This window comes from Plodia interpunctella, chromosome 7 (assembly GCF_027563975.2).
Source record: "Plodia interpunctella isolate USDA-ARS_2022_Savannah chromosome 7, ilPloInte3.2, whole genome shotgun sequence".
NCBI classification, from domain to species: Eukaryota; Metazoa; Arthropoda; class Insecta; order Lepidoptera; family Pyralidae; genus Plodia; species Plodia interpunctella.
In genome coordinates this window covers 1,685,367-1,914,986 of record NC_071300.1, presented here as the reverse complement: position 1 = coordinate 1,914,986, position 229,620 = coordinate 1,685,367, and the positions used below count along the sequence as shown (strand labels likewise).

General features: G+C 34.6%; 8 protein-coding genes and 7 long non-coding RNA genes across 18 annotated transcripts; 5 read left to right on the top strand and 10 right to left on the bottom strand.

Moving 5' to 3' along the window:
• Window positions 1-1,127: 1,127 nt before the first annotated feature.
• LOC128671615 (membrane alanyl aminopeptidase-like) lies at window positions 1,128-9,414 on the bottom strand. Its single transcript, XM_053748273.1, has 16 exons — window positions 9,305-9,414; window positions 8,825-9,048; window positions 6,942-7,216; window positions 6,577-6,738; window positions 6,149-6,466; window positions 5,639-5,822; window positions 5,014-5,255; window positions 4,562-4,754; window positions 4,094-4,274; window positions 3,623-3,726; window positions 3,251-3,430; window positions 2,791-2,978; window positions 2,330-2,497; window positions 1,853-1,996; window positions 1,586-1,664; window positions 1,128-1,498 (listed from the first exon to the last, which is right to left on the bottom strand). Exons 1-16 carry the CDS (start codon window positions 9,306-9,308, stop codon window positions 1,286-1,288), a joined length of 2,859 nt encoding a protein of 952 aa, XP_053604248.1. The 5' UTR covers window positions 9,309-9,414; the 3' UTR covers window positions 1,128-1,285.
• A 2,680-nt stretch (window positions 9,415-12,094) lies between these two features.
• LOC128671613 (membrane alanyl aminopeptidase-like) lies at window positions 12,095-21,693 on the bottom strand. Its single transcript, XM_053748270.1, has 14 exons — window positions 21,616-21,693; window positions 20,827-21,353; window positions 19,995-20,150; window positions 19,228-19,548; window positions 17,387-17,570; window positions 16,824-17,065; window positions 16,110-16,299; window positions 14,981-15,170; window positions 14,527-14,630; window positions 14,000-14,179; window positions 13,543-13,724; window positions 13,027-13,341; window positions 12,882-12,951; window positions 12,095-12,486 (listed from the first exon to the last, which is right to left on the bottom strand). Exons 1-14 carry the CDS (start codon window positions 21,616-21,618, stop codon window positions 12,157-12,159), a joined length of 2,994 nt encoding a protein of 997 aa, XP_053604245.1. The 5' UTR covers window positions 21,619-21,693; the 3' UTR covers window positions 12,095-12,156.
• Window positions 21,694-24,398: 2,705 nt separating this feature from the next.
• On the bottom strand, window positions 24,399-33,567 carry LOC128671612 (membrane alanyl aminopeptidase). Its single transcript, XM_053748269.1, has 15 exons — window positions 33,480-33,567; window positions 31,525-32,099; window positions 30,885-31,052; window positions 30,204-30,524; window positions 29,816-29,999; window positions 29,350-29,591; window positions 28,834-29,026; window positions 28,476-28,662; window positions 28,196-28,299; window positions 27,852-28,028; window positions 27,258-27,442; window positions 26,824-26,991; window positions 26,215-26,361; window positions 25,574-25,652; window positions 24,399-24,968 (listed from the first exon to the last, which is right to left on the bottom strand). Exons 2-15 carry the CDS (start codon window positions 32,097-32,099, stop codon window positions 24,648-24,650), a joined length of 3,051 nt encoding a protein of 1,016 aa, XP_053604244.1. The 5' UTR covers window positions 33,480-33,567; the 3' UTR covers window positions 24,399-24,647.
• Window positions 33,568-34,098: 531 nt separating this feature from the next.
• Window positions 34,099-73,126, bottom strand: superdeath (Suppressor of ER stress-induced death). The gene is made up of 14 exons (XM_053748277.2): window positions 73,039-73,126; window positions 58,450-59,187; window positions 55,435-55,590; window positions 53,226-53,519; window positions 47,514-47,697; window positions 46,594-46,750; window positions 45,789-46,048; window positions 44,251-44,452; window positions 41,874-42,154; window positions 41,351-41,550; window positions 39,085-39,252; window positions 37,317-37,460; window positions 36,985-37,063; window positions 34,099-36,387 (listed from the first exon to the last, which is right to left on the bottom strand). Exons 2-14 carry the CDS (start codon window positions 59,166-59,168, stop codon window positions 36,229-36,231), a joined length of 3,003 nt encoding a protein of 1,000 aa, XP_053604252.1. The 5' UTR covers window positions 59,169-59,187; window positions 73,039-73,126; the 3' UTR covers window positions 34,099-36,228.
• A 5,587-nt stretch (window positions 73,127-78,713) lies between these two features.
• Window positions 78,714-97,300, top strand: LOC128671616 (aminopeptidase N-like). Its single transcript, XM_053748274.1, has 16 exons — window positions 78,714-78,802; window positions 80,060-80,534; window positions 80,780-80,938; window positions 81,233-81,547; window positions 83,168-83,351; window positions 83,970-84,123; window positions 86,747-86,828; window positions 87,981-88,164; window positions 89,058-89,253; window positions 89,791-89,930; window positions 92,720-92,857; window positions 93,532-93,709; window positions 94,392-94,569; window positions 95,707-95,853; window positions 96,365-96,443; window positions 96,821-97,300. Exons 2-16 carry the CDS (start codon window positions 80,062-80,064, stop codon window positions 97,058-97,060), a joined length of 2,847 nt encoding a protein of 948 aa, XP_053604249.1. The 5' UTR covers window positions 78,714-78,802; window positions 80,060-80,061; the 3' UTR covers window positions 97,061-97,300.
• A 499-nt stretch (window positions 97,301-97,799) lies between these two features.
• On the top strand, window positions 97,800-114,486 carry LOC128671614 (membrane alanyl aminopeptidase-like). 2 transcript variants are annotated; one of them, XM_053748272.2, is made up of 14 exons: window positions 97,800-98,392; window positions 103,273-103,425; window positions 103,754-104,038; window positions 104,419-104,599; window positions 104,991-105,268; window positions 106,470-106,638; window positions 107,295-107,472; window positions 108,181-108,284; window positions 108,775-108,969; window positions 109,667-109,863; window positions 110,071-110,247; window positions 110,524-110,670; window positions 111,325-111,403; window positions 113,301-114,486. In XM_053748272.2, the coding sequence occupies exons 1-14, from the start codon at window positions 97,872-97,874 to the stop codon at window positions 113,511-113,513; spliced, it is 2,877 nt and encodes a 958-aa protein (XP_053604247.1). In that variant the 5' UTR covers window positions 97,800-97,871; the 3' UTR covers window positions 113,514-114,486. The 2 variants fall into 2 exon arrangements, with proteins under 2 accessions (XP_053604247.1, XP_053604246.1); XM_053748271.2 differs by lacking the exon at window positions 97,800-98,392 and adding an exon at window positions 101,413-102,033.
• A 3,397-nt stretch (window positions 114,487-117,883) lies between these two features.
• Window positions 117,884-148,170, top strand: mAChR-B (muscarinic Acetylcholine Receptor, B-type). Of its 2 annotated transcripts, XM_053748279.1 has the most exons (6): window positions 117,884-118,077; window positions 132,136-132,211; window positions 136,828-136,956; window positions 139,973-140,093; window positions 142,436-142,619; window positions 143,705-148,170. In XM_053748279.1, exons 3-6 carry the CDS (start codon window positions 136,880-136,882, stop codon window positions 145,795-145,797), a joined length of 2,475 nt encoding a protein of 824 aa, XP_053604254.1. In that variant the 5' UTR covers window positions 117,884-118,077; window positions 132,136-132,211; window positions 136,828-136,879; the 3' UTR covers window positions 145,798-148,170. The 2 variants fall into 2 exon arrangements, with proteins under 2 accessions (XP_053604254.1, XP_053604255.1); XM_053748280.1 differs by lacking the exons at window positions 117,884-118,077; window positions 132,136-132,211; window positions 136,828-136,956 and having other exon boundaries at window positions 139,990-140,085.
• Window positions 148,171-151,045: 2,875 nt separating this feature from the next.
• On the bottom strand, window positions 151,046-154,942 carry LOC128671622 (uncharacterized). Its single transcript, XR_008404863.1, has 3 exons — window positions 154,559-154,942; window positions 153,450-153,541; window positions 151,046-152,518 (listed from the first exon to the last, which is right to left on the bottom strand). It is a non-coding gene; the product is annotated as an uncharacterized LOC128671622 (long non-coding RNA).
• Window positions 154,943-178,665: 23,723 nt separating this feature from the next.
• On the bottom strand, window positions 178,666-180,280 carry LOC128671535 (cylicin-2-like). Of its 2 annotated transcripts, none has more exons than XM_053748069.1 (2): window positions 180,123-180,280; window positions 178,666-180,004 (listed from the first exon to the last, which is right to left on the bottom strand). In XM_053748069.1, exons 1-2 carry the CDS (start codon window positions 180,151-180,153, stop codon window positions 178,827-178,829), a joined length of 1,209 nt encoding a protein of 402 aa, XP_053604044.1. In that variant the 5' UTR covers window positions 180,154-180,280; the 3' UTR covers window positions 178,666-178,826. The 2 variants fall into 2 exon arrangements, with proteins under 2 accessions (XP_053604044.1, XP_053604045.1); XM_053748070.2 differs by having other exon boundaries at window positions 180,119-180,231.
• Window positions 180,281-180,650: 370 nt separating this feature from the next.
• On the bottom strand, window positions 180,651-182,524 carry LOC128671545 (uncharacterized). Its single transcript, XR_010369954.1, has 3 exons — window positions 182,368-182,524; window positions 181,872-181,957; window positions 180,651-180,942 (listed from the first exon to the last, which is right to left on the bottom strand). It is a non-coding gene; the product is annotated as an uncharacterized LOC128671545 (long non-coding RNA).
• A 3,276-nt stretch (window positions 182,525-185,800) lies between these two features.
• Window positions 185,801-187,872, bottom strand: LOC128671534 (uncharacterized). The gene is made up of 3 exons (XR_010369947.1): window positions 187,744-187,872; window positions 186,809-186,894; window positions 185,801-186,087 (listed from the first exon to the last, which is right to left on the bottom strand). It is a non-coding gene; the product is annotated as an uncharacterized LOC128671534 (long non-coding RNA).
• A 2,833-nt stretch (window positions 187,873-190,705) lies between these two features.
• LOC128671492 (uncharacterized) lies at window positions 190,706-192,975 on the bottom strand. Its single transcript, XR_010369945.1, has 3 exons — window positions 192,820-192,975; window positions 191,866-191,951; window positions 190,706-191,000 (listed from the first exon to the last, which is right to left on the bottom strand). It is a non-coding gene; the product is annotated as an uncharacterized LOC128671492 (long non-coding RNA).
• A 952-nt stretch (window positions 192,976-193,927) lies between these two features.
• LOC128671493 (uncharacterized) lies at window positions 193,928-199,619 on the top strand. The gene is made up of 5 exons (XR_010369946.1): window positions 193,928-194,081; window positions 194,892-194,977; window positions 195,515-198,445; window positions 199,045-199,136; window positions 199,385-199,619. It is a non-coding gene; the product is annotated as an uncharacterized LOC128671493 (long non-coding RNA).
• A 1,325-nt stretch (window positions 199,620-200,944) lies between these two features.
• On the top strand, window positions 200,945-202,582 carry LOC128671298 (uncharacterized). Its single transcript, XR_010369943.1, has 3 exons — window positions 200,945-201,102; window positions 201,573-201,661; window positions 202,395-202,582. It is a non-coding gene; the product is annotated as an uncharacterized LOC128671298 (long non-coding RNA).
• A 13,392-nt stretch (window positions 202,583-215,974) lies between these two features.
• On the bottom strand, window positions 215,975-217,771 carry LOC128671322 (uncharacterized). Its single transcript, XR_008404835.1, has 2 exons — window positions 217,687-217,771; window positions 215,975-216,311 (listed from the first exon to the last, which is right to left on the bottom strand). It is a non-coding gene; the product is annotated as an uncharacterized LOC128671322 (long non-coding RNA).
• Between the last annotated feature and the right edge of the window lie 11,849 nt (window positions 217,772-229,620).

Below are 229,620 nucleotides of genomic sequence, written 5' to 3'. Positions count from 1 at the left end.
TAGCGTCCCGTCTCGGCATTGCTCGGGAAAACTGTAATAAAATAATAAATTAATAATACATATTATTTACTGAAAACTGCATAAATCTGTGCAATAGTTTTTGAGTTTATCGCTAACAGACAGACAGACGCGGCAGAGGACTTTATTTTATAATATGTAAGGATACGTAAAATGAAAGACTATCACCGCACGTAGCAGCCATAGAACATCTGTAATGCAATGAAAATATAGCCCCTCTTACATAATAATATGTATGGTGTAATTCTATGCAACTGTAACACCGCTTTTGAGATGTGGTGATGGAGAATGAAGGATGAAAAAAATAAGCTGGACAGAGAGAACAAGCAATGAAGAAGTGCTGGAAATAGTAAACGAACAAAGAAGACTGCTGACAGAAATAGAAAATCGAAGGAGAAGAATGATTGGCCACTTGATACGACACGACGCCTTGTTTAAAACTATTTGTGAAGTAAAAGTCAAAGGAAGAAGAGGTCTAGGGAGACCGAGGAAGAGTTATGCCAGCAACTGAAAGAGAAGGCAGGTATTGTGTCGTATCGAGACCTTAAAAGCAAAGCCGAGGATAGAGAGGTGTGGCGCATACTCCAGCGACAAGAGCATAGCTCTTAAATAAGAAGAAGTAACAACCATCAGCGTGAGGAACCGAATACCAATTAGGCAGAAAGATTCTGGAATGGCGGCCACACGTCCCCATGTATGTAGATCATTATTAAACTAGGTATTCAGACATACAGTGGAAGTGGCTATAGTTTTGTTTAGTGATTTACTGCATTCAATACAAGTTTGTTCGCATCTCATATCTTTTAATATTTTTTTCTATTTAGGAAATCAATCATTGATGCATTATTCCACTTAAATTACCTATTTGAATTACCCAGGTACTTTAGTCTACTTTTTGGTTTACATAAGGTACCTGAAGTTCTATTATATTTATTTTATTTTACAGTGAAGTATGATTCAGTATGCATCAAGTTTAAGACGGTAATTATACTCAAGACTACCATTTTAATTTCATAGTGTGAGAAAATACACAAATACATAGTTAAAATATATACTTGTGGGCTTTGAATGTAAATGTAGATAAAAAGAGAGAATTGAAACAATAGATATATTATTTTAAAATAATTTACTATAGTTAATTAAAACTTCACTTAAATAAATTCACATTCTATTTATAAACATACTCTAATACTACTGGCAACCTTACTGACTTTACTTCAGTTTAAATCTGAAGAAAAAAAAACCAAAAAGTCATATATTTAAAAAGTTAACGTAACATGTGAGCAACAAAGGCTGCCAGCATTAATAGAATAGATGAAGTAATGGCTGCAGATGATGATCTTTCTAACACTTCTTCCATAATTTCTGCTGCAGCGTTGTTTCCCCATTGCAGGTTGGATATTGCCAAGTTGACTACCCCGACGGCGGAATTGAAAGATGATCCAAGCCCTAATTGCTGAACGTATGCCCAGTTTTGGAACTGCAAAAAAAGTATTCGATTAACTATTCTGTGTGAGCGAACCAATCAACTAGTAGCTACTACAATGATAGTCAAAAGTTAACTTACCCTTTGAATATCTGAAAAGTTTGTCAAAAAAGCGGCTACAGAGTTAATTGCAATATTCAAGCGAGCAGCTCCACCATATCTGTAAATAATTAAATAAAATTATGCTTCGTTTCCACTTCTTGGGCACACTTTTTGATACGTCTGTTTATTTTTAGTCATCTAATCAGAATTTGATGTCTTAATGACTTATATTAATTATGAAAAAGACTGGAAATAAAATATGAATTAATACGGTGAATTAGATTCTTACAGAGGTACAACACTTACGAAGTTCTGATCTCTGCATAATTATAGAACAAGAACTGTAGAACTGTGTTCAAGTTATTCCGGTTGCCTTGCAGGGCGAAGCTAAAGGCATTGGTCTTGTCATGGATTCTGATCTTGTCGTTGTGCATCGACTGGTCCAAGTAACTGCAATGTATAATGAAATTAGTAAATTTTGACGATACAAAAAAGTGTATACAAATAATGTAAATTTTCTTTACAACTATGTTATTTATGTTGATCGTGTTGTTATTAATCATGTATGATGTTAATCAAGCCTCTTACATTTTTTTTTGTTTCCTTAAACATGTGAGAATTGTGAACATTGTGATGATCTATTGTGAACATTTTTGTTGCAAAATATTTAAGTAAATATTAAAAACATACAACGTTTATGTAAAAGTATACGTGCTGTTGATAAATCGACTGCAAGAGCTTAGGTTAGGGAGTAAAATAAAAAACAAAATCTGTAGGACTTACTGCAGCAAAGAATTGGTATCATTAGTGCATGCTAAGGCCCGGAGTATGACGACCATGTCAGCGGTGTTCTCCGAGGAGTTATACTTGCTGAAGAGGAAGTCGTAGTCGCTATTGTCGCCATGACGGAGACCCACGCAGTAAACGTGGCGACGGATATTTACGTCAATTCTACAACAGATAAATAATCATAACATCAACACTTTGAACTCGACTGTAAAATCATAAAAAAAAAAAAATAATTAAGTGATTGTCCTGACTTCATATTTCAGCTTTGTAATATTAAAGTTAAAAAAAATCCGAAAATATCAGAGAGCCCTAGAAGCTTCTTCAATGAACACACTTTTTTACATCAACCAAATGTTAAGTGTTATTTCGCTAGGATCGTTTCCATTCTTACTATGTTTGATTACTATATAGATGCTAATCGTAAAGGCAATTTAAAAAAAGACAAATATACTTACAAGTTAGTATCATTAGCCTTGTAAGCGTTCCACTTCTCCAAGCTGTCGCTGATGCAACGCTCGTGCCCGAGGTTGCAGGCCAGATTGAGGATCTGGATGCGGTTCAGGTTTCTGGAGGTGGAGCACGTAGGGCAGCCGTCGAATCCAAGGTCGTTGACTACATTGTTTAAAAGTTGGAGCAGCCAAGCCTAAAATGCAGATTAATAAAAATATATTATATTTACAACAACATGAGTTATAAATAAAACTTAATCCTTCGATTCGATTCCAACAAACACAATTTAAATGGAAAGGATGTTAAATGTTTAAATATTCTACTTATGGCCTTCGTGTATTTCACAGTTTATTCCATGAATAGGAAGGATAAAATATAAAAGATTTTACAAAATTTGAGATAAAATTTAGTTTCTCTTAGAAAAAGAGAAATAGTTTGACTAAAACGAGTTATATTAATACATACATTAAATCTGTCGTGAACGATAGTCAGATGCTCTAGTCTCCTTCTTATCCAATCCAGCTGACCGATAGCGGCGCCCCAGACGTAGTAGTCAGTCTCGAACTCCAAGAACGAGAGGACGTCGAAAGCACGCTCGGTGCTGATATGTTCAGACCGCAAGAAGTAGAGGACATCGTTGACAATCTAAAAGTATAAACCAATCATCTATATATTCTCAAGAAACTAAATAATTCAGGAGAGACATTAAGCTTCATCATGATTTTGAGTTCGCTAGTCGGACTGACGTGCGAGAGGACGATATAATCGATATAATATCTCGTTAATTATATTAAAAATGTGTCTGGAATTGAAGATCTAGTTTCTCATAATACACACCTGAGCGCGGTTGAGCTTGTCGACTGTAACTCTGTTGTTATTGTTGCGAAGGAAGGAAGCAATCATTTCCCAGTTGTGGTCATCATAGTTGACACGGTAAAGACCTGACGATTTAAATAGGTATGTTGTTAAAAAACTGGTAAAGTATCTAGGCATTGGTGATGGTGGAAAGAGAAGGCCGTAGACAAATATTTGAATGCAGTATGTAATATTATTTAGATTTCTGTGAGTAGCTAAATCTAAAAAAAAATGTTCTGTCTTAAACTTGAAAATTATGATGAATTTATTAATTTTCTTTCTTTATTGTTTCTAGATTTGTTTATTAATCATTTTGGAATTATTATTTTATGATTTAGTAACCAACTCGTTTGAGTGACTGATCAATATATATATTTTGCATTATACTTTTTACTATAAAAAAGCAAAACTGTAATATTATTTTGATAATACTATTACTAAGAGACGACTGACCAGATTGCTTAATGTTGAAGAGGACGAAGTTATGGCCAGTCTCAGCTTGAATGGTTGTCGAGTTACTAGTGAGGACTAGACTAGGCTTGGTGTTGGTGAAGTCTCCGGAACCACGTTGTGCCCACGAGATCGGGATCTGCCATAGCTGAGCTGGTGGACTGCCGGTGAGTTGGTAGCGTTGCTAGAAAATTAGAACATATCTAGATCCTGATACCTGAGTCGCTGTTTAGGGATCTTTAAGGCAAGAGTGAATAGCAATTTTTTGAGCTTGCGTGCAACACCTTCGACCTCATCTATATTTCCAATTAGGTTGAGATCAAACGCACTCAAATTATTGAAGTATATACTAAGGCTAGTAGCCTTACTAGTATTATCACACTATACATTTAATATTATCTTATCCATAAATCAAAACATAATTTTATTATTTTTATCCAAAATATTGATAAAACTTTACCAAATTCTTACCTGAGTGATAGTAATGACACCTGTGTTCATATTGAAGTCCACATTCAAGACAGGTGCTCCAGGGTTCTGTACCCAGCTGTCGAAAACTTCTCCAATGTCGATATTAGGGTAACGACGTTCAAAGTCAAGGTCCTCACTGGCTGCTCTTCGGAAGGCGGCATACATGGCTTCAGGTGTGCCGAGTCCATATGCACTGGGGAAATCAAAATCTTAAGAACAGCGGCAGCTATGATCCAATCTCTCGTTATGCACTTAAATTATTCATACTAATACGTCGATTTTTAACAACCAAATTAAATTGATTATATGTCTATGAACCCATTTATGTAATACTGTTAAAAATTACATTACTTATAATTTAAATAATTTTAAATTTAAATACATAATTTATTAAGATATATTTTATAAATATAGTATAAGTGGCATTTTATTTAAAAGTTCGTTAAACTCACTTATCTCTTAGGTAATATCTCAGAGCTTGTCTGAAAGTGCGGAATCCGAGGAAGTGCTCCAACATCTTCAGAACAGAGGCTCCTTTGGCGTAGCTGGTAGTACTGAAGTGGTTGGAGATAGAGTTGTTGTCGGCTACAGAACTGAGGTTCATGGGAGTCGCCGATGCTGATGCGTCAGAATTCAAAGCGCTATGAACGTAGTCGATTACAAACTGGTCATCCAGTTCTAATTCGGGGTCAGCCTGAAGAAGTAATAAGTCATTTGTATAGGCAGAAAAGTTATTGCCGCATAAATTCGAATTGAATGGATTGGATTATTCAATAATTGAATTAAATTTTGAATCAGAAGATTCTATTTTTTAATAATATTTCAAAAATGATGTATATATATATCAACCTTTATTTGTTATGTAACGTATTTTGTTTGATGTTTAACTTACTCTAAAAATAGTAGAAATTATATTTTTGTATCTTATTGTACTCTAAATAAAATGATAGCTTCATCAATTGTAGTAGACTTGTTATTATACATTTATTAAATGTAATGAATACAAAAGTTATTCATATATACTGTATCAAGTTGAAGTTTCATATGCCAATCCTGTGTAAATAAAAATCGCCTCACCCAATGGGCGCCGAAGTACTCAAAGAAACTGGCAAAGGATTCATTCAGCCAAAGATTGCTCCACCAGAAGCAGGTGACGAGGTTGCCGAACCACTTGTGGGCGAGCTCGTGGGCCATAATTGTGGCGATGGTGATCTTATTGTTGATATTTGTGTTATTCTCGTCATACAACAGATAAGCTTCCCTGAAGGTAAAAACATCGTTTTAAATGACTTTTTATAACACTCGATTAATTTCATATAAGGACATATTATTTTCTTCGCATGCGAAGTATTTTTATATTATTCTGACTGCGTAATATACATAAAAGTAGAATGTTATCTTATGTTCTGTCAATAGCTTCTCAGGTACTCCTGCGTATATGCACTGGAAATTGCGCAAATTTGACTGATGATTTTAACTCTATGTGCCATAGACAAAAATAGCTTTTATTTTCAAACAAAGGATGATTTATATGTTCTTATAAATGCTACTCAATTCATTCATGATCATTATAATATCATATTATACCTGTAGTTGACCATTCCCCAGTTCTCCATAGCTCCAGAGGGAAAATCAGGCAATGCAATGTGGTCATTTTTCATTGGCTGGCCCTGTCCCATATCGTAGTAATCGATGCCTAAGTAATCATCCAGCTCATTGGTGATCTTTAGACCAATATCGGCAGCGTATGCGTGTTGGTCGGTGACTCCTTGGCGAGAGATGATACCGAAGGGTTTGGTAGGTGTGCTAGTCAGAGTGGTCTCCACAAAGTCACTGACGTGAAAGGCGATCAAATAGGCGGAGATAATAGGAGTAGGAAGGAAAGTCTCGCGAACGCGGCCTCCGCTGTTAAAACATATAAAAAGTATTATAAACTACAAAAAATGCTTTCTATTGGTAATTATCACCATAAAACATAAATCATTAAAAATAATAATTCTATAAAGAATACTTACGTCAAATTTACGGTATCATTGATGGCCATATTAGAGTAGGACGGACTCAGGTTGCCATCACGAGTTATAGAGATGACGAATCGAGATTTGAACTGAGGCTCGTCAAAGCACGGGAATGCTTTTCTGGCGTGGTAGGGTTGGAATTGAGTCGTGGCGTATGTGCTGCAAATAAAAAAAAACGTTTTTCTATATATGGTCGTTCAAATCAAAAAGGGCCTTATGGCGCTAGCATTTAGGTATTTAATGCCGTTGTTCCAAGGTCCCTTTTGATTTGGACGACAACATAATTAAGGAATTTATCAAAAAATCATAATAATATATATTAGATACACAATCCTGCAATTTAGAAGATTCAAGTTACTTACTGAATTTCATTGCCAACGTAATAATATCCTCTATAGAAGCCTCTATCGACGGGATTCTCGTTGATCCTACCCAAATATCTGATGACAATGTCATACTGTCCCACAGGCAGAGGGTTCTCGAAGTTGATCTCAAGGATTTCGTAGTAACTATCAGTGATGTAAGGGTTGGGGAACCTCAGGGGAACGGGCTGGTTGTTAGCATTGAGAACTGTGACGGTCTCAATGGAAACCACGTTTTGGTGGAGAACAATTTGTGTTAAGTTCTCTGCTTGGACCTGAAAATGTGTAAAACAATTAACTATTGTAAAATAGACAGAAACAACTTCCGTTTTCTTATTTAAGTTATTATTATTTTATCTTCTCTGTTTAATACCACTAGTTCTACGGGCCAGTAGTAGCTTAACACATAGAAATCTAGTGGGAATAACCTAATGATGAAAAGGGCCGAAATTTAATTTTAATATTACGCTTCATGGTTACCATTGTTGATTGCACAACCTTATTTGATTGTATTTTATTTTATTTTACGAATACATACGATTATTGCTAAAATTAAAAAAAAGAAACATGTTAAAATGAAACAGGGAGGGACAGTCTTAGTAATTATTACTTTTCAATAATTTTTTTTTAATCTACTGGATCGAATCAGGTGAAATTTGGTAGAGTAAATAAATATTAAGGGTGATTTTTGGGGGTAAATTAGGAAGTTAAAAAAAGTTAGTTATTGTGCCATATCTATACTATTATTATAAATAGGTAAGTAGGCGTTTGTATGTTTGAGTCGGGTAATCTCCGAAACTACCGAACCAATTTAAAAAATTCTTTCACCATTAAAAAGTACATTAACCAAGATCGCTATAGCCTATATTTTATATCAAAATTCCCACGAGAGCGAAGCCCCGGACAACATTAGTACCAAATAAAATTATACGTAACCCTCTTCACACGAGTTTAGCTCGCATTTAACCGGTTTTTTTCGATACCTTACAACTGCAATACCGTTATTAGAAGAGTTTTTTTTTTATTTAACTTTATAACCATTTTGTTCTTTAATGGCTAATTGAGATTAGTCTTTTGATCCATACGATAACCAACTCCTCGATAAGATTGCGCTTGCTCCAATAAATTGATAATTAATGAGGCTGACATCATTAACTATGTCCATGAACAATGTTGTTGTTAATAAAAAGTCTACATGCCTATGACATACAGAAAACAAAATAATAAAATATTCTCGTAATAAGTACATAATAAAACTAACTAAACTACTTTAAGGAATTTTGAGATTGTGAATAGTAGTAATTCTGTTTTATTCTGGAATGTTTATCATCCACTGATACCTACCTAGATTTGAAGTCCGACCGATTAATTACAAAGATTATAAACGCGAAACGACAGATAAAAATCATACAATCTTTCGACATCTATTGACCCTACTAAATTGCTTATTCAAATTAAAGTTTTATTCACGCGGAATAGAGTCGTACCTCAAATCATAATTGAAATGAACTTTGACAAGTTTATTTGTTAGACAAATTAAAAAAATAACCCCGACTTTCAATATTCTCTACTTTTGAACGGTTGAACCGATTTTCATGAAACATGATTAAGAACACTCGGGATAAAATTATCTATGACGCAAAAAACTAACTAAAATCCGTTCATCCGTTTGGGAGCTACAATGACACAGACAGACACGTTAAACTTATAACGCCTCTCTTTTTGCCTCGGGGGTTACCTCTCTCTCTCTTTCTCGTCTGAGCATTTCCTCGATTATTTCCTAAGCTACTTAGTGCCGGAGCTCAGTATCGGTTTGCTATTTATCGCCTAAACTTCGAACGAATATTAAACATAAAAAGTGTAACATATTATTGAAAGCTCACCTGAACTGTAAGCTGAACCAACCCATTAAATCTACCCTCATCTAGATACACATCAAGGTCCACATATACATCTGTTGGTTGAACGTAGTCCTTCAGACGGTATTTTGGATCATCTAAATTGGTACTACGATCTAAAAACTCAAAACTGGATCTAAGCTCATCTGGGATAGCAAAAGCTGATCCCAGAAGGATGAATAAAAATACTGGAACGGACATACTGCGTTCTGAAAAGAGAGATATATATATATATTTATTTACTTGAGAGTTTTTACTATAATATGATACTTTTAAGTTAGTATCATATAGTAAAAACTCTCAATTTATGGACTATGAAAGACAATAAAAGTAATTGGCTTGTGAAATTTCAACAATCTTATTCAGCAAAGAATCTAGATGAATTAAAAAATGAATATACTAAATAACAATTGTTATCTTAAATTGACCTATATATATATAATACTTGACTAAAATAAAACTTACCCATTGTCCCCAACTACACCAACTGATCAACTACAGGATTTAAGTGACTATATTTGAATTTATCATTAAATGTCTACATTATCAGAAATAATGACTGTATTTAATCCACAAATTTATCGTCGACGCGCGTAATATCTTTTATATATCTTATCCATCATCGATAAAGTAATGAAGCATATAATTATAATTATTAAATTCAATAATAATACTTTTAGTCCAAGAATTTTGTACTTTGATAATGACTATGCACAATCGTGGATCAAAAGGTCTCAGGTTCGAATCCTACTCGTACTATATGAGTTTGTATAAGTACCAATCTGACTCATATAGTAGTTTTCATAGACGATGTTGTCCTTCAACGGAAGCAAGAAACCTGCACACTGGTGGACAGTTTAGTTCACTAGTATGTACGCGACTACCTGCCACACGATGGCGGTGAGTGTAGTCGTAAAGTCATGTCAGATGCCTTTAGGCGACTTGAATAAAATCTGACACCAGTGTTAGCAATACACACTCAATATAATGATGATGACTATGCACAATAACAATATTTAGTAGTTTTATCCGCCATTACAACCTAGAATCTTTCGATCACTGGCGAGCGTCTTGACCACAGGACCAACAATACCATATTGAGAATATCATGTTCAGCCTTCCGCTGTTAGGCATTGGCCCATAAATTGAAATATAACAAATGAACTACATTTTTTAAAATATAGATTTTATTATTAAATTTGTGAATATATAAACAATTCCATAATTGTAATTTACAACAATGCATAGATTTAAGCTGTTCTCCGGGACGCAGCTCACGGGATAACTCATGGGATAAAAATAGTATGTGCTGTTATATTAATTCGAATTATCGTTGGTAAGTCAGAAAAAGTTTATTTGCGATTCGATTGAATTACGTGAACCCAAAAAATCAATCATCAACTTTGTTTGGCTATTGCAAATCTTAGTTCTAAATGTGTTTGCGAGATGGCAATACTGGTATCATTTTGTTAAAAAAACATGAAAAGAAAAAATAATATAAGCAAAAATGTCGGCAGTAGCTTTTGTTTTTACAAGCTTTTACTTTCAAAATACAAGTATATAATATATTTTGTAATTTAGTTGTTCGGGTGGAATCTTGAAATTCAATTTTAAAGCGGATAGGAATTTATTATCTTTAACCGATTGAGCTAAAAATTTGTACTTATACATACATACATACACGATATGCAATACCTGATGATGCACCCAGGTTTGGCTCCCTACGAGGAGATTCCTCAACGGTTTATAGAACTCAGCAGATTATTCATTAGTGTGTACGCGTCTGCATGACACTAGATAGCGGTTTTCTTAAAGTCAGATGCATAAGTATTTACACTATTTGAATTTAAATTCAAATAGTGTAATCGGACACCGCAGTGTCAGGAATACCATATCAGAATAAGCTAAATAAATACTTGTAAAAATGTGAAAAATATGACTTACTCTAAGGCATGATTGTAATTTCGATCAATCCCGATTGCTAATTCTATCTTTCAGTCAGATATGTTGTAGTCGCTATATTGCATTGCTTATAACATCACATTAGTGCCTAATTCTTTCATTCATTTTGTTAATCGTATATTACCGATGTTATACATGCTAAAATGAATAGATACTTGATGATAACTATATTTACATCCTTCTAAAACGGCATTACTCAGTAAAAGTATTGTATGTACTTGGGGCATCTGAAATTTATAACAAAATTCCACAACAATATAAAAATCAGAATTTATATTTATTTACAAAGCACCTCGGGTAATTACCGATTGATAAATGTTGTTATAATTTGAACGATTTTGTTAATGATAGACTCAGATAAAAATTTAGTTAATTAAATTACTTTTATTTGTTCGATTTTGTTTTGTGGGGTGATAGCATGTTCTCCATTTAAATTTATATACCCATGGACGGTGAAACATGTAGAATTAAGTTCTTCTAATTAACACCACATTGTAAATGTAAACTCATGGTTTTGGAAATAAATAATCTTTGTCTTTGATTAATGAAAATAATCAGGTTCATTTTGATGAATATATGATTCAGGAGACCTACAATGAAACGTAGAAACACGTAGCACGTCACAAACGTCCATATCCTGTATCTCTTTTTCACGTCTCGTGTACGCATCGTGTAAAAAAAGAGAGAAAATGTTTGGACGTAAAAACGTGCTCCGTGTTTTATGTTTAACTAGCTTTTGCCCGCGGCTTCGCCCGGGATGTAATGTATCTAATTTTCCTACAGGACCCTCCTCATTTTCCGGGACGAAATGTCTAAAAAATGTTAACTCGGCATTCTGAGGCATTTTTTATTCATAATTAGTTTTTCAATTATCCTACGGGAACCTGACTATTTACTGGGATGAAAGGTATCTAAGATGTTAACCCGGTATATAAGATATCTACATACCAAATTTCAAGCAAATCGGTCCAGTAGATTTCGAGTGATGCGCGTTCGGACAGACAGACAGACCAAAATTTCCAAAATTATATTTTCGTCATCTATATTATCAGTAACTAAGTATATTCCATGAAGAATTTAAAAAAATATCCAATGTACAAATTTGACCTTTCTTCAATTATATTATATGTGTAGCCCCCAAGTTAATTATTATTACTGCAGCACAGGACCTGTCTTGATATTCGCAAAGAGTATTCAGGTTTTCAACTCTCAAGCTCGTAATGTGGTTGTAATATCGTATTTATTTGGTAGTTATCGAACTTAACATTTGTAACGTGGATTAAAAAAAAATAGTAACAGAAGTACATACATTTATTTAATCACATTTATAAGAAAATCTTATTTATATTTACAATTTACATGACAAGATTGATCATCAAAGTTACGGTCAAAGTGACGACACTTAATACAGCAATGTTAGCTGAATCGGGTTCGCCGTCATCTTCAGTGGTGGGCGCTTCAGTAGTTGCTTCATCTATCGTACTGTCAGTTGTAGGTGGGACCGTAGGGTCAATGATTTCTTCAATGATCTCCTCGACGTAACCAGTCTCGAAGTATTGGGCAAATTCAGGTATCCTTAGGTCAGACCATTCCAAATTTGCTCTAGAAGCTTGCACAGTGGAGGTAATGGCGTCGTAAATTGTATCTCCCATGAATGCTTGGTTTTGTTCAAGCCATCTTGTGAACTGTGAAATTCGAAGTTTATTTATTGATCATGTCTGTCAATGATGGTATCAATGAACTGTGTGTGTATTGGCAAATAAAAGTACGTTTAAAAAAGAATTAAATGTTATATATAAGTAGTGGCCCCGCTCCTCATTCACAAATAGCGCTTATTAACAAATAGGTACTTTAAGTGTATATCTAAATATACAGTTGAAGTACCTATTTGTTAATTGAAGTCTAATCTATCAAGTAGGTATATTCTTAATATTAAAACTAATACTAAAGTAATTCGACTGGCATGATAATGTAAAACTTATTGTGTCTCTTTTCGAGTTCCCAATAAAGTGTTAACGCTCAATTGAGGATGAAAGAGAATGAGGAGAATGAAAGAGATATATTTTCATATTTTTCTTACCACATCGAAGTCCTCTTCATAAAGAAGTCTTCCAGCAATGTTATTCAAAGGCGTCAACAAGGAACCAAAACTAAAAAAAGTAAAGTATAAGAAACATATTCCAGTGTGATTAAATACAGAATTCGATACATGGACAGGAACTTACGCATTATTAGCAGCTTCAAAGTGATTGGTGAGCCAGTTGAAAACTTTAATGGTATTTTCTTCATTGCCCGCCACAGCGTTGCTGTAAGCAGTGGAATAATCTTGAGATCTGACGTCATCTGTATTAGCAACGATAGCATCAAGGAACCTCTCAAGGCTTGGAGTATCAGAGGTGCAACCAGCATTTTGCAGCATGACCACCTGTTCGTTGGCCAAACTTTCATTTTGATAACGTTGCCAGAAATAGTTGAAGTCTTCTGCATCGCCAGTTCTCAGTCCAGAGCAGTAAACCCATGGACGCTCATTTGGTGGAAGTCTAAAATAATTAAAGAAATTACTTAACATTAAAAACAATATTTCATTTAATACAAAAACAAAATGAAGCTAATTTTACATATGAAAACATACATCCATTTGTTTTCCTATGTAAAATTTGGAATCGAAATTTGTTCAATGGTATTTTTAAACCTCATCTTGATTAAAGAAAAATATCAATTTAATGAATTAAACATCTTACATCCCACCATTCTTCCAGTTGGCGAATTTCTGACGTGCTGCGTTGACGCAACCTGTGTGTCCGATGTTACAGAGGAACTGCATAAGGTACATCCTGAAGAGACCATCCATGTAGCTCTCATTGGGGATTTCGTTGTATCCAAGGCGGTTGACGGCAGCTGTGCTCCATAGGCTTATTAGTTCCTGCAAAAATATTTTTAAGGCATTGAAAACAGTAATTATATATATATAATTTATTTATGTAATAATGTGCAAGTGAATTACTCATATCATATCATACTCTCTCTCTCTCTCTCTCTCTCTCTCTCTATATATATATATATATATATATATATATATATATATATATATATATATATATATATATATATATATATATATATATATATATATATATATATATATAGGGAGAGAGAGAGAGAGAGAGAGAGAGAAAAGTTCTATTATTATGTACATACACATAATTTTTGCAGATTGTCCGCGTCATGAGCCAACCTCCTGCGAACAAAAGCAAATCCATCGATGGCGGCCAACCACGGAGCATATTCATCTTCGAATTGCAGGAAGGACAAAATGTTGTAAGCCCTTTCGTACCCTTTGATACCGGCTCTTGCAAAACTGAACAAATCATTGACAATCTGAAAATAAAGACCAGGTTCTTTAATTCTCTATAATCTCTACTACTGCCACACCTACATTCGAGAAAATGTTTTGACATTAGCGTAGATTATTATTTCGCTGAAGCAATTTTATGATCTGAGATGCCGGTTGTTAAAGCTGAGAGCTGTCAAAAGTTTTTACTTTTGACAGCGAAAATTTTTGGAGCAATATAAATGCGCGTGTGGTCTGAGGGCCCACTTCTTGAAATTCTATGAAAATATACTTGGGATTTACTCATTTTCAAGTACAAAAATTATATCTATAATGATACGATTTATCTGGGCTTAGAAATGTCTACTAAGCGATAATATTAACAGAAAGTTACCTGCGCTCTGTTGTATTCATGGATGACATTCCTTTGGGTGCTGTTTCTTAAAGCTCTAGTGATAAGTACCCAGGTAGTGTCATCATAGTTAACTCGATAGAAACCTGTCAATAAATAGAATACAGATTTATTTTTTCTTTAATGGATTTGAATATGAGTGATCATATACTGGGAGGCCCTTTCATTTTATATACCTTCGGGTGTTTTTGTCAAAAAGATTAAGGTTACAATTGTATGTGGAATAATATAAACTATGAACCCATTGTTATAAGTGCTACAGTATCTTAGAAAAACAGTAACTTCAATAGTATGTAGGTACCTCTACAGGAAGAAATTTATCAAGAAAAACTATTTTCAGTAATGATTTCTGTAGAATTGAGATATAATATGTGAATATTACTAATTTACAGTGAAAAGATATAAGACTATTGGAATGCAACCTATTCTTCCTTACCAGATTCCTGTTTATTGAAGATAACCCATTCCAATCCAGTGGATCCTCTATTGATTACAGTGACCACGTCAGTAATGATCTGCGATGGCTTGAGGTCATTGAAGTTGGGATCGTTGCCTCTGGTCCAGGTAATGGGAATATGCCACAAGCCAGGGTTCTCTGATTTTCCTGTGTTTCTCTCCCAACGTTCCTAAAATATTTCGAATGTTAAATAAAATATAACTTGACATAAATAACATATTTTCGCTTCTTAAACCCGAAAAGAAGTATACAAGTATTTGATCCAAGTAGCGGGTGGGAGAAGCGAAATCCTATCCAGTAAAATCTCTGTGGAGGATAATGAGTGAATTTGAAAAATAGGACAGAATTTGGCCTCGAACATTTTGGATAATTTAAAAAATAATATCGATTTGAAAAAACTGAAATACTTTGTTATTAGTGTATTATAAATAGTCAGTGTAATAAAAATAAGCGCATCTGTGTATTCCATATTTAAACAAGTAAGTACTATTTCAAAGTTATTTCTTGGATTTGTACTCTGATATTAAAAATAAAATACATACTTCTACCACTAATGTTATAAAAATGTATGTATTGAACTATCCTCAAATTCGAAAAGAAAATATAAAGTGTTTTCGACATGGTTGAATGTCATCAGAAGCGGTGGTGGTGTAATGGTTAAGACGCCCGCCTGTGGATCGAAAGGTCCCAAGTTCGAATCCTACTCATGCCACAGAGTTTGTATACCAATCCGACTCATGTGTAGTAGTTTTTATCGACCATCACTTGCTTCCAATGAAGGAAAATAATCGTGAGGAAACATGCACACTGGTTGATTATTAACTTGTGTGTGAAATGGAGAAGGCAATGCCCAGAAAGTTGTTGTGTGTGTTTAATTCCACGTAATGACCACGACCCTCAGCCACGAGGAATGCGACTATGATGATGATGAATGTCATCAATTGCAACTTGTTTAAAGCTGGATGCTTGGTACTATTCGTATCTTCAAGCTTAATTCTTGTTTCGCCTATTTAAAATTTGACAGTTTTACTTGATAATAATTTTGTGAAGTCAATTCTAAAAAAAGTTCCATGAAAATTTTAATCGGAGCCATTTTATTCATACTTACTTGGGTAACATACATGATTCCAGTCAAGTGAGCGACCGCGACATTTACAACTGGGTATCCACCCTTCTCCGACCAAGTTCTAAAGTACTCATCGATAGTGATGCCACGGTACGCAGCGAGGGCATTATCAGCAGCAGCAGCTCTGTCCAAAGCGCTAAACAAATGCTGGGGCTCGGCCACGTTGAATTTCCTAGAAAATACATCGAAATCAAGCCTTTCTAAATTTTGTCTTGACTATTATAGGGCATATAATTGATATACCAGCATATTTGCGAATGGATCAAATGGGTATCAATAATTTCAGGTTATTTAGTTTTTGTTACATTTTTATATTATAAGCATTGTCAAAAATGATTTTCAATAGAAAAATATCTGATCTAGGCTTCCTGTATTTCATAGTCAGTAAGTCAGTATTTGTAGTTAATAATACTAATATTGGCCATAAATCTGTCGTGACTTTAATTACTTTGTGTATTTTTCTAAATACATGATTCAAGATCCACATTAAGTAGTGGATTGAGTTTGGTAGACCATATTAATTAGAAATATTAAAAACTAGCTGTTGCCCGCAGTTCTGTTGTGGTAGTGTGACCTCCGATCGATCCAAATCGCAAATCGTCCTGGCGGTTAAGCCGTGAAAGCATAACAGACCGACAGAAGGAAAGCATGACAGACTTTCGCATTTTATATAGTAAGTATAGATTTATATAAAACCTTTCACTAAGATAAATTCGAAGTCCATTGTTGTACGTCTCTTCTCCAAGAAGGTGCTGGGTCATTCTGAGGATACAAGCTCCTTTAGCGTATGTGATGGTTGAGAAATGACCGCTAACACTGTTGGGGTCGTTGACCGAAGGGTCTGTCAGAGGGTGGGCTGAGTCCACAGAGTCTGAGAACATAGCCACTTGAAGCTGCTCTACTATGAAACGAGTAGAATAACCAAGTTCTTCTCGAACCTGTCAGGGTAAAGTGAATTTTATGTTAGAGGTAGTTTTACACATAAGTAGTACTTACAATGGGAGTGATACAGATTTAAATACAGGATTCGATCTAGTATCTAGAAAATAGGCGTGTGCTGTAAAAACACTTGAAAATGGGTCCAAATTTTTTGGGTATTTTGTTCAACTTGATTTGAATAAAGAGGCTTATACACAGGATTAGGTAGATATATGCCTGATATTGCAGACTATATATATAGTCCAACGTAAGGTGCTATTCACCTGCAAAGTATATAAAAAAAAGAAGTGGGCGGAAAAGACGATGATAATGAAACTTACGGAGCCTGTGAGGTAGTACTGGTAGAATCTAGCGAAGCCTTCGTTGAGCCACAGGTTGTCCCACCAGGCACAAGTGACCAGATTGCCGAACCACATGTGAGCAATCTCATGGGCGACGATATTTGCCACACGTTGACGGTAGAAGTGATTGGAGTTCTGTTCGTCATACAAGATTAGAGCTTCCCTGTTGACAAGTTAAAAGTAATAAATAATAAAAAATAAATACTAACTAGATACTAACTCAATGATACTATAATAACAAATAGATATATAGATAAACATTCAAGACCCGAGCCAATAAAAAAAATATAATTTCCCATCATGACCCGAACGGGGATCGAACCCAGGACCTTTCGGTTCAGACGCAAGTCTTTACCACTGCGCCACTGAAGTTGTTAATCGTCATGGTAAGTAATCTTAATCAACTGTAGGTAATAATTTGTTTCAAGTGTTTAATTGAAAATAAAAATTGGCCCCTTATTGCTCATACACTATGTACTTTTATATATTATTAGAAAAAAAAAACATTGTAAGAAACAATAATGGTAAGCCGATCTGGCATGATAGGGACCAACACTGTTCAAATGAGTTTCTTTCGGCATTTCTTCTCAGCAGTGGTCGTTCCGAAATGCCAGTAGTTTGTAGCTTGTGAGAAATAACTATAAATATAAAAATTGACGAGAAAAAGTGCCTGTGAAGGTCTAATTTCTGAATAAATGATTTGAATTTGATTTGGATTTGAATTTGAATTTGAATTTGACATAAGATGACAGAACCAGGAGATGAATAATAAAAATTCTTCAGTCTTTTTTAATCCGGTGTGTTATTGCTAAAACTGTAGTCGCATACGCACTAGAGAACGCAACTATCTACTTATGAGCAGGTTTTCTCACGATGATGTTTTCTTTCAACGAAAATTTGTGGTGGTCTATGAAACTACTATACACAAGTTAGGTTGGTTAATAAACTCATGTGGCACAAGTACCTATCGATGAGATTGAGAGATATGAGATCTTTCAATCACAGGCAAAGGTCTTAACCACTGGACCTCCACGGATTTGGGTGGGGACTAGTTTCGAAGTGGTACAAGGAATGACTAGCTAAAAACATGTTTATAAAATTTTGTTGGTTATATAAGAAGTTTTTTTTATATTCTTTATTACTATTAGGTTCTTCACAACATACTTTCACTAATTGTGTTTGTGTAGGTTCTTTAAAATTATATTTTTTCTGCATAGCAACTAAATGGATATAATTTTTAATTAATAACTAAGTCACAATTATAAAGAATTTTCCGCATTGATAAAAAAATCGTATCTAGAATGTGTATGTGTTGTTTTTACAAATAAATGTTATAACTGTATATCTAAAAGATTAACGTGGAAGTTATTATTATATTTATCCATATTACATCAAGTGATCAATTCCGGTTGCAACTGATAAAACATCGTATTTTTCTGTTTAAATAAACAAGAATTTTAGAGATGATAAAGTATCCGTAGGTATTGAATTCGTTATTATAAAATTAGCTCAAACTCGAACCTGAATTGATAATTATATATTTTCATTAAATTATTCGTGATAATACACGCATCTACATGATCATTCATGGCAATACAATATTAAGCTTTGTCAAAACTTAGTAATGTCAATTTCCCTCAAACTAAAGTTTAAATACAAAATATAAAATAGGTTTTACAAGGTTTAGGCTTTTGTTAATAAATTTGTATTAGTAACACTGAAAAACTGCATCAAAATCCGTTGCGTGGTTTAAAAGAAGATAGCTAAACCAGACAGACGTGTGCTTTCTTTTTTACTATGTTAAAATTAACGAATATTACCTGTATGTCAATAAGCCCCAATTCTCCATGGCGCCGGCAGAAAAGTCAGGTATGGCCGCTTGTTTCATGTCTAGATTCGTTTGCATTTCATAATAAGAAATGTTAGTTAATCGCTCCATGGCAACCATGAGATCTTCTCCGATTTCCAAAGCCCAATCACCAGTACCAACTGCATCATCTCTGGCATAGATATCAAAAGGTCTTTCAGCATTGGTGCCTCTTGCTATTTTCTGGTAATGGGATACGATGAATGCCAAAAGGTAGGTTGATGTGTATGGTGTTGTGTAGAAGGTCTCTGCGACTTGGTCGGTCTCCGTCAAGCTGTGAACAATGAGATTGTTAAAGAAAGTATCGATGTTGCGCTGTGGTCTAAAGTTAGTTCTATATTAGTAAAGTATAATTTAAAACTTTTTTGTTTACTCCGACTTTTTTAATGTTATTGTATTGGTTTTGTTATCGAAACTTGAATTTTTAGCCCAAGTTTCCTCACGATATTTTCTGAGACACCTGAGTTTGTCATAGGTTGATTTGATGTTTTACACTCAGTAAGTACTACCTTATACTATAAGTATTACCATAATGATAAATACAATGACTTTATTGACTCCATAAGTTAATGCACTAAAACTTTAGGAATAACAATAAAAGTTTAAATAAATGTACCCTGGAGACACTAAACTAATTCGAGACTGTATCTTGGTGCCAGATTTCATTTTGACCTATTCTGTGTGTTAAAAGTTTTTAGAATTTTTTATGTTTATACTTACATAGTAGTCTCCCTAATAGGCATGTTAGATATTGTGGGGCTGAAGTCATCGGGCCTGATGATGGTGATGTCGAAGTAGGATTTGAAGCCAGGTTCGTCGTAGCAAGGGAATGCCTGTCTCGCATGTCCGGGCTGGAATTGAGTGGTACCCATCCATCTGCAAAAAATAACATAATTTATTATGATTTTATTTTAGGTACTCGTATATGCCCAATATTAAGTTTACGCGCAAAGCAATCTTTTAATTTTATTGATCATTGTTTTAATTACCCGATCGTTAATAGAGTTAGGTTGATAAAACAATAAATCGATCGCGGAAAATGTTTGGAGATTACGTAATATATTAGTATTATCTTTATTATTCGGCTGAAATTATTAAATAAATAACAGATGTTAAATAAGGGGAATACCCTCCACAAGCTCTGATCAAAACATAAAGTAAAATGCAGCTACAGCTACGATACTGTCTACGACATAGTTCGAGTTTTTTTTTAGCAATAAACGGTATATTATAGCATCATACTATTCTTGAAAGTCTAGTCTATCTTTTAGCCGAATTTTTTTTTAAATGGGTCTTATGGTTTTTGAGTTTACTTGTAAAAAAAAAAAAAAAACCATAAACCAATTGATTAGCGATGTGCCGTTTTTATACTGCATGGAAATTTCCTAGAACCCTCCCCCTTTTTTTCAGATCATTCCCTTGAAATTTCCGATGAGAATTTGTAAAATTCTGCGGAAATTGTCAAAGGAGGAAATATTCGAAATAGAAATCTTCTCAGCGGTGCATTACTAATGATTTACTTTATTGCAATCATATTCAATAAAAGTATTACCTTCTTCCTGTGCTGTCGTAGTAGAAACTCCTGTAAAAACCTCTCATGTTGGTTTGCAAATTTCCAATGAAATTGATGTACACAACATATTCTTGGCCCAGTTGCAATGGTTGAGAAGTACGCAACCTTAAGAAACTGTAAGGTGCTTCGCAAACTCTCTGATCTTCAGCTACTAAGATGTCGACTGATGGCGCATCAACACTACTCGTAAATACATTAACGGTGCCAATAGTAATGTTATTGCAATGTAGAACAATTTCGTTTACATTTTGTTGAGTAGCTTCGATCCAAATTCTGACAACTCCATCAAAAGTAAACTGCCTTTCTTCTGTTGCTGCGACATCGAAGTATGGGGTTAGAGTTACTTCATAGCGTACAGGTACTGTTGTGGTTGGGAGTCGGTAAGCTGGATCCCTGAGAGTTTCAGTATATGTTGCCCATTCATCTTCTAGATCTGGAATTGGGCTAAAAGATAAGGTATCCTGAAGAAGGACTATCCCTACGAGGAGAAAGAACCAGCGTCCAACCTGCGACAAAGACTTATTTAATAAGAATTATTTTATAATTTGCGTTTAATTACAGATAAAATTAACGATCATAGATGGCAAAAATTTACCTAGATGATTTATTTGTTTTTATGAATGGCCAGTTCATCATGTTTGATTTGATGATAGGTCATCTTCATAAGTAATGTGAATATTTAGGATTAATATTTGTATTGTTAAACTCAACTCAATGTGTTTACCGCAATAAAGTGTTATAATAAATAAATATAAATATAATACGTACCATCGTCACGCTGGTTTCATAGGATAATGAGCATATGAAACACAATTCTTTGATAATAGTGTTTGTTAATCTACCGATATTGTTTTTGATATAATATATATCATAGATAATGATAAAATTATGTGCCTTTATCTTAATTCCAATACTAATAATGATTAAAATATTTAAAGTTTAAAGTCAATAAGATAATAATTTGATATTCTATAGGACCTTTCGTGAAATAGACATATTATAGTAGTTAATTAGCTTAAATATAAACTAATAAAACAATACATAAATAAAGAACAACCAAATTAACCTAAAATTACAACGAGAGTATAAATATGAAATTAATTTAAATAAAAATTTGATCCTAATCGTCAATCGTCGTGCGGTAACGTTCCCAAAAGGCTGGCGACATTTCCTCTTTGTATGGCCAAACTCAACTGTTGGCCAAAATAGTCACCAGCTTTTTGCTCCCCAGAAATATCGACTAGGTGTGATTATAAAATATTATTGTAATAATAATTTAATTGTATTAAATCTTTTAAATTACTTTCTTGGAACTCTAACAAAACTTTAATAGTTATAACGTCTGCAGATGTTAAGGTGTCTCTATAGTATTTATTTTTGAACATTTACTATTATTACAGTAGTAGTAGTATTTATTATCTACAGCAGCTATATTAGGTATATTCCCTGTCTTCTTAATGGGATTTTAGTCTTCTTCTTCTTAGCATTTCGATGGTAAAGACTAAATTGTTGCGGCCTACAAATTAGCCCCCTAATCGCGTTGTCGGTGGCAGGCATTAGGTCCTCTTGCATGCAGTTGTTTGGACATTAAGGGCATTATAGTCAAGTGGGCGTTTGCGACGACACAAACAGCTTCTTAAATCTGTGCCGTCAGAGATTCTCCATCTGGACATATTTTCTTTGCTCCGACCAGCCTGTGTCCGAAGTCTATTTAAGGATTTCCAAATTGGCCATGGAATTTTAGTAAATACCTATTTCTTTCTTCTCATTTTCCCTTAGTTTATTTAGAATTAATGGTTGCCATAATCTTATTATTAATTAAAATTAAATCTATTATGAAGTGAATTAAAAGTTTTAGAAACCCCAGAATCCGAAGTTACATGCATCCTCCTATCCGCTACAAAAGAACTGATTAACTAACAAACATTAACATAGCCAAGAATTCTCCCGATTAAATTCCCTTTCAAATATAAAAAGAAAATAAATCATTGTCGGTTTAGCCGCTAAGATGCCACGGATAGACATACAAATATCGATAGAACCTTATAACTGCTCCTGCTGTATTGAAAAATAATGTTGCAAGTGGCTGTCTGTTTAGATCTTTAGAAGTACGCAACGGATTTTGATGCTGGTTTTAGTAGATAGTGATACCTGAGGTACCTGTGGAATTGGCGAAGGATGCTTCGAGTGTCATGGATGGAATTTCGCACAATTACTTCCATATTAGATAAGCTTAACATCAGGCAGCGGTTATCACATATAGTACAGACTCGCATAATTAAGCTGTTTGGTCACATCTCGAGACGAAACCATAACTCGATCGAGCTTCTCGTTGTCCAAGGCAAGATTGAAGGCGCTAGGCTGCACGGCAGGTCGCCAATTAGATTGACTGGCCAGATGAAGGCGCTGGTGGTGGAACCTATACACGGGTGCACCAGGATGACTACAAGCAGGGAGAGATGGCGGGACATCGTACGGCGAGCTACACCTGTCTCCCAGAATCAAAAACCATGTTGACCACGACCACTCTGTTGAGAGTGACACGAATAAGATGGGATGATACCCGAGGAAGGTATAATCTACTATATTTTTACACGAGTGAAGTCGGGACGGGCCGCTAGTTGAAGATAAACCAATAATATTTTTTTACTTAGTTGCTCTTTCCCTTCTGTGGAAATATTGAGATAAACAGTACTATTTTACTTGATTTCCCTACATGCATACCTACAAATATTCGTTTTTAACCCCCGATGCAAAAAGAGGGGTGTTATAAGTTTAACGTGCCTGTCTGTGTATCTGTGGCATCGTAGCTCCAAAACGGATGAATCTATTTTCGTTTAGTTCTTTTGTGTCATAGATAATTTTAGCCCGAGTGTTCTTAGCTTCATGTTTTATGTTTGTGTTTCATGAAAATCGGTTCAGCCGTTCAAAAGTTGTAGCGAAATAAATATCGAAAGTAGAGGCTTTTTAATTTGTCTGGCAAATAGACTTGTTATAATATTAGGTGGATAACACATGTAGTGCGACATTCATATTTTTTCTGTGAATAGTTTGCGTAATGATTAAGATAATTGTATAATTATTGGAAACGTGACAACGTACCAATTCGTTTTTATCATATCATTTATATAAGCAATTAGAATAAAATGAATAAATCGTGATGATAATAAAATAAATAAGTGGAAAAATGAACAATAGAAAGTATAGAAAATATACTTAATTATAATGTAATAATAAAAAGTAGGTAACTTACAAAAAAAATGTATTATTTTTTATATTCTTCATTCTGCTAATATACGGGAAAGTTAAGATTAAAGACAATATATTAGGGCTATTGATAGATTTTAACTTAAATTAAATAAAATTCGTAACATTTACTTATTCATAAAAAAACTTTCGTATTGAAAAGGTTTTATTAAGCTTGTGCTAATCCTTCCCTTTTTTGTATATTAGTTAAATTTTCATAGATGAAAAATTATTTAATGAACATTTTTGAAAAGTAGATATGCAAAGAAATAACTTGTTTTGAGGTAGAAAATGAAATTGACGAATGTTAAAAATATTATAATAATTTACTATAATTATTTACATCAATATGGATACATGTTTGCTTATTATTGTCAATCCAAGGATCTAAATCAACACACTTTCAATCATACTATTTCCATTGTTGTGTGCGTAAGTCTGAATTGTCAAAAAGCAACTGGAACATACAATATATTTTCAATAATAAAATAGGACAATTATCTTGTAACTATTAAATCTCATAAAGGTGTTATCAATTAAATTATTGACTACGATTATAAGGCTAAGTTCACAATAGCAGCTACAGCGATAGCTACTACTGATAGTGCTGACGTCACAGCAGAATCGGGCTCAGGAATATCTGGGGTCGTAGGCTCATCAATGTCTGGTGGTGTTTCGGTGTCAACTGGAGTTTCAGTTCCTGGAGTAGCAGTAGTTACTTCTATTTCGTCACCACCATTCTCAATGAAGTTGAGAACATCGTCTAGGATTTCGTTAGTCCACTTTATGCTCGCTCTTGCACTTTCTGCGCCATTGTATACGCTGTTGTATGCATTTCCAAGAGCGTTACGGTTTTCTCTTGCCCATAGTTGGAACTGTAGGGAAAGGATTTTTATAAATAACATTTTGAATGATTGTTTTAAAATCCACTTCATGAAGAATAGTATAAGGTCTAATTGTAAAATGTTTAAAACAAAATAAGTACATCAAAGTTAACTTATTTTATGATCCCGGTGCTTTGCTCCCGCGGAATTTTGGGATAAAAAGTATTATATGTGTTATTTCAGGTTATATTCTACCTGTGTACCAAATTTCATAAGAATCGGTTTAGTAGATTTTGCAGATTACAGGGTAGTGGCAGGTAAGGTCAAAGGTAGACCACAAAGTTGGAAAGGGGCGTATGACACCCCTAGTGTTGCACAGGCGTCCACAGGCTGCGGTGACCACGCACCATTAGGTGGGCTACAACCATGTTTCTCTGTTTCCTTACATATTCTAAAACAAAGTCCTCAGCCGCGTCTCTCAATCTATTTGTTCGCGATAATCTCAATAACTACTGCACGGATTTATATGCGGTTTTCCCCAATAGGTAGTGTGATTCCTGAGGAAGGTTTAAGTGTATAATTTATTATGTTTTTACCGGGCAACCGGGCACCGGGCCGGGAAGCCGGGACGCTAGTGTAAGTATAAAAAAGTATACCTCCTCAATTTCCTCCTCTGTCCTCAATCTGGCGCTGATGGTATTCAGAGGCCCAACGATGCTGGATGTGACGTTGTATCTATCATTAAAGGAATACGTTAAATATGATACATTTGTTCTCTGGTTTGGTAAAACTGATGGACGTATCTCTAAATATTCAGATGTTATAGAACACTTAGATTTCGTTCTAAGTGTTATAGAAAACTTTGAACCATAGATAAAAGAAATATATTTTAAAACGAATTCTAAGTGTCATCTGATATCAAAAAAGACAATAACAAAATTGCCAGTAAAAATAAGCTGAAATTGCATTAGGAAAATTCTTAGATTTTTAAAAAAATAACTAGACTGATCACGTGGATCAATAAAACATTACGGAGTAATTCCTAAATTACACTAAGATTTTATAATTAGGCGATACTTCGACAATTTCAGAACACACTTTAGACTCGAAAGTGGTTAATAGTGAAAATGAAGAAATTAAATGAACAAAATCTTCAACGAAACAAAAGAACAAAGTCTTAATAATGAAATTAATATCGGTAACAAATATTTTTTCTTTATAATGATAAATTAAAACAGCTATGTTGTAATTTCAGATTGTGATGTTTTTTAAATTAGTAATAAAATGATATACTTACGCAGCCTCCAATTTTTCGAGGTTCTCCTGAACGTATTTGAATACAATTTGCGTGTTATTTTCGTTTCCAGTGACGGCAGAATTGAAAGCGGTGTTGTAGTCTTGACGCCTGATCAAGTAGTTCTCTTCAAGAATGGCGTCCAAGAAGCTAAAAATACAAATAGTTTGCTTCTAAAAATGTAGTAACAAATAATGAAGTAGGTAGAAGATTATATTCATTAGATAATAATAGAAAAAGCATTCATTGTAGTAATTGAAATTATCATACCAACAACAACTGAAAAAGTGTTATTTTCAAATACTAATGAAAATGAACAATATACGTCTTTTTATTTAATCTATGTTTATTAATGCACTGCAACGGAGTTCCGCCCTAAAACTAGACTCACCAACATCAATTATACTCTAGTACTAAGTACTCTCTCGAGGCTAAGGGATAAGAAGTCGTGAAAGATGAGGTAACAATGGCATTTCCAAGAAGAGCATCAGGCAGTTGATAGTGGAATCACAGCCGAACGTAATCTTCAGAAATTGATTATTTCACGCGAACAACGTGATGCGAGGGTATGAGAAAGATTTAAAATGTCCATAATAATTTAATAGTACTTACACTGTGAGGCTGGCTACATCATTGGTGCAACCAAGGACAGAGAGGAGAAGGATCTTCTCCGTGTAGACGTGGTGACTCTGGAATCTCTGCCAGAGGAAGTTGAAGTGCGAATCGTCACCTCTACGTAGGGCATTGCAGTAAACCCAGCTACGGCTATCGACTGGAACCCTAAATTACGCAAATTGTATTTATTCAATCTATCGATAATTATTCTGAGGCATCATAGTAAAGTCGACTGTACATGGCAACCCGCCATCTTAATGACATTGATGGATACTGTAGGCAAAAGTAAAGAAAGTACTGTAAGCCTAATTTTTCTTATTTTTCAAGTATTGCCAAATTAATCTTATCCACCAGTATATATATTAGTATTTTATATAATCCTAATTGCTTTTTTGGAACAATAAACTATGATTAAAATAGGAAACTCTTACTCAGCAACTCCATTCATCAGCGTGTTGAACTGAATTTCAGCAGCCTCAGTGCACTCAGGCACTCCTATCGCGCACATGGTAGGGGCCAATTGCATACGTTTGTAGGACTGCATGAAGCTTTCGCCTTCCGTCGGGTAGTATGTTACATCGGCCATTACAGTTGTAGCCCAAGTGGCGATCAGGGTCTATTGTAAAAATATATATGGTTTCGTAAGCATAAGTTATGATGTAGCATATCTGTAACTTTATCTTGAATCAGCTTTCAATCATGTTTTGTACTAAGATCTTCAGCAATGCAACTTTGAAAAACGTAGGTTTAATTTAAAGATCTAAATAATATTGATTTTGGTATGGATAATTAAATACTCGTCATGATTTTTCTCAATTTTATCTCTTATCTAGTTAACAACATACAAAGCTATCTAATTTAATTGCAAATTTGCTACTATTACCACGGCATAAAGACCACAAACAGTGAACTGTACAATTATGTACATAGTTCAGTTACATTTTTAATATTATAATCTATCTCTTATCTGAGCGATTTTCCGGGTTCTTCCAGTTTTAGTATAATCTTGAAATCGTTTTACTTACTTCAAAAGTCTCTTGTAAAGAAGTTCCTGCAAATCTGTTCCTCAGCCAGTTGAAGCCAGTGATGGCTGCCACCCAAGGGGCGTAGTCGGTCTCGTACTGCAGGAAGGAAAGCAGGCTCAAAGCCCTAGTGTAGCTCATCAGGCCAGAGCGGGCGAATTGGAAGATGTCGTTGACAATCTGTAAGAGAATGTTAGTGATATGGGTATGCTTCTTTATAAAATTAATAGTAATCGTAGAAATTTTCTAAAAAATATCAGAATCCAATCCTTACTTATGAAATTGGCATTTTAAATTCACTTAAATAAAATTGTCGTTGGCTGAAATATTTTAAAAATGAGATGTACCTGAGCCTTGTTATATTCATGGATCACAGCTCTGCTCTCGTTGCTTTGCAGAGCCAAAGCAATTAGGTTCCATGTGTAATCGTCGTAGTTGACTCTGTAGAATGCTGAAATGTGTACTCTTTTTAAAGATGGTCTCTACTAGGAATGAAATATGTTTTATATAAATGATTGCCAGGTAGACATTTTGAAATAAATTATTTTGAATGCAGTGTTTCTGTTGAATTTGAGTTGAATGTTGATAATTATAATGATATAAAGTTAATAAAACTTATAAATATACCTGTCTGTTGGATGTTAAGGATGACCCATTCATTGGATATGTTTGTATCAATAAACATGGTACCATCGGTCATGATGTGAGTGGCTTTAGTATTGTTGAAGTTCGGGTTGCTTGCAGTTGCGAAATTGATGGGAACAATCCAGTTGGTGACAGGGGTAGCATAACCGTTGGTAATGTCAAATCGACGCTAAAAGTGAAGACACGTTTAAACCTTCACAAAAATCATGATAATTATTATAAACACTCAAGATATAGCCGAATAGATCACAATTTCAGGCTTGATAGTAGCTCCTAGCGTACTAGGAATACTGATAAATTGTCTTGGTAACTCCAGTAGCTTTGATTTAATTAAGAATACCTGAGAGATGGTCAATCGCCCAGTCTGTTGGTCGACTTGAACATTGAGCACGGGGTGACCTCCTTGCTCAGTCCAGGTCCTGTAGTAGTCAACGACTGAGAAGCCAGGTCCATATTCAGAGATTGCTCCAGCAGACACTCCGGCATCATGCAAGTGTTGGAAGAGATCGACTGGCAAAGCAGTATCAAAGGACCTAAAAATATGTATAGTTATAATTACACATTAATTATGTCACTTCATGATGACATGTCTCAATCCATCAAACATCGTGAGTAAGTTTTCTATTTATCACAATGCTATTTCTATTTGGTCTTATGGTTTTCTGGTAGAGAGTGCAAAATGCGTCATGTATTACTACTATTTGTAATTTTTTTTTTGTTGTCGTATCAAAAGCTCTACACATAAAATCTAATATATAATAATGACTTATATAATGTTGCAATTTATAACTCCTTTGTAAATGGTGCAATATTGAGTTCATCTATATATCTTATTGGATACTAAAATGTAGCATACTTTTGGGCCAAATAATTTCTCAATCCTTGTCTGTGAACTTCGAATCCAAGCAAATGTTCTGTCTGTCTGATAATAGCAGCACCCTTGTTATAACTAAGGGTGGAGAACATGCTGCTAACTTGACTAGGGCTGCCGATGCCAGAGGTGCTCAGAGGATGGGCGGTGATGGCCGAATCTGAGAGTAAAGCAGTGTGGACCTGTTCTGTGATGAATCTTGTCTCAAAACCCATGTGATCTTCAACCTGGAAAGTTATCGATATTGTTATTATTGGCATCATTTTACTATTGATATGACATATTTCCAATTTGTGGTGAAGGTATATATATATAAGACAGGCGGTCGATTGTAAGATGTTTTTTTTTATGCTGACCGCTTACCGCCCCAAACGCAACTGTAAACGCGCAAGGATGTGAGAATGATAACTTTAAATCGTGTAATTACTGGAAATACATGTAAAACTCTTACCCAGTGAGTCAAGAAGTACTGATAATATCTAGCAAAACCTTCGTTAAGCCAAAGAACGTCCCACCAGTCACAGGTGACCAAGTTTCCAAACCACATGTGAGCTATTTCGTGAGATAAAATGTAAGCGATTAGCTGTTTGTAGTTGCTGTTGGTGTGATTGGGATGGTACATGATGTAGGCTTCCCTAAAACAGCAAAAAAATTGTGGTCACAAATGATGAATTCATTCAGGTCAAAAAAATATTTATTGAATAGATCGTTAAACAAAACTCAAATAAAAACCTGGGATGTCGTGAAATGATTATATATTACTTGATTGAACTTTCAAAACTTACACCCTTTATGGGTGTACTCAGGGTATTCATCAGATAACATCAGAACTTATATACCTGTAAGTAAGTAATCCCCAGTTTTCCATAGCTCCAGCTCCAAAATCTGGAATCGCAGCTTGTGTCATTTTGAGATTACTATCAACAGAGAAATAATCTATGGCGGTATGGTCACTCATTTCTGCCAGAAGCTCTTGACCAACGTCAAAAGCATATTGGTATTGGTTGTTGTCTATAGCAGCAGGTCTTGCAATGACTTCGTACTCGAGTAGACCTTGTGTATTATTAAATTCAACACTCTTATAATCAGCGACTATAATGGCCAATAGGTAAGTGGACATAATGGGAGTTCTATAGAAAGTGTCTACTTCGAATTCAGGACTGAAACAAAAATTAATAAGTATAATGACATTATTTTCGAATAGGTAAACACATTTTTCGTAAATAAAAAGAAGTTTTTTGTAGAAAACTATTTGTACGATAACTGCGATGGGTTTCTCGGTGATTTAAAATAGATTCTGAATGACAAATATTTTTTGAATTAAATTCATTGTTTGCCCTAGAATTGGATCACTCCATATTATGGATATAATATATTATTTTATCTTCACATAGATGTCATACGTGGGAGCCAAGGCCTTGGCAGATCATATAAATTCATGGCGAATATTCAAATTTTTAAAGTTGACGTCACGCTTCGAAAACAACCGGGAATATGCGAAGATGAGAGAGAGATCTTACCCATAAAGATCAGATGGTGCAGTTCCCGCTAATCGTGTGCAAGACCAACTTTTGACATCTTGACGACGTGCAATGCTTATATCGAAGGTAGCCTTGAAGCTTGGTTCGTCATAACAAGGAAACGCTCTCCGAGCCGAAGTGGCCTGAAATTGTGTCGTGGCCATGTAACTGAAAAGCACACATAAAATTAGTTAGATCACGTTTATGACATTAAGGGTGGGTTACACCAGTCAAATTTGACGTTAACTTTAATCTGTGCAGAAAAATTTGCATGTATGCCATTTTAACTAAACGACGGCAGCGCAAAATTGTTTGGTGCAACTAAGCCTAAATAAATTATCTATTATTAGGATCTTTTGCCTTGAATAGGTAGATAATATTTGTGCAAGTTTGTATGCTAATGTGACTAATGTAATATTAGTTTTATCGATCACCGCTCGCTTCTGGTGAAGGAAAACATTGTGAGGAAACCTGCACTCTAATTGATAAATTTATCATCTGTGTGAAATACAGAAGGCTTACCTACTTCATTAATATTGTCAAGAAAGCTGTTATGTCTAATTCATTCCACTTACGAGAATGACCATGTTCCTAAGCCATGATGAATACTGCAAGAAACAATTATATAATTTGATCTTACTTGGGTGTCGCGTTGTAATTTTCGTTTCTAAACCAACTTCGGTATATACCATACATGTCGTGTCTCAGTTCAGCTTCAAAATTGATAGTTAACACGTAAAGAGCCGACGTAGCGTTGACTGCGTCATAGTCTAGGAAACCGTTTACAAGCTCCACTCTCAGAAAATCATATTCAGGTTGAAGGTAAAAAGTCTGAGGTACAACTACATTGTTTCTTGTAAGCGTTACATTAAGAATGTTCAAATCATCTGACTGAATGACTATTTCGTTCACTTCAGCTTGAGTTGCGTACAGTTGTATGGCGACGGAACCACCAAAAGTTAGCTCAGTGGTGTCAACAATCCAGTCAATATTGTAACGGTATGGCTTAGTAGTTGTTGGTAAGCGGTATACGTTGACAGCGTCGTTACGTGCATTATCAGACGTGTCTTCCATCATGAGATTTTCAAAGATCTGTCCTTCTAGCATCTCGTCAAGGAAGATGTTGGTTTTGGACGATCTTTGAGTTGGTCTGTCAGGGAAAGCCTGTGCGGAAACACACAATACCCCCAAAAGGAACCATTTCATTGCCGCCATCTAAAAAAAAGAAAAAGTTTAAAAAATACTTTGTTGTAAATCCTCACATGCTTACATAATATATAATATTCTTACATATTATAAAACAAAGACATCTACTGTGTCAACTCATAAACGGATTTTCGGTTTTTACCAATAGATACTTAGTGTAATTTCTTAGGAAGGTTTAGATGTATAATGTATTATGTTTTCATCGGAGAGAAGCCGGGACGGGCCGCTAGTTTAAAATAAATTTGAAAAAAATGTAGTTTGTATAAAATTTTTGGGATTGGGAATCTGAAACAAATCAAATCCAGTATGTTTGTGGATAAAAATGCATACCTAATTAATTTTTTGATTAATGAAAAAACCTTGATTTTTTATCGTTTTCCATTACCTAAAATATACTGATATGATCATTGATAAATTGTATTATAATAAAATTTATCTTATCATATTTAGGAATTAAGGTGATTTATCAATACGGTGACGTCGGAAAATAAAACTTTATGCTTCATTTGAGACAAGTTGTTAATGTTCTTATCATGATTATATTGTAGGATATTGAATAACAGAAACGGAAAGTATTTTTATTTGTTTCAAAAGAAAGAAGAAATATCTAAATGCCATTTCTTGGAGTTCTTGAAAAATATGACCGAGTTCAATGATCAGAAGAAGAAATATAACGATGTGAAAGGGTACCAGAATGGTATTAACGATCATCCATTTGGTACTAACGAAGACCTGGTGTCTTCAACTAAAAAAAATAGATATAAATAAATTACTTATTTATATAGACGACAGATGTTTCAAATTAGTACAACCACTAATAACTAGTATAAAACAAATTCGCTTTCCGCCGTCCGTCCCTATGTATGCTTAGATCTTTAAAACTACAAAACGGATTTTGATGCGGGCTATTGTAATAAATAGTGTGATTTCCGAGGAAGGTTTAAGTGTATAATTTATTAAGGTTAAACCCGAGCAAAGTTGTTATGGGCCGCTAGTCCATACAAATAATATAAAGAGAGATATTTGGCACAGAGATAGGCGAATCCTTCAGGAGTGACATAGACTTTTTATTATGGTTTTACCCGAGCGAAGCCGGGGCGAGACGTTAGTTGCTTATAAAATCGTACACTCTGTACATACGTATATATGATTGGACACAAATTATATTGTTATTATTGAAATCAGTTCAAAAATATGACTATTTCACATTATCGTATCTAATATTTAGAAATTAACCATTTACACACTTAAGTCAATAAGATTTTCTACCACAACGTGCTCACTTATTTCACAGTTTATTTATATCAGAATAAAGTTTTCTTTATCTGTAGCATCTACATATTGTTTAACTTCTAAATAATTGTAATAATGTGCCAAAGGTCACTTTACCTTGTCGTCCAAATTAGCGGCAACCCTTCAGCCTGTAGCTATCGCCTGCAACTGGATTATATTAATCTAAATTATAAGAATATATCGCGTTATTTTAATCGATAATGATACATTTATCAGCGGCGTATCGCCAATTAATATCATAAAAGTTGCTAGGAAATTGTGACGATGAATATCGATATTGATTTTTCTTAGCTCAGTTATAATTTCCTATTTCAATAATTGGTCTATATTCCAATATACCTACCAAAGAAGACCATAGACTCCAATACTATTTTGAACCCTTTTCTTGTCTGCGCCATTTCTTGCATGAATCAGGTCCAATTCAAGCGGGGATTAAAAATCAAACAATTGATTTAAAAATTTAATTTTATATTTCAAATATAGATCGCTACCACATAATATTACAAACATAAAGTGATTTAAATACACTTGAATAGAATCTGTTCTCTGAAATGGAATTATTGAGATTTTACATGGTATATCATAATTTTGAAAAAATTAAAAAAATTACCACTGAGGTTTGTGATGGCATACACTATTATAGTGTACATTATAATATTCTATTATATCGATAACAAAAAAAAAACGGAATTAATTTTTCAAATTCTTTTCCAAATTCCAAATTCCAAATTTTACACAATATTCCAGTAGGTTTCCTGTTTCTTAAATTATCAGATGGGCTTTAAACATAGTAAAATTAGTATAGGTAATAATATGTACTTATGTCTATTTATTGAATCATAAAGTTGGGATTGAGATATATCTATCAAATAATGTTCACGTTAATAACAATTTCATAACATTATTTGTAATTAAGCGCTTCGTTAGGTTCTTCAATCAGATACTTTACTCACTCAGACTAATTGCATAAGTTTTTTTTTTTTTTACAAAATTTTCATTTTTGACACAAGCTTTTATTGTTTTCATAGTGATCTTGTTGCAATCAATGCGTGACAAAATAAAATCATATCCGTACAGTAAATTACATTGGGAAGTTTTTCGTCGGGAGCCGTTCCTCGGTGCATACTTGTAATAAAGCATTGTCATCCAAACTAAACGCGTGTACAATTAAAATTTCAGCTCAATCGGTTGAAGATATCTGCTTAAAAATTGAGTTACAAGATTCCACTCTAACATACATAGGTACAGCTACTTACATTGCAAGTTATATAAAAGCTTGTAATAATGTGAATTAATTCCCATGTCAATGTGAGTATTCGACTTATGAAAGCAAGTCGCTTAAGACGTTTTACTTGTTCATTTTTATTATAGATGCCCTTACTCCATAAGATAAATTTTTGCGTGACACGTCACATATTAAGTTTGTTTTTCCCTGAAGTAGAAATGCAGAATGTAAAGTATTAAAATATATAATATAGTGCCTTATCAATTAAAAAGCGTTTTTACCAATATTTAAATATTGAATGCTGGTAAAGTTATTAGTAGAAAGTAAGTGCTTTAGAAAAAACAATCGTGTTGTGATAATGACTAGTTTAATTTTAAATAAGACGTTTCAAACTTTTAAATATGTATTTATATTTTGAAGAAATAATTTAATTTAATCTGTGAGCGCAGATGGTGGGTTTGCATGTCACTTCTCACCGTCGAATCGATTCGAAGTGAGACGCAGCGAACCACATTGCAGTGTGGTTGACGTTGCGTCATGCGTGATTGGTTAGCTGCGTCTCACTGCGAATCGACTCGATGGTGAGTTGTAATTAGCAAAGTCGCACTACGGATATTGTTCTCAGATATTCACATTGTCATAAATTCCTTGTTAAAAAAATTATAATTAACATATTCTATACACATTTTAAATTGATTACACAGTTAATAGCATTTGTGTACTTATAAAACGAGTTACAAAATATGTACTAATTAATATTACTTATTCTAAACATAACTTCGAATTATCTATGATTGACTAACAGAATAAATTAATTTCCTATAAATAATTGGCTAATTCTTTAATGATAAAAGGACAATTGTACTTTGTTTTGCCATTTTTTTTTCAATAATGGCATAAATTGTTATTATTAGCACAATTTTTCGCCTGTATTGTTCATTTTTATTATATTTGTGTCCACATTGGCCTAGCAAGCATAAAACGTAGATAACTTTATAATAAAAACCACTTATACGCTTATTATGTATCTTAAATTAATGACTAATCGTACGAAACTTACTACTGAACACCTCAAAAACTAACTTAATTTATCTAGAAACAAACTCAATATTATTTGAAACGAATTCATATTGTATAAAAACAATGAGATTCTTATTTAAAATAAAAAAATAATAAATAGGTAAGTATATATATGGACAAATCACACTGATTGAGTTAGCCCCAAAGTAAGTTCGAGTTATGGGAGTATCCCAATTCAACGATATTATATTCTATAACAAATACATACTCAGGACTCAGGTCAAACTGATAAAGATCATTTTCCATCTTAAGCTGACCGTGGTTCGAACCCGGGGACCTCCAGTGTTGTAGTCCGACCATTAAGCCGCAGAGATCGTACAGGTAGGTTCTTTTAGAAATTGTAGTACAATTTATCTGAATACCGTGCCGTGACAAAATATATTGTATGTAGTCGAGACATGATCAGAAAATCGTCTACATAAATCAACTCGATCGATCCCAAAATAAAATTGAGTCTATGCTTTTTTGTTACCACCTACGAGTATATAAGTTTGTTTCTAGAGATGTTCTTATAAAATTTCGACTACAAGCCTAGCTCAGTCACCAGGCTTTGGTTGAGTTCTTGTCAGCAACCATTAGCCAGTCGATTATCGTTTGGTAGTTTCGTTCCATCCACTGCACGTTGGCTTCTGTTCGCTCTAAAACTTGCTGGACCGGTCGGCCCAGCTCGGGCCATGATTCGTTTACGAATCGTTTCAGCTGTAAAGGAAAATTTAATATTGTTAACGAAATGCTGTAACTAAAAAGAAATAAATACATAATCTGTGAAAGATAATCTGTTAAATAGAATATTTTTATCAAATACTAGCTATTTCCCTAGCTATTTATTGTTTGACGACAGTGTGGAGTTGGCATCACACTAGAGCCATGGCAGCTGACGCGGCCAAGTCAATCAAGATGGCGGTTAGATTAATGTTGGCAACAAGTACCTAAATATTGTAATGCCATCAAAAACATAACACAACACATAAACTGTAAAAAAAACAAGTCTCGTAGCTCAGTTTTTTTACCGTAAAAAGTTGTGACATCCATTTAATACCAAGTCGGTTAATTTATTTAGTCCCTACTTAAGGGACCTTCTGTCTTAAGTTATTAGTTAAATTATAACTTATATCAATATTAAAAATATTTTACGTTTTAAATAAATAGATCGGCTTAGCGATGGCCAAGCCGATCTATAGTAAATATCGAGAGCGAGTCGATTTTTTAAAATTTCGTAATATACTCGTTTTCGGAATCACCCAATGCACTATCGATTTAAAACAATGAATTGTGAAGTTACATAGTTTTACTCACCTCTTCATATTCATGGGGTTGGTTCAACCTTCGTGTCACCACTTTCAGGATCGAATTCAGTGTTGATACAGATCCCACGCTGGAAAACGTTGATCATAAATTAGTTAACATTAAAAAAAATCACGACTTTTACAACTACCTAACGGCAACTAGTGGCAAATTAACCAGCGTGCAGGTGCACGATGTTTGCCTTCAACTAAAGCAAGTGGTGGTCTATGAAAACGATTCAATTGGTATACGAAAATATGTGTAACAGGTAGGATTCGAACCTTTAAGACAAGCGGACGGTCTCAACCACTTGATTGCCATCGCTCGAAAAAAAGTATACTCACTATTCTTTGAGCCTTTGCAAATTAGCTCTGACGAAGTTGAAAGCTATAGGTTCTCCTATCGCAGACGCAGCAACAGCAGAGAACACTCGTACTGTGTCCTGTTTGCGAATACTGCTGTCGTTGCGCAGGGACAGCTCCAAGTATCTGCAATTAATAATATTATCCAAATATAAAACATCGACTAGCCTATCTTCAATATAATTTATCTAGTTTCATTTTTTGATTTTTTTTAGACCTTTTTGAACACCTTTCTAAACACTTTATTTCAATACCATGTTAAATGATTTGTTTTAAACTTGACATTGAATTACCTATTAATGATTGTCAAACAAAATAAAGTAATCCATAAGTACTATCTATAGCTAAAGTTTGTCCGTCTGACTGTTTGTCACGCTTTACGGCTAAACAGTGGGTTTTCTTGATAAAATTTGGAACACGAATTTGGCTGCGGGTAACAACTAATTTCCTTAAAACCGATGGCCGAAAATAAGTGATAAATGGAGAATGCATAGCATTGGCTATCAACAAAAACGAACTCACGTATGTTCAAATAATTATTTAATACAGTTTAGATATCTTCTCTTCAAAGAAAAAATTAAATAATAATCTTAAATCAAAGGTACGCATGATACTAGATAAAGTAAATTAGCACAGGTCATCATTAGCCGCAGATAAATATCGATGACGGTGTAAATATTTAATTACCGTAGAATCAGCGGACAGCACTGTATATGATTAGACAATAGAGGGAGAAGGGATTAGAATACAATATATCATTATAAATTAATGTAATTAAATTATTACTATGTCTCACACAGTGCACACTAATTAGATCAGTCTAGCAATATATAATCTGACAATAAGACTGGGAATGATAACTGGCTATTTGTTAATAAGAAAAGAAAAAAAAAACATTTTCAAATTTTAATGACAAAATCATATCCACATTTTCTTTATCAGTACATATAATAAAATTGAAGAAAGGTTTGTACAAATTTGTACATTAGATATATATTTTTCATTCTTCATACTTAGTTACTGATATAGACGACGAAAATATAGTTTTGGAAATTTTCGTCTGTCTGTCTGTCGGTCTGAACGCGCATCACACGCGAAATGTAGGTTTTTTTTTACAGTTCCCGTGATATACGGAAATTAAATGTTACCGTGGGAAATTTGCGCGGGCGAAGCCGCGGGCACAAGCTAGTAGAATTATATAGAGTTAAAGCGAGATACTTTTCTGACAAATAGCCAGAGGTACTACAAAGGTCCCCTAATGATTTTGCTGTGCTATTAGGTTGAATGAGTTTAAATCTACAAGTTAGCTAGATTTCTTCAAAAATAATGATCTAAGCAAAAATTTAAGATAGATGAAACAAAAGATAGAGAGGTAAAATTAATAGCAGAAAAGAGAATACAATGGAAAACACTTCGCCGACGACCATGGTGGCGCAGTGGTAAAGTTCTTGCCACTGAACCGAGAGGTCCCGGGTTCGATTCCCGGTCGGGATCCAGGGTTTTGGATGTATAGATAAACATCCATATGCATATGCATTTGTTATAAAATATAATATAGTTGAGTTAGTATCCCATAACACAAGTCTCGAACTTACTTTGGGGCTAGCTCAATCTGTGTGATTTGTCCTAATATATTTATTAAAAACAAAAATAAAAACTTAGTTTCTAATTAATTGATGATTATAATGAACTTAATACACAATCGAAAAGATCCAGGCGTTGAAGATGTGTGAAACAAAAGTGATGTTACCTGTATAGTAAATACGGTGATCTTGTGCATCCCAATACAGAAAGCAGTAACTCCCTCTCAGAAGGCTGACTGGCGACTTTGAACCGTTCCCAGGCGAACCACCACTCCCGCGCACCTCCCGTTTGCACGCCGACGCAGTATACTGTGCTGCGAACATCTGCATGGATCCTGCGAATGATGATGTTACATTTACAACAATTTTTTTACATTTATAACAATTTTTTTCAAAAATGTTATTTGTCGACAGAGAGATTTTATGCCTGAAAATGTTTAACGCCTGAAAAAAACCCATGTCCGTGCTGTAAACCGTTGAGGAGTTCAATGAGTTCCTTCATTAGAAGCCGATCCTGGGTGCACCGTCATGCTTGGTTTGGTTTTATTGCATCACTTTCATTGTCATGGAAATTGAAGCGACGTGGGAAATTTCAACTGTGTAGGACAACTGGCAGTAAAAGAAATCTAACTTGCAAGATTTGATTACAGACAGACAAGCAAACATCGGTACAGGTGAAACTAAAATAAAAGCTTGTCAAAATAAAAATTGTTAAAAGGAATAAAATAAAAAATTATGTAGTACGCGCAGAAATGTTATGGACTTTATTGAAATTTGGAGACAATTTGTCTCCTCTCTCTTTCTCTCTTTCTCTCACAATTTTAGATTCGTAACAGACTAGTCATCTCCTCATTCATTCATCATTTAATGATTTTTCAACAATTCCTTAATAACATTTTAGAAAAAACCTCTCCATCCACGAAGAGTTAAAATAAATTTTGATCGGTTACCAATTTCACTCAATATTCTAAACTAAACTATTATTGCCATCTATCGATAACTACTCAAAACTTATGAGTCGCGTATATTTTATCAATAAGAAAGTTTGATTACAATTAAAATTACCCTGTTTAGAGCACATTTTTCTATACGTGCAGCCAGTGGGCTAATTATACTCAGAAAGCTTACGGCGCTCTCCGAGTCCAGTATTATTATACGTTATTACGTATTTAGGGTGCTGCTGCGGCTGCCACGCTTCTGTAGTGCATCAGGGATGTTTGCCGAAGCAGGTGTAGACTGCTTTTATGCAACAATGCGTAAAAGGTGCGCGTCCCTGGTGCGCAGGGTGCGGGCTTCTGCGAGCTGTAGCAGCGTCCTAAATATGATAGCTGATAGGCTAGACTGTGACTATCTCATTCATTCATGTGCCATTTCGGCGGGAATGTTGCCAGGAATGGTCCCTTTAAAACAACTATATTGTGTCCCTACTAACATAGTTTCTGAGTACTACTAACACAATGAGTCCTGGTTACTTGAAATAAAAATTATTCATTCATTCATTCATTCATCAATTTCTGCATTCCATTCCATTCTAATGACTAATGTTTTAACATTACGGGCAAGTAAGATAAATTTAAAAACAATTTCGGTATTACCTACTAGTAAGCGCTATATTGATTCAAATATTGATTCATTTTGATCCGGACAAGGATTTGTCATTGTCAAAATGAGTCAGTTTTTGTATAAACATTTTTATTACATTATCATATTGGATCGATTCATTACGAAGTTCTATTTTTGTAACTGATTTCATCCCTTGCATTTCACAGAAGATCGTCGGGCATTATAACCTAAATACTATATTGCTACCTAATGAAGGCTAGATCATTTTATTTCTAGATTTATTGTTCATATAATATTTATATGATATACTTAATATAATATTTTATAAAGTTTTAATAAATCCATAAATATGTCGGATCCCATAGAATTCCGTACGATAACATATATTTTTGATAGTAATCTTTATGTATCCGTTATTATCGATATTATTATCATAAAAGAATTTTTTACAGTTGATACCGGGACCATGAGATTTTTCAACCACTACATGATCCATATTATATTGAATGGACTTTTTACTGCATTTCCGCGTTGATGATGATCGTTAATGTTAAGCCTGCTCACGAATAGCGTTAACAATTACAGCTGTATCGCTGTTTTTTACCGTTTCGCTATCGCGATAAATATTTTTACAAATTCATGTATCAAAACTAAACCAGAAACTGACGATGCTTCCAAAACAATATGTTTCGAAGTTAAACTTGTAATCGGCAAATAAAAAAATGACGGAAAATCCAGTGTCAATTTGCAATCCAGCTTAAGGTATTAGCGCGACTAGGGAGCTAGATTCCGATGTTAGACGAGTTTGAAATCATAGCCTAGTCAATCAAAGCTACTATCAATATAATATATCAATATAAGCTAACTTACTCATTAAAAGCATCAGGGTTAGCCGACAGCATCCAATTCGCGTACATTCTGACAGCATGTTCCATACAGTCTTGATGTTCGAGATGGCAAGCAGTAGATAGCATGTCCACCCGATGGATGGCTCGTACCACGCTCTCGTTTGATGATACCTCCCATCCCAGGTCTTCTACAGCTCCAGTAAGCAGACGAAGGACATATCTCTGAAATTTTTTTACTTCGACTTTTTAACAATTCAATGGATTTGACACTCAACGGAATAAATACTATTTTGTAACAAACTTCTTCAACAAATCGTAACTACTAACGCCATCTATTTTTTTTTACGAAGTAGTTGTTACTACTGGCCTGTCTGAAATGATTTTCTTGTAGCTAAGGACACTTTCGGTATATTTGCAGATAGCAATAGTTTGTTTAGTTGTTAGTAATAGGTAGATTAGTTGATAAAAACTACAATCATTGTATCTACAGTGGTTAAAATAGCGTCTTCTATATCGATGTTTATAAATATGGAAAATAAACTAACCTTATACTCCAAATAGTACGCTCCTTTAGACAGCATCGTGTCAATGTAACCTAACGCCACCAACCCCGCTTTCCATGGCACATAACTCCTCTCATGTGTCAGATAGCTGGTGATATCTAATGCTGTCTTGTAGTCCAGTCTGCCAGATAGCGCTAAGTTCATAGCGTCATCGATGATCTGAGCTCGGTTAATGGGGTGGATCTCTTCGAACCTTTTAGGGTCATTTAAGACCTTAATGAGAAGATGCCAGTTCTTAGCGTCGTAGTTTATGCGGTAGAAGCCTAAAAATAACAAATTGTTAGTTACTAGGAGCTTGATTCCCTAATTTTCAAGCCAATACTTCAAGTAAATCAATCATTTTAATACTCGCGACTATTAGTTCTTTCTCTCTCTCTCTCTCTCCCATATTAGCGTTTTCTGTTTTTTTTTTCATTGGAGCTCAAGGTCTGCTTTACGACGTTTTCTCCTCCACTTGGCACTTTGGCTTAGTCTTTGGCTTCCTTTTGTCAGACCATTTGCACTCATATCATCCTTGACAACATCACATCAGTATTACTGGCTATTGCAGTCACAGGAGCCAGTTCTACATTTTAAGGAATAATATGGCGATATTGAATACGTTCTCTGATGATTTCTATATATCTCTTTTTATATAAATTATATTTTTATATAAATTCAATTTTACAAGTCGCTAAAGTTTTAGCATCAGCTGAATTGTATGTGCATAAGTAAACCTAAATGAAATGGAAGGAAGAAGGAGATCGAGAAGTAATAAAGTGAAAAAATTAATGATAATTCGGTAGAAGGAACTTTATCGATAGGAATAGCAGGCGATAAATCGTTTCGATATTAAAAACATATAGAATAAGAAAACACTAAAGACCAAAATAACAATAAACAAAAAAATATATTCCAATTAATGTAACAAAAAGTTAAAAAGCTTAATTATCAGATGGATGCGAGAGCGTGAGAGCTTTTAGCTCTCGCAAATTGTCTCTAGAACCCCGTTAAGATTTAAATACACTCTATACGTTAAAAAAACAGAAACAGTATTGTAAAATTGATTATCGTTAACTGATATAATATAATGAATTCATGAATCATTCTAGTTACTTTTCGTAATGTTGTGAAATATTTTTTAAGTACAATTGATTCATGTCTTTTTAGTCCTGTCTGGAAAATGGAGAAAACCAGCAGTAATTTCCATGTTATCATTATTTATTTATCTATATTATTTACTTGTATTAAGAAGAAAGCGTTTGTATGTTTGAGGCGGCGGGTAATCTCCGAAACTACTGAACCAATTTCAAAAATTCTTTCACCATTAATAAGGTGCATTCCAAGATTGCTATAGGCTTTATTTTGAGCCCCGGGGGACATCTAGTTTTAAATAAGACAACTTCAATCATACCATAAAGTTAACTTTTTAATCGATTACTGTTTTTTGTACTCGCACTATAAAGATTTTTATTTTATGATTGCTTCAGACTGTTTTTCATTAAAAATCTTTATCTACATAACAATATTTTTGAGTTTCAGAAAATGCAACAATCAAACAACACTTTTTTTTTAACATAATTCTTTAGAAGATAGGTACTACGTGCCACGCTTTGCTCGTTAGATTATATTTAAATTATCTTGATTAATTTTGATTGGTCTTAGTTGATTCGTTAATTGGATTCTTTAAAGTTTTAGATAACGTCTTGATTTTCGTGTTACATTTTAAGAAATACGAATTCTTAAATGTAATTTTGGTTAGAAATTATAGAAAAAACTAATTTTGCTAAATTTGGTTAATCCTTCGATATTTGATACAAGATATTCTTGATTTAAAAAATTATTGTCTCGCGGTATATCCACTGCTACTAATAAAATGTGTTATGATAGTCAGAGCCAGTGATTTGAGACCTTGTTTAGCTGAAGTATGGGCTAATTGATGGAATCAGAAATAGACTATGACTTGTATCGCGTGTATTTTTTATTATTACTAACGTATATTATCAAATTATTATAACGTATATATCCATGAAGCGGTGGTGGTGTAATGAAGAATAATGGTTAAGACGCCCGCCTGTGGATCGAAAGGTCCCAGTTTCGAATCCTACTCGCGCCACATGAATTTGTATACCAATCTGACTCATGTATAGTAGTTTTCATCGTCCACCACTTGTTTCCGGTGAAGTAAAACATTGTGAGGAAACCTGCACACTGGTTGATTCTTATTAAATTGTGTATGAAATGGACAAGGCAATGGCAAACCACTCCATTAATAATGCCAAGAAAGTTGTTATGTGTGTTTCATTCCACGCAATAACCACGACCCTCAGCCATGAGGAATACGACTATAAAGAAAGAAAGATATAATCCAAATACTTACCAGTCTGTTGAATGTTTCCAATCAACCAGTCATTTGTGTTAGCGGTGATATTATTGACTTCAATAGACTTCTCTCCTCTGAGCCAAACTTTAGGTTTGGTAGATTCAAAGTCCTTCTCAGCAGCCGTAGTGTAAGAAACTGGTATCCACCACACTGGGGATTTTTGGTCTATAGAAGTGTTGCTGATTAGAACGAATCTCTCCTGCAAAATATAATTAATTACTTACTCATTATGTATACCACTCATATGGAAATAAAAATTCAGTAAGCAATAAAGTAAATATGCCTACAAGAGGGACTTTAAACCACGATGGCCACTATATAGGTCAATAAGGCCACTTGACTACAGACAATGAATTTCATAGATACACATTTGATCAATCTGAACCTAAGACATGAAATGGATATGGATCAATTTTTCTTTGATCTTTTGACCAATTTTTTCTGTTATATATGCCCTAAACTTTGTTCATTTAGTGTATGAAAACATATTTAGTTATTTTTTGTTGATTTCAATAAATTCTCTAGGTACATTTAACGGAACTGTTTCCAATGGTTTATCAAATCTCGCACACAAATCACAGATAAAATTCTAATAACCTATATTGTATGTGATAACGATAAACTTTTTATCTGTAGGTAAACTACTAGTTTTATCATCATCATAAAATGTATTAAAATGTTGTTAGGCTTAAGCCTACCCAATCAATGTTTTGTGCAAGTGCAAGCTTTTTTTTGTTTGGAAAGAGAGAGGAAACTAGACGTTGAAATTTTGTTTACCATCGTCAGATACTTCGTAAATTTTCTGTATGTATTCGTCTATACTCTCTCTCTCTCTCTCATTTGAGCATTTTTCCAATTTCTTCCTCAACCAATAAGTGTCAGAGCCCAGGATCCGCTTATCTACTTTTCGTCTCCACTTCGGCATCCCTAGTTGTCAAACCATTGGCACGCATATCATTCTTGACCTGTATTCTCGTCTATACTTTTTCATTAGATCTTTTTTTATCTTTAGGTGATCTAATAATAATGTTCTCATAATCTGAAAACTATTAGCATTCCGAAACGACTCCTGCTAAGAATACCAAAATGTATTCGTCCCACATGTCAAAGATAATTTTATGTTATAAAAGCGTATGGTAGTGCCATCTAGTACCTAACATTAAATAAAGAAGTTACAATCATTATTGAAATTACACAAATATTTTGATAAGGTTTTTTACCATTCGATTTATCTTTTCTTTATGCGTCACGCGCGTCAACGCCAATGTATCTTATCTTTATTGTTCTGACGACTAAATACCTACTTACAATATATTTTAACACCCCAAATAAAAACGTCGTCGTCAACTTTAGTCACTAAACTTACCTAACCAGTTACAAGAGAAAACATTTCTTTCGGTGTTTGGAACTAGTTGTGAAAGAAGTTTGTTTTGCTATTGTTATTTTGTAACGTAGAAGAAACCGATCTGAACTTTTAAATACCTACCTAATCTGATTACTGTAAGACGTTTGACATTTAACATGCAATGGCCAACCTGTTTGAACTGAACTGCTCCAGTATCATAATTCCTCAAGATCGTCAAGACTGGGAATCCAGTCTGCAAAGTCCACGAGTCCATCACGACTGCCACGTCTACTTCTAAAGCGCCCTTCAGTCTTGCAGCGTTCGTGAGAGCACTCCATAGATCTCTCTGTTCGGCGTCTCGGTATTTCTTCGCGTTCAGGTAGTCTGTTATACCAGCGTTGAAGATGTCGTCTGATAGAAAGTGGTTCATCATTCGCAGGATAGCTGATCCTGGAATACAAATGATAAGTCCCATATTCAGTTCGTGGACTATCAAACATCAGTTTTGAACGTGGACGAAAGTTATTAGGCTTGTATCGCGGGTGCGATGTACACAAAAATATGTCGGGTCCAATGGAATATTAAATAAATTTGAAATTACGCTCGTTTGCGAATCGAAAGGTCCTTGGTTCGAATCCTATTTGTACTGCGTTAGTTTGTATACCTACCAGTCTGCTTCATCTACTTGTAATGTATAATAATTTTCATTGACTACTACTTGCTACTGATGGAGAAATACATTCTGAGGAAATTTGCACTCTAGTTGATAATTTATCGTCTACTGTATTCAAGTATTTACTGAAAGTCATTGGATTTGTTTCATTCAATTTAACGTCCACAATCTTCGCCATAAGAAATTCGACAAAATACTTCTCAGGGAAAATTTAAATAAATCGTTGCAATGGCATTGATATGCCAAGGTGAAGAAGGGATATGACTTTAAGGGAAAGCCGAAAAGAGTGTGAAATGGTGCAACAACTTCTTTAAAAACAAACCTTTTCCGTACGATATTTTGTCAAAAATAGCCCCAATTTCATCTGGGTTCCCAACCTCCACCGATATCTGGTGCGATGACGTCAGAGCGTCCAACTTGAACACACTCTGTACCTCATTCAGAACGAACAGCTCCATCAGCTTCCATGTCTTCTCTACCTGTAATGATGACGATAATCGTTATATTGTCTTCAAAATAGTTTCGCTTTTTACTGCCATTTGCCGAGAATAGGGTATTATCGATACATAATAAAAGTGAATAGTTTCATTTGGCATTTGTTTGTGGAAAATCTTTTATTTTCAAGCAAAAAAACGTAATGTACGCGACTTTGTCTAAACAGCGGAATCGCGCCGGTTAAAGTCAACGTCAAAGTTGACTAGTGCAAGTCACACTTTATTATACGCTTTTATTTAGTTTTACCATGGAATTGTAGGTACTCCGAAGTACTTACTAAATCCATGAGATTTACATGTCCCGGCGTTTGCTTGTCGATAGTCAAATCTATACTATTATTATAAAGAGGTAAGCGTTTGTGAGTTTGTATGTTTGAGACGGGTAATCTCCGAAATTACCGAACCAATTTCAATACGATAATCTTTACGTTATTAGAAGTAACTAGTTGATGATTTATCAGCTACCTAGTTGGAAATGGAAAACTACTCCACAGGAAGTAGTTTTGTGTGTTACATTCCACATAATGAAATATCACCATAAGAGATTGAGAGTCTGCTCCTATACCTATAGACTATTTACTTTTAAAGGTTTAAATGATAAATATCGACATTCTAGGTTCAATTGTCGTCCTGATATTTTTTGGATGTTTTTTTGAGATACGCCTACGATACGTACCTATACGATAATTATTTGTGGACACTCACTAATTGGTATAAAGCAAGAGAGAGGAGAATTAATCACACTTACAGCATCTACAGCGACGTATTCTACGTAGCTCGCGAATCCTTCATTCAACCAGATATCCGACCACCAGGCAGGAGTGACGAGGTTACCAAACCACTGGTGCGCAATCTCGTGGGCTACCACCGCAGCGACTCGAGCCTTCGACGTCGTTGGAGACACGCCGCTATCGTACAACATTGCTATTTCTCTGAGGAAGGAGTTTTTAGCATTTGATTTGGGTTCATGATCTACATACAAGCATACCTAACTTCACCAACATATTTATTTGTGAAATTTAGTACGCACGGTGAATCGATCCAGTGGTGCAAGGTTCGGTTCAGAAAGCGAAACAAAGGACAGACAGATAGGCACTCTTTCGTCTATAATAGTATGGATATGGATTTTATTTTTATTAATGAAAATAGACGTGCCAGTATGATTTGCACTAAATTACCTCCCTAAATGTCAAACAATGGTTTAATGGGTACGGTTCAGCCATCAGTCATAGTTACCACGGAACAAAACAATGTCACGGCTATCATCATCTCTAAACCGGCTACACACAATCGCCGAACACATACCGATACCGATACGATTGCGTGAACATTACGTAATTTGCATGAGAGCTTTTATTTGCCGCAATGTAAAACAAGCAATGTATACCGAATTGGCCAAAGTTTGGTGTACTGTATAGCCATAATGTGTAGCCGTGAAAGAAAAAAAAAGTTTGAAAAATTATAATACATCTGTTGCAGAATCCATCAAATGCGAGCGTTTGATGGCGTTTCGAATTGCGTATGATAGATGACAAATAGTTGATAGTTCTTATTTATGACACGACTTCGCCTGCGTAAATTTTTCATACCTAATTACATAAATAAGAATTAAAAAGAAAATAATAATAATTTAACACAATGACAATCCCTAAGCCAATTATCCCAACTAATATTAAAAATGCGAAAGCAATTTTTTTTTGTTACCTCTTCACGCGTTATCCACTCAACCAAACCTGAAATTTCGTATATATTTACCTAATTAAGAGTCCATACTCTTAAGAAGAGAAGAACATTGGGTACCTACATTTCACTATGGAGTTTTAATATTCTAGGGCGGAACCACACACCCAAGAGACAATCGTCAACTAAAGTGTAATATAAGCCTTCCCTTAGGACATAGCGGGGATTCCAATTATCGCAAGTGATGGATGGCGCTCGCGACTAATGAAGTGTATGCTGGCGCTCTGCAATCGATTGCTGCTTATTCTGGATCGTAAAGATAATTTACATTTTTCATTTAAATAACATCACTAGCTTTTGAACATGTCTTTTTGCGCGCGTATAAAATATAAGCCGTCTTTTTGAAAATTTCGGTATATCTTCTCTTAGTTTTCCTCTGGGAACCTACAGTCTCTCTGTAAATTGTAGAAAATATTATGAGCATGTGCAAGTACAAGATAAACGTGTGTCCTCTTCGCTGGCAATACCGTTTTTATCAACCGATCTTGACCATTCAATTAGATAAATGACAAAAAACTATCTGTTTTCAAGCCTTTATAGAGATTAAATAAGTAACAAATTTTAATTTTATACGCCCAAGTAGTTTCGGCTATTCGTTGTCTGTTAGTCATATAAGTAAAAGCAAAATTGGCTAACTTGCGTTTGTGGGTTTATACTTTTGGAAATTAAATCTATAAATACTGACTTAATTGGTACCAAAATGTAACAAAGTCTTGCAGAATAACCGAAAGTGATGCAGTGCCGATAGGTACTTTCTCTACTAGGTATAAATATTATCGATCGGTGCTTATTCTGTATCATAATGGAAGTTACTTCTATTTTTAAACAATTTTTTGAAAACTTACAGCAATTTTTTGTACATATATTTAAGTTATTAATGTTTAATCAATTATATATTTTTTTAAGTTTTTAAATGGTATTAAAATTTTATTTATTTTTGATATTTTATTTATTATTTCTTTTGACTTCCTTTCTTTTGTTGTATTGCTTCTTTTACCCTCTATGTTTGTAACTGTTTTTTTTCAGTTTGTCAGTTGTCTGGAAGAGATCCCTCCATGGGATAAGTCCGCCGATGCTAGAGTTTTTTTTTCTTTCTATTTCATGTGTATCAAATAAACAAATATATGGACAACAATGTAACAAAAATAGATATGACCAATAATAACTTTTAGCTGACAAATATTTTACACTAACATAAAGAAAACGCCGGTAAAAAAAAAATAATAAGTTACCTATTTGTCATTAAACTGTTACATGTCTTTATTTTTATTTTGATCTTTTAGGTTTACTCAAGTTGCCCTTTAGTTCTTTAAATTCTGATAATTTCGCGTAAGTTTATTGTGAAGCAGAACACACGTTAATAATTTAACCTCTAGTTTAAGAAACTCTTATTTTTTAGGGCTTCTTAAGTAGAAGTTTCGTCAAAGAAATGTACTTTTATTAATCTTTCATACATCTACTTTTTTATCAAGCAAAAGTTTTAGTTCTATTTGATTTCTATTTTCGGATAACCAGAATAGGCTTCCACTTGTTTGTGTCAGATGTGTGACCCTGACAAAGTTCAGGGTTGGCGCGAAACTGACGCCAAATACGGGCTGTGTCAACAACAGTTCCTATTTCACCAAGACTTCGCCATGAACGATGTGTAAAAGCTAGCTAGGCCCCACCGCTACGTTGCGCTCCATCGTTCTCCGTCATGTTATTCAACGAAGAAAAACGTAAAAATTGTATGAAGTTTCGACGTACGTCAACGCACGTGAATGTCTAAACAACTGAGCCGCAACATGCTCGTGCACGTCTGAGCAATAAGCCCTCTAATACAAACTTTATTTTTCAAATTAAACACATCTAAAGACAGAAAGTGTTAACCACAATAAAAATTTTAACATTTATCTTTGTACAATCCTAAAATCTAAATTTCTGAGTCTCGGTTTTTTCGAAATGACTAACTATTTTTTTGTTGATTGTTTTCAACATTTGAATAAAATTATATATCGATCATAACGAGTGTGTTATTGCTAAGATCTGGGGTCAGATTTTATTGAAGTCGTCTAAAGGCATGTGACATGACTATTACGATTACTTACCGCCATCTAGTGGCAGGTAGGCGCATACACACTAGGAAACTAAACTGTCAATCAGTGTTCAGTTTTCCTCACAATGTTTTCCTTCACCGGAAGCAAGTGGTGGTCGATGATAACTACTATATATGAGTCAGATTGGTATACAACATTGGTATACAACAACTCATATGATACGAACCTGAGATCCACAGGTGGGCGTCTTAACCATTACACCACCACCGCTATTGATATACGTATACTCACAAAAATATATATATCCCTATGTCAATATATCCACTCGAACGTAACTCTACGCTTTCTTCCTTTAGTGGAAAAACACGAGTAACGGATTTTTCCATAAGGGCTTTATGGAAAATTTTACGACCTCGGTGGCGCAGTGGTAAAGTGCTTGCCTCTGAATCGAGAAGTCCCAGGTTCGATCCCCGATCGGGTCATGATGAAAATGATATTTTTCTGATTAGCCCGGGTCTTGGATGTTTATCTATATATGTATTTGTTATAAAATATAGTATCGTTGAGTTAGTATCCCAGAACACAATTCTCGAACTTACTTTGGGGCTAGCTATATTTATATACATATTTATAAAGTAATAAAGTCAGAAGCGAAGTGATCTTATTACTCGTCAGGTTTGATACAAATATGAACCTAATAAACCTTGTAGAATTGTTTTAAAACTGGAATAATAATAATCATTTAAATAATCGTCATGAGACTGGCAAGTGAGGAAAGAAAATATTTCTGATTGTGAAAAATTAATGCCGGAAAAGAATAATAATGAGTTCGGCGACTCTAGTCTAATTAGCTTTTGCTCGCGGCTTCGCTCGCGTGATTTTTCCCCCGGGAACATTTTTCTGGGTGAAAGGTCCTTTATGTCCTTCTCCGTACTTCTAATTCTAACTACATATATGTATGCAAAATTTCAAGAAAGGTAACAAACTTGCTCGTATCGTCTTTATATGGGCCATTAGGTAGTATTAAGACAATTATAATAAATATAATATATACTATAAATTATAATAAATTATAATAACTTGGAAAATAAACTAAATGTAAGAATGACAACTGGAAAAGATAAAAAAGAATAAAAATTAGAAATTGTCAAAACACGTAGGGTGGTAAATATTTACGGACGTCACGAGGGCTTCCAAAATCGACCTAAGATTGACGTAAAGCCATTATGAAAACTTATATTGCATTATAGGGTATTCACATGTAATTAGTAGATACGTTGTAATACGTAGTACCTACTAATTCCATGGGTATTCATAACTGTGAGTGTAAGTTAATCCTACATAAATGATAAATGCGAAAGTTTGTGAGGATGTATATGTTTGATACTTTTTCACGCAAATTTACGGATTGTTATAAAATTTGGTACACGGGTATAATAGGTATAACGTGGAAAATACATAATATACATATATGAAGACCCGGGGCGCAGCTAGTAATACATAATCTAATAATTAGGTACTGAATCATAGATACTAAGGGTTTTGTTGGGTTTTATTGTGTACTTACATTGTTATATTACTGATAAAAAAATATACGTAAATTTATATTTAAAAAATGGTAAGCCCTTCTGGCATAATAGTGACCAACACTGTTTGAATGAGTTCCTTTCGGCATTTCTTCTCAGCAATGGTCGTTCCGAAATGCTAGTAGTTTGTAGCTTTGGTAAACATCATTTAATTAAGAATATGACGTGAAAAAGTGCCTGTGAAGGCCTTATTTCTGAATAAATGATTTGATTTTGATTTGCAAAATGATGAACAAAATTTGCAATCCAAGCTACGAATTCTTACATTGAATTCGACATAAACTTGGCTCATAATATATGTAGGTATGTTGTGTGTTAGATATTGGTGATGTAGCGTAGATGGAAGCGAGAGTGTTTCTGATGAAGAAAAACGTTATGAAAAACTGTACTCTCAACGACTTTATTGGCCTTTAGTTTGAAATGTAAAATATGCTTTTGATTGCTTAGAAATTCGTTATGTATATCATTCCATTGTTATGTGATATTACTTTTTCAACCCCCAACGCAAAAAGAGGGGTGTTATACGTTTGAACTAGTAGCTTATCAACGGGTGAACCGATTTGGATGCGTCTTTTTTTTTAATTTGATAGCTAATTTTTATGCGGTGGTTCTTAGATATGTTTGATCAAAATCAGTTCAGCCGTTCAAAAGTTGTACCGAAATGAGTATTGAAAGTCGGGTGTTTTTTTAATTTGACTAACAAATAAACTTGTTAAGGTTAACCGCGTAATGTTTTTTTTTGTAAAAATACTTCTTTGGATATATAATCCAAAGAAGTATTTTTACTTCTTACTTACTAATCCACAATTTTTTCTTTGACCAATATTATTGCTATCTCTTTCATAAATGATTTAACTTTGTGAGCGCCTTAAGAGCGCCATTCTATTGGACAAATATAGTTATAGGCTGAAGGGTGCCCTATGTCCTTCTTTGTTCTCTTATGTGTATGAAATATTTCAAGAAAATTGGTAGCGTATATAAAGTGTTCAGAAGTAACAAACTTACTTTTGCATTTATAATAATGAGGATTAATATTTCTGAAAATTACAAACAACTGTCTAAGTTGGCGTGTCAAAGTTATATCAGTCTCGTACTAACCTAAAAGTGAGTAATCCCCAGTTCTCCATAGCGCCTGCCTTGAAATCAGGCAACGCGATCATATCAACCTTCGGTAGCGGGAACTTGATCATGTAATATTCTTCTAGAAACATCAATATCTTCGGCCCAATTTCAAGGGCGTATTCAGCTGAGGGCAAAGCCTCCTTTCTTGCCCACACTGCGAAATTTCTGTCGCTCATATTGCCAAAGTCGGTGACGGCGAACGCGACGAGATACGTGGACATCGGAAGGGATTCGGCATAGTGGTCCCATACGTAGTTATTGAGCGTTTCACTGCAAAAAATATATGAAATTCATATAAGTTGTACGTAAGCATATCAGGCTATCCTAATTAATTGCAAATTCATCTCTATTAATAATTGGAAGGTTTGAGTAGGTAATTATATCTTAGTTATTATATCTATAATGCCTTGAAATTTGACTAGCAATTAGAAATAAAGAAAGAAATAAAACTTTTATTCGGCAAACACATAAAATCCAAACATTAACACTTAAAGGTAAAGTACAAAAGAGTATCGAATATAGATCGAATACAATATGTAAGCCGAAATGGCGACCAGCTCAGCATGGTGCCATGGTATCGAGCCAAGGCGCTGATTTTCAGCTGGAACCAAATATAAAAGTATGTATGTAGGTATGTACGGAAACAGAAACAAACAACAGAAAATATTAGGACTAGATAGCAGACTAACGTACAAGTGTAGTGAAATAATGTTAATATGATGGGAGGTACATAAATGGGATAATATTTGAGGAATTAAACATATATTGACTGAGGAATGTAATTAGTACTAGGAAGTACTTATTACGGATTTTTATTCTATATCAATAAAAATGATTAATTAATTTCCGACATTTACACCGAAATGTAATCTCTAAAGCTAGTTTGAAATTTGTAATTTTCTTTGCACTTTTCACATTGTGCATAATTGTTAAGTATTAAATAATTGTAACTTTCACTGGCATCGTGTGAAACACAGCCTATTGTCTTAGTCTACTATAGTTAAGAAAAACAATATAAACTGCTGTGTAGCGCAGTAATTATAACGCGTTCTTTTGAACTAACGGAACTGTTTACAAGACCTGAAGTACAAACAAAAGAAATATTATCTATTTTTGACAATAGTTAAACTGCTTTGCGTCAAAATCGTCACAAGAATCGACTATTTAAAAGATGATAAATACAGTTTTATTATACATTTCTTTATTTGATATCATACAATAAGATTGAATTACAATTAGAACGGTCGACTCGACGAAGAAGAAGATATATTTGAGAGGAAGGAAAGAATATTAAGTTTATGAGAGCGACAAGACATTTATTTATATCAAAAGTCGCACATTTTGCAGTTTGTTACACACACAATGTACACATTAAAATAAAGAGACATAATTTACGTACTTAACCATGAAATCATGTGCTGTAGTTATATTGTAGGGCAGTAACTCAGTGCATGTGCTACTGAAACAATTGCAGGGCTCTGGTATTCAGATACCACTTGAAGGTACGTGTGATTGTTTGTCATGTCACAGAAATTAGATAGCTACACATGAAAATATCAATATTTGATATAAAAATAAGTAGCTAGGTGGTGACCAGGCTAAAGTGGTGATGGGCTGGAGACAAGAAGGTTGTTAGGTACGCAGGATCTAAATTCACGCAAATTTAATAGCAAAATCTCGGTCATTCTATAAGAAAAATGATGAATGTTTACAAATTTTCAGCTTTGTATTTTGAAAATTTGTTTCACCCCCCTTTCGAAGGGGTTGACGGTTAATTTTGTGAAAAATCTGAGACACGTATTCATTAATTTGTTGTAAACAACCAAAATCCAAATTTTCAAGTTACTAAGTTCAATGGCGTAGAACTTTCATATAAACGCTTTTCACCCCTTTCACCCCCTTCGGGGTAGAATTTCCGAATATTCTCTCTTAGTGCTCACCTACACGCCTCAGGGAAATCAGAATCAGTTGAAATTTTACACGTAGGTTACATGTAAAATTTCAACTTCCTACGCCCAGTAGTTACGGCTGTACGTTATCTGTCAGTCAGTTAGTTTGGCAGTCACTCAGTAACTGTAGAGTTTTATATATATTGATGATTGATGATAACTGGTGATCCCAGATGAAGCCAAGAAAGACATAGGTATATATTACAAAATAGAAAAACAATGTAAAAGGTACTTACTGAATTTCCCGCTTAACAATATTCATATTGGAGACCGACGACATATTGTTGGGTCTAGCTATGCTGATGGTAAACTTTGCTTTGAGAGCTGGCTCATCCCAGCACGGGAACGCTCGGCGTGCGTCCGTAGCTTGGAACTGGGTTACTGCGATCCATCTGTGAAGCAGAACACTGATGTCACTGTTTACAATACCATTAAATCTTCTTCGTCCATCTCTTCTCCCACTTTATTTGGGATCGGGAGGTCTGGTGAAGCGGTGATGGTGTAATGGTTAAGACGCCCGCCTGTGAACCCAAAGGGTCCACGTTCGAATCCTACTCATACCACGTGAGTTTGTATAACAATTTGACTCATGTGTAGTAGTTTTTATCGACCACCACTTGCTTCCGGTGAACGAAAATATCGTGAGGAAACCTGCACTCTGGTTGATAATCGACTTGTGTGTGGAAATGGAGAAGGCAATGAAAAATCACTCCATTAATAGTGCCAAGAAAGTCGTTATACGTAATGACCACGACCCTCAGAAATGAGGAATATGACTATGAAGAGAGAGGTCTGGTATATTTGCGCCAGAGGTATCTGCTCTGTGTTGTCTGATTACAGTTTCAGGAGACTAAGTAGAATTCCAAATATATGTACGCCTGATTTGTGAGGCACAATAGGTCTGTCCCGGCTTCGCTTGGGTAAAACCATAATAGAAAAATTGTCTATGTCACTCCAAAAGGTTTCGTCTAACTCTCAAAAACCGAGAGTGCCAAATTTCATCTAAATCGGCCCAGTAGTTTTTGATTTTATCCATTACAAACAAAACAATCTTCTTTATAATAGGTAATTATTAGTGCATGCACATTGTACCTACTTAACTTTATAGTAACTACGTGATTGCAGTATAGTATGTTTTTTACACTACCAGACAGAAAAATAGGCATATGACCCACGTGATGGTAAGTGGTGACCGCAACATCAGGGGTGTTATGTGCGTTGCCGATTTTGTGACCTAGAGTATTTTTCCAACCGGAATATAACAATGTATGCACTCTATTGTTATTCAGACGAATAAATTGTTACAATTTTTGAGTTTTCGCTTCGACGTGTCAGGAATTACAGCAGTTACAAATTTTCCTTTGACTAGCCTTTACAAAATAATAAATGAAACAGTAGCTAACATATTGTACATTGTTACCTACTCCTTTAAATCAATAAGCAAATATTAACCCTAATAAATAATGTTGTCAAGAGCTCAAAACTCAAAGCCACACGTTGCAGGAAGTGATATGTACGGGTCATAAATCTTATTTTTATTGCTATTTATTGTATGTGTCTTGAGCAAGAACGGATGGAAATGTATTCGATCGAGTTGCCAAATTTTCTGTTGGTCATTTTTTGATTTGTGCCTTCGGAATCTGACGATTTTTATTCCCATTTACCGTTCCCATACACAGCTGATCAGAAAACCTCTGAAGTTGTATTTCATTCCACAAACCCGAAGTTTCTTTTGGGCCAAAGGTGCTGAATTAAGAACGAATATGGTTTTCTATGAAATAAAAATGTTTTCTAAGAAAAAACAATTGCTTTTATTTGTAAAAAAATAACAAAATATTTAAACGAGGCAAACGAGGAAGACAGATTATCGGATTACGGAAAATATTTTTAGGAATTACAAGATAAAATCTCCCAACACCGTATTATGGACTTGACAGAAAAAAGAAATAATCTAAAAAGCTGTAAAGCTGATAAAGGCATTGTAGCGTGTAATGTATAATTAAAATAGGTTTTTATGTGCAATACAAATTTCGCCAAAACTTTTGTCGTGGCCATATTATTTTGTGGATGACATAAGAGGTGGTTCAGAGACACATCAGCCTTATTGCAGCTGTATTCCCAAGGAGAATTGACAACCCAACAGGCGGTTGGTGGTATAATCATAAGAGGATCTTCAATATTTAAAAGTGTATTTTTAAACATCCCAAATGCAAACGAGAACATGCGAGCAATTACTGCAAATCAAAATACTGTTGCCAAATAACTTGCTCAATCAGATTTTTTTTTAAATCGCGAAGCAGATTGCAATGAAACACCAATAATGATTATTAAAGAAAACATCAAGGTGTACTCTGATGCTTCTATTATTACTGTTAATTGATCATTAGTATTCTAGTGCGAACCTCGGAAACACACACGTTCCGCGATGAGAATCCAATGACCACCCGCTATGGAATTATAAGTATGTTTTCGACTTGCTACGAAATATTTAAACATATCAAATAGCTTTTATAGAGAACGCCAAGTATATTATTTTAATTGTTTTAAGAATTACAGCATTATTATCTTGAAGTCACTAATTGAAATCTTAAATAAAGCTTCTGCTAATTTTGGTATAGACAATGTATGCCTTGGGTCTTTTTTATTTTGTGTCTATCTATGTGTTGAGGTTGACCTTTATAATATTTCTGTTCATCACCAAACATCTGAGCTAAATTGCAAAAGAAACTTATTAAGAAATTCATGTATTACTATGGAGTCTTTTATATATAATCAGCTACCTGTAAATTATATATTGGTACATTTCTTGTCTTACATCTATCAACTTTTCTGAAGGACCTGTATGACGTCACAGATAATCCTGTAAGAATGGGGTGTTATATCGTAATCCCAAACAATATATGAAAAAGATAGCTAATTTATGGAAAGAAAAAGTCTAAATTATTTCATGACAATCCCGTGACAGATGTTAAGATGTTATAACTTCTTTTAAAGAATTGGTCATCAAAAACCCTAATTACATAATTGGCGAAAACGTAAATTGATCAAATGACATGCACTAGTATAGTACATACGTTATTGTATGTAGGTACGTCATTGACAATATTTTATACAAGGTGTGAAATTAGTTTTATTTTTCACGCCTTGTTTAATGAATATCACAAAGAATACATAACAATACTACGAAAATAATGGCATCACACATCACGTCTTCAAATATGGTAATGAACTCTAATAATTTATCGTCTCACCTGGTGACATTTTTGTCTTCATAAGAACTTCTGTAGAACCCATGCAGATTGTCATTCAAAATGCCTACAAACGTTATGTTCAACACATATTGCTGACCAGCCTTCATTGTTTCGGCCACTGACACTACGTGAAACTGTCTTGCCACATCTTCTGTTCTTCTAGTAACCTTCAAAGCTTTACCTTCACTTTTGTCGAAAACTTCAATATTTTTAAACGTTAATTCAACTCCATGAAACGTTATCTGCTGTGTATCATTTTTAACTGTTAACACTATACTCGTTTCACCATCAAAAGTGAAATTTCCTTCATAAATGTATGGAGTTAATTTTATATAATATTTCTCAGGCTTGATATTCGTTGGTAATCTGACGTCTGTGATAGTCGGTATTGATTCTTCAGTAATATCTTCTACGGGGTTCGCCGTAGTTTCAATTGGTAAAACACTTCTACTATGATCTGTACTTAATGGTATCACTGAGAGTTTAGGAGGATCACAATGAGTTAGTTCATATTTGGTCACATTAGCTAGCTGGTCAGTTCTTGGGCACGCCGCGAAATTATAAACTAAGAATGCTGTAGCAACGATTGCTAAAGCAAATATGGCTAGGATTACAAATGTCAAACTTTTTGAAAGGTACACTCCTCTTTTGGTTTTCGTTGAGAAGTCGCAGGTCGGCTGGTGGTCCATGATGCTGAGAGGTTCCCTCGCTTGTGTCATTACATCACAGTGAGATAATCTGCAATAGAAAACAGTGGATTAATTGATTTGATTGCGTGACCCGCCATTATCGATCAGGAATAGATGAGGATAAAATGAGATACAAATTGCTAGATAAGGTCAAAGTTATTTGGTTTTTAATTCTTGACGACCTCGGTGGCGGAGGTCCCGGGTTCGATTCCCGGTCGGGTCATGATGGAAAATGATCTTTTTTGATTCGCCCGAGTCTTGGATGTTTATGTATTTGTTATAAAATATAGTATCGTTGAGTTAGTATCCCATAACACAAGTCTCGAATTTACTTCGGGGCTAGCTCAATCTGTGTGATATATTTTTTATTTTATTTATTTTTAATTCACAACGTTTCAGTTATGTTTTTTATAAAGTTAGATGCTGTCCTTCCTATGAATCTAAAAATATTGTAATTTAATTTAATGTGAATTTGTTTTGTGGAGGAAGTAGAAGAATATATTATCATTTATGTCAATGACTAAAGTATTTACTATGTGTATAGCATTCACACCGCATCAAGTACTTGTATTCAAAAAATAATTAAATTTCTAGATAATATTTTATGTGTTAGACACAATAAACCGTAACAGTTATTATTATATTATATATAATAAATATATATATATATATATATATATTATAATTAATAATACTTCAGTTAGATAATCATTCAACTTCGCTTGATACACAATAAATAATTGCTCTATTTATATTAAAACCAGTTGTTTTCTATATTGTATGGACAGATGACAGAGCGCAGGGATATCTTAGTATAGAAAGTAGAAATACTGGTTTTGTAATGAAAAGGTGTAAACATAGTTGTGGTTGTGGTAGTTTAGACACATGTAAATTTAATTTATAGTAAAATCTTATAGGTACTTGTAAAAACAAAAGTTTAACTTAACCTTTATAAGGCGAAGAATCATTGTAAAGCGTTTTTATACTACTGCTTGAAATAAATTTTAAATTATTTTTATTTGATCTATAGGTATAAAAATAAAAATATAATAACTGATTTTATTTATAGATTCTGTTTTTTTTTTAATAAATGCCAACTAGAATGAGAAATAGATTAAGATACCTTAGATAATAGTGATATAATAAAACAATGCAAGTGAATAAACTAAACAAATCTAATACATATTTATTTTTATGTACAAGTCATTTGGTTACTCTAGCCACTTTTAAAGAAAAACAAACTGTATCAACAGAGGATAAAGTAGAAAATTTAATGATAGAATTTGATCTTTGTGTAAGTCTTGGATAAGTTGCAAGATCACGTCGCTCGCTTCTTTCACCGTTTCTTTGTGTAAGAATTAAGTTGTTAGCGATTACTTTCATCTGGGTATAAAACTAGCTGCCCGCAGCTCTGTCCATGGTACCTGACCCCTGAATATTAACGAAGTATTTCAAGTTTTATCAAAATTGGCCCAATTGTTTAATCGATAAAGCGTGACAGAGTTTCGCATTTATATTCGTAATATTAGTATGGAAAGTTTCACAAGAAAATATAGAAAAATAATTATAATTTTTCTTTTGCTTCAATAGTAACAATAAGTTTGAAAAAATAATTTCCTTATCCCTAGCAACCTTGTTAAAGATACAACATAATAGGATTTCAAACCGCGAAAGGAAGATTACTCGAATATATATTTTTCGGAAATTGTATTTGGAAATATCGAATTCTCATGTTAAAGCTATTTTCCTTGTCTTAACTGAGGAGGCTAACTAACAAGTACCTACGACCTGGCACTAAAGATACCGAAGTAACCGGAAAAACGCTAAAACTAATGAGAGTATCCCAAAATTTTGAAGGTTCGACTGTGGTTTAACGGCCGTAACCCTCTTTGGGAATAATATTAATATCTATGAATCCCCTAGGATTTCTAGCTCGCCTGGAACAACATTCACGGTATGATAAGTGGTTATTTAGGGCGGTATCACACGTCAAAATGATACAATATTATTTAGTTATGTAACTTAGTTACAAAAACATAAAAAAGATGGACTTACAATCTGAGGCTTTGTCTACCAGTCAAACAAAAGACGAGCAAAGAGGAAGGAAAGAACATTTTTCTTCTCTCTCATACTTAATGGACAGCTTAGTTGAGTATAATAACTTATCTGTCAGATTTAATTGAGACTGATTGAAAACTGACTTGAGACTTCAATGGACTAATTTAAAGAAAAGATTGGTTTCAACCAGTTGACAGTTCATCTTCTAGAAAAAATAACGAATTCTGTAACTCGTTTATGGGTAACCAAAATAATTCAAATATTAATTTTTATTTCTGTCTTTTTTAGTCGTAGTTCTAGTTAGTCTGTCTGTCACTATGTATGCTTAGTTCTTTAAAACTACGCAATGTATTTTGTTGCAGGATTTTTTAAATAGATAGAGTGGTTCATGAGGAAGGTTTATATGTATGGCTAGCGAATTTAAAATAAATCCATGTTTTCCTTCAGCGGAAGCAACTGGTGGACGATTAAAACTTACTATACATGAGTCAGATTGGTATACAAACTCATGTAGCACGAGTAGGATTCGAACCTGGGACCTTACGATCCACAGGCGGGCGTCTTAACCATTACACCACCACTGCTTATTACCGCATATTACACACATGTTAATATTGCGACACGATCTACTCAGAAATACAATCGACTTTGTTTATCTTTTGATTAAAATCTGTGGAAGTGATCAGTCCTCACATATGGTACAAGTGATGAGACTATTTAGATATTTTGAGGAGGCTCAATGGCACAGTTAGGGCGCTCGGCATTTGATAGTGGCGGTTAAGGCACTTTCACCATAGTCGGTCATTGAATGGGTGACCGAAAATTTATTATCTTGAGCTTCTCCGTGATTCAGAAGACACGTTCGGCAAAGGCGTTAGGTTTGGACACCGAATGGACCGACACATAACGCTTCGCTCCAGTTTTGGTATTAAAAATATCAGGCATAATGTGGTGTGTGTGTGACTGGTGAAGGAATTTCGGATATCGCTCGAGTAGCTTCAAAGATATACCTTATACATAAAATTACATGCCCTATCTGCCAGGGCCAAGAGCAAACGACTTTGTCAGACATTTTGCATTATTAAGTATTATTTCACAAGTTTCATTACAATTTAATACTTTATTACTACAACTTGTGGAGCGGTGGTGGTGTAATGGTTAAGACGCCCGCCTGTAAATCAAAAGGTCCCAGGTTCGAATCCTACTCGTGCCACATGAGTTTGTATACCAATCTAACTCATAGTAGTTTTCATCGGCCACCACTTGCTTCCGGTGAAGGAAAACATCGTGGGGGAACCTGCACACTTGTTGATTATAAATTTGTGTGTGAAATGGAGAAGGCAATAACAAACCACTCCAATAAAGTTGTTATGTGTGTTTAATTCCACGTAATGACCACGACCCTCAGCCATGAGGAATACGACTATGAAGAGACTACAACTTGTCTTATAGTGTGTATGTTTATGTATCACATATATTTGATGTTGTATTTATGTATATGTAAGTTTATTTTATTGTGTTACTTTTTTTGCGGTGTACATTTTTTTTCTGTTTGTCCTTATGGTTAACATGGGAGAGAATAATAAATAAATAAATATATTAGGACAAATCACACAGATTGAGCTAGCCCTAAAGTAAGTTCGAGACTTGTGTTACGGGATACTAACTCAACGATACAATATTTTATAACAAATACATAATATAGATAAACATCCAAGACACGGGCCAATTAGAAAAAGATCATTTTCCATCATGACCCGACCTTACCACTGCGCCGCCGAGGTCGTCATGCTTTGCTTTTAGCATTAAGTTCGCCATTTGTTTATAACTATGTTATTTGGTATTTGTAGTGCATAACATACTCTTCATTTATTTATTTAATATTTGCATACCTATATTCGGTAAAACATGTAGGTTTAATTCATTTTAACATCAATTTGTATATTCGTACTCATGTTTTTGACATATAAATTTTTTCATTACGCTTCTACATGAAACAGTTAACTTTGATAAATAAAATTAAATAAATATAATATTATAGCGGCGGCGGGTACAAATTTACCCGCCACCGCTTATAATATAAACTGCATCCAGCATTATGACGCCAGTGGCAACACTGATGCAACTAGCAGATGCACACAATTAGGTCAAAGCCTAATATCTTTATACAGTTATCTTAGTTTCACCTAGCTTCCAAGCAGACTTTGTGTTGTCTAATGTTACTTTAGTTAATGAACGTACTAAACGTACTAAATGAACGTAATAAGGCTACTTACTGGAGCATATATTTATACATATAATAATACTGTGGGCTATGTACATAGGAGATATTATTAAAGAAAAATAATTGACTTTGGGACTAATAAAAGCTAAAACATTTTTCTTTAATTTTTGTTTGTCTTTCTATATATTTGTTCGCACATCATGCAAAAACTATGAATATAATAATATCATACTAATATTATAATAGCGAAAGTTTGTGAGGATGTACGCGTGTATGTATGTTACTCTTTCACGCAAAATCTACTGGAACTATCTGGTTATGAATTTTGGTACACGGGTAGAATATAACCTGGAATAACACATAGGGTACTTTTTATCCCGAAATTCCCACAGGAGCGAAGCCCCGGGGCGCTGCTAATATCCTATAAAAATAGGAATTGGATGTGGTTTTTACAGTGGTATAGCGGATAACTAACTTAAATTTGTAATAGGTTTCATTGCCATACGTTGCTTAGAACCCAAGTATACGCAATAAAAATGAGGATTAACTTTGATTCTTTGTTTAATAGGGAATCTTACGTGGGCGAAGCCGTTGACATAAGCTAGTAAACAAATCTTTACAAAAAAGGATAGTATTCAAAAGTAAACTTTTTGCGCCACCTTACTTTTCTCCTCGAGAGCGCAGGAAAATGTGAAGTGGCACTTCCCTTTCCTAACAATCTTCACGTCTCAGACTCACATCCTATCAACTTTAAAGTGGATTTTAATGGAACCATTGTTTACCGCACATACGACCACCAAGTTTGTTCGCATTATACTTATATGGAAAGTTTGTCTCGTGCTGTTTATGTATCTAATGTACGTAACAACTTGTTAGGTTCAAAAGACTTTGTTTATTCGAAAATGTAGGCCTAAAAGAATCAATCGCAAGTTAAGCTTGAGCTAAGTATCTACTAGTGATGGGCTTTAAAGAATTTAAAACGTAATAAGATGTTTTTAATAAAAGAAATTATAACAAATTCACCCCAGTACAATGCTTTTTAGCGTGAAATTTGGAGGATTAATTTATTGCATGTAAATTATTGACTGGCGCGTTAAATAACTAATATCTAAACTGGATTTATCGTCAATATGGAATTAGCACCAAGACTCAAAATTAATAAATAATACTCATATTTTTATGTAAAAAAAAACTACTGCGTCGAACAAATATAGCTTTCTTTGCGAACGTATTAACAAGTCATTTAGCATGGAGCGATTGGACGAGTTCAAATAACATTATACCTGTGTGGTAGTTTTATTTACAAATATACATTGATATGGAATATTATAAATTTTTGTCATGTCATTGAAAGCATTATCACAGTATTTTTTTCACTGGTGTCACCACGCTTTCAAATAGTTAGCAAAACAAAAAAAAAATGGCATTTACTATTAAAGCCGAATTGGTTGTTCATTTGCGGACCATGGCATTGAGGCGACAATATCGGGGTTATCCGGAATATTCGGCGGCTACGTGACTCGGGGATCAATTAGCGTCACTTGGAAAATTCCCGCCATTTCGCTTCTTTATTGGAATCCACTTGATCGCCATTTTGCGCGACTATTTGCGCGTGCTCTGTTACGGATTTTATAAATAAGCTATTGAAAATATTGACCTTAATTTGTACACTGATATTATCAGAGATAATTAAATATATTATAGGTTAATCATATTTTTATCCAGCTTTATAATATTTAATTTTTTTATTCGGTGACCAAATTTATTTTTAGTTTTAGTACATATTGTTATAACGACATCCGTCGTGGGTATAAAAGAAAAAGCTTTGAAAGTAAGGTAAAAGACAAGTGACATATGTTAAATAATTCCACAAAGAACTGCCGGCGCTCTGACTTCGTGAAAATTTTATACGAGTGTGCCTTTGCACCTGACAATAAAACTGGGCCCCTGGTACACCTGCGCTGTTAGCGGAGCTTCAAACAACCAATACAGTTTGGTCTTTTGTTTGTTGTACGAAATTCAGCTGTACGAGGCTTCCGTGTCCTAAAGTTATTGAATATAGTAAATATAGTCTTTAAACATAAGTTGCTCAACCTCATCAAGGATTGATAATAATAATTATACTTTTAATAAAAGTTGATTAGTAAATTGAAATCTATGGTGAACGTTGTGTATACCTGTCATTGGTGTTTGCATTAGAACTTAATTTTATGTGCTTTCAAAGTATGAAGTCTGAAACTGCACATTGTCGGCGTGCATTATTAAACGTCGACGCGATTACGTATCCATTACGTAGTTTGAACTGTGAATTTTTTATCGCAAGGGAAAACCAGCGATGTACGTCGATACCATTTCGTCGATTGTCGATATTGTATATTGAACAATGCTAGATCTTCGCCGTTGCGAAATTTTGTTCGCTATAAATACGAAACATTTATCTGTTGTTAAATTTTCTAAGATTAACAATGAAATAGAAATATAACGTATATAGGTATAATAAAACATACTGTAATGTATACAATATGCTACAGAAAAATATGACTTGGAGAGAAGCATTTTCATATTCACATCACTCATGTTGAGTGGTTGTAAAAGTGTTATGACCATTTTAAAAATAAAATGTTACTTACGTGTTTCTACGTCGCTATACCTACTACCTATATCATGTCCGTGGCTGTATCGGAATATTATGTGCAAATAATTTATCGCGGTTTAATATGTTAATATGTTTTTTACTTGTTCCTTTTTTCTCTTTACAAATTAAGTGAAAGAATAGAAGATTTTATGATGCAGCAAACCTCGGTTGTAAAAAACTTGCGTAAAAAAAAACTACGATTCTCACTTGTTCCATGGAACTATATACCAGTGAAACTAGTGAGAAAGATCTTTCACAAAATATTCCTCTTTAGGAATACTATTGTAGCCTATCAGCTGCCAAGTCAAGCGGACCCTGAGCTCCGACGCTCAAAGGCTGAGGAAGCAATCGGGAAATGCTCAAATTAGAGAGCTCATTTTTGCATGTCCTCAGTTACATTCGGAGCACTCCAAAGCGGTTTGTGTAAAATTTACTTATTAAATTTCTGAGATTTGGCCATAATTTTACGACCGGCCGCCTGCCTGATATCGACCCTCTTTAAGACTATATGTCTATAGTCTAAGGCTATAAGTGTATGAGTACGAAAATGATAATTCTCCTTCAATACAAAGGCCATATCAACCTATGGCCGTTTCATTATAACGTAAATCATTACAACGCGCCGGTTCACCTTCAGACCAGCCGATATATAGTGCAAGCGGCCATTTAGATACTTTTTATCTCGAACATGGCTAGTTCGAGATTTTCTTTTGTACTTCATACTGAGATTCCAATCTTCTAGCACAAAACTGAAGATTAAAAAACAATGACAGCGGGGGTCGCGGTATTTTTGTGTTTTTTCAATTGCCAAGTATATTTTATATATATTTTTTTAAAGATGCCACAGGTTTTGAAAAAAACACTGTTGTAAAAACTAAGGCTGGAAAAAACTCAATTCAAATTCAACAAAAAAAAAAATCAAGTCACTTTTATGGGAAATAAATAAATAGATAGTATAAACACGGATTTTTTAACATCACAATTTATGTAATTTTTCTAATCAAGTTCTAGCACTTAATGAGTTTTTGAAGAAATTTGGTAAACAAGTATAAAGTTATAAATACCTAGACGTATAACACGAATTACCTTTCACATCTAACCGGTTACTTCCTCAGCCGTCGAGCGTCACAGCCCATGCAGAGTCTGTTTTTACACGAATTACCGTATTCTAAGAAATTAAGTTTTTTTTTTTTACCTAAAATTCACCCAGGATCGAAGTTGCTGGTAGGTTAGTGTAAAAAAATAAGATATACTATTTTATTTATTTCGCACATGAATAAAAACTAGTTCAATGCAGCAACTATAGATATCCCAATTGTGGCGCAATTGCTCGTCCGCGGCAGGCTGGCTCATTGAATCGCAAATATGAACAGGCCACCTTCGTTCTTAGACCACATACATATAAAGGAGAATATATTCTTATTAAACTTTTGTAATATTATTAAAATACTGGTCGCTAAAAAATTTAAAAAAATATATCGAAGAAATAGTACGTTTCAAGAGCTACTGGCCGCTGAGAATTGTCTATTAAAAAGTTGTCCGAAATAAAAATATTAAATGTTGAAATTAGAATTCTGGTTTCAAAAAAATATGATTTGGAAACTATCATTTATTTTTTACAAACAATAATTGTTATGCTTTAATTTGTTGTAGATAAAGAACTTCTTAGTTTTTTATTTATAAAAACTATGTAATTTTCAAATATTTTATGTGCATGTACCCACCTAACTTACTGTTTTGTGTACTTATGAATAAATAAATAAATTTGTTCCATTTAAATCACAGTTCTTTTATTAAACTTGAGTTTGGCCTTTATCAAAGAAAATAACTTTAAGATATTACTTTAAATAAATTAAACGTAAATATTTTCATGATCTAAAATTATCAACGATACGTTGGAAGAGTCTGTGTCCAGTGACTTTATTTATGCGCGACATGCAACAGTTTCGGTTATGAACTAAGCAAAGCTCACGATAGTGCATGAATCAGTTCTTGTCATAATTCGACGTCAGCCAAACTAACCTAAAATATTATCCTAGAGTGTATCACTTGAAATCAAAATTCTAAATCGATTAACTGAAGACCATAATAACTATTACATGAATCTTCTTGATAATAATCGGTTCAATTACCAATTTATATATTATATTAATTGATATACTTTACAAACTGGGATTTTTTACATGACAGAATTTTCTGTATTCTGTAATAATATTTTTCTGTCTGAGGATGAACGAAACTTAAACATATTCTTCCTTGGATGCAAAAGTTAGAGTCAATTGGAAGTAGAAGATATCTAACTTGTAAGATTTGATTACAGACGGACGGGACAGGTTAAAGTAAATAAAAGTTTGTAAAAAATTACACATAACTGCCTTCATTGAAAAAATATTGCATGAATAAAGGGGCAATCTGTTGGAACTCCCAATTAAATTTATCATTCATTAAAAATTCTGTTATGTAAACAATGCCAGTTTGTTTAAAGTATATCAATTAATATAATATATAAATTGGTAATTGAACCGATTATTATCAAGAAGATACATATAATAGATATTATGATCTTCAGTTAATCGATTGTTACTTTGACTTAACAAATGAGTTGAGATTAAACGACCTCGGTGGCGCAGTGGTAAAGTGCTTGCCTCTGAACCGAGAGGTACGGGTTCGATCCCCGGTCGGGTTATGATGGAAAATGATCTTTTTCTAATTGGCCCGGGTCTTGGATGTTTCTCTATATATGTATTTGTTATAAAATATAGTATCGTTGAGTTAGTATCCCATAACACATGTCTCGAACTTACTTTGGGGCTAGCTCAATCTGTGTGATTTGTCCTAATATATTTATTTATTTATATTTATATCCCTGTGATAATCAGTACGAACATTTTGATTTAGTGCAAACATTCTTTCGTGCCTTATAGTTCTATTTGAGGGTAATCTTCCCCCTTCTCGTACGATAATCGTAGTATAAATATTTAGATACATCAGACACATTAAATTGTTAAAAAAAACAAGTTGACACAAACTTTTATTGCTGTCGGAGAGATCTATTGCGTATAATGTGTGACAAAAAAAATCTTGTCCGTGCCGTAAACAGTTTGGAAGATACTGTAGATTTTTTTTCAACTAAATTCATGAAACAAAATAATTAATAGTGCAAATAGAGGCATTAATATAAACTAGTCGAGTAACACACTACGCAGCAATAGTGTATTGAATGAAATGTCTTAAAAACAACAAGTGTGAAGTCAACTTTACAATCGCTCCGACCTTCTGTTATTTATCTATTTGCATGTTAAGATTTAACGAAGCATATCGCTAGACTAGACTAGTAAAAGTGATGAGCGAAGTGGAGTGATACACATGGTAAACAAAGAACCAGACGGCGATATAACATGGACGGACAGCTTTCACAAATACTGGAAAACTTTTGACACAGGATCGGACCAAATGGAAGTCCCACTTGAACGTGGGTACATCGTGTCACCCTTCTTTCTGCAACAAGTAGTTGTTCTTTTGTATATTGTTGGCAAATAAAGATATTTAATTTTTTACTTTTTTCTCCCCGTCTGATGTTAAGCGATCTGTTAAATTTCTCTTTGCCATATCCTGTCGAACGTTCTCAAATTTATTTTCAAAATTCTTTATTCAATATATGATGATGTACATCACTTACTGACGTCAAAAAAAATCACTAAAACTAAGTCTCTCCATCCATGTATTCTCCCGTTTTCATCTACTCCTTTTCCCACTAAATTTCATAACCCTTACTCATTTTACAATATTGTTCTATCGGACATTTGCCATTTGATTTATTTATTTAGAGTCATTTAGTGTATATAGTGTATATACATTGATTGTATGTACAGAGTCATTATGTACATTCATTATGAATGGATTAAAACGGTTATTATAGATATATAACAAGTTATTAAACCGGTTAACGGTTGCACCTCACAGATGTTTGCAGATTATACTATATATACATTGAATAGATTACTATCACTTTTTCCTGCGCATTCGCACCTATAATCATAATTAATCATAATTATAATTTTTTCCACTTACAATAACTTATAGAATATACAATATGATAGAATATCTATCATTAAACACAATTTGTTACTTTTCACCTACAGTTAGTACCCATTAGTTAAAATTACAAGCGATCTAACTTTATGGGAAAGTTGATTTTCTTGCTGATGACGTCATAAGGGCTCTTTTGTAAGTGACCTTTGTCTCTTAATATATCTTCATAAGTACCAAATTTCATGAAAATTTATTGTGGATTTAAAATTTACAAAGCATATTTGTATAGAATAAACAAATTTGCTGGTTAGATGAATTGTAAGAAATCACTTAATTAAGTTAATAGCACTACCTTTTTTTGCGAATTTTTGTTTAGCCCTATTATTTGTTTGGCAGAGAATACTCAAACATAATTAGTTATGTATTGTGGCATAAATCACCTGTGGTATTTTCTCAGTTAATAATTAAAATACATTTCTAAAAATGTGATGGTTGCGAAATGCGATCTCCAAAATCATATGCTATTTATTTAAGAGTTTTTTTATGTGAGTTTTATTATGTGTCGCACTAAACTACATATAAGTACCTAATATAAAATGTTATATGTAAAGCGTGCTTTAAGTTAAATAAATAAAATAAATCGTAAAATAAAAAAATGTTACAATAATGCCTTCTTTATATATTTTTAATTTGTAAGTATTTATAAGTTATTTTTAAGTTAGACAGTTTTTGGTTTAAATTAATATAGTTTTGTGTTTTTATTGTTAATTCTATTTTGTGATTAAAGTAAATCTTTATGGTTTAATAAGAATTGAATAAATAATTTCACGAGTGAAAATATTAATGAACAAACCGTTTTAAATCTGGTTCTTACGTTACATTGCAAAAGTTATCATTGGAAAGTCATTGGAATCAAATCGGTCCCTGGGGAGAGTGATGGAGCAGTGTGCAATCGACCAATTGAGGGTTAATGTTGATGGGATGGCAGTTGGATCACATAGTTATTGTTTAACTATCAAAATCATAAGGGTAACATATTCTTCAGATCAGATTCATAAACAGATATTATAAACAACAAGAATTTGGAAAGAAGATAATTAAAATTCCTTTATACTAATGCAGTGTCACGTCTTTATGACTTACGGGCTAGATAGAGCTATGAGTTTATATTCATTACCTTTGATTCCTAAAACCCTTTTCTTAATTTTACAAGTGTATGTGCGTGCATGCATGTGATCTGTCTACTTCAAGTGGGGAGAGGCTGATGATCTGATATACAAGCATCTGTTTAGTTAGGATATCAGTCTCTCATAATCGAATTGTGTCTGTGCATTATTATATACAATGTATATAGCTTTATAAACGTACTATATTTAAGGATTTGTGAAAGAGAATAATTTTTTTTGAACTTTTTTGGATATCGATAAAGCCACAATCCAAATCCATTCTAATATTACAAATGTGATAGTGTTTTTGTTCATCCTTATTTCACGTCTAAACATAGCATCGGAGTTGATTTTTTGTTGTGGAGATAATTTGAGTTGAGCTACTTTTTGTCGCGAGCGAAGTCGCGGGCAACTGCTTGTTTAATTACAAAAATAACTTAATACTATAATAGTTATAAATAAAGAAAATAAAGATGTTCCTCATGTAACATTTAATGTAAGAATTTCTGTAAAATTATGTATATTTTTTTCTATTGTCTATATTAGTTTATATATTTAAGTAACTTAAGCTATAGCTAAATAATTATCACATGCTCAGTTAATCATAATAAATCTTCAGAAAATGAAGAAAACACATCGTTAATCCCTTGATTAACATTTACCAGCGCAACTCCACAGATAACACAGCCAATAGATGACAATAAATTGCACTATTATCTAAGTTAGCTTAGGGTGAGTCAACCCCTACGCCCCTTTCCTGCTTGCCTATTGTCACCGAAGGGCTCCTACCCCAAACGTGAACGGTACAAAGGGTTGGTGGGCCTAATAAAAGTAATAAAAAGATTGAAACGTTTGGGGTGACGGGTATAGACTGATAATATCGTTAGACAAATCCATACTGTGATTTTTTAGTGTTAAACCGTCATAGGATTATTTGAGGAGGTCCGAACGCGTACAAATACGTTTTTGTAGTGACTGATCAATGTATATTAATATTGAAGTAATAAGATAGCAGTTATTTCAGTTCTTCGCGCGACAAAAATATGTCCATATTTAATTTTGGATTAGAATAGAAATAATGTATAATTTTAAATTAATGTTCATATTTATATTTATCACTATGTTGAAATGTTTAAATATGAACGAGCGTCCAAATTGGTGGTATAGGTAAACTAAAACTTTCAAGTTTAAAAAAATAACAATGAAAATTACGCACTCTAGACAAATAAAAGAATATATTATTAATAATTTAACTCTGTAAATAGCTCAAAAACTTTAATAATTGTCGAGTTTTCTTTTATTTAGTGCCGTAAATAGCTCAAAAACCTAAGTTAGGTAAAAGGCAAAAAGTCACATATTTCGGTAAAGTAAAAACTACTTTAATTAATTTCACTAGCTCTAAATGGTATTTCTATAACTTTATTTGCATTTTATTAATAGTAAAAAAAAATTCAAAACAAAAAAGTTCATAACATAAATTTTTTCACTCTCAAACCAGATGTTACACGAAACATTCAAAGAGTAAATCGTGATAATTTCAAAGCCAATTGAACTAAAAAAACTGTTAGCACAAACAAAAAAATAAACAAAACCTAAATAAAAGCCGCGAAGCGGAAAGCCAGATGTTTGTAGCGAAAATTGTGTAGTAACGTAAACAAGAAAAACATACGGGTGTACACAGCGCGAAAAGTTTTACTGGACTCATTAAACGCTCACACTGGCTTACCAAAATCACGACCTTGGCCTTATGGGATAAACAAAGTGACAATAAAAAATATCCTTTACCTATTAATGACGTCTATTCCATTGTTCTGTTTTAATTGCGAGGGAAGTAATGGCGCGAAACGCGTGCGGCCCGAGCGGGTGATAAAACCGAACTGCGATGTCGAATAGGGATGAGTTGCGGCTTGGGAAGAGTTTCTTTACGGTTCCTCATTTGAGGGGTGAGACGTGGAAGATACTGGTGATTGTGATCGGGCACTTGGTCGTTGTCGTTTAGTTTATTTATTTGGTTATAAACATATAATGAGCATTATCATAATGCATAATTACGGTAGATGGTTTGTTATGGTTTTTGGTTTGGTTAGTTGTAAACTTAAGAGCTTTCACTACCGAGTTTCGAGCCTTTGCCGAAAGAATATAGTGTTATAAAAATTTGTACGTTTTTTCGTTTTTCTGAGTAATGACAGGATCTTTCCTGTTTCATGTACTTATTCATATGTATATTTAAAGCGTTTATCTGTATTGTTTGAGACACAGTACGGTGGTTTTTCCATTATATATAATTTTTATTTTTTTACACTAGAAAGTTATATATGCAGGTAGATGTGGACACTTATTAACTTTTTCAATTTTGTGAAGCACACATCATGTCATGAATATGCGTCGGCCTGTCAAGTTGAAAATAAAAAGTTTTTTCATTATGTTCAGTTCACCTGAAACGTTCTTTTATTGAACTAAAAAAAAAAACACTCTTGAGTGTCTTTTTTAAATACAAAACGACGAGCCCTATAAAAAGAGTAGAACTTTTGTTCCAAGCCTTTTTAATAGAAACTGTTTAGGCTGAGGAAAAGTGAAAAATGGTGGTTGTAAACTGAGGCGGCCGAAAAATTTTTGGTGGCACTTTGTCAATAAATATGTCAGGTATTTTCATAGAATAGAGCGGTAAGAGTAACCTGATGGTAAGTGATCACCGCTGCCCAGGAACAAATGCATTACCAGGGACATCACAGGAGCGTTACCGGCCTTTCAAGAAGTTGTGGATTGGATTCTCGAAGGTTCCAATATCGTATCAGATCGGGACTACCGTAGAAAGTTGATTTCACAGTTTGTTCGCGCGTAGTTTTCTACTAAATCATACGGTGTTGTGTTGATTGGTTTTCATCCAGTTATATAGATAACAATTGGCAAAAAATAAACGAATATAAAATAAAGATAAAAAAACGTGCAAAGAAACTGAGATAGATGAAACTAAATTAAAAAATATATGAAAAATCATACAAGTGATTACAATTAATGAAACCCAGCTTAAATTTAATGAATATTAAGAAGATGATGTAATATAATAATGCCTACTCACATTATTTCGCATAACTGGATTATTCCGGACTCAATTTAAGAGGACGTTCCCACGAGGTCATAAGTAATTTTCTCGCATACGCCACGATAAACACGTAATTTACTTATGTGCCTTACAAAACGTAGTATGACATGAGTACGACCTTGACAACGTCACATAATTCACGTGCTATAATTTATCGAATTATTGCACGGTGCTCCACCACAAAAAGTGTCTTGTGTTATGTCTCTTCTTCATAGTCGTATTACTCATGGCTAAGGGTCGTGGTTATTACGTGGAATGAAACACACATAACAACTTTCTTGGCATTATTAATGAAGTGGTTTGCCATTGCCTACTCCATTTCACACACAAGTTAATAAGAATCAACCAGTGTGCAGGTTTCCTCACGATGTTTTCCTTCACCGGAAACCTTCACCTTGTGTTATAGGTATTCATCTTCTTTTTTATGTGCCATTTCTAATTGTTGGCCGTCATCTCCCTAAATTTAGTCTTATCCAGAGATATTTTGTACAATTGTTGGACTGTACAGTGCAAGATAGACATTTTGCATCCCACTCTTTGCTTTTCAGGAATCTTTTCCACCATTAAGTATTTGAACGAGATTTGGCTTAGGGCCATAGCATCCTGTAATGACACTGCTTTTGCGCATTTGAAATCGGAATACAATAATGAGAATTTGGCGGCTGAAATATATGAAATAGGTTTTTCAAATCTTCTGCCTTGATTATTTTCGTAAGAAGGGTACGTAAACCTTTTTTATAGTTTGGAAGGAAAAACTATCGATAGCATGTTATTCCCGGTACACTGTCGGCCAAACTTATATCATTCAACTTATACAAACTGAGCAATGTTCATTCATTCGCGTCGGCAACTATCTGAGTTCGCCGATTACATCGCATAGTGCTGCCATCTCTTACAATAAGATGGAACTACAAACGAAAGCACAGCTTGGGTTGCATTATCTTGCTAAAGTGACATTTTTTAATGTAATATTGTTTAGTACATATCTAGAATTATAGATGGATTGAATAAGGAATTTTAAAAATAATTTTGCGGAAGCCCAGGTTTCACATGAGATAAAAACCTCTATGAGAATGCTGTTATTATTTTAAACACGAGTGAGAACACACGCTGATTCATACATTCCATCTATTCATGTAATCAATAAATTTATTAAGCTGAAGAATTTCATTATTCGTTACAATGTTAACTACAAAAATAGACACAGCAAGCCAAATTTGCAAAATGCGTGAGCAACGATGGGCTAAACTTGCTATAGAGCCATGCCTCATTGCTCTGTCATGCTCCGTTGCAACGACGTAGCACGTAGCTCCATTATTTTCTGTAGGTTTTAACACTGACGTGCGTTGACGTACCTACGTCGAAACTGTATATAATTTCTGTATTGTTCTGAGTTGCTTGTTATAAGCGCCTTAGCAATTGGGACATGGCCTATAGAATAGTGGCTGACGACGAAAAGAAGACATACAGGAACTAGATAGTCGGACGATTTTCCTTACGAAGGTGCTTGAAGAATTAAACACCATCTAATTGTGAAACTGCCACAGTCCGATTAGACAAACTTCTGTCATCTGTATTTGTGTTTTAGTCGTGGAATTAGTACCTAGTTAGGTACTTCGTAGTGTGTGAAGCGGTGGGTGGTGTAATGGTGAAGACGCCCGCCTGTGGATAGAAAGGTCCCAGGTCCGAATCCTACTCGTGCCACATGAGTTTGTATACAAATCTGTATAGCAAGCAGTTCTCATCGACCACCACTTGCTTCCGGTGAAGGAAAACATCGTGAGGAAACCTGCACACTGGTTGCTTATTATTAATTTGTGTGTGAAATGGAAAAGGCAAACCACTCCATTAATAATGCCAAGAAAGTTGTTGTGTGTGTTTCATTCCACGTAATGACCACGACCCTCAGACATGAGGAATACGACTATGAAGAAGAATGTGTAGTACCTACTACTTCCATGGTTTTAGTAAGTACGTATTATCATCTCTTGTTCTTCAGTAATAACAGATTGTACACAATACTTTTTTAATTAACATAATAAGTGTATCTCGCAGAAACCTTGTTCGTGATCTTGCAAATTCTGGTCCTAATTTTCTATTTTAAGTGTTAAAGTTACCGTACTCAATGTTTTGTTTTAACTGTCGTTTTAATTTATAGCCTGGACATACAAAATTAATTGCATGCCAATCTGTTACCTTTTTTTTTTAGTTTACTATTTATTTTCTCTAAACCCAATTGGTTGGAACGAATATGTTTTTTTTATAGTTCTTTATTTATTATAAATAAATAATAAAAATAAAATAAGTATATTAGGACAAATCACACAGATTGAGCCAGCCCCAAAGTAAGTTCGAGACTTGTGTTATGGGATACTAACTCAACGATACTATATTTTATAACAAATACATATATAGATAAACATCCAAGACCTGGGCCAATCGGAAAAAGATCATTTTCCACCATGACCCGACCGGGGATCGAACCCGGGACCTCTCGATTCAGGGGCAAGCACTTTTACCACTGCGCCACCGAGGTCGTCAATGATGTGTTTTACATAGAGGCATTGCATTTTTTTATCTTACTCAGGTATTATTGATTTCCATTTTATGGTGAAGAACAGACGCTTTAGTAGCTACAGACTACTGAATCTACCAAATAAACATAAACATCATGGACGTGTGAGTTCCTTCATCTTGATTTTGATTTTGCCAATGATTTCAAAATTACGATGCAATTGACAGCACATATGTATATGAGCCATGCCTTATTTCTCAGTTGCGCTGTGTTGCGACGACGCAGAATGTTTGTGCTCCATTATTTTCTAAAGGTTTTTACACTGACGTGCGTTAATGTACGTTGGAACTTCATACAATTCCTACGTTTTTCTGCGTTCTCTGTCGATGTACGTCAAACCAACGGAGCGTGACTTACCAATGGCATTCGGCTCAAAAAACGATTTCTCGCGTCATACCTACATAGATCGCAGAAGAATTCTTTACAAGTCTTTGCAATTCCTTTTCACAAAAGTGTTATTATTATAAGTAACATTAATCTTTGAAATAAAAGAAAACTTGTTTTTAACAACGTTTTTTAGGGTTCCGTACTTGAAAATAAAAACAGAACCCTTAAAAGACACTCCAAAATTCGACTTAGCTATTTAGCCGTGAAAGCGTGACAATCAGATAGACTATATGAGCGCGCATGAATTGGACAAGAGAAAATGTTATTTTTAAAGATACAAATAATAAAACAAAATAAAACATAAATAATTGCAAAGCCAATCAAAAATGCTACTCCGAATTGTACCCGGCTCAAAAGTACCCATAACGCTAGCTGCGTTTCCTCATTGGATAGCAATAGCCTTTGAACCAAGTACCATCCGGAGCGGTAGTCATATCCACGACACCTTAAACGCCGTCCTATCTCACCAACAAAGCGCTTCGCCTCCGAACACCATGGGCCAGCCGTTTCCACGGCAACTGGAACAAACTTGTACTGATTAGATAAAACAGAATACTTGGCCATTTAGTATACTTGGCCGTTTAGTATTTTTAAAGTACTAAAATAATAACTAATGTCTACTGTCAATATTAAAAACTGGTTTCAAAAAAAGAACATCAGACTAGTTCATATCGTTTTAAAATTGTGTTTCACATCGATATATATATATATATATATTATAATCAGCATTCGGATCACAATCATAACCTGTTTTAATATACCTTTTGACTATGTACATTTATGTACTTTTATATATTATTAGAAAAAAAAAACATTGTAAGAAACAATAATGGTAAGCCGATCTGGCATGATAGGCACCAACACTGTTCAAATGAGTTTCTTTCGGCATTTCTTCTCAGCAGTGGTCGTTCCGAAATGCCAGTAGTTTGTAGCTTGTGAGAAATAACTATAAATATAAAAATTGACGAGAAAAATTGCCTGTGAAGGTCTAATTTCTGAAAAATGGAAAACCCAAATTTGACTTTTGACTTGAACAAAAGTAGTTTGTCACGTCCAAATAGTTAAATCTCACATATTATAAATTGCCGCGTCTGTCTGTCTATTCTCAATGAACTCAAAAACTACTGGACGGATTTTGATGCGTTTTTCACCAATAGCTAACACCAATAGTTTCCTGTGAAAGGTTTGGGTGTATCATTCATATCGTACGTTTTTACCCGAGCGAAGCCGGGCCACTAGTAGTTAATAATGTATGCCACCCCGCGATCCCTAAAATTTTTAATTGTTTTTTTTTATATCAATTTTATCAATGACATCAAAAATTTTTAATATCTAATTCAACGGGACTCATTATAATACCCAGATAAAAGTTATCAGCGATTATAATAATTATAACCTGATAATCATGGATTATAGAAAGACCACATCATTATTGATGAAACTTTTTAGTTTATTTATGTCGGTGTAGGAGTAAATACATAAAGGTACATTTTAATCTTTTTCAATAATTGCTTTGTGAATAGGGTAAAATAAAACCACACAAACTTATTAATGAAAATTAATACCTAAAGCATGCACGTATATTAATAGTTAGTAATAACTTTATTAAGTTTTACTTTTTTTACTCACTTTATAATATAAAAGCCCTTCTCTCATTGCAGCGCCCGTCAGGGCCCTTAATTGGTTCTAATTCTATGAACATTATGGTACATTAAGGTCGCAATAAATGATTTGATTTGATTTGGTATTTAGATGTTTAACTCGTGGTCCAACTATTGGGAAAACTGTTGGGTCTATTCCCGCATCCTTTAAGATTATTATTAAAGCGTATATTAATTATTATTAATAATAATGATTCAAACTGGTGCCAGATTTATCCAAACACCCTAAACGCATTGACATTACTTATACGAGTATTTTATTCTGAGCCAGCGAAGTAAATATATACATGTAAATATTCAATATTATAATTTATATAGAATATCACATTATAACATATTTAGCTTTAGAAAGTCCTTTCATAAATGAAACTGTGATTGTGTCCCATTTACCGAAATTCTATACTTGAATTGAGTTGAATCTTGAAATTGGGAAATTCACAAGTGGACTCACAGTATACATTTTATCACAAACTTATCCAGGTGATAACTCTTTGATATGTTCAAATATTTTATCGTTATCTTAACAATGTTTTTCGTATTGAATACACATATTACGTACCTACTTTGTAATGTATCAAAGTAGATTAGTTATTTCTAGATTATAATATGCTAGAATAGAAATTGTTGAGATAGACTGTGAAATAGCACGTTTTGTTAAATAAAATATACGCAATATTAAACCTACGTCTATAATGTCTATCTCAAATGAAAATTTATTGTACACTCGGACAGGTGCTTCATAACATAGCGGACCCAGGGCTCGCTTAACGACTGCAGAAGAAACCAGCCAAGATCAGATGAGAGAGATCCGTACACGGTCATCGGAGTCGAGTACATTCAAAACTGAATTAAAATAATGACAATTAAAAACATTGTTTTTATGACTGGAACAGGAAACGTTTCATCTCAAATACCTAAGCTCGAAAGAATCCGCTGTAACAATATGATCCGGTGAAAATCTGACACCAATTTTACTACACCACCCTAGAGAAAAATGAAAAAGTATAACAAGAAGAAAAAAGTAAACTAATAAGTATATATATTTAAAATATCTTCCTCTCACAAGTAATATTTTTTCAGATATGTATATACTCATAAGTCTACTAAGTCTACTGGGCTTTGCAGCAGCCGTATCAGTCACAGAAGTTCAACGAAATGATGATTTAAGAGAAGCAACATATGTTTTACCCACCACGACCTACCCTACATTCTATGACGTACAACTTTTTATAGACCCAAGCAATGTAAATTATTTCTTCGGCAACGTTTCAATAAGAATAATTCCTAATGTAGGAACAAATGTAATAGTCATACATGCTATGGCTATGGAAATAGATAGTATTGAAGTGTACAGTGACAGAGATGTGAATTTAGCTGTAGATCTCTTCTCAACATATACTTTAGCTGACGATGATACTCATATGCTAAGAATCAGTCTTTCGAGGGTTATAGGTGCGTTGGAACCACATGTCGTCAAAATAAATTACAAAGCAGAGTACGCTGAGAATATGTTTGGAGTATATGTATCTACTTATGAAGAAGATGGCGAAACAGTGTAAGTATAAAAATGAAATTGTTTAAGAGTACTAAGTATAGGTTACGGGTGTAGACTTTGAAGTACCAAATACCATTTTTCCTTTCCAAAGTTTAAGGCGATTTAAAGGTTAATATAATAGAAGAACGTACGCGGAAAAAGCCTACGTCCATCAGTGGACCACAAAAGGCTGATAAGAAGAATTTGAACCATATTAAAATAATTTTGTTTTGTTTGAACAAATCATAATGAGAATTTTCTTTTAGAAACCTGGTGACCTCTCAATTGCAGCCGACGTTCGCACGCAGAGCGTTTCCTTGCTATGACGAACCTCACTTGAAAGCAATTTTTAGGACAACCATTTATGCCCCTGCGGCTTACGACGTCGTCCGAAGCAATATGCCCGAAAGGAATGAGACTCTAAAGTAAGAATGACATTATCAGCTATTTGTAATCATTCATTTAAGCTATCCACAACTTTTACGAAGGTATCATAAACTTATTTAAGAGATAACGATATATTCGTAATAATTAATTTATAAGATTTTGGTCATTAGGTATTTTCAACTGATTGTTCACTTCTATTTTCTTCAGTTCACCAGATTATGAGCTCTTCATTTGACCCATTCCCACGGAATAAACCAATTTTTGCGTGTTATGTTATTTGAATGTGAACCGAATATTACCTCGCAGCACGTTAAAGTTACTTCTTTTTTTAGGGAAGATGTCTCCGGCTGGGTCAAGCATGAATTTGAAGATACACTAGTCATGTCCTCATACCTTCTTGCTTACCTCGTCTCCAATTTCCACTACATCTCGAACGACGACAACCCTATCTACCGCATCCCCTTTAGAGTCTACTCCAGACCAGAAACCTTGGAGTCTGCTGATTTCGCTTTAGATTTTGGCCAGAAGAATATGATCGCTCTTGAGAACTACACAGAGTTTGAATTCGCCTTCCCTAAGATTGACAAAGCCGCGGTGCCTGACTTTGCAGCTGGTGCCATGGAGAACTGGGGTCTAGTTATTTACAGGTAACTACTTATTTTGATTTACATACGTTATTGTATACTTATCTACTCGTAAGTTCAGAATATATTCTTTTTTTTTCTAAATCACAACCTAGTGTCTGCTGTCTTATTGTTCTTCCTTACGTAACATAGTCTCCGGCATAATTGTGAGAACAGAAAATAACCTTACCTAATGCTGTTTACTAGTTATTAACATGGCTTGACAAAAAATAGTAAAATAATATTTGCTACAGAAAGTTCCTACAATTAGAGTTAATTTCATGAAAAATATAATGTCATACATATACATTATCATGTCTTTAGTCTTTATGGAATAGGCAAAGCCAGATGCGAAGCTAAAGGGCATGTTTAGCTGTACATAAATAAGGCTATTGATGGAATTAAGGTTAAAATGAACTTGCTGTTATTTATGATATCAAAAGATTACTTTTATATCTATTACAATGTGTCTAAGCCTAAGTAAGATATTTATTAAACAGTAGTCTTAAAATATTACACATATAAAAAGAAATGGATCGTTTACTTTGAACCGCAGTTTTTATACGAAAAGCTTAGATAGTTTGCTCGAAGTGCCTTCTCAATGTCATAAAGTTGGGAAGTTACGCGGGCTGTGTGTGTTACTGATAAAGTATTTACAGTTAAAGTACATAATGCTTTATTTTACTTGATCCGGCAACGATTTTTTTAGAATAGGTAACTAGATTTGAAATATTATGAACTACAAATAGATTAAACAGAGGCACCGATGGCAATATTAATTGAAAAACATTTCTTTTTATATATGAACTGGTCAACAAAATCTTTGAAATATTACTTGATAAAAGATAAATTTAGTAAGGTTTGTACACGCATAAAACAATAAAATTACTGTTAATAAAAAAAAATATTGCTGCTTATTTCAGACGTTTTCGAAATTTATAAAAAAAAGATATATTTTTCAACGACACTTCAGTAAAACAAGTATTTTTCAATTTACTGTAGCAAAAATCCTAAAATATTACTTACAAAACTTTACCACAGAGAATATAACCCAATCTCAAAGTTTGACCTTAACTGTGGCTATAGAACGTAATGAGCACTTTGTGAATTAGCTCACGAAGGAGCGGTAACGAAAAATTCTTCTTTTTTAGCGGTCCTCTAACGGAGATTTGGGTAATACAAAATGTTACGATAAACTGTTACAAAGCTACAAAATTACAGTATACACTATCCGCAAACAGTTTGGCAAATTGGAAGCCAAATGTTGCCAGGAATCGTGGATCCAACGTACATTGCCAGTATTTCCTTGTGGTGAATTGAAGCTATCACATAATAGGTATACCCAATGTTCGAGCATTCGCGTCGGCTTATGTCTGAGTTCGGCTATACGCGTAATGTATCGCCGGCATAAGAAATTATTAATATATTTGCCACAAATAGATTAGCGGTACGTGTTGTCCCGTCCTAGAATAGAACCACTACATAACCTAAATAAGCGACTCGTAGCCTTGGGAACTGATATGCAATAAAAGCATTCACGTCACACTAGCGTACATCCTGAAACGCAACCAGGAACATGCTAAGATGAGATAGAGAGAGACAGAGAGAGTATGTCATAAAGCGTGTATAACCTTAACCTTTCAGAGAGGTAGCTCTTCTGGTCACCGACAACGTCACCACAACAGCCACCAAACAGAACATCGGTAGAATAATCTGCCATGAGAACACGCACATGTGGTTTGGCAACGAAGTCGGTCCTCTTTCCTGGACTTACACCTGGCTGAATGAAGGTTTTGCCAACTACTTCGAGAACTTTGGTACTGATCTGGTAAGTTCAAGTATCACGTCTTTATCGCTTACATCGGTTAGATTTTTTTTATTGGTAAGACAGTGAGATGAGTTACAAAACTCGAAGATCAAACTTTATTTATGGACGAGATATTTTTATGAGAAAACCTCCAGTTTACAGCCTTTCCCCTTGATTGGCTTATACAAGTTGCGCGGCATTACGAAGTTTATAGTTTTTGAAATATACACTAAATCTAAGCATACATCACTATATGTATGCTTTTTTAAACTATGTAATGAAGAAGATAAATAATTTTATAGATATATGTAGGGAGATAACATGAACATAAAAAAATTACTGTTATAGTAATTGCTTTTAATAAATCCGTCTATTGCATTATTTTAAATTACTAAATGTTGCCCGGGACTTCACTACCGTGGGAATTTTGTGATAAAATATAGCCTATAGCAATCTTGGATAATGTACCTTTATAATGGTGAAATGATTTTTGAAATCGGTTCGGTAGTTTCGGATATTACCCGCTTCAAACATGCATGCAGAATGCTCAAAAACTCACAAACGCTTACCTCTTTATAATAATAGTATAGATATTGTGAAACTACCAGATTTTATCTCATAAATTCCGTATTTTTCCAGGTCCTGCCAGACTGGCGAATGATGGACCAGTTCGTGATCGCCATGCAGAACGTGTTCCAATCTGATGCTGTACTAAGCGTAAATCCGATGACACATCCAGTGTACTCTCCTTCTGAGATCCTTGGCACCTTCAACGCTGTTGCTTATCAAAAGTGTAAGTTTCTGATTCCAGTTGTTGCACCACCCGCGTTAATATATTAAAAAAATGGCATGATAATGGACCAAAAATGTTTAAATTAGTTTCTTTCGGCATTCATTTCTTCTCCGCTGTGGTCGTTCCGAAATGTTAGCGGTTGAAGCTTTAGTAAATATAATTTAATTTAGATCAGTATATATATGGCGTGAAAAAAGTGCCTGTGAAGGCTTAATTTCTGAATAAATGATTTGATTTGATTTAAAACGTAGCCTATATGTCTCTCTCCAGTTCTTTAAATGCGTGTTGGTATATCCACACCAAATACCAATCTATTGTCAATATTTTTGCCATGCGTTTAATTTAAATACGATCCGTCAGATCACAATAAAAGTTTGTCATTTTAGTAAAACTTACTGATACAAACAAGCTTTTGTTGTTGTATCAGGATAATAATCCTGCTGCATTTGTCTGCATTGGCACGATTTTTTTACGGAGTATTGTTGTAGCCACAGACATTGATTGTAGCCAATCATCAGTGCATCATATGGGAATTGAGGCGATTGGAAAATTTTAACTCTGTAGGATTAAACTGGATTAAAATCTGATCACGTACAGACATTACCGATGAAAGTTAAACTAAATGAATGCTATGAACTAAAGAAGAGTAACTCTCATATCTAAATTTCTTTGGGAAAACTCCAGAAATTCACCAAAAATAATTTTGGAAAAGGAACACACAATATGATGTATTCAAATATAGTTAGGTAAGAAACATAAGTTTTTTAACTACAAAAGTAGTAGGTACCGGAAAAGCAAATTACATAATTTATTTTGAATATTTTTCACACAAACACACAAATCCCATATGCTGTCAATCACTCGTCTATAAAACCATGAAGCTCATCCAACAAAAACCCGCTTTGAGAAATATTCGTTGTTTATCGAATATTTTTTCAACCCATGTATGTCTAAGAGAAAAAAGTGCAAAATACCTACGCCATTTAATCTAAACGTCGTCGGCGCGCAAATTAAAGTCAACGTTAAAGTTAACTGGTGCAACTCACCCCAAAAATTATAATAGTTTCGTCTCAGCTCTTTCTTTTTCCTCGATATTTCCCTTATTTTCCAGGCCGCATTGGTTTACCCCTTTTATATAAGTTGATCAAGTTTTTATTGCATTATTATGTTATAAACATAGAGTATATTTGTCTTAAATAATAAGCATTCTATTACTAACACTGATTACAGACTTTATACAAGTCGCCTAAAGGCATCTGCCATAACCTTTACGACCTACTGCGTCTAGTAACAAGTAATCTCATACACAATAGTGTTCCTAAACTCAGTCAACTAATGTGTAAGGTTTTTCACGATATTTTCATAAGATCAAAAGTAGAAGTATGAAAACCCAAAAGATCTACCTCAAAACTGGTATAGACTTATAGGAATTTATCACAGATACATTGTGAAACTTTTATCATTTTCGACAGCTATACTATCTGTATCTGTACAGCTATACTATGATTAGATATGTGAGATTATATTTATTCAACTCGGACAAAAAATAAAGAAACGGAATTCCTTTTGCTATACAGACGGATGACAACTGCGAACACTTCTGTGTGATATCTTCGCTGCCATTGTTATCACTGATTTATCTCGATAGCCATCCGGTCAAAGTCATAGTTTCGTCTTGCTAATAGAATTGTTATTTTGTATTTCAATTTTTAATGTTTCCTCATCATCATCAGCCATTTAAAGGTCTTCACTTCTGACACCTTCCTTATGGATGGATAAGGTATATGAGCCATGACCTGACCTGACATGACATGGGTGACCATAAATGTATTATCTTGAACATCTCCGTGCTACGGAAGGCATATTAAGCCGTTGGTCGCGGATTAGCGGGTTTTAACGACTACAACCGCGACCAACGCTCAAGATAACACATTTTGGTCACCCATCCAATGACCGACCATAATGATAATGACTTACTTTACTAGCGCGCTAACTACCGCGCCATTGAGTTCTTAATTTTAATTATTACGAATATTTTTTTCAAGTTGTTTCGATGGATCCAATTACCTAGACGCATCCAACTTAATTACTGGATTAAATCTCATAAAATTTAAATTCTTGAGGGAATAATGACACGCCAATATTTCCGTGGTCGGTAGATAAAAATACCTAAATCAAAATACACTGTGACATTTTTGAAGAAAATCTAATTTTATTTATACATTTTTTTTAGTTTCACTTGTTCTATCAAATATTACAATTTATTTCCATTGTCTATAAAATATCCTCAATCACGTCGTTTCATTTTTCATGGCGATGCATTATGAGGAACAAGACATATGTATTTCTTTAATGTTAAACTACACAAGCCTATTACCATGCATTCAATGCAGTAAGATCTCTTTGACGTCAATAAAGGTATTTTTTTTGTAAATAAAATTGAAATTAATCTAAATGAAAAAATTAGGTATATGTAATAAATATATCTTTTTAAACATTCTGCATTTAATGCACGGCTAAATATTTTTTGTGTAGTTAACTGTTGAAGTCCAACACGTATTTATGGATATTCAAATACTGTTTTGTGACTATGATTAAATGATGAAACATATTTAACTTCTAGCTGGTTCCGTGATCAGAATGATGGCTCACTTCCTGACTCCAGAGATCTTCCGCCAGGGCCTCGTAATCTACATTCGCAATAAGTGAGTTGCATGTTAATTCACATTTATATGATTACTGGAAAAATGGTTGGTCACCTTGTGCGACATGATAATCTAATTAAAAAATAGAAGGTAAAATAGAAGCAAAAGAGGAAAAGAATGTATGTTAATTGTGTTTCACATCGATATAGATCACAAACATAACCTGTTTTGATATACCTTTCGACTATGTACATTATGTAGTTTTATATATTATTAGAAAAAAAAAACATTGCAAGAAACAATAATGGTAAGCCCATCTGGCATGATAGGGACCAACACTGTTCAAATTAGTTTCTTTCGACTTTTCTTCTCAGCAGTGGTCGTTCCGAAATGCCAGTAGTTTGTAGCTTGTGAGAAATAACCTAATATATTGACGACCTCGGTGGCGCAGTGGTAAGATTCTTGCCACTGAATCGAGAGGTCCCGGGTTCGATCCCCGGTCGGGTCATGATGGAAAATGATCTTTTTTCTGATTGCCCCGGGTCTTGGATGTTTATCTATATATGTATTATATTATATAAAATATAATATCGTTGAGTTAGTATCCCATAACACAAGTCTCGAACTTACTTTGAGGCTAGCTCAATTTGTGTGATTTGTCCTAATATATTTATTATTTATTTATTTATTAACTATAAATATAAAAATTGACGAGAAAAAGTGCCTGTGAAGGTCTAATTTCTAATTAAATGATTTGAATCTGAAAAGAAAGCCAAGAAGGGCTTATATGGACCAAATAAAGGAGACAGCAAGATTGATGTCGTACAGGATCAAAACAATGGCTGAGGATAGAAAGAGATGGAAGGAACTCCACTGACAAGAACGACGTTCTTAGATGATGATGATGATGATGATAATTACTGGCGGCCCGTCCCGGTTTCGCTTGCGTAAAATCATCATAAAATATACGTCTAAACGTCAAATCACTGTATCTATTAAAGAAACTCGCATCAAATTCCGTTGCGTACTTTGAAAGATCTAAGCGTGGTGATAGCGGTAACAGCTTAAGCTTTGATAAAATCCGTCAAGCTGGTTTGAGATAACTAAGTAACAAACATACTTACTTTCGTATTTATAATTCACTGGATTTCATTTTCAGGCATAAACTAGTACATAAATTACATAAATAAATAACAAACAACTTGAACTCAGGTCCCGTGAAGCTGCTCACCCATCCGACCTATACGCCGCTCTTCAGGAAGCCCTGGACCAATCAAACCACACGATCCGCTGGCCAGTAGCTACCATCATGGAGAGGTGGACAACCCAAGGTGGATTCCCAGTCCTTGGCGTGACGAGGTCCAGCCCGAGCGCCAATTCGCTTGTCATAAGCCAGGTGAGTTTTTAGGGTATCATATCATTATCAATCATGTTCATAAAAAAGGTGAAGCATACTGTTGAAGTGTAGTTTGTCTCTTTTTGTCAATGAATGACAAAACAATACTTTAGGTAAAAGTTTTTCTGGACAAGAATGTTTAATTATATAGTTTATGGATAGATAAAATAAATTATTAATTTTATCTATGAGTTTATGGTATAATGTAGGTATTATGTTATAAGGTAAATAAATTAGGAATATTCGGTCTAACACTGGGCGCTACTCACTAGTTTAGAAAATTACTTTTCTCCAAATCTATATTACTAAATTGATTGATTATAATTGGCGCAGTGGTAAAGTGCTTGCCTCTGAACCGAGAGGTTCAAGTTTATATGCTATAAAATATTGTATCGTTGAGTTAGTATCCCATAACACGAACTAAGTCTCGAACTTACTTCGGGGCTAGCTCAATCCTGTGTGATTTGTCCAAATACATCTATATTTATATTTATTTATTTAAATATCTTGAAATACCGCTATTGTCAATAAAAATTACGTCATACCAAAACTACTTAACTCGTGTGACTGTTGTTTTCTTTTTATATTTCAATTTCAAATTGGCCCTTCAAAATCCTTTGAAAATCCACAAAACAGTAGCTAATATTTTATTTGAAAAAAAAAATCCTGACTATCTTCTTTTTTCTAATGAAGAATTCAAAAGAAAAACTGTGATAGTATCTAAAGCTAAATATAAAACTACAAATAAAAACAATAAATCGAAGATAATGATAAAATAAATAAAATAAATTGAAGATAACTTCGTGCTAATAAAGATATGTAATGCCTTGAAAACATCGCACATCACCTTTGTAACTCTCTTATAGGCTATTCACCATATGATTCTCTTATAGGAGCGCTACCTGACTGATCGTAGCCAAACGTCCAACGACCGCTGGCACATCCCAGTCAACTGGGTGCTGTCATCCGATCCAGACTTCTCTGACACTGCACCACAACACTGGATACCCGTAACATTGCCAGCTGAGTCTGTAAATATTCCCGGACTGGGTGAAGCTGAATGGTACATCATTAACAAACAACAGACTGGTAAGCCACTAATTCCCATAGTCGTACTAGCTGCGCCCCGGGACTTCGCTCCCATGGGAATTTCGGGATAAAAAGTACCCTATGTGTTATTCCAGGTTATATTCTACCCGTGTACCAAATTTCATAACAATCCGTCTAGTAGATTTTGCGTGAAAGACTAATTAACAACACATCCCAACAAACTTTCGCATTTATAGTATTAGTAGTATTCAACATGGGTGGCATTTGAATAACTGTTAATTTTTGTATGAAAGAAAGCATACAGTTAAGGCCCGCTTGTCGATCGAAAGGGATCGAAAGGTTCGAATTTTACTCATGCCGACTAAGTTTGTTTTTACCAATCTGACTCATATATGGTAGTAGGATAGAATACATCGTGAGGAAACCTGCACACTGGTTCATTATTAACGTGTGTGAAATTTTCACCAATGTAGCGAAGTCACACGTTACTTTTATTGTCGAGTAAACAGAAAAAAAATATGATTCTTTCTGCAATCTATTTCTGTGTCATGTGATTTAAAAAATATATTTCTGCAGGTTACTACAGAGTGAACTATGACGAAGCCAACTGGCGTACTTTAGCCGATGTTCTGAACTCCAACCACGAGGCTATCCACCTTCTCAACAGAGCTCAGATTGTGGATGATGCCTTCAACCTCGCCAGGACTGGACGTCTTGTAAGTATATATACAAAGTAGATGAACGTCAACCTATTCTTCACTTCCTCCAAAAAATTATGACGACCTTTGTGGCCTAATGGTCATCATGCCTAGACTGCCACACTGGAGGTTTCGGAATAGATCCTCGGTCAGGTCAATACGGAAAATGATATTTTTCTGAATGACCCGTGTCTTGGATGTTAATCTATATAAGTATTTTTTATAAAATATTTATGCTATAGTTTGTATTCCATAACACAAGTTTCGAAGTTAACTCAATCTGTGTGATTTATCCCTATATATTTATTTGTTTACCATCAGACACTACAATTTTTGTAGTTTTTTTGCTAAATTTTGTTTGTTATATATTGTTAGTTTTTTGCTGGATACTTGCTCTATTTCATAATTCAAGTTTGCTATGGGCTAGTATATTTAACAAGCTTGTCAATGTTTTTGATGGGTATTGGAAAATTACCTATTATTTGAATCCAATAAAATATGAACAAGAAACTAATGACCACAGCTATATTATTTTAATATTACTTTGGTAGAAATAAATGGATTTTGCCTAACCTCAAATCAATTTAGCGATGTGGCCTGTGGGTCTGAAATTAATATTTGAGTAGAGGGTGGTTTGGTTATAGCAAATTAATGTGGATAACAGTGTTGTGGCTTGCATTGCAACTAGTTAGATATGTATGGTAATTTCCGGTCATTCAATTTATGATACGAGGTATATTGAGAATGATATGTTCGATAAATGGATAAAGGAATTTTCTAAATAAAAACAGCTACATTATGAAAATAATAGTTTTATTCTTTAGTGTTTTTTTTCATGTTTTTTATTACAATTCTTTCATTTTTTAAGACACATAGATGCTTTGAGTTAAATCACAAAATCACGACACACAGTTGCTTCGAATAAAAAAAAAACATATAACAAACATATAACTGTTAATGATTTGTTCTATCATCGCAAGAAAATTGTGGTAAGTGAAAACTACCATAAATGAGAACAATTCCAACTTGTAACCTTTCGATCACATATATACCACCAACGTGATAAATCTTTTTGCAATGTATGTCATACACGAATTCTCTTTGCACATATTCCTTTTATCCTAGTATAAAAATGCGCCAAGCTATTTCCACGGAAAGGTTTCAAATACATTGCATTCCGAATGACTACATACTAAAATATCTGACATTTCGTAAAAGAGAACCTGTGGATCTTTTTGAAATTTCTAGAGTAGCTCTCATACGATGCATGTTTAAAATTCTGTTTAAATATTTGAAAGGAACGTATTGGACGAGCGCAAAGCTAGTATCGCTTAATACAGAAAATCTATCTATCGAGACAGTATTTTAAAATATAATATTCGAACTTGATTTCATTTTGCGACTTCGTTTAAAGAAACATTGCTGGTTGGATGTTCGAACACAATGCAATTTAGTATAGTATTTCAAACCGCTTTATTATAATTAACAATCAAGGAAACAACTATAATGTAACTAACGATACTCCTGAGGTCATATATATAAATGATATGTTATGAGATAGTATGAACTTCTAAGTACACGAGATATACACTTCCTGTGAAAACACTGAAAAATGTTAGCGTCATATCAGACAATTTATTTCCATATATACTGAGGTATAATAGACCAGCTTTTATTCTTTTAAAAATCGTCTTTATTACCAAAGACATAGAGGTACGATATGACATAAAGTTCAGTGTGTACACTTTTAAATATTTCTAATCATGTGATATAAAAATGGTGATCAATATTATCTGACTCTCAGATACTGCACCGGAAAGATCAAACTTATCATAAGTTGTTGTTCAAGTATTTTATGATTATTATTTTAAGGAAATTCCTATGTAGGTAGGTAAGTGATGTGAAAATATGCACTAAACTGGAATCAAAAACAAAATACAGATTGATTTTTGAAAATAATAATGAGATGAAAAAAATAAGTTAAAAAGCATGTGTGACAAATCCATCAAAATACAGACCTTTCAAAACCGATAGGTAATGGCGTCGATAGGTAATTTTAATTGAGATTTTCAAGTTAACAACGCGATCTTATTACTTTTATTTTTCATAATTCATTTAATTTCTACACAATAGTTACATGTATTTCTTCAAATTATAAACACAGTACTTTATTTTACTTACATAAATGATCTGAAATTATGATCAAAAATTAAAATAGAGATTCATTTATCTCAGACAAATGGAAGCTAATGTTAGCCCATAGTTTTACTGTAGATACACATGTTAGGGGGCTCAGAAACTCTTAAATCAACGTCCATAAAGAAACTTAAAAGAGGTTTCATGCAGTTGTTATTTATTATTCTTCTACTGGCCATGTTTCATTTTGTTCCGGAGCTGGATTTATGATCACAGTTGGATTAACACTAAGTCTCTTTCGTCCAAATCTCATCGAGGTCTTTGTTAATGATTTTTACCCAAGTGAGTCGGGGTCTGCCTAGCTTTCTCAGCAAGTTTTCTCTGTCTTCTTAGCATTCTTCAGGTTCCATAGGTCACCACCGAGCGTTGAAGCTCAGGGTTCGCTTTCCTACTTTTTCTGTTCAGACCATTGGCACGCAATCTTTATTCATTTTTGGTTTTATTCTTGACGCCTTCAAGCCAGCATAACATGGATTTGCCCCTTCTGTCACAGTAAAGTGGAAGCGGCATAGCGAATTTTTCTTGTTTACGCAAAACGAGTTCGAACCAGCGACGGCAGCGTTTTTGTTATCATGCAGTTGTTCTTTATTAAAAGTGATTATATTTTGCAGCAATACAACCTCGCTTTCGACATCTCCCGCTATTTGATAGACGAGGAAGATTACATACCATGGGCAGCTGCTAACGCTGCCTTCTCCTACCTCGACGTAGCTCTCAGCGGGGCTCCAGCTGTTCACCGATTGTTCCAGGTATCCTTACATACATCCCCAGTGCTGCTGTCACTTCTATTTGTATGAACGCGATAAACTCACAAGACACCGAACGGATTTTTTTACGCTTTTCACCAATAAATAGTGTGACTTTTTAAGAACGTTTAAGTGCATAATTTATTATGGTTATACACGAGCTAAGCCGGGATGGGCCACTAGTAGAGGAATGAATGGTTTGCTTCTATAGGTTTCAAGCACATCGGTACCAAATTATAATAAACAAATAGAATACTGTTTACGGTTATCAACTTATATTTGAATCTTTCCAAACCTTTGTGCTTCACTAATGATATTACTAAAAGTAGTTATTATGTAAAATTTAAAGCTACACAACTTTCTGAACATTTCTTTTTTTCAAATTAATACTGGCCGCACCCTGCGGCTTCGCTACCGTAAGAATTTCAGTATAAAAGTACTCTATGTGCTATTCCAGATTATATTAATCCAATAGCAATCCAGTCAATAAAATTTACGTTATCGACTAACAAACATTCTGGTTAATATCGTATCTTTCACGTAAGGTTTTAAGTTAAGTATTTTGAGATGTTACATTATATCTTGAGATTTACATTTTCTGAAATAAAAGCATATTCAAAACTATACAGCTGCATAGCCATATAAAGATTATCACGTATGTAAATTTTCTCCCATAGAACTACGTGCTAAACCTAACTGCACCAATGTACGAGAGCTTGGGTTTCATAGCTGGAGACGAGAAGCATGTCACTCCTTATTTCAGGAACATCATACTAAACTTCAACTGTCGGCTCGGCAACGAGCGCTGCACGAATAGGGCCTCTGAAATTCTGCAGGCTTATAGAGATAACCCTGGTAAGTTTAAAATTCAACTAAATCAAAACATTATTTGAAAACAGAGTAGGAGAATATAAAATTACTTGATCTATCGTTGTTACCTGCGTAATTTAAGGACTTTAAAATTGCAATAGTTTGTCTATTTATAATAATATGTATACATTTATATCCTGCCAGGATCGCCATGTAAGGGATGTTAGGCGACTAATTTAGACGAGTGTTCGTATGAAATCATTTTAATAATAAAAAATAGCTTTGTCAGAGTCCGCTAGTGCGTTTGCTCATAACTTATTATTGTAATTATCTCGAGTTCTAACCAACGTATCGCGATGACATTTATAGCAGATTTTAGTTAGACTATCCGCTATACGATTGTGAAAACCACATGAAATTTACTCTAGAAACTTTTGCGTGATACGCGAACAAACATACATACATACAGACAGACAGAAAGAAATTGTTAAAAAAATTGTTTTCGCTTCTATTAGACCCAGAAAAACCACCCATAATAATTTTTCTGTAATATCTCCTGTGTACAGATATAACCTACTTACAGTTTAATTATATGTATAGATATTAAAACTTAACCTTACATGTTACTACTACACTACAATTTCAGACCATTGATCCATATTATTAACAATACAATGTTATAAACTAGAGCTAGTAACATTCGACGATTATTATTTTTTTATCATAGTTGCCAACCCCATCAACCCGGACATCCAAACCACCATCTACTGCTCCACCCTCCGCGGCGGTAGCCGGGAGAACTTCGACTATCTTTGGGGCCTCTACCAGGCCACCTCTGATTCTAGCCAGCAATCCATCCTGTTGAACGCTCTCGGTTGCACCAACAACGTGGAGGCTCGTGATTTGTAAGCCATTCTGCTATTTTGCTGTCTAGATGTTAATTTATCATCTAGTGTATAAAAATCCACTCCATTAATGTTGCCAAGGAAATCATTGTGTGTTTAATTTCACTCATGACCACGATCCTCAGCCATGATGAATACGACTGTAAAGGTTCCACTTTAAAATTCTGCTTTACAATTTTCAAATATCAAGATTTGAACTATATCGATGAGGTTTCTTTGATTCTTGAACAAAAACACTATTTTGTACTGAATTTATTTTATAGAACTCTAGTTTATTTATGTTCTATGTTCTTATTCTGTGTTTTTTTATAAGTTAAGAAAGGAACAAAGGGTATCAGTATTACTTAATGATAATTTAATTACATAAATCGTACAACGTAATCGATTTTTGTTATTCTTTTTAGTGTTACCGATCAAAACTGAACAAAAAATAAAATTGCGTAAGTAGCAAGCTGTTTTCATCCGTTGCTGATAAAATAGTATAAACAAAATCCTATAGATCGAAACAGGTCTGCCAGATACATTTACATAATATTATTATATTAATCATTCTTAGGCACAAAACAACTGCGAATCCAAAAGAATACATTTTAGATAGATTAATATAAATACTAGTTTATGGATCCACTAGCTGTTGCACGCGGTGGTGGTGGTGTAATGGTTAAGACGCCCGCCTGTAGATCGAAAGGTCCCAGGTTCGAATCCTACTCGTGCCACATGAGTTTGTATACCAATCTGACTCATGTATATTAGTTTTCATCGACCACCACTTGCTTCCGGTGAAGGAAAACATCGTGAGGAAACGTGCGCACTGGTTGATTATATTAACTTGTGTGTGAAATGGAGAAGGCAATGGCAAACCACTCCATTACTAATGCCAACAAAGTTGTTATGTGTGTTTAATTTCACGTAATGACCACGACCCTCAGCCATGAGGAATACGACTATGAAGAGAGCTGTTGCACGCGGCTTCGCCCGCGTGAATTTTCTAGAGGGATAGTATTTTTTCTGGATGAATCCCTTCCACATTTCAAACTATATGTATGCAAAATTTCAAGATGATTGGTTGAGTAGATAGAGCGTGAAGAGGTAACAAACAAACTTACTTACGTATGACTAAATTAATGATATTTTCAGTTACCTCAATCAAGTGATCGCCGACAACAGTCCAGTGCGAGAGCAGGACAGACACACCATCATTGTCGCAGTCACGAACGCCAGCCCTGAAAACACTGATGCCGCATTGGACTTCATCATTGAGAACTTCCATCTCATTCAACCCAGGTAAAGATAAACATTTGTTATTACAGGCATTTTCTGTATGATGCTTGCTACTTTTCGTGTAGACAAAATGGAATTCAATTGAATATCTTACTGAAACAAATAAATATTATCATCGCTTAGTCTCAACTCAATTAGGATGGTTAGTTTATATAATTGACTAGATGATGTCGTAATTTTGAGATAAAACATATAGCCTATAGCAATCTTGGATAATGTACCATTCTAATGGTGAAAGAATTTTTGAAATCGGTTCGGTAGTTTCGGAAATTACCCGCCTCAAACATACAAACTCACAAACGCTTACCTCTTTATATATAATACAACAATAATAATACAATAGTATATATTAAATGAACGCGATATGTAGGAAATCTATTCAAGTTAAATATTTTACATGACAAGGTAAAATATTTAACGTGAATAGATTTGTTACATGTTTTGATTACATTGGTGCTTCACCATTATTAATTATTGTACGATTTAATACAATACAAATTCTATTTTCTTCCAGAGTTCAAGGCCTAACAGGAACCACAAACATTTTGAATGCCTTCTCTAGGACTCTAACAACTCCTGCGCATGAAACTAAAGTAAGATTATTACACAATAATTTATATTAAGTAATGTTTGTTCTTTCAAGCATTTGTTGTGTGTCGCCCGCCCTAAAATAGTACCACTCTATGTCCATACGTCCACGGGAGGATGTGTGGTTACGACATGGATGTTGTACAAAATGAATAAGTTAGATAAATCCTTGACAGCCGAGAAGCAACAAAAACATTTCCGAAGAGAGGTTTTTAAGGTGGGCCTCAGGATTTGGATCACAGATATGAGAGGGGGTTATCCTTTAAAACGTATAGAATATAATATAGCTACACGACTGAGCTATGGGGCGGGGATTTTTAGATCATTCACTAAGCTGATTTTTATGTAACTTTTTTATGTAAAACTATTGTTTTCGAAATAGATGCAAACCTTCATCGAACGTCACAACGCAAACTTCACGGCTGGCGAACTAGCTTCCATCGCCGCCATTGAAGAAAATCTTTCAGCAGCCATAAACTGGATGTCTTTGAACTTCGAAGACGTAGACAATTGGCTCGACCAGAATTATGGTACAGGAAGCGGCGCAATGACTCTAAATTCCAGTCTATTTATTTGTATATCTATGATCTTAGCTCTTTTCTACCATGATTATAAAAAATAAGTATATTGTTTTTAACTATCTATGTATTGCTAATCTTTTTTACTGATGATGTGCGATGAATGATGTTTACACTCCTGTAATTACGTTTAACTTTTTTATAAATTTTGATTAAGTCACAATTCATTACCGTACTTATATAATGTTCATACCAGGTAGTTATTGAATGAAAGAAATTTAAGAGTTCTTGCAACAAAATGTGATACAGTTCTTGGATTTTATAAATAAATATTAAGAGTAATATTTGATCGTTTCATTTTTAAAATATGTCATTATTATTTCTAATTACTTCAAATGTACTCGTACCTGTCGCCTAAAGCATGAATTTGAAAAATTTTAAAATGTCTTGACCTTTGGTTATCGACATGAAGTGACATGTTTTTTTTATGCCGACAGGGTATTTTATTCTGTAAAATACCAACGACGTCAATCAATATTAAATTTATAGTCGTCAAATAGCCGTACACATACCCGCAAAAAACAATTTGACATACAAGGATATATATACTAATACTAGTAGTGACGAATTTGCTGTAAGTGTGGACAGCTTGATATGTGTCTGTCCGTACAACTCTTTCGCAACTAACAAAATGTTTATCAACTTTCGAAGCGTAAATACCAAGATTATGAACAATTTTAGATGTGAGTCAACACAACTTCGTTTCCACAATCGTTTGTAAAAGTCACATGTCAATCTTAACTTGATCAATCCTTGTTTTGAAAAGATAACATCTTGGTCAGTTTCAGTTTAGCCGTGGCCGGTTTAACAATCTGAGATGTGTAGAGTTAGTAGCTAGCAATAAAAAAAATCAAAATGAGGACGATAATATTTAATTTATTAGCTATATTAGTGCTTTCCGAATCTTTACCAATTAGAAATATAGAAAATGAAACAGTCAAAGTTGTGGAGTTAGATTTATCTAGTGTCGATGTTGAAGCTGAAGAAGTCAATAAAACGGAACTAACAAGAGTTGCAAAGAGAAACTCCATAAGACCAGGTCTAGTAGTCACAAGATACTCTATAACCCTGGAACCAGATGTAAACAGTGGCGTATTTAACGGCATAGCAGAAATTGATGTGAATATAATAGATATTAATACAAGAGAAGACGACATAATCTTTAACTGTGAAGGGTTGGAAGTACACTCAGTTAACTTCCGCATTGGCGGTGGCTCCGTGATATTCGATCCTGAAAACTTTTGGGTCGATGGAGATGAAAATCAGCTGTTCATTGAAACTGGAAGGATTGCGTCATTGTACACTTTTAGCATTGAATACTCGGGGAGTTTGGAACTGGCTGGCGTAGGATTGTTTACCGGAATATATCCAGGAAAGTAAGTATGGATTTTTCAATGAAATAATCTAAAAATCATGTAACAAAAAGAAACGTGATAGGTGAACTAATATTTGCGTAAGTTAATGACGATAATGAATTATAATGAACTAATATAATAACACACATACAAGTTGCAGATTTATATTATAACTTATGAATTATGAAATTATGTTGCCTATTGAAGAATATATAATCACATAAAATGGAGCTATGTGGCGTAGTGGTTTGGTCATTATTCTTGCATTAGCGGTGACTCAGATAGGTGATCAAAAATGAATTATTGAGGTACTCTGTGCTCTAAAATTTATTGCCCGAGCGACCAAAGCGAGCAACTTGGTGCAAAAATACAGTATGTATGTATGTTATGTATGTTTGTAACGCGATAATTTTCGAACCTATGATCTGATTTTGAATAAATGTAAAAGGTATGTAGGTTCTGTCAATAGAATGTTTAAGTTTGTGGGGCAACAAAATCGGTTAAGTAATTTTTGAAATATTCAGAATTTTGTAAAAATTTATTGTGTTCGCGAGGTTAAGTTCGCGGCAAACAAATGACTATAATATAGGTAAAATATGTGTCAACATATTACACCTGTGAGCCGCCATGCTGGGAGTCAATTTTGCTCCGAATAGCGGGCGGACGTGGTGACCACTGGACATCAAGGAGGTCGTCGTATATCTTATCTCTATTATCATATCTTATTTATCATCGTATTTTCCCAGTCGCATTTACGGTTGTAATACCTCAAGAACCGCCGTTACAGTAACAAATAGGCCTCATGGATGATATGCGTGCCGATGGGATAAAATGGGAACTCAGAGGGCATTAAAGATGGAAGTGAAGGGTTCCAAAAATAGAGGAAGACCTAAGAAGAAATGGACATGGCAAATGACAGAACGAAATGGAAGGAACTTATACATACTGTGCCGACCTTACATGAGTGGAATAAGGTCAAGAAGAAGAAGAAGAAAAGATAAAATGGGAAACAACTAGAGATCTCGACGACTGTGCGAAGTATTGACGAAAAGTAGGAGAGTGGACCCAGGACTCTAATATTTTGTTTAACATTAACGTTAAACATTTTATGGTAGTATTTGGCCGGGAAGATTTATTTAATAAAATTACATATATATTTTGATGATTTCAATATGTGATTCAGACATATAAAGTTTGACTTCTTTCTCCCATACGGGTCAAATGATTCTATTATATATATTTCGAGGCTTCCATTCGACTCCTATTTGTTGTGCTTGATAGCAGATTTAGTGTTTTAAATTCTGGATTTGTGAAATAGGTTGATAGGCCATCGTTTATGTAAAGTCAATAGCAGTTTCTCTTGTTGTTTCTTTACAGTCTAGGCTGGATGAGAAGCAGCTAATATTATATGTTTTTCTTTCGATTCCAAACCAGGACGGAAGCATTACGATTTATTGTATCATAAGAAATATTTATTTATTTAATAGGTGGATTGAATTCTGAAAGCATTGCCCAACATTTAATCATTGAGACATAAACGTAATGCTATGTGGATATGAATATTATTGTCACTAAATACCTATGTGTGATAATTAGCATTGATTTCTAAAGTTTACTATTTCTCCTGATCATTATCAAACCTAGCTCTAATTAAATCATCAAATCATGCAGATGAAATTGCAAACATAATCTAGACAATACCAGTATTGCAAATAGTTCTACAGATGAGATAAATTTTATAGCAGTTACGATAAATGATAAAGATATGAAAACATCAAGATAGTGTCAATCACAGATAGTACGTGCAATTATCAGAAATTCGAGTGACCACCACAGGCGCAAGAAAGATCTTGTGACTGTGGTGGTCAGTCGGTGGCGCCATTGTCATTAAGTTACTTTACCTGATACTCAATATATAAATAACAAAATTAATTAAATATAGGGACCGTTAGGCCGGGTTCGGCACGGAGTTGTCTCATAGATTCATTAACTTTTTGACGAAGCATGTTGCAGATTCCTTCATGTAAACATTTTGACGAAGCTTCTTGCGGATTTTTCTGTTGTATATTTTGACGAAGCATGTTGCGAATACACTTCTGTAAACTTTAATAACAAATTATATATTGAGTACTTCTTTCACCCTCCCTTTTGGGGTTGAGGGCTAAATTTTCAGAAAAACTTGAAACACGTGTTCTTTAATTTGTTGTAAACAACTATAATCCAATTTTTAAGTCACTAACTTCAAATGTGTAGAAGTTTCAGATAATAGTGTTTTACCCATTTCCAAAAATCCTCTCTTAGTGCTCACATACACTCCCCTGCTTCCCATTATGCTAATTAAACTAATTTATTTTAGAATATCGTTGATTGCAATAAATAATGATTAAAAAAATGTTTCGCCCTTGCAATCCATACTAGGTGTCATGCATTTTAATCAATACTAATATTATAAAGAGAAATAATTTTGTATTTGTTTGTTTTTTTTGTTTGTAATGAATGAACTCAAAAACTACTGGACCAATTTTCATAAAATTTTCCACAAGAGACACCAGAGATTCCAGAGTTTCCAGAGATTCTTTCAGAAATAACATAGACTACTTTTTTATTATAATTTTATCCAGGCGGAGCCGGGACCGGCGGCTAGATTTAATACCTTCAAAATGAATGTTTTAAATAATGTTTTATTAATATAATATTTAATTGCATCGTATAATTATTATGGCTTTATTGGCTAATAGTCGATATGTTATTACCTAAATAGAAAGAAAGCTGTGAAAAAATATATAATAATAATTTTATTAAATGTAGGTACACACATCAACACACAACAACCAAACAAAATGAGTCGCTATTACCGCTGCATAGAAGCCATTGTAACTTGAGAAGTTTACATGACTGACTGTACCCTAATCTGGTCACGTACAATAGTTTCCTCAAAACCACTCGAAAGTCTTCACATTTGAACATAACTAGGAATCTTTCTACCTTTATCTCTTACATGCACGTTATCAAGAGTCAATTTTGATGCTCATCGAAAATTGTAACCTATTTTAATATGATCGGTATCGCGAAGAGAACGTATGGCTGTTTAAGTGAAATTTGAAAGACCATATTGCAAACATGCTATTTGTTAAATGTAAATGGAAGATGGTGTTTTTACTCTTTTACTTCGTGTCATTTAATGTGTTTGAGTGCTTACCTGTAAATACCGTTAACACTGGTGAAATTATCCCAGAATTGGATGTAGATAAAGTGACTGCAGATATAACGGTTGACGAAGATCATAATGTTACTTTTCCTTTAAATATAACAAGGGCCTCGTTAAGAGGAGATGTAAGACCAGGACAAATAGTCAGACAATACGCAATTGAGTTGACTATAAATAATAGCACATTTGATGGAAGAGTGGTGATGAATGTGGAAATCGAATCAACAACAAGAGAAAATCCAATAATCTTTCATATGGAAGGTCTACGAGTCCGAAATGTGTTTGCTGGATTTATTAATAACTTAAATCCAGACCCGGCTAGTTTTCGGTCACGTAACGGAAGATTGGAAATATCTCCAGCCAGATTATCTTTGACTTATACTGTTATAGTTGAATACTCAGGATCGCTAGATAATGTGGGACATGGTTTATATGTGGGAGGGGATCCTGAAAAGTAAATATCAATTTATTATTTATGTATATGTAAGTCACAGCCGTGCTTCCTGTGGAGCTTTCGTAGATGGTTTCAGTGCCAGCCGTAAATCTCATCACGCTCAAAATGACATCATCAGAAGGCGTTCGTCAGTGTCAATATCCCCGCAGCTATCGAACCTCGCACTGTCCGTGGCGTGACGATCTCATTGCCTCGAAGCCACTTGTGCGTCCTACCTCCCTGCAACGAGCAGGCAGGCCGGAATGGCGACAGATGACCGGGAACGCTTAAAGACCCAAAAATATAGTTTTCTCGGCGGTCAATACGAATTTGTGGCTTTTGGCGTCGAAACTACAGGCTTTTGGGATATAGGTGCACGAGGATTGTACAGAGAGTTTCTCGCACGAGCTTTCTTGCACAGCGAATTTCCATTGCAATTCAGCGCGGGAATGCTGTCTGTGTGATGGGCATCTTGTCTACAAGGCCATATTTTGTATATATTTTTAATTGATAAGTTTTTAAAATAGGTAGATTTCAAAGGTTTATTAGTTCTTGGTTATCTGAATAAATAAAAATTTATTAATAGTTAAGTAAATAAAAAATAATGATAATCTAATTTGCAAGATATGTATACAAATTTAACCGACTGATTGTGTCCTAAATTTGCCTTATTTTATATTGAAAATTGTTCGAAATAAGGCGAAAATGCCTGAAGTGCATTCGTTTGTAATTCTGTTAATTCGGACTGAAAATGTAAAACTAGAATTTGTCCGTAGTTGCATAGAGTTTGAATAATATCTTTCTGCTTTATAAAAGTGATTGTATATAAAACGTAAATAAAAGTCATGAGACATATTCATAAATTATAATAAATCATTTGGCGCTTTATCATAATATAATAACACGTTGAAATTCTAAAACTAATGTTGAATCTGCTTGAGTTTTTTAGTTCAACCTTAAAAATAATGTAAGTTTTGCGTAATGCGCGTATACTGCATAAAGACAGACAAGACCTGTCCTTTTAAGACCCCTCATACATTTTTTAAATATATCCTGTTGATACTGCTGCTCCATGGTCCCTCGCCGGGCGTCGCTCATATGATAATTTTAGGAAAAAAGTCCTGACCGTCTTATACCTGGTCATATTAAAAAAATCTGTCCAGTACAATTAGCATGATGGAGTAACTGAAATCTTCATACAAAAATACACATGCAAACACTTCTATTTATAATACAGAATACCTTAATTTTTTGTTTCAGTACTTACGTAGCCATGAACTTGCACCCGACGAACGCAAGACGTGTCTTTCCGTGCATGGACGAACCGACAGAAGCATCCACAATTTCTTTTACATTTAACAATTTGAACTACAACCATTTGGTCGGGAATTCTATGTTGGTAGAAAACAGTCAGTAAGTGAACTTATATTTTATTTTCTCTGAAAGTTTTCTGTAAATTAAGTATTGTTGTGGAAGTTGACAAAGAGTTGTAAAAGGCATGTAAAATGCCAATTAAACCAAAATCGGGTTTTGTAGCGGTCTTTATATATTCAAGTAATTTGGTATATTCGTCTGTAAACTCTTCAGTCTTTTGAATTCTGGATTAAAATTCTTTAGTGTTCATGAAAGAAAGAAAATTTAAAATTGGACAAATCTTTCCACTCTTTACTGTTCCAAAATCTAGTCAGTATTTCTTCAAGTGAATCGATGGAGTTTGCTCTAAAATCAAGTTCTCTTCCAGAAACACGTTCGTTTCTATGATGGGCCCGCCTAATATTTGGGGCATGATCGCACACAACTTTGAAAGCATGCTCGTCCCTACACCAGGAGTCCAAGTCTACGGACGCACAGGCCTTACCAACCAAGATGCCCAAGCCGTGGCCATCAACTTTTTTTACAACACCCTTAACACTTGGACTAACAAGGAATATCTTGAAATCGATGTAAACCAAGACGGAAGAATGGTCATATTAGCTCTGCCCGATGTTGATACAGAATGGAGCGCTTTATCTACAGTGGCTATTTGGTGAGTTGAATTTGGCACTAACGCTTGTTGAGTGAGGTTCATGTCTAAGGCAAATTTAACGTTTATATTTTGCACACTTTTTTGCGTAGCTTTTCCATTTTAATGTCAGCCAATAATCAACAAGTAGCGCTTATTATTGACCAAAAAATCCTCATTATATTTTATCATAGCGTACTTAGTAAATAACAATGTGGGACTAAATAATATTGGCAGTTATCACAAAACCATTTTGACAACAATCACAGAACATTTTAATCGCCAAATGCACCCAGGTGAATAATATCATTGATAAGTGCTAAAGAACCAAAACCTTACTTTCTAGTTCTTGTATTATATTATAAAGTAAATATCATGTATTTTAAATTATATATTAATTTCAGGGAGCCATATGTAGTCATGGCCACACAACAATCAGTGAAGCAAAGAAGTATAGCATTAGTGAAAGTAGCAGAAGCTATGGCAAGACAATGGTTCGGCTATGTGATATACCCTGAAAACTGGAGGTACGAGTGGGTAATATCAGGTTTGGGGTCTTATGCGGCGTGGGAGATTTTAAGAGAGGTTTGCATTGTTTATATCTTATACTATTCATAGTCATTAGTTAGGTGCTTTATATTCTCTACAAAAGTTAAGCTTTGACGTCTTGAAGATTTTTTTCCTTTACTTGCACTTTCAATATCAGTAGGGGCTATAAGTAAATTTTTAATGGCAATTTTCAATGATTTTGTTTTCAATGTAAATATCATTTTACTTACTGCTCGCCTCGTTCGGACAGAACTCGTTACAGAATTTTGATGACTTAAGATAATCAATTTAAAAATTGGTTACTATCGTCAAAAGGAGAGTTCGACTGCAAGTCCAAATGGAAAATTAACTGTATTCATATATAACGTAACTGCATCAATTGAAAATGATGTACCTATTACACTACTCATAAGATCATATTTTTCAGTTCCAAGAAATGACAGGGGGTGCAACAGACGTATCTCTCCTAGACGTAAACACATTGTTCGTGACTGAAGTGATTCAAGAAAGTCTGATTCGTGATGCTTCACTGACCTCCAGAATCTTAGAGCCGAATGAAGATATATTCGATATTGGAGAAATAAGGGAACATAGAAAAAGTGTGAAGTACAAGTCACTTGCGCTTATGAGAATGTTAAAGCTTATCCTAGGAGGAGATGATCAAGATTTCATTCAAATTGCTTGCCAATCGCTGCTTAATTCAAGGTACATTTTATTTTTGTTAGCTATTCTTTTGTTATCATGTGATTTTTTAAAGTTCCGTATCAATTGCGTAAAATAAGGCGAAAAGACACAAAAAAATATTATATTTAGATATTGTTTTCATATGTTTATTTAAGCATTTATATCGATTGTGTAAAATAAGACAAAATGGCAGACAAAATTGGCTCTAAATGCAAGTTTTATTAGAATTTACTGTGTGATTGAGTTAGATACAATGTGAAAATATTGTTATCACTAAAATATGATAAATTTATCTATCTCGAGAAGAGATACTTCAATCTATCATGAAGCTGTAGCATGTTTCGAAATGCAAGTTTGACAACGACATCTTCAGGCTGTCTACGTACTTATAGATTTCTAATCTATACATATAATAATACACAAAATAAAAAATCAAAATCAAATCATTTATTCAGAAATTAGGCCTTCACAGGCACTTTTTCACGTCATATTCTAAATGAAATTATATTTACCAAAGCACAAACTACTAGCATTTCGGAACGACCACGGTTGGGAAGAAATGCCGAAAGAAACTCATTCAAACAGTGTTGGTCCCTATTATGCCAGACGGGCTTACCATTTTATAAATATAAATTTATGTATAATTTTTATCAGTAATATAACAATGTAAGTTCACAATAAAGTACATGGTCAAAAGGTATACTGAAACATATTATGATACATTCATCTAGTCTATGCATATAATAAGCGGGCTATGTTTGTTCACGCAAAACGTTAAAATTTCTGGATAAAAATTTTATGCGGTTTTCTCAGTGATATAGAGGATAGACTAACTTAAACTTTTGTATAGGTTTAATCGCAATATATTGCTAAGTGTCGATCGTCGATCGACTGTCGAGATGCAAGGGCGAAGCCGCGATCAAAGCTATATTTTAAGGGCAACAAATATAATCATGCTTGTTTCAAGGATTTAGAAACGAGATATTTTAGTGAATATAATTACATAGTGCGTGTGGTCTGAGGGCCCACTTCATAAAATTCTATGAAAATATGCTTGGGATTTAGTGAACATTCCATAAGAATTGTGAAAGTTGGAATTAGATTTTGTGAAAGCCGAATAAGCGAGTTACGATGTTTTAAATACCTCAGTCCTTATAGCGTTGTCTGAGGGCCCACCTGTATCTCAAAAACTGTAATAATATACTATCAATTTGTTTGCCAGGTCACTGCAAACAGTTAATGCTATTAATTTCTACGACGCAATTAACAGTGAATTCGGTGGTAATGAATTTATTGAGGATGTAGAAGAGTATATGGAGCAGTGGCTGAAGAACACAGGCTACCCAAGTATATTTGTCAGCCAGAGATCTGGTGGCCTTGTTTTGACCCAGGTAACTGTGACTTTATGAAGCTGTTCATCATCATTACCCTTACAAATTAATGTTTCCTAGCCGCTAATACATCTGTTCGTGGATAAATTTTATTTGTTCTATTTTTAGGGTTCCGTAGCCAAATTAAAAAAACAGAACCCTTATAGATTCATCGTGTCTGTCTGTCCATCCGTCCGTCCGTATGTCACAGCCACTTTATAAAAATATATGATGTACATTATTATGTAAACTTCCACCGAAAATTATTTTCAACGAGATTTAGTTAGTAGTTTTTTTTAAACTTCATAAATCGTAAAGCGCAATTTAACTTTCATTTTTACTTTTCAATGACTTATACATAAGATGACATCTTGAACTTGTATAATAAATATTTATATACATTACTCTATGAAATTAATAAACTATAATATTTTCATTTTTGTTCCCTGACGTCTATTACTAAAGAATCCTTCCGCTTCACTACAATAGCCAATTTTGAGACAAAAAATCTATATGCTATTTAAGGCTATATGCTATCTGGCAAAAGATACTAGGCTATAAAGTAAGCAACGTTCATATGACATTTCTGGTGTTGCGTTGATAGGCTGTGGTGACCATCAGGTGAACCACACGTCTATTTGGTAGCACAAAGAAAAAATAATTGACATTTACTTCAGGAGCGATTCTCTTATACTTCACTACCACAAAGGAGCTTCAGAATACCCATCACGTACACGACCAGTATCGATCCTAACTTCGATAATATACATCCTGAAGATATGTCTGACGGCACTCTTATGCTAGACATGAACTTGGGAGAAGAGGATTGGGTAATCTTTAATATTCAAGGTCAAGGTACGTAACTTCTGCTAATTCGCTTTCTTCTTCTTCTTCATAGTCGTATTCCTCATGGCTGAGGGTCGTGGTCATTACGTGGAATGCAACACACACAACAACTTTCTTGGCATTATTAATGGAGTGGTTTGCCATGCCTTTTCCATTTCACACACAAGTTAATAATAATCAACCAGTGTGTAGGTTTCCTCACGATGTTTTCCTTCACCGGAAGCAAGTGGTCGTGGTCGATGAAAACTACTATATATGAGTCAGATTTGTATACAAACTCATATGGCACGAGTGGGGCCTTTCAATCCACAGGCGGGCGTCTTAACCATTACACCACCACCGCTTCTATAAGGCATCAAGTCGTGTTCTGTTCCATTAAGCTCGAGTAAGAATTGAACTTGGAATATATTTTTTTACCAATACCAAACAATTATATTTTATCAAACCAATGGAAATCTTAAAGTCGCATTCTCACGCAATAGAATTTCACAAATTTTCTTCAGTTCTTTTGATGGTTTAACACAGTTTCTAAATTCACAAACAACAATCACAAATTTAATTCCACGCATCAACGGATTACACGTTTTTTAATATCAAAACATATCTGAAACCTGTTACGTTCTATTGGATAGAGTAGAATTCGAACCTAAGACCTATCTGTTTTACCTACAATATTATCCTTTGACAAGCCAAAGAATGAAACCAAATCTATTTTAGGCTACTACCGTGTGAACTACGCGGACGATCTATGGGAGCAGCTCATCGAAGCGCTGAACGACCCCGACCAAAGAGAAGTCATTCATCCGTTGAACCGTGGCACTGTGAGTGAAGAACTTAACATGATTATGTATTTGATGTTAGGCTTTGTTTTACTTTTCATATCATTAAAAATATATCGTTGCTTTCATTGATAACCGTATGATTTTTGTCTCATACAACAGCCATACTATTTGATGAGAAATTTCTCTGATTTTTGGCATAAATTAGCAAGATTTTTTTTTTAATTATTACTTAACTTTATTTAGAAAATTAGAAGAAAATAAATCTCCAAGCAAGTCCGGTATTTATGAGGATTGAATGAAAATCTTCTTAACTATATTCAACACTTTAAAAACACAATTTTAACACTATCTGTATGAGTAAATGAATCAAGGAATTTATTCATTAAACATGGTACAATTAGGTCTAGACAATACATATATAATTATGGTATCACATGTTATATTTCGATGCTATTTTACATTTATACTATATGATATTTTATCAGGAAGAGGTCAATGACTTAAAATGAATATGTTTGTTCTCCCACAGCTTGTAGATGATTCTCTAAACTTAGCACGCGCTAATCGATTGGGCTACGACGTAGCATTCTGGGTGGTTCTGACAATGGAACACGAGACGTCATATGCTCCTTGGAAGGCATTCGTGAGAAACATGGACTTCTTGAGAAAGCGACTGGTCGCGTTAGTCACTGAAGATGAAGATCTGGATCCTGATATTTATCTGGTAGGTCTTGAAGATGAATCAAGTGCAACATTTTCAAATTTAAATAATTGTTTTATTTTTATACAAAACGTATACAGAAAAGTATCCGCCACAAGCTTCGTCAAAATATACAACAGTAAAATCCGCAAGAAACGTCGTCAAAATGTTTACATGAAGGAATCTGCAACATGCTTCGTCAAAAAGTTAATCTATGAGGCCACTCCGTGTCGAACCTGGCCCGAAGGTCCCTATAATACTAGCTGCATTACCGCGTTGAATTGCTAAGGAGAGCCTTTGAGCCAGGAATGACATAGAGCGTCTATCATTGGATCGCTCGGAAATCCCACAGCCCATTTCTACCAAAAAAGTATTTGCCTCGTAACCCCAAACGCCGGCAGTCTCAAAAGCAAATCTACAGATTGATTGCATTGTTGACTAGATTAATTTGCTGATAGAAATAACATAACATATTAAATGAAAATTTAAACTCAAGTTACGTTACAAAATATTTTAGTCAAATTGTACCTGCGCGGCAAAATGCAAAGTACGCCATTTTATTTATACTTGCAGCGCGCTGGTTAAAGTTAATGTCAAAGTTGACTGATGCAACTTACACTCTGGAGACAGAGAAAAAACAAAACTCAATATTAATTCGAAAGCAACTATCAAAAATGTGACCGTGCTAAATAAAAATAGTTATATTCTGCTTCTATTACAGAGAATGGTGCGAAGAACAATTGGTAGAGTTGAAAACGAACTTGGCTTTTACCCAGACCCGAAGATATCTGAGCCAGCCATGGATTCTCTCACCCGAGGTCTGGTCATGGACCACGCTTGCAGAGCTAACTACCAGCCTTGTATCGCGGCTGCTGTTGATTGGTTCTACGGTCCAAACACCAATGACGAACCCACGGTGTAAGTCCATTGATGAAGTTAATTATAATCTCAGCATTCTCAGCTTAGTTACATACACACTTCATCCATTAAAAGTTGCCTGATCAATTCAATTTACTGACAAAATTCAAGGCAAGTAATGCGTACTGTTGTACCTTTGATTTGCAGGAGTCTCTCAAGGAGGTTCACTTTTACCATTGTTATTTATTTGTGGGCTTTTTTCCTCAGAAATCCTGATATTCCCCAAGACATTAGACCAGCAGTCTATTGCACCATGGTGAGGGAGGGAGACAACACTGTTATCGAAGCTTTAGAGAGGAGATTGGAGATTGAGCCGACGCAGTATGAACGTGTCGTGATTTTGGAGTCATTGGGATGCTCGCGCGATATGGACTATATCAATGTGTATGTATAAAACATATTTAAGAGCTTTAACTTTATGTCACAACTTAAAATTATCCTATTATTTGTCATAAAGCATTCTCTAATTTAAATGCAGACGGAAAATAAAACAGTAGGTACAACATAACATAATGCTTCGATTAACCCAAACTTTCGATGATTATTGCTTGTTTTAGCCTTTAATTGCAAGTATCATTAGCATTTTTGAGCGAACATTTTCATCAGCAAACATTTCAGTTTTGTTACTTTTCTGTAAACCCCATTAATATCTAATTACAGACTCTTGGAATCAACTATAGCATCAGACTCCCCGTACATGGTTGAGGAGAGGGTCAGAATTTTGTCATCAGTGATAGAAAGCAGCTACGAGAACGCCCTGGTTGCTCTCAACTTTATATCGAGGAGAACTAATGAAATCAGAGAGATGTGAGTTATTTAAATATTTATTCGTAAACCAATGTACCTATGCTAAATTTTGAGATAACTGTTACAATAGATCTCAAGTGCTACGTACAAAATCCCACTGAAATTAAAAAGGGGATACCAATTATGAGCTGCCATTAAAATACAGAATGTACTAATAGTTGAAGGTATTACTACCTTTAGAGATTGAAGAGAAAGAATATAAATCGGACCCTAGGGTCAGACGCTTAACGTTTAAGGAATAAACCAGGAAAACACTCAGAGAGAAATCTGTACAATTTGTTTATTTGTAGGCTTTTGTATCTCTGTAACCATCGGTTCCATAGGAAATATTACTTGTAGTTATGAGATCCAAATGCATAAGGATATTAGGGAAAAAATGATAGTGGAAAAATTAATAATAATAATAATAAAAATCTTTATTTCGAGCATCCAGGACTCATATAAAAAAATGTTAGTAGTATACAAAGAAGCTTCTAATCTAGTGTTAGTAACAAATGTATGTGGCAGCCTAATTTTTATTCACTACATGCAAATCGCAGCAGTGGTTGATGTAGGGACAGTCTAGCCGGCTCGCTATCATGGCCAGGAATTAAATTTTAATTTTCAATTAAAATTTGTAGTTTGCACATTGATGACATGGAAAAATTATTTCAGGTACGGTGGCGCTGAAAGGTTGGAAGAAATGATATTCCTTTTAGCTTCAAATATGGCTAACGATTTCCTTGCGACAGAGGTAAGAATTTGACGAAAATTGCGATTATAATTAAAGTTAATCTTATATAATTCATAATGACGCAGAGCATTCTGGTGCTTTTGACCTTAACTACGATTGTTACTTTTTTACGATAAAGATTTTAAACAGTATCTACAACATGCCGTAGTCCTCTTAGACGAGGGTCGTGGTCGTTACGTGGAAAGAAACACACACAACGACTTTCTCGGCACTATTAATTGAATGTTTTGCCAGTCATTACCTTCTCGATTCATAATCAACCAGTTCATTGTCAACCAGAGTGCAGATTTCCTCACAATGTTTTCATTTACCGGAAGCAAGTGCTGATCAATGAAACTACTATGCATAATAATAATAATAATAAGCCCGCAGGGCAGCTTGTGGCGAGCTGTTGGGGAGTAGCGACCCCACGGACCTGAGTGCTCCCAGGGGAGGCCCCTGTTCCTCACCTCCGCCTTCCTTCCCCAAGGTCGGAGTGGAAACCGCGAGGTAACAGGACCCCTACCTCTGGCTTGCCTTCATCGGCCGGCCAGAGTGGAGTCGCGAGAGCTATATGCTCGAAGGGTGGAAGTGTAAAATGTCATAACGCCGGGGGCGTCTGACTGGATCACCACGATTTCGCGCCCCGCAGACTCACCTCTCTACACCCTTAGCCGCTCACGTCAATGTTGCCCCTTTGGCGCCAATCGCGGCGACTGATTTGAGGGGCCCATCCAGTGAGCGGCGAGTCACCACCTGCCACTGAATAGTCAGTTATCATGATTATGGCAGGTGACCGAACTCTTTGCAATAGCCCATTCTCAGTCCATCCAAATTTCATTCTATAGACCAGTACTTCTATCCATTATTCTGCAATAGTTCACACTCCCGCCGAGACCTGCTCATGGGCATATCATTTTATTGGTATATCCGGGAGCGGGTCTTGGCGGGAGACCTACACAACATCAAAATTCTCCAAAGGGCCTCTACGTGTTGGATCCATATCCCCACGCAAGCCTCTCAAAGGACCGGACTTAGTGCCGTGAATCCCAAAAGGAGATACAAATAATAATAATAATAAAGCCCGCAGGGCAGCTTGCCCCACGAATCTGAGTGCTCCCAGGGGAGGCCCCTGTTCCTCATCTCCGCCTTCCTTCCCCAAGGTCGGAGTGGAAACCGAGAGGTAACAGGACCCCTACCTCTGGCTTGCCTTCACCGGCCGGCCAGAGTGGAGTCGCGGGAGCTATATGTTCGAAGGGTGGAAGATAAAATGTCATAACGCCGGGGACGTCTGACTGGATCACCACAATCGCGCCCCGCAGACTCACGTCTCTACACCCTTAGCTGCCCATGTTAATGTGGGCCCTTTGTCGCCAATCACGGCGACTGATTTGAGGGGCAGGGGCCCATCCAGTGAGCGGCGAGTCACCACCTGCCACTGAATAGTCAGTTATCATGATTATGGCAGGTGACCGAACTCTTTGCAATAGCCCATTCTCAGACCATCCAAATTTCATTCTATAGACCAGTACTTCTATCCATTATTCTGCAATAGTTCACTCTCCCGCCGAGACCTGCTCATGGGCATATCATTTCATTGGTATATCCGGGAGCGGGTCTTGGCGGGAGACCTACGCAACATCAAAATTCTCCAAAGGGCCTCTACCTGTTGGATCCTCATCCCCACGCAAGCCTCTCAAAGGACCGGACTATGTGCCGTGAATACCAAAAGGAGATACAAATAATAATAATAAAAATAAATTTATTTATTCACTTCTCAGAATGATATGGATACATGTAGGGTTATAATTAATTGACCTCTGCATAAACCTCTATGTCACGGTAATAGCGGCGAAATTCCAATGCATTTGGCTAGATTGATGCGCTGTTGACTGTATTTAAATACTATGCGTTTCAGTTCAACAACTGGAGAAGTGACAGAAACAACGCTTTGGGCGATTCTCAAGAAGCAGCAGACAAAGCCTACGATCTCATCGTACAAAACTTAGCCTGGGATGCTCTCCATATGGACTTTGTATATGAGTGGATTGACGAAAATGATGGCCGTACTGTTGTAGTTTCAATGTTTTTGATGTGTTTAACAGCCTTCTTCGCGCTGTTTAATCATTAGATACTAATTCAATACATTTTTTTAATTATAACATTAAAATACATAATATTATATATTAGATAAAATATTGTTAAAGCTTCTCACCTTATGCAATATCGCAAATAATAAAAAGGGTTCTATTTTTGAAATACATCTTGAGACAATGGGGTATTTTTTTAAAGACAAACGAATATCTATTTTTGGTGAATCAAAAATTTCAAAAATAGAACATCAGTGCGGAAATATACAAGCCAGTAGTTTACACATTGGCATGCCTGTAGCTGGCACGTGCCAGTAGCTGTCACGGTGCGTACTCGTATAGATTTGCTGGCTAAATTTACATTGATTCCCATTTTTACTCGATGTACCTCCCCCGTATCATATGGTATTACATCCCTTGCGTGCTCTCTATCCTCGGCTGTGCTTTTAAAGTTCTTCCTCGGTCTCTCTGGACCTCTTCTTCCTTTCACCTTTCCTTCAAAAATAGTTTTCAACAAGGCGTCGTGTCGTATCAAGTGGCCAATCATTCTTCCTCTTCTATTTTCTATTTCTGTCAGCAGTCTTCTTTTTTCGTTTACTATTCCAGCACTTTCACTATTACCCGCACGTAGTCTTTCATGTTACATTAAAAAAATTCCAAATTCCAAATTTTTTATTCAACTAGGATGATGTTGATACATTACTTATTGACGTCAAATTCAATATGTCAGTAAATCAAATTGCTTCTCCTCTACCGTACCAGCTACAAGCACGCAAGTATTAAGCTGGAGCTAGTGGTTGGCATGCAAGTGTGCAAGCTACTGCATGTGTGTTTTAGCTTTAATTTTATTTTTCGTTCGTTTTGGTTTAGTGTTATAAGAATATGTTGTTATATAATAATTTAGTAGTAATTTTATAATTATACCTAATTTTTTATTATTTAAATATGAAACAAATGCGTCCTCTTGTTTCATATTCAATGTTAAAAAGTTAATAAGCATTAGATAATTTTATGGTTTTTAAAAATAATATTTTAAAAGTTAAATTTTTATAGAATAACTTTAGTAAGAGTTAATTAATTTTATGGATTTTTTAAATAATATTTTAAAAGTTTATAGAATATTTTATGTACAAGGAGAGACAATGTATAATAATAATTAAAAATAAAATAACGTTATTTGTAAATAAATAATAGCTTTTAAGATTCAATGTATTGTAGCAAGGCTAGACATTAATATATATAATTATACAATTAACTATTTGAATATAAACATATTTTAACTGTATTTGCATTGTGTGGGTGAACAACTGAGAACTCGTTAATATCATAAAATTGATATTGATTGCAGTTCCAATAAACAATTCGCAGATTTAAATAATTGTCATGCAATTTGGTAAACAAAATAAATTGAATATGTTGCTCCCGATATATTTACAATGATAATAATGCATGCATATAACTTTAAAATTATTTAAATCTGACGAATATAATTTGTTATTAAATGTTATTTGTCAAACCTTATTATATTTTAATGTAATAAGTACGGTTGATATAACAAAAAGTTAAGTTTAAGAGAAGCTATAAGTTATATTTTACTAAAAATGTTATTTTTATGTACTTATAAATTATTTCTTATACATATACAAGTGCGAGTTGGAAGAATGGGTAGAATGAATTTACAAAATTATTGCACAAAGTGAAAATATTGTAATCGATAATTTTAAGAGAAATCTTTGTATATTTTAATATTATTAATTTATACTTACCAATTTTATATTTTGTAAGATTTTAATAAACTTGTAGATTTTAAGTATAAGTAAAATATAATATTAATAACAATACATTTAGGTTAAGATTTTTTACTGCATTTTTACTCACATTTTACACAATCTAATTTTGAAGCAAACGCGTCCTCTTGCTTCAACTTTAGTAATTAGATTTTGTTTGAAATATATAAAGTTTAAAATAATAATAATTGAAAATATTCACTATTATATTAAATTATAGTATAAAAACAATAAAGTTAAGTAAAATATATAGATTTTTTTTATTTAACACATTCCGTTTGATCATAACTGGAAAGATACAAGCAATCTTCCCATGTTATTTATTTTGTTAAGATTGTCTGAAATTGCCTGTGATTCAAACAGGTTTGAATCCTTGCCATATGAGTTTGTATAATAATCTGACATATGTATAGTAGTTTTAACCACTACGCTTTCGGTGAAGTAAAAAAAATGTCAGGAAACCTTCAGTCTTATTTCTTAATGATTTATCAGCTAGTGTGTGAAATGGAGAAGGCAATGGCAAACCACTCCATTATAAATGATTGTATATATTTCATTCCTTATAATGGATATGACCATCAAAAATAAAGAATACGAATATCAAAACATTATTAATTAAAGTGAAATTTGCTACGTAATCAATGTCAAAAATCAACACTATTGTTCTAAATGAACAACACAGGTAAAGAGAATAATTTTGAAGATTGTACAATCAATGACGCCCGAAAAAGAATCGTATTGTTCCCAACACGCTTGAGTGTAAAACTTTGAGAATTGTGGTTAGCCGTCTTGGAACTTTATATATTTTGCTTCGTGATATGTCAGCTGGGAATGAGACTAAAAACAACACCTATATTTATAACGTCAGAATTTTAAGCCAAATGGTCCACTTTTATTATACTTCTTCGTTATGCACTCTGAAACTTTTCCCTTTTACTATCAAAATGGTAATTATAACGCTAATCCCACAATGGCGGGATTAGCGTTATAATTACCATTTTACAAAAAATTAGCCCCGTCGTATGACCGACAAAAACTTACAAACATATTCACATAATGTCGCCTTTGTAATTATAAATATGTTTATAATTGTAATTATGTGCATATGTTTGTAAATTTTTCTCCGTCATATGACGGGGCTAATTTTTATTAAATCTTGAATTGAAGTAGCTTATACCTTGGATTAACTATATATATAATGAGCATAGATATTTCCACTACGTGCGATAATGAGCATAGATATTTCCACTACGTGCGAGAATGAGCATAGATATTTTAGCATAAAATATACTTTATCTTTTTTGTTAAGAATATATAGTTGTAAAAATCCCTCTAACTTCATGGATTTGCGTCCAGTATCTACTTTATTATAAATCATATTATAAAAGCTAAAGTTTCATAAAAAGGTTAAGAAGATAGTTCGAAATGAGAGGGGACGAGCACAAAAGAGTCGCATTTAAACTTTCGTAGTTAGTACTTAAAAGTTCAACGAGAGGAAGGTGAGGATACAATTTTATATTATCCTCGAACAAATAAATTTACCTCCATTTTCGGACTTCAGTTTTCATTGCCTAAAATACGAATAGATATCATGATAGTCGTATCCTTATGACTTAGGGTCATGACCACCAGTAGCTGTGGCCTTCTTGACTAGGGCCTTCCAGGTAATACAATCTCTTGTGTGCCCCTTGTGTGACCCCTTTGTGCCCCTTGTGTGCCCCTTGTGTGCCCCTTGTGTATAGAAACAAAGAGGTAAAAGATTGTATAATAAGAACTTCTGTTCTTATCATAACCGTCCATTTAGTTAGTGTTCTTCCTTGGCGTTGATGTCTAGGATGAGCAGCAGGTGGTGAAAGAACATGAGGATACGCTGAAGACATATCGCAGCTCTTACAGTATTGACACATCGGTGCGGCGTGCTGTTCAAGACAAACCCATCATTTTAACGCCAACAATTTTATTACTATTTTATTACAAAAATATAAAAAAAACCTATAAAAAGTGAATGTCGACACAATTAGGTAATTGCCCATCGTTATAACCGTATGTCCAGCTTTCCGGAATTATTTAATTAATGCAGTTTACGGAAAGCAACATTATCATTACTTTCAGAATTATAAAATTGTTCTAAATAGGTATAATTGAAAGAAACCCTCCAGTTCTATGTATAATTGAAAAGTAGTTCGAAAGTAAAAAAAAATACTTTTCATTTAATCGTAGCTATTTGAGTGGTTTATTTATTATTACAATTTGACTAAAGTTTTACTTTACCATATTCGTTGTTATATTTAATTATAATAAGTTTCATTGAATTTATATTATGAAATGGGTTTATTACAAACATTGCTTAAAGTTATCACAATAATACTCAATGTACCTAATATCTTCATGAAAATACGCCCAGCCGGGACGTACTAGTGTATATAAAAAAAAAATAAACCACAATAAAATATATTCAATTGTATTTGTAAACTTTATCTGTATAATTAAAAAGCAAATTCTATTCTACAATTTATACGACCGATAAACAAGGCGCCTGTTGCGTCCCACCGGTAAGCGCGTAGCACCGCTACGACGACGGCGTAGCGCATAGCCGTAGCCAGTTAACTGGCGACACTCTTCGTTTCCGCCCGCTAACCTGCGCGCTCCGTCTAACCTACTTTTCACACGTCACTTTTGTGCCGTTCAAAAGTGTTTGAATTTTCAAAAAATAGAACTGAATGGAATGGTTAGATTTTTTTATCAGTTTTAATTTTTGGATTGTGTCCAGAGTTTTATGATGAGGTGCTTTTGGAAGTTTCGTTCAAGTTACTGACCGGTGAGTAGTAAAATGTTGTATATGTTGTATATTGTATATTTTTAATTTATATACATAAACATTAATGAGGTTTTTTAAATACATCATTTGGAGTTTTTATTTTTATTTGGATTTTTAGTAGATCCATATTATATTTTATTAACTCTACGAAAAAATATTTTAAAGAAAACATTTTTTAAAGTTACGAATTGACTGTCATAAAATTATTTTAGTACCTATGTTTATAAGGATATAGCGAAGTTAAATGGAGGTGGTTTTACAAAAAAATTACATTTATTTAATGCTAAAAGAAAATAATCACTTTCTATTAAAAACAAAATTATCGTTGTTCATAATTTTAAAAAATATATATTTTTTTGTAGTTTCGATTTATACGTGATTTATTTAAATGTATTAAATCAATATATAGAGCTAAATCATGATGAATACGGACAATTATAGCTGATTTGCGAGACGACTACTTATATATAAAAGTCAAATTAAAAATTAAGACGAAACGAGAAATATTCATATTCCTTCCAGTCCTCTCACAACGTATTGAATAAATAGTGAAAAACGAATTAAATTTTAATTAAATCCTTATGAACAGGACAAAAGTAAAAGATAAATATAAATGCTTGTCGGTTTTGCAAAGTTCTTTTGTTGACGTGAAAAATTTAATACAATTTTATTAAATAATCATTATAGTTACGAATGCAATGTTAATATTAAGATTGGTGTAAAAGTTTAAATTTTGTATTTACCTTTTGCAAAAATAAAACTTGTCATTTTTATTTTGGCAAATATATATATGTTCCTAACTAATATATATATAATAAGAAAGTAAGTTTGTTTATTATCTAATTTATCGATTTATCTGCTCATCCAATTTTCTTTAAATTTCATATAGATAAAAGTATGGGAAAGAAAATGTAAGAAATATTGTTATAGTGGGAAATTCATGTGGGTGAGTTATGTAGGGATTTGAATTTTTAAAGAAAATCTTCGGAGAATAAATGCAAATAATATCTAATGTACCAAAATCACCACATCAATAATTTTATAGAAACGCACGCAAATTTTCATTCAATATAAGAAAAATCATTACTAAAGCATATTATTGCACTAACATTAATATTATTAGGAAGGCAGACTTATCGCAGTCATTAACTTAACAGTGCCGTAACTAAACAAGACATATGGGTATCGTTACACCCCCATACGTCATTCCGAGTCATTTAGGCAATGGACATCATGTTCAAAAGTGATGTTGTGGATTATGACCATGTCCTCAGTCCAATGGTATACATGTTTTAGGCAAATAGCCACTTTATTTGATAACTAGCGTCTGTTCATGTCTCTCATTAACTCTCTCTCTCTCATATGTGTTTCTGGTTTCTTACTTAGACGTGAAGCCTCTTTTTTTCAAAATTTGGAAAAAAAAATATGTAGAAAGTAGTAACTTGGTATTTAGTTATCTATTTGTAAATTAAACTGTTGTAATAATTTTACCGGACTAAATTGAAATAATGGAGGGCAGCCTTTGCCTAGCAATGGGACACCTGATGGCTCTAAATAATTAATCAAATAATGGTATTGTGCACATAAATTAATTAATATGAATAAATAGTATTAATGAATAAAAAATAAAATAAAAGCTATTTTATAGGGTTAGTATTTGTTAGGAATTTTACTACAAATTTCAAATGAGGAATACCTACATTAAAAATCCTTCTTTATTAACATATTAATCAGTAAAAACCTACTGTTGATGTTGGACATGTTGAGGGTTGCAACAAAGCCGCACTCAAATTAAATCATAATACAAAATGGTTGTGGCTTCTGACATCTACAAGATTCAACCACACGCCACATCCATTTTATCTCTGGTGACAGTTGTGTTAAGTTGAAACAGAATATAATAAAATATTACAATGATTTGTTGCCATTTTATGGTGAATCGACCGCAAATCGCCCATCGGCTTGATGGGTTTTAAAAACTTTAGATACAGAGGAGGCTAAGAGCGATACATTTTTTATACCTTCTGCAGCACGGTGACAGCTTTTAAATTTTGTGATTGATTATATTGTAGGTCAAAACAGTTTTAAACGATGTCGTACTAATAAAGAAACGTGGTATGATACCGATAGAACAAATAATGGTGTCCATAATACTAATATTAATTCAAATTAGACACTCTTTTATCTTGAACTTAAAAGTGAATAAAAAAACCGTGTTGAAAACAAATAATACCCGTAATAATAAATGGCGGAGCGAGGACGCGGTCCAATCGCGCGTATCGACTGCGATTCCTCATCGCGATTTTATCTGAGCGCGTCCGATTGATCGAGAACTGCTGTAAACTGGATTGTAGCTGGAAAATACTGGGCTGTTGACTCAACTGTCATCGTTTTAAAATGTTGTTTTATCCCGTTTACATTCTAGTTGCTAGTTTGCTCGATACTTTGTTCGGATTATTTGTTAATTTGTTAGTTTTATTAGATACTAGAAATGCTTTCCTTCTTATGTTGAAAATTTATTTATCTGACCAAATTTAACCTATATAAACCTGTTGTATCCGAATCGAATTGTATCGAAAATCAAATTACATTACTTATACATAACATATAGGACAGGTATACAAAAACGTTATTGTGAATTTGACGAAGTTTCTAATTAATGCAATAATTATACTTTTGAAGCGTTGATTCACCACTCATGTATCAAGTTTTCATAGACCACCACTTGCTTCCAGTGAAGAGAAACATCGTGAGGGAACCTGCACACTGGCTGATAGAATAAGTTCACTAGAGTATTTGCTATTAGACGTGGAAGGTAGTAGTAAACGTTAGGAGCTTTCAGGCGACTTGAATAAAATCTAACACCAGTGTTAATACATTGCAATTAATACATTCGAAAAGAAACAATATCAAATAGAAATAAACACAGGTATCGCGTTAAAGGAAAACAAAGATTTTCTTTGAATTTTATACAATGGTTAGGTAAATATTGAGTTTGGATTTTTTATGTATTATGATAAATATAGTAATAATAATAATTTTACGAATATTTTCTCAACACGAGTTTTGAACAAAATTCTCACTCATAAAAAAAGCATATCGATTCAGCAAAAGGAAGGAACACTCGAACAGTTGTGAACGTAGGGTAGACAAAAATTGAGACCTACAAATAAAATAGGTACCTGTAACAATACAGACGAAAGGAAAAACATATTGCTGTATCCAAACAAATGGCGTCCAACAGCGATTTCTCATCTCGATTATTTGAAAGCATCCGATTGATCGAAAACTGGTGTCAACCGGATTTGTCCGGAAAATACTCGCTTTAACTTTTTGATTTAAAACGCTGAATGCAGAAGTGCTTACTGGTCTTTCGTAGTTTTAATTGAATGTGCATTATTTAATCTCTCGTGACAAATGTAAAGCCTGAATTTACTGAATGGGTTGAAAAATTGTGAATCACGTCCACTTAGCTTGTTTTTTCTTCCTAAACCCGTTTCATTTTATTATGAGGTCAGTTGTTTCTACTACTAACGATTCAATGACATCGTTCAATCAATCTTCTTCATAGTTGTATTCCTCATGGCTGAGGGTCGTGGTCATTACGTGAATGGAATGAAATACACACAGCAAATTTCTTGGCATTATTAATGTGTTGGTTTGCCATTTGCCTTCTCCATTTCACACACAAGTTAATATTAATCAACCAGTGTGCAGGTTTCCTCACGATGTTGTCCTTCACCGGAAACTACATGAGTCAGTATACAAACTCATGTGACACTAGTAGGATTCGAACCTGGGACCTTTCGATCCACAGGCGGGCGCCAATCAATCTAGAAACTATGTCAAATAAAAACGATACATTAAACCCGTTGATGAAAATCGGATTATTAAAAAAATCTTTTTCTTGTAAAATTTATTCAATAGCAGCGACACTCACACCAATCCAGATAAGTGATCACTTTTCTAGTCTTCTCAATTTTTAAGTTTACCTACTATTACTATAATAAATAATATGTTAGCTCAAAAGCAATATCAATAAAAATTCTTCGGCCAAGATATTACGCGGGACACACGTATGGGACAACAGGTGGGGTGTAATTGAATCGTACGAGTAGTACAGTTGGTTGCACTCAGATCTCATCAAATTCAATGCAAATTAAACGCTATTACCAAGACATAAAGATCATTGTAAGACATCGCTGTAATTTATTGGTAGTGCGAGGACGAGATTTATGATACGGGCACTCGTACTTTAATATATTTGATTGTTTTAGATCCAAACTGTTATATAATTCTCAGGGAAATTAATGTTTGTATATCCTTCTTACAAATTCGCATTTTTTTTCGCCATCTTAAACTAGTTTGCTCTAAAATATGGTTTGCCACTTATCACATTCCGCTTACTCTGACTAATGCTGATCTAGGTTGTGTTACAATAATTTATTTATTAGTACTAAGGGTGACTTGCACGATTAAACAAAAAAATAGCGGACTTTACGTTTTTCATCTCAGGTTAAAATTAACGTCAAAGTTGATGGTACAACCCACTCTAGGAGATTTCACGTTTACAAACATTAATAACATTCAATTTATTACGCTTGCAATTGTTCGTGACAGCTGACTGAAACTGAACGTATCTAGACTACGATTGTGTAAGTACAGTCGTCAATCTAACCTTTTGTTGTCCTTTACAAGGGCCTAGGACCTCAATCGGGATTTTGTATATAGGGTACGGTCGGCTGCGAAAGTAAGTTTTAATCCTTATTCGCTTATAATAAGGTTGAATATTATGTATGGACTTTTGCAGCCGACCGTACATGGAATTGTTTTCAGGGTCAAATATTTTATATATTTACTTTAGTTTGTATGTAGATAATAGTTTTGCGAATTCCAAAGCTAGGGATCTATAAACTGTGTAATACATACTTACTCAAACGTAGGTGGGTTTTACTACGGATATACCATATTAAATGATACAATTACGAAGAATATCAAAGACACGCAAGAGATGCACTGAATACATTTAATGTCAATACATTTTCTACAATTGCACAATATTTACGACGCCTTATATACAAAAGCAAAACACTCGATTTATAACTCTAGAATCTGTACACAATTTCTAATGACTCCAATAATCGAGGTAAAAAACAGCTAGATAACTTTTTTCATATCGCACCATCTCTAATCTTATGACAACAACCTTCCCTCCAAAAATCAGAATCTAATCTTTTCGATTGGTTGTTTCAGAGAACACGTCAGTCTGTGATTGGTAGATTTCTGTACATCTGTCATGTCAACGTAATTGTGATAGTTTGTATTGCCATTATTTTAAATGTAATTACTACCTACTTAATTTTATTGGAGTTGCCAGTATAATTATCAATAATACTAAAAAAAAATAAGAAATCAAGACAATAGTAATAGAGAAAAAAATCCCGAAAGAAATTAGAAAAAGAAAAACAGAGTTGGTTTGTTTTGCTACATATGCGCATTGAGCTAAAATTGCTGAATTATTAAGACAATAGATAGGTAATTGTATAATCTGGAGAAAATAAATATATTAAATGGTTCGTCTTTTCTTACTTAGATAATAATATCTATTATCAACCTTATTTCTTTAAAAAACGTTAACGGTATTACTAGGAATATTAAAACCAACGATGTAGTTCAAATACTCACGTTAAAAGCAACTAACAGAACTTCTTCGATTAAACTTACGTACACAGAGTTGCAATGCGAGGCAGCTTCGTATGCACTACTTGCAAATAGCTAATTTCGTAATATTAGCGCTGTTTTGAATCAAATCTCCAATCAGATTATTACTAGATGATGCCCGGGGCTTCGCTCCCGTGGGAATTTTGAGATAAAATATAGCCTATAGCAATCTTGGATAAATATAGGCTTAAATATAAAAAAAGATATAAATTTCTCCAGTGTTAGCAAATTATTGTAGTCAAAACAAGTATATATATATATATATATATATAAATTCCATCGTAAACGGACTTTTGACAACAATAACTTTAATTTAAATTATATTAAGATGCTATTATGTTGAAGTCATCCAATGACAATTCCAATGAATGCATTATTCATTGTTTTGTTTGTATATCTGTCTCTAATGAATTTCAAAATGCCGAAACGAGTGGCATTTGAGTTTATTCCTGACCCTTTGAATTTTAATAGCTTGTTTTGCTACGAGACTAATTATCTGTATAAATTAATTTATCATAAATAAATTAATCTTATAAATTAATATTTTAAATTCGTTTTTGTCATAACTTTTTATTATCATCCGACATGAATGTGGAATGAAATTTTTATCAATACATGAATGTGGAATACCCTTGATGAGAGCAGCGTTCAGGGGGCCTACCATGAAACATAACATAATATAACGCCATTGCGTCGTCGCGTTTTCTCTTTTTCTTTACACGATGCGTACACGATATGGGAAAGAGAGATAAAGTGGACGGACGTTAGTAAAGTGTTACGTGTCTGTGTGTTTCGTGTTAGGCCTTCAGGTCAATAGTCATTAGTCTAAAGTCTTTTATATATTTTTAAAGGTTATGCGATTTTTCATAACCAGTTAATAGGTATTACGATAGGTGTGGCTGTAAAGAAAAAATCCTTCTGTGTCACCGTGTCACTGAACAAAAAATCTTATTAACTTTAAAATCTTATTAAAATTATTGAGACAAAATATAGTGACGAACAGTCCGCATCCAAATAGGGGTGATTATTCCTCTTATTTTTATCAATAGTTATATTAAAGAAGGAGAGAAAGAAGGAGAAACGAAACTTGGACTCCAACGCTGAGAAAGACAAAAGGAAATCTTTATTTTATATTTCCTTTTCCGAAAAATTACGATTCTATTAAACCTATCCCAATTTTTATCTCGTCATTAATAATAAAATTCCATTTTATGATTAAATCAGAGATTTTGTAACCGAAAACATTAAAGTGAGGCACAATGCTCAGCTAACATCGCTAACTTGTAACAAACTATATGTAAAGTCAATTTGCATATAAATAGTGTTTTAAAATTAAAGGCATCTGTAAACGAAGCGAATACTGCTTGTTATGCAAACCCATGTAATGTGTTCAACTTCGGGACTCCAGTTTAATCAAATTTAGCCCCTTGGCTATAGTCATTTTATAATTACAATGGCAACTGGATGCAGACCTCGGTATTATAGATCGTCTGCATTGGTGCTCCATTCTTATTAATATTTTCAGCTCTTAAACAATAATTCTCGCATTGTTCTGTTCCGATTTGAAGGGCGAGAGAGGCAATGTAATTATTTATTTATTTATAAAACTTTATTGTTCCAAGTAAAAACATATTTATAAACAAATGGCGAACTTAATGCTATAAGCATTCTCTCCCAACTAACCATTAGGAGAAACAGAGAAAAGTTGTGCGGCGCAAAAAATATCGTATAAACACAAATAAGTACTATCACATACTTAAATACAATAGTAACTACATATATAAAATATAAATATAAATAGCAAAGCATATATACATAAGACTACATGTATATAAATATTTAAATAATTACAGGGTGCTGTGGAAAAAGACTCGGCAGCACGCATGTGATAACACTGGAAAGGCTACCAAACATAAAACACGTGGCACGTCATTACGTCTACGTGTTCTCTCTTTTTTTTACACGATATGGGGAAAAGAGACAGCATGTGGACATTAGCGACGTGGTACGTGTTTGTATGTTTCGTGGTAGGTCTTCAGGTGTTGTAGGCGTCCATTATTTCATTCCGTCATAGGCTGAGATGGCCTCTTCTCACCAGGTCGGTATCTCGGAGGAAGAGGTTATCTCAGCCTATTTAAATAGTGCAATCCTGTTTGCCTGCTTGATAGTAAAAATATATTTTTAATTGTTTTGTTTGACTGTTGTGTTTGTAAAACTTTCTGTGACGTAGTGCTATAGTGAGTTCCAAGTTGCAATCCATGATAAAGTCAATATGAAAAATTGATAGTTTAGACTGTGTCTGAAATAATCTGTGTACTTCAAATACTTAGAAACATAACACCCCTTTTTTGGGTAATCTTGTAAAAACAATTACAATCATTAAAGCAAATGTGTATTCATTTTGGTGAAAATTACTGTCATTTCAGTTTAAAACTGCATAATGACTTTGTTAATTTGTAATCATGGGGAGTCGAAATTCCTGAGCACAAATTACGATTACAATGTTCAAAGAAATTTCGTTCTTAGGCTGGAAGTAATAAAATTTAATTTGCTAATTTACGGGTCGGATAGCTATTTAATTAGGTGGTGAAAATTACTTAGAAACAAGTGTCAGTTTTAATAACATTTTGTTTCATCATTATAAGGATTATTTTTTATTAAGTAATTGGTACATAGAGACTTTTGTCTAGACGTAATAAATACAAAAAAAGGTTTTTTTAACGTTTTTTAGTTTTAATTTCGTTTCCATAAAACGTCAACTCTATGTTCGATTCCGCTACATAAAGCTTATGTACTGTCTCGTGTTGCTTGGCTATTACATAGAGTTAAGATGTGTAGAATCGCAAATTAGATTGTAATTTTTTATATATGAAAAAAAACTACGAATCACGAAAAGTCGTTGAATAAAAGTTGCTTGTTTTGATGTACCCAATTAGTCTTTAGGAGGTTTTGCGTTTGATACCAGTAACCCTGGATATATAATAGGTTTTCGTAAAAATTTCAGGAAATCTTCCCTGTCATTTTCGATAAGTATACTAATTTCTACTTGCTCACGTCCAGTAGCTTTGGTTCTGTTTTGTTCGCCAACCAGCTATGGTTATTTGTAATGTAAACATTACATTTAGCCATGAGGAATATTACTATGAAGAGAAAGCATAGTCACTAAAACAATGTAGGCTTAGGCTTATCAATGAAAAAAAATATTTACTAAAAGAAATTGAATGAATATATAAGTATTATAATTATGGACAAGCCAGCCCCTCTTCGATTGCTGCGCCCGTAGGGGTCCTTAATTGTCACACTAAAGATCTGTTACTTAGATTAAGGATTCCAATAAAGAATTGAGTATTAATGTTTTAATTCAACATCAATTTGTATACATTAATATTTTTGCAAATATGTTTTTCTTTATTTCAAAAGCCTGAAATTCAAATGATAAGACAATTCAATTCATTAGAAACCTATTAATACAGAGTTGCCATATGACTATAGAGCATAATTTTGCATGGCACGAGCAACCATCAACCCTTTATTGCACAGGTCGATCTGACCTTCACGTCCCTTTTATTTTGAGACATCGCTACGAGGTACTCTGTGTATTGTTTGCCATATACATAAATAATTACATGGCTTCACACTTGATATCGACTTTGTTGCTTGGATGCTAAAGTTGTTTATTGATTGGCAGTGTTATATCATTAGTGGCGTATTGTTCATGAAAATATTGTATATAGAAAACAATCAGTAATGTTGTATGGTATATTTAGACTTGTCATTTTCTAAAACGTATATGAATATAATAGTATATATAGTAATGGTAGTATTTTAATAATAGACTAGCTTTTGACCGCGACTCGCGATTGGTATACAAACTCATGTGGCACGAGTAGGATTCGAACCTGGGAACTTTCGATCCACAGGTGGGCGTCTTAACCATTACACCACCACCGCTTCAACAACAAAACAAAACAAGCTTAGTGTCGGATTAATAATATTGGTTAGGAATTTAACTAGATTTGTAACGGGCGTGAAAGAAAATACAGGATCGTAGTAAGAAAATAAATATATTACAATGACCAATGCAAACTAGGCGCACTATAGTACAGTGAGCGAGTCACCGCGCGTATAGTAGTACGTTGGTATGTACAGTGCAGTGAGTGAATCACCGCGCGTGTACGCTCGCGTAGTGCGGAGTCCGGTTCTAGACTGTCCAGCCCGAAAGGTGAAGCAGCCGAGAGCGCGGTCGCAGCGATACTGGCGGCACGTAGGCAGCCGGCGATCTTTTATAGTGGAGGCGGCCGGCGATAAGGGCGTGTTCGGCGCAGCGCTACAGCGCTGCCGTTAGCAGGCGCGGGCGCTCGATGACGCTTGTTACAGGCTCCCCCTCTGTCTTGGAAGGCGTCCCGACGACAAGGCAGGAAATGGACGTCGAGTGGGTGGTGGTCTTCTTGGGTCTTCCACGTTTTCTTACAGGGTTGCCCTCACCATTGGGCTTCGTTTAGGGATATCCACTGCAACTGTACAGATACTACAAGCTTGCATCGTTTAGATACAGCCCAGACGACCGCAAGTGCTTCTCTTTCGGTTGTGGAATAGTTTCGTTCCGAGGCAGTCAAAAGGCGACTGGCGTATTCGACAGGGTGCTCATCTTCACCCTCCCCCTGGACCAGAACAACTCCAATAGCATAACTACTAGCGTCAGTTTTAATGATGTATGGCTTGTTTTCATCTGCTCGTCTGAGTATAGGAGCGGAGGTGAGACGGTTTTTTTAACTCATCATAAGCCTTTTGCTGTTCTTCTTTGCGTACTCCGATCTGCCAGTAGCCTGCTTTCAGGTCAAGAAGTGACATAACCGGCGTTGGTTTTGCTTCATGTAACAGGTCATCAATTCTTGGAAGTGGATATAGATCTGGAGTAGTGATTGAGTTAAGGCGTCTGTAATCCACACAGACGCGGACCTTTCCATTTGACTTCGGAACTAGTACGACTGGCGCAGCCCATGGGGATGCACAGGGTTCAATTATCCCTTCGGCTAACATTGTATTGATTTCTTGTTTGAGGATTTCCTTGCGAGGTGGTGAAAGTCGGTACGGAGGAACTGAGATTGGCGGATGATCCCCTGTCGGTATGGAATGCTCAATATATTTGGTAGGCTTTCGTTTAAATTCAAATACATCCCGGTTTTCTTTCAGGAGTTGATCAAGTTGCTGTTTCTGTTTCATAGAGATTTCAGGCAGTACATCAATTGCATCAATCTTAATGTTCCAATCACTATGGTCAAAGAGACTAGCAGTACGAGGTGATAGTTCAACTTCTTCCCTGTGAACATTTAGTTGGGCGTCGCGAAGCATGAAGTCCAGGTAACTGGGTGAGTACCCGTCGAACAATTTTGTTTTCTTATTTGGTGGTGTACTTCGAAGATCTATAGGGGCAAGCTTATAGGTTACTCCAGAAGTTGTCAGCTGAGGGGTCGGCGTTTTCTTAGCTACTTGAGTACTGTCAACTTCCTCCAACGACACAGTCGCTACGGGACCGGGCATTGGTGTGCTTGCGAGCATGGGTTCAGGCGTTTTGTGCACAGGAGACGGGGGTGGAGTTAACGCAGGCGAATCTTGACTCTCAAGCGTGATATTCATCGGAGAGACTGGACTGGGTAACTGAGTGACCTGATTTTGGAAAACGGCGAATTCTTCTGAATAAAGTTCATAAATTATCTCAGGCTCATGAATATAGTTCCAGGTGAACTGAGGTATATTCAGAATAATTCCAGCATCTTGTAAAAACCCAATGCCCAGTAGTGTTTGGTTGTGCTTGGCATCGGGTAAGACGATGAGGGTCGTAATTATTTCTCGTCCATTCAACCGTACTTTAGCTTTGAACGATAGAATCTTTTGATATTTTGTAACTCCATCCGCTAATGTTATGCTCACTGGCCGTTCCTCAAAGGTGTGACCACGTTTGTTCAATTCACAATAGAGAGAATATGATGCAACGCTGGTCTTGGCACAAGTATCCACATATGCTGTACCGTTTACTCCTTCGACATCCAGGAATACCACAGGCCGGGAGCGTGCACCAGTTTGAACATGGAACGAGCAAAATGCAATATTCTCTGGTTTCACTGGTAAGGGTGTTGGCCGACTTTTACAATTCGGGCAATTGCTACGGTAAACCCCAGGAGCGCCACACCCATAGCATGAGAATTTTGGTTGGCTTGGCGAAGGAGCTTGTGTTTGGTGTTCTGCTACATCCTTGGGGCGATCCACAGCAGCACCTTCAGCTCTCTTTTTCTTGCGACATTCCTCTACAGAGTGGCCAAGATTTTTGCAATAGCTGCAACGCACTCTTCCTCCTCTTCCAGGCTTTGCATTTCCCGATGAGGATGATTTGCCTTCATCCCTGTTCATGGCATATTCCTGTAAGGATTGCTCGATGCCGCGAGCTGTTTCTAGTAGCACATCAAAGGTAGGCACTGTATCTCTTGGAATGCGATTTCTAATGTCCAACCGAATCAAGGAGAATATCATGTCGATTTGTTGGCTTTCTGTTAAGGCTGGAGGGGGCAGAGATGAAAAAAGTGACCGTTTCTTCGCAATGAATGCTTCGGTTGTCATATTATGCTCCTGTGCCTCGTGTGTTATCTGGTGGTACACCATATAAGCAGGTCGTCTAGGGGCAAAAGTGTGCCGAAGGCTGCGTATAAAATCATCCCACCGACGTATATTATCCTTCATCCCTTGCCACCAAGTTGCAGCCTCTCCTTTCAGAAGAAGCGGGAGTCCAACAAGTGCATCAGCATCAGTGATCCTTTCCGCGGATTTGTATACCGAGATAGCTGCTACAAAGGCTTCTACGACGTCAGTGTCCCTTTCTCCACTATATGTGATGTTACACGATGCGAAGGAACCCCTCTTGCTATCCATGATGGTGGTCAAAATCCGATGAAATTGATCTTCCGACATCGCCATCCTGGGAATCCTATGTGGGAGCGTTCGAAGTCTTGCAATATAAGATCCTTTACTAGATCCTGGCCCCGCGTTGAGCGCCACGATGTAACGGGCGTGAAAGAAAATACAGGATCGTAGTAAGAAAATAAATATATTACAATGACCAATGCAAACTAGGCGCACTATAGTACAGTGAGCGAGTCACCGCGCGTATAGTAGTACGTTGGTATGTACAGTGCAGTGAGTGAATCACCGCGCGTGTACGCTCGCGTAGTGCGGAGTCCGGTTCTAGACTGTCCAGCCCGAAAGGTGAAGCAGCCGAGAGCGCGGTCGCAGCGATACTGGCGGCACGTAGGCAGCCGGCGATCTTTTATAGTGGAGGCGGCCGGCGATAAGGGCGTGTTCGGCGCAGCGCTACAGCGCTGCCGTTAGCAGGCGCGGGCGCTCGATGACGCTTGTTACAGATTTCAATATAAAATATATATATACCTATATATTGACGATTTGTTCCACCTTGGACAGTAGGTACTGGGTTATATACGTATCCTTCACTGGTTAAATAAATATATTCGGCCAAAAGCGGATATTTCCGGATGTTAGCTCCAATACACAGAGTACTGGACCGCACCGCACGTAAGATAGACCGTACAATCGGCCGCGTATCAAGTTATCCTGCAAAGACCTTAATGCCGCGGCGATTGGAGCGAGTTAGCAATGAATTTGGACAGCTTGATGTGCTGTTGACTGTACGTTTGTTCAATGTCTATGGCATCAGAGCTTGTGTAATTTCCGACATACGTTTACAATATACAGTGTAGCGGTATATCAATAAATTTAAGACCAAGGTTCCTGTCGTTTTAGTATGTATGCACTTTCCATTTTACCTAATTCTTTGCCATAGATTTTACCTCTCAGTGTGCACATTTATAGACCTTTAAAGTTATTTATTGTGTTGAAATAATGTTGATCTGTTTTTCATAATAAAGCATATTTTAATCTAAAGTATATTTTGTCACTATCTCACTTTACAAAATTTGGTATTGTAAGGAGAGAAAAAAATATTTTTCATTTAGTTCATATTTTAAGCTTAAAGTATGCTTCTTATGCAGTCTTTTTTATGAAATAACAAGATACGAATCGGAACAATTAAAACTTACTGAAAAATAATTTCTACTCGTTGAAGCCTTAAAGGCTTAGTTTTCTCACCCGAAAATCCACAAAGTCAACTTAAAAGTTAACCTAAACCTTAATAATTAAATATTTATGTCCCCGCGAACGCTGAAGTTAGCATAAACCTGTGTCCACATTTCCGCGCGCACGATCAAATAGGTTTATCATAACTATATGTACTTGTATGTATATCACGGTTCATATCTGTTTCCTTTGCAGGTTGCGCGGCGGCATGCGCCGGTGTGTCCCCCGCCTTATCTCGCCGATATGCCTTGAATACCCGACAGTGATGGGGGTGAGTTTAAACAGCTGTTGTTAATTGTTAAGGCGTGAAGTTGATTGTCTAGGTCAAACTGTAGCTGGAATATTATGTGTTTGGATTTAAAAAGTGTTGTATTCAAGCGATTAAGTTATAGAAAAGGGAGTTTGATTTATATTTATTAATAAAAAAACAAGCATAATCCTATCTAATATCAGATATAAATGCGAAATTGGTTTTGTTACCTCTTCGCGCTTTCATGAAATTATGATTTGACGAAGAAAGGTAACTTTAATTCCGGAAAAATAAATGTTTCCGTAGGAAATACACGCGGGCGATGCTACGGGCAAAACTAGAGATTAATTCTAAGAAAAATATCATATTCATATTCGAATTTATTGGACTGTTCAATTCAGCAAGGCCGCCAAACAGCTATGCTTGGCTTTTGGCCTGGACTCTGTTGGTTCCGTAAGGGATAAATACGTTCGTTACATATTATTAAACAAAGTCCTCTGCCACATCTGTCTGTTTGTTCGCGATAAACTCAAAAACTACTGCACGGATTTTCATGCGGTTTTCGCCAATAGATATTGTGGTTTCAGTGTATAAGTTATTAAGTTTTTACCCGAGAGAAGTCGGAACGGGAAGCTTATACTAAAGACAAAGAAATAGTTGTACGACTTTACTCAAAGTTTGTTTTGAATATTCAGTACTAAGCTCCTTATTCAATATCAAGTAATGTGGACTAGATATATATCCGAAGCCAGAATGACATTTGATGAGGGACTGCTTAAGTTTGGGACGTGGTTATTCATGACCACAGTTCACAGATAGACATACATATGGCAAGTTGAAAAGTTATATAGTATGGCTACGTCTTGGCTACGGGTAATAACGTAGGGAACAAACGACTGGTTATGTCGCTCCCGCCTGGCCCTGGCAGAAGGGGCAAACAAATTAAATGAAACTTTCGGTTAATACGGGATTTTTTGATAGAGTGATTCAAAAGGAATACGAAGCGTGCAAAGCCGAGTCGGGTCGCTAGTTATGTATGCATAAAAGCATGTTCACATAGCATAATTACTCAGACACCAGTCTGAATAATTATGCTATGTGAGTATGGATAATAGACTTGTATAAATTACTAAATTATGCTGAAGACACCGTGCAATTTTAACCGGTTTTAACTTTAATAAATCAAGGAGCATAATATTCAACGGTTATGATTAAAGTTTGCTTTATAATTTATAGTGGAAAAACCCAAACCATTCAGTGGAAATTGCGATGAACAATAGTGCTTATTTATATGAATTTCATTTCATTCAATTATTCTGAATTCAGTTCATTCCACTTATTGTAAAATTCGGGAAAACAATCGAAGGGTAGCTAGATCACTTCAATTGTCTGACGGGGAAAATACATTGCTTTGTTTTATGCCAGCTCCACATTGTCGGCAAACAGTTTGCCAACCTTTGACGGATTCGGTATATACATTCCTGATTTTTCATTGCGGTAAATAAACATATGAATGTTTTTATTTCTAACTACGCAATGCTCGTGAATTCGCTTCGGCATATCTGAGTTCTGGTATTATAAAAACTGGCTAGTATAATAATAATAATACCAGCTCCACACTTGGCTAAGTATTACCACTGCACAATTTTATATATATTTAAAATTATAACACGCTTTCTAATAATTCATCGATAGTTGAAACTAAAGCCAAAACTGCTAAGTTCCCTGTACCTTACCAGCTCAGTGCGATAAAAGACAAATGTCAAAAACATCAGAAACAACATAGTTATAAAAATATAACTCTGCTAAAAATTCATAAAAAACTTTTTGTCATTATCGCACTTTATAATATTTGCAATTGACAGAAAGAGATAAAATATAATATAGCTTAAAGTATGCTCTAGTTTTATGAATGGTAATGACAAAAGAGTATGACTTATACAAATCCCTACCACACGAATTTCGAAGATCGCCTTTGTCACAGTCTAATATTGTATGACGACACAGATAGTGCTTCTTCGGTGGAGTTATATTGCTCCTTATAAATTTCGAATAAATCTATGATTTCCTTAACCATAAGATTTACAAAACAAAAATATTTGACTGTAGAATCAATACAGTGTAAAACATTTGTATAGGATAAGGATAATTAGAATGCAAACGAAAATTTGCTCAAATGAAAAAGAGAGAGAGATAAAGCTTCACAGAGAACATTGAGACATTATAATACAGTCTACTTTAAGTAACATGACGTATGTTAGTTTCGGGTCCAATTTAGTCAATGTAATTCCAAGTATTACGTAGATTAACCCCACCCGTGAGATGTGTCCCGACAGGATTATGAACTGTGACCGGTTAGGTATTGGAATAGGATACGTAATTATAGTTACAATCGCTTGTACCTAGTGTTTATTTCAGATTCACGCATGATGAAGGCGTGAGAAAATAACTCAGCCGTACTTTTTTCTTCTTGTGATTCCTGAAGGCACTCAAAATAGAACATTATCATGTAATTTAAGAGCGAGGCTCTTGTCGGTGGAGTTCCCTCCATTGTTCTCTTTCCAAAACCTTCACTTCTTGATACGACACGACACCAACTTTTTCTTTAATTTGTCTGGTGTAACTATCTCTTGGTCTTCCTGGGCCCATTCTTCTTACCACTTTTCCTTCTATAATCTTCTATATCATGTCGTATCAAGTGTCCTGACATTTTTCTTGTTCTATTTTCAATGTATTTCAGGATGTTTATCTCCAATTCGGTTAAAAACCTCTTCGTTGAAAGAAAGAAAGAAGAAAGAAAAAATATTCATTTGGTACATATAAATTATTTACTGATTATTTCTTTCTAGCTAATTCTCTCCAATCGATAAGTTAGAGAGACTTTTGGAAGGATGGACGGAAGAAGACCCAAAGAACGTAGCCCTGTACGCCGGTCCGACCAAGTGAAAAATCTCCCGAACACCAAGGTCTCCGAAGCTCTAGAACAAGCTAAAGATCACAAGTGGAGAGAGATCTTGAAGAGGTTGGGACGGGCACATCACGACGCAAAGCAGTGAGCACACGACCAAAGAAGGGGGAAGTCTACTCGTTCCAAAAATAGTTTGGTGTACTCGGATCGCTTACGGATACTTATTGTGGTCCAATGCGAAAAGGGCGCCCAACGCGAAAACTTCTACTTCTACTCAATTACTACTTAAATCTTTAAATTAAATTATGCGCCGGTTAAAGTTAACGTCAAAATTGGCTTATGTTATAGGACCTAAATGAATCAAAGTTGCCGGAATTGGAACACATACTTCGAAGCCTTAAAAAATTACTCCTTTTTGCTGCGGTCGTGTAAAAAAGGGCCTTTTTATGTCGACCATCCGTGTTTTATGACTTATTTGATATGAAATTCAGTGAAAGTACCTACAGTATGTTCTGATCCACATCCTGAATGGCGTGTAAACAAGTCACGAAACGGTGGAACCCTGTGATTACTTTTCCCTATTACGTGTTTTTATTTTAGCCCCAACTATAAAACTATATAAATAAATAATATCGGAAGGTCTTTTACAATACACCCTGTGAACCTTCAATCGGCTGTCAAGGCGGTCGGTCGGATTTTGTACGGAACGGTGACTGGCTGCATTGCATAGTCGCATTTGTTATATTATACAAAAAAACGTACACGCATACGCATAATGCAGTCGGTATTTTAACTGATTTAAAGCAGATACTTTCCCAATGGTATTCCCAAAGGTATATGTGGATTGTGGAATTAAGTGAGAATGAAATTTACAACCACAGAAAAGATACGAATCTAATAAATTTAAAATATATATTAATACTAACTTTTTAAGCGCACAAATTTTGCAAAAAATACATACGTACAAGTTTGCAAAACATATTTGCATTTAAAAAAAAATGGGAAAATTTCGAAATAAAGATGTTCATACACCATATATCTTTAACATATTTTTTTTTTATTTAGGTTATTACAAACACGTTTCATGCTTGGCCAGTCTTACGTTCTGTCATTCGATAAAGATAATGGGATTGGTTCAGCTCAAAGGAGTTCGTCAGTGTAACTCGATAATGTTTTGTCTTTGCGCCTTTTATCTTTTTATCATTGCGCTCCTTGTTTTCTTGGATGTATTAATTTCGGTTTGTTTGTTTTTTGTTTACTAGCTTCGCCGTCAGGTACTGCCTCAGTGGTAATTTCGGAATAAAACGTATATGTGTTACAACTTATTGTCTACCCGTGTGACTAATACGCAGCTTTTTAAATAAATAAAACTATTTCTTTGCCAAAACAAATTACTTTTGCTGCGATGAAATTAAAGATTAAACGCCTACGATGATAGATAGATAAATTGTTTATTTGTTCTGCTGTAACACACAATTTACATAATAATAATTAAAAGAAAATTAACTATACTAAACATATAATAAAACTGATATGTATTTGTGTGTCACAGTGCACAAATAGGCTATGCAGTTCAGCTAAACGCTACCCACCGGGAGTAGCAGATGAAATAGAATAAACTTACATTGATTTTGCCAAACGAGGTAGTTTGTCGCAGAAGCTAATAGAAAGCAGATTCTAAAAATAAAATACACACAATCAAGAGCTAACCACGTTCGTTTTGTTCCAGATACGATCATAGAACCGCCATTGACGGAGACAATAAACGCAGCCTTGGAACCATGAACTCCACAGAGCTAGTCGACGTGAACACCTCCACGACTATATTTACAATCGGCACCAGTTTTATTACACAATGGTTAGTAGATTTTATTATATTTTTCTTTGAAATCATAATTTTAAGAACCTGTTTCACTATTTTCTGAAAAAATGCTATATTATAATTCGACAAATCTAACCTGATCTGAATTGATCAGTTAGTTCTATAATATCTATTTAGCGTAAATTAGGTACCAAGATAGATTAAAAAATGTTCTCCCGTAACTCACATTATACAAAAATTATAATAACATAAACTCAAAACGAATCATAAAACCTAATTGATTCCAGCTGCTACCTTCCGTCCGATATGTTACATATAGACTAATAGATGCTATACCGCAAGCGATGAAACAAGCCCTAAAACTCACAATGCGTTAATCTCATAACTATGCCAGTTACAAGATTAACGCATTTTTAGGTAATTTACTGTAAATGAACGATGTATTAACTGAGAATCGGGTAACCTGCATACTTTTTAGCTTATAATGTGCGATGCTCCATATAATCGAAATAACGCGGGAACAGACGAAGGATAAAATCCTGCTGAAGTTTTGATATTACACAATATTAATCAAGATGGAATATGATCATTTTCAGATTGACCTGAGTCTTGGATGTTTATCTATATGTATATTATTTTATAGAATATAGTATTGTTGATTTAATATCCCATAACACAAGTTTCGAACTTACTTTGGGGCTAACTCGCTCTGTGTGTTTTATCCCTATGCATTTATCTATACTATATACTGTATTATAAAGATGTAAGCGATTGTGAGTGTATGTTTTAGGCGGATAATCTCCGAAACTACCGAACCGATTTCAGAAATTCTTTCACCATTAAAAAGGCACATTATCCAAGATTGCTATATGCATTTAATCTCATAATTCCCATGGGAGCGAAACCCAGGGCAACATCTAGTATTATATATTTACATTTTAACAAAATTAATTAAAAAAAAATAGTTTATAATCAGACAGCGTTTATCTCCTAAAGTCCATAACCACGAATGAAATCTTGTAAAACTTTTCTTTAAATATTATTATTTTTCTTTTCTAAAGAACATGTTTTAATTTATATACACCACCATCCATGGAACAGCTTTGAAACTTGAAAACAACTTATCCGAAATCCCAAAGCAATACAGAGCAAATGATTACTATTTTACGATGGCGGGTTATCGAATCTCATAAAATTTGCCCTCTACCAACAGTCTACGATTGGGCCAAATCAAATAGCTTGAGTATGAGAATTGGGTATGAATTTGTAACTTAAATATTGGTAGTAAAAATGCAATCGCTGTAAAAGTTTGTTTTATAATTTAACTTTGATTTTATTTGTGTCTGAAAATAAACCAAGAATGCTCTGTTAATTTTAATGTTGATAAGTCTCAGTCACACTCCTTAACGATATAAATGCGAAAGTAAGTTTGTTTGCTACGCGCTTTTCTTGAAATTTGCATAGATGCAGTTTGAAGTAAAGAGAAGGATATAATTTGTCAATAAATGTAAACTATTACATATAATATTTTAGCTGCTAGTAAAATATAAAATAGTGACAGACTTCTATCACAATGTTCCGTCAGTCGTATTTGTGGAAAGCACTTCAGGAAAGTACAGTAAACCATTGTTACTTCGCACAATGCTATTCGAGATTTGGTATGCAACAAAATGTTCAGTTTTCATGCTGTGTGTACGAGTAGCAGAGCGATTTTAGTTATGTTCCAGAGTTCTTATTTTTTAATATCTTTGTCTTTTCCTACGTCAAATAGGGCTTTGCTAATCCTTCTGCGCCATGGCGTTCTGTCTAGGGTTTAGGTGTTTAATTATACTACCATAAGTTATCTTCGTTTGTTTACTTCTCTTCTTAGTTCCTTCTTTAGTTCGTTCTCTGTTTCAAACACAGCACCTTCAAAATGGTCATCGTCAAAATTAAAAATACGATGTTTTCCATAATTATTTTTATGTACAGTCTCAAGTTACCCGTGCTAATAATAAGATTGATGGGAAATGTCAACAAACAATTTGGATGTTCGCCTCTTTTTGAAACTTGAGACATGTTCTTTCAAACGAGATTTTTTTCCCATCGTTCATTTTATCAGATAATTTCACTTAATTTAATTGTTTCCCCCGATTGTAGATGTCCAAGATATTTAAAACTTAAAAAACATCGATACACCCGACTGTTTAGAGGAAGCTAAATACATTGTAAAATAGTATAGGAAGGACATTGGGTTCGGACGGTTTATGTTTGAGGAAGTAACTAAAGATAGAGACGCTTGTCTTACCATTTGTCGTTTTGAATACTAAGTGTGTGTTGCACCAGTCAACTTTGACGATAACTTTAACCTACACGCCTCCTCGTTTAGACAAAATGTCGTACTTTTCGTTTTTCTGCGAAGGTTAAAATTAGCATTAAAGTTGACTAGTTCGATTTACACTTAGGTTTAAGTAATTGTTCGATGACATTAAGTCTATTGCCGACATATAGTTTATAGGTGATGATGAAGAAGCGGCACAACAAACTTCATCGCAGCTATTTCTTCAAGGACATCAATCAATATAATAACTAAGCGGATACTTCCGCACGACGTGACTACATAACTTTTTAAATCCTACGAATATTATGAATGGACCGATTGTTGAGAAATTTGGCGTATGGGTAGAATATAACCTAGAATAACACATGGGTACTTTTTATCCCGAAATTCTCACGGACGCTAAGCGCTAAGCGGCGCAGTTAGTTATTCATGTATTTTTGTACACAAACGTATTTTTCTTCTTTTTTGACGACCTCGGTGGCGCAGTGGTAAAGTGCTTGCCTCCGTACCGAGAGGTCCCGGGTTCGATCCCCGGTCGGATCATGATGGACAATGATCTTTTTCTGATTGGCCCGGGTATTCGGTGTTTATCTATATATGTATTTGTTATAAAATATAGTATAGTTAAGTTAGTATCCCATAACACAAGTCTCGAACTTACTTTGGGGCTAGCTCAATCTGTGTGATTTGTCCTAATATTATTTATTTATATTTATTTATTTATTTATTCAGGAAACTCCAGAAGATGAGGCGAACTTGCCTGCCCTCCTCAGACTGCCAGAACGGCACCAACTTCACTGACATCTACTTCTACAACAACACTCTGAACAGCCTGGCTACAAATGGTGAATTGGTGAGACAGTTTCTTTTGGAGAATCAGGGATATTGGTATGAAAGATTGCTTTGTTATTCAGAAGTTTTATAACATCACCTACAATCAGAATAACAAGTATATATCTCTCACTCTAATTTCGGTTTGTTCCTAGTTGCGCTCACGGTTGTGAGCCAGGGTGTGAAGCCAGGGTAGAGAACAATCCCAAAATTTTTAATATTCCACTGTGATTTTACAAAAAATTTACGTCAACCGCTATCTCTTTTAAATCTAACTGTCTTTGTCTACTAAGTACATTCAGCCACGTGGTTTGACTCATACTAAATATTTCAGGTCTTAAAGCCTGCATGAGTATCAATCAAAGTTTCAGTTTTTAGCATGGAGATATAGAGATTAGCATAGAGATAATTAAGAAAGTTTGATCTGAGTTGTGTTTACTAATGATCGTAATTGTCATAGACAAAATAAATAGCTAAGTTATTATCGGTAGAGATCTCTTTAATAACTCAATCAAATCATATATAAGATATATTTTGTGTACTGTTGTACCTATGTCTATAAAGTCAGCAAAAACCTACATACGTTTCGGCTCACAGTTGCATACTGCAACAGTCTAGTGGCTAATCGATTCAAGACTATTATCGACTCATACCTGCCGAGCCGCCCCATGCTACTTTGTATGCAACCTGCCCCACATGTTTGCTAAAATTCAACTCGAATAAAACTCGACGACTAATTTTTTCTTTGGACGATTCGGCACGTAATATAATTTGTAATCGTACCAATGGACTCGGAAATTAATTGGACTGGGGCCTCTTCACACTTATTAAATTTTGTTTAGATTACGTTAATAAATTCGTGGTGTTGATTAAAAGCAGAGTAGAATATTTTTTTGTATTTTTTCCATTTGCTACTATAGAGAACCTGAATCCAACTCAATATTTCCAATCATTATTAAAACTCGAACCGTAATAATCATTAAAAATAGTAAATAACTATCAAGATTGCGATCATGGCGAATACACCTGACGTCATCTAGAGATTCGTTAGCTACATACATAAACTATGTAAAAAATCCATTCATGCTAAATCCCAGTTCCCATTATTATAAAATATATTGTGAGATTCAAGCGCAAAGGTTAAAGAAATACTGTATATAATAAACTGGCTGGAAATATCCAGAAAAAAAATACGAAATTGTACCATCCACAACTTTCGGGCCACGTCATAAAAAACGACCCGTGGACTGGGTAGTGTAGAGATAGATGTTTTAAAGTGCACAAACTATACAATGCTATGTTAGTTTACCTAATGGAGCCCTGGATTCCGGGCATTACCTAAGATATACCTGGCCGTATTAAATGCCTTATATCTACGGCAATTTTCTTACACAGTCTCCGTCATAATTTGATAAGTTTGATCGAGTATCAGCGTAGTAATATAATAAGTACTGAAGCTAAATTCAAGTTCCGCTGACGATTTCATTATGAATAGATTATCATCTTCATAGCTTTGGGAATTTTCCACAGTTAACTATTAATTTTCTTTTTATATAGCTATTTACTATTTTGGTTTTGCATAGACGGGTCCTAATTGCAACCTAAGCAATTATGCTTAAGCAAATATGCTTGCTTAATTAGCAATTAAGTATATATATTAATATATACTTATACATATACATATATTATGCAAGTGTGAAAGGACGACTGACAGCTAGCAGTCCGCTAATTTGTTCCCAATGTAAAGTATTATCTACAGTGGATGCATCAAAGCTCACTTTCAATTAACGTCATCTTGCTGGGTGGAAGCGGTGTGATATAATGAGGACTGAGGACCTTTCGTAAAGCATCTCAACTCGCTTATTCGGCTTTCACAAAATCTAATTCCAACTTTCACAATTCTCTTAGAATGTTCACTAAATCCCAAGCATAATTTCATAGAATTTCAAGAAGTGGGCCCTCAGACCACACGCACATTGTTACGCGTATACTATGACCTTAACGACGCTAATTATAACGTTATATAGTGGATTGATAGTTCTTACTGTTCAGTATTGCTACTTGATGCTATTCCCAATTAATTATAATTTATGTACAAGCCAAAGATACGACTTGCGACCATAATAAACCCCGCTGCGTGATAATAATCCCACTAATACTGTAAATGCGAAAGTTTGTGAGGGTGCATGTGTATATGTATATTTATTACTCTTTCACGCGAAATCTACTGGGCGGATTATTATGAAATTTGGTACACGGGTAGAATATAACCTGGAATAACACATAAGGTTTGTCCCGAAATTCCCAAGGGAAGATCGGGGCGCAGCTAGTACATAATAATTTAATTAGATTGTTTGTCCCCAGCAACCGGTACTGCCGCCATTCCCCCTCTGGCTCTCTTCCATCTTCGCCACCTGCTTGGTCCTGGTGATTCTCCTCACAGTGAGCGGGAATGTACTGGTGCTACTGGCCTTCCTCGTGGACAGGACCATACGGCAACCGAGCAACTACTTCATCGCGTCGCTTGCGGCCACTGACCTCTTGATAGGTGAGATTTCTTTTACAGCATTGCCGAAAGCATATTATAAGACTGATGGTTAATTAAACGACAAAATATGTTTGGCCCGAGCATGGTGCAGTTTCCTCATAACAAATATGTTTGATTTAATTTATGTCATAATTACGTATATTTAGACTTTACATATTATATTTGTTGATAATTTTCAATAATTTGTTAAATATGTTAACATTTTTTTAAATTACGACATTATAAAGAATCGAAATTCTTTCGCTTAGTTTAAATATATTTATTAGATTAACATTTATCAATTTTTTAAAAATATTTCTTATTCTATTGGATCCCTTTCCACGTGTCCCTATCGACTTTCCTTTCGAAAAAGGGACACGTGGAAAGAGAGACGGGAGGCTTTTGCCCAGAAATGGGATATGTTGTAGCTACTGAGAAAAACGTATTTTGGATAATGATTAGCTGTTCCCTCTGGAACTTCTAACTAAGTTATTTACGCGAATATAAACAAAATATTCTAGGACATTTCCAGATAATATAGATTGAATCAAACCAGGTCAACCGAAGATACTCGCCTTAATCTTAATCGAACTCAGATAATTGCATACCATAGTCATCCGTTAATTAGATCATAATTCAGTGAACTGGATCTGTGAAAATGAAGACATTCAAACGAACCCCCCCAAGTGTCTGTAAAAGGAATGAATATTATTTATGTGGTTTGTTTCAGTTCAATGAAATTGTTAATCATATTATAATATGTCATTTCACACGTTTGTAAGTTGTGAAGGTTTGGCTTTGAAATATTTTTTTATAAAAAAATAGAAATCACTGATAATATTAATGATATTACAGTTCAAGATTTATCAAAGATAATTTGATAAATCATGAACAATTTCTAACTGAAAACTAATATTTATTGGTCTAATCAAACTGAATGAATCACATATGTTGAAATATAATAATATGAAATGTATAAGATAACAACAAAGATTTCAATGTAAACAAATATTTATGAGCTCTATAAATATATCTACATTTAAAAAAAATAATTAGATCTTTAATTATCTTAATCGAATTAAATGAGTGATGTTCTTTTTCCGCAGGTACTCTCTCGATCCCTTTTTATACAGACTACGTACTAAAAGGATATTGGCATCTTGGACCTCTTCTTTGCGATTTGTGGCTTTCTGTCGACTACACCGTATGTCTTGTCTCTCAATATACCGTATTACTCATCACTGTCGACCGATTTTGCAGCGTCAAGATTGCAGCCAGATACAGGGCCTGGCGAACGAAGAACCGAGTCATTTGGATGGTTACGATCACGTGGATCATACCAGCCTTATTGTTTTTTACGACCATATTTGGATGGGAACATTTTGTAGGATATAGGGATTTACAAGAAGGCGAATGCGCCGTTCAGTTTCTGAAAGATCCAATATTCAATACAGCTTTAATTATAGGATATTATTGGACTACGCTCTTCGTTCTAATTGTATTGTATGCAGGAATATTTAAGACTGCTTATGATATGCAAAAGAAAAGTGAAGCTAAACAAAGGAAGATGCAGTCAATGGTTGCGTTGAGTGCAGGTTTTATGACGGGTATGGCTGGACGGGCAGCAGGTACTTCAGGATTGTCTAAAGCGACTGTCTCTAGTGAAGATCAAATGAAAGTGTCAGAGTCTGTACGTAAAGACTCAACTTCAAAAGGATCTTTGGCAGCTCCCTTACTAAACTTAGGTGGTTCAACTGATTCAAATTCTAGCCAAAAATCATCAGCTCACAAAAGTACTAACACTGCAACTGGGACATCTACAACAGCTGAGTCAGATGCAGAAAAGAAAGAAGACCAAGTTGAGGCAGAAAGATCTAGCAGTCCTGCTTTTGATTCTGATGACGAAAGTACTACACAGACGAATATAAAGAAAAGACCTTCGGTAGCTAATTTGGTTATGCAAACTGGTGCGTTACAGTTACTCAACAATATGCGTATGAACGGTGGTATGATGATCAAAACTGACTTGAAGCAGGTACCTGTATTTAAACCCGAGGTAGAGAAGGCAAAATCTTCACTTTCGCAAATATCCGAGAAAAGTTTGCTTGACACCGACAATCCTGAAACATCCCAAAGTAGTGGAGTTCCTGTTGGCCAAACTATTCCCTTATCGACAGCTAGTCTCATTTCTCCTATGTCATCCGGAGTAGCTACACCGTCCGACCATCGAGAAGTATCAACTACTATAGCTCAAAGAGTAATTCCTCCACCATCGGAATTTAGATGTAGTCCTTCAGTATCTGAAAGTCCTCCTTCTCAATCAGAATCATCTAGGACTAGAACGGTCAGAGTTGTTAAAGGAGATGGTTCGTCGTACGATATTCTTGTAGGTATGGACGGTGCTGATTTGAGGTATATGGACGAGAGTTCTGTAATATTAGCCTCACCTACTTATGAAAGTCCTCCTTCGTCTGTTACGTTTCCAACTGCGACCGAACCGCCATCTCCTCCTACACACAACTCAGGTACTGTTACAAACACTTCTTTATTACAAGCTGCACTAATAAGAGCCACTGCAGAAGCTAAAGTGAATCCACCTAAATCAAACTTCTCTCCTCCGCAACCAATTAAAGTGAATACGGAGGTAAGTTTAACGACAGGGGAACGGTCTAAGCCCGTGATCACACTTGTATCGACGTCTTCCAATAATAATGAACATCAGTCAGCCAAAACAGCTGACGTAAAAGTCTCTCCGTTAAAACTAAATCCAGTGAGCCCAGCTGTAGAGAATAGTGATATTTCCAGTACGGCAGTAACTGGGTCAGGCCGCGGTGACTCTAAGAAAGAGTTTGTCAAAAACATAGGAAAAAAATTTAAAGTTAAGCGTTCGAAGCGGGACGGTTTATTCCCGAGTATCGGCCGGCAGAAATCCAAGTCGGAAAATAGAGCAAGAAAAGCATTCAGAACGATATCGTTTATTTTAGGGGCATTTGTAATTTGCTGGACCCCTTACCACATATTGGCTTTAGTCGAGGGTTTTTGTACGAATCCTCCTTGCATCAATAAACATATCTACATGTTTTCTTACTTTTTATGCTACGCGAATAGTCCTATAAATCCGTTTTGCTACGCGTTAGCTAACCAACAATTCAAAAAGACCTTCACGAGGCTCTTACGGGGAGATTTCCACATCACCTAGTCCATGTATGTCGGTCGGTGAGCGTAATACTTTTGAAAGTCCGAGAAGCAAAAAAAATTACGCACATTTTTCGAAATTCGAACAATTTGAATTCAAATGTTATTCATAAGGACAATACTGCTTAATTCGAGGCGTTGGAACGTGTGCTTTCGATGTATAGAATTGGTTGAATAAAAAAGTTATTCGTGTAGTATATTGTATTAAATGTATAGTGATTTTTCAGCTTGTGAGCAAATTTTGGTAATTGTAAATAAGTAGGTATGTCGTATGTATATTTTTTATTTGACCTTAAAGTTCAGAACTGACAATAAACTATTAGATTGTGTAATATAAGCGTTAGATTTAATTAATATATAAAAGTCTCTTTATTTATAATCTGGTTAAGAAATTATATATATATTAATAAGAAAATAATATGAATCGGTCATATTGCTTTTGAAGATGTCAAAGACATTGTAAAAGTGTATGTTGTAGATGAATTCTTAATACGTATTTAGATATGTTTACATAAGTTATATAAACCATAAGAGTAATGTGACAATTTGTAAGATTTATTTAGAAAATTAAGACAATATTTAAGTAGAAAAACTATTTGTTTATTTTTTTTTCTTGTTTAAAAAGCAAGGGTTGTAGCATTTGTAGATGTATAAAATATATTCTTACTATTTGTCATATTATCGAATAGAAATGCTCAAAAACTTTCAATCGCGAGCCCAGTGAAAGTTTTTCAGTGTTAATATAGTATTACTTCATTCCTAAGTAAATATAGAAGGGGTGTCAAAACAGAAAAGTGAACTTTGAAGTTAACTTAAACATTCGAAATTTAAAAGTAAAACAATAGGTATTATCAATAATACTTTTAACTCCACCAGACTCGAATTAATAGACGCTCATCTTTTGTTTTTGTTTTTTTCATTTGTATTTTCATGTATTGAATATATATATTTTTTAATTTTATTTTCAAAATCAAAATCAAAATCAAATCATTTATTCAGAAATTAGGCCTTCACAGGCACTTTTTACGTCATAATCTAAATTAAATGATGTTTACCAAAGCTACAAACTACTAGCATTTCGGAACGACCACTGCTGAGAAGAAATGCCGAAAGAAACTCATTCAAACAGTGTTGGTCCCTATTATGCCAGAAGGGCTTACCATTTTTTAAATATAAATTTATATATATTTTTTTATCAGTAATATAACATAAGTACATAATAAAGTACATGGTCAAAAGGTATACTGAAACATATTATGATTGTGATCAAGTGCTGATGAAAGGAAAATATATATACTTATATATATATATATATATATATATATGTATAATTAACCAAACAAAAAAAAAACTTTTAATAAAAGATCGAGCTGACCAGTTCCCCCGGCAGCCCCCGTTCACGAGTTGACGCGTGAGTCAGCCATCGCGAAGCTCAACCACAATAGAGGGAACCTCCCGACCCGATCCACGACGCCGCTACCGGTTTGACCATTTGAATGTGCATGACATACTCGATCTCCATAATCTAACATAATAGATACCTATGTTACTTTCAGACACTTGAAGATCACAAATCACGTATATGTTTTACAAGTAAATGTTTTATACTCTTGTAAAAATTTTATACTCTTGTATACGACACTCCTTCTATAAGTTTTACTTCTATGTAGTCAATTATATGTTAAATATAAGCATAGTGCTGGCCTAAAAACCTCTTAAATATTAAAAGCTGTCAGTATTTTTTAAATTAGTGTTTTGTTTTTCATAATGCTCAATTAATTTATCGTTAGTCATTTTTAAACAGTAAAAGCAATATGTATTTTAATATTAATATTATCAATGCCAAATACTTAATATTATGTTGACAAATAAATGTTTTTTTTTTTCTTTTTTGTATAAAAATATGAAACTATATCCTAGATATTATAAATTATCCATTTAAAAAAAAACAAAAATATATTGATAATAAATATAACAAGAGTAGTTATACTTAAAAATACATGTGTATGCAGTTATATATAATAAGTTTACAACATGAAAGACAAGAGTGAAATATGAGTAGAATAGATTTATGGAATCTATAAAAAAATCATAGAGTAGTTCCTGTTAATTTGGTATATAACCTGCATAGCAAAACAGATGTTATTAAAATTTCATTTTTGTATTTTTAATGTAATCTCAAATTGATAATTCAAGGTGATTTTTTTATTGTTTCTAAAAATTTTCAGATATCTTGTTTTATTTTCGTTAATAGGTTATACCTGTGGATAATATTTTCATAGATAGCAAGAGCCTCCTTGCCTTAGTACCGTAAAAATTGTAAATAAGCTTTGTATACATATTGTCTATTCAATAGAACTGTTTCCGACGACGGGGGAGGGGGGTTTGGGCGAATTAAATAAATAAATATTAGTTAAATATTAATTTTCACTATGTCTTTTATTTCATTACAAATACTTAAATGTGTTATTTCGTTATTTACCATTAAAATATGTTTTATTTACTTTTACATGTACACAATATAACAGAGTAAAAGTAAAACTTACATATATAATAAAACTACGTACAAAGAAAGGTACTACTGAGTTTTATACAAATTTCTTCCAGTAGATCCCCGAAAGAAAAGGATGGAAAAAAGAGGCATTGGCAACATAAAGACATAAAATTATACGATAAACATAAATATTATACGCATAATATACACATGTAAATTATGGGTCAGTAAGAATGGCGTTTCGTATATTATAAATGCAATTATATGGAAAATAATCTATATCAAAACAAAATCTATAATCATTACTCTGATTTAAATGGTTGCTTAAAGATTCCCTAATTAATTTTCATAAAACTATCAAATATAAATCAATATTTAAAACACAACGTTGCATAGAAAATGGTATAGCGCGTAGCTTGTACGCTACGAGATCTCTTTACAGCCTACGACTTGCTACGAGTGCTACGAACATAGCTACGAAATAACGAAAGCCTACGAACAAAATAATTTAAGAGTGATTTGCGCCAGTCAGCTTTGACGTTGACTTTGACCAGCGTGCCGCCGTCGTTTATGCAAAATCTTTGCGTTTTACTGGGCAAGTTAATGTTTACTTCAAAATTGATTGGTGCAACAGAATCTTAAAAATCTGATTTGCACCAGTCAACTTGACATTAACTATAACCTGCGTGCGAAGTCGGGACGGGGGGCTAGTATAGAATAAAAAAGCAAGCGAGAGAAGTGAAAGTACAGTTTTGAAAACATAAATATAGTGTTCATCTCAAAATGTGCGTAACATAAGCGACACGCGTCAAGATGAAGAAATTTATGGGCTATCATTTGTCGTCCTACAGCCTGGTTATGGGACGTAATCCAATCTAGATCATAGAAGGCGGAAATATATTTTACGGAGAGTATATATTTATTTATATACACAATATAACAGTGTAAATATAAAACTTCAAATAGTAATATCATTGTTACAAGTTTTAAAAAATAAGACAGAATCGTTAGAACTGAAGAATGCTTTTCAGGCAAGTCGCTTGCGAGAATCTCTAAAATATCCGTTTATTATCACTAGTACTATCAACAGCCCCGTTATGGAACTACTGGTTTTGTTTTATATCCTGGATTGCCATTTTCATGATAATCAACACCAAATTGTCGCCGGGATTTCTATGGATAATATGACAAAACTGGTGATTTGATAATTACAAATCTAGTCAGATTTGTATTAAACAAGTCACTAATTTTGTTTTATGTATGAATATTATCCAAATAATTTTGTTTTCCATGGAACATATTATTATTAGTCAATAATATGAATATTATCCAAAACAAATTAACAAATTTAGTGATTTGTTAAATACAAATCTGACTAGATTTGTTTTATTTCATAACTCCTTTCTTTCATAATCTGTGTTATGAACCCGTAAAGTCTCCTATAAAATAGGTTATGATTAGGGGAAAGTGAAGAAGAATATTTTAAGAGATAAAATCTGACACAAAAAAAAGATTAAGTCGAGATAAGAAAATATGCTCAAGAGCTTCAGAGTTTACTTAGAAAAAGTTAAGAATTTAAATAGGTTTCTGATATTGTTTTAAATATGTTTTACATAAGGTTCCGTCAGTTTAAAAACGCTCGCTGTTATGTAATATGCTGAAGGCAAATTGATAACTCGTTCAAATAATTTTATAGATCCTACTAATTTTATGTCTAAATACAATACTTTTTTATAGTGATATTTATGACAAACATAAAACAAACCATTACAGATTCTTACAGTCGTATTACTGTGGATCATGGTCACTAAGTGGAATGAAACATACACAACGACTTTCATGGCAATTTTAATTAGTGTGGTCTCCTCACGATGTTTTCCTTCACTTGTGGTCGATGAAAACTACTACACATGAGTCAGATTGGTATGCACATTTATTTGGCAAATGCGTAAGATTTGAACCTGGGACCTTTTGATCACAGGCGGACGGTCTTAACCGTCTAATGGACCGCCACCACATTGCTTCAAAACAATCCACAATAGAGTTATAATAGTTCAATATACATTTTTTTTTAATTTCATTTTTGATACAAGCTTTTATTGTTTGTAAAGATCTTATTGTATTCAATGTGTGACAAAAAATCATGTCCCTGCAGTAAACCGTTGAGAAGTTCCCACGTCTGTTGCCGATCTTGGGTGCACCACCTGGTAATGCTTGTCATAATAATGTATTCTAATGAAAACTAAACGTGTAAATTTATTCCCAAACCAAGCTTCTTAGTAGGCAGTAATATATCCGATAGGTTTTTCCTAATACAGTTCCCTAAAGAATCGGCATTTGGTATTAAACTATAAATAATGTTTCTCACACTTCATTAATCATATTTCTTGATATGGCAATCAAATTTGAACCCTGCTCAGGTGACATTAGGTAAGTTTTAACTTGTGTTAGGTAAAGAGTGTGTTGTATAGGCCTACAACTAAAGCTTGAGGTACGGTTATAAATTATAAATAAATAATAATGTATGAACAAATCACACAGATTGAGCTAGCCCCAAAGTAAGTTCGAGACTTGTGTTATGGGATACTAACTCAACAATATTATATTTTATAACAAATACATATATAGATAAACATCCAAGACCCGGGCCAATCAGAAAAAGATCATTTTCCATCATGACCCGACCGGGGATCGAACCCGGGACCTCTCGGTTCAGAGGCGAGCACTTTACCACTGCGCCATCGAGGTCGTCGTTCAATGGAACAACGGGAGATAGTTGTCACATAGGAACAATTGAGTAGACAGCATTCAGTTACTTGGTCAGTTACCAGGTAGGAACTGAAGCGTTTCGATTTTATGTAGACTCACTCACATTCTCTATGTTTTTCCCGGTTTACTTCCTCAGCCATTGAGAGTCGGAGACCAGGGTCCACTGCTGATTGACCTGACGTTGTATATTCTAGTAACTAGCGACCCGCCTCGGCTTCGCTCGGGTAAAAAACCATATTAAAAAGTAGCCTATGTCACTCCTAAGGGTTTTTTCTATCTCTGTGCTAAATTTCATCAAAATCGGCCTTGTGGTTTTTGAGTTTATTAATTACAAATAAAAATGCAATTTTTTCTCTTTTTATTGGGTAAATAAATAGTCGCAATGTCAGCCCCATGGATTGGGTATCTTTCAAAAAAATTTACTACAAAATTATACAGACATGTTAAACTTCTGGTTGTCGGGAGTAAAAATATAATAACTTAATCCCATTATTATACAATATAGTTCATATTTCTATAACTTGAGCCACAATTAACAGCAGAGAAACACAATGAGCCGAAGGGTGTAGACGCTTCGCTTTAATTTGTTTAGTAGCTTTGTGTAGACACACAGACGTACAAACAAATAGATAAACTTAATAAATTAATTAATAAAGCATCATCTTTCAACAGCCATTTAAACGTCCTACTTACTGGGACACAGGCCTTTATGGATGGGTGAAGAGTATGGGCCACCCACCAAGCCGGCCCATTCCGGATTGGCGGGTTTTAACGACTGCTTAACGTGCCTTCTGAAGCACAGAGGAGTTCACGATAATAGATTTCACGGATCCGATCAAAATAATACATTATGTATCGGATCATACAGGTCACCCATCTAATGACCGGCCATTGTGACGGTGACATAACCGCCACTATCACATATTGATAAAGCAATTTCCATATTCGTCGTGTGTTTCTAGTATGATATTGAAAGGCAAACAAAATACTTGAACAACCTTAGATTTAACTTATTTTGTGTATTATGTGTATTATACTCCAACTTAATACAAATTGGTTCAGGTCGTTGTGATACTCATAAACTTTTGCATTTTTATTTCCATTATAAAACCTATTGATAAAAAAAGAACTTGTTACGACGAGTTGAACAGTAAGAATAATTATTGATCGGAACCAAAAATATTACCAAAAGATATTCGGTCAGAGACACACTATGATGAGTTCAAATAATTACATCTTAGCCAGTTTCTTGACAAAAATTTTGTATGTATGTGTATGTAGTATGCATGGTACTTCCAACCGAAGACCGCGCCTACATTGTTATATTGTGACACAGATGCTTGTAATACTTGTATTGCTCCATCCTGCTCTATTGATTTTTGTCGACGTACGTCAAAACTCCATACAATTTCTGCTTAGATCCGTCGACATACGGAAGATCATGGAGCAATCGGGTCGGTCCCTGAAAGGGTTCAAATATAAACACGTTCTGACTATAGCATTTTATAATATTAGGTACTATCGATCTATGGAAATAAGTGGTCATTGTTCGGACCATAACAAACAGAAATGAGATGTTAGATGTATACGAGTTAATATCAGATATTACACACATTTGGTTGAAAATAACGATGCAATATTAATGATTATTATGGGAGATAAATTACTAAAAAGTTAGTAATTGATGATTTTATTTTTTTATACTATCGTACAGGCACACAGGCATACGGCCTACCCGATGGGAACTAATCACCACAGCCTATGGACGCCTGCAACGATATCGGGGAGGACCCATGTGATGGTTACTTTGTGGCCAAAGATCTTTTGTTACAGTATCCTGTCAACACTAGCTCACCCTTTTACTCGTAAATTTATGTTAAAACTAGTTGCGCCCCGGCGCTTCGCTCCTGGGAATATCGAAATAAAAAGTACCAAATTTCATAACAATCCGCCCAGTTGATTTTGCGTGAAAGAGTAGCAAAAATACACATATTATATCCTCATAAACTTTCGCTATATAATATTAGTACGATAATTCAATATGATCCGCAATTGAACATTATTGGATTCGTTCTCAAATTATTAGACGAAATAGAGCGACCAATACTAGGTACCACAACAACACCACTTCTATTAATTGGAAAACCGTCACACACTGAACCGACTTTTTTTATATTTTTTTATAACTTGAAAATACAAAAACACATAAGAAAAATACCTAATAATATTGGCTTTATAAAACTTCAATATCAACTCCCGGCTTTTAAACGTATATTTAAAAAATAATTCGCTTTATAAACTTAGGAGGCTTCGCTGTAGGCACAACCCGGCAATCGAGCCTCGTTCGATATGAAAACAACCTCAACTTACAATTAAAATAAGCAATAACTCACCTTATCCACTTCTAATACGGCCATCTTGTACGCATGATGCAGTTTAATAACTTTGCTCCACATAACTTTGCAAAGTTACGCTTACAGTTGCCCTATTTAAATTTGAACTTTATTGCAATGTGTTAAGATGTGTGTGTCATTAATTTGGTTGGCAAAATTATCACACGACTTGCAATTAGCGCATCGTTCCCATTTCGAGTGGCCAGGGAGGCTTATCTCAAATAATATAAAATATGAATCTATTTTATATTATGAATATGTCGGTTTTTTAACCATTGCATCTTTTAAATCTGATCCAAAAGGAAAATGAACCGTATTTACATGGCCCATACAATGTCAACGGCACATCAAGTTACTCTGCATGAAGGAAACAATAGCGCGGTAATAACGGTGAGTTTGAACAATGAATTTGGATGGGATGGTATGCTGTTGACTATACCTACCTTTTCAGCTCATATTTGGGGCCTATTAAATATCAATTTTGAATGGTCCAGCCAAATGTACCTTTAAAAATTGTTCTTTTTTTTTTGGGTTCAGATAATAAATTCGTTCGTTCGCTCGTTCTTTTGTTAGTTCGCCTGTCCGATCGTATAAGCTGTACACATATCTACAAGTTGGCCCTGAAACCTCGCTGCAAGTCCGATTCTCAATCGACCGGTTTTTTTTTAATAAGTGACCAGGTTTTTAATGGGAAGTCGAATTAGTTCTTCCGTGAAGGTGATGTCGAAAAGGTCTAAAAGATCATTCTGGTGTCGTGACAGAGGTTAATTTGATTTTATCATGAGAAATATGACGAAGTTGTTTAACAAATTAATTTAAATGGAATGGAAGCAGAATAATGAAGCTCACATCATATCATATCGAGTGTGTTATTGCTAACACTGGTGTCAGATTTTATTCAAGTCGCCTAAAAGCATCTGACATGATTTTTACGACTACTTACCGCCATCTAGTGGCAGGTAGGCGCATACACACTAGGGAACTAAACTGTCAACCAGTGTGCAGGTTTCCTCACGATGTTTTCCTTTGCCTATGTTCCTTTGTATATTAACTACTATGTATGAGTCAGATTGGTATACAAACTCATATGGCACGAGTAGGATACGAACCTGAGACCTTTCGATCCACAGGCTTAGTCTTAACCATTTGTGCTCCGTTGCCATGACGCAACATGTCGTGGCTTCGTTAGTAGGTTTTGACACAGACGTTGTCACTTTGACATCGGTCAACGGACAACGTCAGTAACAACGGCAGGACAACGGAGCGAAACGGAGAAGTGGGGCCTGTAACAGATGTACATTTTTCTGAAACATTGCCTAAGCGTTTCAGGTCATACTCAGATTTTTCAACAAAATCGTTTCGCACTGATATTAAATTGCGCACTTAATGTAAGTACGTATACAAAAAAAATGTTGCTTCAAATTTAACGCGAGCACACAATCGTAAAACGAAAAACAACCGGCCACGTTTTACTATCGGAACGTGTGCCGGCGGAAAATAAATTTTCAATCGGAACTATGTTTTTTTTGTTGCACAATACATTGTTTCTAGATCGACATGCAAAATGTTTCAACTTGGACTATGTGTATTGATATTTTTTTTCACCTCTTAATACTATAGTAAATAATAATAAGTATTCATAATATGTTTAGTTTGCGTATACCTTTTGACCATTATTGTGTACATTGTTATACATCTGAGAAAAAATTATATACTTACATATATTTTTTTAAAATGGTAAGCCCTTCTGGCATGATATTGACGAACACTACGAGTTTCTTTCGACATTTCTTCTCGTCTATAGTTGTTCTGAAATGCTAGTAGTTTATAGCTTTGGTAAATATTTTTTTAATTTAGATGATAACATGAAAAAGTACATTTGAAGGTCTAATTTCTGAATTTGGTTTGAATTGATTATCTATAATTAATATATTAAACGACAGGTATTGAACGCGCACATAGCTTTTTTATTTCCCAGACGTTTAGAAATGATACCATTTCTATGTGCGGTTAACATACATATAATTATGCAACGCGAAAGTTTATAAGTACCTAGTTATTTTTCTGTGACGCACAAACCATTAAGGATTGGTTCGTTAACACACTTTGATTTACTTATTCGTGGATATTTTATCGATCAACATAATTAAGGAATGCTTCCACACGCGATGTTGCTATGCCTCGAAGCCACGCGAACGTTAACGCCCAATCAATACGTTTTTTTGTTATAAATTATATGATTTTTGTGGCGGATTCGCACGTAAAAATGAAGGTCACTTAAGGTGCAAATAAAGTAAAATTATAAAGCTACACACACACTGATGTATTGGGATAGTAGACTATCCTATATTTGCATTCAGGGCTGTGACGCTACGAAACCTAGGCTCAGTGTTAAAAGTATAACCTTAAAATTTTAAAGATTTTGTGCATAAAGTTAATTCAAGTTCAAAATTCTTTATTCAATTTAGGATGATATACAATCACTTATTGACGTGAAAAAAATTACTTAAACTAAGTCAATTTCTTTAACGTAGTTTTTTGACGTGACAACGTCTTAAATTAGGTTGCGGCTGGGAGTCACTTATGAAAAAGTGTAACGCCGTCGGTAGTCACCGAACGAGAGAGAGGCCCGCCGAATGCCTTGCGTCTCTCTCCCACTCAACTATGATCGGTCTGCCGCGCGCGTAAAAAGACGTTGTCACGTAAAATCTTCGCCCGTAAAACCGACTTCACAGGCAACCATTTTTCTTGCTACTTAGCAGTATACCTTAATTTAAAAATTATTAACGCATAACTGTTTATCTGTTTCACACTTGGAAGGCGCTGGTATCTGAAACACATGCTAGACCCAGTACGGATACTGGTGTACAGAACTTTACTAAGTTTTTCTTAAATTATTTAGTCTATTTACATATATATTCTTTAGTTTTATATTTTAAACTTTTATGTTCAAAACTTTAATAAGTATACATTGTAAGATTCTATTTATGTACTGTGTAGTATAAGTTCAAATTATAACTTTTAAAGGTAAATAAAATAAAAATAAAAAAAGACGTCAACCCCCTTTGGGCATGCTATTGTTGCTTAGACTATGTGTTAAAGACATGAAGTGGTCCTAGACGGATACAATACGCCATAAATACAAAATTAATCAACAAGTAAACAATTTATGATATAATCGCGATAGCGAACAAAAAAAAATCATTTGGCTCGGCGAAACGTCACTCAAGCGAAGAGAAATAGAAACAAAAGGCGTATTTATTAAAGAAAACTGCAAACAAAACGCTTTACATTCCACTAATGACTCGGCTGGATGAATGGGGAACAAAAGAGGGATAAGGGTTGGTGTCCACTGCGTTGGTGTTATTCATTTTGTAGCTTTAGTTTATCCGTTCCGGGCCCAAGGACACCCCTGGGAGCGCCACGGGAAATTGGATTCAGACCCGTGACACCGTTAGTCAATTAGTGATATAGCAGTGCTTACCGACATTTTTGAGAATTAATTTTTGGACCTATTATTTTTTACACTTTTACACAAATATGAAGAACTAGGTGCGCCTCGGGGCTTCGCTCCCATAGGAATTTCGGGATAAAAAGTACCCTATGTGTTATTCCAGGTTATATTCTACCCGTGTTCCGAAATTCATAACAATCGGCCCAGTACATTTTTCGTGAAAGAGTAACAGACATACAAACACACATACATCCTCACAAACTTTCTTTTTGATTAAAAGTGAAACCCCGTGAAAATACGTGCTGTAGTTTTTGAGTTGAACAGACAAACAAACTCGTTAGAGAACTTTGTTTTATAATATGTTAAGATGCAAATCAGACGTGCCGTTAATTGGTCACGTTTTGTATTAAAATCAGGTCATCTTCCTCATATCGGGTGTGTGATTGCTAACTCTAGTGGCTAATAGTCGTATACACATTAGTGAACTAAACCGTCAATCAAAATGTATTTCATTCACCGAAGCAGGTATACTAAGCTCTGCTACTGGAAACCCGGCTTTAAATACGAAATGGCCGACCGAGGTGCTCCTCAAGAGGCAGTCGAGTTGGCCGAGTACACAGAAAACGTAGTAATTGTCTAGATTATTACTGTTATCGAAACTTGGTTTGTTCTACAATTTTGCTGAACGTTCCTGGTACCAGCACCAAGTATTTTATTGAATCTTCTTTTCTTTTCTGTTCAGTCTTCTTTTCAGTCCTTGTATTAGGTAAGTCAGTTTGGTGCGCGGCTGTGAAGATCTCACTATAACTATAATAAGAGTCATAATTTTAAAAATGTCGTATTGGTAAAAAAAAATATTTTAAACGTAAACTGTATATTTTATAACGTAAGGGTGAGTTGCACCGTTAAATTCTAACCGGTGTGCCGCTCACGTTTTGGCGTTCGTTAAAGTTAACATCAACGTTGGCGGTGCAACCCACCTTATATATTTCCAAAATAATCAAGTTAATGAAACAAAACATCGGATTCTTAATTTTTTTTTATTGAGCGCAAAGTTGCAGAACATAATTAAAAAGTTACGAGTCTTAATTAAAAACGTTGCAAGTTTAATAACCGGCCAAGTGGGAGTTGGTCCACGCACAGTAAGGGTTCCGTAGTTTAGTTTTATTACGATACAGTACAGTTACAGTACAGTATACAGTTGGTCAACTACTCGTAAATTTATAAAGCCAATTTAGGTGTGATAGTTTTTCTTCTAACTTAGTTATATTCGATGAGTACTAATATCGTAACTTTGAATTCCTGACAACAACCGTTTCGTTAGTAGAGGGGGGGAATACTTGACTCTAACGAAAATAGCTTAATAAATTACGAACGCTTTACTAATTCCAAAAACAGTCTTCAAACACCTCTAATATTTTTGAAAGACAATCAATCAATTTTTGAAAGACAATCAATCAATCAATTCAACAACTGGTGTTGTTGAATTGATTGTTGTTGTTGAATTGTTGAATTGTAGAACACCACAGTACAGGAAAGATAAAAACATAATTATTCCCACAAAAAAAAAATGTTCTTTTTCTTTTCAAGATTTTATTTGACCACTTTGTCCGCGTGATTGATGTGTATACCCATATAAAACTACATAATTCTAGTAATAGTCACTGATACGGACAGACGGACATGGCAAAACTATAAGGGTTCCTTTTCTGTAAAACTACGGAACCCTAAAACTGGAATTCGTGTTTTTCCTCATTAATTTAAAGAAGGGGTTTACGATCAATATTTTAAAAAAATAAATTTTGGTAGTAAATTGTTTTTTAAGTCTATTCATCGAGTGATATAGTGAATAGTGAAAATGCAAAAAGTACCATTAATGTTTCATTGGACCACAAGCGCTTGAGGTCAAATGTAATGTTTAGCGAATGTCATAAACTATTTAATGAATAGTTTGATTATTTTTGCGGGATGGATCAATTACTGATTGTCGTGCATATACCTGAATTAAAAATAGCTTCAAAAAGGGTCAATCCCTCTCTAAACTTTCGTTCTTTAAAACTCATCAGTCACTTTTTTCATCTCATATTTCTAATTTTTCCCAGATCCTTTCACACCTGTAAACTGTAGGAGCTTTGGGTTGTCTTTCCTATATTTTCTTCTCCAACTCTCGTGGTCTTAGTCACCCTTAGATGACAGTCTACACGCATGTCATCCTTGAAAACGAGTAAGCAATTTGGGTTTGCGCCATTTGCCAGGGCCATCAAAGATACAATACAATATTATTGCCCCAAAAATATAACAATAATAAGTGTAAAATCTTGAGCGTAACTTATTCATAACGTAAGGTACACATTTCTTAAATTAACTTTCCTGTCAGCCTTTTTATTGGATGCCAGAAGAGGGACATCCTATGATTAATCGCGTTTGGGGAAAACTTGGCTATCGTCAATCTCCCGCAACACTTGCTGAAAACAACGAAAGCACGGACGTTATCAAACCTGAATATAATAAGATTGTTTTCTTATAGCCTGTGTTCGTGTCCCGCAGCTGGGCAAAGGCTTTGCTCCTTCTAAAAATATATATTTAGTGCAGTATGATGCCATCACCGCAGGAAACCATATCTCTACACCCGTTTGGCATACATAGAGGGTTTCCATTACTCAGTTACGGTGCGATACCCTCCGTCATGTCGATATTCTTCGATGGATCAATAATGGAGTTAGTAGGTACTCCGGTGTACCTACTCATTCCATGGGAACAACGTAGAAATTGTCAAAAGTTTCGACGTACTTACGTAAACTCGTATCAGTGTCACACGTCAAAGATGTTTTTTTATACATTGGCAATATTTTGTCTACATGCTCAGTCCAAGATTATAAACAACTTTTAGTATGGGAGTAACTCCGAAATCGTGAAAAAATATCATCTGTTCTATACAAAATTAAATACTTAAGTTGTCGAAAATGTATGGATCAGCTGATTTTTTTTTTCGCGATTTCAAGGTTGCTTCCGTATGAAAAGTTGTTCAGTACCATGGACTGAGCATGTAGATAAAATAATACCAATGTATAAGAAATCACCCTGTATAGAAAACATCGGAGCTAAAACGTGCTGCGTCGACGCAACGGGGTGTTACTGAGAAATAAATCCATATCGAGAAATTTCAGAGACGAAAGAGAAATAAATAAATATAAATATATTAGGACAAATCACATAGATTGAGCTAGCCCCAAAGTAAGTTTGAGGCTTGTGTTATGGGATACTTAATCTACCATACTATATTTTATAGCAAATACATATATAGATAAACATCCAAGACCTGGGCCAATCAGAAAAAGATCATTTTCTATCATGACTCGACAGGGGAATCGAACCCGGGACCTCTCGGTTCAATGGCAAGAACTTTACTAGTAAGGAAAGTATTGGAAGAAATGATAAGGATATAAAAAAATCAATTTTAGTTTTCCCATTTGTCTTGTTATATCAATAGAATTGTACCTAGACAAGTTTTGTAACCTTTAAATAATTACTTAAAATGAAATTATTGTGCATATGCGCTTTTGGTAGAGTGGAAGAGCACTCCTTAACAACCTACTTATGTAATTGGTAAAAATAAAATAAACATAAATACTAAAATTTAATCAAAACCCCGAATTGTACCCGGATCAAAAGTGCCCATTATGCTTGCAGCATTCCCTCCAGCCCAGAGCTAGGTAATCATAACTTTTTTTTCCATTGCCTCTTTATTTTGTGATATTCTGTTATTTTTACTTTCAGCCGAAATACAAACAGATTGTGATTCCAGATTTGGGAGAGAAATAATGAAGTTAATAATATCATTACGTCAGGTTAATCCCAATTTAATAATAATTCAACGTTTAACGAGAAACACGGATAAATATAACATTAATTTACTCAAATAGTAGACATAGTAGTGTTACTTTTACATATTTTTGGCAGCTTCGATGCCACAGACAGGAATTAAAATTGCCTACATTATCGTCGAACTCGGATAGATACCGACGCGAATGCGTAAACATTGCGTCATTTGAATGAGCGCTGTTATTTACCGCAATGAAAAATCAGCAATGTATATCGAATCTGCCAAAGTTGGCGAACTGTTCACAGGTAATGTGGAGCCGGTATAACACTACAGTTGCGCCGGGGGTTAAAAACAGAGCTTGCACACACCACACTCCGCACTGAAGCCTCCATCAGTTAAGTATTAGCAATTTAATAGAAACATTATCATAATCGACGTCCGGAGAGGATGCTGCGTTCACTGTTTCAATATTAATGATTTGGAGTTCCGTATTTTGCTGAAAGTAGTTGTTTCATTCTATGCAATGATGTCAATAACAGCAAAACGCTGGAATAGACCCGTCCTTCGTGGAGCAAAACGGACCCGTGGCTCCGACGCTCAACGGCTACGAATCAACCAGGAAAGTGCTCAAATGAGAGAGATGGAGACGACCGTTCCAGAATAAGACCACTCCATAGCTTTCTGTGGATATCGTACGAGGTGAGTAGAGGATATAGAACCTGGAAGACAGGATAAAGAAAGACGACCTCGGTGGCGCAGTGGTTAAGTTCTTGCCACTGAACCGAGAGGTCCCGGGTTCGATCCCCGGTCGGGTCATGATGGAAAATGATCTTTTTCTTATTGGCCCGGGTCTTGGATGTTTATCTATATATGTATTTGTTACAAAATATGTATCGTTGAGTTAGTATCCCATAACACAAGTCTCGAACTTACTTTGGGGCTAGCTCAATCTGCGTGATTTGTCCTAATATATTTATTTATTTATTTTATGTAATGATGATTATTCAAACACAACTAACTTTTTGTGACTTCCCACCAGATTCGGATATAAAAAAAAACTTAAAACATTTGTGCTTCGATGACCTCAAAACTCAGCAACACACTCAAATAACTTTTCTGTGTCTATAAAAGTCCCACTTTTCATTTTCAGTTTCCATGCGAATGGAAATTGGTAGACAGAGTTTTGCATCTATTAAAAACTTTGTGCAAGCGCAGACTTAGAAGCGGTTCACACTTGACCGGTTTGAACTAGTTTATCGCGTTGTTCCGTATTAAACCGATGTTATCTCATCCGACTTCTTCCGAAAACGGTATTCCGTGCTCATCCTATCTTTATTTAATATTTATTTATTATTTTTATTTGCTAAATTCTTCCGAAATATCTTCTAAGTTCATCCGAAGCAAATATTGCAATATTATTATTATATTCTCCAGTTTTACAATATAGCCTCAGATAGATTGAGATAAGAATATAATATTGAATAAGGTATTTTATTTAATTGTTACAATGATAGTTATTAATTATGACAATTAAAAATTAAATTAAAATATGTATTTATTTACTTTTATTAATTATTTTAAATCCCTTGCTCAACCAAAGTATATAGTCGACGGACTAGCAAGGAACACAAATCGGACGACTGAGGAAAATATATTGAATCGGATGAGACGTCATCGGATGAATACGGAACATCTCAGCTTGTCGGTGAAGCGTTTTATTGCAAACTAAGGAACTCGTCAAGTGATTGAATATCTTTTTTCTGATGGAAATGCTGTTGAGGTGAAGACTATTTTCTTATTAAAAGTGAAAAAAAGGTATCTTTTTTATATCCTACTAGCTGCGCTCCGAGGTTTCGCTCCCGTGGGAATTTCGGGATAAAAAGTACCCTATTTGTTATTCCAGGTTATATTATACCCGTGAACCAAATTTCATAATAATTCGTTCAGAAGATTTTGCGTGAAAATGTAACAAACATACATACATCCTCACAAACTATCGCATTTATAATATTTCCTACTAATACTTCCTATTACGTATAGATCTAAGAAAAGACGAGAAAGTGAGAGAGAACGCGTGCAATAGCTAGTCACAAAGACAATGTCGCTAAAACCTTAACAAAATTTATTATGTAATTTCAACGTTTGGTAGTAAACCCATCGTTTACGTCACATTTAATGTATTCGCGTTAAATTTTAAAGCACTGTTCCTAGTATTGATGACTGAAGCAGTAACTGACAAAGTATTGCCAGAAATTAAACCATAGCTTACTTTAAACATGTGAATGATAATTTAGAAGAAAATCGCGTTAGAAAATGCATGAATTGACAATTAAATAATACCCACAGTCATGGATTTAATAAGTACGGGTTACTAAATTCAAATTCAAATTCAAAATTCTTTATTCAATTTAGGATGATATACATCACTTATTGACGTCAAAAATTACTTAAACTAAGTAAGGACGAATCTACATCATTATTAAAAAATGTTTCATCATTATTAAATGTCAAAATTTGAATGAATAAATAAAATAAAAGTTGAATTTCCAATAAAATTATTGAAAATTGTCACACAATATATATATATATATATATATATATATATATATATATATATATATATATATATATATATATATATATATATATATATATATATATATATATATATATATATATATATATATATATATATATATATATATATATATATATATATATATATATATATATATATATATATATATATATATATATATATATATATATATATATATATATATATATATATATATAATATATATATATATATATATAAAGCTAAATATATATATATATATATATAAAGCTAAATGTACAACACATACGTAATAATATCATAAATCAATTACATATGTTATGAGGATACTGCACCATGCTTGAGCCAAACATTATTGTCATCCACATAATCGTCACATAAGCCACATAATCGACTTGTAATATGCCTTTTTACAAAGTACTTCTTTTATATAATTTCTAAATTTTTTGTCCGGCAAATCAAGAATCCATTTAGGCAATTTGTTATAAAAACGGATTCTATGCCTAATAATAATAATAGAGTACAATGCAATAAACTTTTGACGACCTCGGTGGCGCAGTGGTAAAGTGCTTGCCTCTGAGCCGAGAGGTTCAGGGGGTTCGATCCCCGGTCGGGACATGATGGAAAATTATCTTGTTCTAATTGGCCCGGCTCTTGGATATTTATCTATATATGTATTACATCCCATAAGCGTAACACAAGTCTCGAACTTACTTTGGGGCTAGCTCAATCTGTGATTTGTCCTAATAATATATTTAATTTAAATTTTAATTTATTTAAACTTATTGCGTTTAAACCCATTACAAAATAAAAATAAATATTTTCACGCCCTTTTTGTACAACTACGTTGTAGTCTAAATTATTATGTATTACTAATCCAATACGACATAGTATCTTTCAAGAAATGACTCTCGTCAAGCGGTGATGTTGTTTCTGGACAGCGGTGTGGTCACCACATGAGCAAGCGGGTCATCTTACCAGATCACTTACACAAAGGTAAGGTGGACTCGTGTGGGAGTCACCAATGTGGTCGTACTGAGCATCAGTGTGGTCGTATGCCGCCCTATTCCATAAAAAAAAATCTCAACACATTCAGGCGTATAAAGAAAACTTGATCCCAAGTTTATCCCAAGTGCTCCCACATAAAACATGGCGTGTTGTGGCAATAGGTAGGAAATTACATTTTTGTTGACTTCCGAACTCGCGCAGTTGGCGGGAACACCCCAACTTTTTTAATATCTCCTCTTAAATAAAAGCGATCGTGATAAACTTGAATGACAGCAATCTTTTTTAAGATCCGATCTATAATAACTGTATTATAAATTTATTACACGCTAACGTTGATAGGGTATAAGCTAAAAAAATGTTTATGCTCTAGATTAAAATAAATATCATTAATAATCATAGACAAATGCTGCTGAGTTATTATTCGAAGATTCAAATTTGGTTTGGGAAAGTCCATTTTAAAAACAATAAAATTATAAAGAGAATAATCTCAACCATCATAAAAAAACAAAAAAATTGTAACAACTTTTATTAAGAAGTCACACACAACAAACAGCTTTTTTTCGCTATGATATTATTACTCTATCGTGACGTCACGTTAGAGTATCATTTGGTATGAACCGCTTGGATCGATCCAAAAGTGTGTGATTTTATTTTTGTTGTACCTTTGATTAAGCATTGTCCTTATCAAAGCATTTTTTAAAGGCCTTCGAAAAGTCATCAGAACAAAAATTACTCAGTTATATTGTTTTCTTATTCTTTACAATGCGAATTGATAAAATATTTTTTTTACAAATAACATAAACTTTATCAAAATTGGCCTAGTGGCTTAGCCGTGATAGAAGCGCATTTTTAATAAGGTTTAAAGATATGACGTATTTATAAAGCATAATTAATACGCTTGCGTAGATATTTTTTTCAACTTTATTGACATCAATAATGACTATCAATATACATACATATTATAAAACAAAGTCCTCTGTCGCGTCTGTCTGTCTGTCCGCGACAAAGTTAAAAACTATTGTACGGATTTTCATGCAGTTTTCACGAACAAATGGTATAATTTGTTATGTTTTACCCGAGCGAAGCCGGGACGAGCGGAGAATTTTATAGAAATTTCCTATTTTTTTTTCAAATTTATTGACATCAATAATCAATTTATGATATAATTAACTATTAAAAAATATATGTTAATAACGAGCAACTTGGAAGCCACTGAGCTACTCTATCTTTATTACCGTGTTAAATCCATTTTCATCTCATATACTTATCTCAGATAACTCAGAGTACAAAATAAATAAAAATCAGAAGTTTCACTTCATATTTAAAGTGATATTTTAAAATTATGTTTTATTTTTTAAATAGAACACAAAACAATTTAAAATCTAGAGAAATATTTTGAATGATTTCAATGAGACAATTTTAATTTTATACGTTTTTACACCATTATTCCATATGACCAATGAGATATTTTAATTAATTATGGAAATAATATTTCAATCAAATTATACCTACATCATTAATTCAAATTAGACGAAAAAGTGTTCATATCATGAATTTTACAATATTTTACATTACAATAATTGAATACAGCAGCAACTGGTATATAGCGCACTCTGTGCGGAATTCATATTTGATTTAGATTAAAAATAATTTTATCTTAAACGTTCGGTCCTACGTTAATTTTTTTTTGTACATTTACACAAGTTTTTTATTATCTGTGTTCTGGCACCAAATTTCGTAGAATAGAAACCTTATCAGTTTTTCTTGACATCGAATGGCGGCTCCATACTGACGTCGAACAGTTTGCCAAACTTTGGCTCTCATAGAAATTACGCAATGTTCACGCATTCGAATGCCACCGACGAACTTTTTGACGACAATGTGAAGCTGACACTAAGTAAACAGCGTCACTTCTGTAATATAATTAATTTGCTACAGAGTGTACAAGGTCGGTAATGAGTAATCGATAGATGGCGTGCAGGTGGCCTAATTAGGATCAGAATATGATAGAGGATAGACAGCAGGTACTTTGCGTGAATTTATTATTAGAGCGGCAATAAGCCCGACAAAGTTACGTATTACGTTTGGACGCGGCCTCATCGCTCCGTCATCGTCCGTCGACCGATCAAAGAAGAACAATTCAGAAATTGACGCATGTCAATGTCATAAACCTATGTAAAAGATTACGTCGAAAATTGAAATGTTGTAAAATAAAAAAATATTTCGTATACGAGCATAGATCAACAAAAAGAATATACGCGTGTGTCACTTGTATTATTACACTTAATACCAAAAACTTGAAAGCGATTTCGAAGCCATATCTTTGGTACAGTCAACAGCACATTAACCTACCCATATTCATACAGGGTATCTTGACGTACTGTTGACGACTGTACATGGGATCATTCTAAAATAACAGAAACCATTATTTACATGAAAGGATAAATAACTCAAATGTGGCCCTCCATCAAGTGTGAAACATTACGCATTAATCTTGCAAGGGATTTTGGTGGCAATATCTCTAATGCCAGCCCCCACACTATCGCGGGGGAGTTCGCCGAACTTTGACAGATTCAGCATACATTACTGGTTTTTCATTGCGGTAAATAAAATCTATTATACTAACTGCGCAATGTTCATTCAATTCATCAATTCGGCGATAGTGTGCAGCTAGCATTATGCAGGCTCCACACTATCGTAGCGCATGAAGATTTGTATGAGTGCAATAATGAAAAGTTTGTCGAATTGTTTCGCGATAATGTGCAGTGGGCATAATACACGAAGTAAGTCTTCTGTATAATTTTACTCTTGTATCATCAAAATACCTAGTTATATTATCTATCAAACAGTTGTGCTTGCATTATTGTGTTCCGGTTTGAAGGGTGAGAGAGGCGGTGTAATTACAGGACACTGCTGACATCCCTATTGTGACCACTCCCATCGAGTGGGCCGTCTGCTTGGTGATATCTAAAAACATCTATCTCATCCTCACGTTTTCCAGCGCATTCACGGCAGCGATGCCCTAAAGACACATCGGGTCATTGTAATAAAATATTCTAGTTTGATTCGACCAGCTGGCTTGACGTCAACATTTTGGGAATGCAATTATTAACTATGACGATATGAAATACCTAGTCTTCTGACGCGAGACGATCGAAATTATCAGCCAATCCTATCCTAACTAGTAATATAAATGCGAAAGTAAGTTTGTTAGTTACCTCTTCACGCTAAAGCTACTCAACCAATCTTCTTGAAATTTTGCATACATGTAGTTAGAAGTATGCACAGAAGGACATATGGAACAGTTATTTTTCATCCCCGAAAAATAACTGTTCTCGCGGGAAAATTACGCCGGCCAAGCCGCGAGCAAAAGCTAGTAGCAAATAATCCAAATGTACAACTTCTCAAAACGTCAAAATAAAACCGAAAACATTTTAAAAATATGCAGAAATATTTCATAAAAGCTGCTGAATTCCGCAAACACAAATATATAAGTGTAATATTATTATTGTCCCACATAACCCGGCTAAATAAAGAAGTGTCGACTGCCTGAGCCGTTTGCACACGTATATAAAGGAATATGAAAATAGAATGTTATGTTCCCACGTTTGGGGTACCGTTTTCCATTCGATTTATAGGACTCGTGGTAACTTTGTTAATTCGATTTTTTCTCCAAATACTTGATATATAATTTATCACGCCTGTTTTGGGGTAGAAACTAGAGACTGCCACTTGCCCAATATTTTTTTATAAGCTTTCTATGTATCCCACTGCTGGCCATAGGTTTGCCAAGCACGCTGAGCCATTTCAAGGTCGTCCCGCCATCTTGTCAGACGAAAATATAAAATAAATAATAAGTATTTACTGTTTATTAACTTTACATTCTGAAGGATTCGATCAGTAGATTTTTTTTACATTAGATTATGAGGTTTTAGAAATGTTCACAAAAGATAATTTGTTTCAAGTAACGAAATACTCTTTATCAGTGCTTCAGTCTTTATTTGAAGAAGAAGGAACGCACCAAAAAATCTGCAAACTCATTCAAAACAAATAATGGTTGTACGGAACCATCAAGCAATTTCACTCGAAACTTTTTGCCAGAAGCGTACCGCTTACGAATTTCCCTATTGCTCAAACAGTTTCATATTTTCTTCAGTCACCTAAACACGAAAGAATGAGCATAGAATTTCAATAGCATTCGTATACGAGCAACGTTTAAAAAAATGGCAGCTTGGTTGACAGTTTGCACGTTGCGTTGCCCAACCACACAAAATCTATGGACAGACTTCGATAAAATTTTGCACAGATATAAGAACAATACTTAATATTTTTTTAAGGACCTTAATAAAGAAATAAACACATTACAAATAATTATCCAGACAAGTTTCCCACTTCCCAGTAATATTACGAAGGCGAAAGTTTGTTACTCCTTCGCGCCCAAACGCCTTATACTCGTATCAGCGCGGCCGCAGCGGTCTAAACGCTCTGAGAACCACGCGTGTTCCAAGTCATGTTCGCTGCTGTGACGCGACGAATCCCAGGGTCCTGATGACTGCACTACATTGTCAAATCATAGTCCTAACTTATTATCATATATCCAATCTCCACGAAACTTTTCATAAGTACATGGCGGGAAATATATGTATATTTACTTACCTAAGTACTTAGGCAAAACTACGAGTGGAAGTAGATATCAAATGCTGATAATAAGTACCAATATTGTTAAATGAGTTTATTTTGGCATTTCTACTCAGAATGTAGTCAGCTTTCTTTCAGTCTGTAGGTATACGTAGCTCTGAGAATTACTATACAATTAAAATTTAACGTGAATAAAATTATTCTGAATGTCCAATTTCTGAACAAATAATTCAATTTTGTTGCAGTATAGTGGCCTATCGAACTTCAGTCGCGTCATTAGATAAACCAGTACGCGGGTATCATACGGTCGACGCAACTCTGTTAAAATCGTATCGCGGCTAACCAATCAGGTTAGCGATGTACAAGCACTTTGGTCAACTTGGGGCATGGACACACAAGGATAAATTAATATATTTATTTTTCAGAAATACATAGTATTCTTTAAATAGGAATACATAGTATGCCTTGAAACGCACGGAAAGAACCTTCCTAGTGATAGAAAATACTAAAATTTAAAAAGTGCTCACATAGATTACATGCATGATATCTGTGTAATATACATGGATTAGATGTATATGGTACAATTATGTATTAATCGTACTATTATATTAAAATGAATAAGACCAAGCTCATATCCAAATATTTTCCTCTTAAAACCAGCGACCCTGTGTGGCTTGGCTCGGGATCATAAACATTCAGAAATAAATTGTCTTAAAACAGTGAAAACTGTATAAAAATCCGTTGCGTTGTTTAAAAGAAGAAACCTTAGAAACAGACAGACGTTTGTTTTATGCTATGTAGTGATTAAATCGCATTGTTTTACGCGAAACAGATTTTGTGACAATGACATATAAGCAGTATAAAACAATATCGCCACTGTTTGTCCCTAGGTATGGTTTGATCTTTAAAACTACACAACTGATTTTGATGCGGGTTGTTTTAATAGATAGTGTGATTTCTGAGGAAGGTTTAGGTGTATGATAGTTTTACCCGAGCGCAGCCTGGATAAGCTAGTGATAAAATCAAGGAAATGCATCCCAATGCACAATGGTGACAACTGATGTATGTTGAAGATCGTGCGAAGTGGAGGCTTCAACCTTTCTGGCTAAGGAAGTAACCGGGAATGCCTTTATAGAAGAGAGACTTTATTAAATTGGCGTGTGGCTCCGCCCTAGAATAGGACCGCTGACCAACAATATCATTCCCAAGGAGGGTTAACCGGACCCTCCGGACCGGTTTTAAAATCATAGCCGAATCTACAAAATTGTAAGGTTAATTTTTACGCTAAACCTGGGCTTTGTGCTGTCATAGCCCCGAATGCCCCGATGCAATCGGAAACACGTGAAATGAGTAAGAGAGACGTTATTAAAATTAGGCCGATTTTGTAAGTAAATTGTTTATTTTTTAGCAGTCTCGTAACAGATACAAAGTATTTTTGGCTCAAGGATGAATGTCAACATTGTTATTCTTAGAGCTTCCTGTTAAGCCTATAATTTGTTTAGTGACTTTCAAACTGCCCTTAGACATTGCATTCACACCAATCTTCCATCAGTTTTCAGCTACATAAATGAACGGACAAACAAATACTTGAATTTGCCAGTAGGAACATCCAATCCTAACTTATATTATAAATGCGACAATTTGTTTATTTGTTACCGCTTCACACTCTATCTTGAATAGATATCTCTTCAAGATAGAGTGTGATCTTCTTCAAATGAAAGATCTTCTTGAAATTTTGTATACGTGTAGTTTGAAATACGGAGAAGGACATAGAGTACATTTCATCCCGGAAAAATAACTGTTCACGTGGGAAATTCACGCAGGCGAAGCCGCAGGCAAAAGCTAGTTTCTTATAAGTAATTGTTCGCCGCGAACTTAGACGACAATATAATTTTTTACAAAATTATATGAATATTTAAAAAAGGACTTGACTGATTTTGTTGCCACACTTTTTAAATCGATCGCTCAAAATTTTCGTTTTTTACTTATGATTTTCCGCGATACATTCCGCTAAGTGAGGCTTAAAAAGTAATTAAAAAGTAAGTTAAGTAATTAAAAAACCAAAAGACTTCGAAAATGTTATATGCGTGTTTAAAGTAAACAATACCTTATTTACTCACACAGAAATTTTCATAACAGTACCTAATTAATGTAGATTAATTGTTAAAAATGATTAATGTTAACATTTTTTGTTTAATCGTCTCTCCTGTAAACCTATCATTTACGAGATGGCGTAGTGTTCATTGGAGCTATCAAATTTCATCGAAATCAGAACAACAGTTTGAAAGTTATCGCGTTACAAACATACATATATATATATATATATATATATATATATATATATATATATATATATATATATATATATATATATATATATATATATATATATATATATATATATATATATATATTTGTATTTTTGTCACAAATTGGTTTGTAGATCTTGCTCGCTTCGCTCGCTCGGTCAAAATATCTAAGATGTATAGATAACGAACTAAAATAAGTATGTTAAAATTATTAGAAGAATCCAGCTCCGATCGGCACGTGTGTCCTGTCACTACTCAATTGCGTCGAAATGTGTTTAACCCAGCAATGGACGTCCATTATTCTATTAGGGCTGGTCGGGTAATTAATGCAGTAGTGAAAATGGAAAACGAATATACCAGTTATTTAGCGGGTCTCTATCTATAAGCATAACGTTCTTACACATATGATTTACGCATATCAATTTGGACCATAACTAACCTAACCTAAAAGTTAATTATGCCACTTTCAATCCAAAAATCAATTATGCCTTAGACCTATTATGCCAAAATATTGTATGCCAAAATCGTTATGACAAAGAACAATAGGACAAAATAGTATATCCGATAAAAAGTTGCCTCTTATTTAACCCATGCCAAAAAAGCTTAGGGTACTGGGCTACCAGAGTGTCCGTCTTTCACATCAAACATACAACAACAAACAAACAACAAACATATGAAGAAATCGAATCACTTTTATCTAGAATTTAATTAATTCCATCCCATAATGTTTAGTTTAAATTGTGTCATTGCTTTTTGCGAATTGCATGTTTGTTCCTATTATTTTTAAGCATTAAAACTTGTAATTGCACATTGTCTGCAAATAGCACATATTTAATTATTTAAGAGCGGGTCTTTCTAACACAGGTTTATATAACTTAAAAGAAAGGCCCAACCTTGGTTCTAAAATTGTAATTTTCAAGACAATAAAGAATATTATTATTATTTGTATCTCTTTTTGGGATTCACGGCACTAAGTCCGGTCCTTTGAGAGGCTTGCGTGGGGATATGGATCCAACACGTAGAGGCCCTTTGGAGAATTTTGATGTTGTGTAGGTCTCCCGCCAAGACCCGCTCCCGGATAAACCAATGAAATGATATGCCCATGAGCAGGGTCTCGGCGGGAGTGTGAACTATTGCAGAATAATGGATAGAAGTACTGGTCTATAGAATGAAATTTGGATGGACTGAGAATGGGCTATTGCAAAGAGTTCGGTCACCTGCTATAATCATGATAACTGACTATTCAGTGGCAGGTGGTGACTCGCCGCTCACTGGATGGGCCCCTCAAATCAGTCGCCGCGATTGGCGCCAAAGGGGCAACATTGGCGTGAGCGGCTAAGGGTGTAGAGAGGTGAGTCTGCGGGGCGCGAAATCGTGGTGATCCAGTCAGACACCCCCGGCGTTATGACATTTTACACTTCCACCCTTCGAGCATATAGCTCTCGCGACTCCACTCTGGCCGGCCGATGAAGGCAAGCCAGAGGTAGGGGTCCTGTTACCTATCGGTTTCCACTCCGACTTTGGGGAAGGAAGGCGGAGGTGAGGAACAGGGGCCTCCCCTGGGAGCACTCAGGTCCGTGGGGTCGCTACTCCCCAACAGCTCGCCACAAGCTGCCCTGCGGGCTTATTATTATTATTATTATTAAAACGGAGCAACGGATTGAGGTCATTTTTGGTGTTCGAAAGCTGGAGATTGTCATATGCTACTTTTTGCTACGGACATGTCCGATACAATCAAAAAAATCGAGCGGACAACAGCTAGTCTAGTATATAAGAGACTATTATAGTTCGTAAGTATATAAATATATATAATACCTACTACAAATCTTTACCATAATCATTCACGTTCAGTTATATATTTATGACTATGAATAGAATAAGATAGAAAGAAGAAATACATAGTTTGCTAGCCACTTCGCCTCTCGTGCAGAATGCAAAATTTTTTATGGCTAAAAACGTAAGATTCTTGTAATAACCGAGTGCCATCGATCACTATCTAATCTTAATCCCACCTATAAGCCCACCATACAGCTGTGCCCTTCTAGTTTCGCAACTCTTGGTGGTAACAACTCCCCGTAAGTGGTAAAGTCGTGCCACTGTGTGTGTATCTGTAAAAAGTATAGACCTTAAGGTCACCCTGCACAGCTGTTGTTTACAGTCACTATGTTGCAAAACGCCATCTTGAATCTGGAATTCCTGAGATTAATCTGGAAGATTCGAGAAGATCGTTCACTTAAAACTTGGGAGTTAGTTCGGAAATTAATTAATTTTGCTTTACCTACATCGCTGTAATTTCAGAAATTTAGGCAAAGGGCGCACGGCACATTGCGTAGGTAACTAGATTTCGTGAATTCCATGAAGTTGTTATGGATGTGTGATAAAAAAAAGATATAAATCCGTTCACGACTTGATGTTGAGTCAACCATCGCATCAATTACAGACTACATAAAAATCCATCGTCCAAGTAAGTAAGTAGTAAATTTGAGATCTGATTTTTGAGATCTTTTTACAAAATCGCACAATAACAAAATTCTAAAATTCTATTTGTCAGAAAACACATTTTCCACCGTAGACCCTGGTTATAATCCGACCGAATATTGTTGAAGGCGCTATCTCTTGTTGTACCTATTTAGGTCGGTTAATGCTGATCAAAGGGCAGGTCACTTGAAAAGAATCCCATAAGGCTTTATGGCCATAATCCGATCTTTACGAGTTGGGGTCGAATGAGAACAGGCAATAAGGGGATAGTGAGGCAAGATGTGGCCTGTGTTAACTTCTTTGGTAAATATTTTGCTGTATGTTCCTAATAATACATGCAAGTAAAACAAGATGAGGAGCTCAATTAATGGCGCAGTAGTTAGCGCGCTCGACCTTTAATAGTAGCAATTAAGACACTCACAATGGCCGATCTTCGCTTGGTGACTAAAATGTATTTTCTTGAACTCTTCCGTGCTTCTGAAGGCACGTTAAGCCGTTGGTCACAGTTGTAATTGCAGTCGTTTGAACCCGCCAATCCGTAATGGCCCATAGGTACTCCTTATCCATCCATAAGGAAGGCCTGGGGACGGGGAAGGTGGGGACGGAACCCATAATGCGCAAGTCTTGGCCGATTTTATCGCTGTTTGATCTAGTATTTTATGTATCAATGAAGTCTTATATAAATATATCGCTTATTGAACAGATTACAGACAAACCTTGATCTTCTCATAAATACCACGCAGTAACGCGGGTAATGCCTCTGTACTAAAATAGTTGAAATTACTTGAAATTTTGATAACTTCAAAGGATAGTTAAATCTATATATTTACTTAATATTATACAGTTATAATATAGTGGATTGAAACTGTGGTATTGTAATGGTTAAGACCGCCTGTGGATCGAAAGATTTCAGGTTCGTATCCTACTCGTGCCACATGAGTTTGTATACCAATCTAACTCATATACTCGTATAGTAGATTTCATATACCAACACTTGCTTCCAGTGAAGGAAAATATCGTTAGGAAACCTGTACACTGGTGGATAGTTTAGTTCACTAGATTATATGTGACTACCTGCCACTAAATGGCGGTAAATAGGCGTAAAAGTCACGTCAGATGCCTTTAGGCGACTTGAATAAACTCTGACACCAGTGTTAGTAACACACACACGCGATACGACGATGATAAATCTATGGCGCTTTTTCACATCAAATACCTTCATCACAGTCGTACACTCCTGACCTGGTCGTATAAACTATTATAATTTTGTCGTAAAAAGCTACAAATTACGTAAGCAGGTAATAAGGTTGAATTTTCAATGAACTTGATTAGTTTGACGACCTCGGTGGCGCAGTGGTAAAGTTCTTGCCACTGAACCGAGAGGTCCCGGGTTCGATCCCCGGTCGGGTCATGATGGAAAATGATCTTTTTCTGATTGGCCCTGGTCTTGGATGTCTATTTATATATGTATCTATTTATAAAATATAGTATCGTTGATTTAGTATCCCATAACACAAGTCTCGAACTTACTTTGGGGCTAGCTCAATCTGTGTGATTTGTCCTAATATGTTTATTTATTTATATTTATTTAGTTTGATGTAATGAATGTGAACAAGACATTCGATATCTTGCAGTTGTCTTTTTATGTCATGTCTATGGATCCGGCGCAGACTCCATTTGTCACATACGGTGAATGAGTTTATTTTTATATTTGGCTTTATTTTACGACTAGCTTTTGCCCGTGGCTGTGCCTGCGTTATTGCGACATTTTCCACTGAAACAGTTGAAAATGTTAGTAAAGATTATAGAATAACGACATTACTACACACAGCCCAAAATTCTTAACTTATTGCGAATGCGGGAAAATATAGAAAGGGCGGAACCACACGCATCAAACACAATTTCAATTGGCAATACATTAGCATTCTCAGTCAATCCACGGGATATCGTTCTAACAGGTTAATTTTTAGACAAATTAAAATAAACCCCGACTTTCGATATTCATTTCGCTATAACAACTTTTGAACGGCTGAACCGATTTTTGATCAAACATATCTAAGAACCACCGCATAAAAATTAGCTATCAAATAAAAAAACGCATCCAAATCGGTCCACCCGTTGATGAGCTACGGTGCCACGTACACAGACAAACTTATAACACTCTTCTTTTTGCGTCGGGGGTTAACAATACCCGATGGTGAGGCCGTGGGTCGTCACATTTTAAGTTATTTTATATTCGAAAATTGTGATTTTCGTTCTCTTAGTTATGTAAAAGCACCCCTAAATATATGTCACATACGCAAGTTAATATAACACGTATGCCTTTCAATAACGAGGTATACGCGCGTGACGATACATATACAAACAAACACGTACACAAAATTGAATCCATAATATTATTAGGTATTTTTCTAAGAAACTGTGAGAAAGGTCGATAGGTACGTCCTCAGATGGTTAAAGCCCGAACTCGACCAGTGCTCTGCTGTGCTGTGCTGAACGATGTTAAGTTTTGAATAACCAATTGAAATTCGTTTGTCAAAAATTACGAAATTCTATTGGAGGGACCATAGCCAATAGAATTGTGTAATGTTTGACAGTGCCTTGGACACTGCGCAGTATAGCAGAGAACATTCGGTACTTACGGCCGGAACAAAAGTTTAATCTTAGTTAAAACCCTCTTTGTTTGATTTAGTTACATTGTAGATTAATTATTGTAACAAGTTGGACATTTTTACTGGAAATAGTTACAGTCCTTATTTAATTTGTAGGCAGGGTATAAGAACAAAACATTCATCGCAAAAAGTAAGCAAATAAAACCGGCCAAGAGCGAGTCGGAATTATACACAAAGGTCTACGTACCACAATGTATAAAAAGGAAAAAAAACGGAATGCACTCCGGGAGTGCCGGAAAAAGTGAAAACTTGAATATTAACGTTGTGCATTTTTGACGTCTTACGAATTTTCGTGTCCTGGCGCGAGTTTAACATTTTACCATATTTTTACCCATCACAAAAAGTGCACAACGCTGCTAAAGAAGTTTTCACTTAAAAAATCACTAAAAGGAAACCTTCAATGGTAAATTCCTATTGCCAATAATCCTTCCAATTGCCAATACTACACACAGCTTTCACGCAACGTTTTTTCTGCATTCTCGAACACTTCCTTTATAATAAGTTAATTCGCAATCTTACATTGCACCTACTCTCTTAATTTAGTTGCAAAAAAAATGTTACCCTTTATCTCCTAACTCTAAACGACTATGAGACTGAAGATCTGATGATACAGCTTATAACCTAACACTACCATTCTTTTTCATTTATCATTCATTTATCTATTCTAATATCATATATCTATTATTAAATTAATTTCTAACCATCGTACAAGCTCCGCATTATATATTATATAAGATCTCCTTTCTCAATGCTCTCTTTAGTATCTAATTATACTTTAGTCTTACTCCAGGCGGGGAGAGGCTGGTGTACTGAGATACAGGCTCTGCTTAGTTCAGGCACCAGTCTCTCACAATCTTCTTTTATTGATACCTATGTACAATGTAACATATAATCTAAATAAGATTATACCATGTTAAGATTGTAGAGAGAATAAAGAATTTTTGATTTGATTTGAATTGTTTTTTGTTCATAAGACAAACAGACGGGCAACGAAGTATTTTAACCCTTCCAGCACTGAACCCTAAAAAGAGCTATCAATTTTTAAATAAGCAATATCATTTGTAACTGAGATTTTAGCCCCCACGACATAAATGGGGATACAAGGACGGACTGTTACTTTCCACAGAGGATTAACTCACCCTTATGGTTCGAGATATGAATCGATGGCAACGTGAATCAACGAAAATGACTAATTAAAGAAATTGGTTAAGTTATTAAAAGCGCTATATCTACACACAGATCATAACACTAAGTAAGGCGACATTTATAGTATTATCGATATATTAACTTATGTCATATTCATATTTGATAGAATAATCAATTGCTTCTCGATTAAGACCATAGATTTTCTATATATCACGCACGGTCAACTTCGTTCCGTGCTCTTGCCTGTACCAAATAATTTTTGTTAGTGTTTCTTCTTTTATTAAACAATTGGCGAATCGAAAATTATGATGTCAAGTGACTAGGTAACTAAATAAACTGACCAGTGTGTCCATCGTGTAAATAAACTGACCATCTGACGATCAAGTCGATTCGCAGTGAGACGTGGCTAACTAATCACAGCGCGCCATTGAAATGAAAACCCTCAATTTGCCCGCAGTTAATGAAAATGCCGAGTAACTGGTGAGTTCAGCATAATAAAGTTTCAATTTATTTGAAACTGTAAAAAAATGCGATATTTCTGCAGCGACCAAGCAAATGAGATTTTCTCGGCGCATAACAAGATAAAATGTTCTAAACATTTTTCCAATATTTTCGCGGAAGTCGATAGAATTTACTGATGCAGCGGTTCTACGGCGCAGTTGATAAGGTGGCATATTATACCCGTTTATGGAAAACAGCAATGTACGAGTACACAGATATTTTAAGTGCTCCGTTGCCAAAAATAAAGTCGATTTCTCAAACTTAATATTATTTATAGTTTAGTTTAGTTTTAGTTGTATATACTCAGATGAATATACAAACCATTGGGCGTATGGTTCCCGCCCCAGAATAGGACCACTTCATATCTTTCCATGTCGTACAAGGCAACTTGAAACTTGATAGGCGACAACTGCATTCCCGAGAGAGTTGACGTCAAGTAAGCGGCGGCAATGCAAATATATTTTTTAGGTCAACCTAAAGCCCTTCGGAAAATCACCACCAATAATGCAACCCAGAGCACTCTAGAGTGATATTTTGTATATAATTTAATTTAATATTTATATACTGTCACGAAATGAAAGGAAAATCTTTTTTTATGATAAATCTGTATCTGAGAAATTTATGAATAATTTGTCGCTATTTAATTTGAATAAGTAACATGCTCGCCGAACTTCGACAAACAGAGTAGGGTTTGATACGAAATCTGCATTAACAAAATAAGAACTTGTTATTCTATCTCTACCTGGTAGATATAATCATTGCTATTTTTGCTACCATGCCGACTTTCTTTTTGAGTTTTTGCTTTGAAGAAGTTGCTCGTGGTAGTCGTCGTACTCTGAAGAAATCTGGTACGTGTAAACCCTACCATTTTCACTTCTGAGAATCGGTTTATGCTTATCTGAATATCTTTCTTCTCTATAATCGTCTCGTGACCGTTTTTGTGGTTTTTGTAATTCCTCCTCGGAAATGTGTGTCGAGTCCTTTTTAGTATCGTTATTTTCTTCATCCGGATGCTTCTCTGTCACTTCATGTGAATGTTCTTCTGAATGTTTTTCTTTTTGTTCATTTTTTACTTTAGGTTCCTCTTTTTTTGATTCTTTCACCGTTCCCTTTTCAGTCGATTTGGAAACAACATTTTCTTTACTATATTTTTTTTCTTTACTCAACTTATCATGCTCCTTGTGAAATTCATCATCTTTGGTAGTAGAATTAACATGTACGATAGACACCCGTTTCAGCTCATTTTTTTCTAGCTGTTTTGTTGTCGCTTCAATGCTTTCATCACTGTCAGATTTGAACTCACCTGAACTTATTTCTTCTTTATATATTTCCTTCTTTTCATTTTCAGTTGTGTGTTTTTCGATTTCTTTGAAGGTAATCTTTTTCTTGTTAGTCTTATTGTCTGTTCGTTCAGCATGGTGGTAGTCCTCTTCTTCAGAGTATTGTCTTTTATCCTTTCCTTCTTTTGACTCCTTATCTGACCCTATGCTTATATCTTTTAAGTCTTTAGTGTTTGTCATTTCCCTTGATTCTTTTGACTTGGGTAAAGTTTCACTGGCTTCTTTTGGCTTATCTGTTGTTGGCATGGTTACCTTTTTGGTGAATTTCTTAAACTGTAAACTTAAATCACTTAAGGGAGCTATGGAGTAACTGCCTAAATTTGTCATCTTATTTACTTTACTCGATTCTATTTCTTTATCTTTTTCGTTATATCTAGTGTGTGTTGTTTTAACAGCCCTATGCGATTTTTTAACTCTTTCTGAAGAATCATAGTGCTGATCATTTCTTATTTCAGAAATTCTTTCTACTGCTTTGTCTGCAACTTTTTCTATTAATTTTTCGAATTTGTCAGATGAAAGTAATTTATCACAAAATTCATCAACGTCATAGTTTCTGATACGTGTTGGGGAACTCATTACACTTTTTATACTGAGCATGACTCCTAAAACTATAACATTATATATAAATGAAAAGAACGTAAATCTAATTCTGTTTGTAGATAGATATAATAATTATATATTAATTGATATGAATTGGAACTATAACAAATAAACGTACATACTTACACAAATATTGATGTTTATGTAACCAATCCATGTTTTCCGGATTTTTTAAAGAATTGCAATGTTATTCAAAACCGATACAAATAATGGTTTTTCATATCATTTTACGACTGTACTTGTAATAAAATAAATATATATTTTTATTAATTTTACTACGGACACTCAAATAAAAGAATTAATATTTTATTTTTATTTATATATTATATTAAATGATAATTGTATATCTACCTATTATGAGTATCTATAAATAAATATAATAAAATATGCGAATCTAGTCTTTAAATATACCGGACCCAAGTTGGCCGAAGCAAGCAGAACAAGGGGAAATGAGGTCTAGCACGGATGCTTATAAGACGTTTCGCTTCAGACATTTCACTATATCGTGCATTTAATTTACTGCCCTGAGTGCATCCAACTGCACAGTTAGAGACCTGTACATACAACGCCATGGATAATAATTAAGCAACAGAAATTTGAAACCCAGAATCGACTCGCTAAGAAGAAGAAGTGTTAAATAAATAAATAAAGAAATAAATTGTTCTACTTTTATTTGATAGATCTGTCAGACAGTCCCAAACTGATGTCTCAAAAGAATCTTGTTTCAATCTTTTTATTAAATCACCAAAGCAGTAGCAATAGCCGGTTGCATCAATTTGCTCTCGTCCACAGTCCCTGGCAGACACCACCACTTCCCTTTCACCATTGTCCTGGAACCACGAGAGCCTCGACGGACCACGGACACCCGCCAAGGCGACAGCACCATCAGCTGTGGTTTGACGTCATCACACACTTTGATCTCCAGAACGGAGTTTGGGCAAATTGGCTGCAATAGCAAAACAAATGTTTAGAAAATTCTTCATTGGTAATATTTTATTTTTCCACGTTTACTTTCAAATTTCGTCACAGTATCATTTATTTATTACCTTTAGCGCTTGAGGTGCCAATGGGAACTGCTATTTTCTCCAGTATTGCCAGATATATCATAAGGACATATGCCCTATCGTTGATCAATACTGACGAAGTATGGATCCTTGGAAGCTGATTTTATTTTTATTTTATTTATTAAAGAAACCAACAGCGTTTACAAAAGGATACAATACAAATTCTTATTCAATAATAAATAAATATATATACATATATATTTATTATTGAATAAGAATTCAAATTCTTATTCAATAATAAATAAATATATATACATATATATTTATTATTGAATAAGAATTTGTAAAAATTCAAATTCTTATTCAATAATAAATAAATATATATACATATATATTTATTATTGAATAAGAATTTGTATTCTTATATGTTTCTTTATATATATATAGGGTTTCTCTCACTATCACAATAATATAGTTGATGATACAAGTGAAGATTATATAAGTAATAAATATGTAACGAGCAGAATTCTGTGGAATGAGTGTACTTAAAAGTGTTTTAGAAAAACAAAAGAAGTCAGAAGGAAGGAATGCTTAGTATTCTACTAGATCACATTATTTTATTATGGTGATTAGTTCATATCTATAATTTGCTTGTATGAGTTAAGGTAGTAATTTCGAGAAAATATTATTTCTCCTGTATACTACCTAAGGAACCCACTTATTAAATTAATTCAGCTTTATTCACCCAGTACTCTAGGCTGGCCATTGTCTGTCAGTTAGCCACGGAAAAATATTATAGGTTGTTGAATTCCGTTCTTATGTTCTAGATGTCATTAAATAATAATAGTTATGATGATAAAAGTGTACTTACGATATATGTTATCTGCCAATTAATATAACCTGCTTGTAATTTAAAGTTTCCAATTGAAAATGGTATGGCATTGGGATCAGGCCGACCTATAAATTTTTAGATTTTGAAAAGTTCAATCTGTCTTTTTAATCACTTGTTTTATCCCTGAATTTATAATAATATTAAAAGGTAGCATCAAGAATTTGGTTCATAAAAATTGACTACCTAATTAAGTAAATTTACTCACTATTATAAATTAATGGATTTAAAAAACAATTTTTTTCTTTCAAGTTAGACAAAAATTCACATAGTAGCGGAAAAATTGCGTATTTTTTTTATTTTATAAAATTTTCAAACCTCATACAATTTCTTGGGGAATTAAAGTAAAATGGTTGGTTCAAAAATCACGAAATAATGTATGATGACCCGCTGGGACAAAATGCTGAGGGACGCGAGTGGTAAAAAGTTAACTAGTAAAGTCTTACTAACCAGGGATAGTAGTACAATTAAGTCTTACCAGATCTATCCTTACTACATTCAATTCCCAAAGACTCAGTTACAAGAACCGAGAGTAAAATGAAGAACAACATTTTCTTGAAAGTTTTATGGTAAAACTTCATATTATAATTTATTTAATACACCTTATTGCTACATCTCAATTTTAGGAAAATCATTTTATTTCAATTTAGATACAACAAATATTACGCAAAAATATTCGATTCGGAAGGTAAAGTTTATTAGATTTAAAAAATACGTTTAAAAACAATAGTTACATTTTTTGTGCACAGTAGCGCCATCTACTTTATATAAGCGCGATTGATTGTCAGAGTTTATGACCAAATCGTACGGGAATCGCGTACTTTTGGGATCAAAACTATTCATCCTAAGTAACAACTACCTCAATGCCATGTTTAATAAAAATTGTCTCAGCTGTTTGAGCGTGAAGAAGGCTTCTTCTAAAGTTTGTGATTATATTTGTTGAAATATACTCATTAATTTTCACTTTTGTAATATTAGTGGGATTTTACGATCTATAAATAAAATAAAAACATAAATTGACATAGGAGATAATGGATGGTATGATTGCATTTAGTGGCCATACGACTTCATTACTCTTTTCCTGTTTAGTTGTACTGTTAATGTTTGGAATCCTCTCTGTGCATCGATATTTCCCGAATCCTAGAATTTCCCTTGAAGCAACGAATGTATCATCTTAGATATTTTTTATATATTTTTATATATTATTAGAAAGAAAAAAAAAACATTGTAAGAAACAATAATGGTAAGCCGATCTGGCATGATAGGGACCAACACTGTTCAAATGAGTTTCTTTCGGCATTTCTTCTCAGCAGTGGTCGTTCCGAAATGCCAGTAGTTTGTAGCTTGTGAGAAATTACTATAAATATAAAGTTTGACGAGATAAAGTGCCTGTGAAGGTCTAATTTCTGAATAAATGATTTGAATTTGAATTTGAATTTGAATTTAGACCTCATCTCTGCTTCTCCACAGTCATGAAAAACTTTTGGATGAAGAATGTAAGTAATTTAATGATTATGGGATCATAATAATGCTATTACCAAAAGAAAAAAAAACTAGGTTCTTAAATAATATATTTTTCCATCTTATTACCTATTATTGTAACAGGTTAATTGAAAACAAATAGGTATAGTAAGTACCTAGTTTAGATTTTTTTCAAATACTAATTGATATTCTCTTTTGTCTCAGTTCTTGTGATATTTGAGAGACAAATCAAAAAAACATATATTTATTATTTTGTTAAATCGCAAAAACATTACCATTAATATAATATACCTATAAAAAAAATTAAAATGAGATGTTTGATGAAACATAATTTTTCGGTGACACACCGTGAATAATTGATTTATGGTATAATAAACGATAGGAAATACATTTTTTGAATCAAATTATAACTATACAAACGTAAACAAAATTAAAAAGAAATGGTTGCCTGTAAAGTCGGTTTTACGGGCGAAGATTTTACGTGACAACGTCTTTTTACGCGCGCGGCAGACCGATCATAGTTGAGTGGGAGAGAGACGCAAGGCATTCGGCGGGCCTCTCTCTCGTTCGGTGACTCATCGTAACGTTACCGGGCGTTACACTTTTTCATAAGTGACTCCCAGCCGCAACCTAATTTAAGACGTTGTCACGTCAATATAATCAGTTTTTTTTAGATCGTGACTCAAAATCGAATAAAATTTTGTGAAATCTATGATTGTGAAAACAAGTGTGAAAATCTTTTTCTTATGCTTAATATTGGTTTGATAAAAGAGATTTTATAATTTTAGTGGCTCTTAAAAAGTTCAATAAAAAAGTTACAACAATTAATACCTAATTGCCATCCTTGGCAGAGACGCTCCGAATACGGTGGTTCGTTTAAAAACGTCAATATGTAATTTCAATTTTAAGATCAGCCTGACGTCAAGCTTTGTCTATTAGCTCTCAAGGTTTTTCTTCCTTATTTGTCTCAAGTCCAATTATAGCGATGTTGACCAAATTGTGATCAATCCGAGTCTCGAATCCTTCTTGTGCCACTCGAGTCTGACGTATCTACAATTCGACTTGAGGCAAAAATATTTTTTCTATATGTTTGTAACGCGATAACTTTTGAACCGCTGGTCTGATTTCGATGAAATTTAAAAGGTATGTAGAATATGTCAATACAATTTTTAAGTTCGTTGTGCATCACAATCGATTCAGTCGTTTTTGAAATATTCACAATTTTGACAAAAAAATATTGTGTTCGCGAGGTTTAAGTTCGCGGCGAACAACTAGTATAGATAAATTGGAGGAGTCAACGGCAAACCACTGTTATACAATATAATAGTACAATACGTGTTGTCTTTGTGTGTGTTACATCCCATACTATAGTCTACTTTTTTCTTAGGGTGAGTTGCACTGTTTATTTTGACGTTGATTTTAACGTGCGCGCCGCTGACGTTTAGACAAAATGGCGTAGGTACTTTGCATTTTTCTGCATACGATAAAGTTAATGTTAATAGATTAAAGTTAACGTTAAATTCGACGGTGCAACTCACCCTTAGTTTAAATTTATATCTCTTCCCGCTACTTTCTCTACATCTCTCTGTCCGTTGACTGATAGAAAAAGCCCTTTTAATTTTTTTTTTGTAAAAGAGTCACATAAATAAATTCCAAATAATAGCCATGACCCTTAGCCATAAGGAGAGTAACTACAACAGTTGCCCGCAACTTCGTCCACGGTTAAGAGTAGCCTTTATAACTTTGTAACCTGCCTAAAGGCTGAAAATCAGTGCTGGGCATTTTTGCATAACGTAAAACTGAGCCATTAACTATTGTGATGCGCGCGCACACCTAAGATTTTATTTATATGTTCGTGTGTGTGTTTACAATAAAAAATATTCTTATCTGCACACCAATTATCAACTGAATCCATTGCTCAGTTTTGATATAAGAAGAAAAAACGAACAATCACATTTATAATATTAGCGTGATTAGCGTGACTGTGACTGGAGTCTCACCCAGTCATCACAAGACAACCGCAAGGAAATATATACATTGTTACTGGTATTTAACGCATAACCTTCCAAAGGCGCATAAGGTACATAGAGACTAACATCTTTTTTGTTCTACGACTTTTGTCTAAACGTAATAAATACAAAAAATCTTTTTTTTTTACTTTTAATGTCGTTTCTATTTAACGTTAACTCTATGTTCGATCCCGCTACATAAAGCTCCTGTACTGTCTCGTGTTGCTTGTTAAGATGTATAGAATCGCAAATTAGACTGTATTTTTTTAATATGAAAATATAAACTGCGATTCTCGAAAAGTCGTAGAATAAATAGTCGCTTGTTTTGATGTACCCAAGAAGTCTGTAGGAGGTTTTGCATTAGATACCATTAACCCTTTATTTATGGAGTATAGTAGAGGTAAGAATTAATATAACAAATTATGCCTTTTACTTTTTATTCTCGAAGTACTTTAATTTTTCGTCATTTAACTTGACTCTTGATATATTGCCCTTCTACTAGGTTTCGGTACTGGCTGTTGTGACGCCAGCGGAACGACCTTCATAGCTCCAGGGTAATTTGGACACCAGAAACGTGAGTGGAGAATTATGGCTGTATTTGCATCGCCGTTCCTATGCACCTGCACAAGGTACACAGACGGCACGAGTACTGTTGGTGTCACGTCATCACAAACATTCACCTCTAAAGCTGAGCCGGTACATGGTGGCTGAAAATTACGAGTTTATATATACCAATCTGACTAGTGTTTAGTCTGACTTGCTTCCGGGGCATGTATAGTTTTTGAGATACAGGTGGGCCCTCAGACGACAATATGAGGACTGTGGGCCTTTCGTAAAACATCGGAAGTCGCTTATTCGGCTTTCACAAAATCTAATTCCAACTTTCACAATTCTCTTAGAATGTTCACTAAATCCCAAGAATAATTTCATAGAATTTCAAAACGTGGGCCCTCAGACCACAGGCACGTGAAGGAAAACATCGTGAGAAAACCTGCACATTGGTTGACGGTTAAGTTCACTTGTGTATATGCGATTACTTCCTGTGGGATTTACTATAAACGACTCAGCATTACTTTATCCATTGATACAATCAAGGATATAGAACATGCTTTTCTCATGGCCTGTAGTGATGAGAGAACAATCAAAATTCTATACAACCGAGTCCTAAAAATATATTTCAGATTTGTTCAATTCTATTCCACTTTTTCGATTTCATTTAATACTTTTTTTTTTTCGATTTCAGTTGTTATTTATTTCATTTATGTGAGGAACATAACTTCAAGCTTCTATTCAATCGATATTCGTGCAGAATATTGCAAGAAATACTAGATCTCTGAACTGTCCCCGTGAGAAAGATATCTTTCTGTCTGTCCATCATTTCGCGTAAATTTAAAATTTTCTTGTGCATTTTCAAAATAATATTCTTACAGTGTAATTTATAGTCCCATCTTTAGTGCCAGGGGTAAGTACAAAGTCTTGAGCATTAACAGGTTTTGCATTAGGGGGTACTGGACCTGAAAAAAATAATAATCTAAATAAATAAAATTACTGGCATCACCTATAGAGATAATATAAATGGCACAAAATTTGGCAGTTCATAAAAAAGTTTCTCAAATAATAAGTGGTTTGTTCCGTTGTCCGTGGGTTTGTTTCTAATCATTGAAAAAACTTTAACGGCTCAAAAAAGACAAAAATCTTTATACATTTATATTATACATATACGAATATTTCAAAAACGACTTAACCGATTTTGTTGCCCCATGAACTTAAAAATTGTATTGACAGATCCTACCTTTTCAAATTTATCAAAATCAAACCAACGGTTCGAAAGCTAATCACGTTACAAACATACATACAAAAAACCGGTCAAGCGCGAGTTTGACTCGCGCACCGAGGGTTCCGTACAAAATTTTGAAGAATAACAGGCGTATGCACTTATTTTGTACGAAACGAATTAAAAATATAACTTTTTTGTGATGTAACTATAAATTATCAATTTTCATATATCAGATTTTGTCCTATATCAGTACGGTATGCCCCAACTTTTTGCCAAATTTCATGATTCTTAGTCTACGGGAAGTACCCTATAGGTTTTGATTCCCTTTTGAAATCGCAAAATATGCGACATAAACGGTCATATTTTTTGAACGCGAAGTTTGATTTTTTCCCAACTGAAAGAGACCGTGGACCTGGGTATTTGGTATAAATTTCAACTTGATACTTCTACGAGTTCCTGAGAAAAAGGGTTTTGACAGACGGACAGACAGACAGACAACGAAGTGATTCTATAAGGGTTCCTTGCCTTTTGAGATACGGAATCCTAAAAATGTATTTTTCTCCCAAGAAATTACTAAAAATCTTACCCGAAAATACTTTAACACACATATCGGATCTTACTGACATCACGCCAAGAACAAGAACAAGGGTAAAGACGAGCATTTTGGTGAAATACTGTGTAAAGACAATGTTTAAAGAATTGGTTTTTACACTTATATAGGTATGTTTGTATGTCAATCGATATCAGCTTGTTTTTCTAATTTATGTTTTCATATCGAAACATTATCGTAAATGTACATAACCATATTGACCATGGAAAAAACTAGTTGTTCGCCGCGAAATTAGACCTCGCGAACACAATATTTTTTTACAAAAATGTCAATATTTCTAAAACTACTTAACCGATTTTGTTTTGACACGAACTTAAAAATTCTATTGACAGATCCTACATACTTTTTTAAATTTCATCAAAATCAGACCGACGATTCGAGAGTTATCGCGTTGCAAACAAACTAACTAACAAACATACATACATACAAAATTTGTAGACCTCGCTCGCTTGACGACGTGTAGATATTGTGTTCTTAAACCACAGCATTTTCATGGTTTACACCACAACAAATTACAGAATTATTATGTTTCAATCATACCAGTTCATTGTACGCGTCTAAAATATTTCTAGCGCGGCATTTAAAGCTCGAAGCATATCAAAAATTTAACCTTCACAAGCATAGTTTCACGTCAAATTGTCATAGTACTTCTCAAAAAGCTACAAACTACAAGCATTTCAGGACAAACACTGCTGAGAATGAATGCGGAAATAATTATAATAACATGTCATATGGATTTACCATTGTTGTCTCTTGTATATTTTTTTCTAGTTATATAATAAAGTAATAATATAATAATATATAGTATAAATAATAAATAAATAAATATATAAGGACAAATCACACAGATTGAGATAGCCCCAAAGTAAGTTCGAGACTTGTGTTATGGGATGCTAACTCAACGATACTATATTATATAACAAATACATATATAGATAAACATCCAAGACCCGGGCCAATCAGAAAATAATCATTTTCCAACATGACCTGACCGGGGATTGAACCCGGGACCTATTGGTTCAGAGGCAAGCACTTTACCACTGCGCCACCGAGGTCGTCAAAAAACGGACAAAAAGTATATATCATTTTTGTGATTGTGATTGCTGGCAAAAAGTATAGATTTAAAACACTATGAAGTAAATAAAATATATGAGAAATGAGGCGACCAGTTTTCTTCTCGGTTTTATTCTAAGATAAAGCATATTTGTTGCGTCAATTCCATATATAGTGCGATAGAGACAAAACATACTTCAGCATCTTTATGGTAGTAATATGCTTTACCTTTTTATGGCGTATGTATGACGGGTATGACGAGAACTAAGCTTTAGTATCATCACTTGACAGGAGCCCAAATCGATGACTTTGCACCTTTATCAGATCGCTCCTCATAGTAAAACCTTATAGCTGACTAAATGTTTGAACATGTTTGAACTTAAAGTACGTAATTGAAGTCGAACAAAAATCCGGAGGGAAAAATTGTATGAAATTCCTTTATTCCCTAGGGAATTACACAAATATACCCGGCGAAAATATATGTGTCCCTCGCTGAATACAAACCTCATTTAAACAGGTCCGAACCATGGATTTAGTACTTCCAACAACGGAGTACCTACTAATCCAAACACAATTTTGTCGTGTCACATCATCAACATATTTTAATGACACCTATGAGTATTTTTTTTCGTAATGTTAATATTATGAAGAACGTATTTGAAATTGTGCATTAGAAATTGTATTTTTTTTTTATTTCTCATAGGCAGGTGTCGTACAAATCACTACGTCGTGTTACTCGAAAGAAAGTACGATTCACAGTGTTCGATGCTCTCGACAAGCCTTGCGCTTCAACATAAACCCTCGTTAGAATCTGTTACTTTCTTATCTCGGTGTACAATGTACAATTATTTAAATAATGAAACACTGCCACGAAAACATTAAAAGACCCATTAATATATTGTGTTATTTCAGGAAATATAATTTTTCGGTGATGCCACATGGGTAATAGATTTATTTCAAACTAGCTGATGCCGGCGACTTCGTCAAAAGAGTCACAATTATTAGAGAAATTTAATTGTACAGACAAATGTAACGATACCTATACATACAGAAGATGCTAATCAGATTGAAAAAGTATATTTTCTATAGTTTAGCTGAACTATTATAACTCTTCTTCAGGTGTTCCAGATCTTCGATTTTTATTCCTCTACAGAAAATGCTCATCAGACTAAAAAAATTTTATTAAGTCGTCATTTCTATATTCCCTATAGTTTAGCTGTACCATCATAGGTCTACATCAGGTGCTCCACATCTTCGATTTTTATATCTCAACAGAAAATGCTGATCAGGCTGAATAACTTTTGTTAAGGCGTCTTTTCAATATTTCCTATAGTTTAGCTGTACCATCATTGTTCTCCATCTGGTGTTCTAGTTGTCAAAATAATTTATATCCTGTATGTTGCCCAGGCTTAATAGCTATATAATAAAAAAAAGTTTCATTTAAATCCGTCCTGTAGTTCCGAAGATTAGCGTGTACAAACAGACAAACATACCGATTTTTTTTTCAAATTCTTACTCTGTTGACTATCGCCTAACTTTATTTTTATGTAAATTTATTCAATTATATTTTACGCTAGAACTATTATTTATTGTACTGTACAAAATGTTTAAAAAGTACATATAAAAAAAATTGTAAATATAAATGCTTAATATGAATGTGTTTACTGTCTGATTTATTTTTATTTAAACAACTGCATATACACAAATACTATTTTTTCCTTCTTTAAAATTTAATGAAACCATTTCAAAGCTCAAAAATAATTCCATTGTATTTTCAAAGATCTATCCACCACCATAAAAGAAAAGCAATGTTTTCAATAAATATATCAATATAACAACGCATGTGTTTTCTTCCGAAAATCTTCCGAAAATAAAAGCCACAAAATAATGATGTATCATTTTAATCTTTTAACAAAACGTCAAAATACAAATTAATTGTTATGAGACGATCATGCCAAAGCGGTTGCAAGTGGTTGCACCGCAGAGTCTGCACGGAACTTAGTTAACCCGCCGGAGTACGGTGAACACCAGTACTTGCCGTGTACTACGACGGAAGTGGACACAGATCCTGTGCGATGTAAGTACACAATGATTACACCGACATCTGATGCAAACTGCACTTGTGAAAGTACCTCATCGCAAACGGTAACCTCCAAGACTGGCGAATCACACTGTGGCAGCTGAAAGTGACGAGAATTTTCATCAACATTTTTTTTTTTTTATTGTTTCTCATTGCTGAGCAAAGATTTATAAAATATTCTTTCACTATTCTCTTTCTATTGCTAGCAATATAAAGAGACTCACTCGCCCGGGCGTTGCACGGGTGAGATAATTAAACTGCCTCTTGAATCACTCTATTAAAAAAACCAGCAACAAAATCCGTTGAATACTTTTAAAGATCAAATCATACATACATAGAGACAGATATATCTATCTGTTTCTAGGAAGCAACTTTGTTTTATACAATAATATCGTCCCTTCATTTCCTTCTCTGTCTATCTGCACTTCTGCGGCCATTCGGTAACCATAAAGTAGCCTATTTTGCCCACCTTTCTTTATCAACAATAACTTTTTAATAACCTAAATATTGCCGAAGTGGATGCTTTCCTTAATAAGGAATATGGGCCGTGACCATCACTAGAAATATTATTTAGTCACTTTGTATGTGTCTGCAATCAAACTTAATATTTTTATCGTAAAAGTAACTGAAACGATTGTCAAGATGGTGACAATATGAAGGACGAAATACTAAATATAAAGTACACCGTTTCAATTAAAAGCTATTTGTACTTCTTCATAGTATTCCTCATGGCTGAGGGTCGTGGTCATTACGTGGAATTAAACACACACAACAACTTTCTTGGCATTATTAATGGAGTGGTTTGCAATTGCCTTCTCCATTTCACACACAACAACAGTATGCAGGTTTCCTCACAATGTTTTCCTAATTGTAACCTATTTGTACCAATACACCGAAATTCATCCTGTAAAAATTTCATCTCGGAATCACGTCTATATCCTTGACGGGGTAGACAGAGCCCTTACAGGATAAGTTATTTTCCAGTCAACGTAACCAGGGCCGACCACCACATCTGCAACTGGAACCAGGCGGGAGCCAGGTAGTATTGTACCTGTATTATACAACAAAATCAATAATTTATTAAAAACACTAGCCAAGTTAGAGTCAAATGTGTATCTGTGGAAGGATCTGTAGTAGTTAGTAAGCATACAAATGGAGATATATGAGCAAAAACTATTAGTTTACAAGCTTTAATTTAACTTGAAATGTATGTAATTCTGTATGTAGGGTGGAATCTTGCAACTCAATTTTGAATCGGAAATCTGCAACCAATTGAGCTGAAATGTTGTACAGTCAGGATAACAATGCATTATTTTGATAATATTTTGGCCAGAAACGGCTCCCAACGTCATACTCCTGATTTACTATATGGACACGAATTTATTGTCACACATTGAACAAAGGTTCAAAAAAGATTTTTATTCTAAAAAAGCTTATCTCTAGTTTTCGCATAGGTAGGTACATAAATGACAAAGTTACGTTTGCAGTTTCTTTAAACTATACATGGTTACTGGTATCTAACACATAACCATCATAAAGCACCTAAGGTACATAGAGACTAATCTTTTATTCTACGACTTTTGTCTAAACGTGATAAATACAAAAAATTTTCCTTTTTTAGTTTTAATGTCGTTTCTATAAAGCGTTTCTCTAGGTTCGATTCCGCTACGTAACGCTACTGTACTGTCTCGTGTTGCTTGGCTATTACATAAAATTAAGATGTATAAGAATCGCAAATTAGAATGTTTTTTTTTATATGCAAAAAAACTACGAATCACCAAAAGTCATAGAATAAAAGTTGCTTGTTTTGTTGTACCCACGTAGTCTTTAGGAGGTTTAGCGTTTGATACTGGAACCCTGTATATCATGAGAGGATATATTTTACTTTTGTAAGATCTTTATGTGATAAAAATTCTTACCTGATGCAACTGTTAAACATTCATCAGATCTTACAGAAACTGCTCCAAGTGCAATAATAAATGCGAACAACAGCATTTTCTTAAAATACAGCGTAAAATACTGAAGAAAATTTATTTTACGTAGGTTTTATATGTTTATCTGATGTCTACCACCAATTCATATCAGCTTGTCATAGGGTAAAGGTTAATCGAATTCGATTTAAGTTCTGATTTGTAACACAAATTCACGTACATGTTATACAGTTTAGAATTTTTGTATGCTATATGATTAACTTGTCTGTGCATCTGTTTGTCTGTGACAGAGTAGATCCATTTCCACTCATAACAATATAATAATCAAGAATATTCTTGATCTTGATTCAATATTTTTTATAAGTTGATCTTAGGAATTTTTGATTTGACCCAATGCATATTTTTCAGTTTTGCCTTTAAAAATAATTCAAATTTTTATTTTTCTGTAGGTATTTTCAGTACGTAATTTCCATGAAAATAGTGTAATTTGGTCATAGATATATTATTTTACATAGTGTGGTTTTGTCACCGTATTTCAGTGTAATCGACCGCATGCATCGTTGTGACGATTTAATTTCTGTATATTATAATCTCGCCAATACTCGGCACTTCCCGTTGTATGAAACATCAAAAGTACCAGAAACTAATATTCTATGAATTATATTAAATTAGGGGAGAATAAGAAAAACAATAAAAAAAAAACAATAAATGGAGATATTGCTGACATTATGTATGATCTGTATGATGTGTATAGAGATGAACCAAATCTCACGGTAATAAAATTCGTTATAAATTTTGCTAAGTTGTTGTACTTGACTAGCTATACAAATGATCACAAAACTTTTAAAAAATTCTGATGACCAATCTACACAAGGAATATGGAAGTTTGGTATGATGACGAAACTACTCGATGACGATTTTAAACTTTGTAAAATGCAGTGTTTCCATTATAAGGTACACATGTATTTATGAATGTATGAAATTAAGCTTGATGCATACAGAGCAAAAATTGTACATCTAAATGTTGCAAATGACCTGATTCTATCTGACCCAGGTCTTGGTTCGTACATTTTTTTAATCAACTTTGAGCATAAAAAACATTGATAGCTATTGGATATAGATATAAGTGCGTATAAAAATTGAAATTTACTCGTTGGTTGGTAGTTTAAAAAAAATGCAGTGTTTTGTACTTCTTATTGTAGGACTTTGTGCCACATCTGTGGCATCACAATGTGTCACGGCTCGGTCCGGTAATGTTTTTATCATTTGTTTTTTTTTTTTTCACGAGAGCTCTATCTATCTTTTAAACACTGGCCAGTGTTTAAAAAGATCGATAAAGCTCTCGTTAGTGCTAATTAATTCGATTTTTAATATGAATATACATTTCTTTTTTCATTTTTAATTTCTAAGATATTATTTCAATAGTTGGTATTTATAAGTAATATAATCATAATCTTATTAATATTATAAATGCGAAAGTAAGTTTATTTATTACGCTTTATCTAATCAACCGATCTTATATAGTCTCGAACTTACTTTGGGGTAGCTCAATCTGTGTGATTTGTCCTAATATATTTATTTATTTATTCTTGATATTTCCAATAAATGTAGTTTGAAGTATGGTGCTTTTAGAAGGACATACCTATCGCCCAGTTAAAATAACGGATCCCTGCAAGTAAAAAATGTATGGAATATAAATGTGTTCTTGAAAACAAAATTTACCAGTGTTGAAAGATTTTGGAATAATTACATATTTGTTTTCATATTTTTTTAGGTAGCTCTCAGGTCCCACTGCTGGGCAAAAGCCTCCCCTCTTTGTTTCCAACCACTTCTATTCCTCGTCAGTTGTTGCCATTTCATATCGAAGGCCGACAGTTCGTCGGACCATCGCACCTTCGGCTTGCCTTGCGATGTTTTCCCATCAGTCGGGACCCGAGTAGTCACACATCTTTCCGGCGCCATGCGGCTTACATGACTCGTCCAATCCCACTTCAATTTCGCTTCTACGACTTTTTACTCAATTATCGTATTATTTTTATATTATATTTAACCTTTTTCAGGGCCAGTTCCATCTGATTATGTATCATTTTCCGTTGACGATGCAGTGCTGACCCCCGACTATTCCCGTTGGCGTATAAACTACTTAGTAAGAATCCATTTAGTTCACTTGTGTTTATGCTATTAATTGTGACACGTGACGCCCCTGATGTAGCAATCGAAAATAGGCAGTGGTGATCACTAACCACCAGATAGTAGGCTACCTATTTGTCTGCTTGATACAATTTAATATACAAATTTAAGACACCGACTCCCGGAGTTGCTGGCATCTCATTCTCTAGAAAAGAGCAAATGGTTTCCAAACGGCTGAATACACATTTTCCAAATTATCTTTCAAAATAGATCAGAATCTGTTCAGCCGCTTAGTTGATACGATGCCATAGACAGACATACAGACACGGACAAGTTAAATTAATAACTTCTCTCCTTCTGTCGTCGGGTATTAAAAATAAACTAAAATAATATTTTATAATTCATATTCAACCAAGTGTCTTAAAATTATTGCATTGTTACTTATAACTTCGAACCTACCTTCTACAGGTATTGCAAATCGAGTCGCGCCTCATATAGATATAATATTTAATTATACCATTTGTATTGTTATATAATCGTTATATTATTTCAGCCAAGGTGCTACGGCGGAGTATTAGAAGTCAGCACTTGCGATCCATTCACGCAACCGACAATCAAAATACTATCAGAGACCGAAGTAATTGTGTCTCGCGGTATACCGAGGTTGACACTGAAAGTCCACGCCAAATTCTGGTGTGCGGAGAACTCTAATGGATTTCCAAAGGTTCCGCCTGTTGTAACTCCACTCCAGAGGTCATAGAATCATGGGATAGCTCTTATTAATAAAAAGTTACTTACTTCCAGCTACAGTATGTTTTGTCTTGTTTTGGCAATGTCAAACATTATATTCAAAATTCAAATTCAAATTCAAAATTCAAAATTCTTTATTCAATTTAGGATGATATACATCACTTATTGACGTCAAAAAAATTACTTAAACTAAGTCTACTGCCGGCTTCCAAAGCGCAAGTGAAGAAGAAGCGGCGCAACAAACTTCACCGCAGCCTTTTCTCCAAGGACGTCAATTAACAAATATAGGTCTTATATATATATTCTTCTTATAAAATGTGATAGCGACAAGACCATGGAATTAGTAGGTACTCTGTACAATGAAGTACTTACTAAATCCATGGACAAGACATACTTATTTTGTTATGCAAAACTTTAGATTTTGGGTTAAAATCTATAAAGTTTTCATCTCAAAAACTATACATGCTACAGATAACTGTAGCATGTTTTTGAGATACAGATGGGCCCTCAGACGGCACTATGAGGACTGAGGGCCTTTCGTAAAACATTGTATCTCGCTTATTTGGCTTTCACAAAATCTAATTCCAACTTTCAAAATTCTATTGGAATGTTCACTAAGTCCCTAGCATAATTTCATAGAATTTCAAGAATTGGGCAATCATACCACACGCACATGTTTATTTTCTTTTTTATGAATAAGAGGGCCGATCTATAAAGAGTAGACAAAAAATGCAGAGACTGTAACCTCTTTTGAGTGTTCATTTCGGTAATTCAAAAAAAACGCAGTTCGTCAAAAATCCATTTTATTCTCTGCTTTTTATAAACAGTCTGTGCCAACATTTTTAAATAACGAAAAATGTAGTTTTTTTTTTTAATTTTCTGAAGTTGTATATTCTGTCGTGCATTGTTAATTTTGTGTAGATTCCATCGTAAATACTTATGTAATCTATATACATATAAAAATAATAATATTTAATTGTTTTGATGTATATTTTGCAAGTCTAGTAATGTTTATAATTATTATTAGTTTTATCAAATAGTTATTATTGATGTAGGTAATAATATGTGTTACAGTTTGCCTTGTGGTTTTATTATAAAATTTGGATGAAGAATAAAATAGTTCACTTCTTTGGTAACTTAATCTTACTAAAATTATAAATGTGAAAATTTGCAAGGATGTATATATGTACGTTTGAAATCAAATCAAATTATTATGGGATATTATACCGTCATTTTGTACCTATGCAAAAAAAAAACGCTGTGAAGTTTGTTGCGCTGCTTCTCAGTGTTGTTGACTGTACATCATTCTAGTAAATACAACATTATTGTGAAACATTTTTTTGAAGTTTTAGCAAATAAATCAATCGATACCGAAACAAAATAATATCAGAACGTTCGAGGTTCAACTGCGATGCAGGTGAAGTTATTCGTTCGAGTAGTAAGTAGGTGTACAGGTACAATTACTTGGAACAGATTATAAACCAGAAAATATAATCGAACAACATGTCTTACTAACCGTGGTAATTATAAATATAATGTTGTGTTGCCAAAGCAATCACAAATCGATATCAGCGTTGTACAGTCACATCAAATTACCCTGCATGAACCTCTATGACGCGTTAATAGCGGCGAGTTTGCAGTGAATTTGGCTAGGTTAATGTGCTGTCGACTGTACTTAACAATATTGCATTAAACTCGGCAAATTGGTACTTACAGGAAAGTATTTCTTCGTTATTGTTTAAAAATGCACAATAGTTTACGTTTTTAACTTTGTTTTACAGAGTGTCGTGTAAAATTTTCAGTTCAAGTTTGTTTATAGGTAGTAAGCAGAAAACAGTTTTTTTACGTACTGTTTTTTACATATTATTATTATATATTATATTATTGTTTTTTATATATTATATTACCGAAAGGTCTTGGGTTCGATCCCCGGTCGGGTCATGATGGAAAATGATCTTTTTCTGATTGGCTCGGGTCTTGGATGTTTATCTATATACGTATTTGTTATAAAATATAGTATCGTTGACTCAGTATCCCATAACACAAGTCTCGAACTTACTTTGGGGCTATCTCAATCTATGTGATTTGTCCTTATATTTATTTATATATTTATTATGTATATATTTTGTAAAATGAAAATGTAAAAGTAATTGAATGTATCATTGCAATTAATAATGGCTCTATCCAGAGACATTGATTCATCTGTGGCTGTACCATACCAGGTTTAGTACGAGATTGCAACGATAAATTATAGAAAAACCAATGTGAACACAACACAGCGCTTATCTTATCGAGTGTGTGAGTGTTGTTTCAGATTTTATTCCAGTCACCTAAAGGGATCTGACATGATTTTTAAGATTACTTACTGCCAGGTAAGTTCACATCGATTTCATTCATCAAAAGCGAAATTCTGAAAAATGTAATCAATCCAATCCAATATTTGGATCAATCACAAAAAATATTCTTCATTCCATTTAACAGATCGATTTAATAATTTGTGTTTACAAATAAATAAATCAATTTAACACGTATATATTACTTGATTGAATATCCGCGCAATTTTATGGTTATATAAATAGCGTATTGGTATTATTTAATCATTCGATTCTACTAAGTATATGGTATTTGCTGTTCATAGAAAAAAATATGATTTTTGTTTACCTTTTTCTTGCCTTAAGTGGACTGTCGATAGTATCTGGACAGAATCAGTTAATGTGTACCACTGTGCTTTATCGTAAGTTATTTATGACATTAATAAAATACAATATCTGAATAGTTGACTATAAAATTTAAACATAAATTAAGCTGGTATCCATCCAGCGAGTATAAAATTGTTATTTTCGATTTTCGAAAATCGAAAAAAAAAAACTTTTTTTTATAAGTATTTTATTCTGTTTTTTAGCATATCTTGTTATAGCAGGCAATACACTATCTTTTAAAATTTCAACTGTCTAACTAACACGGTTCATGAGAGCCTGATAACAGACAGACAGACTGATAGCGGAGAATTAGTAATAGAGCCCCAATTTACCCTTTGAGAATCCTAAAACATAACAATGGTTCAATTAAAAGTCATCACCCGTCTACCCTTATCCCACTCTATGTGGGGTCGGTACAGCATGTCAGTCTCCTCCACTTCTCCCTGTCTGATGTTAACCGATCTGTTACTCCCTTTTTAGGCATATCCTGCCTGACGCACTCAATCCACCTCTTCTTCGGCCTGCCCCTACTTCTTTTCCTATTCAATTTAATCCATAACACTTCGTACAAAGTCATTCTCCTCGCTTCTCATGACGGTTCAACTGAAAGTGATATATTGATATTTATTTTCAGCTCCGTATGCGAACCTTAATGGCGCCAATCAAGTAAAAATCAAACCAATGCCCCTCCCAGCTGGATTAAACCAATATGTTATACGTTATGAGGTATATTTTAAAATATCTAGTTGCATAAAGCTATAGGTAAGACTATCGTAAGATATATCGTAAGACTATAGTAAGATAGTCTTACTTATTAGTAATAGTATTACAAGTGCGAAAGTTTGTGCGGGTGTATGTTTGTTAATCTTTCACGAAAAAACTACTGGGGAGCGATCATCATGAAATAAGGTACACGGGTGAAATATAACCTGGAATAACACACAGGGTACTAAGTAAATATATTTTTTTTTCAGAACAGATGCAGAGTGACAGTGGCACTAATGGTGAAGGTATGTGATGATGTAGCTCCGTTTGTCAATCCTGTGAGCCTGAAAGAGGTGGACGTGACGAGGACTGGTAACTTTCAGCATGTGAACGGCGTGGCGAACGCGTATTATTTGTGTCGGTAATTTAATATGGGTTATGTCTGCCGACCTATGAAACGAGCTAAAAAAAAACTTGAAAAATATATAAATGTCAGCACAAAAATGTATTTTTTTTAATTTGTTATTTTTCCTTCTGATCTGGGAACAATAAAAACAGATATAAGCGATGATAGGTCTTCCCTCTGCGGTGGAGGAATCATCGAGATATCTATCGATTATGCATGTACCCATCAAAAACTGCTTTACTCGGTAATAGCATAGTATGTATGGCACCGAAAATTTACAACAAAATTCCAAATAAATATAAAAGCTTAAATTTAAATCTATTTAAAAAGCACCTCAAGTCTTTATTAACTGATAAATGTTATTATACTTTAAATGATTTCTTTAATGATAGACTCGGATAGAATTTAGGGCTAGTATAAGTACATTATAATTCTTTTTTTGTTTTGAATTTGTAGTGGATAGCATGCTCCTCTTTATTTATTTATATTTGCATACCTATATTCGGTAAAACGTGTAGGTCTAATTCATTATGACTATTTGTACTCATGTTTTTGGCAAATAAATGTTTTCTTTCTTTCTGAAGCTTTAGAGATAAGTGTCCTACTTCTTCTTCTCCGCTTCGCACATTTCTTTGGTCAAAGACCAAGCATTCTTAATAGTCAACTCATTGGCACGTATATCCTCCTTGACAACATCAAGCCTTCATTTTTCGGGTTTGTCTTTTCTGCCAGAGAAATGACATGGTCTGTACTGGCCAGGCATTTGTTGCCTAGGCAATGATTTGTCTGCAAGTGTACCGCACCAGCGCGACACACATTCAGCTCGGCATTGTCATCCCTAAAGAAAAGAAAGAAAGAAATATATAGGGACAAATCACACAGATTGAGCCCCAAGGTAAGTTTGAGACTTGTTTTATGGGATACTAACTCGATAATATATTCTGTAACATATACATATTAGATAAACATCCAAGACCCAGGTCAATCTGAAGCAATTTTACATGTTGACCTAACCGGGGATCGAACCTGGGACCCCCCACATATTAGGCCACAGAGGTTGTCAAAAAAAGTCTATTTAGTTATATAAAAACTCCGGTGAGGTAACAACATGTCGCTATTTAATATCAATTCCATCAATAAGCCCTCAATACAGCACGCCCTAATGTAGTAAAATTTGGCATCTCTTGGTTTTGTCTACCCCGTAAGGGAAAAAGAAGTTATGCTGTATCTGTACCTCTTATCCTTGATCAACAAAAAAAAAATACTACTAAAGAGTCTAAGAAAAAGTGTGATTTTCCATGAAGTTAATAGGGTGATTAAAAAAATGAATTAATTAATTAAATCACAAATTCATTTGGCATGGATATTTGGCTTAATTGTAAATGGCTTATAACACATCCTACTTATAAAAGGAGGTGTAATGTGCACCGATCAGTTTCACCATTCAGATCAAGTGCACCGGTCAGTGTTTGAACTGCAGTTGTTAAGATAAAATGTTTTTCTCATTTCAATTAATTGTTTTCCTCGCACTCAGTGCGTCTTTGGTCGCTTCAGACAACTACTGCACCACCTTTAAATATCGTAAGCACATTGTTTACTTCTTTACACGAAGCAAAAACAAAAAGCCTTATAGCCTAAAATATGTTAAACAAAAATTGTGTGACGGGACGCGAGGGTGAGGCACATGGAGTGGGAAGACGGTTCTACCATGGCCTCGCCCTTTTCCGAGCAGGAAACAAAATAAGCCTTTAGATGAAGTCTGTGCACTATTTTTGTGCTGTGCACAACTTTATATACAGACTCTTTATATTTGGTCCGAGTGATGTAAACGTAGAATGATTTGTTTAGTCTTTGTTATTACCTAATGAATACTCCATCGACAAGAACCTCGTTGTAAAATTGATCGATTGATTGAAACTAAATCAAGAGTTTCGTGCAAAAATTGATTGTACAAATTTATATGTATTATGTAACAAATTGTTTGTCTATATTGTGGGGAAGTAAGAAATTTTGTTTATTTTTATTATAATATCATTTAATTATTTTCACAGCTCAAAATGGCCCTATTTATGGCAGGCATGTTCAGATTAAACCAATCGTGCTTCGTCCCAATGTTCAAAGATATACACTAGAATTACAGGTAAGAAGCAATAATATGTCACTTTCCATGGTACCTTCTAAAAACCTTATAAATATGACCATAATACCAATTTTATTCAAGCATTTTTCTGTAATCTCTTCTTCATAGTCGTATTTCTCATGGCTGGGAGCCGTGGTCATTACGTGGAATGAAACACACATAACTATTGCCATTGCCTTCTCCATTCCACACATATCACCGCTTCGATTTTGTAACATGCTAAACAACTATTCAGATCATAAATAACAAATTTTTTACAATAATAAAACTTTTGCCACACGTTTTTATTGTAGTCACAGAGATCTTACGGCATTTAACGCCTGGCAAAAACCCATGTCCGTGCTGTAAACCGTTGAAAGTTTCCCTCGTTGGGAGTCGATCCTGGGTGCACCATGAGGTCATGCTTATCATAATAATGCATTGTTATAGAAACTAAAGCGACGTGGGAAATTTCAACTCTTTTGTACAACTGGAAGCAAGACAAATCTAAATTGCTAGATTTGATTACAGACAGACAAGCAAACATCGGGACAATAGAATATAAATAAAATCTTGTAATATAGAGCGGTAGATAGAAAAGTTTCACATTTAAATAATATTTATTGATTGCGCGTGTCACATCCCTGGTTATGCAGGCGACCATAGGCTGCGGTGACCACTTATTATCAATACTCTCAGTTGGGCTGTCAGTTGTTTGCCCGATTGGAAGTATAAAAAACATGTTACTTTTCAGAACAATTGCCCTAAAACTATAGCATTGGTGTTGAGAGTATGCGACTATGACGTGGCTCCGTCTGTCTACCCTGTTTCGTTTTATGAAGTGCACGTGCAAAGAAATGGCCAGTACAGAGACGTGGGCATGGCTTTCGCTGAATTCTATTGTGATTACGTCTCGTAATAAAATCATTTGCGAAAAACAGATAGTGAGTTTGTTTTGGTTATCCTATATTTTTGCCCTTTTATCCTACATTTTTAATTTTTGTTACGGAACGTGACAAATGCAACTAATTTCAAATTAATAACCTAAAATGAATCGCATTAATACTAAAAAAATATTCGATGGTACTAAATTTGCGATGCAGTTCAGTTTAGGTCGCAAAATGGATCTCGTTAAGAGATAATGATAAGCCCCCTGCTTGAGGTACCTAATCACAGCGGAAATACATCCAAAACTTTATTTTTGTTTTTTTTTATCTCTCAAAACCATTAATAACAAATATAAATTTATTTAAGTCAATTATACAGAACCTTCGTATGTCAACACAATCGCTTTAATAGTATCGGTGAAAACTAGTTTTTGAAGATGAAACAAACAGATTTATGAAAAAGAAACAACATTTAATGTGGCGTATATAATATAAAGGTTCGGCACCCTTTCTACGTGAGTTTAACATGCATTTGACTTGTTTTATTATTTCGAAATCCTTCCGCCTCCATCCGCACTCTTTCCATTTATCAAAAGGCTTACCGCAGAAAAAAGGTCAATTTTTTTTTTTATTTCTATCCATGTTCTAAAGTTCACCGAAATCCGTCCAAAGGAACTTGTATGGTTGAGTATAACACAACCATTTAAACTTACAGATTTATGTATCAGCAAGTGTTTTACGATTTTTTTCCGTGAACTCTCTAATAAAAGACAATGAAACAATAAGGCCATTGTTAGATTCACCCAAGCTTATCAGTAAAGGTCAAGTACATGGCATATATCTGACACCCGGTGATATATCACGGTGTGCATTTAGAGTTGTCAACTACTTCATACTACATTCGAAGACCAAAAAAAAAATTTTCCTTCCTCTTTTGTTTATGTATTTGAATAGCACAGTTATGGTCATTATATTTAAAAAAATCTAGAATAGGACAACACGATATGCGCCTGTGGATATCGTAGTAAAGACGTGTGACGTGTTGACGACCTCGGTGGCGCAGTGGTAAGGTTCTAGCCACTGAACCGAGAGGTCCCGGGTTCGATCCCCGGTCGGGTCATGATGGAAAATGATCTTTTTCTGATTGGCCTGGGTCTTGGATGTTTATCTATATATATATTTGTTATAAAATATAGTATCGTTGAGTTAGTATCCCATAACACAAGTCTCGAACTTACTTTGGGGCTAGCTCAATCTGTGTGATTTGTCCTAATATATTTATTTATTTAATGGATAAACCACGTTGGATACTCTCTCCCTTCCTCGTATTTCTTGTTTCATTCAGGGCTGTGATATCACAACCCACGGCCACGTCATTTTGGCAACCGGTTTAGGAATTGTGGCTATTATCAGCCATAGCTAAGTCCCTTAGTTGTCTCATAAGACATCCACGGCAGGATATGAACTGGTCCTATTAAATGACGGAAACACACGCCACGAGAAAACCTTGACAACTGATAAGCAGAACAATGTCTCACGAGCAGACTGCAAACCTAGGCCTTTCGACTAAAGTTCTGCGTATTGGCAGTATAGTTAACCACCTTTTTCATTATAATTGTAGTGATGTAATTGTTAAGACGCCCGCCTGTGGATCGAAAGGTCCCAGATTCGTATCCTACTCGTGCCATAAAAGTTTGTGTACCAATATGACTCATATATAGTAATTTTCATAGACCACCACTTGCTTCCGGTGAAGGAAAACATCGTGAGGAAATCTGCACACTGGTGGATGCGATGTATGAGTATGTATGCGACTACCTACCACGAGATGACGGTAAATAATCGTAAAAGTCATGTCAGATGCCTTTAGGCCACTTGAATAAAATCTGACACCAGTGTTAGCAATAACACACTCGATATGATGATGATGATGATGATAAAAGTATAATTAACTTGAATGCTCGTAATATAAATGAGTCATTCCAAACTTCCGATTTCAAAGGCCCTTAATAAGGCTTCTTTGTCGCCATTTATTGGGGCCCGAACAAATAGGTTATATTGACAATGTTTATTGACCAAGCCGTAAATTTTTGCCTTTTATAGGCAAATACAGCGTTTATTGGATAGAAGATTTGATTATTACTAACCTTTTTGGGTTCCGTACTCCTACACATAAGGTTTATTTATAGTTTCACCATGTACGTCCGTCAGTCCGCGATCTAGCTTAAAAAGTATTAAGTACTAGAATCATGTAATTTTTTATGGGTATACAGATTAATAACGCCGATAGTGTGGTCAATTAAAATCTTGAAAAAAACAATTTTTTTTCTACCTCCCCTATACGTGAAGGGAGATTTTATTGTCCTCTTTCCTATAGTGTGGTTGGATAAGTCTTTTAAAAATATTAGACGTTTGGGAATACAGTTTTTAGATCTAGTAAACGGTTCGTAAATTATTAAGATTTAAAGTGCCAATTTTCATTACTGTCAAGGGTGCCTCCTTTTTTCAATTTTCTCTATATAATATTATTATAAAACAATGTCCTCTGCGTCGTCTGTCTGTCGGGTTATCTGTTTGGGATAAACTCAAACTACTGCACGGATTTCGATGCGGTATTCATCAGGTAGTGTGATTCCTGAGGAATGTTTAGATGTATGATTTATTATGATTTTTACCCGAGCGAAGCCGGTACGGGCCGTTAGTCTCTTTATAAGTTGATTATCCGTTATCTATAAGAAAACAAGTCTATCCTGTAAATCTGCGGATCCTACGTGACTTGACACCCAATACAAGGTGTTTACCACTTTCTCGCTTCCAATCTTTTGGTAATTTATTTATGAACTTGACAGGTGTAATATTACGTGATGGTACTGCGTACTTGAGACAGATTTGCTTATCAAATGGAATATTATTTACGAGTATAATCAATTTGCTTTGACATATAAATCAAGGAGTATTTTAGCGAAAATTTTGATAGTTTCAATCTGTTTATTAGCTTATGCCTTTTGTTAAATTTATATAAAGTCATTAAGTTGATAAACCGGGTTGTTTCATGTGAATTTTGAGATAAAACATAACCCTAACGATCAATACTCAATCCTATCCATGTAATACTTTTAATATAAATTCATGCAGTCGTTTTTGAATGAAAGAATAACAAAGATCCGACAAAGATCCACATATCGATTTATCTAATTTCAATTACCTCAGATTCTCATATCGATTGTAAACATAACGATACATATTAACAAATTAACCCAATTCTATCAATCGATAGTATTGATAATGTCACTAGAATATATTGCAGTAAATAAACCACCTTAATAGCATATATAGAACTAACACTATGTTTTTATATAGATATATAATAAAAAAGCCTTTTATAGTGATGCATTTCTACTCATACTGCATATATTATAAATATTAAGTATTTACTAGCTAATGATGCTTTTACTAAATTAAAAGTGATGAAATAGAGTATAATGCGATATTAATAAATTCTGTGAACAAATTATTAATTTAACAGTCTGTCAGGCAAGCTAATTAGATTATAATGCTTGCCTGAGTTTCTGCATTAACCATTATTCTGGGCGGGTGACACATTAGTGTATCATTTACTAGTCTCGCCACAATGAATTATACAAATACTAATATATTAAACCTTCCTCTTGAATAAAGTGATTTAATCTATCAAAAAAACTCCGCATCAAAATCTGTTGTATAGTTATAAATATCTAAGAATACATAAGCACAGATATATATTAGGAATCGACGTTGTTTTATATTATGTAGTGATTTAAGAGTACCTATTCAATCCAGGTCATATCTTATTTTCATTTATAGGAGAACTAAAACCGCTATTTTCTAAAAGTGTTACGAAATTTGTGACTTTAATTCTCCAGATTTTACCTATCTAGTAAATTTAATTCAAATTTATTCGATGATTTTTGATACGTCTGCTTAATATAAAATCTACAAAACTGGGTTAGGAGTAGGTTGACAATGATTGTCTCTATAGCAAAATAGTTTTCTATGCCATTTTTGGCCTTCACGATCGATACAGAAATTGAGTAAGCTTCGGCAGCTATCACGTGCTCAAGGTCTGATACGATCGCCTGATAGGAGACAAAGCCGGTTTGCATCGTTCAATCATTTTCACCTATCATGAACATAATTTCTACTACAGTATTGGATTCTAGTATGAAAATTGTTGTAATACCTAAGCACCTCTTCCTGTGTGCAATGGTAAGAGCGGCCTATGGTCAGAAGTTTAAGACTGTGACGTTAAAAAATGTTAGAGGCATGTTAAGCAAGGTGACTAAGCGCACACTCTATTCCCAGACGTCAAAAACGCTGCTAGTTGTATAATTTAACCACCATCGTAAGAAGTTCTTAAAAGAACAGAAAATGTGGCCATGTAACCAATGTTTTTACTCAGTTAAAATGTTTTTTTTGATCGACCCAAACATAATGGACATTTGTTGAAATTTGTCATTTTTAATGATAAATAATAACATAATTAATTACTTCACAACAATCATTCCTATTTTATGTTAATATGTTTTTGCATGGCCGGATTAGGCTTGTGTGATGGACAATATAATGTAACAACAACTGATGTAACCACATTTAAGCAAATAAAGTATTGAGTATTGAGTATCGAATTTTCAAAATATTAAGGTTTATTTTTACGCTGATCTCGGGCACTGCTATTAGCTGTTCACCCTGGGGTGTCCACAGTTCACAGAATCACTCTTCATCGGAAGCACGTTTCGTCGAAAAATTTGTTTGATTTCTCAAAATGTAGATAAGCTTGAATTAAAATAATCGGTAATAAAGTTTAAGTAATTTGAGACAAAAAATTATTTTCGCTAAAACGTGCTTTCAATGAAGGTGATCCAGTGAACTGTGGATACCTGTGATTGTGGCGGTTAAGACGCTCTCACAATGATCGGTTATTGGATGGGTGACCCAAAATGTATCATCTTGAGCTCCGAGCATCAGAAGTCCCGTTATGCCGTTGATTCTTGTGGTATTTGCAGTCGTTAAAACACGCTGTTATGCATTAATATAGCGTTATGGGTTATGGCCCATATCCTTATCCATCCATAAGAAAAGCCTGTGCCCCAGCAGTGGGGTTGTTTAAACGGCTGTTGATGATGAACCGTATCTGAATTACTATGATTAATTTATATCCCAAAATTCTCACTAAAACAGCGCCCCATAGTGCAACCAGAATCTTCGAGTATAAACCAACCTCGTGTGTTCAATTGGCGTGCAACATGCTTATGTGAGCCACATCGGAAGATATCGATCGCGTCTAAGCGATACAACCTCTTTCTTTAGGGCCCTACTCCATCGGAGTGGAAAACAGAGCACATGTTTCGATCATATTTTTAGGACCTCCACCACTTTCTGGTAAAATATTATATTGTAATCACAAATCTGCCTGATGATGGTCAGTTACACTTGTTATTATAACTTGAAGGAATATAGATTTTGGAGCGTCACTCCTCTCCTCTCTGATGGAAACCAGCCCTATATTCATCCAGCCATCTTTATAGACACAGTCGGTTAATAGCTCTCCGGGCAGCTCTTAGAACTCTTTTCGAACTTATGATGGAGTACGCAACAAGTTCCTCGTAAAAGAATCGTTTAGTTGTACAAGATAAAAGTTAATATCTTTTTATTGCTTCGTGGGGGAAATAAGAAGTAGCACAATGAAAAATAAAACGTAAATATTTACAAATAGAATATTATTCTGTTGAGTTTTTATGAAATGGTTTACTCTATATATCCGTTATATGTGGATATATTCTGAGACCAACATAACTATGGATATATATGTTAGTTAGTTTCATTTGCACAATATAATTATTCCACTAATAGCAGTAGATCATCGTCAAAAGAACAATTTTATGTAATAGATCGATTCATGCTTGACAACAGTTTTTTTAGCCTCTTTTACCGTCTTTACTTTACCAATAAATTCTCCCAACGTTTCATGGACCTAAGTTTTCGAAGAAATTGCCGTCAAAGCAAACAAAGCGGACGACAGTTGAAGATTCCACTCACGTTTTCAAGATCGAGTTTTTGTCTACTAGTCATATTCGTATAGTTTGCCGTGAAGCTATGAATTTAAAATAATTGAAAATTATATAGATTTGAACACAATTTATTTAGTGTTAAGTTTAATAGATCGTCTAAATAGATGAAAGATATTTTTTAATAGCCATCATCATCATCTTCCTTACCATTTCTCATCATTTGGAGTCGGCTCAATGTATTTTCTCTCTTTATATCACCCAATTTATGGCATATATTCTAACATGTCATTATTCCTATCTATATATGGCCCCGATACTGTTTCCAACGAGCGAATCACAACTATTTTCTGCACCATCAAGATTTTGTCACGCGTTGAATGCAACAAGATCTCTCTGACGAAAATAGAAAGCTTGTGTCAAACAAAACACTTCACATCTTGTAAATTTTTCCTCAATACTCATATAAGATGATGAGGTTCATGTACCGCAGAATCTAGAACTGAGCCGCAATCGAGAAGGATCCAACAAAGAAATACTATTTCCAGAGATGGTCTTATTGAAACCGCCTGTCTGTGACGGGCACGTTGAGTGGACGGCACACTGCCTCTGCAGACTTACAACATAATTATTATCACGAAGACATCGTCGATTTTGCTACTAATGCATTTTGAAATTTAGTCATTATGATACTTAGTAATATTGATATAAAGACGATCTAGATACGTAGTCGTTTTGATATTAACTTAACTAACTATTCTGATAAAATTTTAAACTTAATGCCGCAATAGAAAAAGTACTTTTACATTAACAATGTAAAAAAATAGATCTTGTAAGTATTTGTCTTCGACAATATTCATTTTACAAAATTAAATGTTCTAATTACCAATATTATCACAAAGTTAATTCGTCTTTTTTGAGTGTGTCATTGCTAACACTGGTATCAGATTTTATACAAGTCGATCGAAAATGACCTTTTCTGATTGGATGTTCATCTATATATGTATTTGTTATAAAATATAGTATCGTTGAGTTAGTATCCCATAACAAAAGTCTCGAACTTACTTTGGGGCTAACTCAATCTGAGTGATTTATCCTAATATATTTATTTATTTTTATTATGGTAAAAATCATCCATTCCACTAAAAGTAGTGCGTTGATAATAGCATGTCTGCTTTAGCCGTAATAGAAGTATTGTGTTGTGGCTACTCTAGCCGAGACAAGTTCTGGTTTGATGCAGAACGCGGTATGTGTTTATACAATGTATAAGACCTATATTTGTTAATTGACGTCCTTGGAGAAAAGGCTGCGGTGTTGTTACGCCGCTTCTTCTTCACCTGCGCTTTGGAAGCCGGCAGTAGACTTACTTTAAGTAATATTTTGACATCAATAAGTGATGTATATCATCCTAAATTGAATAAAGTATTTTGAATTTGAACAATTTATTAATTGGCTATTTTATTAGGATAAATAATTAAAGTATGAAGATATTTTAATAACCAAAAACCATGATAAATTATCGTTATGTAATGTGACATTAAAGTGTAAAAAGACATACATCTTCCATAATTATCTACGCACGTTATGACATTGTCGTCGTATGGGTGAGTTGCACTATCAAATTTGACGTTAACTTTAGCGTGCGCAGAAAAACGCAGAGTTTTGTCACGCACACACACCATTTTGTCTAATCGTCAGCGGTTAAAGTCAACATCAAATTCGACGGTGCAGCTCACAGTAATTATTAATTTTAGGCTTAGTTGCACAAGTTGACTGTGACATGCGCGCTGCTTAAGTTGACAAAATGGCGTACCTTCATTGCGTTTTTCTGCGCACCTTAAAGTTAACATCAAAGTTGACTGGTGCAACCCATTGCAGCGCTAATGTCGCATACTCAGTTGTTTCTTTCAACAATGGGAAAGCTATTTGGAGATATATTTTGTAAACATAAAGTATAATATCATATTTCAATGAGTACATTCACATAATTGATGTTGCGAAAATGGCGAATTCAATACGAATTCGCATGAAAACAATGTATTAAATAAAATAATAATACTTATACGATTTAGATGTATTTACAGGAAATTTCATAGTTTGAAATTCAGAATTTTCTTTAAAAAACTCTAGGCTTGAGTTTAATATATGTCTGTGAGGATAGGACTAGGATTCTCCCTAAATTTTATACGTCTGAGGGTAATATTTCTGAAAATTATGTTCTGACCGACATTGCACTCGTGTATATAAAGCAAGAGTCTCCAGCAAAAGTTTTATGAAAACATTTACTTTACACACGCCGCATACAATACTTTAGTATAACAAAAATTGCGTCTGCTCGTGCATGTATATTGCCGCGACTCACGTATTTTGTGTATATATCCGTGTTTTACACCGGACACGGAAAACAAAATCATTGTGTGCAAGCAAAAATGAAAACTGAAACAATATTTTTGTGATATAATTTGTTAATGTTGATATGTTTTTGTTGATTGTGTAGGGCAAAACACGCGGACCCGGCTTAACACGAGATCCGCCGCTGTCGATAAAATTATGCATGGAAATCCGTGCGGCAAATATTTATTCATGATTGTCGAGTTTTGTCCGTATTTATACCAGTAATCCGTCAATGTCCACAAAACGTATAAAAAACGTGTTGGTTTATGTGAAGTGACGGCTGGAGTTACAGGAACACTACTATCGAATCTCTCAAAATCTTTGCTAACGCTAATGTCAGATTGAGGCACTTGTGTCAGAACTCGTTCATGGAGTAGCGCCTGCAAGATATATTACGTAGAGAACATGGTGGTAGATCCATTGAAAATCAGCCTTGAAGTTACTCTTGTGACAGCAACATACACTGAATGGATCTATTTACCATTTTAAACTTTCGCGTTGCATAATTATATACTAATTAACAGGTATTAAACGCGCACATACCTTCTCTATTACCCAGACGTTTCGGACCATTGTAACAATGTTTAATACTTGATTAGTATATAATGGGTCTATTTGCCGAAATGAAACAACAGCACATCATATGTGACAACTCTGCTTACACACATTCACTTGTATGCTATGATTTTTGTTTACTTGTTTCTTATTAGGTATTTTGCTTTCTGGACGAAGATATATCGTTTTATTTTCAGGACAATGGTAGGCACCCATGGTAGGCAAGTTGTTTTATTTCTTTGTAATAATATCCTGATGTTTTATGAATGTTAAAATATAGATAGTGCTATCAGATTTTGGGAAAGTGATCGTACGTTAAAAATATCGTTTGTTACCTGAAAAATAGTTATAAATTTTGTTTTCACCAAAATGAAATATAAGATCCAATTTGTAACAAGATGCGACAGACGGCCGTATCTCTGACAACTAGGGATGCCAACGAGCGTACGAAGTGAAACAGATTCTGGGCTCCAACGCTCAACGGCTCAGAAGGAAACTGTTGCGACCCTAGACGTGATGTGTTAGAGGAAATAAAATAAACTATGTCAGTCCCATTTTCATGTAACGCTGTGTCAGCACATCACGTCCAAGAGAGACGTGTAACTACAGGGTCGATGCAATAACTTATGTAGTATTAATAAATCGAACGTCATAATTGTTAATAGTATATAAGCTAGGTAAAATAAAGATGTCATACATTCACCGGTCTCACTGAGATTGAGTCAACTGAGATTGTGGACCCAACAGAAACCGGGATAACGATCAGATGAGAGATTGAAAGGGGTATAGCTGTATGCAATCTTTTCCAGTCTACTATGAGGAAAGTAGTTGAATGTTGATTAACGAGAATATATTTTTAGATTTAATAAACTTCTTAGTGTCAGCTGTAACTCACACTCACTATTTTGACGACCTCGGTGGCGCAGTGGTAAAGTTCTTGCCACTGAACCGAGAGGTCCCGGGTTCGATCCCCGGTCGGGTCATGATGGAAAATGATCTTTTTCTAATTGGCCCGGGTCTTGGATGTTTATCTATATATGTATATGTTATAAAAATATAGTATCGTTGAGTTAGTATCCCATAACACAAGTCTCGAACTTACTTTGGGGCTAGCTCAATCTGTGTGATTTGTCCTAATATATATATTGTCCTAATATACTGTTTTCCGTATCGCCACCAGGCAAAACCGATGACCTTTTACTGTCACTTCGAATGTCAAGGTTTGAAGGGAGAGTTTTGACCTTCGACCTTTGCTGGCTGTAGGTCACTTATCAGTTAGTGCTTATCGTTAAAAACTTTTAAGTGATGTGTAGCGTCGTGACTTCAAAACTATGACCTTTCGATGCCGTGTGAAATGGTTTGTGTTATTGGTTGTTGCCGTTTGCTCCGCCCGCGTTAGCCTATTTTTGACCTCGAATTATAAGCTATGTCTATTCCAAATTTTACCGAAATTAGCCCAGCTTTTAACCTTGAATGCGAGACAGATAGTGACACTGGATTCCAACGATTTGCGGCTGAGAAAAAAAAACTGGAAAAACGTTTAGATGAAAGTAAGAGAGGAACATACATTCAGGTTTATAATATTAGTATGGATTTAGTCAGTGGTCTGAAGTTCAACTCAATGTGTCACATTTCATTCTGTAGTTTTCAGTTTATTCTTAACAAACAAAAAAAAATTTCTCTCATCATATAATATTACTATATAGGTATATATAGACTATGTATACCAGGGATAGGGACAATAAAATATTTAATTCAATTCAATTCGTTTATTTCGTGAACACAGGTTACGTAATAGGTATAATACATTGGAATGAGCTTGTCCATGTCCCGCCATAAGGCATACGAAATTTTTGTCATAGGTTTTACAACTGAAGTTACATAATATTTACACAATAATTTATTATATAAAGTGTCTACATAATTTATCTAATTGTCAGGTAGGTATACATTAAAAGATCAAATATTAAATTAAATTAATTGAAATTGTCATTTAGATATTCAGTAATAGAATAATAAGCTTTTTTGATAAATAGCTTTGATAGTTCACTCTTAAAGGTATGTAAGTTATTTGTATTTCTTAGATTTCTAGGCTAATTTATTGAACAGTTTAGGGGCCATTGCATACACACTTTTATGGAGAAATACAGTGTTCGTTGGCAATAAATGTAGTTTGTCTGAGCGACGTTGACTCTCTACTCGACGAAACAAGTTAATATTATTTTTTACAAATAAAACAGTTTCATAAATGTATAATGATGGTAGAGTTAATATTTTAAGTTCCCGAAAGTGTATTTTGCAACTGTCAGAGGGTTTTAGTCTACATATAGCTCGAAGACACTTCTTTTGAGCTAGAAAAACGTCCTGAACTTTAGAGGCATTTCCCAAGAAAATTATTATTACTTGACTGCTACTTATAAACAACAGTTTTATTAATACTAAAGCGTAATTAATTTCGTAAATGCCTACTGGGGCGACAACATTACAAAGTAATATAACAAAACGCCATAATAAATCATTCCGAGATTTGACGAGTACAAAAGTTATAGACTCATTAGCTTTATCCAAAGCAAATAATTATTCAAAGGATCGTACAAACGTGGGCACACGGTTGACACAATAAGCGGAAGACATATATACTATTATTATAATAATATACGACGACCTCGGTGGCGCAGTGACAAAGTTCTTGCCACTGAACCGAGAGGTCAGAAGAAAGAGGTCCCGGGTTCGATCCCTCATGATTTCATTTTCCATCATGATCCGGTCGGGTCATGATGGAAAATGATCTTTTTCTGATTGGCCCGGGTCTTGAATGTTTATCTATATATGTATTTGTTATAAAATATAGTATCGTTGAGTTAGTATCCCATAACACAAGTCTCGAACTTACTTTGGGGCTAACTCAATCTGTGTGATTCGTCCTAATATATTTATATTTATTATTTATAAAGAGGTATGTATGTTTGAGGCGAGTAATCTCCGAAAATACCTAACCGATTTCAAAAATTCTTTCACCATTAGAAAGGTCCATTATCCAAGATTGCTACAGGCTATATTTTAGCTTAAAATTCCAACGGGAGCGAAGCCGCGGGCAACTAACTAATTAACTCATAAAATTTTTATAAGTGTCGCCGCTCGATAGTCAACTATTGATAGCATTTCTATAAACTATCAAAACAAGAAAGAGAAAGAAGTATTTAAGAAAATGTTTTTTTTTTCAAATTGTCGATAGTTCATGGCAGGTTTATAGTATCGATAGTTATAAATACTATCGTTAATAACGATCGATTGTTCAATAACTGTAATGTATATCGAAACCGCAATCAAGGGCATACTGCACCGCGACAATGCACAGCCGGCATTAAATATGTAGCTATAATGTACAGCTACACGTAGGGTTCAAATTGCAACAGCTAGTATATGTCGCCCGCGGCTTCTCCCGCGTATATTTTCCACGGGAATAATTTTTCCGGGATGAAAGGTCCATGTCCTTTTCCATACTTCAAACTACATGTATGCAAAATTTCAAGAATTTGAATAATGCTTAATGAGGTAACATACAAACTTACTTTCGCATTTATAATATTAGTTAGGATTTCGCACTGACGAACCAGTCGGCAAAAGCTAGTTATATAAGCGTTGTTTAAAACAAAGACTAATACTGTTGTGGACTGGCGGGTCACCGTAAGTGCAAACTTGGAAGTTCTGGTCATCGTTTGTGACGGCACCCCTGACTTTGCTGCCCGCAAGTACAGTCGACAGCAACAGCACCTACACAAAAACATTGCAAACTAGCCCTTATTGCCGCGACATAAAAATCCATGTGCGGTGCTACTTGGACATGCAGGCGAATGTACATTCTGTGGGAAGGACCGCTACATTTTCATGTGAGGATATTGATTTTGCTCATTTATATAAGTTTTTTTATAAATAAATTAAAAGAACAAAATATACAATTTATATGATCATAAAAGATTGCCGCGAGGCTTGCGTAAGTACCTGTAAGTATTTTACTCAAATAAATAGTTTATTTACGCAAGTACTCCTTACTCTCAACAAGCCCTTTAATTTGATACCCATATTATAGAAATGCATTAGAAACAACAATTCAGCCATCTTGGATTTAGAATGACGACTCACAGCTTATCGTGTATTGTCATCCAAACTAAACGTGTACGTATACAAAATTTCAGCTCAATCGGTTGAAGATATCTGCTTCAAAATTTAGTAGCAAGATTCCACCCGAACAAACATACATACACAAATTGCAAATTGAATAAAAGCTTTTAAAATATTTTTGACACAAGCAAAGCACAAGCCACTTGAGGATCCTATGGTGATCCGATTCTTTTTAAAAAAATTACCCATACTACGTTCTTCGTTTAGGACGAGAGAAAGAGACAGAAAGATGATACAGAGAGAAAGGGTGTAAATAAAGATAGAGACTATAATAAAACATATTACTTATATTATTTCAGATAAACAGAGGTTCAACTAATCATTGCACAAAAATACAAATTTTTACGATTTTTTTTTTACAAAGTTTCCGTAGTGCATTACAATCATATTATTATTGTTTATTTCATTTTAACCAAACATCGTTTCAAAACAATGTTAAACCAAAACAAAATACGTAATCCTCTTAGCATATTCTATTAAATATGCCTTTATTCCCAGGCTAAAACAAACTCTATTACTGTGGATTAAAGCTCAAATTGGTCTAATCACAGGTTGTGGCCAACGAAATCGCTCCACTGACCATTATGCAATTAGCTGTGCATCACGACTCTGAAAATACGATTTACTTGGTAAATAGGGTGAAATATACCATGTTAATTTTTGAAGATCAAAGTATAATTAGAGAGAAACATCTCTCTCTATCAAATGAGGGAGATATATCTCCCTCATTCGAGCGTATTACCGGTTTCTTCTGAAAATATAATTTTGGCAGGGTCGCCATGTGATGTAGCTAGTGTTATCAATATATAGTTTTATAAACATTAAGTCGTGATCCTGCCAAAACCAAAAGTACATAATAGTAGTTCAATGCCAAAAGCAATACCACTGCTCCATGTATACATACATACAGCTATTGCTACATGTATACATACGTTCGAATTACCATTCGAACGTCTATCTGACTCTTTTCTTCGCCCCTTAAAATAATAAATGTATTTTATTTATATATCTTATACAATTTTATTCTATTATTACACTATAGATCATTTTAGTAGATTAAGATGGTTATGGATTAATGGATAATTCATATAATATGAGATATCAAAATACACTATAGATCATTTTAGTAGATTAAGATGGTTATGGATTAATGGATAATTCATATAATATGAAATATCAAGCGACCTGTGTGAATTGACACGCAGGTTCTTTCTACAACACGCTGCCATTTTCTAACGAAACTGCGTCATTTTACAGTAAATCGTCCGCTAATACCATTAGCATAATGCCGCCGACAAAAAACTAAGATCCATCCTACAAAGGACATCCCTGTAATCCTATGATGAGTTGTGGATTACCAGACAGGGTGCCTCCTCAAGCGGAATACACCCCAAAGAGCTTCACTTTTAGACCTATTATCGTGCGGCTCAATTCCTCATCTAGTTGAGAATGCTAGGCCGAGTATAACACGACCAGTTTACGTGGACCCGCACACTCCCATGTGCTGTATGCAAGTAGTTCATCGTCGTTGATAGGTGTAAGGATGGAGAGGTCATGATATAATGGGGTTTTTACGTACAATATGGTACAATCTGTAGAACCGTTACGGTTTTCAGATATTTTTCAACATTTTGACACGGTCTAGCGGTCGAATTTAGAAGTCTCCTCTTTATTAAGTAGTATACTCGTAATTTAACAGAAACACTTACATTACCTGGGTAGGTATATAACAATGCATGTAGGTAATAAGAATATGAATAAGGTATATTATAATATACTTGCTTATATATCTTCTATTCACTTTTCAAGAACAACTTATTTGAATTTTCAGCAGTACTTGAAATGTGCTCAAAATAAAGTCATGTAATGTATGTATAACATTTTTCATAAATAATACTGCCATCAAAGGAGAACATAGTGAAGAAACACACTCACTAAATAGATCACTAGTATATTACATATATTATAACAAACAGGGGCTTACTTAATTCAAATTGAGAAAGATTTAATAAATAATCGTAACTATACTAAATGACAAATTTCAGCTATTCTACCTGTGTGGTGTTGCAATTGTGTACAATTGCAACACAAATTTAAAATTAAATAACTTGTAAATGAAATTTGTTACATGTAAAAAAGAATTAATATTAAATTCTTGAAATCCATAGAAAGAACAAGAAAAATAAATTCAAATGAAAAAGTAGTGTTAGCAATAACACATTCGAAAAAAAAAAAGAGTTTTGCAACTGGCTACATAGAATTTAAAATCACCTCAAAAAATCGATAGCCACACCTCCAAATCCTGCTATCGACTGCGCTAAAAATAATCGAAAGAGGTCACAGAATTTCATGGCTGGCGAGGTTTCCATTACACTAATCTTGGGAGAGGTAAATTTGAGGGCGCCACACAATTTCCCCGTGTGAGTTTCCGTGGTTATTATAGCAAATTGACCTTAAAATCGAAATTAACTGTGTAGAGCACTTTGGTTGACGTAACTTTGATAATAACACCTGATATTAAAGGCGTCACATAAATATGATATTAGTAGCTTTTGCCCGCGGCTTCACCCGCGTGATTTTCCAAGGGAGCAATTATTTTTTCGGGATAAAAGGTACCCTATGTCCTTCTCCGTACTTTAAACTATATATACACAAAATTTCAAGAAGATTGGTTTAGTAAATAGAGCGTGAAGATGTAACAAATAAACAAACTTTTTCATTTATAATATTAGTTGGGTTTGGGATTGGGATTGTGTAGTTATTATAAAGATCACAATATAATATGACGCTCTCTCTCTATGTTTTAAACTCTTTTGTACGTTAAATATAAATAACGCATCTGTATGGCTGAAGGAAAGGTGTAAGGATAGAGCTGTGGCTCTCTTGACGATTTTGTGTCTGCTTCATGTAGACACCAGCTGTTTACCCGCGACTTCGTCAGCGTTAAATAGTTACTTCTTCTAAGTACGCCATTTCGTTTAAACGTCAGTGACGCCCAGGTCAAAGTCAACGTCAGAGTTGATTGGTGCACCCTAAAGCTCGGTTACTCGTGTCAATTTTGACATTAACCTGCACACAGCGTTATTTAGGATATATAGCGTTATCTAGGATAATGGCGTGCTTTGCGTTTTAATGAGTTAACGTCAAAGTTGACTGGTGCAACGCACCCTAAAGGAATAAAGTTCCTACAACATTAACATCTCAATTTCAAAAACAAAATCTGTCCAAACAGCCGTTACGAGGCGAACTATTTGCTCGATCGATGCGTGCGCGTTGTTTGCCAATTAAAGGGGGTTTTTGTACCAATATTTGCATTGCCATATAGACTGACGTTTCAGCCGATGATATTTAAGTTTTATAGATGAGCCAACTTTATTTATACCTACTCCACGTTGATCAGGGTTGTGGTCATCACGTGTAATTAAACACAGTACTGGCAATGATAATGGAGTGATTTGCTACTGCCATGTATAAGCACACGTAATGCTCCACACTGTCGTCGAACAGTTTGCCAGACTTTGGCGGATTCGCTATACATTGCTGGTTTTTCATTGCGGCAAATAAAAGCACTCATACTAACTAAGCAATGTTCACGCATTCGCGTAGGCATGTGTCTGACGCGACATTGCGGAGCTGGCATAAGGACTTGTGATGATTTCCTTCGCGAAATACAAATCTTCTGTCAAAATTGTCTAAAATTATTCAAATTTATCTAAATTTTGCCACTCAAATCCTTTGAGATTTCAATTGGAACTGTATATAAATCTGAAAAATAAAGTTTAAAAACCCAACATTTTATATTAACGATCCCGATTTCCCGCTTTATAACAAAACACTACTAGATCAAAATCAGTTCATCCATTTGAGAGCTATGATCACACAGACAGCCATAATAAAACACGGACATTTCAAACTTATAAGACGCCTCGGTTAAAGGTTAAAAAATATATTCCAAGTCTACAGAAACAAAACGGTCAATGTAACCAGAACTAATGGCTTTTCTTTCTTGCGGCAATATTGAACGATGTGTTGCCAGCTTTGAAAGGGAAGAAAAATCGACTGCTCTCTCTCGTCATTGAATTACATGGAAATTTTCAAGGACGAGATTTACACAAACGCAAGCCTTATCGATGTGAAACAATATCGTCCAAATAATTGAGATTTTTTTGGGACTATATTAATTAAGTGCGGCACGTTTCGCCTTCGCCCGGGTAGAATTCATAATTAATTATGTAATGGAACAGAAATATGTTTATTAAAAACGCTACAAACACACACATAATAAAAATATATATACATATATACACCTTCCTCTTGATTATAACTATTTTATAAAAAAACCAGCAACAAAATCAGTTGCGTAGTTTTATAGATACTAAGCAAACAGGGTCAGACAGACAGCGGGAAGCGACTTTGTTTTATACTATGTACTGATGAAAATATTTTTGTGGTCGGCATTAAATTAGGTGAGTTGCACCAGTCAACTTTAACCTACGCGCAGAAAAGTGTGAAGTAGGTACGCCATTTTGTCCAATCGCCAGCGGCGCGCAGGTTAAATATCAAATTTTACTGACGCAACGACAGATTATATAGATTGCTTAGGATAGAAATCTGTGGGTGCATATCACCCATTTCTATCGAATGTTTTTGTACGAAAGATCAACATTGCAACACGATTTTGCAGAAAATCACAAACAAGGAAGTGGAAGTGCCCACAAAACTTATGGAAACACCAATTCGTTAAAACCTACTCCAATTTTCAACAGGTTGCGGGGGAAATTGGCTTAGTTTCCAAGTTTTATTTTACTTTGCAAGTTTTTTGTACGTGGCACGCAAGGTTTTTGGGTCAATGTACAACATTGTAGTGAGTACGGAGCAGGAACGGTTTTTACACACGAAAGAAGTTACTACATCAGTCCTATCTACACGAATCTATACGTCGCTTGCGTGTATGAGTGAAGACATTACTTTACTTTTGGTATTTGAAGCGGTTAGGACCGTCCGCTATGGAAATGCCTCTCGTAGTGAATTTAGTGATATAACTTAATTTAATTTTACTCATTCGCTTCCCTTTTCATCTTCTGGCTTCTATTTTGCCTTCAATCAAGGTCATGATTCAATTCAATTCAATTTCTTTATTCAATTCTTACAGGATAATAATTACTAGAAATAAGCATATAAATAAAAGGATCACAAATTAATAAGGTACCTGAACTAGGATGTAAATAAATCACCCTGTGTTTCAGGCGTTAACATCTTTTCACGTCTCATTTCGGTAACTTTTCACTTAGATACCTACTAGTTTCAAATTTCCTAGTTTAAATCATAATATTCGATGAAATATGATGCGTGTAAATTAAATCCTCAAAACGAACTGTCCTTAAAACATTGAAAGGAAGCCCGTGTACATTATACCGAATTTCCCACGGGAATAAAACGTAGACAAAAACAAGTGAACTATGACTATGACAGAATAACCAGGTAAATTAATTGCCTCTGGTACCAGTCTCGAGAATCATCGTGTAGTTTTGAGCACTCTTTTATTTACTATGTTTCTCTCTTTCACACGTCTCTTTCACCAATTGGAAGAACACTACGTGAGAAACTTGTACTCTAGTTGATGCGAGAAATGTACAAGTGGCATAAACAAAACAAAATATGTTTGTATTATTCCAAAATGTCACTCTAGGCGCAGGTTTTCATCGGATATTTTGAGAAGAAATCAATGATACACCGGGCGTATAGACGTCTGTCTACTAAACAACTTGACTCCACATGACTTATTTTTACTTGACTCGGCAATGAAAAAATTTGAAACTTTAAGAGTTGGTTGCACTAGTCAAATTTAATATTAACTTTAATCTACGGAGAGTATTGACAAGTACGCCATTTTGTCTAAGCGTCAGCGGCGCGCCAAAGGTCAAAGTCAACGTAAGTAAGCCATTTTGAATTGTCATTTTCCTGTCAAAATTGTTAAACAGCAGCGACGCCCAGACCAGGATAGATTTGCGAATCTGTAGCTGAAACAATTTAATTTTGAAATATACCTCTTTTAGTCAGACTGTTTCCCATGCATCATGCCAGCAAGAGCTGAATGCAGACAAAGCATCTTGTGGATAACTAATTACGTGAGTGCATTTTGACTCATTAGTTTAGTGTTGATGCTATTTTTATTTCCAGCTCCGCCATTTGTGAATGAAGTTTATTGTTGTACTTTACGTGTTTCATTTATTTTAAGATAATACTGTTTTCTATACTTACATTCTAATATTATAAATGAAAAAGTCTGTTTGTCTGGCAGTTTTTACGGTTAAACCGCTACTAGGCCAATTCTGAATAGACATAGTTAATGATCCAATGGCAGAATAGGCTACCGCGGACGTAGCTAATGGACGACAATAATTGATAATATTACAGTAATATTCTTGTTTACACAATATTCTTGCTAATTGCTAATCAAACTCTGTATGCAGAAGGCGAAATACGATAAAAATGCATAATAAGTACCTAATATTTATAACATTACTGCGAAAGTCTGTCTGTCTGTTCCGCTTTCAAGGTTAAACCGCTGGACAGATTTTGATTACATTTGGTAAGTATGAAGATAAACACCCCGATCAAATTACTTCTTATATTTTCATAAAAACAACTACTAAATTACTAAAATGGGCGGCTATCATTTTAAAGTATCACCTCTCTCCTCACAGATCATGTTTAATAGATGTCATTTGAAATAAGTTGCTTCTTATTTTTCATCATGTCCTGTAATCTATATTAAATGTTACTTTTGTACATACATTGATAAATTAATAAATAAAAATGAAAAAAATCCCACACAATTTTGGGAACTCGAGTGTAAAAGCGTACAAAAAGGCTTCCGGAACTTTCATTCTCGCGAACAACCCGATTCCGGACCCGTAAAGTTTCGGAGATTTGTTCATTAAACGCACATCGTACGCATCGCACTGTTTGCCAAATTATAATAGCGAATACCTTTTCGTAATTAAGGCAGTGAGTTAAACTGTTACAGTCGACTTATCATTTATTTATTCGCATTCAATGAACACAACAATATTCATTAATTTGAATGTGCCAAAAATCGGACGAGGTTAGGTTTAAAGAGGTTTTTTAACTCATAAAAGGTTTTTTGACGACCTGGGTGGCGCAGTGGTAAAGTTCTTGCCACTGAACCGAGAGGTCCCGGGTTCGATCCCCGGTCGGGTCATGATGGAAAACGATCTTTTTCTGATTGGCCCGGGTCTTGGATGTTTATCTATATATGTATTTGTTATAAAATATAGTATCGTTGAGTTAGTATCCCATAACACAAGTCTCGAACTTACTTTGCGGCTAGCTCAATCTGTGTGGTTTGTCCTAATATATTTATTTATTATTATTTATAAAAGAATTTACATTCACTTATAATGATGATGAGCCTTAACGATTATAATATCAATCAGTGCAATTAATTACATATATTATGTTGCCATAGAAAATTTCCTCATGTGAAGTCAAAGTTTTACAGTTTTTTAATTCATATAATATATAAATCGTTCGGAAGCGGTGGTGGTGTAATGGTTAAGACGCCCGCCTGTGGATCGAAAGATCCCAGGTTCGAATCCTACTCGTGCCACATGAGTTTGTATACCAATCTGACTCATGTATAATAGTTTTCATAGACCACTTTCTTCCGGTGAAGGAAAACATCGTGAGGTAACCTGCACACTGGTTGATTATTAATAACTTGTGTGTGAAATGGAGAAGGCAATGGCGAACCACTCCATTAATAATGCCAAGAAAGTTGTTGTGTGTGTTTCATTCCACGTAATGACCACGACCCTCAGCCATGAGGAATACGACTATGAAGAAGAATATATAAATCATATAATATATACATTTTACCATACTTAGCTCTAGATAGAGGTACTTAGTTAATTATATTTTATTTCTGTTTGAGCGCACATCCAGACTTAACACTCACTAATACGGCTACCAAAGAGAGACATTATTGTGTATATATACACGTATTGTCACTACTGTGGGTATTCACTAATCTACATAATAGTCAGATTGGTATACAAACTCATGTGGCACGAGTAGGATTCGAACCTGGGATCTTTCGATCCACAGGCGGGCGTCTTAACCATTACACCACCACCGCTTTCATACTCTTAATAGTGTGCAAAGTTATCGAGTTAGTTCTATTTAGTTTTGTTTGAAGAAACAGAAGAACAATTTTTGACACTAGCTAACTTGACGTCGAAAGTTGATACCTATTTATCTACCCATGGTTCCTCCATTCTGAATGCTCTCTCCTCTTTGAGATTATTGTAGTTGCCTATAAGTTGTCAACGCATTTTATCCCTTTGCACTTACGGGTTTCCTTATGTGTGCTCAAAGTTTCAAACAGTGATTTTTATTATACCGAAAACCTAAAAATTCGTCGTCATCTCTTTGCGTTTACTTCAATGCTCCTCGGAAACTACACGAGGCTTCCACGGTATCAATTACAGAGTTAATTCTAATGGAGGTTAGCGTCTAATTTCATCTACGTTGACATAATTTTTTGCAGCCTTTTATTTAATTTTAGCATTTACGAATGTATGTCTGTAGTAACCAACGTAAGTCAAGTGATGTATAAAAGTATAGAAAACTAGCGGATGCCCGTGGTTCCGCACCCGGAAAATTTCCTTTGTCAATCTATAGTTCACCAACTACCACCACGCCAAAAATCATGTTAATCCAATGCTCCGTTTTGACGTAACTCACTTCAATTCCCACTATCGAATCGATTCAAAGTGAGACGCATCGAACCAATCACATTGCGGTATGGTTGTCTTGGCGACGCAATGGCGTGCTGTGATTGGTTAGCTGCGTCTCACTGCAAGTCGACTGTGAGATGGTGAGATGCAAATAGCAAAGTCGGATTTACATAGATCTCGGAGATAAATGTATCTTGAAGTCGTAAAATTAAGGACTAGCCATTTGAGAATAGCAATTTTATTAATTCGAAATCGGATGCCAATTTGCGTTAAACCTAATGCGGCTCAATAGTCAATATTGCATTCCGAATAGTAATGTAACTTCACTATAACCACATCTGTAACTTAATAGTTCGCCGGTTGCCACCCAAATGCAGAAATCATTTGTTGATTGGCTCTCGGAGCTTCAACTTGATCAGTTCGGAGATTGCCAATTGCATATAACTTTATCATTTGTCTATCTATCATATACCTAGATGTCTTTTGAGATTGCTTCCTTCAGATCCATAGATAAAACAAATATTCAGATGAATTCTATTTTCAGATATATCAGCATGATTCCTTAACTTTAATCGAATCATTAGACACTACATATCATACAGCGTATTGCTACCTCCCTGAGCATTGCTCCCGTAGGAATATCGGGATAAAAAGTACCCTAAATCATTCAAGAGTAGTGTAGCTTTTTCTGGTGAAATAATTTTGTAAATCAGTTGAGTAGTTCTGTAACAAACGAATGTAACAAAGTCGCTAGTTGCCGGTTGTCTGTTTCTAAGCTTTCTTCATTTAAAACACGCAACTAATTTTGATACAGTTTTCACTGGTTATAGTAACAAAAATGATTTACCAAAGTATATAAAACACACACCTCATATAAGCATACGAGTAAAAAAACACAAGCCGCTTAAGTGAAACGAAAGTTTAAGATCAAGGGGCCTCTAAGTAATCCAAAAATAGTTCGCGGCCCATTGAAAGTTGTTTGAACTTCTTGTAATCGAACAATTTCACTCGATCATTGGAAGGCTTGTGGATTTTTCTTTTGTTTTTAAAGGTATTTTCATAGCTAAAAGTGAGTTTCACCAGTCTACATTGACGTTAAAATTAACCTGCGCAGAAAAACGCACGCCATTTTGTCTACACGGCAGCGGTGCGCACATCATAGTCAATTAAACTTATATTTTAAAATATTCAAGTTAGTCCACAGTACAAAGAAATACAGCAATAAAAATCTATTTGAACCACTTCTGAAGTCTTCTGCGAACCCTCCGGCATAGCTTAAGCCGGATCTCTTGAGCACACCGCGTAAGCTATACTTCTGAATGTCGACACGTTTCGAACTTCACTATAACCACATATCTTTCTTCTCGCACGGTTTTCTTATTTACTTTCTTCTACTTTTTTGTGGCATTTCACGATATGTCAGTAATAAAAAAATATATAAAACTTAATTGTAAGCTAAAGGGGCAATATTGACCTTTCTGTATTATACATTCGTCGAATATTTTGTTATTTAGGGTGAGTTGGATCATATCACAATCTATGTCTGTCTATTTTTTTCATTATTCCGTCTAGGGAAGATATCAGGAAAGGAAGCCCAGTTAGTTTGAGACTATTACCGTCAAATTTCATCACAATCTGTCCAGCGGTTTAGCCATGAAAGCGGAAAAAACAGACGGACAGATAGACAGACACACTTTCGCATTTATAATATTAGTGTGGATTCAAGGGCATGAATAACCACTATCATCTGTTCACTGAGGTGCAGGTATCTCCCGTGAGGCGATGTTATTCAGCACGATAAAAGTTTCCATTTGAGTCGAAAGTAACGAGCCTCTTCTTGGCTGAATGAAGGGTCTCTCTCGTATTCATACGATCCCACGTGATTTAGACGAGACTGGCTGCAAAACAGAGGTGGAAGCGGGAATATTATCCTTGCAAATAATGCCCGTCGCGTCTATCTGTCTGTGTGAACGCGATAAACGATCGAAAAATATCGAAATATCGGTTTTCATCAATTGATATTGTGATTCCTGAGGAAGGTTATATTATACACTGGCTTTAATCCACGGCTTCCCACGGGAGCTGTTATTTTTCCGGGTTTAAAAAGGTACCCTATATCCTTCTACGTACTTCAAACCATATGTATGCAAAATTTCAAGGAAATTCGTTGAGTAGGTAGAGCCTGAAAAGGTAATAAATTAATAAAAACATTTATATGCATAAGTCCTATTTCATATTAACATCAGTTTTATTAATTAAATATATAGTACAGTCAACAGCACTTCAAGTTACCCTGCATGGTGCGGAAATAGCGGCGAGTTTGCAATGAATTTGGGTAGGTTGAAGTACTGTTGACTGTACAAGAATGTTTAGACATTAGTAAAACAAAACAAAAAAAGAATAACGTCAGCTTATAACTTGGGACAGACGGCTTTCAACGCTACCGCGACCTCGCTGAGCGGAATATGAACAGAATGCAATCTCTGGCTCAAAGGTGATGCGCCACACAGCCACCAAACGGCCACAGTTGCAGTATAGCGTAGTAAACACAGGCTAAAGCCTGTTTCTGTCTACTACTGGGTAGAAAGAAAAAAAAAACTAGTCAAGTGCGAGTCGGCCTCGCAGTGTGAGAATTCCGTAAAATTATTTCGTTCATATTAGATAGTTAAATTTATAACTTTAGTGCATTTTCGTTCGCTTTTTGTTTTATTCATTTAACCAATAATAGTTATACAGTTTTCGGTTCTCTGTACGTATTGTAAACACTTTACTTATTGCCTTTTATGATTCTAAGTCACTGGAAAATATTCTTTAGATTGTTATTCCCCTGTGAAATTGCTCACTCTCTCTCCGTACTATTGTCCGCTGCATTCGGGACTGTGACGCCGTGAAGCCTGTGATCAGCGTGACAAAAAAATTGAAGATTCGTGTTTCATTTTTCAACTGGCCACCTGCCTATAAGTCGTAAAATTAATTTTTTTTCTTATCAAGAATTTTCTTTGACACAACTATGAAAAATAATATTATAACTGGACAATGAAAATTTTAATCCAAAAACTGCTCATCTACAAATAAATCGCCGTGGCTCTTCAGTTCGTACGCATAATTTTTGGACATGTTGAAATATTATTGATGGAATCACGAGTATATTTTCCAAAATCCAATTTGATATTGATTAAATCATGACGCCCAACACCGATACCCCAATCTCAATAATAAAATGAAACATGTACATATGAATATAAATCGAGTTTGTTGCAGACGCGACAGCCGCGAAAATATGCTTGACTTACTACAGAAAAATGCACTCGCGGCTTCTGAAACATGCAACCTATATTTATATTTTTGAATGTTCCGACATCTCAAACAGAAACGAATACTTTACAATACAATATAATTATTATAAAGAAGTAAGCGTTTGTGAGTTTGTATGTTTGAGGCGGGTAATCTTCGAAACTACCGAACCGATTTCAAAAATTATTTCACCATTAGAAAGGTATATTATCCAAGATTGCTATAGGCTATATTTTATATCAAAATTCCCACGGGAGCGAAGCCCCGGGAAACATCTAGTACAATATAATTTTTTATTCACTGTCAAAAGAACAACAACTTATTATCAAACACTAGCTTTTGCCCGCGGCTTCGCCCGCATTTATTTTCCTAGGATGAAAGGTACCCTATGTCCTTCTCCACACTTCAAACCATGTATGCAAAATTTCAAGAAGATTGGTTGAGTATATATAGCGTGAAGAGGTAACAAACAAAGTTACTTTCGCATTTATAACATTACTAGCTGCGCCCCGGGTCTTCGCTCCCGTGGGAATTTCGGGATAAAAAGTACCCTATATGTTATTCCTGGTCATATTCCACCCATGTACCAAATTTCATAACAATCCGTCCAGTAGATTTTGCGTGAAAGAGTAACAGACATGTGTGTGTACACACATATATATGTGTCACAAACTCTCGCATAACCTCACAAACTTTCGCATTTATAATATTAGTAGGAAGGATTTAGGATTTTTTCAATAATTAATCGAGGCTTTTTCTTGACACGCAATAAATTGTAGTACAATCGCAATTGAGATTTTTGTCTACTTCATTTGGATTTTTGTCCAATTTATTATATGAAACGTGACGCAAATTATTAAAACCCTTAAATATTGAAATATCCGCGTAGCTAAGCAAATTGTGCTAGTTAATGAAATTCCTCTTTGAAAGAAACCTTCGGCAGCCATTAAAGTGGCTTAATTGGTACCAGGGGAGTAATGAGGACACCTGCCCGCCACGATTTTAAAAAATCAATTCCGCTTTTCTAACCATAAGCAATAATAAGCCTTAACGTCGTTACTATAATGTTTATTTTTCAACGGATTAATTGACGATGGAACATTTTATGAAACCAAGCGAAATTATACTTTAATGTATTGGAAATTAAATTCCTTTTTCAGTGCTATGAAAATTTGTGGATTGGACTAACAGTTTGGTTTGCAATAACAGTCACTGATATTGAATCTGTATGTATGATTCAAAATTTAAATATTTTCCAATGTCTGCTTTTAGAGTTTTTATAATACTAGCTTTTGCCCGCGGCTTCTCCCGCGTAATTTTCCCACGGGTACAGTTTTTTTTCCGGGATGAAAGATACCCTTACTTCACCATAGGTACTTCAAATTATATCCAGATTTCCGATTGCGCTTTTTTTCGGATTACCTTATAAGTGTTGATTGATCTGGCTGAAAACTAATTTATTTCAAAACAAATACATGCCTATAGCAATCTCGGATAATGTAACTTTCTAATGGTGAAAGAATTTTTTAACTTCGTTTTTTAACTTCGGTTTTGTAGCTTCGGAGATTACCCGCCTCAAACTCACAAACGCTTACCTATTTACAATATTTAATTACTTACTTAATAGTATGGATTTTGGTAATTTCAACAATTTTAACATTTCTCAAACTACACAGTATTTAGAATTCCGGGGTCAGCGTAAAATTCGGCTCTGATTTTACAACCGGCCGCCTGTCTGACGTCAGCCCTCCATGGGAATGCTATTGTTGCCAACAGCTGCCTAGGCTATGTGCCTTAGTTACCTGATCCTATTTTAGGGCGGAACTACACGCCACACTATTTTATGGGGATAAGCAGTGGCT

What these genes read in the sequence shown, in the direction of transcription:
- superdeath (XM_053748277.2), bottom strand. Translation starts at nt 59,168, where the DNA reads ATGACACAAGCGAGGGAACCTCTCAGCATCATGGACCACCAGCCGACC. An exon ending in ATTGTTAAGCGGGAAATTCA is followed by an intron (nt 53,520 to 55,434) that starts GTAAGTACCTTT and finishes TATTTTTTGCAG; the next exon opens with TGAAACGCTCAATAACTACG. An exon ending in TGGAAACATTCAACAGACTG is followed by an intron (nt 42,155 to 44,250) that starts GTAAGTATTTGG and finishes TGTTATTTTTAG; the next exon opens with GCTTCTACCGCATAAACTAC.
- LOC128671613 (XM_053748270.1), bottom strand. An exon ending in CCTATTAGGGAGACTACTAT is followed by an intron (nt 19,549 to 19,994) that starts GTAAGTATAAAC and finishes CATTGTTCACAG; the next exon opens with CTTGACGGAGACCGACCAAG. An exon ending in ATGAATACAACAGAGCGCAG is followed by an intron (nt 14,180 to 14,526) that starts GTAACTTTCTGT and finishes CTTTATTTTCAG; the next exon opens with ATTGTCAATGATTTGTTCAG.
- LOC128671612 (XM_053748269.1), bottom strand. Translation starts at nt 32,099, where the DNA reads ATGGCGGCAATGAAATGGTTCCTTTTGGGGGTATTGTGTGTTTCCGCA. An exon ending in TGGGGATTACTTACTTACAG is followed by an intron (nt 30,000 to 30,203) that starts GTATATAAGTTC and finishes TTGCTGTTTTAG; the next exon opens with GGAAGCCTACATCATGTACC. An exon ending in CCTTAACATCCAACAGACAG is followed by an intron (nt 28,300 to 28,475) that starts GTATATTTATAA and finishes TACACATTTCAG; the next exon opens with CATTCTACAGAGTCAACTAC.
- LOC128671616 (XM_053748274.1), top strand. Translation starts at nt 80,062, where the DNA reads ATGTATATACTCATAAGTCTACTAAGTCTACTGGGCTTTGCAGCAGCC. An exon ending in GAAAGGAATGAGACTCTAAA is followed by an intron (nt 80,939 to 81,232) that starts GTAAGAATGACA and finishes TTCTTTTTTTAG; the next exon opens with GGAAGATGTCTCCGGCTGGG. An exon ending in AACGTGGAGGCTCGTGATTT is followed by an intron (nt 94,570 to 95,706) that starts GTAAGCCATTCT and finishes TGATATTTTCAG; the next exon opens with TTACCTCAATCAAGTGATCG.
- LOC128671535 (XM_053748069.1), bottom strand. Translation starts at nt 180,153, where the DNA reads ATGGATTGGTTACATAAACATCAATATTTGT. An exon ending in ACATAAACATCAATATTTGT is followed by an intron (nt 180,005 to 180,122) that starts GTAAGTATGTAC and finishes ATAATGTTATAG; the next exon opens with TTTTAGGAGTCATGCTCAGT.
- LOC128671614 (XM_053748271.2), top strand. Translation starts at nt 101,492, where the DNA reads ATGCTATTTGTTAAATGTAAATGGAAGATGGTGTTTTTACTCTTTTAC. An exon ending in ATGTTGGTAGAAAACAGTCA is followed by an intron (nt 103,426 to 103,753) that starts GTAAGTGAACTT and finishes GTTCTCTTCCAG; the next exon opens with AAACACGTTCGTTTCTATGA. An exon ending in CTTTAATATTCAAGGTCAAG is followed by an intron (nt 107,473 to 108,180) that starts GTACGTAACTTC and finishes AATCTATTTTAG; the next exon opens with GCTACTACCGTGTGAACTAC.
- LOC128671615 (XM_053748273.1), bottom strand. An exon ending in TGGTTCAGCTTACAGTTCAG is followed by an intron (nt 7,217 to 8,824) that starts GTGAGCTTTCAA and finishes ACACATTTTCAG; the next exon opens with GTCCAAGCAGAGAACTTAAC. An exon ending in GTGTCATTACTATCACTCAG is followed by an intron (nt 4,275 to 4,561) that starts GTAAGAATTTGG and finishes CTAATTTTCTAG; the next exon opens with CAACGCTACCAACTCACCGG.
- mAChR-B (XM_053748279.1), top strand. Translation starts at nt 136,880, where the DNA reads ATGAACTCCACAGAGCTAGTCGACGTGAACACCTCCACGACTATATTT. An exon ending in TGGCTACAAATGGTGAATTG is followed by an intron (nt 140,094 to 142,435) that starts GTGAGACAGTTT and finishes GTTTGTCCCCAG; the next exon opens with CAACCGGTACTGCCGCCATT. An exon ending in GGCCACTGACCTCTTGATAG is followed by an intron (nt 142,620 to 143,704) that starts GTGAGATTTCTT and finishes CTTTTTCCGCAG; the next exon opens with GTACTCTCTCGATCCCTTTT.